Source organism: Thermobia domestica, chromosome 17, assembly GCF_964235325.1.
Source record: "Thermobia domestica chromosome 17, izTheDome1.hap1.1, whole genome shotgun sequence".
Lineage (NCBI taxonomy): Eukaryota > Metazoa > Arthropoda > Insecta > Zygentoma > Lepismatidae > Thermobia > Thermobia domestica.
The window spans coordinates 4,892,182-5,180,539 of record NC_137470.1 but is presented as its reverse complement, the minus strand read 5'-3'; the positions used below and the strand labels follow the sequence as shown (position 1 = coordinate 5,180,539).

The 288,358-nt window shown below is 37.5% G+C and overlaps 4 protein-coding genes and 1 non-coding gene across 11 annotated transcripts; 1 reads left to right on the top strand and 4 right to left on the bottom strand.

Moving 5' to 3' along the window:
* Positions 1 to 100,869: 100,869 nt before the first annotated feature.
* Positions 100,870 to 215,577, bottom strand: metro (membrane palmitoylated protein 7-like protein metro). Of its 7 annotated transcripts, XM_081744788.1 has the most exons (14): positions 214,714 to 214,765; positions 189,811 to 189,888; positions 185,497 to 185,780; positions 179,254 to 179,385; positions 160,955 to 160,984; positions 153,684 to 153,851; positions 149,437 to 149,633; positions 147,025 to 147,143; positions 127,250 to 127,525; positions 124,642 to 124,844; positions 118,922 to 119,062; positions 116,815 to 117,045; positions 112,686 to 112,932; positions 100,870 to 108,186 (listed from the first exon to the last, which is right to left on the bottom strand). In XM_081744788.1, the coding sequence occupies exons 1-12, from the start codon at positions 214,748 to 214,750 to the stop codon at positions 116,869 to 116,871; spliced, it is 1,842 nt and encodes a 613-aa protein (XP_081600914.1). In that variant the 5' UTR covers positions 214,751 to 214,765; the 3' UTR covers positions 100,870 to 108,186; positions 112,686 to 112,932; positions 116,815 to 116,868. The 7 variants fall into 7 exon arrangements, with proteins under 7 accessions (XP_081600914.1, XP_081600916.1, XP_081600917.1 ...); XM_081744790.1 differs by lacking the exon at positions 214,714 to 214,765 and adding an exon at positions 215,254 to 215,577 and having other exon boundaries at positions 100,870 to 112,932; XM_081744791.1 differs by lacking the exon at positions 214,714 to 214,765 and adding an exon at positions 215,259 to 215,577 and having other exon boundaries at positions 100,870 to 112,932.
* On the bottom strand, positions 115,157 to 115,231 carry TRNAR-UCG (transfer RNA arginine (anticodon UCG)). Its single transcript has one exon. It is a non-coding gene; the product is annotated as a tRNA-Arg (tRNA).
* Positions 215,578 to 223,573: 7,996 nt separating the features above from the next.
* LOC145674632 (uncharacterized) lies at positions 223,574 to 227,552 on the bottom strand. Its single transcript, XM_081744849.1, has 2 exons — positions 226,144 to 227,552; positions 223,574 to 223,577 (listed from the first exon to the last, which is right to left on the bottom strand). Exons 1-2 carry the CDS (start codon positions 227,550 to 227,552, stop codon positions 223,574 to 223,576), a joined length of 1,413 nt encoding a protein of 470 aa, XP_081600975.1.
* Positions 227,553 to 240,354: 12,802 nt separating this feature from the next.
* On the bottom strand, positions 240,355 to 241,773 carry LOC145674630 (uncharacterized). Its single transcript, XM_081744845.1, has one exon. It carries the CDS (start codon positions 241,771 to 241,773, stop codon positions 240,355 to 240,357), a length of 1,419 nt encoding a protein of 472 aa, XP_081600971.1.
* Positions 241,774 to 261,179: 19,406 nt separating this feature from the next.
* LOC145674629 (uncharacterized) lies at positions 261,180 to 262,061 on the top strand. The gene has a single exon (XM_081744844.1). It carries the CDS (start codon positions 261,180 to 261,182, stop codon positions 262,059 to 262,061), a length of 882 nt encoding a protein of 293 aa, XP_081600970.1.
* The last annotated feature ends 26,297 nt before the right edge of the window (positions 262,062 to 288,358 follow it).

The window sequence follows — 288,358 nt, the reverse complement described above, 5'->3', positions numbered from 1 at the left end:
TATAACGAGTAACTTGGTGAAAGAGTGCTAGCGAGGGAACGAATCAATGAAGCCTTGCGTGGGTCATGCAAGCACAAGCGACATCGCACACAGCACCCATCAACAAGGTCGAAAGCGGCGTTAAGCCTTTATTCTCAAGTGCAATCAATGCGAAATTACTAGTTACAATAACTAACCACCACCTGCACTGCGACTACAGGCTAAACACTTTGATATCAACAATTCTTAATATCTAAAATCTATAAATACATTACATTCAAGTGCAAGATGACTACGTCTTCCGACTCCCTTGATTGACAAGCAAACATTCTGTGGAAGATATATAAATATTCTTTGATTGTGTTCGTTGTGTCAAAATACGTAAGTGATTATCGCAGAAATGCAAATTAATGATTTCGCAGCAAAATGTATTTAATATTTTCACTTTTTATACGAATTTCATCTTCTGCGGAAATCTTCGTCTTGCTATTAGTAAAAGCCTTCAGCCATATGACTCAACTTTCCTGTTTTAGTAAATATAGAACTTGCTCTTGGGACGATAAATCCATATCAGGAAGCCATTTTTCCTTATCTCTTACCGTTTTCGTTCTGATACCTGTCAACAGAACAGACAGACACAGCCTGTAAGATTTCTAATACTTAAGCATGCCATAGTTTTGAAGACTAATTCGTACTAAATAGGATCAGGATTAGGAATTAGATTTCTGGGCTTTCGGCATCTTTGCCCATTTAGCCCGTCACGTTTGAGGGATGACGTCCCTTGACAATCACACAATCCAGGGAAAGGGAAGGAAGAAAGGATTGGGGAAGGAAAGAAGCGGCCTGGGACCTGTATGTTAGGTACCATCCCGTCATTTGCTTGGTGTGAATGAGGAAAACATCACTTACGATGGCTGAACTGAAAAAGCCTTTACACTTTTTCGAGCTAGTGTCCCCACCAGGAATCGAACGCGGGACCGCTCGAACAATGAACGAGAACGTTAGCAATCACGCTACACAGAACCACTCGAAGAAAATACAATACACATTTAACAATGTAAATAATAATAATATTCTATGTTATATATGTTAGAGTGTGTATTCCATTTTTTCTACTCATGCACTTTCCTAGACATTAGAGTTCGCACAAATGAGAAAATGTTTTGGAAAATGATTTTAGAAACAGGACACAGGTTTCAGATCTAATATAAAGTACAGATGGGAAGCCCAGACCATTTTACTTCCCGATCTGTAGCACAGACACCGATTTGTACCAAGAGGAGTTTTTCTAAAGTAACGAAGTGCTTAGTATGTATTTGAATGGCGCTTTTTACCTGGCGGAATATGATGCATGACAGTTGTAAGTCATAAAACTTGTTGCAACATTTTATTATAGGACGTGAAAGCTAGTGCGACGATAACGGCAACGTTCCAACATGTCAGAGGCACGTGACAACTTGACAACAGTTTCTAAACTCTGTCTCAGGCTTAGAATATACTAAAACGGATGTACGTAAAATGCGTCATAGCAGCGTAGCCAGTAGTAAACGATGCTCTTTTCTGCCAGAAAAAGAACTGAAGAGCTAATTATCTGTTTATGTATGTGCATATAATACTGTATTTTTTTTCAACGTGTTGCTGTTGTCTCTATTCGCAGAACAAATGAAACTGTTTAGTTCGTTTGTTTTCCAGCTTTTCTTCTTTCTTGGATTGTATTGCTTCTACCAGGATGACAAATATTAATGGCAACGTCGCGCTGCACAACATCACATTCAACGTCACTTCTGTTTCGCTACTTTCTAAAAATAAGATGAAGTTTAGCTGTTCGTTGAAGGATGGAGAGGAGACGAATGCAAGCCGGTGGGTGTAGCCGAGCGGTCTGAGGCGTTAAACTTATGATCGTGAGGTGAAGCCCATTGAGGGTTCGAAAATGAAATGAAATTTTTGAGTTTTACGCCCCACGATTATGCCCGTTAGGCTAAAGGAGACAGTGATTATGAGAAATGAATGAAATGGTGGAATGAAGAAAGTGGGAGGAAACGGGAGAACCCCGAGAAAACCCACGCACACGGTGTTTGTCCACCACAAAGTTCACTTGACAGGGTCTGAGATTGAACCCGGGACCCCAAGCACCAGAGGTGAACGCTCTACCACTGAGCCACCGCGGCCCTATTGAGGGTTCGAGTCCCTCTGTAGTAGCAAGGGTGGAATTTTAACTGTCCTCGATGTTTCTGTGTTCGTGTCCCTGTCGTGTCTAGTAGTCCTGAAAAGTGGTTGAAGTAGAAAATAAGCCAGGAAGATTAAAAAAATAAATGCTCAGGCAAAACAACCAGCTCCATATAAACTAACTAACTCTACGGCCTATAGAATCCAGATAATTCACAAAAGCTCTCCGTTATGTCCTTAGCCAATTGGATCCAGTTTCTATTTTGTATTCCTATTTCTGCGAGATTCATCTTAATATTGTCCTCCCATTTGCGCCTAGGTCTTCCTAATAGTCCTTTTCCCATTGGATTTCTAGTTAAAACTTTGAAAGTTTTCCTACTTTCTTCCATTCTAGCTGCATGACCTGCCCACCTAAACCTTCAAGACTTGATGACCCTAACAATGTTTGGTAAACGATATAAATTATCGAGTACTTCGTTATGAAGTTTCCGCAATTCTCCATTCCCGTTCCCCTTCGGTCAGAACGTTCGCCTCAGGATTTCATTCTCAAATACTTTCAGTCTACGTTCTTCCCTCAAAGTAAGCACCATGTTTCGCAACCATATAATACAACAGGCAAGCTTATCGTTTTAAATGTTTTGGGTCAAATGATCCAATATATTTCAGGCAAAAATTTTCTTCTAGGCCTTATATCCGGAGAACTACATATAGTGTAGCCAAACCCAAACTATCACTTAACTCAGTACAATGTGTTTATTCCGTAAAAGAAAAAAGAAAAGAGAAGTCGATTTAGGAGCTGTTCAAAAATTTTTTGGACCCTGATTCAAAAATTAATTATTGACCAAGATCGCAATCTTTTGACGCATTTTGGTGATCATTCTTCAAATTCTTGGCGAAGATCGCAATATTTTGATCCATTTTTTGATCATTCTAAAATTCACGTTTAAGCTTCAAATTCCTTGACAAAATTCGAAATGTCAAAACATTTTGAGCTGAATAATAACACGATTTCCCTACTTTTAGTCATTTATTTTTTTCGTAAATATGGTTTTGGTCTGTTAACGTTGATGCCAGATATTTGATAGTATCCACTTTGAAACCCAGATGATCGATAAGATGAAAGAACACTGTTAAATAAAAACTTTTAGAGATTTTAATAAATCACAATTTTAACCTATAGTGTACACTGGGGCGAAGGCTCGGGCGAAAAAAAAAACTAGTATTATTAATAACATAAATATTTTATATTGATAATAGTTGTTGTGTTAATTTTTATGAAAATGCACTACTCCCAGATATGAGCTGTAGTGCTTCCCTACATTCAGCGCCTATGACTAGGTTCTTGTAGATATACAATGATCCTCTACGTAACGAATAGAAAATCATATTTCACCGTTTCTATCAGATATATCGTAACTTCTCAAAGTCTATAATTTTGATCAAGTAAGAATTGATGGGAGTAAATGTGCAGCCAAACTTTGTACTTTAATGAGGTAATTTCACACGTCCACTTCCTTTCCCCATCATATTTCTTTCCTGCAGTTAAGATTGATTTTCGTCTTGCATGCATTAATGCAGCAAAACCTACCAGAAGAACTGTAAATATTTAACTCCAAGTTTGTTCATTTCAACCTCATAACGAAAGAACAAACACTTGGGATTTAAATATGATTCCTTACAGTAGGCACACGTTTCAAAGAAAGTATGTTGGTCCTTTAGTTTAAGCGACCAGATCTCCAATACATATAGTTTTGTAAAAATGAAATGAAATACAGTAAGACAGGATTACTTTGCACCTTCTGGGGTTACTTTGAACAAAATATTAAAAGGAGTTACATACAGTTCTCTCTCGGTAAAACCATAAACTGTAAAGAAAAATTTTTAACTGCCACCGTAAGATAGAACATCTAACTGTATTTTGGCTTTAATGTTTGTGGTTAACATTAGTTCTATTTACCGGGGCGGTTTGTTATTGTAGAGGTATGGAAAGCAGTTGCTGTAGAGGGCGTCAAAATTTCAAGGATATCACTTACAAGAATTTCCATCCCAACTAAGCCAGTTTCATAGAATACTACTGTGAATAATTGGACTTTGATGCAATAGTTGAAATTGAAATGTGAAACGTTTTAAAGTCATAGAAAAAGTAAAACCGAGAGAAGGCGGTTTCAACCTCTATTCGGGGTTAGTTTGCACCGGTCCAAAGTAAACCCTTAGATACGAAATTATTACTACCGGCCCTTTTTCCTTTTGATTTTAAGTAAGTTTTATATTTAGGTAGATGTCGGAATGGATTTCTTGTTAGAAAATAAATTACGAACAATGGCGAATCCAGAAAAATAATTCCTTCCGGCTTCGATCAGAAAGGATTCGTTTTTCTTTTTTTTTTTTTATGAAATCACTAAACTTTTGGGGGGAGCTTGAAGCTTATACCCATGGAAATGACTAACATTAGGTATTTAAAAAAAAATAATAATTCTGTAATTTGGGTGGACTTCGGCCTGAAGCCCCGTACTCCGTAAATCCTTCGCTGATTACGGTTGAGGTGATATTGTTGGACATAAAGAGCAAGACCAACCAAGGCAAATCAAATTATGTTACGTGATTTTTTTTGGGGGGGGGTCCTGAGTAGGCATTTTTATGGGACATATGCTAAACTATCAGAATGTGGTATGCTAAACTATCAGAATACATAATTTTCTTTACAAATATCGCTAAGTCATACTAAGTACCGATACCAGTACCACCATAATCTCAATGTTTGTAGACTGCATGCAGTTTTGTGCAGGAAGTGAAATGTATAAATGCTGAAGGAAAAACGTTGCACAGAAACGTTATGTTCATTTGTTGAACATGCTTTCTTGTGTGTGGTGCAAAGTATTCTCATCTATGGGGTTACTTGGCACCAAAGTTTGTATTTCAATAACCATGGTCATACTGAATGTTTACTAATGCACTTGCACGAATGTGTTTCCTTATACATCTAGCTATTATATGTTTAACATACAGTGTTCTAAATCATTACGTTTGAAAGTTACCTGCGATTATCTTTAAAATTTCTTTAATCTGGTGCAAAGTAACCCCGTCTTACAGTACTTCAGTTTAATCAACCCACAATTATCCACTTTAGGCTAAGGGAGATGAATGATTATGGCAAGTGAATGATGATGGAATAATTGGTGGAATGAAAATGGGGAGGAGACGGGAGTGCTCTGAGAAAATGCACGGACACGATGTTCTCCGCCACAAACTTACTTGTCCGAAGATGACCACAGGCACCAGATGTAAGCGGTCTATCACTGAGCCACCGTGTCCCCCAAATGCATTTTTGTGTTAAGTCAGGATATTTTAATAAATTTCTTAATAGACATGGAATTCTACATTAGCATTGCCAATCAGGTCCGATCGGAGTCACAACGAACCTATACATACATATACATACATACTGTTTCACCCAAACGCCTGCGCTCTAGCCATGATTGATATATCTTTTTAGATCAAGGAATGCTTGCTTCATTCAGTTACAGGAGTGAGTATTGAGGAAAACCAGATGGCGTTGACACTGTGAAGTTCTGCCAGTATCGCGGTGAAAAGAGATGAGAAGGAAACAGTAGCAGACTTCAATCAAGAAAACTGGTAAAGTCTACTGGCTGATCAGCTAAAGCCCTTCCTTCTTTTCTTTTTTTTTCTTTTTTTTTTTACTAGGACATTATTATTATCATTATTATTATTTCGTAATTCTGGCTAGTACTTGGATATTGGTCACCCTGTTCCTGCATTTCCTCAGCGTTTTTCCGTTTCCTCCCACTTTCCTCATTCCACCATTTTATTCATTTTTCATCCTTGCCGTTTCTTTTAGAATAGCCGGCATGTAAAACTCAAAGATTTCATTTCATTTTTTTTTATATTCGTAGCCACTGCCGGGAAACCAGATTGTATGTGCAGTACAACGTTCACATAGCGTCATGAGGACAATTGGGTAGCTGTCTAAAAAGTGTCTGTCTCTATTAAATAATACCAGCAAGAAGGGTGACGAAGTATTCAATGAGCTAACCACACATTCCACACTTTTAAATTGTCTACAAGATGGCTTCCTGGTAGTACTAAGGCATGCTAAGCTCTTCGAGGCACTCATTTCCGTTCTGACCCCTGAAAAACGACACCGCGCTGCTCATTTGCTTTATCTATATAAAATTATTAATGGTAAAATTGACTCTGAGTTCTTACTATCGCAGATTAACTTTCGGGTTTGTCCACGGCGCACTCGCTCTCTTAATTTGCTAACTTACGGGACACCTAGACTATCTATTGCCAAGCTTTCCTTGTTTTAAGAGTAGCGCACCATGAAAAATGCTGTTTCAATAGATCTTAATATTTTTACTTCTGAATGAAACTTCAGAACTCAACTGAACAGATTATTGTACATTGAGAGGCGAACCTTTTTTTTTTTTTTTTTTTTTTTGGATCAAAAGATCCAATATATTTCAGGCAGAAATTTTCTTGTAGGCCTTATATCTGGAGAACTACATATACTGAAGCCAAACCAAACCTACCATTTAACTCAGTATAATGTGCTTATTCCAAAAACAATTTCAAATCTTGATTTAGAGTCCATTTAAAATTTTTGTGGTCCCTCATCCAAAAAATCCAATATATTTCATTCAATCAAATATTTTCTTGTAGGCCTTATATCTCGAGAACTACATATAGTGCAGCCAAACCAAAACTACCAATTAACTCAGTATGATGTGCTTATTCAGGAAAAAATACAAAATCTTGATTTAGGGGCTATCCAAAGTTTTTATGGCCCCTGATCCAAAAAATCCAATGTTTTTCATTCAATTATAAATCTTCTTTATGTCTTAGATCTCGAGAACTACATATAGTGTAAGCAAACCAGAACAACCACTTAACTCAGTATAATGTTTTTATTCCGTAAAATATACGGAAACTCAATTTAGAGGCCGTTCAAAATATTGTGGCTCCTGATCCAACATCTAATTATTGACCAAGGTCGCAATCTTTTGATCCATTTTTTCGATCATTCCTAAAATTCTTGTGTGTATTTGTTTTATTAGTTATCTTTTATTCTCTTTTTTGTTTATGTTTTTCTTTCTATCATGTTATCTTTTCTATGTTGATCAATTTCAGGCAATTGGCCTTGTACTGTATGAAACTTAGTGAATAAATAATAAACAAATAAATGACGTAAGGTACAAACCATAAACGAGATTGTTGTCACTCTGTTATTGTTTCTTTTCTCTCTTTTTTTTATTTACGTCTCATAGTTGCAAACACATGTACCTAAAACTTCACTGAGCCGCTGTCTTGTATATTCTTCTTCTCTGCATTATGTAGGCAATATACAGAATGTTATCAAAATAATGGAAACATTTACGATTTCAAACATAAACGAAACATTTACGAAAATAATTGAAACATTCTACAGTCACACACACATACCAACAACTGGAAGTCTCGGGGGGATTGAATGTAATCGCAGGAGAGCTGAGCCCCCTGGCTACCTTTTTATGTCTTTGACCACCTTAGTCACCACTATCTCTCACTTGAATGTATGGCAGGCAGGAGGCTTAGTTCCATGGTTTATGGCCGTGATGGCAAATTTTTAACGTTTCGCGGGCCAGAACAAAATAAGAATCAAGCTTGGGGCCATTTTCCACACTGAGAAAAATCCGTTCTCCGTACAGCGGTATATTGTACAAATATACGGAATTCTCTTGGTTACTACAGAAATCAATATGGAGCATACGTTATCGATATGTTACATACGCACTGCCCTTAGATGTTACATCATGCCGTTGCAGGATGTCTGAAATCTAACAGTTTTCCGTATATCGTATGCATATACTTATGTTACATTCCTCAGCTATATGTTATATACGTCCATTTGTATGTGAGATCCTGACCGCCTATATTGTTTCATACGGAAAGTACGTATAGATGGAACACTTATACGGAAAGTATTATAAAACTTGCATTTTCAGTTATATGTTTGCTGTATGTTAAGTCCAAAAACTACAGGAATTACTCATGTAATCTACCTTTTTAAGTACGCCACCTACAATTTTTTTCAGTGCAATTTATTTCCCCCTTATTATACATTCTATAAATCTTTGTCATATTCTCCTATCCTGCTTCTTGTTTCATATGTCTAGGCCAATTAGAGCCTAAGGTACGAATATTTAAAAAAAAAAACTATATGAAATTTATATTTTTCTAAAAATCGGCTCAGTACCAATAGGCTTACCTTTCAGAATAAGATTTAGATTTGATTTCAGCGTCTCTTCGACATTGAGGCTATATGAAAGATAAAATCCAAACCACATGAGCTTCCGCTGGAGATCGAACCCGGGTCTTCCGCGGAAAAAGCGTGTACGCTTACATAGCTACGAGGGAGTTCCGTTGCAAAATGATCTTGGTAATCAAAATCTTACAAAAATGTTTTCGCAATTAAAAAGCAAATTTCGATTTAGGTATATGATAATTATTCAGGTATATTCAGGTATTCACACTTTCTGTTACGCCTGGAGTTAAGACAAAAGAAACAAATTATACAATATTCATTTACACTCGCGGGCCAGATCTGTCTCACATAAGTCTGTTTCTTCCTATTTCTATTGTTTAACTACGTTCCACACTATAAAAAATTTCGCTTTAAATTTGCTGATCGATTACCGTCAACTCTCGCTGCTAACCGATTACCCTAAATTTTACGGGCCACTGTTTTTTCATAAAAACGGTAGACCATATATTTAGAAGCGAAATAATACTGACCGTGTTTAGAAACAAATTTGGTAACGTATATTTCACGGTAAATTACCGTAATATTTAGGGGTCGTTTCTTTCTTAAAAAAAAAAAAAAAAAAAAAAGGTGTGTTATTACCGTACAAGATTATCACACCCATTCCCTATCTAGAGGTCCTTGGCGGTCCAGCGTGTGCTCTTGTTACATCCAGTAAGAATTCTTGCTGGGCAATATATGGTATAATGACGCAATTTTCATCTAATTGCTGGAAACTGTACACACACTGGCTAGCAATAATTTTTGCTGGATAGATCCAACTAGAGACTTTTTTTTTTTTTTAGAAAACAGCATATTTTTTTTATTTTCATTCTTCAGTAAACTACCCTTATTTATAAGAGTAGGAAAAATTCGAAAAACTGCCGTGGAGAATCTCATAAATATCTTGTTTAAAATTTGGTCGCTATGTGTTGATCGATATGGTCTCTAGGCGAGTGTATATCAGGACGAACAGACAAACAAATGCCGTAAAATCACTTTCTCGATATTTATGGGCCATGAAACGTGTAAATTTGTTGAAATCTCGAACTCGATTTTTTTTTTCAAGATCACCATAGTTTATTCTCTCCTTTCTTCGCTCGGAAGTAAAAATCACTCACCGGACCATAAGCTCACTTTCAATCATCAACAGTCCAAGTTTATGTTACGGCGCCATCTACTTCGTGCTAAAGCATTGATTGTGGTGGTAGGAGGTTTCGCAGTTGAAACCTAATCACGGATCTTGAGGTTGTGCAGCTTTCATCGGACTGTGATTTTGGAAAAGGTAATTTCAGTTAATGATTGAATTCTCTAGTCACTTGTGGCCAGGCTCACACACATTTTTTTTTATTAGGATGGGTCCAGTGTTTGGTGTGTCCAATACTACAAGTTACTACGTCTATATAATATTGAACATCTATTATTCTTCAGTCGAGATAAAACGATAAGTAATTGTCAAATATTGCAACCTATATTATCAGCAGAAATGATAGAATTAAATTGCTTTGTAAGGAAAGAGTACCTACATCAATCATTTCTCTCCTAAACAAGTATACGAGGGGTGTTCAGAAAATAAGGCTATAAAGCCTGAAGTGAAACGTGTATATATTATTTCTAGGGATGGGCAAAAACGGTTTTTATAAAAACCGAAAACCGGTTCCTATAAAAACCGAAACCCGAAAAACAGTCTTTTCGGTTTTCTCCAAAACCGGTTCGGTTTTTCACCGTAATCGGATTCGGTTTTCTCCAAAACCGGTTCGGTTTTCTCCCAAACTGGTTTCGGTGAAAACTTTTCGAAAACACATAAAACTATTTCTGTGGAAATGGATTCGGTTTCCGGAGAACAACAAAACACCATTCTGGTCAGAAATAGAACAAATTTTGAAAAAAAACGGAATCGGCTTTCAAGAAAACCGAAACCGGATCAGGTGAAAAACCGAACCGGTTTTGGAGAAAACCGAAACCGGTTTTCTGAAAATATTCATAAGCCGGTTTCGCTTTTTCTAAAAACCGAAAAACCGGTTTTTGTGCCCACCACTAATTATTTCATACAATCAATACAGCCAACAGATAGTACATACATTAAGTTATTTTTCGACATATCTTTCGTATCCGTTGAGCCACTTGTCTTATCGTGCGATGAGTTTGAAGATTCCCTCCTGGTAAAGATCCTGTCTTTGCGTATTCAGCCACGTTGTAACGAACTGCTTTATCTCCTCATCTGAAGAATATCGTGCATAATGTTAGGAACGCTTCCGAACGACATTTCCATTTTGCCATCAGATGCTGTAACATGATCCTCCTACTGTCCTGAATCAGCTACTCCACGTGAGTTGTGTTCAAATCTGTTAATGCCGTGCTGGATCGGTCAATGCGCTCCTTGTTGGTGACGTTTCTTCTACCAGTCGCAAACTTTCGACACCATTCTACATGCTGACGAGACATTAAATCTCTACTAGCTGCCAATGAATTCCAGCCGCGGTTACATGTTCGGCCCACAGAAATCAAATAACTGATCGGACTTCTTCGGAAGACCACTTTTCCAAACGAGACGCTATTTGTGTTTACCTACAATCAGCGCCGTAGCAGGTTGCTGAAACTCTGCACAGTTGCCAACTTCATGTATTAAAATTACCACACATGCCTCACTCCTCTATAACAGATGAAACTCTAGAAGCATCGGCCTTCTAACCTTAGTTTCTAATCCTCTCTCGATGTTTTGTAAAGAAAATGTGTAAGTATATGTCGATTTACCAAGTTTGGGTGCTTCCGGACTCATGGATCTCTCCCCCGTAGGTGTGCCACTGGTTGTGGCCATTCCCTCTAAAAACATAAGGTTCTTTGACAATCCTCTTCAATACAAGCCAAGTCTTCTTACCTACGGTTGGTGTCCGCCACTATTCCTCTTCTCAGATGATGTCCTGCCGCGAGTTATGTATCCCACCATCACCTTCGAGAATGTTACTCTCGATACATATAAGGCGTTGTTGAGTTTCTCTAACTAATGGGACAAAACGGTTAGTCCTCTTTCGAACTCTCAAGATTAGCCTACACGGAATAATCGTGGGAAATAAAACTCTCAAGATCTTTTATTTTGCACTACTAACGTTTGATTTATTGCGGTAGCTCAGTGCTATTTTCCATACACCTAGCATCTGTGGCGTAGCTATACACAAATTTTAGCCCGTATACTTCGTGTTGATCCACAGTTTATTAACAGTGAGCCATTTTTTCTTTGACCGCATTTTAAATATTCTCCACGTCCTAAACACAATAGTATAAATATGGTTAACTATTCACACAAAGGCCTATTACTTACGGAAGATAAGCTGATGACACAAGCAATGTACATTTTTAGATTACAGTGCTCCTTTGAAACAATGCCCTCAGATCTAAGCTTCCGTCAGTTTGCTCACTACCCGACAGCTGTTTACTAACCGTGTTGTGTTTTTTCTGTTTGTTTACTTCATGTGATTGATTTTCAATTGTACTGTAGTGGTGTCTTTTGTATTTTGTGATTAATTTTTCTTCTTTATTATATATACATTTGTTAACATAATTTCTTGCAATAAAAATGACTGTTAGAAAAAAGTTTGTTAGAGCGTCATGCTAATAACGGGAAGGTCGTGGTTTCGATCTCTTCACTGACCAATACTTTTTTTCAGTCACTAAATATATTGGTTTCAATTATAAACAAAATGACAAAATAATATTAAATATATTCCATGATCTTAAAAAAAAAAGTGGTAGAGCGCTCACTTCTGGTGTTTAGTGTCCCTGGTTCGATCCCAGCTCGCGCCAAGTAGGCTTTATAATGGATTTTTCGGGTTTCTCCTGTTTTCTCGCACTTTCTTCATTACACCATCTAATTCATGATTACCACTGTCTCCCTTAGTCTCGGAGCATAATGGCGGAACGTTAAATTAAAAAAAAATCCATACTGCAATGCATCGCGTACTTTGTAGTATCAACTAACAAGGTAATTCCAGTACAAGAATCTTCAGTGTTAGTAAGTAATTATTACATATAGTGCATGGTGTTTCCATTAGCTTGATAAATATATGCATTTTTGTTAAATTTACGGTTGCTTGTAACATGTTCGTCTAGGACAATCCCATTCTGTCGGTTGTTAGATAAAAGTTTACGGAGTTCTTGGAAAAAAAGTAATCGATCCGCTGTCCGTATGAAGCATCTCTGACCTTCTATAAGTTTATAAATATTGTAGTGTTTCGTGAGCTCCTGGGTTAGTGGAGCAGCAATTTTTACTCATCAGCCCTGCACCTACGCTCAAACAGCGTTCTTTTCAGGTCGTAAAACTTAAACACTTTGTACTGAGCCCACACAAAAGACGCGGTAGAAAGTGGAAGAGAAACGTACAAAATTCATTTCAACATGAACTAAATATTACACAAGTGCGCATCATAAAAATAAGTTCAGTTTAATGTTTTTCCATTATATCGTTTAGACTGAGTGTAATAAATTCTCTATTCGGTACAAAGCTATGTGGGCTACAGGAGTAGGAGTTTAGGCTCTGCGTAAGGATTGGAAGTGCTATAGAACGGCCTGTCGAGACGTATAAGAGGAGAAACGTTTACACCTACCAAGAAGTTATTTTTTTAGTCAATTCAGTGTAGCAAGACTTCAACTATAATCTTATACAGGGCAAGTCAAAACTATGGATCCGATTTCAGAAATTTAATAAACATATGTTATTGTGAGACACGCACTACGAAAGGTTAATATTGAAAGTTTAGTTTCCATGCAGTGTTTCCACTTTCTACCGCTAGGAGTCAGCAGCGAGGAGTTAAGGAAAATGGCGTTGACTGGAGAACAGAGATCTTTCTGTGTATTTGATTGTCATGTGAACGAGTCTGTGAGTAGTGTACAACGGCATTTCCGTACCAAATATCGGAGAGACTATCTGCGGGGAAGGCTATTCGTACCACCACTTCCAACAACATTGAATGACCTGTGTACCCATTCATATATTGGCCGCAACATGCTACCAGTTTCTCCACAAAATAGACTACCGGCTTGATGTGTGCCTTGTTACGTGAGGTGCTCACAGAGAACACTTGTGATATGTTTGAAGAAAACTTTGATAGTTTACTTTTCTTTCTTTCTCTCTCTCTCTCTCTCTCTCTCTCTGTGTGTGTGTGTGTCTGTGTGTGTGTATTTCGTCCTTTCTTTCCTCAGAAAAGTATGTGAGCATATTTTGTGCTTTCGTACCTGACTTCTTTCAAGCTGTACTTAACAAATTTTCTTCTTTTCTTTTCTTTTCTTTTTTGGGGGAACACGCTGGTTCAGCGGTAAAGTGCTTATCTCTGGCTCGATCCCCGGCCAAGTAAGTTTGTGGTGGACAACATCGTGTCCGTGGGTTTTCCTAGGGTACTTCCGTTTCCTCCCACATTCTCATTCTACCCATTCTTCCATCATTCTTTTCTCTTAATCATTCGTCTCCCTTAGGCTGACCAACATAATCGTGGGATGTTAAACTGAAAAATTTATTTTCTTTTTCTTTCTTTTTATTGTATAACACTACTTTAGGATGTTAATAAAATACAGGAAGATGAAAACTGAAAGACAAACACAATACTTTCTCTTTGCTCTGTATGTTACTGAACTTGACTTCAGTGACTTTACATTATTCCTTCTTTCTTACAATAATAATGGGTTACTTTCTTGTCTGTTTTAGTCAAATCTTGCAACTAAAATCCCACGCACGTCCATAATATCTAGAGCTTTGAAGCGTTGTACAGATACGTATACCCGAAAATAATGCTTTTTTTTTTTTTTTTTTTACATAATTTAGGCTCTAGTTCATGAAATTACTGTAAAATTAATTAAGGTTGCTATCAGGGTTGGCAAAAACCATGGTTTTTATTTTTAAAAAAACAGTTTTTTGTTTAAACCAGGTTTTTCTTAAACCAGGTTTTTTTTTTTTTTGTTTGTTTAAATAATTTACCCCATGTACTTATAATAGATATGGACAGAAATTAGTTTGTTTCGCCGTGGTGTTATTATGCAACAACAAGGTTATGCTAGAAGGGGTCACATAAGCTTAAAGCAGAATGCAAACCGCTTCTCGGCTTACATCCAAGAGAAATTGTCCATTTGGACACTAAACCGGGACTAATTGGTCACAAATGCGATTGCCGACTCACTCACGAAGGATTCCTCATAAAAATACATTGTACTGATCTTTACATAGGCCTACTTGTTATATGATTGTCAAGAGTCATTTCAGAAGGACAAAAAGATAAACAATTACACAAGTAAAACATTATACAGAATTATATATAAATCGGGAAACTCCCGCCTTAGCCATTGGGAATATCCTGTTACTACTTTGAATGTATTTGTATGTAAAATTTTAAGGTCAACGTATCATAATCACTACGCTAAAACTGAGGTATTAAATTACAAATTTGGTATGTAGGTATCATTCAATAAAATTAAAACCAACTCAAATCCAAGCTGATGTTGGAAGCTACGTAGGCAGTTGATAAATTTTGCCAATTTCTATCAATATATTTAAGCAACCTTGGCTTGTATATAAAACAACAGACATTCATTCAAGTAAAAATATATAATTTGGTTTCATTTCGTATGTTTAGGCTTAACATCCTTATGAAATACCAAGGTTATTACAGAGAAGACTTTTGCTTAGAGGGACACCTCGAATCACTACTTGGTTTACACTTGAAAGATGGGTTGTGGTTCGAGCGAGAATTGAACACGGGACCCCTTGATTAAAAGGTGAAAAGTAGATAAACGTAATGCGGATAGTTTGATATGTGGAAACGTCACCATGAATTCACACGATTCAAAGCATTTTTTTGTTTAAACCAGTTGTTTTTTTTTAAACCCAGCTGGTTTAAACCATCTTGGTTTAAACCAGCCAACCCTGGTTGCTATCAATGTATTTACATTGTGTATATGTGTAGGAAATGTCAATTAATTAAGCGTTACTTCAACAGATGGCAGAGTGGGTCAGGGATGGTATGAGACCTTTATGTGGTGCCTCTAACGGGGAAAATGTAAACTTACACATTTAAGTGATATAACATTTTCAAATTAAATAAGTTAGGAGTAGAGACTTGGTTGCAGGATATTAAGTAATGATAAGCAATATCAGGTCTGGTCAGAAGAAAGACCATACGAGCGTATGTACTCACCAGATTGTGTTGGAATTGTGGCGTCCACCTAGCGTCGTAATAACACTCGAGGAACTACCTGAAAGAAAGAAGTAGCAAGCTCCGATCTAAAAAGACAGCATTAATGGCGAGGTGAACCAATGAGCTGAACACATATCAGACCAAAGGAATAAGTGCGACAAGCCGGCTGGTAGGGGCTGTTGCATCTTTAAAAAATCTAAATATTTTTCCTCTTGAATTTTGTGAAATAATAGGTTTTAATTATTTACTTCAATAGTATTCCGCACCAATTTAGAATGTGTTTCCACTGGAACGGAATGCTAATTTTCCAACGTCTAAGTGAGTTACATTGCATCTGATTAAATGATGCGAATGCGAACGATTCCAACATGCTGGGCCTGTTGCTTCGAAACCTTATGAACTGTAGTGTAAACGCATTTTTCAGTGTTGGAATTGCCAAAAGAAACGTTGTTTAGGAAAAAATACAAAACGAGTGAAAGTATGAGCTTTGGAACATATGAGAATAATCCAAATAATTTTAAACTTTATTATGTGTAAATGATCAAAATACATAGTGTATAAATACACAGATATAAATTGGCTCCCTTCTCGCTTCCGAAGTGAAACCCAAAATGTAGAGTCACGTATTCCCGTATTTTTCGTTAAGAGTTCAAATGCCGAATTTCAGTCCTCCAACTTAAGCAAATCCTTACATTAGGCATTTTCTGAATAAATAATAGGAAATTTGAGTTTTATTAGAACTGAGAGTCCTTGCCTCGTTGAGCAGGAGAATAATAGTACAGATTACGTGGGCTAATTTTTCGCCCGAGTCTTCGGCCCATCGTGCTTAGTAATAATCTGCAAGGCTTTTGTCGTAGTAATGTACTTCATCTTTAAGATATGTATCCGATGCTTCTTTCAGAGTTTAAAAGATCCGTATCCATATATTTTAAACAACTCTTATAATGTAAAATAAACAGTGTTAACCTTTTTCATGTAGTGAAGCGTACCGTACAAACGTTATGTCTCCTTTTCTCACAACCTTGCTGATAGGACTTGATTCTCTGGTGCTCTGGACGACCCTCGTATTCTCTGAACTGAAAAGAGCGGTTGAACTCAAATGCAATCCAATTCTATGGATTGCCCGAAATGTTATATTGTATTCGTGCCTGGTAGCATCTAACATGCATTCATGGGTCTTTGCACAGCCAACAGTACAACAATGAGGTGTTGCACTAACTTGTGTTCCTCTACTGCAGGTCGTGCATGTAGCCATTTCCAACAGGATAACGCGTTACCACAATTCGCACGCAACGTTCTACGCTTCCTGTATTGATACGATATTTCAAACTTCCTTGACCAGTGTGTTCACCCGATCTCTCACCGGTTTAACGAGTGGTCCATGATTGTACACCACAGGCTCCCCCCAGCTGCAATTGATGGCAAAATGTCGCAGATGCATGGCTTAGTATAGCACAGGAACACTGCCGTGCCGTGGAAAATCAGCGCTCGGAGCGGGAGTATACGACGGCGTCCCCGTACATATAAGGGAGGAAGACAGACCAGCCACGAAGCACCACCCTGGTTGGCGTGAAACGTATGAAAATTTTCAAAAATAAACCCTGCTTTTCCTTGATTTTGAGCAATTTTTATTACTTTTTCCCTTCCATTTTATACATGTGTACATGCATTTTCTTAACATGAGTAACATTATAGGACAAACTCCTAAAGCAGGAAGAGGATTTAAGTACATACTAGTAATATTGTAAGTAATTTTTCCACTCTTTTTCCTATCCTTCTTCTCTCCTTCCGAATTTTGCGCCCCCTTACATCGGCGTCCGGGGCCGTCGCCCGGCTCGCCTCTCCTCCCACTGCACGGCACAACATGGGAGTATGCAATGTGTTATTCTATCCATGTCTCATCGTGTCAGCCATTCAGGATAATTATCGCGGACCCAGGCACTATTAACCTCTGGAATTTATGCTAAGCTCTCGCGATACTGCCACGTTTTTATAAAGTTTAACGTCCTAGGAGTTTAAGAAAGACGGTCATGATAATAAACAGAATAGTGGATCGAAGAAAGTGGTAGGAAATGGGACAAGCCCTAGAAAAGCTACACAGTTTTTGTCCATCACAACCCTCACGTATTTCACGGACCTGTTGATGTAATCATTTAGCATTGTCCTTTAATCTGTCTGCTACATCTGGAGCTTCATCATCTTCACAATTTTGGTTTTGTATTGTAAAGTCTAGCAGTGTATTTGTGTAACAAGTCTTACTTACTCACTTTATGTATCATAATTCAATGTATCTTAATTTCCAATTTGTCCTACGTCCTTTTGAATCACAGGAGAAAGAAACTACTCATTGTGACTCTGTGCTACGTACTTAATGAAAAAAAAAAGAATGAAATTTGTGACTTTTCCGTTCCACGGTTATACTGGCTAGGCTAAAGGAGACGGCGATGATGAGAAATGAATGAAATGATGGAATGAATAAGGTGGGAGGAAACGGGAGAACCCCGAGAAAATCCACGCACACGGTGTTTGTCCACCACAAGAATCACTTGATGCGAGCTGGGATCAAACCAAGGATCGCATGCGCCAGAGGTGAATGCTCTACCATTGAGCCACCGCGGCCCACGGACTTAATGGACGCACCTACGTTATGGTACGTGGGCCAGTTTTCTTCACCTGAACGCTGACATAAACACATACATATGAACAATGTAGACAAATACATCCGCAAAGTTGGAGAGCGTGGTGTGTCACTTTTGAAAAAAAATGAGGAAGAATTTCTACTATACACTTCCATGAGTCTGAATATACGGTTCACTAGAATTGCTTCACCATTAATCATTGTGTAACCTTCAGACAAGGTAATTGGTTCGAGTTGCTGTTTTTCTTTTCTTTTTATTATTTTGAATCTAGTACAACATTCATTAAAATTACATTAAATTTCAATTAACAAATCGATATTTTGTATGTTTTAAGTTGCATTTCGTCTGTATATTCATTTGAGAGCTTTTGCTCTAAATATATCAATGAATAAAATAAATTTCAATTCGTTATTGCTATACATGAAAGATAGATGTGATTCCTTTAATAATTGAGCAATTACAGCACTTACGTTCGATTTATGACGAGAACACGCTCTCAATCACTCTACAGAGCCCAATAGTGAAACGCAAAATTCACCAAATAAAAAAAAATATATATATATATATAGACACTTATGGTATTTCAAACGATGACTGCGCCGCCAGTCATATGGAATTCCTTGATGGTTGGCGATAATCCATATATTTTCTCAACGAACTTAAAAAGTTCGTTACTGAATTCTCTATGTCTGTCTGTCTGTGTGTGTCTGTTATTTGCGAATTTCTCGATTTTGAGCCCTCCATTCGATAGGGCATCAAAAACTATCTGAAAAAAAAAAAGTGATGGAATTTTTCGCGTCACTCTTACCGTTCCCGAGATATTGAAAAAAAAAAGTTCCAATTTCGGGAGATTTAAGGAGTCATATATCGGGAACTGTCATAGAAAGATGATATTTTGCGAATTTTTCAATTTTGAGCCTCGATTTTGTGCATGTATCTTCGTAAAACCACATATCGTAGAACGTTTTAACAGAACTTTCAAACGAAACATGTGGAAAAAATTTGGTAGATACTCAGTGAAATTATAAATAAGAATCGTTTAATGAGTATAATAATAAAGTACATAGAACAATTGGTATATAGATGGGTTTCTCAACCTAGGGGTCGCGATAAAGTTAGATGGGATAAGTGGAAGAGATAAATATAATTAGAATCTAATACTGGAAAATATACCGGTATTAAAATATTATTTTGAATTTTGTTCTGATAGGCATATTTTTTTTTTTTATTTTTATACATATTGTTAAGAACAACAACAAATAGGTCTACTAAACATTTCCAACAAATGCAGAGTTGTTTAAAAATCAATTTAAATAAAAGATGTACGATATGAAACTAATGAGAACTGCATATTGAAATAGCAGAAAAATTCAAATGCAACAAAACCTGCATATTGAAATAAAATTAAAATTGAAAGCTAATGAGATACCTAAGGATGGTGAGATTTCACTAGTGCGGCAATGCTCTGTTCAGTCTTCGTGACCAGGGACGTAAGCAGAGGGTTGGCCCTGGGGGTCCGGACCCCCCCCCCCCGAAATTTCGACTTTTGTGTAAATTTAGAATAATTTCAGGGGCATTTTTTGTAATTTTAATATAAAATACCATCATATTGAGTTTGGACCCTCCCCGAAATAAATTCCTGCGTACGCTAATGTTCGTGACGCACATTATCAAGTAATTTTCAACTGATAAGCGATTTCTTGTATTTGTTTTAATGCTTATCGTGGAACAAAAAAACACTTTCGCACAGGTACAATGTAGCAAATGGAATTATTACTTTTAAAGCAGCAGATACCAAACCAGGATATTCTTCTTCGCTATTCAGCCAGAACTTGCCCAAGTCTTCGTTACAGGAAACCAGTTGCAAGGACTTATCGGTTTCAATCCATTAGCTTCTAATTCATTCGCTTTTAGGGAAGTTACTGTACCCACTACATATAAGAAATATATTCTACTGCTATTATAGAAATAGATGGATATCATGAGATCTCCGCAATAAGTAGGGCCTATATTAAAAATCCCACACAAGCTTATTAGAAACCAGAAACTATAAAGGTGTCGGTGGCTAGAGGATATGACAAAATGGCGATCGTGAAAGGAATTAGGTTGAGAGCCAGTGGTATAAAAGCTGTAGAAGTTAATAAGAAAACATAATTCTTTTTAAGTTCGTTCCGGCATGCTTTTGGAGCATTCTCATCTGGTTTAATTTTGAAGCAAATAATATTCATTAAGTACAGGTTGGCCCGAAGATCAGTGTCCTCTAGGAGAGAACAAAATTATGATATTTGTAGTAAGAAAATCTGTTTTTATTGCTGAAGAAAGGTAAGAGAACAACAATATACTGTTAATTATTCACAAAAGATTGCGCAACAACTTCCACATTTTCTTCTCTAAGTGAAGATCGTTGTCTTACTGACAGTAGAGAACCAGCAACACTACCGATGGTTTCAAATTTCATATTCAACTTGTAAACGTAATTGTTGTCGTGTTGCCAACAGACTTTCACTACATCTAGCGCAGAATTCTCTGTGAACATCAGCCGTACTTTTATCAAATTTGTACCAAAATTGTAACAGATTCTCTTTACCATAGTAATCTTACCCGCCATGTCACTTACAAGACAAAGGACCACTACGTAGCACAACAAACTTCTGCTTACTTGCTTCCGTTAGTTCCTACAGCCGCCACCAGTTACCCGTAATTCAGAAGTCTTTATACAGATGGCGCTAATGTGTAACACATTGTGGCCAGGCAAACTCTCAACAATAGTTTGATTTTTATTCTTAGAAATACATGCATTTTCTCTTAAAAGAATTTGACTTTTGCGCCATCCTGATTTCTGTAAGCTGTACGTGTTAATGCCGCTTCAGGGTTAGTGTTGTTGGTGTTATATTAACCTACAGATTAAAGTGGCACTAGCAACACACTAGCTACACACGAGAATTGATCCTTGATTTCCTGCACTGGCTCAGTGGTAGAGCGTTCACTTCTGGTGCTTGGGGTTCCGGGTTCGATCCCAGCCCTCGCCAAGTGGACTTTGTGGTGGACGAACATCGTGTGCATGGGTTTCCTCGGGGTTTTCCCGTTTCCTCCCACTTTCTTCATTCCACCGTTTCATTCATTACTCATAACCACCGTCTCCTTTAGCCTAACCGGCATAACCGTGGGACGTAAAACTCAAAGATTTCATTTTTTTTGTATCCTTCCTGGACTAACCTACAGGAAAATTGACAAAAGTGAATATTTTTAATTTTTAAGGGGTCTAAAGGGGGATGAAGAAACCCCTATGTTATTTAAAAAGGCGTTTTCTTTTGATACAAAACCTTATATTTTAGATAGTTGAAATAGGAAAAGAAACTTGAAATTCAGTATAATTGTGGGTTTAAGAGGTGCGAGGCTGTAGACCGAGGAAACGCGCGGGTGTGGGGCGGAGCCCCAAGCTAGCCAAGGGCTAGTTTATATATATAGTATGGCGCTAAATTCGTTGTATATACAAAAGCAGGGGAGTGGTTCCTGGAAGTGAAACAAACAAAAAAAGTTCCAATAAACATGGGGCGTAAACCGCGTCGTTTACATGTTTTAGGCTGGCAAAAGGGTGAGAAAATAAACTTTAGGGTTAAATTACATAAACTACACAGCATAGACGTGATGCGGCATGATATCATCAAAGGATCCTAACCTGCTCTATCCAAATTTGCAGTTTTCAGATTTGTGCAATGGCGGCGCAAGGGATTCTCCAAAGGACGTTAGGGATTCCCGAACATTTTATGACTTAAATTGAGTGAACAAGACCATATAAAGGACGTCTCACTCTCTGGAAATAATACTACATGACAGGTCAGTACTCATACACACAGATTGAAAGATGGCGGATGAGGTAATTATCACTTTGCGTGGTTGCATACCTCCTCAATAGGTGCTAGTAAAGACGTTGTACAAGAATTCACTGGAAACGACACGTCACTACAATGTAAAAATACATACAACACAAGCCGATAGGTAACAGAAGATAAAGAAATTCCGATTGCTGATCTGCTCATGTTACTGATACCACAACGCTTTTGAGAACGTGTAATAATAATAATAATAATAATAATAATAATAATAATAATAATAATAATAATAATAATAATAATAATAATAATAATAGTAATACAAATACACTTAACTGTTTCAGCACATTTATTTCGATCAGTATATCACATACATGCGACTACAGTACGTTCTTTTGTTTCTAAACTGACGGACGTGAAACAAAACATTCGTTCCACATGCGATATTTGTTGTAACAGGGGCTGGCCCCAAATTGTATAACGGAACTGCATACCAAAGAGAGTTATAGTGAGTAAGGTACAAAAGAGAGTTTTGTTGAAATGAAAAGAGGATGGTTGTCAGAACTGTCACTACGATAGATGTTCAGTTTCGAACAAGCACTTCAATACAGAGATTACAGCAGCGGCGAAGGGATCGGTGGACGCGTTGAAACACTCTTGGCGTTTCCCTAATGCTCCAGACAGCAGCAACAATTCGAGCAACCAAATCCTGCTCTGATTGTAAAGGTGTCGCATGGTCTAATTATTTCATATGGCGCTAGAGAAAGAAATGTAAGGGGTTAATGTCTGGTGAGCGAGATGGCCGAGATACTTGTCCTTCTCTGCCGATCTATTTGTTCCAAATAGATGCGTTGAGAGAAATTTCGCACTTCCGCAGCAAAATGTGCTGGAGCACCGTCGTGTATAATCCACATGTTTCGACGAACAGCCAGTTGCACAATCTCTAATAGTTCAAGCAGAACCTCTTCCAAACATATGCGATACTTCCATCCGGTCAAGCGTTGTGGTAGTAGGTACGGTCCGATTATATAATTATCAACGATTCTTGCCCACACATTTACAGAACACCGTTCTTGATGGGCACGAGTTGATATTCAGTGTGGGTTTGACTCATACCACAAATGTTGATTGTGAGTCTTGAACACTCCATCACAGGAAAATGTAGCTTAATCTGTGAAAAGAACATAAGGCATGAAGCGGGGTTTATTAGCGTGCATTTCGCGTAGCCACTTGACAAACTCAAGCCTACGTGGATAATCAGCGTCGTGTAATGCATGCACCTTTAGGACATGAAAAGGGTACATACGATTTTCGTGAATCACGTTCCATACCTGTTTATGATGGGCGTTAATTTCAGCATCTACTAGGCCTACCCGTGTGCTGGTGGAAGGGTTTCTCTGAACTCAAGCAAGAACGTCCTTATCAAAAGCTACAGATCGTACGGTTCTGTTTCGCCCGGCATTGCTCTTATGTGCTTCCAGTAATCCTGTTTCTCGTAGAGTTGAGTTGATTTTGAGTTTAACGTCACCTTCAGGAGCGAGGTTATAGGACGGAACCTACTGATTAACGTCGAATCCGAACCACATGACCTCCCTCCAGGAATCGAACCCGGGCCTCCCACGCCAAAGGCGCGTACGCTAATCGCTTAGGCACGAAGGAGCTCAGAAAGATACTGAAGAAAATGACAGACGGCTATGTACATTACAAAACACAAATAAACTAAACGACAGTAGCAGTAGTAACAGATAAGCATTAAAAGCGATATGATGTCATTAATATGATCAGATCGGCAATCGGAAATTCTTTATTTTCTGTTACCTATCGGCTTATGTTGTACGTATTTTTACATTGTAGTGACGTGTCGTTTCCAGTGAATTCTTGTACAACGTCTTTACTAGCACCTATTGAGGAGGTATGCAACCACGCACAGTGATAATTACCTCATCCGCCATCTTTTAATCTGCGTGTATGAGTACTGACCTTCCACGTATATTATTTCCAGAGAGTGAGACGTGTTACATGCTCTTGTCCACTTAATTTACGTCATAATGTGTCCGGGAATCCCTAACGTCCTTTGGGAAATCCCTTGCGCCGCCATTGCACAAATCTGAAAACTGCAAATTTGGATAAAGCTGGTTAGAATCCTTTGATGATATCATGCCGCATCACGTCTACGCTGTGTAGTTTGTGCAATATTTAACTCTAAAGTTTATTTTCCCACGCTTTCGGCGGCCTAAAACACTTACACGACGCGGTTTTCGCCCCATATTTATTGGAAATTTTTTGTTTGTTTCACTCCCAGGAATCATTCCTCTGCTTTTATATATCAAGCATTATCTAATATTTTATTTACTGGCATGAATACGTCAGATACTTGACGTTGGGAACCGATACACTGACCACACACTACCGCCTAAAATGTGAGCCATATGGTCGGCTAGAGTCCTCCATAGGCATCTGCAACACGAAATTAAGTGAAAGCACGATGGCCCAGTGATAGAGCGTTAATCTATGGCGCGTGGAAACCTTGATTTGATCCTAGCTCCCGAGGTAGACTTTTGGGTGGGCAAACATTATGTGTGTGAGTTTTCTCTGGATTATCTCGTTTCCTTCCACTTTCGTCATTCCATCATTATTACACATCTCATCATCACTCTTCCCCTAGCGTCGGCTCATAACAGAGAGACGTTAAACTAAAAAAAACTACATTTAGTACTTTATTTCAGTAGGTATACACAGAGATAAGTAGACTTGAAGGGGAGACAGATAACAAAGCAGTTACATTATTTTCAGTATTCTTTAGTTACACGATATTGAAGTACTAAAGATTGATTGATTGATTTTGATTTTAACGTCCCATTCAGCAGTGATGCTATATGAGACGTGGTCCTGCATTTTCACGTGGGATCCGAAACACATAAGCTCTTTCCGGGAATCGAACCAGGGTCCTCATGCCAAAGGCGCGTACGTGAAATACTAAAGAAATAGCTTACAAATAGAAAGAATGAGTAAAATAAAATCTTTGGTGCTACAGTTGAAGAAGGCACACGCTCAACGGCCTGATGAGTGGTCGGTGCATCACCTCCCAGGCGTCACTATTTCTGTCTTTCTGGGTCGGAGTTTGGTAGGATTTAATTCAGCTAGCTCCTCGATTCATTTAGCTACTAGGTCAGCTATGGAATATTTTAGTGCTTCCACTGGAAATAAAATTAGCAATCACACTCGCCGAAATTGTGCGCCCTAGCGATTCGGAGACGAAATATTTCAGTTTAACGGCCCATGGATGATTTAGGCAAATGAATTATGTTGGAAGAATCGGTGGAATCAGAATGTGAGAGGAAACGGGAATACCCGTGAAAACCCCCGGACACGATGTTGTCCACTACAAACTTACTTATTCGTGATTACATCACGGTGAACCTCTTACCCATTCGAAATAAATCATTGAACACAGTTAGTTAAGCCTTCCGTCATGTCACATTGATTAACGAGCATATCCTAAGAGGGTAGGGAAGTACAAACTTTATACCAAAAGTAGAGTATCTTATCAGATTTATAATTACACTTTTATGGAAATGCGTATCATAAAGTGAAGAATAGAGTCCAAATATTTTCCGTATACCTATTCTTCTTGAGCAAAGGACAGGCCTTCCAGATAGTATATAATATATTACAACAAGTGAGTTTCGTTTCAAATTGTGAAACTGCGGTAGACTTCCAAACTATGGAAATTTAACACTCAAACTTGACTCAGTACATCTACAACTACTGGTTGCAGTAAAATAATAAGATCAAAGATAGAACCTGTTGCTCGGACGCTGAATCCATATCAAAAAAGTAATTATTCGCTATCTCTTACTTTTTTATCTGTTCCTCGGACGCTGAATCCATATCAAAAAGTCATTATTCGCTATCTCTTACTTTTTTATCTGTTCCTCGGACGCTGAATCCATATCAAAAAGCCGTTACTCGCTATCTCTTACTTTTTTATCTGTTCCTCGGACGCTGAATCCATATCAAAAAGCCATTACTCGCTATCTCATACATTTTATCTGTTCCTCGGACGCTGAATCTATATCAAAAAGTCATTATTCGCTATCTCTTACTTTTTTCCCCTTGTTCCTCGGACGCTGATTCTATATATAAAGCCATCACGTTCTTTCGCTTACTGTGTTTGTTCTATGGAGACTAATATTGAAACCGGAAGTGCTAATAGATGTATATTACTTCCGGTCGCAATAGAGAAATAAACTCAGTGGTGAAACATATTCTTGCGGATTGAATGTAATATCAGAAAACTACTTCTTGGTATCTATTTCCGTTTATCCATTATAAGATCAGTGTTGCAACAGAAATTATAACCTCTTCCGGTTTGAGTAGATGGATAAAAGAAGAGATAAAATTCATTCTTTGAACCCTGAATCTGTGTCAAGAAACCACTTTTCGATATCTCTTACCGCTTTTTCTCTATGGAAGTACTACTATATTTCAGCTACTTTCTTTTTCCGTAGGGTGTTGCGGGGTATAATATCATATTCTCTTGACACGTCGATTCAGTTCCTGAAAAAGCACTTGGCGCTATCTATTACATTTCTGTCTAATGGCGATGAACGTTGAAACCGAAAACATTTTATCTCTATCACTTCCGGTTTAAATAGAGAGTTAACGTAGAGGATAAAATTATTCTTGAAACGTTCAATTGATTGCATAAAACAACTTTTCGACATCTCAAACTGTTTCCCCTATATGAAAATGAATACTGAAACCGGAAATACTAGTAAATTTTAACTACTTCCGGATTCCATAGGTTGTTGCTGATACTGATGGCATGTTGTCTTGAAAAGCTAATTTGATTGGTAGAAATCACTTATCGCTCTCTATTACCGTTTCTGTCCTATGGCGATGAACCATTTCCGGTTTAAGTACAGGTTAATAGAGGAAATGGAATATATTCTTGGAATGCTAAATCAATCACGAAAAACGTTTTTCGATATCTTTTGTCGTTTTTGGTCTGTGGATGTCAGTATTGAAACGAAAAGTATAGCAAATTTCAACTACTTATGGTTTTAGTAGTGTTGAGGGTGGTGATCAAAATCAATTGTAGAAAACCTCTTATTGCTATCTATTACCGTTTTTTCTGTGACGATAAACGTTGAAACCGGAAAAAGTTGATTTTTACCACTTTTGGTTTCAATAGATGCTTAAGGGAGGAGATATCTTTGAGACCCTGAATAAACTGCATGAAACGGCTTCTGGACATTTTTTTACCGTTTGCAATCCATGGGAGTTACACTGAGAAACATCCATTATCCGAACAACGGTATAGTGTACAAATGTACGGAATCCGCAAGTTTACAACGGAATTCTGTATGCAGCATAGGTTATCCTGTGCTATAGATGGAATACTTATACGGAAACATACCTTTCCAGTTATATGTTTGGTGCAGGATGTACGCTAAGTCCAAAAACTACGAGATTTACGCATGTAGCCTACATTTTTACATACACCTCATACGGATTTTTTTTCTGTGTGCAGTATTGAAACCAGAAGTACTAGTAAATTTCAGCAACTTTTTGTTTTGAAAGAGTGTTGTGGCTTTCAGTGATACAAAAAAAAAAAAAACACCAAAATGAATCTGCTAGTTAAGAACGGATTTTTAAAAAATAATATTCACTCCATGCAATACTTTGAAGCAGAATAAAAATTGCCAATTATGTAAATGAAACAAAATCTCCCACTATTATGTAGGCTAAGGGAGATGATGATTAAGAGACGTGTCTGTTCATGGAATAATTGATAGAATAAGAGTGTGGAAGGAAATGGGAGTATCCCCAGAAAATTCACGGACACGATATTGTCCACCACAAACTTACTTGGCCGGGGATCAAACTAGGGACCTCAAACACTAGAGGTAAGCGCTTTACCACAGAACGAATACGCAGAAATTGCCGATTAGAGTTCGTAGCGAAGGATATACTTTCTATACCCATGAAACAAATATTTTTTCTCGTTTTTTCGAAAACTGTGAATAATAATTTACCCAGAAGAGTATCATCTAGTCTAGTTCTATATCCTATATTGATTAATATATGCATGGAGTTTAGACATTGTTTTCGTTAAGGAGAAACTAAAATTTAAGATTAAATCATAAGTTGCATCAGTTTCTGGTTAATTATACTCCCTACGCTCACCTCGCTAGTGTTAATAGAAAGGACATATTTTTGTATTAGTTTCACGTTAATAGGTGCCGTGTTTCTTGTACAGCATTCATTTATAAGTTCATTTATAACCTACATATAAGATTTTACACTAACTAACTAACTCTATGGCCCATGGAACCCGGAGGTTCAATGCCACGTTCACAAAAGCTCTCCATTGACTTCTATCCTTAGCCAACTGCATCCAGTTTCTACTTTGTATTCCTATTTCCGAGAGATCCATCTAAATATTGTCCTCCTAATGGTCATTTTCAGATTGGATTTTTAGTTAAAACTTTGAAAGTGTTCCTACTTTCTTCCATTCTGACTACATTGGCCTTCTAGACTTGATAACCCTAACAATGTTTGGTAAACGGTATAAATTATGCAACTGCTCGTTATGAAGTTTCCGCCACTCATTCCCATTCCTTTTGGATCTCAATATATATTACATTCACACAGATCATTTTATTTGCCTTCATGAGATCTATCAGTTGTCATATGTCTCGCCTTTGGACATTTTTCTCTTTAAATATTGCTAATGTCGAATTTAATGTAGCGTTTTACGGATCAAAGACGTGGACATTGAGAAAAGCTGAAATACCCAAACTAGAAGCATTTGAAATGTGATATTGGCGAAGAATGCTGCGCATATCATGGGCCGAAAGTAAAAGGAATGAAGACGTACTAAAGGAAGCTAATGAAGGACGACAGATCATGAAGATAATAGGAAAAAGAAGAAACAGCATGCTTGGCCATCTTATTCGGCACTCCGAGTGGATGACCGTGCTTATAGAGGGAAAGCCAGAAGGAAAACTAGGAAGAGGAAGACCAAGGATAGAATATCTAGATGCAGTTACGAAGAAGATACCTTATCAAAGCACAAAACAGCTCTCCCAAGGCAGAGAAATGTTCTCAAATTTCCATGTTGCCCACTAACCTATGGTTGAAGTGAGGAACAAGAAAAATGTTGAATTTGGGTTTTCCTTTAATGTTGGATTACCCCGTTCTTACAAAATACAAGAATGCTATCAAATTATTACACGTGAAATGTGCAAACAATCGTCAACCCGAAAATAATAATGTTGTCCTTAACAATCATTAAAATCTGACGTTCTTTTTTTAGCACCATGCCTACATGAGACGCTAACTATTTTGTAAAGTCGAGTTTGTATCGAAACCAAACACAATCACCCAGAATCCAACCGTCGACCAAATGCAGAGAAACCACCCGCTTTCACATGGCCACGAAAAGGTGTTATTTGTTGTTTTGTTTATTGTTCGTTGATTACAGTTCAAGTTAGAGTCTCATTTGTCAGCGAAGATGTATAAGATCTGGACCTACAGCTCAATGTGGGATTCGAATCACATCTGCTCCCACCGGGAATCAATCATGGGTCTCCCCTGCTGAAGACGCTTACGATAAAATATATCCACAAGGAAGTGACTCCAATGATTTGTGTTGACGTCAAAAACTGGTCCTGTGGACTGTTTCCTTCAATATTTTGACATTTTACTCATAATTTTCAGTTCGTGAACCCTCGTTACTAATATATACCATTTTGAACATTTCTCCTGTTTTTAGGAAGTGGGGACACGTTGGCAGTAGTAGAGTGCTTACCTCTGGTGCGTGGGGTCCCTGGTTCGTTCCCTGGACAAGTAAGTTTGTGGTGAACAACATCGTGGTCGTGCGTTTTTTCGGGGTACTCCCGACTTCTCCCACTTACTCATTCCACCAATTACTCCATCATCATTCACTTGCTTTAATTATCGTCTCCCTTAGATTAAAGGGCATAATCGTGGGACGTTAAACTCAAAGAGAAAGAAAAGGCTTCTACGAAGCGGTACCCATTTTTTGCTACATCTTTCCTAGTTGCAGACTACTGTATTATGGTGGAAACTCTAACTATAAAATATCTAGGACCGCGGTGGCTCAGTGGTAGAACGTTCATCTCTGGTGCATAGGGTCCTTGGTTCGATCCCAGCTCGCGCCAAATGAACTTTGTGGTGGAAAAACACCGTACACATGGGTTTTCTTGGAGTTCTCGTTTCCTCCCAGTTTCTCCATTCCACCATTTCATTCATTTCTCACCATCACCGTCTCCTTTAGCGTAGCCGGTATAACCGTGGGACTTAATATAATTATAAATAAAGAGATCTATTTTTTAATTATAAAATATCTATAGTCTTTTATATTTTTGGAGTTGAAAATTTCAGAAAGTTATGGTGGTCTCACAAGGCACAACTATGAGAAAATAGTTCTCTACACCCTTTGGGTTTTGGGTTATACTTATTTTTAATTCGTTTTGAGTTGATAAGAACACAGACAGACGGATATACACGGTAAATATATAAGCTTCGTTATAGTGTAACAGCTAATAAAACTATATTGTTTTTTGTGAACTACATTAGAAGCCTTTAGTACACTCATAAAACATTGTACAAAAGAGTTTGTCAACCTTTCGTTAGTCCTATGTTCGATCCGACTGAGACGTTCCCTTATTTTTCTTTCTCACACATAAGCGAACTCCTTAAAAAATGTTATGGTTTATGGTCATTAGTAAAATGATTTGGTTGTAAAAATTGGGTTAACATTTTGTCCAATCTTTGATTAAAAAAAAAAATATTTTACACCCAAGTATGAAGTATCATTTATGAAGTAGTTCAGCGAACTTCCAAAACTGATTGTGTCTCTTTTTGTTGTCTTATGAACTTAACCTAATTAGTAATGTTAGGGGACACGATGGGTCAGTAGTATGTTTGGCTTCAGTGTGACGGGTCTGTGGCTCGACCCCAGGCCATAAGAAAATGGAAGTCAAACCTTTCAGCTTAACATCTCACGATTATGTCTGTTAGGTTAAGGGAAATCGCGATTAGGGCAAGTGAATGATATCGAACATTTGGTGGAATGAGAATGTGAGAGGTAACGGAGGAACCCACAGATGAGATGTTCTCCATCACAAACTTATTTGTCCGGGGATCAAACCAAGTACCCCATGCAACAGAAGGAAGCGTTCTACGACTGAGCCAATGTTCCTCCAGGCCATATCAGTTTGGGGTGTACGGTCAGAAACAATATTAAGTTTAGGGGGATGCACCAGTGCACGTGCACCCCCCTTCGTTGTAGATATACACTACATAAAATGAGAAGCTAGCAGTGAAAATAGCAACACTCTCCGGAACTTTCTGCCGTCATGTTTCCGTTTGGGATTTAAAAGAAAGAGGAGTTGTGCAAAAGCAATAGTTTACGGCTGAAGGAAAAGGATTCACCAAGCAAAGCAATATAACATTTGTCAAGTTGGGACGAAAACAGAAGCCAGGAAGACAGAACAAATTTTCCTGTATATCACTTAAACCTACGTTAAAATACTTCCTCCCCCTCCGTTCTATGTATCAGCGTTGTCAGGTGTAATGAATATTGTCACATGTCGCTTTGAAGAGTTTCAATGAGACATTTTCTTTTTGGTAGTTATGGTACACCCCCCTCAGAAAATCCTGGACCCGACCCTGGTTGGAGGTATAAGAAATGACAGCTCCAACCTATACTTAATATTGTTTCTGACTGTAGAACATCGTGTCTAGCGTTACCCACGAGTCGAGACGAGACAAAAAATAAAGTTTCTGTATAATTCTCGTCTCATGTCTATTCTCGAAGATTATCTTCTCTCGATTCTTGGAAAGGCATTCTCGACTAATTTCATTTTTCAAATTCAAGTACAAAATTTATGCCCTGGTTTTTCTTAAAACTACATTTCGAAGTTATCAGATTCTTTCCGCGTGACAAGAGCTGTACGAAGGGTGTGATATAACTAACTAACTAACTAACTAACTAACTAACTCTATGGCCTATGGAACCCAGAGGTTCAATGCCGCGTTCACGAAAGCTCTCCACTGACTTCTATCCTTAGCTAACTGTATCCAGTTTCTACTTTGTATTCCAATCTCTGCGAGATCCATCTTAATATTGTCCTCCCATTTGCGCCTAGGTCTTCCTAATGGTCGTTTTCCGATTGGTCTTCCAGTCAAGACTTTGAAAGCGTTTCCACTTTCTTCCATTCTAGCTACATGACCCGCCCACCTAACCCTCCTAGACTTGACGACCCTAACAATGTTGGGTAAACCGTATACATTATGTAGTTCCTCGTTATAAAGGGTGTGATATGACAACATTTAAACCATGTTTATTATTGGAGTATGTAGTGTAATGACTTGTGTATCTGTAAATGCTGATGAACACTCTTCATTGTGTTCGTACGATCACTTTGTTAATTTTCAGCACTAAAACATTTACTAAAACATCTATAGTCTTTATACCATGAATCATGTAACACAAAATAATGTGTTGAGATCTAAGACGTGGGTAAGCTAGTGTCGCTGACGAGACGACTAAAATTTCTCCTCTCATTTCCTCAGAGACGAGAAACTTTTCGTTTCATGGGCTACACTAATCGTGTTCCTGGGTTTTCGTCAGGATATTCCGTTTCCTCCAACATTACCACCTCACCAATTCTTGTTATCATTGTCTGTTTCTTTTAGCCTAAAGTGCACAATCGTAGAACATAAAACTAGAAATTTCATGCATTTCCAATTAATAATCCTGATAAATGATATAGGCTTCAGACTTCTCAAAACGCAATCGTAAATTACTTTCCTCACAGTCAATCAGGAAAGTGCAATTGAGGTGACAATGTTGAATTCAATACACCACGCAACAAAGTCCAATATATATATATATATATATATATATATATATATATATATATATATATATAGATAGATAGATAGATAGATAGATAGATATAGATATAGATAGATAGATAGATAGATAGATAGATAGATAGATAGATAGATAGATAGATAGATAGATAGATAGATAGATAGATAGATAGATAGATAGATAAAGAGAGAGAGAGATGAAAGTGACTATGTTTGTGACTTAATAACTCTTGAAACCACCAACATGGATGAGGTTTGGGCATCGAATGTTTTTTCCTCATTTCACTTCGACCGTGCAGATTAGAGGAAGGGAGATATATATATAAAATGATCGAAAACGATTGATATTAGTATCGAATCCATAGCTTTCGGGCTGGCTGAGATAAATAGCGATACTTCCGATGCCCCCAAACCAAATGCAGCCCCCATTAATACACCTATGGGGGGATGGTGACATGTAAAAATAATTGAAAGTGACCGATATTAGTGTCGGATTCATAGTTTTGGGGGTCTCTAATGTGATTGGTGAAAGTTTTGATGCCATTTATATCCAAAATGAAATGTATTCACCCGTGCGAAAAACGGGCATTTTGCTAATAAATAAATAAATAACTCCCTGACATTACATCTCAAGAAGGATTTTTCTATTGAAGTTTAGGATCTCATGTCAACACTGAGGGACACGTAATCCTGCAATCTAAGGTGATTGAGACTACCGTAATACATTCATAGCTCTACAACCGGGAATGGAACTCGCAGACCCGAACACAAAAGTTGGGCGCTCTAGAATATAGATTATCGGAGAAGACTAGTTCACATAGGGCTATGCGCATCCGGAATGTAAGAAAATGATGTGTGATCGGCTCCCTCCTCTTCTATTTTTATATATGGGATTTTGTTACTCGTAGCAGCATTCTAACTGCCTCGCGATACTGAGTAAAAACAAAACTAACACCAAGGATAAAAGTCATGACTACTCACGTTACTTATTTGGCTAAAAGCAGGCATCTGTGAATAAATATTTTAATATTTAAAAAAAATACTCTGTGATGGGCACTACAAGCAAAGAATATTAGTTGTAAAATAACAGAGTCTGGAAAACTGACGAATTTGACTACTACAAAGATACATCTGACAACACTGCAGGAAACTTACCGAATGAGTTGGTCAACAGTTTAGGATGAAAACAGCAGGCGTACTAAATTCCTCAGTCTGTAAATTCACAATCGAGTTTTTACTGTACTCAGTAACTACATGGGAAATCTAGAAACTGCAAGATGTGATTATTTTTTTTCGCAACTGTGGTCCGCAGTTGATTGTACGGTTGATCTATTTTGAGATCGACGGAATGGCCACGTAACGTGTGCAATCAGTTCCACATGTCTATAATCACTGAAGATGTTGAACAACCAAAATAACTTTAATGAAAGAAGAACCTCTTAGCGCGCATCGTCATGCACACGCAAAAACTGTCCGACACGAACTTTGTATGTGCCATCAGCTGCTATTCGAACACGCTACTCTCAACAACGTATGCGCTCCTTCGCTTCATCGCATGGAACACTATTTCTATTGGACGTCGATGGAAGTGAACCAGTGATGCAAACTCATGGAAAATCCCTTCAAGAGAAATTCACACTGTCTTTCACGCTTCATTAAACAAAGAAAATTCTTGAGTATAGCGCCTGGATGTTATGTTACTCTGAAAGAAATGTGAGTGTTGTGTGTTGCCTAGACATGTGTATTACAGGAGCAAAATTAACTTCCACGTTTCTCCTGAAACTCTTTTCCTATTTTATTAAAATTATTCTTTCGTAATGTAAAGGTGCTGAACAAGGAAATAGCGATAAAAACAACGTATCAATTCACTTTTAAAAAAAAACGAATTATGTTTCTTATATTTTTTTTCACGAATATTATACCTGAATCGGTGGTGTGGTTCCGCATTCCAGTTTTCTTGGAGGAGACATAATATGGTGGGGAGCGGTGTATACAATAAACGGCTGATCTTGAAACGAATTCAATCCCCAGTTGTGGTTAGGAGGCCACGTTAATAATGGGTTCCGTCCTTCATAACCTAGACGTTGCAGAAGGAGACAAGAGCGGTCCCGGGTTCGATTCTTAATGGGAACACACGACCAAAAATGTGTAAAACCTTTTTTCAAGCCAGACGTCCTGAGTTTTGCCGAGAATGCCGAGAATGAACCTAAGGTACAGGTCCCAGGAACTTCCTTCCTTCCCCAATCCTTTCTTCCTTGTCTTTCGTCGGATAATGTGATCGCCAAGAGAAGTCATCTCTCATACGTGACCGGATAATATGGTCATAAATACCGAAAGACCAGAAATCTGATACCTAATCCTGATCTTACGGAATAAGGAATAAGAATATATATACAAAAAAAAAACTTAAGCCCAGTTGGTTATCAGGGATTCTCACTGAACAACGAGGTGAAAATCTAAAAACAAGAAAATAAAAAAAGAACAATATTTAACGTGATAAAGAGTCTTCTACACATGAACATGTCATAAACAATTTGAACTATATATCCTTACAAGTAACACTTCCCAAGTGTAACACTCCGATTTTGAAAAAAAAAAAAAATGGCAGGTAGATACTACACATGAAATAAACGAACACGTGTTTTTTTTTTTATTTTCTGCGGAAAAACAGTTTTAGGGGCTAAAAGCCCCCACCAAAAATTTAGACAGTTGACGCTCGAAAGGCAAAAACAAGTGAACCGAAGTGAACAAAATTGTACACACATATTGTAGACGTAAAATGAGGGAATACGTGTTTCGTATTATCTTGAAAAAACGATTAGGTAGGGCACGAACCCCTCAAAAACTTTGATCACGAAATATCAAAAGTGCTAATAACAGTATGTCAGAAGTGCCTAAAGGACGTGAAGAGTGGAACAAAACTTTGTGTACGCACAATACGCAAAAAATACACGAATACTGTTTTTTTTATTTTATGCGGAAAAACGATTTTAGGGGGCCGCATACAAACTTTTGAAAGTTGAGACCCGAAAGGATAGAAGAAGTGAACCAGATTGAATGAAATTTTGCACAGATATTGTTGACATAAAATGAGGGAATACCGGTTTCGTATTTTCCTGAAAAAAAAAAGAAAAGAAAAAGGTTTGGGTGGGACACAGACTCCTCCAAAACTTTGATCGTGAAATATCAAAAGTGATAATAACAGTATATCAGAAGTTCTTAAAGAACATGAAAAATTGGAACTACACATTGTGTAGGGACAATACGCGAAAAATAAGCGAATATGGGTTTTTATATTTTCTGCGGAAAACCGGTTTTAGGGGACAAAATCCCCACACAAAATTTTGAAATTCAAGGCCCAAAAGGCAAGAAGAAGTGCGCCAAATTGAATGAAATTGTGCACAGATATTGTAGACGTAAAATGAGGTAATTGGGTTTCATACTTTTCTGGTAAAAGCGATCGAGTGGGGCACGGACCTTCTAAACCATTGATTACGAAATATCAAAACTGCAAATAAGTATACGTCAGAAGTTCTTAAAGCATATGGAGAATTGCAACAAAACATCGTATAGGGACAATTTGCAAAACTATAAATGAAACGTGTTTTAATTTGTGTGGAAAACAGTGTTGGGGCTTAGGCCCAGTCTGAAAAAAAGTAAATATTACCGTAACAGCTCAGGAAGGAGTGGACCGAAGCAAATGAAATTGTGTGTAGATATTGTATAGACCCTATGTAAATTACGGCCTTTCGTGTTTCTCAAGTGTCCCTATCCGTTTTTCTTGAAATTTGGCGCATCAACAGCAAACAGGAAATTAATCGACACGTGCATTTGTTTATGCGGAAAAATATTGTAAGGGTTAAAGGTGCCTCTTCAAATACTATACAATACGCTATGCTGTTTGTGCTTGTTGTTGATCTGCCAAATTTGAAAAAATCGGATGGAGACACTTGTGAAACACGAAAGGCCTTATTTTACATATGCAATATCTACATACAATTTCATTCGCTTCGGTCCACTCCTTCCGCCACTCCACATCTTTTTTTAATTTTCAGGAAAATACGGAATACGTATTCCCCCATCTTACCTCTACAATATTTGCGTACAATTTCATTCACTTCGGTACACTTCTTCTTGCCTTTCAGGCGTCGAATTCCAAAATTCTCGGTAGGGTCTTTTGCCCCCTAAAACCGTTTCTGCGCCGAAAATAAAAAACCCGTATTCGTTTATTTTTGCTTATTGTCCGTACACAAAGCTTTGTTCCAATCCTTCACGGCCTTTAGGCACTTCTGACATACTGTTATTAGCACTTTTGATATTTCGTGATCAAAGGTTTGGAGGGGTCCATGCCCCATCTAACCATTTTTTCCAGGAAAATACGAAACACGTATTCCCTCATTTTACGTCTACAATATCTGTACACAATTTCGTTCATTTCGGTCCACTTATTTCTGCCTTTCGGGCGTCAACTTTCAAAGTTTTGGGTGAGGCTTTTTTCCCCTAAAACCGTTTTTCCACAGAAAATAAACACGTGTTCGGTTATTCTATTTATAGTATCTACCTGCTAAATTTTATCAGAATCGGAGTGTTACACTTGGAAAGTGTTACTTGTTAGTGTAACTCAAATATGGCTTATTTAACCTTTTTCCGACTGTCGGGACCTTTAAGTTCTATTTTTCTTTGCTTTTACGTTATTTGTCCTGTTTTCGTCATAACGTTGAAGCCTATCCGCCTGACGGGATTCCTGAGTCTCCTTTCTCCTCAGAATTGTTGAGCAACAATAGAAGCAAAATGTATTTTTATATAGTCTAATGTCACCTCAATTTACTATAATTTACTATCTTATCAAATTATAGTAAGAAAAATTATTCCGTCGGAAAAGGGTTAAAAGACAGACAGAGGTTCAAAGTAAGTGTATAAAGTCAAAAAACAGTGATACTAGTAACATGAAACTTTGTTTTTAATTTTAAAATTAGCTGACTGAATATACAGTGTTTATCAATAAGAACGTGAAGTCTTTAAAATGACGTAACATGAGAACTTCTAGTAATAACTAACTCACTCTATGATCTATGGAACACGGAAGTTCAATGCTGCTTTTACGTAAGCTTTCCGTTGTCTTCTATCCTTAGCCAACTGGAAACAGTTTTTATTTTTTTACTCCTATTTCTACGCAATCCATCTAAATATTACCCTCCCATCTGCGCCTAGGCCTTCCTAATGGACGTTTTCCGATTGGATTTCCAGTACAAATTTTAAAAGCATTCCTATCTTCTTCCATTCTGGCTACACGACCTGCCCGCCTGAGCTTTCTAGCCTTGATGACCCTAATAAGTCAAGAAGGCTCAGGAAACAACATTGAGCTATAATAGTACTTCAAGTAATACTTTTTTTTTTTTGGGGTGAAAAGCAGTAAATGACACTGTGATTTGAAGATAATGTTGAAACGTCCTTCTCTACGTGAGTAGATTGAATGGATTCTGAAGGTACTGCTTGGGTTGACGAATTGTCCGGGGCTTATTCCCATTGACCTGCGATTTGACATAAACCGATACAAATTAGTCCAGGAAGGGATCAAATCATCTAAGCGACCAGTTCACATCGCCGTTTCTCGACATAACGCGTCCGGAAAAGTTTTCGTACAGTAAGTCCAGAGTAATCCATTCTACCCACAAAAGTAGAAGAGGAGATTTGAATGAGATTACCTGTCGGTTGAAAACATAATACTATTAATTACTTTAAACAGTAAAATCATTATTTCATTATCACTAGTAGTTTTCTTTCAATATCATTTCAAAGGGCCAGCGCTAGGCAATTTAACCCCCCCCCCTTGCAATGGCATTCATTTGCCACCCCTTTCTTCAGAAAGAACAAATCTTGAACAATAAAGGGGAAGGAAAGCCTCCCCCCACTCAGAAAGGCGTAAGCACTAGAAATACAATCTCATTGTATCCGTTTTTCCTTTAAATAATGATCTATTATGTTAGTGAAAGATAAAGCAAACACACCTGTAGAGGAAAGATGGTGATCCTTTTTATAGAATCCAATATCGAGCTGCACTCTCAATATATCAGTTTGCAACTTCAGTGCAACTAGCTCTTTTATCTTTATTTCTTGATTTTCTTTCTACATCTATTAAAAACACTTGTTTCCATCATAAACGATAAGGAACTTGTTTGTGACAAGACTAATTTTCATATCAAAACTGAGATAACTAACTAAATGGAACAGGTGTTCGCTACTGTTCGATAAATAAGTTCTTATATTCGACAACAATTAAGTAACTCATGCTAGTATTTGTTTGACCATTTGCTTTAGCACTGTCCATGTGGCCTTAACACGTTAACTGCCAAGGGTGAATTTTGTTGTTCACTGGTGAAGTGCCAAAAATACTTACTTACATTATTTTTATTTTGTTTGTATTCTTTTAACATAATGTTACTGCTGAAACATAATCTAAGGCGATGAATTGAATCTGTGCGCATTAAAGTTGGGAGTCCAACCGGACCTACTCGTGTGTTTTTTTGTTTATGGGTAAGGGGACAATTTACAGTTGAACTGACAGCTGTGTTTGATTATTATATATGAACAAGCTAGCTTGGTGTGAGAAGTGTGGATGAGTTCCTGTTGCTTTTAGTGCTAATAAGTAGTTTATTTGTGCAATGAAAAACGCAGTAATATACACAGAATTTGATCTTATTTGTAATAACAGTATAGTGATCTAGACCTTTTTGAAACCAGCAAATTGATGGGACTTCAAAATATTGGCATCTTGTCAAAATAAATTAGAGTAGATCTTTCAAAAAGCAACACGTAGGTACGATCGGCCCTACAGAAACAGCAAATACTTGTTTATTGATATTCAGCGCCTCTAGCAGCGTTAATCCGCAAAATTTAACAACAAAACCTACAGCATAAATATCTCCTATACTGTGTGTGATAGAAACACTACAGTTCATTAACACTAGAGGCAGCACTTTAAAATACAAGTATTCTAATGACAACTCGACGAATTAGAAATTGTGGGTCCGATAGGACCTACGAGAAAGTTTTCATAGACCACCCCAGTGGGTCCGACCGGACCCACATCACAGTTAACGTATTAAACTAATGCAACCTAAACATGGTTTATGAAGATTTTGCCGCCCCTCGAATTTTGTCGCCCCGTGCAAATGCAAGTGTTGCATCCTGGTTCTAATGTTGTTATTGACGAACTCTACATCGTTAAGTCTCTAAACTTCGCAGCGGTCGAGATATATAATATATTTGCACAAATAGAAGTCAAAGTGTTAAACTTCCCAACTGTAGCACTATATACTATTCATCAAGAAGAAAAAGCAAAGAATATATCAGACTGCATATACCGCTATCAAGCAGTTTATGAGTTCCTAACATTGCACTGCACAATTTTCGTTTTATAAGGAAAGAATAAAAAAAAAAACTTTGAAAACGTTTAGGTAGTTATTGTTTTATCTTCTTGCAAGTTCATAGAATACGGCATAAATTCTGTCACAGCTAACAATATGTAAAATAAAGAAAGTTAATCCTTGAGAAAAAGATGGTAGTAACAGTTCGTTCTATTTTTAGGGTAATGTCAATCAGTTTCTGAGAATTCCTACATTTTATTTTTCTTTCTTGATGCACTTCATTTCGTAACAAAGGAATCCGCTGTCAAAAGCAGGATTGCTGGTTGTCTCGAGATGTCGCTTACGACCATCGCTGCTTACGTGAACGCATGCGTCTGCTCCGAACCGACACACTGAATATTTTTAAGTTTCCAGGGTCAATGCACCTCCTCTATCAGCTGAGATGATTAGCAATATTTGGCTACCCTTTGTCAACATTTGATAGTAAACTAGTCGGATTTACGAGGGTAACAAATAGTACAGGATGTCCTCAAATAAATTTCGCACTTTCAAGTTACTTTCGAAATGATGCTATGATATAAAATAAAGATCTTGTATTACTGAAATACAGCAAAACCTCGTTAATCCGGAGTAATTGAGGAAAAGTTGACCGGATTAACCGAAATAATCCAAAATAAGACTTGAAAGTGATTCTTAAAATTTAAGAACTCTAATAGATACTGATTGCATCGTGTACAGTACGTATTACTACCGAAACGCTGAATGTATTAACTGCAACGATCAAACTGTAGACATTGACTTTCATAACTACCCACTGCATTTTAGTCCACGTGGAGTAGACATCTATCAGTTGATAATGAACAGTCGCAAATGGTTAACTTACTCACTAGTACGTATTGCATGTTGGGTTTTGTGAAGTTATGCGATCAGGATTAGCGAAATTTTCATTGTATATACCAGAAGTGAATGTTTTATATAAGACTAGCATTTGGCTACTTGCACTGAGAAAAATTTACGGGTAAAAAGTACGTAAATTCAAGTGATTTTTAGGACCTTTCGTAAGAATGACTTTCCAACATTACTGAGAATGTTAATTGTTCTTGTCCGTTCTACGTATGTTTTCTCCTTACTTTTCCAGATAAAAATGATGACGTCAGAACTTATGAAAGATATGACGTCATAGTTAATAACAGTAATAATGGAGCGACATCATTACCGGTCATGTTAAAACTCAAGTGGAATGGAAAAATCACAAAACAGGAATGTTATATTTCTAGCTGTTGCTAGACATTTTCCGAGGCAAACATGGAAAAATCACATGAAGGAATGGTAGAAACTCCGTCTTTGACTGCATTTAAATCTGTATGTGGAGACTTACGCACTGTATGCTCCAGTTAAATCTGCAGGCACTACTGTGAAAATGCCATGACGAAAGGATACGAATACATGCATATACTTTCTTACCACGGTATAATGAAATGCTTGTAACAGTCAGGGACGAAATTAACTTAATCGAGCAATGTGTTTTCCGCAAGCATCGAAATAAAGCTTGCAGTAAATAGTGCACGCAAACACTAATAGAATGTAGACTCCACTACATAGGATCGGAACACGCTCCTTCGGAATATACAAATTATAAGCACCCTTCAGACTTCAGACTTGTCTTGGCTTTGTTTTGCTTGTTTGAAGTTTCGGGCTTGGGCCCATGCCTTCCATTTCTATTGTGAGCTTGGCGTGGTTGTTGTTGTTGGCATCTGAGTTGCTAGGGTCGCAACTGTCGCGCTCCCTGGTTTTTCGTCATCTGGTTTGCATAGTTATTATTTCTTCATGGGGGACGAGGCATCTTATGGCAGTGTCGTTTTGGGTTGGAGTGCCCTAAACGTGCGATTTCGGGGTTGTTCGAGGTGGTCGTGTTCCTCCAGAAGTTGGTGGCTTGTCTTGTTCTCACCTCTTGAAGCAATGGAAGGGTGAGATCTTCGTGCAGTTGCGTGATTCTGGTGTCTCTGGAATGACCTGTGATTACTCTGGCGGCTTTGTTCTGGATCGTTTGCAATGGTCGGAGGTGCGTTTTGGCTGCATGCTGCCACGCGTTGTGCGCGTACAGCATGATGGGACGCAGGCAGGTAATGTATACATGTCTCTTCGTTTCCAGTGGGAGCGAAGGAGACAGGAAAAGTGGTAGGAGTGCCGTGAACCGCTGTAGTCCTCTCTTCGTTACTGCCTGGAGGTGGTTGGCGAAGGTTAGTCTTCTATCGAGTATGACTCCCAAGTATTTTGCGTCTTCCTTGAGAGTTAGCACTGTCCCATCCATTGTGAGTCGGATGTTTTCTTTCCGTTTGGCCCTGGTGAAGTCCACTACGGCTGTCTTCGTGGCGTTGATTTTTATCCTCCAGTTCTTCGTCCAGTCGTGCAAGAGCTGGATGTGCCTTTGGAGATGGGTCGTGGCGTAGCGTATGTTGGAATGGCTGGCGAACACTGCGGTGTCATCTGCGAAGGTGGCCGTTATTGTGTGTGGGGTGGTTGGGATGTCGGCTGTGTATACTGCATACAGGAGAGGGGAAATGCAGGAGCCTTGGGGGACCCCTGCATTTGCTCTTCTGGGTGGGGTGACATGGCCTGCGTGTGCGACTCGGAAGATCCTGTCTGCTAGGTAGGATTTGATGATTCTTATCTGGTAGTGTGGAAAGGCTTGTTGTAGTAGCTTGTGGATAAGTCCCTCATGCCACACCTTGTCAAAAGCTTTCTCTATGTCGAGGAAGAGTCCCAAGGTGTGGCCTTCGTCATTAAATCTGGTGGTGATGATTTCAGCTGCTCTCACTAGCTGGTGTTCTGCGCAGTGTCCTGGGCGAAACCCAAACTGGTGGTCGGGGATGATGTTGTGTTCTTCTGTGTGGTGTTGCAATCTTCTTTGAAGTATCCTCTCAAACACCTTGCTAGTGTGGGAGAGCAGACTGATCGGTCGGTATCCGGTTGGGTTTTTGCGTGGAGCTCCTGGTTTCGGAATCATCACTATCCTAGCTTCTTTCCAGGCCGATGGGTAGTGTCCTGTATGCAGTATAGCGTTGAATATCTTGTTTAGTAGTACGAGGGCTTTGCGGGGTGCATTGCGAAGAGCGGAGGGTGGGATTTTGTCTGGGCCAGGTGCTCGATGAGGGTGAATCTTGCGGATGACTTCCTGGATCTCTCTGGGCGTGGTACGATCTGCTGGGGGAAGGGGGTCGGTCAGTGGGATGTGGTGGGTACTGTGATGCACTGCTCGGAGGATGGCTGCTGGAGGGAGAGCTTGATTCTGCTGGAGAGTTTCCTCGAGAGTGGTGGCGAACAGCTCTGCTTGGTCTTCTGGCCTGTGTATGAGTCCCTGGGGTCCTTGTAGGGGGAAGATCCTCGTTCCAGATTGAGGTCTGGTGATGTGTTTGATCAGGCGCCAGAATTCCGAGTTCGGTGTGGTCATTGTACTGAGTTTCTGATTCCACTGCTGGATCTTCAATCGTTGTAGCCGTTTGCGCACTCTGGTCACGAGGTTGTTCCAGAGGGTTTTGTATCTGGGGTGCCTGGTTGTGTGCCACTTCTTGCGTGCCCATCGCTTGAGGTGGATCAGCACTGTGGTTCGGAGATCGTCTGGTGTGGTGGGTGGGGTGGTGGAGGTTGAGGTGGTGGTGGCCAGTTTGAACGCTGACATCATGGAGGCCGTGATGGAATTCACCGCTGCGTCGATGTCTACTGGGGTGGTGACGGCCATTCGCGTGTCTATGAGTTGGGAGAGTATGTGCCTGTACTCTTCCCAGTCGGTGGTATTGACGGAGGGGAGTCGTGAAGCTGGGAGGTGGTGATTGACTGAAAGGGTTTGTAACACTGGGACATGATCGGACGCTAGTGCTCGTATGGAGTGGGGTCCATCGAGAATTGCGATGTTGCTGATGAGGATCATGTCCAGTACGTCAGGCGCGCCTCCGTTGGTGGGGTAATGTGTGGGTTCTGGGGGGGCCGATGGGGTGAGGTCGATTCGTTGCAGTGCCTGATGAAGTGCGTTGCCGCCGTCGTTGGACACTCGCGAGTTCCAAGTCGGGTGTTTGCAATTTAAGTCCCCGTCAATGAGGATACGGTGCAGCAGTTGTCGAAGAACTCGAAGATCCTGAGGGTCCAGTGCTGTAACTGGTGGCCTGTATGGCGCAATCACTTGGATTGGTCCATCTGGTGAGTAGATAGTTATTCCCGTGGCCTCAAGGGATTGGAGTTGAGGGAGGGGAAGGGTATCGTGGGCTATGGTTGATTTGATGAGGATTGCAGTGCCTCCTCTGGGTCCTTGGCGGTCGGTACGGATGCAGGTGTAGTTTCGGATGCGGAAGGGTGTGTGTGGTTTGAGGAAGGTCTCGGTGAGGAGTGCGACGTCTATGTGTTCGCGTCGCAGGAAATCTTCTAGGTTGGGTTTTTGGGGGCTGACTCCAGCTGCATTCCAATGGATAACCCTGAGGTCACGGGAGAGTAGACTCTTATTCGGAGCCATTATCGAGCAGACTGGCGACAACTTCTATCATGGCGGTGAACTTGGATGCGGAGTCCGTTGCTGCTTGGACTTTGCGAAGCCCGACTTGGAGTTTTTGTAGGAAACTGGTGAGGTTGAGCCCTTGAATGAGGGTCATGACCTCTTTCAATGTGTCTGCGATGCTCCCTGCTGGTGGCTGGCTTGTGGGTGATTCGTTGTCTGTGGTTTGTCGGTTCCTGTGGTTCTTCTTGGCGGAGGTTGTTTCTATGGTCTGGTCAAGACGTTGAGGTGGGGCCCTGTCTTCTGTCACTGCTGCGTAGCTGTTGTTGGGGGGAGGTGCTCTTGGGGGGTTGGTGGGCTTGGGCGGTTGCTTGTCTTCAGGTGGCTTGTTTCTTGGTGGTGGTGGGGATCTTTTTGCTTTGGCTGCTTTGAGGACTGGGCATCCCAGGTAGTTGGCAGGGTGGGCGCCATCACAGTTGATGCACTTGGCTGGGGTGTCCCTGGTCTGCTTTGGGCACTCACTGGTGAGGTGGGGCCCGGCGCACTTAACGCAGCGTGGGAGCGCGCGGCACATTTTTTGGGTGTGACCAACTCTTTGGCACGTGTAACACTGGATTATTTCCTGTCCGCGGTAATTTTCAACTGTGACGCGGTAGCTTAGTAGGTGTTTCACATTGAAAATCTCGTGGTTCATGGGGTGGCGGTGGAGAGCGACCAGGAAGAGTGGGAACAGTGGGCGCTCTCCATTTGCGTCGCGGCGGCCTTTCATTTGGGACACTGATTTCACCGGGAACTTCAGGTCGATCAGGTCGTCATGGATGTCTTGGGTGGGGGTGTCCATGGGCAATTTACGTATGACTACTTTCATGGGCCTGGAGGGCTTTGGAACTTCTGAGGCGTACTGGTAGCCCTGTTGGATACAGAACGCTTCAATCTTCTGATAGTCCGCCATTGATTGGCAACGCATGGTCACACTATCCTTGTGTGGGAACACTTTGGGCGGTTGTTTGCATGTGGCACTCACACTTTTGACGAACGCGTGCACTTTTTGTAGTCCGTAGACGTGCAACGGAGGGACGTTCCTCTTGGAGAGGGATTCTTCTTGGGTGGGGGGGTCGTTCTCTGATGCTTGGTCGTGGTTCTCTGGGAGATTTTCAAGTGACGAGAATTTGTTTTTGAATTCTATTAATGATGCGATGTTCTGGGTGCGAGTGCGCTTAGCTCGCTTCTTAGGTTGCCGGAACTCTCCCTCAGGCACTTGGTCGTCCTGAGTGTCGTAGTCACTGGCGGAATCGATTTCTGTCATTTCCACTGCAATTGTTGTTGGGTCAGTGTCACTGGCTGACTCCATGGGCAGTTTGTCTTGTTCCTTGGGTTTTGGGGAGGGGGAGGTGAACTCCTGCAGGTCTTGATAGCTGAGCGGCACTTGTAATTGCTTGGAGCATGCCGTGCGGCGGCGCTGTACTGCTCCCAAGCTGACGAATTTCAGGTTCTTTAATTGATCACTCAGGGTGCCTACTTGTTCCGGGGGGAATCTCCTCACCGGGAGGGGGGATACTCTTCTGACGGAGCACTGCGAGCCTGAGGATGTTTCATTTTCGCTGTGAACACTTGGAAAGTTTTTTAATCAGTTGTTTGAAAATTCACTGTGGCCCTAGTAAGGACCGCTTGTGAGGCACTGAACGTGGCTCTGGAAAGGGCCAAACCTTTTTTTTTTTTTTTTTTTTTAAGGGTTAAGCCGGTCAAAGGGTTATGCCCTTTCTTCGGGACGAGAGTTATAGGTATGGGGAATTTTCTTTATTTATAGGGGGGCATTGAGGGTTAGGAGCATTATTTTATTTTATTTCATTTCATTCTTATTTGTGGGCATCTTTTTTTTTATTTTTTATTATTTTTTATTTATTTTTTTTATTTTTTTTTATTTTTTTTTAATTTTTATTTTTTTATTTTTTATTTTTTTTATTTATTTATTTATTTTTTTTTATTTTTTTTTTATGAGAGATGAGGTGAAGTGCTGATGGACGTCACAAACACGAGGGTAATGTTAGTATGGACGAGTGAATGGTTATCTTCTGCCCTGGGGCGTCACAGGGCTGATGAGGACAGATGAAGCCCGCTGCTAGCAACATTGATGGAACCCTAGTGCAGAGATGGATAAATGCATGGACTAAGATGAGGTGGACGGTATATAGCAAAATCGAGGGCCAAACCGCATGTCTTCCAAGCATATCAGAAATAACTTCTCTACTGGCTATGAAAATTAGCATGATTTTATTGTTTGAAATAATCAAAGGTTTACGCATTATCTTTGGCATTTATACCAAGTAACAAATAATGTTATATGTTTTCTGTATGCCCATCTGTCTCAATAATAGTTTTGTGAACGTGTGAATTGTTGGATAAAAGTTACAAGTCAATAGTGCTGCCATCTGTTTGCCATATCTGTTATTCTTGTGTCCTAGCACAAAAACATTCCGGTTTTTTTCATGTAGTGTGGAATTGTGGGTGATGGAAATTTTGCATTTCTTTTTCCCCACCTATTATAACTGGAGTAATGCGTTACTGTCTGTATGGTAATATTAAAGTAGCATGACAATACAGACTTTAATACCAAACAACTGTATGATTACACAGAGTTTCAGGACTTTTTTCCATTACTTACTGTAAATTACTCGTTCTAAATGTAGTTTTATCCATTTTCTGGGATATATAACATTATAATGACTTTCTATCATACCTTTACGTACTTTATTTGTCGCACTTTCCGAGTGAAAGGTCAGTTGTACGTAGCAATTGTACGTAATCATGTTTTCCTTAGACTGTCTTTTAAAAGTAATGATAAAACATTTCGTCTCCTTGCATAATGTCTGTAAAGTACGGATTTGTTGGATCTTTGCAGTGTAGAATGGGTAGGTCTCATTATCATGACAAAATTTCATTACTGACGTGAAGTTTGCACTTTACTACGAACATTTTCACATTACTGAGTTTCTTTTAACATTATAATGTAAAAAATGCATTACAAAGACTATTTGTTCTTCTTCCTGCGATATTTTCCTTACTCATGTCAAAAAACACGTACTGGATAGGATAACCTATAATATTTTCATTCCTGAAAGGCATTTATCTCTCGTGGATTACGTCACATTTTCTGTCCAGTCTGGAATGTATTCTTAACATTACAGAACTGAAAACCTTTCTGTCGTTACGTACATTTATTGCGTACTACAGATGTTTCATAAAAGACAAAATGCAGCATGTTGTATTTCCATTTCGCCACATGATAAATTAACATTATAATGGTTTCAAGTCCAAATGTACGTAATTTAAGTACGGAATTACGAAAAAATCAACTTTACATGTCTTTACTGTTAAATTTTCTATGAAAATTTTTCTCTGTGTGGGAGCTCCGCCCCCAGACCCCCGCCATTTTCCTGTGGGTTAGTACCGAAGAGCTACAATCATGCCAAATTTCAACTTTCCACGTCAACCAGAAGTACTCCTTTATTTTATGTCAGTTCATGTAGTTTTATATATAGTTAGGATAGGATATTCATTATGTCTCCAGGGGCACGGTGGCTCAGTGGTTGTGCGCTTACTTCTGGTGCGTGGGGTCCCTGGTTCGATTCTGCCCAAGTAAGTTTGTGGTGGACAACATCGTGTCCGTGGGTTTTCTCGGGGTTCTCTCATTCTCTCCCCTATTCTCATTCCACCAATTCTCCCATAATGATTCAGTGCCTTAATCATCCTCTCTCTTAGCCTAGAGGGCATAATTGTGGGACGTTAAACTGAAAGATTTCATTACATTTTCAACGAAATTAAAAGTTCATTACTGAATTCTCTATGTCTGTTTGTCTGTTATTTGCGAGTTTTCAATTTTGAACCCTCCATTTGATAAAGCATCAAAAGCTACCTGAGAAAAAGTGATGGAATTTTTCGTGTCACTCTTACCGTTCCCGAGAAATTGGCCAAAAAGAAGACCGATTCTCGGAGATTTTAGGAGCTATATCTCGGGAACTGTAATCCATAGAGAGATCATCTTGATGTTGATCAATACCTAAGAGAATGGTGAACATTTTGGTACCAAATAGTAACCGGTGGCCACTGGCCAACTGGACACCGCAGATAAGTGCCAAAAATATTCGAATTTCGGGAGGTTTAAGGAACCATATCTCGGGAACCGTAAATCATAGAGAGATTATATTTTGCGAGAAACAGAAGGCGCGGATACTTTTCAATGCGGAAAGATTTACTTTACATGTAGAAACAATCACAGTTATTCTCTCCGCTCCATTCTTTCTAAGTTCATTCTGGCAATGCACTTACAGTATTCTCAACTGGTTTCATTACCTTTCCACGTGCTTGCCATTGGTTACTCGTAGGATGTATAATTCCCAGTACAATTTCCAGTTATGTACGCTGTATATTATCAGGTGTTACAAAAAGACTGCATAAACTCTTTTAAATTTTGGGGATTTTGAGGCATTTTTGGACTTTTTTTTTGCAATGAGCTATTGCGTCAAGAATATTTATTGTAGGATCATAGTTTATACTTCGTATTGTTCCGAATGAAGCAATGTTTCCAACTGTATCAATCGAATTTCTCTATTGTGGACATAAGGCGGAAAATTCCCGCCCAAAGTGGGAAAAAGGGATTTTCTTTTTAAAAAGCCCCCGTTTATCGTGAATTTCTCCCCTCAGGTACACGACACGAACATACGAATGGTACCAAAAACTTTGCTTTGTTCCAAACAGAATGAGTTACAAAGAATGGTCCGAGGAAACATAGTCTTGATGCTATAGCCGATTTACCAATTTTCTCTAGATAATACATTTTCTGTCAATTTTTATTCCATCAGCTTCGTTCAGCATTGCAGGAACGTGAATCGTACATCATCAACGAACTTAAAAAGTTCGTCACGGAATTCACTATGTCTGTGTGTGTGTGTGTCTGACTGTCCGTCTGTCTGTTATTTGAGATTTTTTTCCATTTTTAACCCTGCATTTGATAGAGCTTCAAAAACTAGCAGAGAAAGTGATTAAATTTCTCGTGTCAATCTTACCGTTTCCGAGATATTGGCCAAAAAATGACCGACTTCCAGAGATTTAAGGAGTCATATCTCGGGAACCGTAGGTTACACAGAGGCCATATTGGTGTTGATCAATACCTAAGAAGATGGTGAACTTTTTGGTACCAAATAGTAACCGATGGCCACTGTTCAACTGGCCTCTGGTTTGGCCAATAGCCGGTTGCCCAGTGGCCACCAATTAATATCAGTACCAAAATTTATTGACTAACACCAATATCATCTCTATGACTTACCGTTCAAGTGATATTGGCCAAAAAATGGCCAATTTCTAGCTATTTAAGAAGCCATAGCTCAGAAACCATAAGTTGTAGAGAGTTGATATTCATGTTGATCAATACCTAAGAAGATGCTGAAATTTTTGGCACCAAATAGTAACCGATGGCCACTGTTCAACTGGCCTCTGGTTTGGCCAATAGCCGGTTGCCCAGTGGCCACCAATTAATATCAGTACCAAAATGTATTGACTAACACCAATATCATCTCTATGACTTACCGTTCAAGTGATATTGGCCAAAAAATGGCCAATTTCTAGCTATTTAAGGAACCATAGCTCAGAAACCATAAGTTGTAGAGAGATGATATTGATGTTGATCAATACCTAAGTAGATGATGAACTTTTTGGTACCAAATAGTAACCGGTGGCCACTGTCCAACTGACCACTGGTTTGGCCAATGACCAGTTGGTCAGTGACCACTAATTAATGTCAGTACCAAATTGTTTACCTTCCTCTTAGGTATTGATTAACACCAATATCATCTCTCTATGACTTACTGTTCCCTTCATATTGGCCAAAAGTGGCCAATTTCTCTATATTTAACGAGCCGTAGCTCGGGAACCATTAGTTGTAGAGAGATGATATTGATGTTGATCAATACCTAAGAAGATGGTGAACTTTTTGGCACCAAATAATAACCGATGGCCATTGTTCAACTGGCCACTGGTTTGGCCAATATCCGGTTGTCCAGTGGCCACCAATTAATATCAATACCAAAATGTATTGACTAACACCAATATCATCTCTATGACTTACCGTCCAAGTGATATTGGCCAAAAAATGGCCAATTTCTAGCTATTTAAGGAGCCATAGCTCAGAAACTATAAGTTGTAGAGAGATGATATTGATGTTGATCAATACCTAAGTAGATGATGAACTTTTTGGTACCAAATAGTAACCGGTGGCCGCTGTCCAACTGACCACTGGTTTGGCCAATGACCAGTTGGTCAGTGACCACTAATTAATATCAGTACCAAATTGTTTACCTTCCTCTTAGGTATTGATTAACACCAATATCATCTCAATATGACTTACTGTTCCCTTGATATTGGCCAAAAGTGGCCAATTTCTCTATATTTAACGAGCCGTAGCTCGGGAACCATTAGTTGTAGAGAGATGATATTAATGTTGACCAATACCTAAGAGGATGGAAAAGATTTTGGTACTAAATAGTAACCGATGGCCACTATCCAACTGAACCACTGGTTTGGCTAATGGCCAGTTGGCCATTGGCCGCCAACTAATATCGGTACCAAAATGTTTACCATCCCCTTAGGTATTGATTAACACCAATATCATCTCTCTATGACTTACGGTTCTCGTGATATTGGCCAAAAAATGACCAATTTCTTGATATTTAATGAGCCATAGTTCCGGAACCATAAGTTGTAGAGATATGATATTGATGTTGATAAATACCTAAGAGGATGAAAAATATTTTGGTACCAAATAGTAACCGGTACCGGTACAATAAGTACCTCGTTTTAAGTTTCAGACGGTAACACTTGCGTATCAGTATCATGTATTTGAGAGGAGAAATTCCCGGAAAAGGGAAAATTCCTCCTGAAAAGTCATTTTTTTTAATTTGGACGGGATTTTCCCGTTTGTGGCACACAATAGCAAAATTTGAGTGGTACAGTTTGAAATGCTACTTCATTACAAAAACAACGAGGTATGAACCATGACCCTAGGATAAATCGGGATGTGTCAGGATTTTTTTTAAAGCTCTAAAATGTACCCTTTTTCGTTCTTCCAAATTTGTGACGTCACTGTCCCCAGGCATCGCATGCATGACCGCATAATGTACATGTTACATGTTCTTTGATGTTTCCACGCTTGAATGAACGCATAAAATCCGGTGTGAAATGCTTTACTACTGATCTATAAAGCAAATTCCATTTTTCATTTTCTATAAAGCATTTTTCAAATGATCGATAGGCCCCACATTTGTTTTTTAGGCAATACTCTTGATATAGTTCCATACAACAAATGGTACATTGTTCTAAACTTTTGCTTCAAGTCGCAAGGCACACATAGCTTTTTCTCTTGTGAAGAGCCATCTTTGTTTATTGAGTGAACCAAGGTTAACACTCTTCGGAATTCGAAATTAATGCAGCATTGACAAACTTTGATAATTGGCAGTTCGAGGCATGCGTAATATAGTTTGCATTTTCTTTCGAGAGGAAACTGTATGTTTTATTTATAAGATCATGGGATAAGTATTTCTCTCTCACACATACACTTGTACATAAGATTAGTTGAAATTGATCCAGGCATTCCAGAGTTACGCTAGCATATACGTTCATATACCTACATTTATATACGTAATAATAATAATAATAATAATAATAATAATAATAATAATAATAATAATAATAATAATAATAATAATAATATAGAGCAACGTCTTGATCGCTAACTTATAAATTCCCCGTTCTTGCCTAAACTTGGACGTAAATGTTATCGGGAGTGTTATCTAGAAGGTTAGCGGGACCGAAAACTATGGATTCGATTCTACCGGTAATCTGGGTCATTTGACACGGTTTGTTTTTCTCTTCTCAACCCCGTGGCTGATGAAGGCTGAATTTCGACTCTGCCGCTATCTGGAGTGTAACTATTCATCTCAGCAACACCAAAAACTATGGACTCATCACTAATATCAATTATTTCGGATTATTTTTATATTTCACCTCCTTCCTATCCTCAAGGAGTGCTACTGGAGGTAAATGTGGGTTAGATGTGTACAGCATCGGGTAGTCACTATTTCTCTCAGAGAGCCCAAAAAATATTGATTCGATAATAATAGATGCCATTTTTTATTATTCTTACACGTTTCTTACTTCCCACGCCCTCATACGTTTTCTAGGGGGGTTACTCTCATTCGAGACTGAACTTAAGGGGCATCTGAACTGTCACCGATCAACTTAAGAACCCCGAAAACTAAGAATTCGATGCTAATATAGGACTTCTTTAAAAAATAATACTGAGAAAAATTTGTTATACGGACAGCGGCATATTGTACAAATATATAGATCGATAAGTATACTACGGAAATCTGTACGAAGCATATGTTATCCATATACTACAGACGTACTGCATTTTTCCCGCTTAGATGTTACATGATGCCACTACAGGATGTCTGATATCTAACAGTCTTCAATATATTACATACTGTATGTATATGTATGTTATACGTCAGCTATACGTTATTTACGTCAATCTGTATGTGAGATATTTACCGCCTATATACACTTCTTTCTTTCATACGGAAAGTACATATAGACGGAGCACTTATACCGCAGGTATTATAAAATATTCATTTTCAGTTATACGTTTGCTGCAAAATGTTACATAGAGTCATACGTTAAGTCCAAAAACTACATTATTTATGCATGTAACCTACGTTTTTATGTACAACACATACGTTTTTTTCAGTAAGTACGCTAGAAATTTTTACTTGGGGGGTTGTTCAAAATAAAAGAAGGGTGCTCTCAGAATAGTGATATCCATTTTTAAACACAAGTATTGCAATACTACTACTATTACTATTACTACTACTACTACTACTACTACTACAACTAATAATAATAATAATAATAACAATAATAATAATAATATCAGCTCTTTGCAGTAGTAGGTTCCAGAGTTGGCGTGGGTCAATGAAAACTTGACCCACGACCCACCGTATTCCACTCTGACCCACCATCCACGATGGCCCACTATGACCCACCATGACCCACCACCCACTGTGACCCACTCTTACCCACCGTGACCCAACACTCACCATGAACCTTTCTCATCCACTGTGACCTACTCTGACCCACCAAAATCCATCGTCATCAACTACGTCCTCTTCTGTACTGACTAAAGAGTTTACACTTGTAATAAAACAAGACTGTGAAATTGTCACTAATCGGAGTTTCAATTTCTAGTCAATAGCTCAAGCACCAGTCCGTTACAATAACGGTGGATCTGACCTTTACGATATAAAATGGTGAAGTGTTTGCCAGTGAAGAAATTGGAGCAGTCTGAGCTGGGGAAATTAGTGTGTGCCTAAAATGAAATGAAATCTTTGAGTTTCACGTCCCACGGATATGACGGTTAGGCTAAAGGGGACGGTGATGATGAGTAATGAATGAAATGGTGGAATTAAAAAAGTGGGAGGAAACGGAAGAACCCCGAGAAAACCCACGTACACGGTGTTTGTCCACCACAAAGTTCACTTGGCGGGGGCTGGGATCGAACCCAGGACCCCAAGCACCAGAGGTGAACGCTCTAACACTGAGCCACCGCGGCCCTACAGTGTGCCTAAAATATACTTGTACTAAGAGAGTATTCTTGCAAGTGTTAATTTCTGAACTCACTCCAAAAGAAACTTCTATTCGCAGGAAAATGCCCCTGTACAATATGGAAAAGGTTATGCTTTCTCAGTTCACAGTATTTTTCTCACAAAAGACTTGAAAAATCTGTTTTTCATAGTGTATAAATGTGCTCGGATACCCTATGTGAGAGCATCTTCATAAAGTATGTTCATAATTGTAATTTGTGTAATTACAAATATTCATAATTGCAATTATTATGAATATTTATTCAAAGTAGTTTACCTAAAGCAAAGAAGAGACTTATTAAAAATTAGCTACAAGGTTGAATAGCACAAATAAGTCATTAGTAATACAAGTATACATTTTCCATAACTCGTAATTTTCCACCTTAAAACAAATCTGAAATTGGGTTTATTTCCTATAGGTAACTTTTTCGTGGTAAATCATCCGCAGCGGAATGATGTCCATCCTTCAGCCAAGAAATAACTAGCTCGTCTACTTTGAGGTTGTCTAGCGATGGGCCATTAACATTGATGAACAACAAGTTAGACAATGATTGAGCACTTAGTCTATTTCTAATAACAGTCATCTGTAAATTCATAAGGGGTAATTCCCGTTCGCACTCTGTTGTGGAAATTGATAATACTTCTACCCGATTTCTGCAACTCCTCATCGACAATCTGCTTGTTAGACTTAAGTCTGATAACGATTTTTCTTGGTCAGTTTTGAAATACTCAGCAAGAAGTATCATCTCTCTATCACCATACATCTTTTGCACATCGACCATGTCAGTTGGCAATGTCGACTCATGGAGAACAGAGGGGGCCGCAGTGGCTCAATTGTAGAGCGTTCCCCTCTGATGCTTGGGGTCCTGGGTCCGATCCCAGCCCCCGCCAAGTGAACTTTGTGGTGGACAAACACCGTGCGCGTGGGGTTTCTCGGGGTCCTCCCGTTTCCTCCCACTTTCTTCATTCCACCATTTCATTCATTACTCATCATCAGCGTCTCCTTTAGCCTAACCGGCATAACCGTGGGACGTAAAACTCAAAGATTTCATTTTCATTTTCATGGAGAACAGAAACTTCACTTACCACGCCTTCGATAGGGAATCTAGTGAATAAATTATCAATTAAAGCCTGATAAATTGATGATTTCTTATTTGTTTATAAATTTAATTTTTTGTAATTACACATGAAGGTTTAATGCCATTACCAAGTTCCCTCCCCTCTCTAGAAAACGAAAGGGAATGAGGTTCCTGGAAAGTGTTCAGAGGTGAATTTGAATTTCCCTCATTCTTCCCCTTCAATTATCACACTGCTGTTTGCCATGTGCCAAATTACAATGAATTTCAATTAAATTATCATAGTATTATTATTTCCTTGTTGAATTATCGATACTTTACTGTTTAAAAAAAGATGAAATTTGAAAGTTCCAAATCAAGGTAAGTAAACTAACGTAAAGAGGGGAAGGGTAGTGTAAAATTTTCCATATAATTATGCGTACAATCTAAACTTAAAATTTCCGTGTAATTAAGCTTACAGTACAAGTTTTATGCCTATTTTTCTCAAAACTTTATGGGTTGATTGTCCTTTGCTGTAAACGCTCCATATAATAAACATAAGCTTCAGCAATTATTATAGTACAAAGCAATGGATATATGAAGTCAAGCACTGTATTTTTGTAAAAAATGTTAGGACACATTCTGTTTATTTTCAATACAATGAATTTCAGCTCCGTAAGTTTAACGGCGTGCGAGATACTAATTTTTTCTCAAAAATTCGGATTCTCACTGCCTCCTTAGGATATTATGCATTATAATGAAAGCAATATAACATCCCAGCTTTGATTAAGGCCTAACTATATACCAAAAGTAATTTCATTTGACTTTGCAATTTGACCGTGATGATCAGGCACACACAGTTACATTCAATTTTCTATATAATAATTTATGTATTACAGTTATTCAAAAATGTATTTTTTCCAGTAGTTAACCCCTCTAAATACTCAGAGGTCTCAAAAGCCAAGTAGTAGTATAAGTCCTATTGCTATTATTACAATTAAAAATATCAATATCCAAAAATGCCTGAAGTTCTTTTGTTCACTTGGTTAGATATACTCACCTCAGGCAAGTAAACAGAAACACATGGAAAAGGAAGGGAAATGAAGGTCTTGAAAGTAAAACGAAGACAAATTTACCAGTCTTCAGAAGGTATTGTCTACAATGCAGTGAGCAGAGTGGGTCGGTTGATCATACTGACTTGGTGGGTTGCAGTGGGTCATGGTGGGTCACAGTGGGTCACGGTGGGTGGTGGGTCACAGTGGGTCATGGTGGGTAATGGATCGCAGTGGGTAACATGCTGTTGACCCACGACCCACTGACCCACTCGGAAAACTTCACCCACATGACCCACTGACCCACCGACCCACTCCATCTCTGGTAGGTTCAATAAAGGAAGTTCACACATTTGAGCATTGATTATTAAACTAAGTAATACATTGAAACCTCTCAAAACAGACATCGGTGGAACACGATTATTTGTCCATAAATAGGGTGTGTCCCTAAGAGGAAGGGATCTCTCTCACAACACCACACCACACATATATATGGTATGGAAGAATAAGAAAGTTTGTCCTCTTATGAAGGTGTCCACTATTGCGAGATCCCGTTAAGAGAGGTTTCACTGTATTAGGAATTAACCACCACTATTTTGCCCAGTAATTACATGTGAATTGATTACGTGCGAATTATTGCAACTATTTTGCAAAATTCTGCCATTATTTCAATTTATTCATTCCCAGCAAGTTTTAGTGGGGATTCTTTCCCCAAAATATTAATTGGGAAAAATTCCCTCGTCCCATGCTGAAATCACATTCGTTTAATAATTAATACCGTACATGGTTGCAATTTGATTATTTTAATATTCTAACCCTGTTAACGTTAATTGTTGTAATATTATTTGATTTCTTAATTTCCGCTCCTACCCCTTCCTGGCTACGTTATTGGTTCTGACTATCTTTTATAAGAAAATTATTCATTCATTTAATGGTTTTCCAGAAATCCAGTTTTTCAATTTACAAATATTTTGAATCTTTCCGTTTTATCTTTTTTTAATGTAGCCTAATTTTAATAATCCGCTCGATGAATTTACATGAATAAAATATGCTTTACAAAAAAATAATCAAGTGACAAATGCGTTCCTGCATAACACTACACTCAGTCTAATATATATATATATATATATATATATATATATATATATATATATATATATATATAATTCTTACTTCGATCGATCTCTTCATTTCTAGAACGTTTTGACTACACCCTTGTAACATCCGTCCGTTTATACACCACTTGCAGATTAGCACTTATCAACTGAATGGCTGAATCTGGTATAGGCTTATTACTATATTGCAGCGTTTCCCAACCGGTGTGCCGCGAATGGACCGCTGGTGTGCCGCGAGGAAATCAAACAAAATTATTAATTCTATAACAAAAAATTATTAATTCTTTAACAATCAAATTGCGAGGCATAAGGAAAAATGTATATTCGTATTTCACATTACTATGAACCTTTACTATGAATCTACAATTTTAAGTTTCGTACTGTGTTACTTTTCTGTACATTTTTAATGTTAAAAAAGCATTTGTTATCATTGTTATGACCATTATTGCTTCTTTATTGTCGCAGACTATTTCGTAACTTGAAATTTTAAAATATCATTCAATCCTTTCGATAAATCAAACATACATACAAATTACCTACATTTGTGTTTTAAAAGTAAAAGAGATTTATTTGTTCGTTATTTAGTGATCTTCCTTAGTAAAAGGTTGGATACAGTTTTCCAAAAAGAAAGTGTATTTTTAAAAACCTGAGTCCTATATCTTATTCCAATTGATTTCTCTTTTTAAATTAGAACGAAAAATAAGCATAATGATTTACCAAGGGCAAAGCCAGTGAACGAGCTTTTTTCTCTGTGAGATCAGTAATCATAGAAAAAATTACCACAGTATTTTATATTTACAAATAATAATAATATCTATAAATTAACCAAGAAAGTTCTGTCATTTTCTGTGGAGGTCAGTGTTCAGTTGGCCCTTACTCCGTGATTTGAATGCGAATGGAAATAAGCCGAAGGTGAGTTGTTGGTGTGAGTATATCCAACATACTACCTGGTTGTGGCACTTCAGTTACACCATGAACTTGCGTAAGAACAGAGTGAAAATGGGACCTTCACAGAGCGTCATAAGAGCGTGTAAGCTGTACGAGTTTAAACTGGAGTCAATCGCCGCTCTAGCGGGGCGGAAGATATGCCAGGCCTTTGTTGAGGGTGTCGTGTGCAGCGGTGGTTTAACAAGTTTAAGGACTGTGACGCACCACGTGCCGGAAGATCAACACATGTACAAATGAAGATCTTCAGGCAGCAATTTTATCGATGCGAATTACCAATTTAGTATTTACTGATTCCCTAAATATTTTACCTATGGCATTGTGAAAATTATCAAAAGCTTTTAATCTTCCCCTTCCAGATGATATTTCCCTCATTTATTTCTCCATATTTCCCCAACACCGTAGAGAAGGAGAACAACGAGGTACCCTTACCAGCTATACAATTTTATGGAGCAGACAATATGGGAAACAGCGAAAGGAATTCCTTTTTGGAATGGTACAGTCGACATCAACAGGATCATTTCATTATGAAGAAAGAACTGATAAAATATTGTATTCAAGATGTTCAAGTTCCGCGTCGAGCCTGTATCTCTTTCATGACCACCTTTGAGAAGGAAACAAATGTAAACCCTTTTTAGAAACCCTTTTTTGGAATTTCTAGTCCTTGTAATTTAGTTTATCGAAGAAACTTTCTGCAAGAAAATACCATTGGAATCCTGTCTTCCAATGGTTATCGTTGGCGAGACGTACAGTCCGTAGAAGCAATCCAGTAGCTAGTCTTGGAGGAAAATCCAGAAATATTATAATCGGTCATGCAGCAAGGGGAACAGAAAAGAAACTGGCAGGAATGAAAGTAGATGGTGCATGGAAGGATGAAACCAGTAACAAAATTCACATTTGCGAGTACCAGGGATGTTTTTCCCACGGCTGTTTGGTTTGTTTCCCCACAGGAAGAAAAAATCCTATATACCAAAATCCCAACGATACTCTAGAGATCAGATATGAACAAACGCAGCAGAAAATTAATTACTTAAAACAATTAGGCTATGTAGCTCAAGAAATGTGGGGATGTGAATTTTAAAAACAGTTGAAAGAGAACGAAGACGTGCAAAAGTACGTGCATAACAATCCTTCTACCAATAAAACACAACTAAAACAAAGAGATGCGTTTTACGGTGTACGTACAAACGCCACTAAATTATATTATAAAGTAACTAGCACCGAAGAAAAATCTTGTATTCTGACGTATGTAGTTTGTATCCACTTTGCTGCAAGGTGAAAAAATTCTCCGTTGGTCATCCCACCATCTACTTGGAAATGACAAAAATATGCCAAGCATTGAAACAGTGGAAGGCTTAGTGAAAGTAACCATTCTACCTCCAAGGAATTTATTAAATCCTGTTTTGACTTATTGATCAAATCAAAAACTGATGTTTCCCTCATGTCGAACATGCTGCGATGAACTGAATGCAATGCCATCATGTTATCATACCGTGGAGGAACGAGCACCGACAGGTACCTGGGTTGCTGATAAAGTTAGGAAAAACTTGGAGAAAGGAAACGAATTCCAGGAAATTCGTGAGATCTCGAGTTATGAAGTTGTGCAATATGATCTGACTACAAAATCTGATGGATTATTTTCCGATTACATTAATACCTTTTTAAAGACTAAAACTAAAGCAAGCGGTTTACCTTCATGACGTAGCACACAAGAAGAAAAAGACCAGTACATTGAAGATTTCTACCAATATGAAGAAAAAAGTTTAGACCCTGGAAAGGTTGAACATATTCCTGGTAGGCGTAATTTGGCCAAGTTAATGCTCAGTTCAATCTAGGAAAAATTTGGACAGCGAGAAAATCGCGGGCAGACCAGCATCATCAATAGACCTAAACAACTATATGAAAAATTAATGTTTCCAGATGTCGTAGTGCATGGAATGGTTCCAGTGAAAGACGATATGTTAAATTTACATGTGAGGTACAAAGAAGAAATACCCATAACTCTTGCTCCCGTCAATATGGTGATTGCAGCGTACACAACAACTCACGCAAGACTTGAATTATACAATTATCTGGATCAGCTCAGAGAAAGAGTGTTATATTTTGACACACATTCCATTATATTTAAACAAAAACCAGGTTAACGTACTATTCCAACAGGAGATTATCTAGGAGATTTAACGAATGAGTTGGAAATATATGAAAAAATGCCAACATTCAACGTTTTGTGTCAGATGGACCGAAGAATTATGCATTTGAATTTTGGATCCGGACAGTCAAGAAATCTATCATGTCTGTAAAATCCGTGGATTTTCTTTGAATTATGCATCGTCACAAAAACCAAATTCTGAATCTACGTGAAATGATGATGACTGCAAATCCAGCTGAAATAGTCATCACCAACAATAAAAAATATCTCATACACGTGATCATACAATCACTAGTAAAATAGATATCAAAATGTACAAGATCAATTACTCGAAACGTCATAGACTACCAGAATCTTTTCACACAATCTTATGGATATGAACCTTCACAAACTAAGAAACAAAAAACATAAATACAAAGGGAAGCAATTGAATTGAATAAGTATACATCATGGATACATTGTTGAAACATCCGTTTACTTGTCTTCTACCTGGACCAAGTGGCTGTGATAAAACTTATTTTTTTAAAGGATTACTTTCCAAAGTACTGGTAATGATCAACACAATTTTTCGCCTAGTGTATTGGTACTATTCGGAATGGCAAGCTGCATACACTGAAATTCCAATCCAAGTTCACTTTCGTGAAGGTTTACCTCGAGCAAAGGACTTTGAACTAGAAGAAAGACCACGTCTCATTATAATTGATGACCACATGCGTGAAGCTAAACGCGACATTGTGAATTTCTTCAAGAAGGGATCGCATCACCAGGACCTCAGTGTGATATTTATTACTCAAAATATGCTTCATCATGGTAAAGGAAGTCGAGACGTTAGTTTAAATTGTTCTTATTTGGTTCTATTTAAAAATCCAAGAGACAAATCTGAAATCAAGCATCTCAGTTATCAAGTTGAGCCAGAAAATCCCCTATTTCTTCAAGAAAGTTACAAGGAGGCAACAAAGGATCGTCATTGATATTTATTCAACGATCTTAAATTCGAATTCGAATCTATATTTTTCCCAATGATAACCATCATCACGTTTATGTTCCTTTAAAATGAGAATGAAAGAAATCATGTGTTTAGTCGATCACCTAATAGTGAAACACGCTAATTTGTTAGGGGACAGCATTGTACCCGTGAACACTTTTAGAGTTTTCGAAATTTTGGTGCTAATATTCAACACTTTTCCCCGTATTTTTTCTCAATTATTAGAAGTGTCATTTCTTCGCTATAAGATAGGATGATTTTCAAACATGCTACGTATTTATAATAGCTTTTATAGGATATAATAAAAACATATCCGTTTTGTTCACAGGTATATTATGGTCATGTACAATTGAACAGATCATCTTGTACCTTTGAACGAAGTGATAAATTAGAACGTTTCTGCGGCAATAATATAAAAAGAATCCATAAATATTAATAGTTATAAATTGCAATAAAAGGTTTAGCTATAGAAAGTTCCCCATAATTGAAATTTTATTAATATAATTCAAAATGGAAGAAAAGTTCTAAGAAAAACTTGTGAATAATAAACTTGAGCATATACAACTCTTAACATAACCTTACTCTACAATCTCAGCAATTCCATAAATATTAAATGCCCTTCCAGGATTGTTTGGATTCCATGCATCTACCGCTTGGTAATAATCCGCATTATGCAGAGTCGTTTTGACGTATGTTTAGCGTCGTACTAAAGGCCTGACAACTACAGGAAGCATATGTTAGTTGGACTTTTTAGTATGGCACTAATCACGTCTCAGAACGACTCTGCATAAGGCCCAATATGTCTCAAATGGCCCAAACACAATTTTGTCTAATGGCTGTAACTTGTTTGAAGTGTATGGAGGCAGTGTCGCTATTATTATCCCAACATTTCTTGCCCTTTCAATTGCTTGCAAACTTAGATAAGATTCGTGGTTGTCAAGAACATGCAGATTTCGTTGATCTTTTGTAGGCTTTGTATAACGGATAAAATGGTATAAAAACTGAAGAAAGCAATTTTCATTTATCCAACCACTAGGATTTGCCGCTCCATCGTCCCACTCGATGCCTACTTTAGCATAAAATGTTTGAGGTTTACCCTGGGGAAAATCAGCATTGGTGTACGTGGTTACCGATATCAATTACTCCCGCTATCATTGTCACTGTTTTTACACGTTCCGCTGAAGTTGCTGCGCAGACTTGCTTCATTCCTTTAGGCGTTACAATACTTCTGGATTCCTGAACTGTTGGTAAGCCTGTTTTGTCCATATTATGTATCCGTTGTGCTGGGATTGGTACGTAATTACGAAGAACCGCTCAAAGTTTCGAAGAAGCAGTTTACGTTTTCACGATTAAAGCTTGTGGGTCGTTGGTTCTGGCTTTCGCAATGAAAGTTCCTGTTTGTGTCTTTTCAGAAACAAGCGCATCCTCTCCTCACCTGCAATTTCGTTGAGATCCCACTGACTTGTGTGTTTCTTCCTCTTAGCAACGGCAAAATTGTAAACTAATTCTCTTGTAGATTTTTTGCTTAAACCATGGATCATCTTTGCACATATTTTCAGATACTACAAGTTCTCTCTCTTCACTATCAGAAAATTTGTATCGTATCTAACAGCGTATGAAAAAGGTTTCGAAGAACCGGACTTTAAATACATTGCCACATGTTTATGTGGACCACCTAACTTTACTTCGTGGATCTTGCACGCTTCACTAAAAGAGATTCGTTTTTTGGGAGATGTAGTTATGGCAGCAACAGCTGCACTCATAGCTTCAGAATCAATGGGCTATCTTTTCCTCCCAGTCTTACTTCTCGGCATTTTACCTGAAACACGTAAAAGCAAGCGAATATTTACAAATTACTTAAAATTATAGTTAATAATTTTATAACCTAACCTAAGCTATATAAAAGAAACTTCAACGTTCCGAAAACAAGAAGAAGAAACACGCAGAAGATTAAAATGTTGGCGATACAGTATGTATTACTAAACTGAAACGAACCTTTGATAAAGGATACATGGAAAATTGGACTTTAGAAACATTTAAAGTGAAAAAGATCATTGCCCGAAATTCATCTGTTTATCAACTGGAAGATTTAAACCAACAATCTATTGACGGTCTGTTTTACAGAGAAGAATTACGACCTGTCAGTTTACCTCGCCAATTCTACATCGATAAAATAGTACGCACACGAACCAAATGACACAGAAAGGAATATCTAGTGCACTGGAAAGGATATCTCGCATCTTTCGACTCCTGGATTTCTGCTTCATCGGTGACATATCTTAAACAGAAGTAGAAGAAGAATGGAACCTGATAGAGATATCTACGTTCCTCTTCCGAGTAATAGTTCCATGAACTATTATCCTGAAAATATATTAGCATCTTATATCAGTAAACTCAATCGTTAAATGGAGTTCCGACAAAAATGGGAAGTGGCTCTTACAGAAATTCATTATCCACATTCACTTCTAAACATTAATAATGAAAATAATAAAATATTTTATAAACCAAAACAAGAAGAATGGAGAGTGAAGAACATTCCTGTACATAATTACAATAGTATATAAGATGTTATAAAGATTATTAATTCCTATCATAAAGACACAAACTTGTTTATATTCTTCGAACAACTGACGAACTTATGTATCATAAGACATCGTAAGAAAGACGCACATATTTCAGTAGTATTGTCACCAACTGTAAATTTAATGTTCGGATTTGAACCCAAAAGTGATTTATATGACACTGAGAAAGAACAACGAGCACTGAATGTGCGTTTAGGACTTCCAGCACAAATGTATGTGTACTGCGACATTATTGAATCTGTGATTGTGGGAGATACGTTAGTGCCTTTACTACGTATTGTCAACATGGATCCTATGAATCATACTTTTGGAAGTCATTCAGTGGAAACTTTTAATCCTCCTGATTATGTTTCTGTACAGAGAATGCACTTTGAACGCATCAAAATCAATATAAGAGACAGTATAGGTCACTTCTTAGCATTTACTTTTGGTACAGTGTGCATCACACTACACTTTTGTTGAGTTCGTGAATGTGAATAATCCATATTTACAATATTTACAAAGCCAGGCTCATTCAGGAACTGGAAATGTTTATGTGCATTCTCCTTATCAAGTGGGACATGGTATTGAAAGTTTACTAGGAGGATTATTTCGCTCCATCATGCCTTTAGTAAAACAGGAAGCAAAGACCGTCGGAAAAGAGTTATTAAAATCTGGTGCCAATGTACTTCAAAACGTCATCATGGATAATCAACCTCTCGAAGAATCTGTTCATCAACGAATAAGAGAAGCAAAATCTGTTTTACAGAGAAAAGCACAGAATAAACTGAAATCCATGATGACGTGATCAGGATATCAACGGAAGAGGAAGGGGAATGTTCATCATTTCACCGTTGACTATCTGACGTTAAACAACAAGAGTAAGAACATTTAAAAAAAACAAAAAGAGAAAAGGATCAAGAGGGAACTATATTTTTGATTAAGTCATGGCGTTCTTACATCATCAGTCTTGTGAGTGTGTAAAAAGTGAATTGGATCTCTTTTCTACGTTACCGACACAAACCAGTATTTTGGATACTCGCATCATCTAGTACAAACCGATCAGTTCAATTGTGGACAATGCACCCATTGAATTTTTTATCCCAGGGTCCAGTGATGATAACATCGACCTTCCACATACTCTGCTGTATGTGGAAGTTCAAATTGTGAAAGGAGATGGAACCGCGTTCAAGCAAGCTGATAAACCCATTGCTCTGATCAATGACTTTTTAACTCCATGTTTAGTGAAGTGGAATTGAATCTGAATAACAAACTCGTCTCATTTCCTTCTCTTAATCATCCTTATCGTTCGTACATGGGAACATTTTTAAATTATGATGTTATGTTTATAAACATCAACATCTGCTTTTATTTATAAACAAAACCACGTGCTCTTCCACTAGAAGTTAACACAAACCACGTCGCCACTTGGTCATGTGATAGAAGACGAACACCAGCTCCACCGCTACTAAGAAGAAGGTATAAAATTCCAAGCATCCCCACAACTGACATGTTGGGTTGGTCAACTCCCCTCTCTTAGGCTAGTGCTCTTGCCCCCTCCCCTTAGCTTGAGGAGGCAAGAGCATCACCGACATAAGACTCACAGTTTGTGCTTGTATGTTAGTAGACAATCGATTAAAATATATGTATTACTCAAACTCTCCGAGGGGGCAATCGCCCCCTTTCTCAATAAATAACGCCAATGGCTACAACTATCATACTTTCCCATGCTATTATCCCCTGAAATGACGCCCCTGGATATAACATACATCTAGTATTACCAAAGGGGATTTCCCCTTATCCCCCTTGTAATTCACACACTATCCACAGATACAGACACGAGGAGTCAAGAATAGTTTTTTACACAACGACTGTGGTGACCGTACTATAACTCGTGATATTAATATATTTACGGAGTAGGATACATTTTGTTGCTATTTAACGTGGAACATTGCAAGGTTTTACAACCGATTTGAACATTTCTATTGTTTTATGCATTATAAATACATGGTGAAATAATATTTTACTTGCAGTTACAAATGGCTACTTTATTGGTTAAAGCAAGAACAAAAAATACTCGAGCAGGAATCGAACCCGGGACCCTTTGGACTTGAGGTGTAGATGCTCCTCACTCTGCCATACCATCACTTGATAACTCGTCGTATCATATGTGCGGCGAGCCGGAAACTTTAAGACGTTTTTATTCGCTATTTCTGGCTATTAACGCTTTAAATGGGCACTATTACCTCGCGAAAGATGGCCCCGAAATTCATTTACCAAAGTTGCTTTCCCGTTGTCAGCAGGAAATTGATACCAGAGTTAGTAGAACAGCTCCTCTTTGTTGATAAAAGTCGTACTTTTGCATTTATTGAAACCAATATGGCTGGGTTTAGAGGCAGAAGAGAGGAGGCTATAAAAGTTACTATTGCCAGGTATAAAAATGAAAACTATGTTCAAAACTGTATAAATCAAGGAACTTTAAATTAAAAAAGGATTGATTGCGCCTTTTCAAAAGTAAAGTTAACATAATTACTTTTCAAAATGCATTCATTGAAAAACTCAGGCGTTGCAAGTGCACCCTCTTAAATCAGCTTGAGAGCATTCGGGTCCAAGTTCAAGTAAAGTTAAAAGAATGAGAAAGTTTTCAACTGTTTTGGCGTATACAATTCTACGTTAATGGAAGCATCGTCAGAAATACGTACGATTTCTAATAGAGCAATCCTTTCGAGGAGAGTTTTGTCTCAAGATAAAGAGTAAGAACACCTATTGAAAGTAGATGAAAAAGTTCCGTAATGCAGAAATGCTATTTTATCGCGTGTGAACTCGAGGCTTCTGGAACCGTAAGTTCTGACCACACATATTCAGAGTCGTAGTGTCTATTAACTCTATATGGCTAAGCCTATCCAATTATTTATATATCAGCATTAAATGATGCTTTTGGACATTGGTACAATGAATTTTATTAAAATAAATTTATTTTATAATACCTTGTTTAAATATCAAGCTAGTTGAATGGAAGTTTCTGCAAGAACTCATTGAAGGCTATTGTCCGCTAGCCTTCCGCTTCTCTAGGAGAATGGGGCGGTGACAATCACTTTCCCGGCACCCTCAGCAGACGAAAACTATTTATTGAATACACAAATTCAACCCGATGTAACAACAGTGTACGAATGCTCACGAAGCTGACTAAGGCTAGCCTTTCAGGTGTTCAGAAAGACAAAAGCGACAGACGCAATTTTGTCAAGAAATAGAAAACAGAAAAACTATGAAAAATTTAGCACCTCGAATTCAGTAAAACTTTCAACAACAACAACAAAAAATAAAAATATGTTATAATGAATAGTCCTTTACTCCATACTGATTTGCATTATCGCAACGCAAAATTTTAATATTAGTTTCCGGTAATTGGCATAGTAGTTATAATTACTTGTATTTTTGGGGTTGCAATCAGCAAGTTTGTCGAGGACCGATATGGAATGAGTCCCGAGGTGAGGCATAGTTTTACTTTTATTTTTTAAAATAGTGTCATCTAAAGAATAGTTATTTCCGTAAGAGCACAATTGATTGTGCGCTGCAGCTCTACTGTTTTGTATTAGTACGCTTATGTGTGTTGTTGTGGGTGAAGTGGTTAAGTTTGTGCATATCATTTGGGGAATTTATACTTAAATATTGATTTATATCCGTTTTTACATGTTTCTTTGACAGTGCAGTTTGTCAGTTCTGTGTGATATGTGTGGATGCAGGAGCATTAGTGAGGTGACGTTAAGTAGATGTACTACAGCATTATGGCGACTATACATATTTCACCCGTCTCACAATAGAAGAAAAAGTTGAAACAAACAATAAGCAACCATTTCATCTCTCTTGCTTGTGGAAAAAGATGAAGAGCAATTAAGACATTTCCTGTCTAAGTGGTACCATACAAGAATATGGTTAGCTGGAAGAGCAGAGAAATCAGTAATACCTTCAGTTCACTTTACACTGATACATACATACAATAAGGTTTCATGCGAGTGAGAGTGGATCGCAGACCGAACTGGGCCCCTCCTAACCATCCCCTAGCTACGGACTCAACTTCAGTCTACCCATTTCGAAACTTCACGTTGCGTTACTGCACATATTAATATCCTTAATCATCGTAATGTTGGAACCATCTCATTTCCGGCCGTGTGCACCAACGTTCAACTATTGAACGAGTCATAACCAAGTTCGGTGAAAATGTCTGTTACACCAACAACGTTCAAGGTTAAGTCTCGGTCAAATGGTGGAAGCTTGAAAGGCCGAATTCGGTGATTTAAACTTCGTTGGTCGAAGTCAGTGCGTTTACATTCAATAATGTCTTTGCATTTTTCCACTAATGAAATTACAATACATTTCTCGTGTCTCGAAAATTTTTTGCTCATGGTTTCATTATTTTTTCTTAGATACAATGCATGTTATATCAATAAAATGAAGTAAATGTTCTGAAGTTTTTCTTGAAATATAAAAGCAAATAAATAAATAAATAAATAAAATAAATAAACGGTGTAGATTAGGAATACAGCTCTTTTTTAATTTTCAAGTAAAGTCTGTTAACTCGCAAAAAGAAATAACAAGGATATTGTAGAAGGCCGATGCCCTTCTCCTTCATCTGCATATCAAAATGCAGATGAGGGGCACATTTACATATCAATATGTAAATAGATTATTTTGTGATACAATTAATTGCTTGAATATTAATATACTTATTGAATATTATTTAGTTATTATGATTAAAGATGTTAAAACACCGAGCGTAGTACGGAAATATTAATACAATATTGTATTATATTGTATTTATTCGTTTATGTTATTTCCTTTAGAGGCTAATTATTTGTGATTTTACTGCTTGCATCTCATTATTGGGTCATTGTATGATATATAGCATACATGGGGATGAAGGAGGAATGATATTAAAATACTCTACGATGGATTAATTAATGAAGAAATAAGCATATTCTATGGAATCATACATTGATTGTAGAACTTGGAAGACGTAGCTAGCGCTGACAGAGAATTTTTTTTCTCTCGCGACTCTTCGTCGCCTAACATACGATATGTGAGGTCTTTCACGACTCACCGCTTCAAGAAATCACCAGATGAGTGACTTAATAAGACTCATTAAACACAGGAAGGATCCTACTCACTTCTTTAGTGAAGCAACGCTGATTTGGAAACAGTGGTTACAGACGCACAACTTCTATTGTTGAAAAAGTTGTAAAAATTTTAGCGTCAACATGTGAGTTTTTGGATTTCTATAGGTGTGATTTTCTTAGCAGCAAGCTCCAAGCGTCTCTTCCACCCCCCCCTTTCACCCAGGACCAGTAACGTCAGCCGACGGACCTAGGATTTTTACCCAAGATGCAAAACCAGTTTGAAATGTTTACTTTATTTTGACTCATTTTTCTGTGTAAAAATATTAATATTATCGTATTACGCTCAATCGTTCTTGAAAATACCGTTCTAAATTCCTGACTTATTTTGTCAACGTGTATCCCTTTCGTACAAGACATTTGGCTCTTGTAATTGTCAAAATTAATAATAAACAAAGATGTTTCCTCTCCTCTCTCTCCATACAAACATGGATGCCATTAGTAGCAGACAGTTTTGAAGGACAGCCGCAGGAAAATGAGCTTATTTCTGTTACTGAGAGAGATGACAGTTTATCACTGGTATAACAATGTATTCTATGTATATTTTAATTTATTTCAGTATATTATAACATGTATTTCTCTTGTTCATAGTGGTTGTTATAAGTGAAAATAATTATATTGTTTTGAAAATCTCATAGACTTCTGTTGTGAGCAGAAGTTTCCAAGTTCACCGTCATTTGTAATGACAGCAGCACCTGTCAAAGGGTGCTGGAAGAAACTGCAACTAGAGGCAGCTGACTGAGCTTGGAATTTGCAAGGACCTCCCAGAAGTATTGCCGGAAGGCACATAACCTTTTGTTAAGGACTCAAGAGGAAGCGAGTCCTTCCTTTTTCTGGTTTTTGTGCAGTAGATATACTTGTTTGAGTGTTGAAAGAAGAAAGGTTTTTTTAGCTCTGGAAGTGAAAACATCGAAAATACAGCGGAAGGAAGTCTACTATACTTCCTCCAATATCGGGTAGTTTTGAACCCAGGAACTGTCCTGTTGAAATACATGATACGAACATGTATCGGGAACCGTGTGTGTTTGGTGAACTTTGATATTACATATCACCTTATCTGTGGCATTCATCAGTGACTAAAGCAGTGCTAACTTTTGAAAGTTATAACGCTCAACAACGGCTATATAATATGAGAAGTTACTTTGATTTTTTTGTGCTTGTTGTAACTCTAATAAGCAGAACAAAGTAGACACTGTTGTCTAAAACCCCACATAAGCACAGGGGCATTTACGTAGTTCCATTATGGAATTGTTACCATTAAATATTCTATATCTCTAGTTGAGATAAATAGGCCTGTCACGTCATATACGGCAGGGCCTCCTTGGACATTGGAACAAGGATTCAAGCAATAAGTAATTTGCTTGTTTTACAGACATATGATATGTCAGCATCCTGATAATGCGTCGTCCGGCGTAGAAAAGTGTAACGAACATTTCAACTTTCTCCAGTGGAATGAAAATGTGCAGCAACGTGGTGACTTAAGCCAGAACAATGTGCATGAGTGATATCCACTACAGGATCAGTGCACCAAAACAGTTTAAATATTTAATCATTTTTATATTCTTTGATATTTCTATTCATTCCCATTATTAATCAATATATATTATGTGTTTCAAATTACTCCTCTCTGAAACTGTTAGAGACTGTGAACTCTTAACATGAGAACAGAATTGTGTATATAAAATTTTAAATTATTCCAGAGATCAAACAGATCTCATTTTTAAGTCTAACACGTCCTCTTTTATTTTGTTTTCATATAGTGTGAAATGAAAGTGTGTTATATATATATATATATATATATATATATATATATATAGTTCAAGAGTGTGTGTTTCGTAGTGCACTACCAAGGAAATTCAATACTTGTGAAAAGGGAGTGTTAATGTGTATCTTCAGTCGTTTTGATGCTATACCAAGACGGAATAAACCGCCATCTAATCCCAGTATCTCTGTTGTTCTGATTTTGCTGCAGGGTGAGTACATGTTACTAATCAAACATGTTTTGTTTCAGGAGTGTGAGACAAGGAAGCATTTTCCCTTGTTGTTTGTGTATCTGACCAGCTCTCTGAATGGGGCCCAGAGAGTATCATGCCCATAGAACCAATACACAGTCATGAGTATAGTGAGTTTTAAAACAGGCTGCTACCTGTTATTTTAAAGATTTTTTTAACCTATTTGGTATTTACATAAATTCACTATAGTAACTTCTAGGCCATGACTGTCAGTACAGACAACCCTGAGATCTCTTATATTGGTTAACTAAGTTGTTTTTTTATGCTCTACCGAATTTATGTGTCAGTGGCGGCTCTTACAGGAGAGTACCTTTATCTCCAAGAAGGGAAGTAATTAATGCAGATGCCTGTAATTTGCATTATATGTAAATTTTGCTTTTAGTTTTGAATATTCCCAGCCACTCCACATTATTTTATTTAGTTTATTTGTGTTGGTGTTCTTTTGGTATCCTTAGTTTCGGCTTGGGCTACCTGCACCTCACATAAACTTGGCTACCCAGCTGCAGGGCTCGATAGTCCACGCTCTTGCGCCAACAAAACTTGGCGCCTGCAGCGTTAAGGGCAATTGAGTATACTTCATATACTCTCTGGTCAGTATACATTTGATGTAAAATTTTCGGTTTATGTTTCTTTATTCCCCTGAAATTTCCAAGAACTACGGTGTCTTGTGTGTTCAATTTTTATGTTTGTGTTTTGTATGTTTTGATTCACAACGGTGTTATTAGAGAATTCAGGCTTTTGAAGTTAGGGGGGAAGAAACTTTTGTAAATTTTGTTCTTTATGGTCGTCACAAGAGCACAGGCTCGTAAAGTAGAGAACATGGACCATCAATTTGTAAATGAAGATTTCGCTCAGAGAGCTGACGAGCTCTCAGAAGAAAGTATTGTTGTAGCGCAGGGCGCTAACGAGCGCACGGACAGCGTAGTGGGAGACGCTGACGTGGTGGAAACAGTTCCGCCAGTCACCGATAGGGAACCGGAAGGGCCGTTGCGGGAGGAAAGGGACGAAACCTCAGTAAATCCGAGTGTTGTTAGCCCAGCCAGTAACCTCAGTAGCACGTTGGAAAATATTAGTGGGTTAAATTTAGCAGCCATTCTCAGTGAGCTTCTACAAGGCCAGCGGAGTCTTGAGAGCAAGCTGGAAACAAAACTTGATGAAAGTACTAGGAGTTTAGAGTCGAAATTAGAAACAAAGCTAGTGGAAAATGCAGCAAATTTAAAAAGTAAATTAGTAGAAAGTTCACGAAGCTTAGAAAGCAAACTTGAGAAGAAGATAGAAGAGAGTAATAACCAAGTCGAGATTAGTTGTAATAGGCTAGAACAGGCTATAGAGTCTAGCAATGCTCGTCTTGAACTCCAGCTGGAGTCCGTGAGTTCAAGACTGGAGCAAAGTGAGCGTCAACTGACGGAGCGTTTGGAGCTCACCACTCCCGAGCTAAGGGGGAAGATTCATAGTACCCGTGAAGACCTGTCAAATCGTGTAGCCGAAACAGCAAGTAGGCTAGACGAGGTGCAGGAGAATGCTAGCAGTGTAGCCAGACAGCTAGAGGAAAATTATACAGATCTTACCGAAAACATACAACAGGTCTCGTCTCGTGTTGAACAGACCACTTTGCAACTGAATAATCAGGTCAGGAGAGTGGAAGTGAGTTTCGCTTCCCAACTAGCCAGACTCAGGGGGGAAATCGAGCAGGAAACGCCGCTCGAGGAAATAAGATCAGAGTGTAATGGTAGCATCCAGCAGATGCAAGATACCGTGCAGGATGTATGCACGCAGTTAGAAAAGAAGATGGAGGAATGGAAAAACTCCATACAGAAGGAGACGAGCGAGGTGATCGAGGGGAGACTCGCGAACATCTCTGTCTCCGGCACTCAAGAACGACCTCCTTCACAGAACAACACCTCGAGTCGCGACTTGCCCGGTTCTGAACCTGGGAACCTAGCTACAGCCCACGAGACAGACCCTGTTCCTTCAACGTCTCGCTCATGTAGTCATGAGACGAGACAAAATCTCGCCACAGCGTTAGGTCTCATACACCGAGATGTTACGTTGCCTGTGTATACGGGAAATGAGACCGAGACCGAAACATATAATTTGCTGCAAGACCTGGATCGGTACTTCGAGGTCACTGGGGTACCCGACGAGATGAGACTAAGCTTCATCCCGAGGGCGGTGAAAAATACATCGTACCAGTGGTTCCAGGTGAACAAAAGTAAGATTAGTACTTATGAGGATTTTGTGTATGAGTTCAGACACTGCTACCTTAGTGAAAAACGGTTGGCTAACCTACGGGCTATCATACTCACTTCTCATTTCGATAACCCTGTGCACAAATCCCCAGCGGAATATCTGCTGGATTTGCTGCACAAGAACAGCATTTTAGAACCGCGCATGTCAGATGCTACTTTGTTAAAAGTACTTCCACGGCATTTTCCAAATTGGTTATTTCGGGCAATAGTCTCGTCTCGCCCGAAAACCATTGCTAAACTACTTAACCTAGTGCAAGAACTGCAGTCGTCGATGACCAATCGCGACCAGTTCTACCAACAGAACCCTAGGAAAGGGGTCAACATACTCCAGGTGAGCATAGACAACGAGGACAATAACCCCTCAGGCCTGAGTGGTAAGCCGCTGGCTCGTAAGAAAATATACAGAACGCGAGATAACCAGCATCCTTACCAGAGACGCAGACAAAACACGAACCAAAACAACCACCAGCGCTCACCGCCTCGAAACCAGAGCAGCGGAAGTGGGTCAGCTGGTTGGTCACGTGGGGGGAACTCCCACACCCACCACAACAACAACAGTCGTGTAGCCCGCGGTAGGAGGGGAGGAACGAGAAATGCGGATGGTCAGAGAGGGAATTCCTTCCGTAGGGAAGAAGAAGAAATACAACTTCTCAAGCACTATGACCGAGCGCCCCCTCCTCCCAACCAAAATACAAACAGTACCAGGAGTAACCAATCCTCATCTCATTCTTCAAGGGAATGAGGATTGTCCGCATATACTTGCAACGGCGGTAGGATGGACACGGAGAGAACTTGTTCACCCGAGTTGACGAAATTATATCCCAAGTATGTGCGACATACAGAAACAAAATTAGAGAATGAAAATGTTGATAACTCTTGCGAAACCGCAGTGAAAGAAATTTATGTAACAGAAGAAGAAAAGGAAGAAGAAAATTGTAATTTATGTTTACAGATTAAATCAAAGAAGCATTTTAATGAAGGCATGTTTGAAAATAAATTAGTATTGCTTAGTAGGAACGGAGAACATATAGACCTAGATAGGAAAATTTATGAGGAAGCAAATGGCATTTTTAAGAACTTGTTTGACTCTTGTAATGATGCATTACCTGCAAATAACGTCATCTCACTACCAGAGATACAAGTGTGTTTATTTGGAAAAGAAGTAAATTGTCTATTGGACACCGGAGCGACCTGCTCTGCAATTTCAAAAGAAATTTGGGATACCGTCTCAAATAGTCAACCCCCACCCGCATTTTTGAGTGCGAAGAATATACGGGTAACGTCTGCTTTTGGTAGTAAATCAGCGACGATAATTGGCCAAACTCTGTTAGTCATTGCGATACAAGGGAAGGAATATCATACTTTAGGTATTATAATTTCTGGCCTGAACAGGTCTTTGATATTAGGGTCCAACTTTTTCACCGAATCTCGTGCCGTGTTAGACTATGACACCGGCCTTCTACATCTAAAACATCCTTATGATGTAGAAGTGGCGTTTAGATCAGTAGATTGCGAGACTGAGGATCTAGTAGTTCGTTGTTTGGAATTGAATGGAGAGTGCCAAAAACCATTTAGTATTATGGATTAAGTAGATAATTTTAATTGTAATTTTTCCCCGTCAGACGAAAGACGGAATACCATACGGGTTAGTGCACAGAATGAGTATAAGACCTCCAGAGAGCAGGCCACTTGGACGATGGAAGATTCCCAAGTGCCCAAGAAATGGCAGTTCACGTATTCCCACCAGAAGAGTGGATGAAAGTGAAAACTCGCGCCTCCCATTCAGAGATAGAAGAGTTTGTATCGAACTACTCAGATCTCTCAGCCTCCCAAAGAGAAAGTTTGCAAGCTGTGCTGCTCAAGCATCAAGCCCTTTTCGATGTCAAGCCAGGTTGCATAGCTAACTACGTGCATGAGATTGGAGTAACGGACGAACGTCCAATCAAGACAAAAATCTATCCTTGCCCTAAGAGATTTAGAAACTTAGTATCCAATGAAATTTCGAGATGGTTAGCGTGGGGGGTGATTAAGAAACAGCCTACGGCGTATATCAATCCGCTGGTAGTGACACCTAAGAGTGATGGACGTATTCGAGTCTGTATCGATGGCCGAGCTCTGGCCAAAATATCTGGCGATCTTTCTGACAGACCAATGCCACCCCTATCTGTTCTCCAGGATATTTGTGATAATTCTTGGTTCAGCTGCGTAGATGCAACCGAAATGTTCCTACAAATCAAAGTTAAGGAAAGCGACCAAAAATACTTAGGATTTTTACATGAAGGCATTTCCTATGTCTTCCAGAAACTTCCGTTTGGGACTAAACAAAGCCTTGCTTCCTGCGTTAGAGCTTTAGATATGCTTATAGGAACTGAAGCGCGAGAGTACTGCGGCACTTATGTCGATGACCTAATTTTAGCCGACAGGAGTTTCAGTGATCATCTTGTATACCTCGACAGAGTGTTGGGCTTACTCACTGCGGGCGGCCTAACTCTCAGGCTGAAAAAGTGCAATTTCGCAAGGAAAAGCTTAAACATACTTGGTTTCCAGCTTTCTCAATCCGGTATCGGTAAAGATCCGGAGAAAGTGAAGTCGGTGTTGGATTTCAGAACACCCCGGAACGTGAAGGAACTGCGTTCCTTCATTGGCTACTGCCAGTACTACAGTTGCTTCAGTAGGAAGTACTCGGAAGTTCTCCATCCGTTGTTCAACCTACTGAAGAAAAACGTGAGGTTCAAGTGGGAACCAGAACATCAGGCAGCGATGGAGAAGATCAAGCAGATCTTCCAAGAAGAAGTAGTGCTGAAAACCGTCCTGCGTGACAAACAGCTGATTTTAGAGTCTGATGCGTGTGACATTGCATGTTCATCTCTATTGTACCAGCGTGATGATAATAATGACATTAGGGTCATTGCATTCACATCACGTGTGTTTAATGCGGCACAGAAGAATTACTCCGTAACCGAGAAGGAGTTTTTTGGACTGATAGATAGGGTTGTAAAATTCAAACAATATTTAGTAGGAACTAAATTCATAATTTGCAGCGACCACCTTGCTCTTAAGTTTATTCTATATTGTAGGCTTACAAACCAGCGCATCACCCGGTGGGCGATGCTGCTCTCGAATTTCAACTTTGAATTTCAGTTTGTAAAGTCCAACGAGAATTTGAGTGATTATCACTCTAGGTAACCTCCTCACACAGAAGAAGACCTCAGTGTTTCACGGAAGCCTATCCTCCAGGAGTCGCTGATGTCCATCCTGACGGAAATTCCATGTGAGTTGAGGAAGATGATTGCCATACTACCGGAGATGCAGTCTTCAGATCCTGTCTACGGCAAGGTCAAGAGAGATGTAGAAGAGAGACAGACTCACCAAGGGTGAATGGTGCTTGTCACCGTTTTGAAGTGTTGAACGGACGCTTATGTAAGCGTGACCGGGAAGGAGTCCGAATATGCATCCCAGAAGTGCTAGTAAATCCACTGCTCGATTATTACCATACAGATCGAGGGCACATGTCGGCCAGTAAATTACTCCCACTTCTATCTGAATTCTTCGTATGGCCAAAGATGAGAGCAAGTGTGAGGAAATTTTGTGCTTCCTGGGAATTGTGTCAGAAAAGCAACCCTCCCCAATGTTATCGTCCGGGACCACTGAATCCCGTCGTTGTTGAGAAGCCAGGCTACTTGGCCTGTGCTGATTGGTTAGGACCCATAACCAAGGGAATTGGGGGAGTCCACTACATTTTAGTGTTCTACGACGCATTTTCGAAACTCATTGGTTTATATGCTTGTAAGAAAGCAAACACTACCACTGCAATTAGGAAACTGAAAGAGTACTTAAAAGTAAACCCTAGTGTGGAACTCGTCTTGACAGACAGAGGGTCACCTTTCCAGTCTGACCGCTGGAAAAATGAATTAGCAGACCTTGGTATCAGGCACATAACTTCTACTCCATACTATCCGCAAGGAGAAATGGCAGAAGTGGCCGTGAAGGCGACCGTACGTTTACTACGTAAATTGTGTCATGATAACCAAAGATTGTGGCCCAAATATTTAGAGAAAATAGAGAAGTGTCTGAATTCGGCGAAACACCTGACCACTGGCGTGTCAGCCTATGAATGTCACTTTGGACAGTCTATGTCTAGACACATAGCCAGGCTATTTGAAATCCCAGAAGTGGATCAGCGCCATGAAGTACAGTATTACATTGAGATTGCGAGAAAAAATCACAAAAAGAATGCTGCTGCACGAAAGAGAAACTTCGACAAGTCACACCGTACAGTGGAGTACAAGGTGGGTGACCTTGTTTTATCTAGAGTTTTCCCCAAGTCGGATGCTCTAGCAGGTGTTTCGAAGAAGTTCTTGCTCTTATACTCAGGATCGTGGAAAATTGTCGCTACCACGGGAAGAAATATGTACACACTAGCGGATCCTGCGACAAATGAGGTTAAGATGACCAGGAATGCCTTCCTCTTGAAACCGTATATTGCTAGAGAAGAAGCGAATCACAGTGGTACTGGTGCAATAGAGATGCAATAGTATCACACATTGAGGCATCGAACCCCGGACTGGACACAAGTGAAAATAGTGTTAGTGCTATAGTGTTATTTAGTGAAATAATGTATTAGTGTATTTGTGTAATTATGGGAATTTATGTGATTCAGGTTTATGTAAAGTTAGGGACTCCTGAATTCTCTATATTTTAGCTTTTGTTTATTGCTATTTCAGTGTATTGTGTTTATTATGTGATTTACTTTGTATGTTTTTTTTCTCGTGAACCTATGTATTGTGTTATTATATTTCAGGAACAAAAATGTGCCCTCTTTATGATCTACGTCCTGTACTAGCAAGTACAGCTCCTAGAATCATAGGGGGGAAAATACTGTAGAAGGCCGATGCCCTTCTCCTTCATCTGCATATCAAAATGCAGATGAGGGGCACATTTACATATCAATATGTAAATAGATTATTTTGTGATACAATTAATTGCTTGAATATTAATATACTTATTGAATATTATTTAGTTATTATGATTAAAGATGTTAAAACACCGAGCGTAGTACGGAAATATTAATACAATATTGTATTATATTGTATTTATTCGTTTATGTTATTTCCTTTAGAGGCTAATTATTTGTGATTTTACTGCTTGCATCTCATTATTGGGTCATTGTATGATATATAGCATACATGGGGATGAAGGAGGAATGATATTAAAATACTCTACGATGGATTAATTAATGAAGAAATAAGCATATTCTATGGAATCATACATTGATTGTAGAACTTGGAAGACGTAGCTAGCGCTGACAGAGAATTTTTTTTCTCTCGCGACTCTTCGTCGCCTAACATACGATATGTGAGGTCTTTCACGACTCACCGCTTCAAGAAATCACCAGATGAGTGACTTAATAAGACTCATTAAACACAGGAAGGATCCTACTCACTTCTTTAGTGAAGCAACGCTGATTTGGAAACAGTGGTTACAGACGCACAACTTCTATTGTTGAAAAAGTTGTAAAAATTTTAGCGTCAACATGTGAGTTTTTGGATTTCTATAGGTGTGATTTTCTTAGCAGCAAGCTCCAAGCGTCTCTTCCTCCCCCCTTTCACCCAGGACCAGTAACGTCAGCCGACGGACCTAGGATTTTTACCCAAGATGCAAAGCCAGTTTGAAATGTTTACTTTATTTTGACTCATTTTTCTGTGTAAAAATATTAATATTATCGTATTACGCTCAATCGTTCTTGGAAATACCGTTCTAAATTCCTGACTTATTTTGTCAACGTGTATCCCTTTCGTACAAGACATTTGGCTCTTGTAATTGTCAAAATTAATAATAAACAAAGATGTTTCCTCTCCTCTCTCTCCATACAAACATGGATGCCATTAGTAGCAGTTTATCACTGGTATAACAATGTATTCTATGTATATTTTACTTTATTTCAGTATATTATAACATGTATTTCTTTTGTTCATAGTGGTTGTTATAAGTGAAAATAATTATATTGTTTTGAAAATCTCATAGACTTCTGTTGTGAGCAGAAGTTTCCAAGTTCACCGTCATTTGTAATGACAGCAGCACCTGTCAAAGGGTGCTGGAAGAAACTGCAACTAGAGGCAGCTGACTGAGCTTGGAATTTGCAAGGACCTCCCAGAAGTATTGCCGGAAGGCACATAACCTTTTGTTAAGGACTCAAGAGGAAGCGAGTCCTTCCTTTTTCTGGTTTTTGTGCAGTAGATATACTTGTTTGAGTGTTGAAAGAAGAAAGGTTTTTTTTTAGCTCTGGAAGTGAAAACATCGAAAATACAGCGGAAGGAAGTCTACTATACTTCCTCCAATATCGGGTAGTTTTGAACCCAGGAACTGTCCTGTTGAAATACATGATACGAACATGTATCGGGAACCGTGTGTGTTTGGTGAACTTTGATATTACATATCACCTTATCTGTGGCATTCATCAGTGACTAAAGCAGTGCTAACTTTTGAAAGTTATAACGCTCAACAACGGCTATATAATATGAGAAGTTACTTTGAATTTTTTTTGTGCTTGTTGTAACTCTAATAAGCAGAACAAAGTAGACACTGTTGTCTAAAACCCCACATAAGCACAGGGGCATTTACGTAGTTCCATTATGGAATTGTTACCATTAAATATTCTATATCTCTAGTTGAGATAAATAGGCCTGTCACGTCATATACGGCAGGGCCTCCTTGGACATTGGAACAAGGATTCAAGCAATAAGTAATTTGCTTGTTTTACAGACATATGATATGTCAGCATCCTGATAATGCGTCGTCCGGCGTAGAAAAGTGTAACGAACATTTCAACTTTCTCCAGTGGAATGAAAATGTGCAGCAACGTGGTGACTTAAGCCAGAACAATGTGCATGAGTGATATCCACTACAGGATCAGTGCACCAAAACAGTTTAAATATTTAATCATTTTTATATTCTTTGATATTTCTATTCATTCCCATTATTAATCAATATATATTATGTGTTTCAAATTACTCCTCTCTGAAACTGTTAGAGACTGTGAACTCTTAACATGAGGAGAACAGAATTGTGTATATAAAATTTTAAATTATTCCAGAGATCAAACAGATCTCATTTTTAAGTCTAACACGTCCTCTTTTATTTTGTTTTCATATAGTGTGAAATGAAAGTGTGTTATATATATATATATATATATATATATATATATATATATATATAGTTCAAGAGTGTGTGTTTCGTAGTGCACTACCAAGGAAATTCAATACTTGTGAAAAGGGAGTGTTAATGTGTATCTTCAGTCGTTTTGATGCTATACCAAGACGGAATAAACCGCCATCTAATCCCAGTATCTCTGTTGTTCTGATTTTGCTGCAGGGTGAGTACCTGTTACTAATCAAACATGTTTTGTTTCAGGAGTGTGAGACAAGGAAGCATTTTCCCTTGTTGTTTGTGTATCTGACCAGCTCTCTGAATGGGGCCCAGAGAGTATCATGCCCATAGAACCAATACACAGTCATGAGTATAGTGAGTTTTAAAACAGGCTGCTACCTGTTATTTTAAAGATTTTTTTAAAAAACTTATTTGGTATTTACATAAATTCACTATAGTAACTTCTAGGCCATGACTGTCAGTACAGATAACCCTGAGATCTGTTATATTGGTTAACTAAGTTGTTTTCTTTTATGCTCTACCGAATTTATATGTGTCAGTGGCGGCTCTTACAGGAGAGTACCTTTATCTCCAAGAAGGGAAGTAATTAATGCAGATGCCTGTAATTTGCATCATATGTAAATTTTGCTTTTAGTTTTGAATATTCCCAGCCACTCCACATTATTTTATTTAGTTTATTTGTGTTGGTGTTCTTTTGGTATCCTTAGTTTCGGCTTGGGCTACCTGCACCTCACAATATGTAGGTAGAAAACCTGCGAGGCTGTAGCTTTACAATAGAGAACCCACTAGAAATAAACTACTGTGCGTTTTTTTAAAAAACAAAATCAGCTCATAGCAGTTTCGACAATGTATTTTATAAACAATTTTCCAGCATAAGTTAACCTTAGGAGGACATAAAAGTTATTCTATAAATACGGCATTTTCTTGTCAAAACTCCTTGCAAACAGCGCAAAACTTAGTATCCAGTTATTCCTCGTAAAACTTACCCACCCAACACAAGTACATACTGATCATGTGTAAAGAATGTTCCTCGAGGTACATTGGAATGTACATGATAGGTACGTGAATAGAGCAATCATGTGAAATACACATGTAAGGAATAAGGTTACTTCCGCCCAAAAGTACGTGCATGACACATACCGAGGAATGTATCTATTATGTGTATATCACGTACCGTGTATGTACTTGACACATTTACTTGGCATTGGCATGTGCCAGGAATGTACTAGGCATGTCAGTAATGTTCCTTAGGGCAGTGGTATGCAACTGGGGGTGCGAGTACTTAAATACTAAAACCTTAACGCTTCATTTTTACGTTCGAATTTAGAAGTTTGTACTTTTAAAAAAAGCCAAGCAACTAACTCTGAAAATAAATGCCCTCCTCCGGCATCTGTGTGGCAATTTAACTATCTAGTAAAATACTACAGTAACATTTACGAGCGACCGACCTCTAACCTATAATCTTAGCATTCAAACCTTTGATTTACGGTTATTTGTGATTTCACGTTTATAACAAAGACAAATATTTTTAAAAGAGTGTAGTTTAAATAAATTACTGAAATAAATATTTGTCACAAAGTTTATCCTTTTAAATTATTGTTCAAAGGCCTTTGCCTTTAGTAAGCCTTCTCCGAAATACATGCAAATGAATTGTGCTGCCATCTTTGGAGCTCTTTTAAAATACACATATATGTTTCTCGACAATGAGATCTCAGAAACTACAGGCTCTAGAAAGATGACGTTTTCACTGATCGATTGCAAATTTTATGTAGATTGTCCAGTTCTAATTGAATATTTAAAAAACATGGGCACTATTTCTTTAGTACATTTTTACGGGTACATTGGAAGTGTTGAACTTTCAAAAAAATAAAATAAAACATCACATCCTAATCATTACACATTCCAACACCACACTGTTGTATATAGCGGTTGTATATGTCTCCGGCATTTGTTTCATAGCCAAATAATAATGGAAAAGGAAGGATAACCATTTCCTGAAGGATGTCTATATTATCAGGCTGAATTTCTTTAAGGAGTTAGTTTATACTTACACTTACGTCTTCCCGAAAATTTTATTTAACGTCTAGTTTTAACGTACAGGTTTTGAACTAATTCTCTGCTGTGTAACATCACAATATAACCATCAATGCTAATTTTATGAGGACAATTCTGCCAGTGGGGTTTAGAATGTTACAACCTAGAGAACGCATCAAACGTCAGAAAATTGCAAAATGACACACACAATATATTACAATGTGGCTAAACTCAGAAAGTGGCTATAGAAGTGAAAAACATATGGCTAAAAAGCCACTATTGGCTCTTTGGAAATTATGTGACTAACGACGTTCTCAAAATGGCCAGATCTCGTCACAAAGTGGCTAAATTGGCAACCCTAGTCGCAATACGAAACTTACGCACAACCATGCCATGGTACATGGGGTATGTGCCATTCACATTCCTCACATTCCAGTGAAGCATGTAAAAGTACCTTTCAAGTGTCAGAAATTCCTCGAAAGGCACGTACCTAGCGACACGTGCTATGCATATGAAATGTACATTTTTCAAGTACCAGGTACGTAAACGGTACATATGGAACTTAAATGGCACGTTCCTAGAATGTACCTGGTTGGGTGGGTATTATCCAGTTATTCCTAGGGCGGCAGTAATTTTGTCACCGGAAATTTTGTCACCAAAATATTAGCATGTAGGTAATTTCATCACGGAAATTTTTACACAGTAATTTCGTCAGTAGAAGAACATAATGTTATCTTCAGCAAATGTTAAATGCACAGGCAAAGTGGGCCTACAATGGGTTTGTATATCATTATTTACAAATATTAGGATTTGCCAATATGAGAATTTTAATAAAATTTTCATCATTCTTGTATTGTTCTGTGAGTCTAAGCTCTTGGACCTTCCTCCATGTTGACTAAGTCAGGTGAAAAGAGGCCATTGAAAGAATATTATATTTCAACTCTCAGTAAACATTGGTAAATGGTTATTGGAAATCTGTTAAGAAAACAAATTTATACAAAGGAAGAAAAAGAAACAAATATGTCTGGAAGTTTCCTTTAAATAGCGTGGACAGGTGTTCGACCAATCAGAGACAAAGATTTGTTTAAGTTTCCCAGTTTTAGCCAATTACAAACAAGCTGTTGTTTACATCTTTCAGGTGTATTTGCTCTGGTTGTTATTTAAGCACAGAAATGCTGACTGTGTAGAGTGAAGTTCTATATAGAGTGTAGTTCATTGTGATCGTTTCATTAGATTGAAGTTATTGTGAGGCATGAAGATTATATCTACTACAAGAAATGAAGGAAAGGTGCCTTGCAAGTGATTCTAAGCCTGGACAGATTTTTGCTGCAGTTGTTTCAGAGACACCCGTTTCTGCAAAAGCGATGTCGTATGTAAGAGAACTATCAGAAGCCACAGGAGCAAGATTTTCCCAGCAGAACCTTCAGATCTTTCTAATTTGGTTATCGAAAGTTAGTTGAGGATCAGTATTTTTCTTCGCTTATCTAAGTTTTGAAATTTTAACTTTGAAGAATTGCTTTATTTTGTTTGAAATGCATGTATTTGTTAATAACAGTTCAGTGCACTTAATTTATATGTTTGATAGGTACCATAATGTCTAATCAGAGATTGCTATACTGATAGAAATAATGAAAATCAATGGCGTTACTAGGCCTTATTTGGGAGGCTCGAGCCCGTACAAATTTCTTCAAAGCCCCCAAATTCACACTAAAAATATGTTTTGTTCTAATTAGCGTGTTTGTATCTTAGTGAGTCTGACATATTAGAATGTGCATTTTCGTAACAATAAATATTACTATGATGTCAAGAATGTACAAGCCAAAAAGCAACCATATTCTTTGTCCTCAAAAACAAATTTTGCTATATTGTTGATTAGAGATAGATCTAAAACACTAAATTCAATTTTAGAGTTGTTAGCCTGCTGTCTGTCCCCTAAAACGGTCATCAGCCATTGGAAACAAATACCCTCGTAATGCCATTGATGGAAATTAGAGTTTTTAGATCCTATTACAGTATCTTGTTATGGTTTTGGAGTTACATGGCCGGTTATGAAATGTTGGAGTTGTTTTACAAATTCAAGCATGGTTGATTATACATACGCTTATGTTGACTTTATTGTTTGCAGGAGAATGGGTGTTGACTCCAGGAAGAGGTCCAAAGTCCTTTCTGTTTTATACAACTGTCTAGAATCAGAATCTTAAGATTAATTATATTTGGAAGATGATAATGCCTTATGGAGCTATCAAGAAGTGAAATATGGATGATGGACGACAACTTTTCAATGGCTCCTAAAAATTTCCTTCAAGTTTACGTTATTCGAATTCCGATAGGTGAGACTTCCATTACTACGGTGTACGCCCTAATGCAGAGCTTAACCCAAAGTTCGTATGAAGGACTGTTTCGTGCGGTGGTGCATCAGTGCAGTGAGTATGGTGAATATCCGGACCCTGCAACTGTTGTTATGGATTTCGAGATAGCGGCAATGCAGGCTGTAAAAGCCACTTTTGGACATTCAACTCGTACACAAGGTTGTTTCTTTCACTTGACTCAGGCAACGTGGAGGAAGGTTCAAGAATTTGGCCTCACAGAACGATACAAGAATGATTACAATTTTCGTCTGTTTTGCGGAAAAATGAACGGATTAGCATTTATCTCTATAGCGGATGTGCATCGAGGAATACAAATACTAAGGGAGGAGGCTTCGGAGGAAGAGCTGGAACTTGTAGACTATTTTGATAGTACTTACGTGTCCGGCACATATCGCCGTGTTAAAGCTCGATCTGGAAATATTCGTTTACGTAATATGCCCCCTCTATATCCTCCAGACACCTGGAATGTTCACCAAGCCACCCTGAACAACAATCCTAGGACAAGTAATATTTGTGAATCGTGGAACCAGAACTTTCATCAACTGGTAGGAATATCCCACCCAACTATTTGGAGGTTTATTCGTGGAATTTAACAAGATGAAACAACAATTTCAACTATGCTTCATCAATATGCTGTGCGCCAACCACCAAAAAAGAAAACTAAAAGAGCGTTTCAGACTTTGCAGAGACGGCTCCAGTCTTTGTATTTAGCGTACAACGTTGGAACTAAACGTTTGACAGATTTTCTGTTTGGTGTTTTATTTAATGTGATGCACAGTAGAAAATGAACATGTAAAACGCTTATGGTATTATAACGACTTACATTTTCTTTACTATTTTCTGTTTGGAAATTTTTATACTGGCAAAACATAAAATTTGTAAATAGTAATATACAAACTCATTAGGGGCCCAGTTTGCCTGTGCTTTTAACATTTACTAAAGCTGGCATTATGATCTTCTACTGGTGTTTGTTCTTGCGCCGAGTATCCGAAACTTCGGTTTTGCAGAGTACAATACCAACTGAATTGCTTTCCAAGTTTGATTAAGATCAGGTAAACTTTTTGGTCACTTAGTTTGTCTCTACTTAGTTCAAGAAAGATGAAAAGATAACCGTGACAAAATTTCCATGCTAACTAATATTTCTGTGATAGAATTACCGAAAATTTTCTCTCTTATCTCAGACATAATATTTAAAATAATATGTAACTATTGTAACTATTTATTTAATAATCTAAGCAATTTCAAAAACTTTTTCGAGTTTATTCATTGTGTCATGTTCTATAAGACACTGGTCATTTTCGGTGACAAAATTACCAGTGGTGAATTTACTACGTCAAAATTTTCGGTGGCTAATATTTTGGTGACGAAATTACCTAAGTTCTTATTCCTAGAGTGTTATCAACTAATTGCGTATAATTATATAAGACACATAGAAACTTAGCTACATATAGTGAAAGCCACACGTCTCAAAACCACGCACCAAACTTTGCACGCTGCTCATTACAAGCTATTTTTGAACCTATTACGGTTTACGCCAAGGTGAAGCTGATGGGCTATAGTCGAGGTGCGTCCGTAGGGAACAGGCAAATTTGCGATAGTAGGTATACGTGGAAGCAAATTTAGGGTTCACTCGAGCAGACAGTTCTACCAAATAGAAAATTTATAGGTAAAATACGACGATAAATATTTTTTATGAAGGAATGAAAGTGTGAATATAAGTAATTACCATCTATCACAATATATTGAAATGAATTATTAGTCATAAAGAAATTATTGTATGTGTAAGTGTGCTCTTCCACTGTCCTCGTTTATGCATATACCGAGTTGCTGACGCGCCTGCTCCCTATGGACGCAACCGCTTGGACCTCCCTACTACGCTCCCACTCTAACTTGGTTAGATAGCATTCGTGCTTTTTAGTGGGCACCTAGCATAACTTGGGTTGTGTTTTATACACAGTAGTTTTTATGCTATACGCCCACACTTTATTTATACGTTACTGAGCCATCCTACTCAATTCCCAAGTAGTAATGGAGCTCTTCATTTAGTGCATGCTCTGCTGAAAGAATGCTCTAATCTAACCTGAAAATGCAAAAAAGCGTCAAAATTTGGAAGAACCGTCTGCTCGAGTGATGAACAAATTAGTACAAAAAATATGCACAGTACACGTACAAGTAGTATGTAACCCAGATAAGATTGCAAATCATTTTAATAAATATTTCTTAACTTTAGAAACATTTAACTCAATCAAAATAGCTCATCAAGAAAATAACTCTAAGCTACAGAGCGGAATAATTAAGTCGCTTTTCCTAAAACCAGCTACACCAGAGGAAATCTTACAAATAAGAAAAAAGCTTAAAAAGCTCCAGCTCTCCAGGTTGGGATGAAGTGCCATCCATGATTGTAAAGAAAAGTTCTTTTCTTATTGCACATCAACTCTGTCATATAATAAATCATTCATTTTTGACAGGAATTTTTCCTACGCGGCTTAAGTTAGCTAGAGTCACACCTGTGTATAAAAAGGGAAGTAAATTGGAGTTAAATAATTATCGTCCTATTTCAGTTTTGTCGTGCTTTTCTAAAATATTTGAGTTAGCAATGAAAGCGCGACTAAATAACTTTTTCCTTTTAAATAATATAATATCCACAAGTCAACACGGGTTTCAAAGCGAGAAGTCAACCAACACTGCAATTTTTAATTTCATCTCTGATGTAGCAATGGATATAAATAAAGGAAAGCATGTAATTGGTATTTTTGTTGATTTATCTAAGGCGTTCGATTCTATAGACCATGGTATTTTGCTAGAAAAATTGTATTCTTATGGCATCAGAGATGTGGCAAACAATTGGATAAAGTCGTATTTATCTGAACGTAGACAAACTGTTGGCATCTTTAAAGAGGTAAATGGCAGAAGAAAAATACTTAAATCTTCTTTAATGAAAGTAACAAAAGGAGTACCACAAGGATCAATATTGGGACCTCTTTTGTTTGTTGTATATATTAATGATTTGGTTAACAGTCTAGGCTGGGTGAAGTCAAAATTGTATGCTGATGACATAAATGTTCTTGTCAGTGGAGACTCAGTAAATGAAGCAGAAAGGCTCACTACAAAGACGCTAACAAAAATTATTAGTTGGTTAAACATAAATAAATTAACTATGAATTTAGGAAAAACTAACATTGTCAAATTTCGATTCCCGGGCCAAAGAAATGAACTTGTACCAATAACTGTAGACACTGTAGAATTATGTCAAACACCATCTATTAAATTTCTAGGAGTATATGTTAATGAAGATTTAACATGGAATACTCATGTTGAATACATTAATACTAAACTCAGTTCACTCTGCTTTGCATTCCGTAGGTTGCAAGGTAGTTTGTGCAAGGAAGCTGTCATGTCCTTATACTATAGCAAAGTTTTTTCAATAATAAACTATGGTGTTATATTTTGTGGGGAATTCGAGAATAAGTGCTAGTACATTCCGAATACAGAAAAAAATTATTAGAATAATGTTTAGTATGCCTGAACGATCCTCATGTAAAAATATTTTTTTAAAAAATATAAATTATTGACATTACCTAGTTTATGTATATATCGCACAATTATGTATGTAATCGAGCATAAGGATTTATTTACTTTAGCTAATACGATTCACTCATACAATACTAGGCAGAATTGTAATATGTATATTATTCAACAGAATTATGCAAATTTTAGCAAAACTGTGTATATGAATTGTATAAAATTATATTACAAATTACCAACAAAGTATAAGGACATTAACGAAAAACGGATATTCAGAAATACTCTGTTAGAATTATTGTTAGAAAAAAGCTATTACTCTGTGGAAACTTATCTTACTGATAATATATAGAGAATGTAAATCATATCTGACAACTGTAATGCTTAATTGAGGATTGTCCTCTTTGTAAGCTATAAACAGGCAAATAAATATGATTATGAAATATGAATATGAATATGAATATGAATACATACCAATCTGTAGTAGGTAATCACTACAAGCTAGCTTTGCATTATAATTGCATAATTATGAATACGTTTTAACGCTGTTTCTATAATCACAGATTACATGTGTAACGAATGTATTTTGAGAAATTGCACCACAAAACAGGAGGTTGATATTTTCCACATTGTCTTTCCTTATGACCACACCACCATTGCTAATGTGCCTGCTTTCGCGGACAAAATCACGAGCGATCCCTCAAATTGTACCCTGCTTCGAATCAGAATAGATAGAAACTTAGGTTGTGTTGGCCATTTAGCACAGAATCGTGCGTGGTTTTTGCACTTGTTGTATTTATAGCATATAAGTCTGTAAGCATATTATAAATGTGTGCGTAGCTGGTGAACAGGTGAGATACTAAAAATGCAAAAGTCCTTAGATCATAAGTGGAAAGAATAAATGGTAGTGCTCCTCAACTTTACCTATGCTAACTGGGAATTGCAGGCAAACGCCAATAGGGAAAAGGATGTAAAAGACATTAGAATAACAATTTTACGATGAAATATGTATAACTGTTGAATCAATTTTCCCATCAGTGGATTCCAGAAGTATTTTTTTTATTTTTTAGTGGCGGCGAATTTCAATATACTGGGGATAAAATGTATTACTAACGATAATACTGGGAATCAACAATGAGCATGACAGGATATGTGGTCCCGACGGAACTTCATGGAGTTCCCCCGGGCCAATTCCTGAAATCACCACTGGTCCACATGGGGCGCGGTAATTTTGGCACCGGAAATTTTGGCACCAAGAAACGAAGCAAACGGAAATTTTGGCACCATTTATAATTGAAGTACAGAAAATGTGAGAAAATACTCTGAATGTAATAGATATTTAAATTCACATGTTATTAACTAGGACTGTTCCAGCGCGACGAATCAAACCAGTGACGAATGTACAGTCAGGGACAAAATTTCTTTCTCTTCTGTAAAATTTATTTGCCTATAACTTTGGAATTGATGGACTGATTTGAGAAGTTTTCTGTAATTTATGGAAAACTGTATCTTCTTTGAGTTGCTGAAGACTGCACTATGTTCACTGCACTGGGGTTGTATTCTACTTTCAAGTGCAAACAGTAACAGCTGATTCGAACCATGGAAATTGAAGTACAGAGAAAAAAAAAAAATAGAAAATACTCTGGATATAATAGATATTTATGTTCACATGTTAATGACTAGAACTGTATCAGCACGAATAATGAAACCAGGGACGAATGTACCACAGGCACGAATAATGAAACACCAGTAAAAGATAATATTGGCAACTTCATTAGATATTCAAAGCAAGTCAAAATTATCCCCTAATGGGTTTATATTTTTACATTCAAGTGCAAACAATAACAGCTGATTCGAACCATGGAAATTTCACTTTTCGACAACATCCGTTGACCGGCCAATCGGATTTCAGCACCACCGTGTGACAAGCCAATCACGTTCAGGGATTTGTTTCAATTTCAATCTTAAACTTTTAATGAGGCTTTAGGATATGCGTGAGAAAGGAGCCGGAAGTTTCGATGGAAAGAATCTCGGTGTAATCTCCTCTGCAAAATAAATTGGTACATTAACATCTATCATATCCAGAGTATTTTCTAATTTTCTTTCTCTGTACCTCAATTTCCATGGTTACGATTAGCTTTTACTGTTTGCACTTGAAAGTAAAATACAAACCCATTAGAGGGGAATTTTAACTTGCTTTGAATATATAATGAAACTGCCAATAGTATCTTTACCGGTGTCTGTATTGTCAGTAACAAAAGTTCTTTTCCTATATTAAAATTTCTTCCGCGAATATCTCTCGAATGAACGGACAGATTTGAGTGCAATATTCAGCAACTTAAAGCATATATAGTTTTCGGTAAATTTCAGAAAACTTCTCAAATCAGTCCATCAATTCCAAAGTTATAAGCAAAATAAATTTTACAGAAGAGAAAGAAATTTTGTCGCTGACTGTACATTCGTCACTGGTTTGATTCGTCGCGCTGGAGCAGTTCTAGTTAATAACATGTAAATTCAAAATATCTATTACATTCAGAGTATTTTCTCACATTTTCTGTACTTCTATTATAAATGGTGCCAAAAATTTCCGTTTGCTTAGTTTCTTGGTGCCAAAATTACCGGTGCCAAAATTACCGTGTCAAAACTACTAGTGCCAAAATTTCCGGTGCCAAAATTTCCGCCTTTCGGTCCACATAGATCCACATTATTCTTTGTTATATGTTTAGTGTAATATTTATGGTGCAGTTTTACTATACGGATCCACAAATTGTAAAATATAAGGAAAAAATTTGACTTCTTTAATTTGTCCATTTTATATCGTGAACAACGTGCAGTTTTACTATACGTATCCATAGTATAAGTAGTAGTAGTAGGAACGAGTCAAAAGCCCCGCAGCGGTTAGTTGGGTTCTGTTCTCGACATAAAATGGGAAAATTAAAGATTTGCCCACATTTCTCTATACATTTTGCAATTTGTGTATCCGTATAGTGAAACTGCACCGAGAACAGAACCCAACAAACCACTGCGGGACCTCTAACCCTTTCCTACTATTACTAGTACTACTACTTATACCATGGATCCGTATAGAAAAACTACAGGCTACAATCTAATCTAAAATCTACTACCAATATTGCAACACCGAGTATCACTCGCTTATTTTATTCAGGTAGAATTTATTAGTCCATTCTTTGATGTTGTATTCAGTCGAGATGCACATAATCTTCGAAGTCGAAGACCCCGGCACGCGGTATGCTTTCTTCATTTGTTACTTTGTTAAACGAAGGTTAGAGACAAAAGACGACAACCAATCAGAATTGATTTTCCAAATTGACAGAAGTTTACTTAAACAAGGTGTACTGAACTTCGACGGTGCAACAAACGTCCGGGAACCACGTTTAAACTTGAAAGTTTAATGTTGAACGCGTTTAAGTGAACCCTCGTTTAAACTTCGTTGGTGCACACGGCTGTTCATAACGTTCACAGGCGGCACTATCTATTGAAAACTCTCTCTATATATCTATCTATCAGCACTGAATCTATTGGAAACTTACTACGTAATAATTAATGTGTGTCTCCACTTTTTCTATTAAAGCTCATAGTATAGGATATCATAATATAAATTGTCACTCATGTAGTGTGTGCTAATGTAATTGGTTATTTAAAGAAATATTAAAAAAAAAAAAAAGATGATAGGATTGAGGTGTACTTGAACTGCCACGTGGAAGACATATAATTTATTAATTTGCCTTTTTTAAATAAAAAGTTAACTGATTCACTGAACGTGTCTCATGAATTTGTTTAACTACTTATTACTAAATTTCTACTTATTTTCTTCACTTTTCCAATAACATAGAACGACTCGGACAGGAAGATAGAAACATTGAGGACAGTTAAAATTTCAAAGGCTCTCTTACCGGGAATCAAAGTCGGGACCCCATACACCGAAGACGCACGTGCCAGCCACTAGACCAGCGGGGAGGGTACTCGGCCACATAGTAAGGTTATATTATTTACGTTTTTTTTTTTCATGCTATCTAAAGTAAAGGCTAATCTTAATTTGCATTGCTGATTTGGGTTTCCCAACAAGAATAATTATGTTGCAACTTAATTTGGATGTAAAATCCTGACTTACGTCATTAGCATTTAAGGACTTTACAGTACTGTGTGCATTAAAATGAAAAGAGAAATATTGTGAAATCTAAGTTTTAACTTCAGGTCTACCTTGATTTCAAATACCTGTGTTGTCATTTCTTTGTTCACTCAATGTTGGTAGGAGTCGAAAGTTGCTATTGATTTCTATTTTTCGCTTATATCATCTTTGTTTTCCACTATTTTTACTTAAAATTTTAAAGAAATATTAATTACTATCTTTTTCCTCCCATGAACACTCAAAGAAAATATTATAAATAACGAAAACAAAGTTATTGCGGAAAGATATAAGTTAGAATATACGCGTCATTTTTTTTCTGGGCACGGTTGTACCTCTCAATGACCAGGCGTCTTACAGAATTGGTGGTTTGATCAATCGGTGGAGACTGATGATTTCTGTGGTATCCAGTCTTCTTTTATGCAGAAATGTTGTTGACTGCTTCAGTCTTTGTCCTTGTCGATTGTTGGTGATGGTGGACGACATCTTCTTTGTGGCTGTTGTCTGAAGTGTGTTACAGCCAGCATGTGGTGTAGGAATACGTGGAACCTTACAGTATATATCCTTGATCAGAGATGGAGTGGGTCAGTAGATCGTGGGCTAACAAGGCATGACCCACCACCAACCGTGACCCAATCTGGCCCACCGACCCACTCTGTTCAGTGTATTGTAGACAGCATCTTCTGAACACTGGCGAATTTGTCTACGTTTTGCTTTCAAAGATTCCATTTTTCTTCGTTTTTCATTTGTTTCTATTTACTTTCCTGAGATGAATATATCTAAGTGAAAAAAGAGAAAACTTCGGGTACTTTTGGATATTGATATTTGTAATTGTAATAATAGCAATAGGACTTACTACGTGGCTTTCGAGAGACAGTGTGTGCGTTTTTAAAGGAACTGACTACTGAAAAAAATATTATTGAATTACCTCTAATATATGAATTGTTGTATATATAAAAAGAATAACTATGCGTGCGCGATCATCACGACCAAATGAAATGACTTTTGATATATAGTTAGACACCAGTTCCCACTCGGATGTTATCATATCGCTTTCGTTATAATACGTATCTTAAGGAAGGAGTGAGGATCCGAATTTTTGCGAAAAATTTATTATCTTAGGAGCCATTCAACTTAGGAAGCTGAAATTCAGTACATTAACTCTCAATTAACAATAAGCACAACGTGTCCTAGCATTTTTTAAATTCTCTTTTAATGTGGAGACACTTTCTATATATGGGAAATTGGTAGTGGGTTGATATGTAAAAATAATCGATATCAGTTCAGAAATAAATTGAGAAATAAAAAAACTACAGTGCTTTGCATTTTATATTCATTGGCTGCTATTTTAATAAATGCTGAAGCTTGTATTTCTTGTATGGAGTGTTGAGAACCAAACCAAATACAAATAAATACATACCATAAAATTGTGAGAAAAATAGGCATAAATTTGTACTTCAAGCTTAATTACATGGAAATTCTAAGTTTGTAGGGTAAGTTTAATTATATGGAAAATTTTACACTTGTTTTCTTTTCCTTTAAGTTGGCCTACTTTGCCTTGATTTGCGACTTTCAAATTTGATCCTATTTTTCACTGAAAATTATCTGTAATTCAACAAGCAAATAATTTATATATGAATTATTAAATTGAAATTCATTGTATGACAAACACTTTATCTTTTTACATCTTAAAGGCCACATCCACCGTTATTGTAACAAAGCGGTGCTTGTGCAATTGACCGTAGAAATTCAAACTCCGGTTAGTGATAATTTCATAGCCTTGTTTTTATAGAAGTGGAAACTCAGTAAAGTCAGTGGATCATAGGTCAGAGTTGATGACGATGGGTTTTGGTGGATGGTGAGGCAGAGTCGGTTATGATGGATGGTGGGTCCATGGGTCAACTTTTCATTGACTCAGCTATCTTTGTCCTTGGTATATGTGTAGAGCAATACATGTACCGGTGGTTAACTTGATGCTTTTGAATATTCCTATTCACTCAACCGTATATGTAACATCAGCATTTGCACGGGTCAGTGAGTTTCGGAGAGTGGCAAAAGACTGACATGTACCATACAAAATTGAAATACGTGAAAATGTATTACTATTAAAAGTAAATACTTATTTTTGGGATTTGACTTCATGATGAGGTTAAATGTACTAATTAATATGTATAGAGATAACGTACATCAAGAGACTAGTTATGTCGTCATTTAACCTGATGTACATGATATATATATTTACTGATATTTACATCGATCACTCAATGAATTAATCAGACAAGATGTTCTGAGATATATATATATATATATACAGGGTGGCCCAAAAGTAGGTATACAGCCCCGTACTGATAGGTCATGACATTTTATATCATTTACTTATTGTTAGCAATACAAGTATTGACTTAGTTTATTTTTTGTTTGTTTTTAATTCCGTTTCGCTCATGCTTGAAGCTCGGAACAGACCGAAGCAAATAAATGCAATATATTAATCAATTGATGCAGCTATATTGATACCGAAATATTAGAGGGTGCGTTGCAAAAGCTACAACACACCATGATACTGTCAATGTCACAACACATTGACGGAGCGAAGGACGCTGACGCCACTCTAGAGGTGGATGGACGAGGATTACCTTCTAGAGCAGGCAAGGGGCAAAGCTAGCTTGCTGCTGACTTCTACAAACTACAGAAAAAACAGTCATTGTCCTTTATACAAGACTGCCCGTGGCGAAAAAAAAAAAAAAAATAATGAGCGTTTCATTTCACAATGTGAAACCACGGTACACTTCCAAACTATGGGAACTCAATACTCCAACTTGAAACCTGAAATCTTTGAGTTTTACGTCCCACGGTTATGCCGGTTAGGCTAAAGGAGACGATGAGAAATGAGTGAAATGAAGAAAGTGGGAGGAAACTGGAGAACCCCGAGGAAACTCATGTAAAATAAGTTATCCACCACAAAATTTACTTGACGCAAGCTGGGATCGAACCAGGGACCCCAAGCACCAGAGGTGAACGCTTTACCACTGAGCCACTGCAGCCCTACTCCAACTTGAAGTAGTACATCTATAACTACTTGACTAAAAGAATAAGATCGAAGAGAGAACCTGTTACTCTGCTACTGAATCCATATTTAAAAGCCACTACTCTGCTGTTTTTCATGTGCCGATAGATTGCAATTAGAAATCGTTATTTGAACCACTTCCGGTTTGAATAGATGGTCAAGGTAGGAGATAGACGTACTCTTGGGAAGCTGAATCGTTTAAAAAACTGCATCTCGATATCTCTTACCGTTCTCGCTGTACGGAAATCAGAATTGAAACCGATAATCGTAATAAATTACAACCACTTCCGGTTTTGATAAGAACCTTGCGGATTGTGATGATATTCTCTCTTGAAACCCTGAATCGATTGCATAAATCCGCTTGTCGCTACATATTACGATATTTGTTTTACGGCAATAAATGTTGAAACGGAAATGATATATTTCAACCACTTCCTGTTTGAATAGAGCAGGGATTCGCAACCTGGGAATCGCGATGATAAGCGGAAGAGATAAATGTAATTAGAATACTAGAAAATATTTGTAAATATTATTGTGAATTTTATTCTCATAGACACATTTTTATTTTTATGCATACTGTTAAGAATAACAAAAAATAGGTCTACTAAACATTTTCAACACGTGCAGAGTTGTTTAAAAATCACACCAGAAGTTATAAGAGGGTCGCTGACAAGAGGATGTGATAAAATGGAGGTCGTAATAGCAATTGTGTTGAGAACCACTGGAATAGAGGAACAACGAAAGAGAGGGAAAATATTCTTGGGACGCAGATTCGATTGCAAAAAACCGATATATCTTCCCGGTTTTCTTCTATGGAAATAATTATATTGAAACCGGAAGTAATATTAAATTTGAACCACTTATGGTTTTGGTAGTGTTCAGGGAAATCGTTGTACTTGCCTTGAGACAGTGAATCGTTTGCAAAAATAAATAAATAAAATAAAGCTTCTTGGTATGTTACCGTTTTTGTTTTATGGGGATAAACATTCAAAGTTGAAATGGCTAATTTGAACCACCTTTGCTTCGATTAGAGGGTTAATGGCGGGAATAAAATCTATTCCTCGGACACTGAATCAATTGCAGAAAAAAAGTATTTCAATCTCTTACCGTTTTTGATCTGTGAAATTAGTATTGAAACCAGTAGTAGTAGTAAATTTCAACCACTTCCGGTTTTGATAGTGCTCAGCATTGTCATGGTATTTTGTCTTGAGACGGTGAATACTTTGAGGAAACCGCTTCTCCATACCTGGTAGTTTTCGTTTTATGAGAACAAATGTTGAAACCAGATATGGTTAATTTTAGCCACTTCCGGTTTAAATAGCTTAAAAGAAGATATGAAACTTATGCTCAGGACGCTAAATATATTGTAGAAGACCACGTCTCGGTATCTCTTACTCTTTTTGCTGTGGAAATCAGTATTTAAACTGGAAGCAATGTTAAACTTCTATCACCTTCAGTTTTGGTAGAATGTTCGTATAGTCATATGTTACGTTGGAAAACTAAAAAGTGAAAACAAAAAACAGCCTTTTGCTATCTGTTACAGTTTTTCTTTTATGGTGATAAACGTTGAAATCGGACATGACTAATTTGAACCACTTCCTTTTATGCGGAAGATTAATGGAGGAAATGGATCCTATCCTTGGGATGCTAAATTTACTACGACAAACCGCATCTCGATATTCCTTACTGTTTTGCTCTGATATCTGTCAAGAGATAAAACTGTTCTATAAGACTTTCGACACTTATACAGAGCATAGTTTGGAAGTCTAATAAAGAAGTTAGATCCCAAATTAAACCTTCACTAACTTTTGCTGCAATACCCTGCAACATATTGATGAATGTATAAAATGTAGAGTAATTTTAGAAAAGGGAATATTACCAAAAATCGCATTAGTCCACACTGAAAGTAACTAGAGACATGTCATTAGAGATGGCCAAATTGTTTTTTTTTTTTTATTATTTTTTTTAATGAAAGCCTGCATTTTAGTTTTCTTCAGGAATTGATATGATTTTAACCCAAACAATTATGTCCAATAGTTTTGGGTTTTCACTGAAATCAGTGTAATTTTCGCCGAGGGCTGTACCCGTTCTTGTAGTACTAGTTTCCAAACAAGTAACCGAAGAAACAAAATGTTTCCGATAGAAAGCCGAACCAGCCTTGAAACCTTTTTTGAAAATCATTTCTTTAAATATGTTTTTTCTCTCCCCTCCCCCCATTATAATTATGAGACATGTGGTTTGCTATGGGTGTGTTCTTCATTGGATTTTTTTTTTTTTTTTTTTTTTTTGGAGAGTATCGTCCAGTGTTTCTTTCCTACATTCCATCTTTGAATTTCTTAAACCAGACAGTTTGTAAGTTACTAGACATTGCCACCATGGTTTGTGACTAGGGTTGCCACTTGTCCCCAATTAGGCAGGACACCCCAAATTTTAAAAAAACTTTTCAGCGTCCCGCATTACGCCTACGAGGGACGCATATGGTATAATGCCAAATTATCCAAAACACAAATACGCGAGTAAGATTTGCAAATTTCGAGCCACGATGTGCACCTACGACAATCGAAATATCCTACACGTGAGTATATTTGTAAATACCAATAAGTGCTTCTTGTTTATAAACAATAACATATGCTTTTCTACTACAACAAGCAGACAACAGGAATCCTCATCTTCAGGTCATGTGACATAAGAACACTAGCGCCACCGCTGTCCAGAAGAAAGTATAGAACACCATGTAAGGACCCCATCGACATCAGTTTCGGCTGGTCAAATCCTCTCTCTTAGCTTTCCTGGAGCTCTATGGGAACTCAACCACTCTTTAAGCTTGCCTGGAGCTCCATGGGAATTCAACCACTCTCTTAGCTTGCCTGGAGCTCTGTGGGAACTCAACCACTCTCTTAGCTTGCCTGGAGCTCTATGAGAACTCAACCACTCTCTTAGCTTGCCTGGAGCTCTATGGGAATTCAACCACTCTCTTAGGTTGCCTGGAGTTGTATGGGAACTCAACCACTCTCTAAGCTTGTCTGGAGCTCTATAGGAACTCAACCACTCTCTTAGCTTGCCTGGAGCTCTATGGGAATTCAACCACTCTCTTAGCTTGCCTGGAGCTCTATGGGAACTCAACCTCTCTCTTAGCTTGCCTGGAGTTGTATGGGAACTCAACCACTCTCTAAGCTTGCCTGGAGCTCTATGGGAATTCAACCACTCTCTTAACTTGCCTGGAGTTGTATGGGAACTCAACGACTCTCTTTACTTGCCTGGAGCTCTGTGGCATTCTTCCCTTGGCTGCCTGGGCTTAGGGACCCCTATTTAGCCAAACTACATAGAAACTTTATATTGGTTTTAGGACCACACTTACAGTGACTTCGTCTTATATTGTATGTAACAGGAATTTTATAATGAAAAGGTTGTGAGAGAATACCAACATCATGTGCTAAATTGCTCTTCGTACTATTTTATCAAGTTAATTTTACAATATGGTTCCATAGTCCATAGGTCTTTTTTTTTTTTCGTGATGGCAGGAGTGAAATTTCCACCAACGATATTTTACTGTGCGTTTTATTCGGTTCAGTGGTTCATTACTTACGTTTTAACTTACCACCAACAAGTTGACGCTGCGATTGGTGTTTTGCTTGATATCTTCGTATAAATTTTTATTTATGAATACATTTATCATTCTTAGCAAATTGTTTCATATGCAGATTTGGGTGATCTACAAACGTATAATAAAGGTGTATGAATATAAACTTGTCCCGAAAATAATCACTCAGAACTTCTGTTTAATCAATAAAATTTGCATTGAAGCATTTGAACATGTAACAGATATGGTAGAAAATTAGAATGATTAAAAGCTCACTTGATACAGATACTTATCAATTTAATGTAAAAACCTAAAAAGAATGCAACTTGCTAGATTAATGCCGCGTTGGCCTAATTTTTGCCCTCAGTACAACTCTGATGCGATATGCTTCGATCTCCGGGTTTTCATTAAATTGAGAAGTATCTGTACATAGCTTTACCACAATCGTCCTACTAGAAAGTCGTATTCTATTTTTCCAGGTATGCCTAGACCACTTGGCACGCGTAATGGTATTCAACACGATGTTGGTTGTCGACTGACACAAAATGATTGCCTACTAAAATATATTTTAAATATCAAGTAAATTTATTATGAAATGGGATCTTTCAGTTTAACGTCCCAGGATTTTGCCCTTTGGGCTAAGGGAGACAGGTGATTAAGGCAAGTGAATGATGGAAGAATTGGTAGAATGAGGAAGTAGGAGTACCCCGAGAAAACCCACGGACACCATGTTGTCCACCACAAACTTACTTGGCCAGGGATCGAACCAGGGACCTCACGCACCATAGGTAAGCGCTCTACCACTAAACCACCAGTCCCCCAGTATTTTTATTATATAGATCAGTGGTTCTCAACTTTATTTATCTGGCACCCCCTCCTTCCCATAACAAGAACAAAATGTCAAACAACTATGAAGTTTACTAAATTGAAGATCGTCATTGCAAGTGGTGGTTTATTTCATAATTTATTGAACCCCCTTGCCCACTCCTCGCACCCCTCAGATTAAAAACCACTGATATAGACCATAAACCGAAACTCACCTGATTTCTTTGAACTAGATACATTTTATATGTAGTATAATAAAGAAATCAGCAACACATTGGTTCGAAAAATGCAAAGGATTATAAATAAATATACAAGAAGTGAAGTTGAACCAAATTTATTGGTATAATTTAATTAAACATTACATTCTTAACATGATGATGAGGTGGTAGTGGAAGTTTTATATGTATGTATATATATTTATATATATTGTGGAAGCGCCTGATTTGCACACAAAACATATGAATGCATTTTTCTTCAAAATGGTTTATTCATAATAGAGAGATCAGAGTAATTGGTTTTTGTAATATTTGTTCTTTTTATTTACAGCAAAAGACTTGAAGATTTTTTTTTTTTTTCAATTTTCAACACGAGTTATATTTAAAAGCACAGATTTTCTTAAGACACCATATAAAAATGCCTTAAATGTAATTAAAACACTGACATACATATGTCAGCACAGGTACTTGCATATAAAAATTGAACACTATTACAGCTATGATATATGTCTTTAATAGCTGCAAAATTTTCACCATTTTTATTTCATAATACGTAGGAGCAGCAGCATATACTACACTTGTACTTTTATGCTTTTATAAACTTTATTGCTGAACTTAAAATGGCGTTACGTAGGAGAAACAAGGACTGGCTGCTACTGTATTTTTTTCTTTCTTTGCAATCCAACCTGCATCCATAGTTTTATTTACTCAAGATCTTATGATCAGTGCGCCCTTGTTACAACAAATATTCAATCTTTTTGTCTCAACAGAGCTTAAGCTTAATTACGAATGAGAAAACTTCCTTTTCTTCACCTGACAATCTCCATTTTCTAAGCTCAACATGTCCATTTTAAAGTTTATGTATTCCCTGCTCTAACATATTTTACAACCAATTATAGCTTCTTTTTGCCTGCTTTAATACGAAAGTACTTAAAACAATATTTTAGCGTAACGTATGTATCAAACAAAAATATTCTAAGTGTATCATGTCAACAGAAGAGCATTAAGATAGTAACAGTTTTGGAGGATTATAATCATTTTCCGATTTCCTAAGGTTATTTCCAAGTGGCATTGAAAATAAAAAAGTTGAAATTAATTTGAATTTTGTGCATTCTAGCTTCGGGCCTACGTATAACTTTAAACACCAAAGCAAACACTTTTATCACTAATAGTTTACGCTTTCAGAAATATATCACTGCCTTCAGAAGAATCTCAGCAACACAAACACTTATTATATTACCAATCTTTCTTACAGTTTCGACAATATAACATTTGCCTTCATCATAAATTTATTTTAGAATTTAGACTTCATTAATATATGATAAAAACAGTTACATAATTTTTACAAACGATTAATGAGGAGACCGAGCTTCTGTGGTTTGCGATTCTCATTTTCAGAAATTATTTACATATTGCAGGATGGCGAGTAAATACTTAATATATGTAGATAACACAAAGTTACATGAGCTTATAAATACTTAATAAGTTAATAATAATAATAATGACATAATAAGATAGTTTTTTTTTTTTTTTGCTAAAAGTTGTAGTTCTCTCATACTCAGTGGTAGGGCATTCCAGGCCTTAATACCTGATACTTTTGATGCCATAATTTAATCGTGGTTTTGGTTTTTCAAGTTCTTTGTTTACCTTTGCACTTGCACTAACTGAGTGCTTTATTTCAACAAATGGTGGTCAAAATATACTTGCATCTTTCTTGAGAATTCTGTACATTACGCAATTTATCGTATAAAAATAAAGTTTATCTTTTTTTTTTAATATGTTCAGTTCGTGAAATAGCGATTCTGTATTGCCAAGGAAATGTTCATTTTTTATTATTCTTATTACCTTCTTCTCCCCAAAAGAGGAAACTTTTTCTAATTTTATATATAAATAAAACCCATCCCAGAGTTTAGAGCTCTTAAAAGTAGCTCTAAGTATAAGTATTACAACCCCCCCCCCCCCGCCAGAAGTCCGTCCTGGATCCGCCCCTGGTGGCAGCTTTATATTTAAGGTGGGCAGTTAAGTCTCCATATCAGGCTTCGATTCTGTATCAAAGGTGGATGAATCCATAGTAATATAATTTTGCGATCGATTCTGGAAACATTTCAGATATTTTAAACATTAACCCCGTGTGTAGCAAAACTCTTTCTGATTTCAGAACAATGTTTCCCATGTGAAATATTGATCAAACCAAACACCTAGGTATTTTATGTTTTCAACAACTGTTACCTTTTGAGAGCTTACTGTAATACGATAATCATTGATGTTTTGCATTTGATGTCTGTTTCTAAAAAAATACGCATTTAGTTTTATGAACATTTAAGGTTGATTTGTTAATTTCGAAACCACTGTGATAATCTGTCTAACTCACATTGTCGAAACTGTAATATATGCTATTAGTAATATTAAAAGTTTAAATTGGTCAGATTCTGTTGTTATTCAAATTAATTATATACAGTGACTTTAAACGTAAAGAAATCTTGTAAACATTATAATTCTTTTTATTTACTTTGGTTCGACTCCTTTACATGTAACTTCAGTACAACGCTCGAGAAACACTATAGCATATATACGCTACGATGAGTAACAGGATAAGTACTTTCCTCTAAGGCAGGTCTTAAAAAAAAAAAATACATGTTACTGAAATGTATTTCAAATGCACTTTCTTATAACTGCAAACTAAGTGATTACAACGTTTCCTTACTGTATCATTAACTGTTTGTGTGGAATTTACCAATACTAAAGATAAGTGCCTAGTAAAATAGCATGATCTAAAAATGCATACAATAAAGTAATACTAGAACTCATCCTAAAATGCATATGCTTAACATGAGAAACAAACATTTATATTTGAAAGTAAAGTGTACTCCATTACTGTTAATGTCAGGAATGTGAAAACAGCAGCACCTAAACCAGCCATGTTACTAAACAGCTCAGAATATTTATTGTGATTCCGGTACTGGCCCGATATAGCACCACCGTTATTATTACATCAATAGAAAACTATGAACACCACAAAATAGTTTTTCGTGTTGTGAAACATATAGCAAACAAAGACATGGTAAGTGTGCGGAACAATCATTAAAATGCGTTGATTTGTATTCTGTACGAAATGCTGCAAACTGAACTACATGTTTCTGCGGAAAGGTCACTTCACTACTTCCCGTCTATGAACACTATCGAGTTTCGAAACATTATTATTGTTAGATTGTAATCACTTACCCTAAAAGAGAATAATCAACTTTTGAATGGTATATTCAATTTAAATTTTATGACAACCTGTGGAGCTTTCGATGAGTTTGTTTACAGGATTTTTTTAAAAAGTATAACCATAACCAAAAGATTTGCAAATTAGATCTCGAAAAACAGTATCTATAACACAGCGATGAATTCTGATCAATTACCTGTCTTTAAACATTGTTTTCTCATGCGTTGCCTTGACAAAAATGTTCACAAGGTAAACGGAATAGATACTCTTACAATCAATGTCAAATTTTGATCAATTTTCCTAAATTACGAGGTCTACGATTATTTCGAATCTATTTTCGGTGGAATCGCAAGATTCATATTCACACTCTCTTCAACTTGTTGTTTTAATAGAGAGATTGCAGTATATATTCCATTTCTACAGCTAAATAAAATACAGTAGATTAGGAATACAACCTTTATGATTAGAACACATCTATACTTTCTCTTGTGTCTCAATACAATATTTCTATGGAAGTCTATTCGATTTCAACTTCAACCAGACGTGTTTTGTTTAGAAAACATACAGTAAAAGAGATATAAGCATATTATTGTTTAAATGAATAACAAAAAAAAACACAACATGATTCATACGCCATGTACATTTGATTCATACAACACACGTACTAACTTTGGTAACCATTAAAACTTACGTATGAAACATTAATAATAAAAATAATAATTAGAATAATAATACTGTCTCATTTTTTATTTTTACCAGTTTGAGCTAAAAACTCATATCGATTTTTTTCATGTCATAGCTTGTAAAATGTGGTCCCGAGAAACATTAAATTAGCAACACACACAACAATTAACACAAAGAAATGTGTATGTCTTAGCTACGGGAGATTTTATTGGCAAATACCTTCGTTACGTTCTGCTTTCAATTACATTCAACTTATGACTAGTGATCTGTTTGAAATTTCAGAATTAAAATATACACCTTCGTTCTGAATAGAATGGCATCTGTAACATTTAAGAAACTTCATCGAGTCCGTTGTTTTCTGTGCGCGATATACACTCGTTGCTTGTGAATATAACGGCAACTACACTTACTCTCATCCAAATGTAAAATTTGGATAAATATGAGTTGTTTTCCTCCAAGAAACTTTAATGAATGAACAGTTGTCGTTTCAAGAACTTTGAATGGATACTCGAGCCCAGTCATATAAGACAAGTAAAACTATACGCGAGTTGCCCAATTCAAAATTCATGATCAAAATGAGAGTTTATAAGAAGGAATTTTTATTTAAACGTGACTCGCTGTTATAAGGGAAAGCATCAAAAACAATTCCCACCGGTCTGCTAGTGATAGGATTCGATTTTTGTGCATGTCGTGGCAGGTTTAAACCATGCTGGGAGTACAATGCTCTGTATAAAATCGCAACTTTTCTGCATCCCATTTTAATACTAAGTTTATCCTTTGTAACCTAATATTCGATAATTATATAAAGCATGAAAACGAATTATAATCGACAACCACATCTAGAGATAGTTGATTGTGTAACAGCTATTCGTGAAATAATGTATCAGAATGGTTGGGGGCTAAGTCCCACATTAACATTTTTTAAGAGAAATTATATTAGAAATTGCTTGTTTCTTTTTTTTTTTTTCTTTTTTACGCTACAGATGCCTATTGTTCTACATACTTGTGCATGACTGTAAAACTGAGCGCCAACTTATGCTGTGATAAGTATTATATGGTATCACTTTCTTCTTATATAAAGTAACATAATTACCAAATATAATATAACCACTAATCACTTTTTAACACAGGATTGATTTAGGAAAAAAAGTATGGTACTTCCCAGAAAACTTGGTGTTCCGTAAACCCCTATAATACATTCAGAACAACTCCTCTGTCTTCATGTGTGGATATACAAATTTTACAGAATTTCATCGCCAAGAGTTGCTTCATTTTAATGGAAGAGGTTCATGATTGGTGTATCCGTCAACCATTTGTACCTTTTCCTTGACCAGTGTTTCTCAACTGGTGTTGCAGCACTAGGCCCTGAGACCATGTTTACTGAGTCATTCTCTTCCTTTTAGTGGATTTAAAAACATATGGTAATGTTTTCGTTTTGAGAATTTTTGTGTCTTTTCTTTTAGTGGAAATAAATATTCTAGCAACATTAACTCTCCCCATTTTAAATAAACATGATGCCACGCGTTTAACTCAGTAACAAATGTGATGCTGTGTTTAATAAAACTATTTCCAACCCGGCTGCATTGTAATGAGCTTTAGTATATTTCTCTAGATTAAGTTCGTAAAAAAAAAAAAAAAAAAAAAGCTTTTAACGCCGACTTCTATATTTCAAGTATATATGAACATCACTTGATTTTACTTCGCACCTAATGAGTTGTATCCTGGATTCTGAAATATTCCACCAAATGTTAACTAATGATACAGCTTATCACAATTCAGAAATCTCGATGTAGGGTTTGACATGAATTATTCTCTTTCTGATATCAAATCCCATTATTCTGCATTGTAGTCCACTCTGCACACCGTAAATTTACCTTCGTCATTTTAAATATTATACAGTGTACAGAAAATCACCCTGGGTTCTGGGAACAATCATTTTGGAAGATATATTTCTTCTAGTTGCCTAAATGACATTCCAAGTGAAGGAATGATATACACTTTTAATTCATAGCGTGTTGTGAAAGAAACATTTGTCAATTTTCGAAACAATTTTACGGAAGACAAAAAATTGTTCTCAAAACTCAAGAGAACGAACGTGATACTCAGTATCACAAGATTAAAAATTTCTTTGCAAAAGTCGATAATTTTGTCTCACACTGGGTTTCACAAGCAATCTGTGTATAGTAATTTTTGGCACCGTACTTTCTATATTTGTGAAAGGCACAGAATATGCTTTTATTGTCCGTTCTAGTTCAACCATTAATTAAGATCAGTAACTTTCTGTACACTTTATAAATTAATTTGGAACATTAATCTTTGTAGTTTCACCTCTCGGAACAAGCCTTCCCATCTTATTTGTTCAGGTAACAGATGTCTTACGAACTCAAGTAATCGTTATCTGCTTTAGTTTACCTTCTTTGGTACTTAAAAAGCTATTTTTCAACACTTTTAGTATTTAAGACCTATGAAATATTGCTTCTAAATAAAGGTAATATATAATAATGCTACAAGGTGTGCCAGACACTATCATCATTCAATTCTTACATAAAATATAATCTTTACATACTACATAAAAATACGAGATTTTAGAGTAAGCAAATCGCATAGATACGTCCTTAATTTCTGAATATTTTGGAAAACAAAGTTTTCAGTGGGGGAAGTTCGTTGTCAAATCGTGTCTTAATGAGTTCTTCACAAATTGTCGTTGAACAACTAATTCGACATATCAGTTTTGTAATTTCAAGATTATAGTTGATAACCCAACTTTGGTACCTCTATGATATTTCTCTCAGGTATTTGAAAATTGTTAATTATGCCTTTCCTAAAAATAAATCCCATCCCATGTTCTTAACAACGCAGTATTGTTCAAAAAAATTCTCAACACCCACCTGTTAAAACGCCCTGTTCTCTTCTCCATAAGCGGAAGTGAGTCAAGTAAGTCTCTCGCCCGTTTAAGATTTATTTCAATCCAAAATACTGCATTTAACTCTCCTACGTGTTGTGGCAATGCGGTGATGTTAAGAAAGGTGGATGTCCAGTTTTTTCTAACAACACTACTCCTCTTTGACTCTTCTCTTCAACGCCAGCTAAATTATAGCTTTTATTAACTTCCTAGTTTGACACCACTTAAGAAATTATCTTTGCGAATTGCAGTAAACAGTACGTCCAAAAGGAATACACAGTGACACAGATAATAGCTGCCATAAAATAAATATAAATAATTTATGAACTCTTATTACAAAACATTTAACAGATCTACATTTGTAATAATAAACACCATAAAATAATAATAACGCTAACGTATTTACATTTAATAAAAAGCGGCACATGTATTTATACAAATAATGAACTTGAGGTAAACAGAAAATTGATATATATGTGCAAGATGTACGAAAATTAAGAACTTATATACCAAACTGAATACCATACGGCTCTCATCATGTCACTGTCTATCTTCTACTTAAAAGAGTATCTGCATCCTTTAACAAGAATAACATTGTTGACTTAAGGGAGGGGAATCGAGGAACACTGCGACATGACAAAAAAAAATCAAATATTAACACACCATTATAAAAATACAAATAGAAAAGTTTCAAATATCAATAACGCGGTACAATTCTAGTTAGAAATACGAAACTCTATATGTGATTGCTCTAAAATCAGTTAGATCATCAACAGGGAGGAAACTGATAATCCTAACTTATACTAAGCAAGAACTGTATTTTCAAATCCTATCAACTGTTCGTTGACGCTCCATTCTTAAAGTATTACATGCTATTCTCAAGGAAGGGAGAGGAGACACATCTGTAAGATTTGAGTTTGAAAGTGTGGAGACCAGTTTTTATAAGGTGGGAAGTGTGTAACGAAGTAAGTTGAAGAAATCTGCTAGAAACAAACATCAAAATGAAAGAGTATAAGTTCTCCCAAGGCCACAAGTCCAAGTGCTAGACATGGTTCAAACAAGGTTTGATTCGAAAGCAGTCATGCTAGGAAAATACTTTTCATCAGTAGATGATTGATGTGAGAACTGTGCGACAACGTTTTTTAAAAGAACTGAAGTTTACTTCCAAGTGAAGAGCACATTTCATTATCAATAAAGCATAATAAAGGAGAAATGACTTTAAAAAAAAAAAAAAAAAGTTAACTCAAAACAACGATGAATATTAAGTTCAACGTAATTCAAAATAAAATTAATTCTTGAATTGATATAAAAAGAAAGATTGGGTGATTATAATTTAATTCAGTAGTTCCCAACCTTTCTTGACTGACGACACACTTTACTGAGAGCCCAGGACATCGTCGCAAACTTGCTTGATTTTTATTAAATGACTAGCTGAATCTGCGCTGTCTACTCAGCACATCGTTCTGTTATGACCAGGGATCTCCTTTCCACTGTGCATGTCTCCTTACTCACACAAATAAAGGATAGGAGACTCACAAAGGAAGTGAATTGCTATGTATAGATGTTGGAGAGAGTTTGTAGCAAATTTGTAGAAGTAACATGATATCAAGTGGAAATAGAAATTTCTAGTAAATCCATATCCATCCGAGTACGCCTCATTGCGTCTCATGAGGCCTTTGAAGTTGCCAGCATGCAATAGGTTTTGCCATTCAGATTTAAGAAAAGCACCTGCAATGTCCGTCAACCAGCCATATGTAGTTTCTCTACTGGTTGCCTAACACCGTAGTTTCGGCCTGCAGCAATATTAATCTTTGCTGCAGGCCGAAACTACTTAACTCAAAACGCGAAAGAACAAACATATACACCTAGCATTTCAATATATAGATTATATGAATTATAGCAGCGTAAGACGTGTCCATAACTTAGTGACTACGCAGTGCTGGTCATTGTTGCTACCGTTGGAGACGTTGACTGGTACATTTTGTCTCAAATTTGATTTTAACTAATTAGAAAATGCTTCGTAAATATTACATTCTAAAAGGGCCGCGGTGGCTCAGTGGCAGAGCTACCTCTGGTGCTTACGGTCCTTGGTTAGAGCCCAGCTCGCGCCAAGTGAACTTCGTTCCTGCGGACTTTCTCGGGGTTCTCGCGTTTTCTCTCATTTCCTTCATTCCACCATTTCCTTTATTTTCTCATCATCACCGCCTCCTTTAGCCTTTCATTTTTACTTTCTAAAATTTCGAGATACACACTATGGAACTGCGTGACACACAAGTGTGCCGCAACACACCGGTTGGGAACCACTGCCTTAACTAACTAACTCACTCAAACGCGATTAATAACAAGAAACTTTACCGAACAAAATTTACTTTTAAACGTAGCTGTAACGCACCTAGCTATAAATAATAACATATTTGTCAATTCGAAAGACGGAAAATATACATATAACAGGTTTCTTTTATTGAAACACATGAGTGATATTATGCCTAATACAGACAGAAATTACCTTTTAAACAGCATGTAAATGAAATTCAACATAAAAACTAAATATGAAGGAACAACAGATGTGCAATTCACAATGTCATTGAAAGTTATCATTGTTATTCTGCTTAAGCGCTGAAAAAGCGTTATCATTTTTTAAATAGTTTAAGCTCACACTAGAAATATGCATCCTCTTTTACCGAGTTCGATAAAGAGTGATGATGACAAATAAGTATTACCTGCACAACGTGCACTGCAGTTTCTGTCAAGTTCCAAAATATGCAAGAGTTCAAACTTCCACAATATACTGAGTTGGTCAGAATAGTTTTTTTTCCTCACACAATGTTCTGTTAGAACTTTTCTGCTTTGGATTCTAAATTTTCTGTGCATTATTTATTTATGTAGTTTCAGAGTGGATTTTGTTTTCTTTTTTTTTTATGCTCTAATTTATCGTGTTATATATTTGCTGTAAACATCTTGACAACATGCTAACTAAATTGCTGAAAACATTGCAGACAGACGCAAGGTGGAAGATGTCAACGGTTAATCAAGTTTTAAATGAAAAGAGACAGCGCTATCAGAAAGCAATGAAGAGGAAATGATTCCATGTCTTGATTCCAAGTATCACAAAGGCTGGGACAACAGTTCAGAGAAGGTTCACCGACCACAACTTGAATGTAATGCATTCTCAAATGTTTCGAAAGTTTGAGTAGTAGGGAAATTTAGTGTCTGGTTTAGAATAACATTCGTCATGGAAGAAAATAGGCTTTCCAATGTACTTTAACATGCAACAATTTCATTACTATCCTTAAACCAAGAGTAGGAAATTAAAGAGTAAAATTATCTTGAAAGCATACAATCCAAAAAGAAAATAAAATGGATTCCTATGAAGAATAGTGACAGTCAATAATGCATACATTTTAATGATTATAAAAATAGCTCATACAGCTCGCTGACTTTTAGTTCGCGTGGTCCTAGGCTGATTTTTGTCAATTCCGAGTCCAGTTTTCATTAGCCCACATCTTGCGCGGAGCTGACCGACACATTTCGATGTTTAATATTGCGCAGGCGCGATAGCTTAGGAGTGAGTTGGTGCTGGGAGATGGAAAGTGGATACAATGCCGTTTCAAAAGAACACTGAAACAGTTACAATGGACTTTTACCGTAATGTAAGGCAACAATGAAATATCTGAACAATCGCTGCACTTTAATGACTGGCTTCGTTTCGTAATGAATACGAACATAGAAAACACATTGTTCAACGTTCCAACAATGTCCATGGTAGCTGTTATAGTATTTCTATAAAATGGCATTCGATTCTCTTCCAATTTCCCATCCGTAACCCACTCCAAGCTATCGCAACTGCGCAACATTCAAATTTTAAATGTGTCCGTCGGCTCCGCGCCAACCTGTATTACTGAACATTTTAATAGATTACGTTAATTTTATATGGAAACAATGAATTTATTTTATGGCCTTTAGTAATCAAGATCAAAAGAAGAGGAATAATTATCTACATATGTAGAATAACTCGTCATTAAACTTGTAGATATTACGTTTAAACTTTACAATGCACCGACTAAAAATAAGAACATTTCTAAATTTAGTAGAAACTTGATAGAAGTGGCCATCTCGGGGAAAGTACCGCTGCTACAAATATATAAAGTGATTTTCAGCTGTTAATTCCTTTGCATATTCACCAATATATACGATAAGCACAGAGCTTCTTCAGTTACATGTGATACACAATCTCTTCAAAGATTGATTATAAAGAGTAACTTAAACCGACTGAACGATCTTTGAAAGTTGGCCCAACGTCAGTGTTACATGGCAGATTGTAAGCAAGCAGAAACTCGTAGAAAGTACACAAGCAGTTGCTTCCACAGGGTTGGAATTAACAATGTTGTGGATATGAATGAGTAGGAACAGGCGGCAACCTCATTTAGATCTCAAAAGAAACGAACTCAAGACCACTGACGGGGAGGGGGGGGGGAGAAAAAGAACATAGTTACACACAAGAAATAAGCACAGAATTTACTTCAAAAGGAAGGACTTCAGATGATAGTAACAGAAGACGTGAATATGAAAATCTATACACGTCAATGTATCACGAGTTTTAATTGCTGTTAGGGTATGACGATATTTCAGATTTGTTTACAAATACTTTTCGACAATTGCGACAATATCTAAAAAAGTATTTTTTTCACAAGAGATCAATAACTGCATTTCAATTTTCGTCGTAAACATACTCTTGCTAGTGATTACTTATAATTAAAAAAATACAATAAAATGTAAGTACACATTAATCAGCCAATCTTTTCCCATTAAAACAAATGGAACATATTTACTCGCTTACTACCAATATTACACCTGATAATTACACGAGGAACTCAGCAACTTAAGATTAAATACATTGTTACAGAGTCAACATTTTGTTCCTGCCGTATCCATTAGACCTTAACCCAATAAACGACAAAATATATCGAGCGCTGAAGTCAAATATCAGTGCTTACTATCGTCATACCACTAACGTTAAGCGCAATGTTCCACGAAATAATAACATAAAACGCCAAAGTGTTTCATGATAAAAATCAACAATTTCTTCTATAACCGTATAAATCTTTGTTTAACTATATCATTTTACCTTTCCAACGAACAGGCAGCGGTGGCACTTGAACGTCAAAAGTCCACACTGTACATTGCTATGAAGCTAGTTCTTCTTCGCAGTCACGATTGCATTTGCGTAGAGAGCATACCACTAGTCGTGGGTAGCGATTCTAACTAACTTCTTTCCGTCGCTGCCACAAAAATGCACTTCCCTAACAAATGAAGGGCACTTTCTTGTCTATCATCACACTGCCCAACACCATCAGAAACATGGCTTCCAAAACCTGAAATAGAGAAACGGGTAAAATAATACAATGTCGTCCTAAATGATTCACTTACTTTACTAAACAAGGAGCAAGCTTTTTAATCAAACAAGATGTGTGCGTTATGCATTAAACAAACCGTGAAATAAAAACTTGAGGTAAGTACAGAAAAGGTCAACACAATTTTCATCCCTTTTATTTTAAGAACAGCTGAATATTGTAAAATTCTATCTTCTTAGGATAGAGCTAAAAGATGGTACACGGGAATTTGGACTTTCCCATCACCTTTCATTATAGAAATTTCTTGTTATATACAACAGTAATAAATACAGGGTCCATTCAATAAATAACCAGAAAAGTATAGTGACTTGTATAAAAAAATACAACACTTCGACCAAGTTTGTGCTTCTTTGTTATTTTTTAGTGGTGCCCTAGAACTATTATGAGTTGGGTCTGACACACCTGCCTCGCGAACGGGATGTTGGGAGTCAGTGAAACAAAATGGCGGCACCAACGTCGAGCAGTGGAAATGAAATGAAATCATAAAGTTTTACGTCCCACGGTTATGCCGGCTACGCTAAAGGAGGCGGTCATGATGAGGAGTGAGTGAAGTGGTGGAATGAAGAAAGTGGCAGGAAACGTGACAAAACCGAGAAAAGACCCACACACTGTGTTTATATATCACAAAGCTCATTTGGCACGAGCTGGGATGGAACCAAAGACCCCATGCACCAGAAGTGAACGCTCTACCACTGGTGTAGCAGCGGAGTGTCATTAGATTTCTGGTAGCTGAAGGGTTGCAATTCACCGTCGGATGTCAGTGCAATATGATGAAAGTTGTTTGAGTCGAACACAAGTGTACGAGTGGGCAGATAAGTTAATTCGGGATGTAACAAGTGTTGAAGATTCGCCACAACCTGGACGTTCTCTCTTTGCAGTCACGGAAAACAACATTGCGAGAGTTGATACGTGAAAACAGGCATATTAGAGTGTGAATGAGGTAGAAAACCTTTCGCTCACTGTGGGTGTAGTATTTGTCTCGCAAAAGACATACCACCTGGATGTTTTGAAGTTACTTTTTTTTTTTTTTTCGCTATTTCTTCCCTTCATTATTTGATGAAATGTTTAGTGAAAGAACTTTTAGTATGTTTTCACTACTATTTCTTAAGTAGAGCGAAGACACTTTAAGACGACCTGTCATCATCAAGACCACTTTTTCATTGGAACTGAATTATAGTTCCATAAGAGCAATATATGTTGTAATGATTTGAAGATAAAATATGTAAAAAAAAAAAAAATAAAATAAAATAAAATAAATAAAATAATAAATAATAAATAAAATAAAAAGAGAGTCAGCTCTTTTGATGCGTTGTTCTAACTAGTAGCATTAAGTGTGGCCATCATTTTAAATAGAATTCGAACTGAACGGAAAGCGAATGGCTAGTGCCACTTGCGGACTAGTCATCAAATCGGTAAAATTTGACTTCTGCGAGTTTATCAAATCATTGTAATTGAACAGTGTAGTCGGAATTGAAGTTATCTTTTTTGTGGTTAACTACAAATACCATCGAGTATTGTGAGAAATGGTCAAATTGTGGCTTTAAAATTATTTCTGAAGAAAGAAAAAAGAAGGTAATTGGAAGTTGAAAAGTTACCTGCTATTCAGTAAGCCTCTATTTGTATTACTATTGATTGTAGATACACATGCATTGTGTTGTTTTGAGAAAAAATATCTAGTGTTATCTTTGTGCACTGGACATATATTTTTGAAGATATTTTGATTATAAAATCTACAATTTCAATACAACTTATTGGGTATATTATCATTACGCTCACTTGGGTCTTCCAAGAAACAATTAAATTACGGTTTTATTATCACATGTTTTATGTTGACCGAATTCTCTTACAGCTAGATTAAATTTTTGAGGGCAATTCCTGGAAAAACACACATACACACCAATTTAATATAAATATACCGTGTGAGTCAAAATGATGTTCCCGATTTCGTCAATTTATTTAGGATTTAGATTTCTGGGCTTTCGGCATCTAAGGCCATTTAGTCCTTCACGATTTGAGGGATGACGTCCCTCGGCGAGCACACAATCCGGGGAAAGGAAAGGAAGAAAGGAAGCGGCCTGGGACCTATAAGTTAGGTACCACCCCGAAATTTGCCTGGTGGGAGTGGGCGGAAAACCTCATTCAGGGTGGCTGGCCTGGAAAAGCGTGTTACAATTTTTCGACCGAGTGACCCCACCGGGAATCGAACCCGGGACCGCTCGCATCGAAGGCGAGAGCGTTAACGACTACGCTACGCGGGGCCACTTCGTTAATTTAATATTCGGACAGTAATAAGCTTTTCTTGTCAATATTTTTTTTTTAAATATAATCTCAAGTTTATTTTTCTTTCTTTCTATTGCAAAGGCGTAGTTACGTAGACGTCCACTGGGAGGCAGTTTAGTCGAAGTAAGCAATATGGTTCCTACAGGTAACAGTGTGTTCTGTGTGCTTCATTCTCATACGACTAAGTCCGTTGTGCAAGTTCACCGGCATTTCTGTGGAAAATTTAGGGTATTTGTGGTGCCACTTGCTACAACTGTGAATTGCGTGGGCGCATCACTGCAGCTGTGGTCGATGTCGATCCTGACATGCTAGGAAGAGTTTGGCAGGAACTTGATTATAGACTAATGTGTCGTGTAACTCGTGGATCGCATATTGAACATTTATAACGTTAGAAAAAAAAAAAAAAAAAAAAACTTTTTGAGTTGATCAGTCAGTGTGTGTAATCTGTTTACGTAAGTGTTATTAAAAGTAAAACGAATAATCATTGATATCGGGAACATCATTTTCACTCACCCTACATACATATATATACACACACACAGGCTGTTATAAAAATTTATCATAATACGTACAGGGTGGCAGAAAAGTAGGTATATACCTCTGAAATTGATCAAGTATAACATACTAGTTTATGAGTTTATTTGCTTCGACTCTTCCGAGCTTAAGATGTAAGTAAAATCACATTAAGAACAAATAATAAAGAAACTAAGTCTACCTGATGGGTAACAATAAGAAATGATATAAAATGCAGTACGATACTGTATACCTACTTTTGGGCCACTGGGAATAGCTTCCTCACATCAAAATAAGAAAAGACTTCATATGCACCTGTGGTTGGAAGCGCACAGTTTCGTAGTTATACGATTCCGAAAACGTGAAAAAATGAACTTTTAAAGGTCCACAGTTTCACTACTATGAGACCTATCGTAGTCAAGTCAAGACATCACTGAGGAACTAGTATGTGAACTATCCAAATAGCCACCTTTCAAAACCTTTGGTACTTGCACAATCATTTTGAGAGAGGTTGTTTGGGAGGACTTTATTACTCTCCACCTAGCTCTCTAAAAATTGGTATTATATTAAATTTTTGTGGGTAATTCCTGGAAAATTATTTAATATATATACACACACCGATTCTGGAACATCCTTAAACATGGATGTTTCGATAGTTCACATACCAGTTCCCAAGTGATGTCTTGATCCGACTACGGTAGGTCTTATAGTAGCGCAGCTATGATCTTTCAAAGTTCACTTATTTCACGTTTTCGGCACCCCATAACTCCGAAACTATCTACTTTTGAGCACAGGTTAATATGAACTTTTTTCTTATTTTCATGTGAGGAATCTATTCCCAAAATATTGTGACACATTCCTCTAGCACCCTGTGTTTGCAAGAAAAAGAACATTTCTGTCTAAAAAAAATACCACTTTAGTCTACTTAAAGTTACACAAATCGGGCTTACTTGCTACAGAACACTGACATTCTCTTGCGAAGAACTAAACTGCTTCTTTATCTTAATGATAACCCAAATAACCCTACCAACAACTAATGTGAGAGCTTACCTAATATACAATATTTTACAATATTTCTTACAAAGGAGCATTACATGATGGCTGTCACTGAACCCAAGATGCAGGTACCCACAGAGGCTCTGTCTCTACACGATTCACTGATCGCACTAACTGTTCAAATGCTACAGACAAATCAGCATTCACTATTGTTTCATCAAACCAATGGCTATACAAAAATTCTATTCGGTTACCACTGCGTAGGATTTCTTCGAATTCTTCATCCTGCAACAAACACAAAAAAATTAAGAGTACGGATTATCTAACATTGGATAAATTGTCAGCAGCTAGTGAACTATAAAATGACGTCCTACGATTATGCTCTTCAGACTAAGGGGAACGATGATTAAAGCAAGTGAATAACGATGGAAGAATTGGTGGAATGAGAAAATGGGAGTACCTCGAGAAAACTCACGGATACAATATTGTCTACCACAAACTTACCTAGCCAGAGATCGAACCAGGGATCCCACGCACAAGAGGTAAGCGCTGGACGTGCTGCCAGCATTATTTTACAGTATACTGCAATATAATGCACGTGTGTTATTTTATTTCAACAGAAAACCAGTATGAGTTCCTCGAATACGGGAAAAAAGTAGTCTTTCGTTGATTTGAGCAAACCTTTATTATAAATACATTCTATATTTACTTAACGTTTTATAGGTTTGTTCCATCCATATTCCCTAATTCTTGTTCTAAATGAAAATTAGTGAAATAGTTACGAAACTCAAAAAGAACATAGTGCTCCAAGACACCCTTGTTCAGGTGACGTGCTTGGTAACATGCTCACAGGGCTTACTGGTCAGTGAATGCTGATCATTAGACATAAGATTTTTATGCAAATGCATATTTTGTTAGGTTATATGCATCTCTGTTAAACTTTGTAAAGGTTTCTAATAATAATAATAAAGCTCGAATCCGAAGTTTAATAGTGCATATAAATGCATATTTCGAAGGTTAGAGTGTACATATATATATATATATATATATATATATATATATATACATTAGTACTTAAGAGTATACTCAGCTCAGCATATTCTATAAATTTTTATTTCAGAGATATGCTTATAGCAAGGAATAAAGTTGTATTTCAAGTTTTAGTTGTATTTTCAATGCACGTACATGCCTATGCAAAAGAATGGCTTTTTGCATAGAAGAATGCAAGAATGCCTAGTTTATGGAGCCAAAAATGTTAGCAATCGATCAACAGAACAAAGACGCTTACAACTGCCAAACGTTAACAGAAATTTGATATGATAAAGACATTGTAATATCGTGTTTATATCAATTCAAAAACCAGAGGCGCGAGGAATGTTGCTCAGTGAATGCCCAGCTCTAACTGAAGTTCGGCACGAGCTACAGTCAGTTCCTGGTAAATTCGGGTTCTGTAGAAAAGAAATTGACGGATGTTATTGCCAGGAATTCCGACTACAAAACAATTGAAATTATGGGAAAATACCTTCAAGGGATAAATTTCAATTTGCCAGAAAATGATACTAAACTTCATCCTCTGTATAAATACTGTCCAGTAACATATATTAATGTTAACAGATCATTTTCTGGCTACAAATGCAGAGAAGCATATTCTGATATACTGTAAGGCTAATTACGGGAAGGATTAAATCTCGTGTATATATATATATATGCACTCTAAAATACAAATGTGAAGAAAAACTAGAGACTGTGTTCTCGTATTACTGTGTTTATTTTTTTACCTCATAATTTGTGTGTGTTTTGAAAGGTTAGGAGTATATAAACTGTAACTGTCATAAAAATAAATTCTGAAGAGAAGGTTCTGAAAGGTAAAGTACGCTTTCGAAGTTACATTTCAACTACAGAACTTTATCACAACATTGCTGCATGTTTGAAAATGATCTATTTTATTGCTCTGTTAATGTATATTTCAACACATTTAAGAGCATGCTTGCATGCATATTTATTAAAAAAAAAGTGCATAAAAATCCGATGTCTAATCATGACTGATGAGGGAACAGAAGGATCCTTGAAAATTTTAACAGGATAAATATACAATCTGTTTTAAGTGAGTAACTCAAAGGTTGATGAAAAACTTAACTGCTAAGTAAAAAATTACACCTACCGTAAAACCTCTGGAATTATTTTCATCGAATGTCGACCGTGCATAGGCTTCATGCCGTGTTTCCTTTAGTACTTCAAACGGCGGTGGTTTTATATAAACTACAAAGGGTTTTAATTGAGGCGTCCGTAACATTTTTAACGCCTGCAAAATAAAATTGCATCTGAACACACAATGGCATTACATTTACATTCAGCTCTGTGTTAGATTTTACTATGAACCTGTAAGTGCGATTAAAAGTCCAAAGAAAAAAATGTGTTTAAACGGAAAATATATTCCATACAATTTGAAACTTCAGTATTTTGTAGAGAAAGTCATCATCCATGTGTATTCTGCATTTGTTTTCACTTAAACCTAATCTAACAACAGAGCACATATTCATAAATATTGATATTTTTTTCTATTCTGTTCTGTGTTTCAGATTACATTAAGGCTTTTTCAAGTATAAATAAACATGACGCCTTTTGTTATGTATGTGGCTGCTACACACTTCCCTGCCAAAGGCGCAATATAACATCGTTTGTTAGGCGTGCCTACAGAACGTATTTTTAAGTTTTCCTTGCCGACCAAGGAAAAATATCCTTATATTGTGTGTCACAATGGTCGTTTACGTGATTTAGCACCTACTCCAATGCCTTTATTATTGTGACAAATACGAACAACTCTATAGCGCACCAGAAATAATTTTTGAATCGCATGTTAAATAAAAGATACACGTCACCGCACTAAAAGTTCTCCCTCGTATTTGAATTAAATCATTCTATGTTTCAGTTATTACTCAAGTATTTATTTGCGAAAAATAAACTAAATCACTCGTTTTTTTCAATCTTCCGAGAAAAAAAAAGTCACATAAGAGTAAACTACTCCGTGTGGATTTTTAAGGGAGAACTTTCAGCCTTACTTTTGAGATTAAAAAAAAAAAATCTTTGGTCTTTAGGCGAGTGCACATTCATCGCAAAATCTTTGAGTTTTACGTCCCACGGTTATGCCGGATAGGCTGAAGGAGATGGTGCTAATCTATATATATAAAAGAGAACGTACAATTCTTTGTCCGCTCATCACGCTAATACGGCTGAACCAATTTCTTTCATTTTTGGGGGGTTATTAGGATTTGGACCCTAGATGGTTTTTATCATATCACTTTAATTTTTAATTACCAGTGTCTTGAGATAATTGACCATTCAGGTGTCCACAAATCCTTTGTTAGTTCATCATAGGTAAAAATAAACGTATTTATATGCAACCCGCATGACCGTGTCACTCGGCGGGTTAACATAAATGACAGGCGATATACAGCGGAAAATAGCTTGAATCTTCTGTTTAAAATTTTTTAATTGATTTGCTTATTTTTACAGACACTTTTACAATATGCCAGCACCGGGATGACCGCAGCGAAGCGGGGCGGGTTAACATAAATGACAGGCGATATAATGTTAAGATTTACTGCAATCTTCTATGGTTTTTATCATATCACTTGAAAGCGAAAAAGTAAAAATTATCTAAGTAACAAAGTTTATTGCGTTCCGGGGTGACCGCAGCGAAGCGGGGTGAACGCTGTCATATCACTTGAAAGCGAAAAAGTAAAAAATAATCTAAGTAACAAAGTTTATTGCGTTCCGGGGTGACCGCAGCGAAGCGGGGTGAACGCTGCTAGTGAGAAATGAATGCAATGATGGAATGTGAATAAAGTGAGAGGAAATGGGAGACCACCGAGAAAAACCGCGAATACGGTGTTTGTCCACCACAAGGCCCACTTGATGCGCGGTGGCATCGAACCAGGGACCCCACGCACCAGAGATGAACACTACCACTGAGCCACCGCGGCCCTACACATTCATCGAGACCAACGAACAAACATACGTTCAAAAATAACGTTTTCGGCGTATAGGGACAATGCAACGTGTAAATCCGTTGAAATCTCTATTTTCTGTTGTTTTATTTGTTTTAATTTATTTAATTTTTTACGATTACTAACGTTCTTCTCTCCTATCGACGCTCAAAAGTAAGAAAAATTACACTCACGATTGTAAATACTAGACTTATAGTGTTTAGTTGAAAGTATCACCTTTGGTAGGCTATGAATAAGATGGAAAGATAATATGTAGTTACAACATCTTAATTGAATCTACGTGGCACAGGATAGATGCACTCACAGCCATCTGTTTCTGCAGCGATGGATCAGGTTTTATTAAAGATACAACTAGTTAGGTGATTTAAGATACCATAATTGACAAATGACAAAACTATTAATAATGGAACAATTGACGTAACGTGATTGGAACCAGACATGGAAATTTGCGATATTACAGATTCAGAGGCAATAGTAAATATATTTGGTCTAGGAATTAATTCGTGCGGGTGGACAAGAGATGGCGCAACGAACGGAGCGTCCCACAGTTCCGTGTATCCACACATGTGTTGCAAACCCCTGTCATCGCGTATCGTTCGTAGTATAGGGCAGTGGATTAAAGCGTCAACAACACCAGTTTGTAGTTAAGTGAACATGGCGCAATTTGTGCCTGATAAAGTGTTTTTGCGGGGTGTCCTGCTGCATTACTTTAACATGCAGAAAAGTGCGACTGAAAGTCATCGTATTTTGGTGGAAGTGTATGGTGACCATGCTCTAGCTGAGCGAACGTGTCAGAAGTGGTTTGCACGGTTTAGAAGTGCTGATTTCGGCTTGGCAGACCAAGAGCGAGCTGGACAGCCAAAAAAAATTCAAGACGAAGAATTGACAGCATTGCTCGAGCAGGATTCGTGTCAAACGCAGGAACAACTTGCAGCAGCATTAGGCGTTGATCAAACAACAGTCTCCAAACGCTTGAAAGCCATGGAAATGATTCAAAAGATGTCACATTGGGTTCCACATGAATTGAAAGACAGAGACGTTGAAAGACGAAAAACCATTTGCGAATTGCTGCTTCAACGACAGAGCAGAAAGGGGTTTCTGCATCGAATTATTACGGGTGATGAGAAGTGGATCCATTACGAGAAACCTAAACGAAAAAAGGCCTGGGTGAAACCAGGTGAACCAGGTCCATCACAACCAAAACGAGATATTCACTGTGCAAAGGTTATGCTGTGCATATGGTGGGATATGAAAGGTGTGGTGTACTATGAGCTGCTGCAACCGGGTGAAACTATGAATGGAGAACGTTATCGACGACAATTAATGCGTTTGAAGCAAGCTCTGGCCAGAACACGACCAGAATGGGAGAACAGACATGATAAACTTATTGTTCAACATGATAACGCTCGCCCACATGTCGCAAAACCGGTCAAAACCTATTTAGAAAATGTCGGATGGGAAGTTTTACCCCACCCGCCGTATTCACCAGACGTTGCTCCTTCGGACTACTACTTGTTCGATTGCATGAACAACGATTTGATTGGACAGCGGTTTACTTCTTCAGAAGATATCGAAACATGGGTCTCTGACTGGATCGCTTCCAAGGATGAGGACTTCATTCGCCACGGAATCCGTACATTGCCTGACAGATGGGCGAAAGTGGTGGCTAGCGATGGACAATATTTTTCTTAAGGTATTTATGTATTTTGTGTTTGTACTACAGCTTCAATGTGTGCGTACCAACCGCACGAATTAATTCCTAGACCAAATAACATTTGTTACTCTATTTCGATAGACACGTGTCGCTTTCAGGCTGAACACACGACCTGTATAAAAATAAAAATATTACGTAAGGGCAGATATTCTCCAAGCTGGAAGAGAGAAGCAAGAGATCTACGTGAAAAATGTAAAGTTCTTTCTACCATTTGGATTTTAGTATAAACACAAGGGTGAAGATGGGACCTTTTCTACAAATCCTCAATCTACACAGTCCGTGAAAAAAGAAATGTATACACACATCAATGAAAGGAAACCATACGCACAAGTTTAACAACATTGCAATAAAACAGAAGTTTTCTGCACGTGTATAATTTCTGAAGATGCTCGAAGTGGTTGGGAAATTTTCCAAAACTACATCTGAAGCTGCGCGAGGTCTTGCGGATCTTCCCTTGTGCACATCACAAATGGTGCCATGCATTTTACACTTGTTACAATGTCGTGAAACTGTCAAGCGTGTAGAAGTTACTGTTTCGATTTAGGATTTACATTTCTGGGCTTTCAGCATCTAAGGTCATTTAGCCCTTACGATTTGAGGGATGACCTCCCTCGGCGAGCACACAATCCGGGAAAATGGAAGGAAGGAAGCGGCCTGGAACCTATAAGTTAGGTACCATCCCGGCATTTGCCTGGTGTGAATGAGGAAAACCCAGGAAAACCTCATTCAGGGTGGCTGGCCTGAAAAAGCGTGTTACAATTTTTCGACCTATTGTCCCCACAGGGAATCGAATCCGGGACAGCTCGCACCGAAGGCGATAGCGTTAGCGACTACGCTACACAGGACCACGGTTACTGTTTCGAACTCTCACCTGCACTGACATTGAATTTCTCAAACTTGAACCATCACTTAAAAGTGATTTCAATTCTTCAAATCTCAAATATGCACCGAGCATTTTGTTTCACTATCATACATCACATCTAATTAGAGTACTAACACCATATTACAAGGGCTGAATAAAAAGTAATGGCAACTGTGTTATAATTCGTACCTTGTTTTATGCACAGAACGTCTGTTACATTTCTTCAATGTAATCGCCTCCCATCTCTTATCACCTGCCACACGTGTGGAAGGCATCATACACCGTCAGCGCGTCAATTTTTGATAATGTCCCGCAAGGACCGTCATATGGCGCGGATGATGACTTCTCTTGTGTTGTATTGCTTGCCAAAAAGTGGTTCCTTCATTTTGGCGAAAAGGTCATCACGAAGTCCCTGTAAACATTGCTGTGTGCTGTGTTCTCGTGCCACCTAAAATCTTGATCCACGTACATTTTTTCGTCTTACCCTGGGTCTCCCACGCCAAAGGCGTACGCTAACCGCTTAGCCACGAAGGAGCTTGGTCGTGAAAGCATGCATTCTATTGCGTTGTTAGTTTCGTCACTTTTTTTTAATTTAGTGCAATTACTGGTGCTAGTGTCAGTTCGGGATATGTGGATGTGTTTGCGGTGCTGTGATTAATTTTTACTTCTTAATAACGATTATTTCTATTTCGCCTTTGTGTTTTGAACAAATGCCCCTTTTTTATGAGTAATGATGAAGTTTAAAAACTTTGTGACATGCTCTAAAATTAGTCGATTGAAGGGATATTACCTATGTGGCATTATTTTGGCCCGATATCTACAGTTGAAGATCTTGGGTAAGTACATAGATCGTTCATTAATTTCTAATTTGTATCTGCACGGTTTATATTGCATTTATTTATTTTAGTTGGTATTTGATCACGAGGAAACTGATATAATGCATTGTTTCGTTTGATTCAGAAAGCTACAAGAGATGGCTATTTAAAATGTATTTAAAAATATTTTCGAAATCATGACTATTGTAGAATATGTAAGTTGTATATATTTGCTACCTCATTATCTGCGGATAGAGATGTTGCGGATGAGGATAGAGATGCTGCGGATGCGATATTTTGTATCCGCGCAGACCTCTAATAATTCAATTAAGTCACGTAAAACTCAAAGATTTCATTTCATTTCAATTCAATTAAGTAATTAATTACTTCCAACTTTGAAAACTTTTATTAATTGTGTATACATTTCTTTACGGACTTAATATTTTTTTACTGGTTTTTCCTCTTTGTAAATAAAATACTTACTTGATAATGCGGATTCAAAATGCAGACATATCCAGCATTGACTAAGGACCTGACGCTTTCGGCGGATGTTCCGTATAAATTACCCTTGTATTCACCGAACTCTATGAACTTCCCAGCTTCAATTTCTTCTTCCATCTTCTCTCTTGTTACAAAATAGTACTCCTTTCCATTCACTTCGCCGTGCCGCATAGGTCGAGAGGTATCTAACAAATCAAACATGATAACGTCACTATCATCTTCAGCTCTACAACTTTAAACATTGACATTTCAACGTGTAGAAGTTATAGTATATGACTGACACATTGAAACTCATATGTTTAACAATTTTTATTAAAAATTTCCGAAGCCCTTGTTTTATCCTCTCAGACAGAAACTAGTAAGATTCTAGATAGCGGAGAAAATCTTCCTTATTTCTCGATTTTTAGCAAATCTTCATTATACACCGTTCGACAATTAAGCAACGAGACTGATTTTATTGTGGCCAAACATAAAAAGACAATGTAACATCGGTTTATTATTCGAAGTACATTTCTCCTGCGTCAATACAGCGAGTGGCACGATCACCCAAGAAGTAGAACGACCTCTGCAACTTACTTTGTTGTATGTTTCGTAATGCCGTTGCCACAGCTGCTTGGATGTCTTCAATATTGTCAGAAAAAAGTCGTCCTTTTAATGGTAACTTCAGTTTCGCGAACAGAAAATACTCGCAGGAGGACATCTGGAGAATAAGGGGGGCGGGGTGCTGCAGTACACTCTTGTATTTTGGTCAAATATTCCTGAACAAGTACTGCCCGGTGAACGGGTGCCTTGTCATGGATAAAAAAAAACAGCTACCTGAGGCTGAGTATACAGGTCAAATACGATGAATTCTTTTCATTAAACGCTCCAAAACACTTAAATAAAACTGAACATTCATTGTTTGACCTTCTGGTACAAATTCATGATGAACGATACCCTTACTGTCGTAGAAACACAGGAGCGTCGTCTTCAGTTTTGACTTCTAAAAGTCCGAGTTTCTCGTATCGCCATACATTCTCCGCGTCAAATCAACAGTCTCCGTGCCACTTTTACTTAGTTTAACACAGAATTTGATATTCGCTCTGTGCTCCATGCTGCTAGCGTGACGAGGGCCTCTCAGTGACTGCTAGTAATGGCGTCGTATTTCCCATCATGCTTCGCGTGCGACAATGCGGTGTTGGAAGATTGTAGAAAAGGGATTACTCTTTGAAACGCACTTACTAGTTTACAGATTGCATTAACAGTTTTGTCACAATAAAATCAGTCTCATTACTTACTCATTGCATTTACTTTGATTAACAGATTGGTCAAGTCCAAATTTGATCGCGAATAACTCGGAAACCAAAAGAGTTCTACTAAGCTTTTCTAGGTCTACCATCATGCCAAATTTAGTCAACAACAAATGAGTTTCATCAGTTGCGTCTAAATAACAATTAGTGAAATTTCTTGCAAACTGACTGAGTCCAAACCCCAAATTTGATGGGAAATAACTCTGAAAGTGAAGACAGTACTTGGTCAAAAATATTTGGCATGTTGGTAGACTTTGAGAAGCTTACTATGGATATGGAATATTTTGATGTCGAGATCGTTGCTTCCCGAGTTATTGTGCATCAAATTTGACTTTATCAAATAAACCCGAACTCCAACTTTGGTGGCCAATAACTCGACAAGCAAGAGTCTATACAGGAAAATGTCGTATTTCTTACGTGTACTAAACAGGTAAAAATTTGTTATACGAAGTTTGGTCAATATTGAATGAATTTCATCCATTATGTATGAAATATACTATTCTTGTGATTGTTTTCTTTCTTATTTTATAGTTAATCAAGGACAAAAAAGTATTAAAACTAAAAACATGAACAAGAAGAAAAGGAGAAATACAGGAGGATGCTACACAAACTGCTTGCATAAGGCATCACAAGTAAGAGTTGGGAGGAAATAGCACCGATTGCTAGAAGCTTCAGAAGATTTGCTCATTGATGTGACGTGACAATATCCGAGTGCTTTCAAGGATATGCCGTCATCAATAACCAACGACACGCACGCTGTTTGTCGCTGTCTTCTGCTTTAGATGGTAGTCCTGGGTGATTGGAGGGTGGATTCTAGAAAGATGTGACTATAGAAATTAGTATTATCTTAGTGCTACACGAATGGAGGACGGTTTATACAGTGACATGACTATAGAAATTACAATTATCGTAGTGCTACCTGACTGGAGGTCGGTTTATACAGCGACACAACTATAAGGAACAACAATCAATTGTCAGCACAATCCACTAAGAAAATGGGTAAAAATTTCTAAAAGTCTTGACCTTAAAATTGAATGTTTGGATTTTTCCCAAAAGCCTCAGAATTAAATACCCTATCTCAACATTATATTTTTCCTTAACACACCTTATCCACAACAATCTTATAACCAAACCTTGATTTCTTCTGATCATATCCCCAGATATTTTAGCACTTTATAGTCTGTAATAATCTTATTCTGTAACTTTCCCCCTCCCCCCTGCAATCACACTTTTTTCCTCTAAAGCTTTCTATTATTATTAATATTAATTTTTAGTCTACTGTTCAACTGCGTGGAACTTACATGGAATTGTAGTTCTGTATTTATCTGGATCCGTTGCGATCAGCCGTCTCTTCAACTCGTTCCTGCCGACGCCAGGTGGTCCAATGAGAATGATGGGTCGATGCAGGCCGGGACGTGGATACAGCTTTGCCACCTCCTCGTACGTGGCGATCTCCTCACGGTCAAAGTCATCATTTTCTGCGGTGTCATATATAATTTTTTTAGTTTTTGGTTTGGAAGCACATCGAGGGGACTTAGGGGACTGGCAGCCAGGGATCGCTGAAAGAGAACACAAACCTACAAGGAAGTTAGCGGGTAGTTAACTTAGTCCACTGGGGCGGTGGCCATACACAAACCATCAGCCTAGTCTGAAAGAGTAACATGCTACGCTAACACTTAGAAGCGTGATAGCTACGGGTTAATTATCTATTTCTTTCTTTCTTTCATTCATTTTTTTCTGAGAATAGCAGTAATAAGAATGCAAAGTACAATTAAATATTTTAATGATTAGTATTACTACTGTCATAATGTATCTGGATGGGGTTAAGATCAAGGTTTAATGCTAAAATAAATTTTCTCATGTAATTGATTTATTTGTCCATTAAGTCAAGCTTTCTTGTTGTTGTTGTTGTTGTTGTTTTTTGTTTCAGGCTCTGAGTTAACCGCATTACGTACAGGAGGTGAATATCTACCGAGTGTCTGTGTCTGTGTATACATATATTTGTTTATCTAGCTGCATATACAACTTTTTCAAGGAGAGTAAATCACTGCTAGCCAATAGTTGCTGTCATACATATACTACAACTTGACAGCATTATTGGTCATTGTGAATTCTGAAGTCAAATATACTTAGCTAAGTTCATAAGCGGACGAATTGTCACGAACACACTGTAATTTCTTTTATTCCAAATACACTTAGAAAGAAACACGAACCAGACGTAAGACTTGAATCCGCTGAAACATTACTTTTTATTACGTAGCGATTCTTCATTCTCATATATAGCTTTTGAAGAAAGTTTGGTTAACAGTTTGGACACATGGAATTGTCGATTGGTTTAAAAATGTTCCTGCTTTTAATGGAAAAAAAAAGTATGGACAAGTTAATTTATGTCTAAGACACTATACAGCCCACTTTTCATGTTTTTTCGGTTGCATATCCTCTGACCACAAATAAACAAAATAGAGAGTTGTATATGTAGCGTGTGGATGATTGAAGGGCTTGTCATGAGCCACAACTTTCCATTTGTAAGCTATCAAAACGTTCATAGTCTTGTCTACTACCACTAGAATTCTCACAGAAAAATTTAAAAGACACCTGTGGACACATTGGATTAAGAGTTATTTTCTTTGACTTAAAATTTTTTCTTGGTTTTGTACCTCATAATGACGACATACGCTAAGACGAGACAGTGACAGGACTCAATATGTTGTGATCCAACACAGAGTGAATCTTTTGTTTGTTTGATAGCTTTATTATCGGTACTCCCTTTTATGCGCCTACGTACAGCCTTGCTTAACTATATTGGCTTACTTGCAATATCGCGAATGTTTTCTATTAAACGTGTAAAATTTCAAGCTTAGTTTTTTTCCGGATATAATGAAAACAGCATTAGAAACTTACGAATTTCTTCACGCCGCATTTGATCCAGTGTCTGTCACAAGAGTCGGATTTTTTATTGCATACATGGAGTCAGTAGAGACTGCTGAAAACAAATGGACACTATACGGGCAAAGAAAACGCTATAATAGGTCTCTGTTAAGCATCAGTTTTCAGTAACCTTTTACAGCTCACAGATGACGAGAAGAACCCTAGCAGAAGTAGTGTGACGTAGGTATGGGCTCGCCCACTTTTCGCACAGGGTTTCAAATGACACCACGTAATAGCACACATATAACTTTATCCGGAGTGGCATACAACATCTAAGTATAGACCACACCTCAAAAACCGAAAATGGACTTGACCGTGTCGTTGACCTTTCCCCGCTACCCCTGTTTTAGGGTTCTTCTCGTCATCTGTGAGATGTACATGGATCGGGATTTGGCTTTGTTTTATGCAACACCAAGGATAGTAACGTGGGCTCCGAATCATTACCGAAGCTTTAATCCTTCATACCAACTTGGATGCACAGAACATACTGCAAGATCAGCCCTCACAGTTCGGCGTTTCACATCACAGTATATTCTCTCCAAGAGGGGGAGGATCACAGGACCACGACACCGATCCTGGCTAGGATTTAGAGTTGAAGTAGGGGCTTAGAATCCCTTTCAGCATCGAGACTACGAGGCGCAGACCTACAGTTTAACGTGGACTACAAACCATATAAACTCTCATAGAGAATCAATTCCGGATCTCCTGCGCCAAAGATACGTAAGCGAATCATATAGCAACGAGATACCTTATCTTACGATTTGGATCTTAGAAATGCGAAGCCTTGTTAAAATCTGTCGATTTTAAGAAGCACAACAGAATTCGGAACTACGAGGGGCATACTGAAAGTCGTGAGCAACACGTTTTTACAACCGTAATCTTTAGTTGAAAGTGAAACCAAATATATCATCTTAATCTACAGACCTTTCGTCCTTTCTTTCCAGACGTTGACGCTTTCTGTTGCTAGCACGTGACCACAGGCAGCATTTCCAAAACGACAGGCAGCGATCTTTTGTTTCGATAGCGTGCTGTCATTGAATTCCTTGTTAAAAAGGACCAATCTGCCTCTGAAATTCACCGCAGACTCCAGCGTGCCTATGGAGATGTATGCATGGCTGCTAGCAGTGTTAGAAGGTAGGTAAAAATATTTTAAGGATGGTAACATGAGCATCGAAAATGAGCTTCGCAGCGGGTGCTATCGAACTGCCTCCACGGAACGTAACAAGATAAGGGTTGATGAGCTGATTAGGGGAGATAGGCGTTTCACTATGAATGAAATCGCTGCAAAATTTGGTGTTGGACATAGTGCGGTGCAAGAAATGATTCACAGCTTAGGCTATCGGAAGGTTTGTGCCCGTTGGGTACCAGGTTTATTAACCGAGGACCATAAACATCAGACTAATCATTGCCCAAACCCTTCTTCAGAGATTTCGATATGAAAGTGGCAACTTTTTGACGAATATTGTAACTGGAGATGAAAGCTGCTTCCATCATTATGAACCTGAAACAAAACGACAGAGTATGGATTGCACCACTTGAATTCGCCACCGAAAAAGAAAGCGAAGACAGTGCAATCGGTAGGGAAAGTTATGGGGAGCGTCTTTTGGGATGCACAGGATTGCATTCTGGATGACTTTCTTGAACCTGGACAGACCATAAATTCTGCCCGCTACATCCAGACACTTTTGAAGCTCCATCGTGTCTTGCATGATAAACGTCCTGGAAGGGAGATCATCCTTGAACAGGATAATGCGCGTTCGCATACTGCACGTGCCACTATGGAGCAGATCAGGAGATTTGGGTGAGAAACACTTCCACATCCTCCCTACAGCCCCGACATGGTACCCTCCGACTACCATCTTTTCCGTTTTGTGACGGAACATACGTGAGGCCATCGCTACGAGAGACTGGAGGATATTCGGCAAGCAGTGCGTCAGTGTCTACGGGCAGCTGGAACGAAATTCTATCGCAATTGTATTTTCAAACTTGCAGAACGATGAGAAAAATGTGTTCAAAAAAGCGGAGACTATGTGGAAAAGGGGAAGAAAGCTCTATAGATTGAGAGATATATTTGATTTCACTTACAAATAAAGATTACGGTTGTGAAAAAATGTTGCTCACGACTTTCAGTATGCTCCTCGCATCATTGTAGTATGGCCGAGGTGTCTTTCAGTGTCCATGAATTTCAGAAACCTAATCGGACAGTGGAACAGTGTTTAAGTGTAAGTTTACAGAACACGTTAAAAAATAAATAAATAAAAATTTAAAAAAAAAATTCTGAGTTTAATCAAACATTTGTAACGGACTCGGGTCCTTCTTTAACATTCACTTTTATGAGAACGTTTACTCTGTTATGAGGATAGAAATAAAGGAATTTCGGAGTAAGCGACGAGGGAATACCGTTACTACATTATGTATTTGTTTATTATTATTTTGAGTTGAAGATTATTAACAAATTGTATCTGAATTTTAATAAGTATTAGCCGAAGGCGTCTCTTCACAGGTTTTAGAAATCCTTCGGATATAAGCCAGTAAAAGACTTTCGTTTGATATTTCGGACAGGAAATTGATGATTTGTTGTAAATATTGAAACTTTAAATGAAATATACAGCACACAATTATGATGCATGCTGACTTTACTAAACTCAGGAGAACGCATTTATATTCTTGCTGATTCCTCACTTTCATTGGTTGATTATGTATATTATTGGTTGCTATACATATTGCATATACACTACTGAATATATTACACATTATTGCGCGCAATTCTAATTGTTACCCACAAACAATGTACGGAACTATACTTATTAACAACGGCTCTTTGAGCACTCAATGAAAAAGCTCAAAACATTGTTTTTATTGCAAATTGAATGAAAAGCAGGTTTTTGTAAGTTTTCAGTCTGTTATACCATCCAGATATACTATGACAAGATAGAGAAAGCAAGTAGATTGATTTTAATTAAGAGAAAAATATTAATTAATTAACTTACAATTGCAAGCCACGTTTTCTGAGAGAGACTATTACAGACATTCATAACAAGCTGAAAGATTTCGAAAAACAACAGCTGTAAAACACAAAGACAGAGCTAATGAAAAAATCCAAATGGGTAGAGAACCCCTAAAAACAGGTGGTGTTACCAAGCTTATTGAGGGCTCGACCATGCACGTTTATTGTCTTGGAGTAGAGAAACAGTTAATATATTAGTGGATCAGCCATTGAAGAGTGGCGAGTAGAAAGTCTGCGCTGTCTCCTGTCATTCTAGCCAGAAGCTACGGTAAGAGAAGGGAAAAATCTAATATTTATTATCTGCAGGGAGGAACAAAAATAGAGTCATCTCAAAATTCACACCACACAATTTTCAACAGTAAACTGTCGGTGAATACCAGACAAATACGATTAATACAATGTCGTAACTGAAAGAGTAAACGTTATGATCAAATAGTAGTCCCAATGTACTAATTACTTGATCAACTTAGCATTCCAGATACAATGGCCACATCTTGATCACCCACCCATTCTCACTACCCTGAACACCCCTAATCAAAAGTAATACAAGATCTTAAGACGGATGATAATGTACATATACAAGTGTACGAAATATATATATATATATATATATATTAGACTGTTATAAAACCCTTGCTGTAAAACAAACGCTTATAACTTTTCTTTTAAAATAATGATATTGCAATGGAACAAATTCTAAAACATATATATATTGAGGTTTACATTTTGTATCATCATCCATAGATACACCGCCGCCATCATCGCCACATCTCCAGCTCGGTCCGTTGACATCCATACATTCCTACAACCTCCGGCCCCCCAGTTCCCCCGATTTGACACCGTGTGGTTTTTGGTTATGATGCCACGTTAAGACACAGGTGTATGCGCAAAAACCAAAGGACTTGCAGGACCTGAACGCTAAGATCACTGAAGTGATCCATAAGACTTCTGAGAACGCCAAACAGTAGCATTCATGGATTTCACCGGAGGTTGCAGGAATGTATGCATGTCATTGGACTCAGCTGGAGATGTGGCAGAAGTGTATCTATGAATGATGATACAAAATATGTCTTAATAAAGATCTTAATAAAGATAAGACTTAAAGTCTTAAGTCTTAATAAAGATGAAAACATTTATTTCATTGCAATATCATTATATTTAAAGAAAAGTTATAAGAATTTGTTTTGCAGCAAGGACTTTATAACAGCCCTGTATATAAGGTAGAGCATTATCTTCATACACCGTTATAACTTTTGAACTACCGGACAAAAAAGCTGAAATTTCGTACCGTGCAAATATCGGCAGAGGGACATGACGTATTTTCTGATACCACAAAGTTAACAGTGTTACCATTCCAATATGAAGTTGTATTTTTTCCAAAGGTACTACATCAGGTTATTTCCAATCTGCATTTAAACGAAAACCTACAACGTTACATTTATTGTCACTGTTTTAAACTTAACGGCGCTACAATATCACAAACATCCAAATTTCGATTGCCTCTGTAGCAGTAATAACGCGAGACAGACGGGGCAATACATATACAAAATAGTTTAATACTATGATCATGATATGACGGATTTCGATTGAATAAGAACAAATTTACAATGGATTGGAAATTTGACATTTTTCAAACAACTTTATTTCGAAAAAGTTTCTAAATAAGTATCACACCCAATTAAATATATGGTTTCAATAGACATACCGATCATAATGTCGTTTCCAGAAATTTTATATCTCAAGCCATTGGGAAGATATATATAAAAAAAGTGGTAAAATTTAACATTTTTCTTTAAATGGCGTATTTGTGGGAACTTTTTAAAACATTTTTTTTTTAAATGTACTTTGCTTCTGTAACATTACAACAATACTTTTTGGTAGATGTAATTACAACAAGTCCTCGCAATTAGAAAATTTAAGCAGAATTTTTATTTCTCCAGAACAATTTGAGACATCAAACAACTGCTGTAAATTACATTATGATTTCCCTGTCTATTGAAAACCATTTATGCAATTGGATGAGGCACTTACCTAAACAATTTTTCGAAATAAACACTTTTGAAAAAGTCAAAATTTCAGTCGCTTGGAAATGTATTCATATTCATTCGGAATCTGTCAAATCTATTATTGTGAAGCGATCGTACGTTCCAGTGCGCTCTATCTGCCGGGATCGGTGGTAGCGTACGTCAACTGCCGAGCGAGTGCTTGCTTAGTTGTCTCCGAGCTGTCGGAGGTGAAGGATGGGCGATTTCGTAAACCTCTGTCTCGTTACTCGTACAAGTCCTGATACAGCGCTCACTGGGACAATTTTTGTGTGAAACTCGGTAAATCTGCAGCGAAAACTTTTCCAGTGGTTCAGCAGACCTTTGGGAATGAGTATTTATCACAAAGGCAAATCTGCAGGTGGCACAAAGCTTTCTTGGAAGGCCATGAAAAGGTCGACGACGAAGCCCGCGCTGGAAGCCCGTCAACTTCCTAAAACGATGAAAATGTGACTCATGTGAAAGAACTTTTGTAAAGAAATCGTCGAATAAGTATTCGTTTAATGGCCGACATGTTAAATATTCAAAAAAAAAAAAAAAAAAAAAACTATCATCCACGAGATCGTGACCAAGGAGAAAAGTGTACGCGAAGCTTGTCCCAAGAATTTTGTCCGAAGAACAAAAATCTTGCCGACTTAAAATTTATCACGACGCTTTTGGAATTGTGTGAAAATGATCTTCTCATTTTGGACAATGTTATCACGGGAGAAGAAATGAGAATATTCCAGTATGGCTCCGAAACAAAGACGCAAAGTTCCAAGTGGGACATCCCAGCGTACTCTCGCCTCAAGTAGGCTCGAATGAGCCAATCAGGAATCAAGACCACGCTCACTGTGTTTTTTGGCACCAGGGCGATTGTCCACACCTCCCAGAGCAACTGTTAACTGTAACTTTAACGTAGAAGTACTCAAGAGATTAAGAGCAAGGATCCGGTGCGTCAGACCAGACATCAGCGGCGATTAATAAGTTCATCATGACAACGCGCCTACACAAAATGCCTTCGTCGTGACCAGCTACCTAGCCAAATCTAACCTGGCAATGTTGCTTCAGCCACTCTACAATCCTGACTTCGCTCCCGCAGACTCCTTTTTGTTTCCTCGTTTGAAATCCCCCTGCAAGGACACCGTTACAAAACAATTGACGACGTGAAAGCAATTTGTGAAATGGCTTTAAATGCACTCCCAGGATCATCCAATGTCACAACTTTAGGTCTTCAGATACTTCCCAAAGCTTGAAGCATTGATAAAATTCCTAACCTTGAATTGACTGAATTGCATGAAAGAATAGACAAATCCGAGTTAGAATGGAACGGACTAAGCCTGGATCTGGACATACAGACAACTCTTTGACAGTAATATCCATACTAAAACTTTAACGCAAGGCCGAGCAAGCACGTTTATACCTACTTGACATACTGCTGCTGCTATGTGCAAGCAGTAACTTTCGAGTACGTAATGCTTTTATACGTATTTTACAATAGGTAGACACTTGCTTTTAAACCCACTAGTAGAAAATTAAATAGAGACCACATAATCTCTAACTTTAATAAATGTACTAAATATCAATGTAAGCTTGTGGTAGGAATCTATATATTAAAATGCTAGTTTTATATGTTTGTCACCAAAGAAAAGTTTATATGTTCGTCTCTAATTCTTTCGACAATGAGATCTGAAAAACTACAAGTGTTAGAAACGTGCCATTTTCGCTGGTCAATTCCAAATTTTATGTAGATTGTCCAGATCTAATTGAACATTTAAAAAACGTGGCTGTTATTTCTTTATTACATTCTTTTTGGGGGTACACTGGATTTGTTGAAATCTTTAAAAAGTAATAATGCAACATATCCTATGAGTTATATATTCCAACACAACATAATTGTATACAGGAGTTGTATATCTCTCAGGAATTTGTTTCATGGAAAAAATTATAATGAAAAACGAATGATAACTATTTCTTCAGTCTAAAATGAATCTTTATTGTCTGAAGTGTTTTGCCCAATGAACACCATATATCACTGACATTATAATTAATTATGTGTGTAATGTATTTGCTCATTATATACTGCATGCAAGAAGTAACAAAACACTGATCATACATGAATTAGAAACTCCAACCGGAAGTAAGCTCAATCTTGCAAACGGTGCTAGATATTGAAAGAAATAATCCCCCCTTTATGGTACCCCTTGCCGATTTTATCAAGACGTCTTTCATTTGTGTCTGTAAAGGGGCATGTACGGATGTGAGGAATGACAAGGAGATTCATATGTGAATGATGATCTGTGTAGAGATTGCACGTTCAGGTAGTCTATATATTAAAATGCTAGGTGTATATGTTTGTCCGCAATCCTTTTGACAATAAGAGCTCGAAAACCACAAGTGCTAGAAACGTTCCGTTTTCACTGGTCGATTCCAAATTTCGTGTAGATTGTCCAGTTCTCGTTCAAATTTTCAAAACCCGTGTCGTTACTGTTCTATTCAACATTTTAGGGGCCGTTTTGAGCCCATAAGATTAACATTGTTGGAGGCCGAAACTACAGTGTTAGGTAACCAGTAGAGAAGTTACGTATGGCGGGTTGACGGACATTGCAGGCGCTTTGCATATTCTGAATGCCAAAATCTATTGCATGCTGGCAAATTCAAAGGCCTCATGAGACGCAATGAGGTGTACTCGGACGGATATGGATTTATTAGAAAAAAATATTTCCACTTGATATCGTGTTACTTCAACAAATTTGCCACAAACTCACTCCAATATCTATACATAGCAATTCACTTCCTTTGTGAGTCTCCTATCCTTTACTTGTGTAAGTAAGGAGACATGCACAGTGCAAAGGAGATTCCTGGTCGTAACAGAACGATGTGCTGAGTAGACAGAGCAGATTCAGCTAGTATAGACTTAAAATGCTTCTAGTCTTTCAGACGCTACTGGTACGATCTGAGACATGCGAGTTTTTGTTTGTAATGACCAAAATAGTATTTGTGGGTCTTCTCGGGGTTCTCCAGTTAACTCCCAAATTCTCATTTCGCCGTTTTTTCGCAATCATTCACTTCCATACTTATAATCTTCGATGATTACATGAATGAAAGTAAATAAATTGGTGAAATTAAATTATGGAAACAAAGCGGAGAGAATTCCGAAAAATTCTTTAATATTATGTTACTCAACGAAAGCTCATCCCCCTGAAAATGAAAGTTTAGCATTGTAGATAAATGCTCTATTAAATGACAGAATTTATGTACAATAGGTTCTGTTCGGTATTCTAAAACATTCGTCTCAAGTCTCGTTATTTATTAAAAGAATAAACACAGAAGATATACGTTTCTTCTGGTTAGGAACGCATTCAGAGTCTTAACGGGAAGAGTAATCGGAAAACGACCATTAGGAAGACCTAGGCGTAGATGGGAGGACAATATTAACACAGATTTCGCAGAAATAGGAATACAAAGTACATACTTGACCCAGATGGCTAAGGAAAGAAGTCACTGGATAGCTTTTGTGAACGCGGCATCAAACCTTCGGATTCCATAGGGCATAAAGTTAGTTGGTTACTTAGTTTATACTTTTAAGTTCGATATATCAATAAATATTTCAACTATTTATCTCCCTGTATTCTGAATAAAGAGTAAAAACGCTCATTTTGTTAGTTCGAATTTAGTGTCCCGTTTCACCGTAGAGGTTATATGAGACGTAAACTTACAGTTTAAGATGGAATCCGAACCATGACCCGTCATTCTCTGTTTCAAGAACTTGTCTGTTACCTCTTGTTGGCAATTTTCTCAATTCACAGTTCTTTGCTCTAACAATATTAACTTCTATTATCTTGATTAACGTCTTACCTTATTTCTATCCCATTCTGCTGTATTTTATATATATATATATATATATATATATATATATATATATATATATATATATAATGAGCGAAGTACTACTCTTTAAAAATATTATCAAGGTGGATCTTGTTTTACCTCCTTATACAACACTCAGGTTATGAACGACGAGACCTACTATTAATGTAGACTCAGAACCACGACCGGGAGTTGAATCTTATGCAGTTGACTGGTACGCAGGCCTCACGCAGATCAACCCCCACAGTATAAGCCGTTCCCCACAACACGCATTTCCCCTCCAAGAGAGCTGGATTACAGCACCACGCCAATTTTTACTTTATTGTATTGACGTGATGTTGTTTCCAGGCCGACAAAAGTACAGGTGATCAACATACTATCTACAATGTGTATATTTAGGGTGGGTCAAAAGTCACGAAGGAGTTATAACTGTGATAACTCTTTTTATTTATCATTAGTTTCCATTGATATTTCACACACGAAAAGACCAAAGATGGGAGATTGTTTAACTTATAAACAGAAGTAAGTGTCCACTATTATGGGCCTGACAGATATGGGGGCCTATGTAGCACATGATTCATGACGGATGAACACTTCCGCTTCGAGTGCTGGTACTTCTGCAAGAATATTGTCCTTGAGCTGTTATATTCTTTGTGGTTTGTTCACATGCACTTTCTCGGACCCAAAGAAAATAACGATCACTGGATCTTACTTCTTTGAACATGAAGAAGTCAATGCAGTAACGGTGACTGATGATCGATACTATTGTGTATCTGCAGTGGAGAATATGGTAAAGATGTGCTTTCAACAAGATAGGGCTATAGCACACATGGCAAGGGTCTCAACTGGCCTTCTGTGAACCATTTTTGGCCATCGCATCATCTCTGATCCTCTTGTTCACCTGACATAACTCCACTTGATTATTTTCGTTCTGAAGGAAAAAGTGTAGATGAACAAACCACAACCAAACCACGGACTGCAAGTGTTGACACCCTGTTCTGCATCATAGGCTAGAAAGGTGACGTATTTGTGAGGCCCATAGTGGTGGACATCTACCTGAGATTATATTCTGCATCCTTGATGAAAGTCTCGGAACTATCAATGGAACCTAATCATAGATAAAATAATTATTCACAGTTATAACTCCTTCGTGACTTTTGACCCCCCCCCCCCTGTACATAATATACTGACAGACTGGCACGTGTGTGTATATATGTACTCCTACTACAGCTGGTTATAGTTTCATCCTACTGACTCGCAACGTGATCCGCAAGGAATGTGAGAAGTAGAAACTCACATAATTTCGTCAGCTGAAGATTACTGTTAAGCAGGATCACAAAATTACATGTTCGTTCAAGTTCAGTAACAAGTTTAGAATTGAATCTAGAAACCTTACTAGAAATATTTTTCGAAAAATTCTTCTCCGTACACTTTTAATGCAACATCAAACCTAACGGACTCTTAACAATGAAGATAAACGATCCAAAGCGCACCTGGCCAACCTAATCCCCAGGTTTCTTAGTTGTTTCCAGGATACTATGACTTCACAGCTGTAACATGTTAGGTAAAGACACTTCATTGGTGTTTGTACCACTCTTTCAATTACGACTTTCATTTTCAACGTATTTGTCTGATTTCAAACAATCAATTTGGAAGGTACTGCAAGTGTGACTTCAAGATTACTCCCTTTACACCTTGTTATTTCTACAATAAGCATCTACTATATTCTATGAAGAAAATATTATTAATAATACATTGACTAAGTACTGTAAGTATTGTTAGTTGCTACACAATTTAGTTAAGAGTTATAAAAAGTACTAAAACGTAATAATAATACAAAGTCATACTTTTAACTACACTTGATTCTACTGGTGGGTATCAATAAATTTACCAGAAATAACATACTGACTACATGGGTTAATAATGAAAAATAACACCAAATTTTGTGATGCGAGCATCAGTTGAAAATACTGATATAGGAAACCGTAAAAATTCAGTCACTGCAAGTTGTTTTAACCGTGTTGAAATAGTAAGCACATGTGACTTTACAAATTACTGGTCCAGAACGAGGAATGGAGTTACACGAATCTTCGCACGTTTGTAGTGGAGGAATAATATCTGCCACATCCCAAACGGTGCTGCTCTATATGTTATTTTGTTGATACGAGAGACTGTAAACTTTCTTCAGCTGACCCACGCACAAAAGAAAAGCATGGAGCGTTCGGTTAGATTGATGTTATCGCAGAAAACAAGAGGAATTGTGTGCAATGGACCACTTCACGGAATGCAATACAAAGCACGACTGGAAAGTAAAGATTCACTTTTATGCCAGAAATAGCAAGATTATTTCAATTATAACACACAAAGAGTGAAAAGTGAATGACTGGCATGGGACTCAAATCCCAGGATCTCCGGCATACCGTCCCGATGCTTTAACCACTACGCCACCTAGTCCGCTTGTCAGAACAGCCACACTCTCACTCGCTTCTGAAGTCGGTGCTCTCCACTCAGAGCACATGGCTTATAGCACAGCGCACAGCCTAGCTGCTGTGCTTGCCATATATATTTCCTCCTTTCATTAACATATATGAAATTACAACCGTTAAAAGGTGTTCTCAATATATGGACAGAAGATTGTCCAATGGCTGTTGTCTGAGTGGAGAAAGCACCGATTTCAGAAGTGACTGAGAGTGTGGCTGTTCTGACAAGCGGACTAGGTGGTGTAGTGGTTAAAGCATCGGCACGGTATGCCGGAGATCCCGGGATTTGAGTCTCATTCCAGTCATTCACCTTTTCACTCTTTGTGTGTTATTTAATTCACACTAACAGAGGATCTGGTGTAGAAAAATAAGTTAAGACGGTTGTGTCCTTCTTTCATTAATATATATTATTTCAACATTGTTTACTTTGATTTTGCTTGTTAACACGAGATCAGTATTTGCTTGCAAACTGGAATTTAACGTCTTTTTCAGCACCAAAGCTTACAAAACGTCTCTCTCAATGGTTTTCAGGTAATATGTCGTATATTTTTTTAATTATAAACCGACGATCGTTTCGCTGATGTTAGTGCTATCCTCCTCACGGTTTGTGTGAACGTAGAAAAGTGCGTAATGATATTTATATGTGGTAGTTGAGACGACAAACATAATTGGAAAAGTCCTGAAGAAATACAACATTAAACCAGTCTACGATTCCATCAACAAAATACAAAACAAATTGCGAATAGTAAAAAATCGAACAACCCGAATACACGAATACATTTCGTATTTAAAGAGACGTGAAACTCAAAGATCCGCTGTTGTCGAACATCCCATTCAACAGGAACACCTAGTACAGTTTAATAATACAGAAGTATAAGATTTGTCCGTAAAGTAGTGAGAATAAAAAAAGAAAAGTACATATGGTTAAAATGGTTCAAAATAGTCTCCTTCTGCGCCGATACACCTCTGCCTAAGCGATTCCCACGCTGCAAAGGCTCCCTGAAAATCAGCTGCCGTAACCTCTTTCAGAGATTCGGTGACAGCCCGTTGGATGGCAGGAACACTGTCGAAACGGTGACCTTTCATGCTTCTCTTAAGCAATGGGAACAGAAAAAAGTCTGATGGACTCATATCAGGGTTGTACGGTGGCTACGACAGGATTGCAAGTTCTATCCGGGCCAGTGAAGTGATATTGAGTTTAACGTCCCGTTCAGCAGCGAGGCTATATGAGACGTGGACCTACTGATTAACGTGGGATCCGAAACACATGAGCTCCCGCCGGGAATCGAACCCAGGTCTCCCACGCCTCTATCCGGGCCAGGTAGGCAGTCACAACGAAGGTGTTGTGGGCTGGAGCGTTGTCGTGGTGGAGCTTCCAGGGATCGACAATCTCCGGTCGTTTCCATTTAACGGCTCTGTGCAAGTGCTCAAGGACTTCTTTGTAGAAAACGGCGTTGACGGTTCGTCCCGGAGTGACAAAAACTCAAAAATAGCTTTTGCACCAAGCGTGATCCTCACTGCATCAGAACTCGGATGCGAGTGCTGCCCGGTGGGTTGCTAAACTTAGACTCCCCACTACAAATTTCTCCTCCAGAGAGCGAGCTGCTGGCGACTGGAGCGCGTCGCGCACTGGCCAATCTCATTACTTTACGGACAAATCCTGTACTCCAAAAATCCAGCAATTACCATGAAAAGATAATTAAACAAGCTACTGAAATTAGAAAGCATTTCAAGAACTTCAACAGAGAATCAGATACCTGCTAATCTCTATCTGAAACATCCTTTAGAGAGCCAGAACGCCGCAGCCAATCAAACGACGCATCAAATAGCCTGTGGTTGACCGAGAAATCCAGCCACTCACAGGGCAGCAAACGGCAGTGACTACATATAAATATCAGTACCCAGTTTTCCACTTTCATATGGACAATGAGGAGGTGGGCAATAAGACCAGTCAAAAGATCATCGGTTTAGAATTTAAAATCAATAAATAAATACGTCACACCTTACCTGAAACCCATAGAGATGTCAAACTCTCGTCGTGAAAGCTTAAAACAATGAACATACAAGATGCGGATACTATACTAGATGTACAGTCTTGTTCAAAAAATTCTTCCCCTACCTCTTTAAGAGCCTTGTGTTTTTCCCATAAGTGGAAATAAATTAAAGAAATATCAATCCTCTTCAGCTATTAAAGATCTTTATATCAACCCAACATACTGAATTGCTCTACGTTCTGAAGGTACGTCCTGTTTAAAGAGAAATGGCTGATCAAGTTTCTTCACCAGGACTGCACTTCCACAAATTCTGAGTTCGAATCACATTTCATCCTACTAGAAATAAAGCTCTGGGCCACGAAAACAGAAATTACACATACTAACTCAATCTGCTATTAGGAAGCTCTTGGCGCTTAAAATGAAGAAGCATATAGAAAGTACCATGAAAACGTAAGGATTCACTCCGCGATACACCTCTTGAACACATAGTGGTCGAAATTGACAAATAATTACCACTTAATGGTGAATATAGTACAAAATACGATCATGTGTACTAGAACTTTTGAGAACTGCCTGGTATTAATGGAAAACCAATCTGGACAGTGTTAAGTAGTAGGTTTTGGGTCTTACTGCATCGAGCCCAATCTTGCGCCCAGTGATTTTCCCTGTTCTTTACCTCAAAGCACATCTCACCTGAAGAACAGTTCGGGGACCATCATGAGATGAAAGAAGTGGCTCAGATTGGCAGCAGATTTATAGAAATCGGATGAAATGATTTTACGTCCCGCAATTATGTCATTACCGCTAAAAGAGAGGGTTGAATAATGAAAAGTGAGTGAACATGGAACATTAGTGGAATGAGAATATGGGACGAAACCGCAGAACCTTGAGAAAACCCACGGATACAGTGTTGTCCACCACAAATTTGCATGGCCGGGAATCGAACCAAAAGTGAGCGCTCTACCTACCTCTTGTAGGATTCTGAGATAAACCCGAGTTAATAATCGAAGTGGTATTCTAGGAATATTTTTGGTTTGACTGCAATTCAAAATAGACATAAAAATATTGTAGAACATAAAATTATCGAATGTACTGCGGCAACGCGTCTCTTTTACAAATCCTCATTGAAAATCCCCTGGCACGAGCTCCAACTCACCCCTGTCTGTTCTGAAATTTCGTCGATCGTAAAACAACGATTCTTGTTGATTTTTGGCAGATTTTTTCAATGTTTTTGTAGTTTAGTGGTGATGGAGAACGCCCAGAACGAGCATGATTTTCAACATTGATCTCATCATGTCTAAACCGCTTAAACCACTCGAAAACTTGTGTGCGCTCATTGTACCCTTCTTGAAAGTCTGTTAAGCATTTGATAAGCTTCCTTTGCAAGCAAGAAGCAAAGTTCCTAACATAGTTTTTGTTCCTTTAAATGGCTCACAATGATTTCGCAGACGGCAAACGAGAACAGTTGAGAAAAACAACACTACAATCAAACATCAATCTCCTACACAGACGCCGCTTGCGTAAGTGTTTTTAGAATGTCTTTACTAGACCTACCTAGCGGAAGAACTTTCTACTACGCCTATGAACGGCGGCGCGCTTACAGTCCGTCTTTTTTAGGGGGAGGGACCCCCTCGTACATTCTGCTTATAGTTTTTCAACTTTGGTCTATTTTTGCCTCAGTCTATGTCTCATATTGTCAAGACATTGCTTGAAGGTTCTCAGTATGACATTCTTCCGAAATGTTTCTGACAAAGTGTGTGAAGAAAGAGAAGTGTCAAGCTCCCTCACGGCTATGTAGTTAGCGTACGCGCCTTTGGTGCTGGAGACTGGGCTGGACTCTCGGTGGTAGTTTATGTGGTTCGGGTCCCATGTTAAGTTGTAGGTTCATGCCTCATGTAATTTCGGCGCTGAAACAGACGCTAAACTCCAATACAACCGACCAAGTAAAGGAAAGTGGCGTCAGTAGTTCTACACGTTTTTGTCCATAATTTGTAAATTAATAAATCATAAACTAAAATTTCTCCAGTTCTTTTTATGCACTTCCTGCATTTATAAAACACTTTCTTTCTAACTTCTTTAATTTCTTTTCTTAGTGTTTATATGCCTGTAATACCCTACAACGAAAAATTGCTACCTCTGCACAATGTTGCAAGGGTTCATACACCCACACGTATTATATGCCACATAGAAAAAAAAAAGTGTTTTTACTATTTAAATAGTAGCAGACAACAGAAGGAAACTGCACTTTCAGGAAGAGACGAAGAGGACACGGAGAATCCCGAAGAAATCCAACATCCCCTCCACAGGTTGTTACTCTGAAGGATGGCTATAAAAAAGGACCTCGGGACTAAGAAATCATCAGTGCCTTGTACTGGTCATCCACTTACAATACCTACTCGCGAAGCAGCTATGGCTACGGAGAATTTAACCTGAGTTACGGAGTCACTAGTCTCGTCTGAGGCCGCTTTGGGCAAGGTTACCTTCCTACCAATCCGAGGCAACATTATATGCCGAGGAGGCCCTTCTTATCCAACAGTGAAAACATTTATTTCAGTCATTAGACAAAGATTTTATCGAGATTTCGTATGATAATTATGTACGACACTTTTTCCATTCTCACGGTTTTGAAACCACAGATGGTATGCTGGAGTGTCGAAGTTTGTATTTAACTCTATAGTTGGTTCAAAAAGCGCATACATTTTTTGTAGTTAATATTTTCTAAATTAACTGTTCGTTTAGGGCAGTGTTCGCCAAGCTGTTGATCGCGAGCTACTAGTAGTTTACGAGGACATTTTCTGTAAATCGCGTTTTAACGCTCCGGTTGGCTAACCTTGATTCCTACACTGAACTGACGCTAAAGACAGGGGGCCTGACAACAACTGCTTGTTTCTTCTGCGCAACTGCCATTGCCAGCCTCATCTCATAGTTGATTGTATACGCGTGTATATTAGACATTTGCTAACTTCGATAGTTTGATGTCATATTTACTAGAAATATAAGTTTATAGACAATGAACAAATGTAAGATTTTTCAAAAGTTGGTAGTTCTTTTGGTTGGTATCTAGCAGCAGGATTTAAAAACGGTACAGTAGGTCAGAACCTCCTGGCGACCACTGGTTTAGAATAAGTAGTCTTCAGAAATTCACGGTCACCTACCTGCTCTGAACCATCTGTATCACCTACCAAACCATGAATCTAAAATACCCTGTATTTTCTTTCCCTAGAAGACACTAACGAGATAGTACACACTCTAACATGGCATCTACCTAGGTGCTTCATCACAGCTTCGTTTCCTTTCTCCCTACTTCTTCTACTCCCTATCTGATGAACCTCTTAGCGAAACCGCTTATAAAATGTTTTTCTTTTCTTTCCTTTTTTGGTATGTGTTATTATGTTTCCCTATTCTCTGGTAAGTAATTCATTATCGAATACATTACATATACAAATGTTTACGCTGATTGTCCAAAATACTGTTTTGCATGCATAAGGTCATGTGAAACTGAATTATGAAATCTATTTTTCCACTAATAAAAACAAGAATTTCCGAAAAAGACAAAGCTCGAATAACAGTTTTACCCTAGTTACTTTATCTTAAAAATTTTGTAGAAAATGGACATCTGGTTATACAGAGATATGCAGTTTAGACTCCTTTTTAACAACTTCTGGTTTAGGACCTAATTATTGTATCGTAATGAAGTCTACCTCTTTTCAAAGTGGACGAAGCTTCGCATACGGCTGAGTATGCGAGCAGAGTTTAGACAAGTAAAGGCACATTACGCGCAGTAAAAGCACTTACTTTTAATGTAATCTTCAGTTATATCGGAACATTTCCGCTATGTCGAATCTATAAATAGTTACCCACTGTACCTATAAAATGTACAGGCAACTAGTTCAAGCAGAAACAGAACGCCATTAATTCGCTCACATATTCTCCCAGATATCATAATCCCATAAGGAGATATCATCCCATATTATTAGTACATTAAATTAATTATCACCACATACACAAAGACATCTGCACTTATTGTTCCAAATCAAATTGAACACGTCTTGTACATAAAAGGGAATCAAATACAATAAACAAATAAAAGATAAACGCAATGATCAAGTACATGTTTTAAGGAAGTTTCAATATTTGCTATATGTGCTTTCATGGCCAATATCTTGTCATTGAAAAAAGATATGAACCAAGCCGAACGTTCAACTCGGAATCAGCACTTTCTGTATCTTTCTCGTCAACAGCTTACAATGTGCTGTCATCCACTTTGTTAACAGTTCTTTGTTACCTTTACCTTATGTTATTTTCACTATTATCCTATAATATCGAGGATGCGGCACTCAACACCTGGCTTTATGCACTAGGTCTGTAGTTAGCGACTGAATTGAAGGCTAAGAAACGACAGAACTTACGCTGCGATCTAATACATTTCCGCGATTATTTTCCAATCTTACAGACAATCTGTATAAATATTTACTTTGATATCTATACTGTAAATACTTCATGGACTTGATTGTACTAAAATAAAATCCTCAAATATAACAATTATTATTGTAACTATTCATTTTAATACTTTTTTTACACACTAGCTGACAAAAGATCTCACATTTACAGCTTCTAAACAAGTCATTATATTTGCACTGTTTTCAGTCTAAAATGGTGTAAGGGATAAACTCCCAGTTTTCCCGTCTTTTCTTTAAGACCTGTCACCTATAGATCTCTAAGTTTTAAAATACTAAAAGTAACATAAAGCATAGTATATATCAAAACGCATCTCACCTTCTTCCTTTGGTTTATCTTGTTGCGTTCGCTCATGCAGAATTCGTCTCTCTTGTAACGCTCTGCTAGGAATTAACCCTGCTCGCATATTGCGATCCCCTTCTCGTCGAGCTTGCCACCTAAATAATGAAATAAACAAACAAAAATTTAATACGTAATGCGCAAGGCTTTGTGCCTAATTTTCTATATGAGTCTTAAAAAAACTACAACCTAATTACAATGTAGCAAAATTTCATTTTAGATTACAAACTATTTTCTGGCACTGAGATCTTAAATATTTGCTGCTGTTGCTTGTTGAAATTTCCCTTTAGAGCACCGAGTCTACATAAGACGTGGGGATTCAGTTTAAATCTTTCAGTTATGCCCTTTGGGCTAAGGGAGGGGTATGATTTTGACAAGTAAATGATGATGGAAGAATGGATGGAATGAGAATGTGGGAGGAGACGAGACTGCTCTGAGAAAACCTACAGACACGATGTTGTACACCACAAGCTTACTTGGCCGGGGAACGAACCAGGAGCCTCACGCACCAGTCCAACCTAAAGATGGATTCTGATGGACAATCTTTAAAACGAACTGGAAATTCACCTCAATACAGCATTTACATTTCTGGGCTTTCAGCATCTATGGTCATGTTATCAATTCACGTATGAGGGATGACGTGCCTCGGCGAGCACATTATCCGAGGAAAGGGAAAAAAGAAAGGATTGGGGAAGGAAGGAAGCGGCCTGGTACCTATGTGTTAGGTACCATCCCTGCATTTCCCTGGTGTGAATAAGGAAAACCCAGGAAAACCTCATTCAGGATTGCTGGCCTGAAAAAGATTTTTACACTTTTTCGACCGAGTGCCCCCACCAGGAATCGAACCCTTGATCACTCGGGCCGAAGGCGAGATCGTTAGCGACAACGCTACGTGGGGACACTCACCTCAATACAATATGGTTTCTCAACGTTTGGATCATCTTTGTACATCGAGGATGTCATACATGTTAAATGCTAGGTTATAGTTAAACAAGAATTAAAGTTTCACAGTTTTTCATAATTTTATTCTGTGTCATTCAGCACACTTTATACTGTCGTCTTTCCGCATCATATTGGGAAGGTTAATTAGTGTAATCTTCAAAATCAGTTTTATTTTAATACATAGGCAGCATGCTTATCGTACAGCATCAATTTTTCAGTCTAATAATAATAATAATAAAGGGATTTTCTTGAAAAGCACGAATGGACTTTAAACTAGTGGTGTCAAAATTATTCGAATATTCGATCAAGTATCACTATGTATGGGAGCGATGATCATATTTAGAAAAATATGAGTAAAAAAGAAAGCCTAGTACTCACCGCAGATGAAAATATTCCTCTAAGAAGCGCTTTCGGAAAATGTACTTTCTGAACTACTAAGCTGATGATGGACATCGTATTTTCCGAAAGTATTATTCGAGAAATACTTTCGTCTGCGGTGAGTACTAAGATGATTTTTTTAAATTTATATTCCAACAAATACCTGAATAATAATAATAATAATAATAATAATAATAATAATAATAATAATAATAATAATAATAATAATAATAATAATAATAATAATAATAATAACATTATTATTATTATTATTATTATTATTATTATTATTATTATTATTATTATTATTATTATTATTATTATTATTCTGTCATGATTAGCAGATCATTTGCCGCAACTAAGAAGCTTCCATACTCCACGGTCTCATGCTAACCTCTTCGTCTTCTCTGTTTTGATATCGTCCATCAATTTTAATATCCTTCGTCCTCTTCCTCTCTCTTCTTTCACCATATCCCCTATGATACAGTTCCTTCTTACATGTTAGTCAATGTCCCACCCAGTTTCTCTTCCTTCTCTTAATATCTGAAATTGTTATTTTCTCTTTAACCATTTCTAACACATTCGTTTTCCGCTTTACCCAGCTAATTATCTCCATTATTCTCCACACCCACAATTATTCGTTATTCTTATATTTGAAGAATGCATTATCCGAATGTTAACAGCACTAGTCTAAACTCACCGATATCATTTTATTAAGCTCTACGAGATTATCTCTCATCTTTGAATATTCTTTCCATTATACAGTACAATTGAAGGGTAAGGGGAAAAACAAAGAATGTCACAAAACTGCATTTTTGAGAAAACGGCACTTTAAAACTGAAAACCGTGTAAAAAGAATAGGGTTAGTTAAATCTTTTGCCCCTTTTTACGTGGATATTTCTACATCTACGCATGCATGGCATATACAGTCAGATAATACCAAGAGTCACGAACAGATAGGACAAAGCACCCGCTAAAACACATATATGGACATTCCTTGTTTTTTCCCCTTACCCTTCAATTATTATTTAACAAGACTTTATAAAGTGAAAAGTATTGAATCTCACTTACCAATAAGCGTCATCCTGACTAACAATATGAAGAACATCTCCTTTTTTGAAATCCAACCCTGCTTCTTTACACGGAATATAGGGGTCATCCGCAGCAACGTAGTCAAAATGTGCCCTCACACGGACTTTACTTTCACGTAGACCCATCTTCCCATCCGCCGGCACTAGTTTGAACGTTATAGTGCCTTCAGAGCTTTGCTGAAATATAAACATTACAATGTTAATTCAATAGTTTGTCAGGGGCACACGCACAGGGGGCAGCACACAGATTCTGGAACCCTAAAACGAAATTAGGTAACTCGAGTAACATTTGCACACTTTCTTAATATAACTATACTTGCTTAACAGTGAAATGATTGATGTAGCCTAAAGATTTTATTTTACTTCTTCCTTTCCTTATAAAAAATAATTACTTATATTAGAGAATACAGGTGGCAGTAATTACCAACTAGTTTATCATCTTTTCGGGTGCATAATAGCCAGATTTAATACTATATATACGTATTAGATCTCTCCTCCCTCCCAAAAAATTTGGGTGCGCGCCTGTACTTCAGTCATGTAAAAAAAAAAAAAAAAAAAAAAAAAAAAAAAAAAAACAGCATATTAAAAATCAGAGCGCTTCTACAGTATACCGAAGGAATAAGAAATTACTGAACTAACTATTCTTGTCATTGCAGTCTGAAATTAGAATGATTCCGGTCAGTAGAAATAACTGAATATACCAACTGTAGCAAGATACTGCATTGAGAGGGACATACGTGAACAGCAGAAAATCGACTAGCGCCAAAGACAATAGTGACAGCCGTAAGACGTAAAGGAAAGTGCTAAGACAGGGAAGAGCACTGGACTTGATAAGAAGTTTCTTGTCATACTGTGAAACTCGAGAAGACTTTCAAACGATGGGTATTCAATATTAAACCTAGAAGCCGTACATCTGTTACTTTCGCTTGCAAGGATCCAAACAACACAATAGCTGCATAAGACTTCAGCAACCCGAAAAGTCAGGACTAGCAGAGGATATCTTGGAGTCGGGACACGGATTCAATTTTACAAATACCATCAACGGAGGCAAGTGCAGCAATTTTTGGGACAGAATAATAAAGGGAGTCGTAGCTATATCACGTGAACGGAACAGTCTCAATAGAGACAATGGGTTTCAACTCAGTCTATCTGATCGGTCCTTTCCAGGAAGAAAGAAAAAAAAGCGTTCAACAGAGACATTTATCGTAGCCACAATAACAGCCAATCAGGACACAGCATTTCTCTCAGCCAATCACAGGTCTCCGTTTATAGCCCCCCCCCCAAAAAATAGTTACTATATATATGCCAACATCTCCGATCTCTTCATCAGAATTCCTAAAGATGAATGCAACGTCTGCATTCGAAATGTCGGATGTCAATATCTTGATGTGGCTGATAGTCCAAGAACATTTACTAAAAACGAGAATAAAAGTTGAGATAGAATCTGTTCTTGAGATCCTGATTCCATTTCCGAAAATCGTTTGTCGCTTACTATTGTTCAAGTTCTATGGGAATACAAATTAAATTACGAAGTGTTAGTAATTTTCTACTATTTCCGATTTTAGGGATCAGGAATTAAATTTCTGGGCTTTCGGCATCGATGGCCATGTTAGCCCGTTACGCACGAGGGATGACGTCCCTCAGCGATCACATTATCCGAGGAAAGGGAAGGAAGAAATGATTGGGGAAGGAAGGAAGTGGCCTTGGACCTGTAAGTAAGTTAGAATTCCGGCATTTGTTTGATGTGAGTGAGGAAAATCCAGGAAAACCTCACTTAAGATGACAGGCTTGAAAAGTTTTTACCTTTTCGACCGAATGTCCCCACCGGAAATCGAATCCGGGAACGCTCGAACCAAAGACTACTTCCAATTTTAGTAGAGAGATAAGAGCTGTGATAGAATCTGTTGTTTAAACACAGACCTCACATCCAAAACTCGCTTCTCGGTAATCAGTATTGAAACAGGAAATCAAATTTTCATCATTTTCGGTTTGAATAGAGAAATCAAATTGAGATAAAAGTTACTTTTATGATGGTAAATCTAGATAATAGAGCCATTTCTCCCTATTTCTTACCGTCTTTGCTCTGCTGAGATCAATACTGAAACTATAAGTGGTTGATTTGTAAGGATGAAACATATTCTTGAGACACTGAACCTGTAGCAGAAAAGTTTCCACATCTCTCTTACTGCTTTTCCGTTACTCCCAATAAATAATAATAAATCAATCTATTCAGTATTGTATTATGAAAAAGAAAAGTCAATAAAAATTTAAGTTCAGTTGCAAATAGAAAATTCTCAACACAATACCTGTCAACATTCAGGACTATCCAATAGTGTTAACTGCCAAAAATAATTTTGGCACAGAAATGAAGAAAAGTGCACTTAGGCAGTTGATTTCCTTTGTATCCTGCTTTTTCTTCAGTTACTTTTTAAATGCAATTCTACTTTCTAACCCCCCTAAAAACACGTAAACACCGATCTTAAGAGTACATTTTATATGATATACTAAACTGCCGGGTAAATATTTACATTATTACGTGCTAAGTAATTAATATTTCTCTTTGATTTGAGTTTAGCAATGATGTAAAATCAGCCTTGTGACTAATTTCACTGACCACATTATTTAATTTAGTGAACTTTTAGAAATTGCAGTTACCATATAGAAGAGCGTACCCGTTACTTTTAAGTCGGTTCGATTCACGAAGAAAACTGATATTCAAATTGGTTTTAATATTCTATATTGAAAATCTTGATCGAATTTCAGAACTTCACACTTTTTGTATACGCAGCACTTTTCTCTTTGTCTTGATGCTAAATATTTCAGATACGCAGAATGGATAATTCACTTCCCTCCATAGAGGTATATTAATTTCTAATTGCTTCTAAACAAATTGGCTTGCACCAGAAAATAACACTTCCAGTAACAAGTGGGCGGAGGAAAGTCTAATACCGTTATCTTTTAGTTTTGTTGGGGGCACGGTAGTTGAGTGGTAAAGCGATTACCTCTGGTACGTGAGGTCTCTGGTTCGATCCCCAGCCAAGCAAGTTTGTAGTGGACAACATAGTGTCCGTGAGTGTTCCCGGGGTACTCTCGTTTCCTCCCACATTCTTATTCTATAATTCACTCGCCTACATCATCCGTCTGCATTAGCCTAATGAGCATAATTATGGGAAATTAAATATTTTAGTTTTTTGATATGTTTGTTGTCAATATTCGCTTCATAGAAGAATGCAAGCAGTGGTCACTTGAGAAAGAGTGCAAGTGCTGCTGTCCATTGCTAGATGGTTGGGGTAAGAGGTGGCCCTTGAACAAAGATCCAAAATACAAATAACCTGACAAGATTTCGTACCGGTTCCTGGACAGAAATGGTCATTAAAAGGGGTGGTCATTAAGAAAAGTTTCACTACGCACAAAATATTGTTCCGGTAAATTTTTACGATAGTAAGGACATGAACTCAAAACCTCGCCTTTCAGTGCTATAACCAGTTTGGTTTGAGAGCATTGTTATAATGTTGGTTCTTAGGAAAATAGCTAGCTACTCGTAAAATGAAATGAAATCTTTACGTTTTACGTCCATGGTTATGCTGGCTAGGCTAAAGAAGACCGTGATAATGAGAAATGAATGAAATGGTGGAGCGAATTAAGGAAACAAAGAACCCCGAGAAAACCCATGCAACACGGTGTTTGTCCACCACAAAGCTCACTTGGCACGAACTGGGATCGAACCCAGGTTTCCTATGCCAAAAGTGCGTACACTAACCGCTTAGCCACGAAGGAGCTTACCACTTTCCACACAGAAATGGTCATTAAACTGGGTGGACGTTATAAAAAAAAAAAAAATAAATAAATAAAATAAAAAAAAAAAACTTTCACTGTACTTAAAATACCGTTTCAGTAAATTTCAATGAATATTAAGATATGAACTGAAGATATCGCCTTTCAGTGCTATAACCAGCTTGGTTTGAGAGCATTGTTCTTATGTTGCGTTCTTAGCGAAGAAGCTACTCGTAGTCGTAAATGAATGAAAAGAGCATTCATTAAAGCATTTAAAGTCTAACAAACATTCAAATTAAAACTTTTCTATGAGAAAATGCAATAACTAAGCACAACACGATTTCAGCATTTAGTATAGGTTATACATACATCATTTATCTGACAAAATATTTATTTAACAAAGAAAACGCCTACTTAATCATAAGGCTATAGAATTTGACATACACTACTTACCAAAATTTTTAGAACATCGTTCGGAGTTTTTCCTTCTACATTGATCCCATTTACTTCACACACTTCGTCTCCCACGTGAATCAGACCAGATCTATCTGCGGCACCTCCATGCATGATTCGAGCAATCACAATTTTCCCGGTTTCTTCATCAGTTTTGATTGTAGCACCCTTTAAATTTGAAAACAAAAAGAATGTATTCTACTGGTAACACAACAATACAAAAAACAGAAAAGATGTTTTATCTTATCCTAAAATTTAACACATGCATATTTTATGTTTAGATCACTTTTACACACACATGTTAACGATGATCTAAATCCATTCAGGATAAGAATGCAGTGTTTAATTAGTTCAAATCTTAAGTATTTTGAAAGCTATAACTTCCAATCATTTTTTCATTAAACATAAATTTTCCATTCTTTATTCAACACAGTTACATACCGGACAGAAAATATAAAACCATCACAACAACAAGCAGCAATAACATTAGTTTACATTACTTTAGTACGCAATTGACAGGCACTTTGACAAGGATGAACAGATATTGTGATCTAGCTGAATGCAGTGGTATGGTAGGAGGAGATAGCAGAATACATTGTTAAAAACATAAGGTAGTACCCATTTAAGTCAGGAGTAAATCGATAATGGAAAAACTTATTGCTTTGATGAAACTACAAAGAGCAAAATGAGCAAAGTTGAGCCAAGAATCGAATCTGGGTGTCTGATGCGCTCTCAAGTCTGCTCATTCTATTTAATTGCATTAAACTTTAAAACGAGCCAGAAACACAAGGTTATAACGGAGCCGGATATTATAAACATTCATTCAATTATTACTATTGCTAGTTTAGCTGCACTCTCTGTTAGGCTATGTGGGCTAATAAGAGTGCATTTTCACCGGGATCATGTGCTCAAAACACAAGCGCGCTATCTATTCTCGGGAGCCTAAGTTTAAATATGGTTTACTGTTTATAAATTATTTATTGTAGCTTTGGAAAACTCAAGATTACTAATAAAACTCCAACTGAACAAAGCAGTATATATATATGTATTTTAAGATTATATATTTGTGTTACAGTTTCGGCTATGTAACACAAATATATAATCTTAATATATATATATATATATATATATATATATATATATATATACTGCTTTGGTTTACTGTTTATATATTTAATTAGTAGAGAATGCTCCAAGTGCAATGCCAGAACGAATTTAAAAAGAATGGACAAATGGAACGGGAAGGATAACTGTCATTGTTCCTACATATAAAAATAAATCTTTTTCTCCGCACCTTGTTCAGTTTCTCGCAAAAATAGCATCTCTCTATGACTTAGAGTTCCCGAGATATGATTCCTTAAATCGCCCGAAATTCGAACTTTTTGGGCCAATATCTGGGGAATGTGGCCACTTGGCCAGTAGCTAGTTGATCAGTAGCCACCGGTTACTATTTGATACCAACATGTTCGCCATTCTCTTAGGTATTGATCAGCACCAATATCATTTCTCTATAATTTATGGTTCCCAAGATATGATTCTTTAAATATTTGGAAATCGGCCGTTTTTTGGTCAATATCTCGGGAACGGTAAGAGTGACGCGAATAATTAGAATCACTTTCTCGGATAGGTTTTGATGCTGTATCGAATACAGGGTTCAAAACTGAAACAATCGCAAATAGACAGACAGACACGAAGGCAGAAAATTCAGTAACGAACTTTCTAAGTTCGTTGAAAATGGAAGTCACTAACAAAAATGAAAGACTTATAACTCTTGAACCACTCCTCCGATCTCGATCAAATTTTCAACATAGAAGTGGTTCGGGCCTGCGATGGTTATCATTTCACTTTGACGGTGAAACTTAGGGAAATAGGAGGGGGAAGATATTTAAAAATGATAGAAAATTGCCAATAGTAGTTGAGGAATTCATAGTTTTGGGGTTCTCTAAGATGAACAGTGACACTTTCAATCCCGTTTAAATCCAAATTCAGTCCTGCAACTTGACGGAAGGGGAAGGGGGAGATATATAAAAATAATCGAAAATGACCTATATTAGAGACAGCTTCGGTAATAGTAAAAAGTGACTAACTAACTGAATATATTACAATTTTTTCTTATTTTGACCCAGAAAAGCGGGTAACTGACGCTAGTTACTAATATTACTATTAACGGGATAATAAAAAAAAAAGCTTCACTGTAATATCGTTGCTACTGTCAAGAGAGTTACTAGCATGCCGTTGCTATTATTAGTATATAATATCTTGAATAGACAAAATAAGGTATGAAGGTACGCCTATCATTTGGGATAAAAAGATGTGGCCCACAGAAGGTATGAAAGGTTAAACACTTCCGTGACCTCAGCACACAAAAGCGGTGGTGTGCCTTTCATCACATTCCAGCTTCTTTTAGTCCCAGATACCTATCAGAGTAGCTTCATTTGTGTGAGGGTAAAAGTGCAAATAAATCCTGTCTCTTCGAAATATCGAACACGGATCATCTATTCCGTAAGTAAACAAGTACCGTGTGGGTACTGCTCGAAAAACCTCCATTTCTTTCTTTCTTTGTACACAATTTAATATTCCGAGGTGAAGAAAACGATCCGGTAACGTTAGGGGTCATAGAGCACAAGAAGATATACAGGAGCAACACCACCACTTCAAATACTAAATAAATTATTATTATTACTTTAAGTTTAAAGTAGGCTAAATAAGACGAGTAATAAAGCAAATGATTTGAATGATTAGTAGAAGGGAAAATTGCCCGAGTGTGTTGTGTCCCGTAAACTCATATGGCCTGGGGATTCAACAAGAACTCCAATTTCTCAGGTAGGTATTGGTAACATATATTTGCAAATGATTATTCTGGTTGTTGTAGACACTAATCCTACTCCAAAACAAAGTTCATTAATGACCTTCTAGCAAAAAGAATGAAATCTTTTAGTTTATGCCCCACATTTCTGCGACGACGATGATGAGAATGAATGAAATGAAGAAAGTGGGAGAGCTCCGAGAAAACCCATGAAACGGTGTTTGAGTCCAGTAGCAGTTCGCAATAAAATTTCTCCTTAATAATCACGGGATGTTATATGATTTTCTCATGACTACACATTGAATAATTGCGAGTACAGTAGGCAAGCAGCATTCTGCCCCGAAAAAGTATATTTCAATCTTGCATCATCATCTTCTGAACGGTATGATTCATCTGAACCAAACTGCAAGGAAATCAAAACTATCGGTAGCCAAGTTATATATAAACTTTAAGTACTAAATGGCTCAGATAAATAATCACTAAAAAATCATTCTCGCATGGAAGTAAATGGAGCTATGCAACGCCTAAATATATAAGCAAGCATCCATGTGTACGTGTTCATTGTGCTGCAGAACTTCTAGGGTTACAGGAAACCCTTTCTTAACAAACCTTAACGTTTAGCCTACTTTAAACTTTAAAACTTTACCTGGTTTCTTGCATCATCCCCTCGACAACATTCTAATAGTTCTCGAATTGTTAAGTGTTTGTTTGAAAAGTGGAGGAAAAAGAGGCTTGACACACTATGAAAAAAACACACACACATCATATAGTAGGTGCAATGCAGATAGCAACCATAAACTAAGTACGAAATAATGAGATGTATCTGTGAGTAATATACTGTTATTAACATGACGAGTTATTTCGTATCTAGTGTACACGACTACTAAACTAAGTTCTTATAAACTAGTTTATCTGGGTAGAATTAGTGAACAAAAATCAACCAGTCAATTAGTTCTACTTTCCTTTACACGACCTGATCTTCAGTTGTTTACAGGATTTTAAACGTCTATAAAATTATAACTAGATAACCTGAAAAATTTTAGAAGAGTCGGACGGTACTTTGGTTACAAACAATACAAGACTAAGCAATATTTATCTTTCGAGGTTCCTCAGGGCTGAGTGGATAGCGTATGCACCTTTGGCGTGGGAGACCCGGGTACGATTCCCGACGGAAGCTCATGTCGTTGGGATTCTATGTTCAGCTATACGTTAACGTTTTCCTTGCTACTGAATGAGATGGTAAATTCAAGTCCAATCTCATTCAAATACTTGTATATCCATGTAAAGATTGCTATTATTTTTTTTTCCTTTCTTGCTTCTTGTTGAATACTGAAAGATGACCATCCTACTGTTATTAGAACCAAGTGTATTCGTAGAATTACCTTGTTAATTTGCCCAGCATTATTCCAAAGTTTCTTTATTCATTTATTAACAAAATGACAGGGGCAGCCGGTCATTTTAAATTAGAAATATTCATACTAGAAAAAGCTAAAGGAACCATTCTAACCTTCGCCTAGTGAGACTGAAGAAACACTTGTGGAAATCTTTCTCGATAGCAGGCCTCGAATTTCAGCCCGGAACCTTCCAGTTGCTGGAGATCCTTCGTGGCTAAGCGGTTAGCGTACATGCCTTTGGCATGGGAGACCCGGGTTCGCTTCCCGGTGTGAGCTCATGTGGTTCGGATTCCACGTTAATCAGTAGGTCCCGTCTCATACAGTCTTGCTGTTGAAAGGAACGTTAAACTCAAAACAAACTCAACTCAACTAAACTTCCAGTTGTTGGGTCACAATGCCAACCCTTCTACATGCGTCGGCTCGTTATAAAGATCACGGCTCTAAAAAACTAGTAAGTGACAAGTGCAGACCTAACAAGATATTTGTAGGGCTGCATGCTTATAGCTCCACATAAACTGAATATTTCTTATGAAAACGAATTTGAAATATGTATGTATACATATTTCAACTTTATATCTATGGAATTCTATTTAAGTCTGCCTGAGCGCGCTCATTCTTGTCTTCTGAGGCTTAAGAAAACAGGCAGACAGTTCCACACAAAACCTACGCAACTGTGTTTTGTTTTAGTATAAGATTAAGTTATACCTTGATGTATGATAGTCTCTGTATTGAAAATCAAATTAAATTTTTTAAGTTTTACGTCCAACGATTATGCCGGCTAGGCTAAAAAGGAGAGGGTGATGATGAGAAATGAATGAAATGGTGGAATGAACAAAGTGGGAGGAAACGAGAGAACCCCATACCCACGCATACGGTGTTTGTCCAGCACAAAGTTCGCTTGGCGCGAGTTGGGATCGAACCAGGGACCCCACGCACCAGAGGTGAACGCTCTACCTCTAAGTCATCGCTGACCTTTCTCTGTATTGAGTGAAAACAAGCGTAATATATAAGATTTTGTATTGAACACTTATATACTATCATCTTTTACAAACGAAGCTGCAACATTTGAAAAACAATTAGAAAAATGTTCTTTGCCATTAAAGCCTATAATAATCCCTCCCATCTCTCAAATATGTTTTCCATTCAGTTTTGGCTGGATGGTTTGGAGTTCAACGTCACTTTCCAGCAGCGAAGTTACATGAGACGTGGAGTTTCAGTTTGACAGGACCTGAATCATTAGATTTGCCGCCAGAGAGCACACACTGTTCTCACGTATCGAAAGAAGTTTATGTTAGTTACATAGTTAGAAGAGAGATCTCCAATAAATTTTTTATCATGGTCGTGAGGTTCTGTACTCAATGTACAGGGATGGGATTCTAGGGGTTAATGTAAAAAGCCGGGGCAGCTGGTGTCCTGTCATCTCTTGAAAGGTAAGGAACGGCCTAAACACGGAAAGTTGTTCTTAAATGATGATCTGTGCACTTGCTAAGTGAACAAGATTCAATTTTGATCGTGTCCACATTATAAAACAGTATCTGTGTACTTCATCCAGAAAAACTGAGTTACCCTACACCCCTAATCTTCATAATTCTTCTTTTAAAATGCTTATATAAGAAAGTAAAAACGAACATAATCTTAGTTTTCTTTAAATAACTACCGTTTGCACACTTATTAAAAAATGACTAGGACCTACTTTGAATAAACATTTGTTTAGCATTCCCTTTGAACACCAAAGTCATGTGAGACGGAAACCTACGCTTTAAGATGGAATCCGAACCACTGTAATGCGCTTAGTGTTCTCCCACGAAGGATGGAAGCCAAAACCACGTATCTCAAAGGTACTCGCGCTAGGCACTAGACAAGCGGGATGGGTTTGAGTGGACGTGTAAATAAAAGTCGATCATTAATATTTTTGCATTATTGACTTTCAATACACAGGATGTTTCAGAACAACATTGACAACGCTTGGGAGGTCATTCCTGACACTAAGGTACGACAAAGAGTATGGATTAACCTGGGTGCATAAATGCTTCCTTTCGGTGTTATAGGCTGCTGAAAACACGAAGAAATTAACTCTAAAGGTTCACAGTTCCAATACTATGGGCTTTACCGTAGTCAGGTCAAGACTTCACTTAGGAACTAATATGTGCACTATCCAAAAATACATGTTTCAGAATCCTAAGGTATTCATGCAACAGTTTTTATAGAGGGAGTTTAGCTACGGGAATATAATTTGCCACGTACTCACCAACCACCTCTATAAAAATTGCTGAGGAAGTACCGCAGAACTCTCAAACATGAATATTTGGATAGGGCACACATTAGTTCGTAAGTGGTCTTGACCCGACTACGGTAGGTTCCATAACTTTGAAGCTATGGACCTTAACAGTTCATTTTCATGTTTTCGGCAGCCCATAACTCTGAAAGGAAGCATTTGTGCACCTGGTTGGTCTATACTTTTCGTCTTATCTTGGTGTCAGGAATCACCTGCCAAACGTTGTCGGTGTTGTTTTAAAACACCTTGTATATGTTCAACCTCAGCCTACTTATCTTGGTGATAAATCATAAATTACTACAAAAACTAATGAAAAAGTTATTTTCCATGACTACTCTCATCAATACCAAAAGATGTATAATTATGTGTTTTCCACATTATTCAAATATGAGAATTTTCCTCAAACTTCATCACATTTGATGCTAGTAAATCCACAAACTTAAAAGTATATTTAAGCACTATAACACAGTTGGGAATACTTGATTCTGTTTATTTTGTAGTTTTCCAATTCAAATATTTACACATCTTGTGACAGAATACAAAGCTGTGGAAGCTATTTTTAGGGAAGAGAACTAATCGAACACAATTATACTACATGCTACATTTTTCACATTTGTTTTGGTGCCATCAAATGGGATTACAAGACTATTAGTGCATCACTCAAGAATGCCACCACGAACAGAAGCTACAAGAAACAAAAATACCACATACACAAAGGTTAATATATATATGTATGTAATTTTGTTCAAATAAATAAACTGTAACTTCACATTCATCTACAAAGAATAAAACTTACCACTATAGGCTCAACACTTTGGGCACCACTCTTTGCAAGCAGAGTAATGAAAAGAAAAGACAATGATAGTACAGAAGCTCGAAAGGCATTCTAAAGTGCCTTCCACACATCCAGGCCTGTACTCCATTCCGATCATTGCAGCATTAAGAGTTACAAAACGAAGAAACACGGATTCTGTTGATATCAACAGAATTAAAGTTCAATTCAATGCCTGTGGTTATTTTTACTAATCTCTACTTCTACATAGAAGGTTCGGATTTTGGACTTCCAAACAGTAATTATATATCAAATATCCCGAAAATCAGAGTTCATCCTTTTATGTCAGAAATAATTGACACTATCTTGAAAATATCAAAAAACCCGTATTTCACTAACATTTTGAGCTAACACAAATTTGGCTAAAATGTCGTCAGAGACGGTAGACAGGGAAACGCAAAAATTTTAAATGGTAATATATCCTTTGAAAGACCTTTGCATAACAAGCACGTCACTGCATGACATCTGTGAAATGTCTGAAAGATAAATTTTAAAAATTGACCTTTACATGAAGACCCTCTGTGTTGCCTCACACGATTAAAGAAAAAAAAATCGAAAGCCCGTATTTCATTAGTTTGAGGAAATTAATTGAATGTTGTTTACTAAAATTTGTTTGTTCTCCATTTCAGTTTGAAATTACATAAAGATGTCATTAATTCCACAAACATTTTCTTTTTTTTATGCAGACGCTTGCTTCTAAACGAAGTCTTTCTCGAACTCCTTTGCCATTTAGAATTTTTGAATACCCCTCCCGCCGTCTCTAGCGATGTCATGATAAATTGACCACTTAAATTAACACATACGGGGTTCAGCAGTTTTCACAATACCATTATTTTCCGAGACGAAAAGGAAACCTGACGTTTTGGGCAACCTTTTTTTATGTGGTATTACGCACTCTAATTGTCACATTGTAATGACTTACACCTTGTTTCAAAGGTAGATTAACATAATCACTTACGTTCCTTATGCGTTTTGTGTAAATAAATAAATGAAATATTACCATGTAATAGAGAAAACGTTTCGGACATTATTGCTAACATATAAAGGTAACTAAGAAAGTTATATCGCTTTTTACCTGCCACCTTCGAACATCGATATGTCACCTGAGATGTACCTGGAAGATAAAAAATAGTCCCCATAAGCATCGATGACCTGCCAACTATCTGGAAGGCCATGGATTCCATCGCGATAGAATTTGGTGGGCCGTGAAGCCAAGAAGGTATCAAGTGCGTTTTCCAACTCTACTACGGATTTCAACTGGTGTCCTCCAAGGTTATTGTCCAAGGAATGAAACAGGTGATAATCGAACGGTGCAATGTCCGAGGAGTATGGCGGAAGCAATAGTGTTTCCCATCCAAGATGTACAATAGTGTCCCGGGTCATCCTAGCCACGTGGGGCTTAGCGTTGTCGTGTAACAGGAGGACCCCTTTGCTATTCAGAAGTGCTGGCTAAAGAGTTTTGGGCTTTTCTTAAACACGGCTCAACCGCTGGCAGTACATAGTTTCATTAATGCTATAATCAGCTGTTAGCAGTTCCCGATGCACGATGCCACAAGCAGTCCACCAAACACAGAGGAGGACTTCCTTCTCGTGCAATGCTGGTTTCGGCTGTTTTGAAAGCGGTTCATGGGGTGCTAACCAATTATGACGAAGCCGTGGAATTTCGTACAGGACCCATTTCTCATCACATGTCAGTACTCTGTCCAGAAATACACGGTGCGAAATACACGTGAAAACGGTGTCCAGAAATGGCTCCTTCGTCAGACGAGACAGCAAAGAAACACAGGTGTTTGCTCGCGTTGCCTTCTGGCCTGGAGTCAAATCATGTGCGACCCATCGACCCAACTTGTAGTGCTTCCCCAGTTGATGGAGGTGCTGCCGAATGGTTTCTCTACTCACACTGAATTGCAGTCCCAGTTCCTCACATGTCTGGCCACTGCTCGCCTCAGTTGCTCCCTAAAAACCTTCATTTTGTACATGTGTTGGTCTTCTGACACGTGGTGCGTCTTTGAATGTTTCGTCACCGTCCTCAAACTTTTTCAACTACCGCTGCACTGTCCACGTAGTCATGACACCCTCACCAAATGCCTATCATATCTTCCGCCCCGCTGCAGCGGCGTTTGACCCCAGTTTGAACTCGCATAGCATTCTCGCTCTTATGACGCTCTGTGGAAATCCCATGTTCACTCTGTCCTTACGCAAGTTCACGGTGTAACTGAATTGTCACAACCAGGTAGTATGTTGGATATACTCACGCCAACTACTGACTTACGCCTTATCTCCATTCGCACTCAACTCGCGGTGTGAGGGCCAATTGAACACAGGCCTCCACAAAATGCGATAGAATTTTCTTGGTTACTTTACAAAAGATATAACTGACCTTATTCCTCCTGAGTATTTAAAATTGTGAAAACATTTTCAAGGTCCGCTCCTGTTCTCTTTTTCAGTCTCTTGATAAACGACGAACACCATAATCTACAAACTGACATACTCATTCGTGCTTATACTTCACTGCAACACATTTCATAATACCAGGGCAGTCAAAAAGTTCCCGGAATTTTGTTGCAGTTCTTTAGTCGCAAAATATAATACACATTTGCTTAATCGCCTACAAAGTAGGAATCTTCAGGACACACACACTTACTCTATTGCTCCTGCCATTGCTGAAAACAGACGAAAAGACCTCTTTTTGTATCTTGCGAAGTTCAGTTGTCACGTTGGTTTTGATCGTCTTCTGTGGTGGTGAAACGGCTACCTTTGAGGCCAATTTTTCCTTAAAGCGTAATCACGGTAAAGTGTTTTAAGGCTATCAAAGTCTTTGAAGTAGATTTCCCTAATTTCCACATGAACTTGATGTTTGCGCGTTACTAGAACTGCGGCATTGCGCTAACTGATGATCACACTCCTCCGTTCAGCTACACTTCTCGTACATTGCCTGTTATCATCTGTTAATACTTGTCAAGTTCATAATTAGGCAACCTAAGGACTACTGTGCAAGATTGCATCATAAATATCAAAACCAGCACATCAACTGTCACGAAGGAACTTCACAGAATATAATTAATCTCGCTATTTATCACACCCCAAAACTAGCTGCTCCAATAATATGCCTTTATATATTTGCATGGTACGAATTGCAAAAGAGCTTTGGAACTCTAATGCAGCTTAAACTTTGGAATAAAACTACCAATAGCACAAATGGGATTCTTATTAAGATTACCATCATCCTAATGTTCACGTTAAATACTCTGACGTAAGAAGATCAATTATATCTTTCAAAACATTACCAATTCCCTGTAGAATTTTCATAAGACGGTAACACTTATTCTGAATCTTGGAAGTTTGGTTCCTGGATTCTTTCGTAATCTAAACAAGACTCCTTACGGGGACTCGAGAACATTTGACGAAACTAACATTATCAGAGCCGAATCAGTACGTGATAATTTATTCTTTGTTACGTAAGAGATCACGACTTGGACCTTCTATGACAGACCAATAAAATTTCAGAATGTACCTATTTATATTACAGATGTAAGGACATATGTCAAACCTTAAGTCATACAATATATCAATACATACAACATCGGCAAATTAAATGTTAAATACACATTTTCTTTCCAACATAAAATTTATCAGCCCGAATATCACGCAAAGTGTGTACACGTAGTACTATAGTCGACCATAATCGCCAGGTTCTGAAGTCGTTTTCCGATAATGCACTTCCTCCTGGACAGGTAACTAATGCGCATGCTTTCTTGTGTGTATGGCCCCAGAGTGTAGTTGCTTCGGAAACAAACTCAAGTAATGGCTCGAACCCCCACTCATATAGCTTTCGTGCTGTAAAGAAACCATACTCTTCAATCTATTGACTCATAATCTCTTTTAATGCATTAACCCAATTACGTACATTTTTCTTTCAACGTGGAAGTCCACAATACTTTGGACTTCATCAGCAATTTAAATTATGTTGCAAAATATTAAATGACTATCAAATTTTATGTTAAATTATCTATTACATCTTTAAATGATGTAAATCAGATAACAATGGTTATCCCTGAAGAACTAGTTAATTATCTTTCAAATGAAATCTTTCAGTTTAACGTCCCACGACTATGCGCGATAGGCTAAGAGAAACGATGATGAAAGCAAGTGAATGATGATGGAAGAATTGGTGTCATAAGAATGTGGGATGAAACGGGAGTACCCCGACAGAACTCGCGGACACGATGTTGTTCACCACAAACTTACTAGCCACAAATCGAACCAGGAACCCCACGCGCCAAAGGTAAGTGCTCTACCACTGAGCCACCACGCCCCGTAGTTAAATATCAATACTGGAAAATGCCTTTTACAGACGAACATTTCACGTTCCAAGGAAATTGAAATAATGTAGAGGAAATTGAGACAGAATACCCTAAACCAGTACCAACATCGAAACACTTAGTACTAACTCCATGATATGAGTAGTCTTCACGTACTTCTTCAGTAACTTAGGCCAGCCGCATATTGATTAGAGGCAAGATAGGCAAGTCGCGGCAGGAGGAGCAGGAGAGGATGCAAAGAGGCCTGTGAGTCACAACGTTGGAGAAGCCTTTGTTTATTACGTGTTCGATTGAGGTATGCGGTACGAGGCTCTATTGTTCTCAGTTTCCTGCCTGTACTGCGTCTGGGCTTGGCTGTCTTGTCCTCTGTTCAATATGCGGCTAGCCTTAGGCATATTATTAGAGAAAGATCAGTCAAGCTGAGGCAGAGGGAAGCAAGAGAGGATGCGGAGAAAGATTGCGGAGTTCACTGATTGTAAGAGTTAGTGCTGGGCACAAAAGCCCGTTTTTTGATTTCCGGTTTTTAGGAAAACCAAAACCGATTTTTGAAATTAAAAAAACAACGGGTTTTCGGCGAAATCGCTTTCGGTTTTCTCCAAAACCGGTTTCAGTTTTTCCAATACTGGTTCTATTACTGACCAAAATGTGTTTTGTTTCACTCCGGAAGCCGATTCCGTTTCCACAGAAATAGTTTTGTGTGCTTTCCAAAACAGTTTTGGGTTTTTAGTTTCGGTGAAAACTGAACCGGTTTTTGGGGAAAAACTAAACCGGTTTCGGTGAAAAACCGGTTTTGGAGAAAACCAAAATGTCGGTTTTTCTAAAGTTCGTTCAAGGAACGTTCAGTACCTCATGTAAACAAATACACGTGGTGATGGCTTTATTTCATTGGTTACAGAGCCTATCAACATCCATGCGGTAGAAGAAAATAGTCCATCATCAAGTACGCTCTTTTTTAAATGTTTTTGTTTCTTATAAAGCAATTTCCTTCTAGAAATGCAATTTCCTTACAATTAAATAATAGAAGTAACAATATATCTAAGAATTAAATTGAACTAGCAGCGTTCACCCCGCTTCGCTGCGGTCACCCCGGAACGCAATAAACTTTGTTACTTAGATAATTTTTACTTTTTCGCTTTCAAGTGATATGATAAAAACCATAGAAGATTGCAGTAAATCTTAACATTATATCGCCTGTCATTTATGTTAACCCGCCCCGCTTCGCTGCGGTCATCCCGGTGCTGGCATATTGTAAAAGTGTCTGTAAAAATAAGCAAATCAATTAAAAAATTTTAAACAGAAGATTCAAGCTATTTTCCGCTGTATATCGCCTGTCATTTATGTTAACCCGCCGAGTGACACGGTCATGTGGGTTGCATATAAATACGTTTATTTTTACCTATGATGAACTAACAAAGGATTTGTGGACACCTGAATGGTCAATTATCTCAAGACACTGGTAATTAAAAATTAAAGTGATATGATAAAAACCATCTAGGGTCCAAATCCTAATAACCCCCCAAAAATGAAAGAAATTGGTTCAGCCGTATTAGCGTGATGAGCGGACAAAGAATTGTACGTTCTCTTTTATATATATAGATTAATGCAATAAAAGAGAATACGCATGTGCAGAAAGTGGCTTTGCTCCACCTTCGCGCGAATTACAGTTTACAATATGGCCGCGTGCGGGGAATATGTAAAACATCGACAGGGTAAACCGTTGCGTAGTGGTGAAAAACGTATTGTTCTCAATGTTTTCCATAAGCTGTGTGAAAAACATCCAACGCTAGCCATAAAAGACATAGTGAAATTAACTGCAGAATTTACTGGTGTGTCTGTGTTTAGTGTTAATGGTGCTCGTAGTGAAAGATTAAAAAAAGGAATACTGTCAACTCCCGGGAAGAAACATAGACGTGAGAAACCAGTATTGGAAGTTCAGTGTGATGAATTTGTAAGAACTGCTATTCGTAGAAAAGTTCATCAATTTTATGTGAGAAATGAACCACCAACAATCAATAAAGTGCTGTCCGCTGTAAACATCGATACAGATTTACCTAATTTCAAAAGAACGACTTTTTATACTCTACTGTGTGAAATCGGGTTCGAATTTGTCCACAGAAATCGAAAACAAATAATCATTGATCGTGAAGATATAGTACACTGGCGGAGGGAATACCTAAGGAAAATTCGTTCCTACAGGCAACAAGGTAAAAAAATATATTACCTTGATGAGACTTGGGTCAATGAAGGTCATACGACAACAAAAGTGTGGGTTGACTCAAGTGTAAAAGATAGAAAGCAAGCGTTTCTTTCAGGTTTGAGCACCGGCTTGAAAAATCCTACAGGAAAGGGGAAGCGCCTGATTCTCCTACATATTGGAAGTGAAGACGGTTTTTTGGAGGGAGGGGTCTTGCTTTTTGAATCCAACAAAACGGGGGATTATCATGATGAGATGACAGGTGATGTGTTTAGCAATTGGTTTCGAAACATTTTGCCGAAACTCGAACCTAACAGTGTGATTGTCATGGACAATGCGCCATATCACAGTGTAAAGTCAGAGCGCATTCCAAACAGATCGTGGGTCAAAAACGATATTATTGAATGGATGGGAAATAAAGACATACCATACGCAAAAGACATGATAAAAGACGAGCTAATTCAGGTGATAAAAGCAGCAAATGTAAAATCAAAATATGATAAATATATTATTGACAGTATGGCAGAAAACGCTGGCCACACTGTTTTAAGACTCCCTCCCTACCATTGTTTCTTTAACCCGATTGAGTTGGTGTGGAGTCAGGTCAAGGGTTATGTTAGAAGTAATAATACCACGTTCAAAATCAAGGAAGTTAAGAGCTTGGTTCAAAAGGGTTTGGAGCAGGTAACAGCTGATAAGTGGCAAGAGTGTATTAAACACGTCGTAGGCGAGGAGGAAAAATTCTTAGAATTGGATGGGATCTGTGATTCAGTTGTTGACCGTTTGGTTATAAATGTTGTTGACGACACCAGTAGCAGTGAGAGCGAGGACACGGATATGGAAGGGATTCAACCCATGTCAGATTCGCAATAGGTATGTTAACATGTTTTTATTTTTCGCTTTTGTTTACTTTTAAAACCACAATCAAATCATCAAATAGCATTATTGTTATTTTAATCGCGAGTAGGGAAACAAACAGAAATTCCAACTTTAATATGTAATAATTATTTCTTGCTTTTATAATGCAAAATAGCCATGTTTGAAATTAATCGTTTCGTCTGCAAGATCACAATATTTCTCGTGGTGGTATTGTTTTGTAAACTGCGTGGTACAAGCACGTGCTTCTCGAACGAAGCGCTGACCGACAGCCAATCATCCGATGACTGGCGGAGTAATATCATTCTGCAATGTTTACATCAGGATCAGAAGATTCGTTGAATGAAGAGTAGAAACAAGTTTCCGGTGTTTATAAAAAAAAGGGTTTTGCCCATCCTAGTCTGAATCACAACGTTGGAAAGGCTTTTGTCTAGCACATGCTTGATTGAGTATGCGGTACGACGCTTTGTTGTATTGCTTACAGTACTGTACCTTGGCTCGGGTGTTCTGTCCTCTGTCAATGTGCGGCCGAGCTTACTCATACGGCTGAAGACGTTCTACAGACTAGTTCAAAGTCACGGGAAAAGAAGAATAAAATCTTTCAGAATTGAATGATTACTTTTTTTCTCTTTTCGTCTGGTTCGTTGGATTGGAGTTTAACTTCTTGAGTACCGAGGATATATGAGAGGTGAACCTATATCTTTACGTGAGATCTGAACCAATCAACTCCCAAGGGAGATCAGAGGTGGTTATTTTGCAATTAGAGATTACTTGAGTTTGCACGGGCTCACCTTATAGTATGGGCTCTATCTTATTCGAGATCGCACTAACTATCCTAAATAAAGCCTACTAGCTCCAAATCACACTCGATCAAGCTCTGTTCTTTATATTAAGATTAGGAATTGGATTTCTGGGCTTTCGGTATTTATGGCCATGTTACCCCGTTACGTAAGAGGGATGATATCCCTCGGGAATCACACTATCCGAGTCAAGGGAAAGAAGAAAAGTTTGTGGAAGGAAGGAAGGAAGTGGCCTGGGACCTCTATGTTAGGCACCACCCCAGCATTTGGTGGTATGAATGAGGGAAACTCAGGAAAACCTCAATCAGGACGGCTGGCCTGAAAATGGTGTGAAATAGTCACATTCTGGTCATCCCTTAATGTGACTCAATTTAAACCTCAATAACTCAGCCCCTAATTAAGCTAAGAAGATGATTTTAGTATCAGTATGTTCTTGAAGGATAAAGCTTTCGACCGATATATATTTGATGTATGTAGATAGGTACCACGGCTGACCATGGCGGCTACTGAGATTTAAATTAAGTCACATTAAGGAGCGACCAGAATGTGCTTTTTCACACCGTCAGGCGGCTCAATGGTCGTAACTCTGTAACGATGCATTTCCCGACATAAGGTCATATGAACTTTTTTACTTGTGTACCCATAAGGAATACACTCCTGAAATTTTACCGTACCTTTTTGTTACACCTTGTATAGTTCCACAAAGTTAACAAGCATCTCCCAACGGGAGAACGCACCATCTCATAGGTTCTTTAAGTAAACAATCGTAAGTGATTTGGAATCAATAGCTTCAAGCGTTACCAGCGTCAACTGCTTTTCATGGCATTTTAGATTGACGTGTAAAAGTAGAAAGGATTTTATTATTATTATTATTATTATTTTTTCTCAACTCAAAACCTAAAGCACCCCATACGCAGCTGTTAATCATCTTTCAACTCAAAGGCGTGTGATCTGGATTCACGGAAAACTTAGAACACCGGCGTATGTTACCACAAACCAAAGAATTTTTAAATTTTGGATTACAAACCTGGATGTGCAGAAAGCTTCTTAACACTAACATAAATTCATCACACTTCTTGCAAATTAATCATACCAAAGTACCATCAACGAAACAACTGCAAAGAATCTTTGAATACATCACAGCTGTACGTAAGCTCAAGAAATTCACACCAAAACACACAAAATTCAAAAAAAGAAATATAAATACGATATCATGTAACGCGAATATCCCTTCTGTTACTGTACTTCGCCATAAATTAAAGTATAGCAGTTCTGTACATGAAAGAAAAACACAATTATTCATGCTTAGATATCAATCATGTATATTTAACAAGTTCAATCAGAAAGCTACAGTTAACTTGTGTTTGAAATTACTTATTTCAAATATATGATAGTATTTTCATTGTTTCATTATCTTCGTTGTTTTATGTCAATCGTTTAAATTTTAAAAAATGAAAAGAAATCTTTCAGTTTAACGTCCCACGATTATGTCATTTACGCTAAAGGAGACCATGTGAATGATGATGGAATAATTGTGGAATGAGAATGTGGGAGGAAACGGGAGTACTTCGAGAAACCACACAAACACGATGTTGTCCACCAATCTTCTACACAGAGTTTATTGATCAAATATTTAGACAATGATTCCACGTATAAGATTTCCTCCGCTGTTAACCGTCTTTAGTAGATTTATTTATTTCGTGCATCTATAGCAGTGGTGAAAGCAATCAAATTCGAGATTTCAGTGACAGAAGTTACATGTTTCATGAACGCTTCATACCGAAAAAGTGTTTTTACGATGACACTAGTTAACAAAGTTTTTGTAACATAAGAGAAAACACCTGTTCTTCGTCGCGTATTTCATAACCCTACCTCTTGTCCCCTTACAAATAATAGCACAAGAATTAAACCAAAGAAACCATTATTACACTCAATAAAGCCTCCAAGTTTCAGAACAATCGCGTTAATTTCTTCTACAAAAATAAAAATATTTATGTGTTTATGCTTTCAGCTCTCTTGATTTGGTGGGAAAAAAATAATAAAAAGTAATAAAAAAATAATACAAATATTCAAAAATGCCATGATAAAGCCATTTAAAAACTACCAGAATGTATGAAACTTTCATTGAGTTACTCAAATGTACACTACTTCTTTCTTTTGTAAGAAGTATTGCATTCTCTAACAAGACCTCCCCCTTGAAGGATCCTATCGTCCCTAGTGCCTTTTCTCAATTTTCATTGTCTTGGTGGAATCTTTCCCCCTGTTTCCTGGGACAGCACCTAGATTAACAGGACACAAGCTAAGGTGAGAGTGTAAAAAGTGAATTTTTAAAGACATCCTACAACCCAATTCTTTGTATTTCTGTAGCATGACCTGTACGATTTCACTGCAATTATCCGCTTTGCTATTGCCCAGAAAGTTGTGCACAACACACTTAACTGTTGTCCAGGCCGCTATCTCGGCACTGTTTAACTTGCTGTCAGAGCTATCATCAAGCATGAGTTTTCTAATCTAGGGACCAACAAACACTCCCGCTGAAATCTTAGTATCACTCAGATTAGGAAATTTATTCACAAATGCTTGAAACCTTTACCAATTGTGTCCATGGCTTTGACAAAATTCTTCGTAAGTCATACCTTTATATAAAGTAGTGGCAGTAATATCTACCAAAGGAGTATACTTGACGATGCACTCTTCAGGGATGTAATTTACTCGAGGTTCCCAGTCCATCACTTCATAATGCTTGTCATCAGTTTGGATAGCGCATAAACATAAAAAGCATTGGCACTTCGTGTAACAGCACTCCAGTCCTAATAAAATACCAACTACCTTGAGATCACAACATATTTGCCAACAATGGTCCTTGCAATGTATGTGATTTAGCGAAGTTAACATGATGTCATAGTATTCCTTAATCTTTACTGCGAGCGCAAGTGGTACAGAAGATTTTTGATATCCATTACGAAAAAGGACAGCTTTAAGGCTGAGCTTTGAAGCATCGATAAATGGCTTCCACTCTTCTGGAACGTAAGGAATTCCAAGCTCTTCCATCTAGAGAAATATCTTTATTTCTCTAGGAATAATAACGCGATTGTTCTGAAACTTGGAGGGTTTACTGAGTATCAATCAAGGTTTCATTTGGTTTATTTCTTGTCTTTTAATTATTCGTTAGGGAACAAGAGCTAGGGTTATAAATACAGGGAAAAGGGACATTTTTGTGGGAATTTCCAAAAAATCCCTCTGTCACGGGAAAACTGTACGTGAGGGAGTGAAATGGAATGCATTTTAGAATTCAACACAGAAAAGTTTTTAGGATGGTGTTTTCTCTCGTGCTACAGGAAAAAAGTTAAACTTTGTTGACCAGTGTAATCGTCCGTTCGCATAAGCACCATTCGTTCCCGGCGGGAGCTCGTGTGGTTCGGATCCCATGTTAAACTGTAAGCCTGTGTCTCATATGGCGTCGCTGCTGAACGGGACGTTAAACTCACAAATCAAATCAAATCACATGTAGTGAAACTACAGCGTTTAACTATCAAAGCAAATTCCAAATTTCTGAAATGAAATGAAATCTTTAAATTTTACGTCTCAGGGTTATGCCGGGTAGGCTAAAGGAGACGGTGATTATGAGGAATGAATGAAACGGTGGAATGAAGAAAGTGGGAAGAAACGGGAGAACTACGAGAACACCCACGCACACAGTGTTTGTCCACCATAAAGTTCACTTGGTGCGAGCTGGGATCGAACCAAGGATCCCATGCATCAGAGGTGAACGCTCTACCACCGAGCTACTGCGGCCCTTCCAAATTTCTGGTTTTCAGAGCTTCTTATTTTTATTATATTTCTGAATTTTACGTTCCAGACTTCAGTCTTTAAGCTAAACAAGATGAAAAACTGATACACAAAAGCCACAAGCGGCATGGGAAAGTAATGTTGCAATTGCCAGTCTAACGCTAGTTTTCGGTACTTTCGCTTTACACTTAAGAAGCAGCAATGGCACTTGTACACTATATGAAAGAGTGGTTTGTATGGCGTGATATTTTCTCAGTTAATATTGAAAGTGGAAGTGGTAGTGGATTATATCACACTTCTGGTTTTAACAGGGAGTTAAGCTGGGTTGTCACTTTACAAGTATCTTGTAGCGGTCATAAAAGAAAATCTTGCAACCCTACAATGTTTCTCCATGTTAACATTACCTTGAAAGGGACATACAACATTTTTTTCATCTTGCAAGGAGTCAAACCATGTACAACTTTCTGGGTCGCCTTGCTTGCTACCTGCTATCGCCCTCCCACTAACATAAAGAAAAAAAAAAACAGTTTCACTGCTTCCGGAACGACGTATGCTTTTGAACGGGGAGAGGAAGCGCGCCAAAATACACGTTTTTAATGAAGAGATTCACTATTTGTCCACTAGAGCGCAGTGCTGCATAATGCGGATATCTTTCTCCTTCCAGAAAGTTATAATGTGTAAACAGTAAATGGAAAGATCGGGTTACAAGATTTTTTAATGACAGCTACAAGAACTCTACCACTGATCCACCATGCCCCCCACGCCGAGTTTCGAAATCTACATGTATCTATTACTACTTATGTTCTAATCAATCACGTAAATATAATTTATTTTGATTATATTAATGTGACAATGAAAATATACATTTCAAGATAACTGCTAGCTTTCTGAATGAACTTAGGCGTATTAACTATAAAAATACACAACTTCAAGTTTTGTGTGACTCTACTCCACTCAGAAGTTCACACCTAACTACAAGTCTTAAGCAAATTATTTGAAGATTTATGAGCAATACAAACCCAAATCCACATTTCAGTTTTTATAAAAAAGCGTAACTTGAAATCAGATATAAAATGTTTGCACTGCTCAAAATCTTCAAATAATTATCCTGCAATAGTTAGTGCAAACTTATCCTGAATGGATCTAATTTTACTAACTAAATCATTGTTTTCAGGCATTCTACACATTATTTAAAAAATCATCTATAATTTCATTCTGACGGACTATCCAGATATTATATATATATATATATATATATATATATATATATTCACCCATAATGCAACACACTTTCAAGATTGTCAAGAAAAAGAAAGAGAAGAATGCTCTATTTTATGTGTATCACTAATTATAAAATACAGTGCGATGAAAAGAAAAAAGTTTGTCTTGAGTATGTAAGATAACAAAAATAAACACATCATCTACAAGTTATGCAAAATGCGTTTAGTGAATCACCATTCTTAGAAAGATATTTACTTGTATGCTAGTTCAAAAACTGCATTGGTAGTATAAACGTGGAAAACAGTTATAGAAGATAATAAAAATAACAAAATAGATTAAAACAACACTTTTCTTGTCTTCTTGCACCTGGAAAAGTTATACATTAGTTATTTATTTATACTTCAACAACATCCATTTGATATTTAAGAAAACGCAATACCATCATTATCACAGCAAAAGTAATGACTTCAACTATTATACAATGGACATTTAAATACAGATAAAATATAGTCACAGCATGAAAAGGTATGAAAGACCAAACTTTATGAATAGGAATATTGAAATGTTTAGACCAACCATCTCTAATAAGTTTCTTTTTTTTTTTTTTCTTCTTTCTTCAATCTTTTGTCCCGTGTTTGTGAAAATGATTTACGTGTCACGAGTAGAAATAGTATATAATATATATACCTTGTATAAGGTAATTTCTTGTTACGATACGCAAACCCACGAAATGTATTCTATGTGGCCGTAAACACGCATTAGTGAAATAGCAACTCCAGAGGAGAACGTTAACTCGCGCCCACTTGACGACATAATTACGAAATGACGTTTCCATATCATAATATAATTTAGAATGTCCAACCGTGATAACGGAGAAACCAAAAGAGACAGAGTAACGAAACTTTGCACGAAGCAACTAGAGAAAGGAGGACACCAGCCCGTGTATTGACGAACGTCACCCGATGAACAGTGGTGCCAACCCAAGAGTAAGTTGTTTTTGTAAAACAAATGACCTAAATTGGACATCATCATAGGAAGTAACTATGAAAATAAAGACAAAAGAAATGGTAAACGCAGAACAGAGTTGTAAACGTTTCGGGAAATAACATGAAACGTGTTAAATGCAAACGCCGTTGCTGTACGCAGCGTCACCATCTTTTACAAACCACACTTCTCAGCTTTAACAAGATATCGAATATCTCAGTCAGTACGTGACTTATCGATCTCACATAACCACAGTACTGCTCCTCATGCCCTATCGCCTTGCATTATAGGTTATAAACCATACCGCACTAGTGACATTTTCCGAGTTATTGTACCTTTTCCAAACTCAACTTTTCTCAACTTTCTTCTGTTGATGGCAACACTGTCCAACGGACCCTTGTAGACTTAGGGTCAACGTAAACAGTTCTTGTCAATATTTACCTCAATACCTGTGTGCGTCAACGGCGTTTGGGTCTAACATATGTTTCACGTCATTTCGGAGAAAGTCTGCAACACTGATCTGCGTTTACCATCTCTTTTGTCCTTATTTACAATGTTGCTTCCAATAATTATATCCAATTTAGGTCATTCAATTTATTAAAAAAACACAACTTTCTCTTGATTTGCCAACACTGTTCATCTGGTGATGTTCATCAATACACAGACAGATGTCCTCCTTTCTCTAATTGCTTCGTGCAAAGTTTCGTTTCTCTGTTTCTTTTGGTTTCTCCGTTATCACGGTTGGACATCGTAAATTATATCATAATGTGGAAACGTCGTTTCAAGACTTTGTCGTCAAGTCGACACGGTTTAACGTTCACGCAGGAAGCTCACTAATGCATGTTTACAGTCACATAGAGTACATTTCGTGGGTGTGCGTATCGTAACAAGAATACCTTATGCAAGGGACACCCTAATATATATATATATATAGTGAGGCAGTGAATCGGGCGACTTTGAAAATGTTATGACGAGAAAATGATGAAATTTATTTGGGTGTGACAAGCTGGAATAGAAACTGGACACAAAAGCGAAAGCATTTAGTGATTTGTGAATTTAAGTCACCAAACAGAAAACAATGTGGCGGAAAATAAAGAAAATAATGTTCCACCGGAAACATAGCTACCCACAAATGACATTTTGCAGATGACCGCCATTTCGCTGTTGACTTTCAGTAACCCTCTTGCTAAGGTCACTCATTACTTTTTGTAGCATATCTAAGGGAATTCTTGGAACTTCGTGAATGCGACGTTTTAGTTCAGGAATTGCCATACAGACACAAGAAAACTATGTTAAAAAAAAAAAAAATCATTGTGATAATTCTCTTTTGTAGTGCAATAATCTTTTCTTTTTTATTTTGTGCAACACTGTTTTCTGTTCGGTGATTAAAATTCACAAATAAATAAATGCTTCCATGTCTAGTTTGTATTTCTACTTGTTACATAACTAAATTTTTAAATAAATTTCATCATTTTCTCGTAATAACGTTTTCAAATCTCCCGATCCACTACCACATCCTATATATATATAGGGTGTTAGAAAAATGTGTTAATATTTTGTGCACGGATTCGTCACATCAAAATGAAAAAAAAAGCTCATACAGACCTGTGTTCGAAAGTGGGTAGTTTCGGAGTTATAGGGTGTCAGAAAAAAGTGAAACAAGTAAACTTTAGAAGTTCATAGCTCCATTACTATGGGACCTATTGTAGTCGGATAAAGACGTCACTGAGGAACTAGTATGTAAACTCTCCAAATATCCATGTTTAAGAATGCTCCAGTACTTGCACACCAATTTTTAGATCTAGGTAGGTGGAGAGTGATCAAGTACTCGAAAACAGACTCTCTAAAAATGATTGTGCAAGTACCGAAGGTCCTGAAAGATGGGTATTTGAATAGTTCACATACTAGGTCCTTAGTGATGTCTTGACCCGACTACGATCGGTCCTATATTAGTGAAACTATGGACCTTTAAAGTTCATTTTTTTCATGTTTTCGGCACCTTATAACTCCGAAACTACCCACTTTCGAACACAGGTCTGTATGACCTTTTTTTCTTATTTTAATGCGTCGAATCTATTCCCAAGATATTGTGACAAATTTTTGTAGCACGCTGTATATATATATTCTTTATTCAATAACTTTCGAACAAATTCATACACTGAAACATAGCTATCAGTGCTGTACAGAGATCAGAATTATATCTACATAAAACAAAACAGAAGTAAAAATGATAGACGTGTCTCGAAGTTATTGGCCAAAGATCATGTACGGTATTTTTACCCATTTCATCTATTTATTTTTCAAAACGTCAAACAAGTCTTTTCATTTAAATCGACAAAACAATTTTGCACACAATTTGAAACAACCATTAATTTGCCATTTTCTCACCTTCTTAGGACTGGAACATCAAAGTTCATCCTAAACTCAAGATTCAAAATGAAACAGGAAACCTTTGATAGACTGAATCGACTCTCTCCAACCCGCCATTTCTAATTAATATGAGTTTTGTTGTCGAGATATTTCACGTTTTTATTTTCATTATTTACTTGTATTTTCAAACTAAACCCAACAACACACTGAGCAAGGCTATGTGAATGCAAACACAATCACATAACAGTTTCAATGCACTAACTGCGCCTTCACCAGACTTCCACTCCTTCTCTTGAGCTCCGGGAGGTATACAAGAGGAGACCAACTCCCAAGTAGCCAGAAGGAGTGGAAGTCTGATGAAGACAAAGCTTGTGTGCTGAAACTGTTACGTAACTCATTTTTATATGTTGTTATCACATAGCTTTGCTCAGTTTTTCTTTTCTTTCTTTTTTTATCCATCTATGACGATCTCCAGGTTAAGGGCTATTTCTAACGTTCTCGAGTGAAGGCAGGACTATTCTATGACAATTTTATGTGGACTTATATTCAAATCGCACCTTCTCCAAAGATTTTTGCCATAGTACAAGTCACGAATAACTTGAATAAATATGAGTTACCGTAAATACCATTCGATTCTATGCTGTCTCCAGAAATAAATCGAATTTCTTTGCAGCTGTGTATTAGCATACGCACCTTTGGCGCAGGAGACATAACTTCGACTTCCCGTGAGAGCTTATGTGGTTCGGATCTCACGTTTAGCTGTAGACCCTCGTCCTATGTAACCTCGGTGATGAATTGCACGCTAAACTCAAAATTCTACCAAACAAGGATGAAATGAATCCACACACGTTGCTATTGCAAAATTAAGTATTGTTTTTCTTAGCCACAAATCGAACAATTCACGTCGAACAATATTCTTTTTTTTTAAATATATATATATGATCACTACATTTTACTATATGCTGCTTTCTAGTCTCTCAGTATCTATTGAAATGAAGTGATTATACACATATATTAATTAAAAATTACTTTCCACGTAGTGATAGCATGGCTTAATTTCCTAATGTGGATAGTGATCATGTTTTCCTATAAAACTACAGGTTGGTAAGTTGAAGTGTTATCGGTATGTCCAATTATATATATATATATATATATATATATATATATATATATATATATATATATATATATATATATATATATATATATATATATATGTGTGTGTGTGTGTGTGTGTGTGTGTGTGTTAAGTGCTTATTGAAACTGGGTTATTCTTACATAACCCGAGTTATACTATAATCAATGCAGTCTGAGAGGTTAAACATTGGACAGTCAGGGAACAGGCTGTTAGTGCAGCACCACCACATGAAGCCAGAGACTTGGGTTTGATTCGCGACCCAGTCAATGTTTTTCATTCAGGATATTGTTGAATAGGCACGTATTGGAGGATATGATATATAAAAACATTGGTTGCCTGCTGCATTTCTAACAAAATAAGCGTTGTTCAAAATGAGAAACTTATTTAAAAAAAAGTATTGTCTGACATATTTCAAGGCCTCTTTCAACACAAATAAATAAACAGACATGCATCAAAATGGTCATACAAATCACAGTTCCATGATTATATGTTCAATGCACTCAAATATTTTCAGATTAAAAATGTATCTGAATATAATTGCTAAAGTTTGTATCTTTTAATATACGCACCAATGGTTCATTACTCTTGACAAGTTGAACTATTTTAATGGTTTCCTCGTCTTCATCTACTTCTAAAGGAATTTCAGGTAACCTCGGGAAGTAATCCTTTTGCGCCACTGCATCGTGTGCACAAAGAAGACCCTAAAACGATCAGAAACAGTATTACTATACTTGGTAAACTAGCAACAAACCTAGAAAACAATAATTTTTAATGTGCCTTTATCAGGTGTGGTGTAGCTTTTTAGTAATAACTTTTATACCATACGTGATGTGATTGAGAAGTTTTAAGACAGTTGGCAACACTGTTCAGGAGGAGCAGATATAATCGCCCGTTAGCATGGAAGCGCTGGCTTGGTGTGTCCTTGAGACATGTTGAAATATGTACCGAAATATCTTTATTCAGTACGGCGTAGCAACCAGTTGAGCGCGGGCGTGTATGTGTGTCTTGGCAGAATTTTAAGTGCGCAAAATGGATGAAAAATTGGAACAACGCGTTTTTGTGAAATTTTGTTTTAAAACTTGGAAATCTGCTTCGGAGATTTACGACCTCTTAAAAACAGCTTTTGGAGACAAATGTCTGAGCCGGTCAAACGTGTTTATCTGGTTTCACAGATTCAAAGATGGCCATGAATCAGTAGAGAATGACAACCGGTCAGGCCGGCCTTGAACATGAAAAACTAACGAAAACATTGCGAAAGTTGGCGATTTAGTGCGCTCGAACCGTAGACTTACAATTACGAAGATGGCTGAAGATCTGAATTTAAGTTTCTATGCGGTTCAGTCAATTTTAACTCATGATTTGAACATGCGTCGAATGTCCGTGAAATTCATTATAAAAGTGTTGTCACACGAGCAGAAACAACACAGACTTGAATTGTCCCAAGAACTGTTAAATCGAGCCGAAATGGACTCAGATTTCTTGAATAGGGTAATAACAGGGAATGAATCATTGGTTGATGGGTATGACCCAGAAACAAAGGCCCAGGGAAGAGATTTAACTCAATTGAGGACATTCAAGCAAATACAGAGAGAGCGTTTCACACCATCACGGAAAATAATTTTCAGGAATGCTTCCAGAAAGGGAAACACCGTTGGAATCGGTGTGTTCATTCAGCAGGGGACTACTTTGAAGGAGATCAATCACAGTAGCCTTTAAGTACTGTCATTTTTAAATTACAGCCCAGTCATAAAGCTTTCCAATCACACCTCATATATGAGTCTGTCAATTTTGTTTGCCCGTAGTCAAGCATAATTATGCAATCCGAAAGAAAATTATGAATAACGGGTAATATAAAGTATCGCGCATATATCTGGTTATTAATGTTTATTTTTGAACCAAATTTGCCTACAAAAAATCAATGATTCCGTATCAAAACCGGAAAAAAAAAAATCCAAAACAATTGTGTGTTTATTTCTGGCACTGTTCCGACTATTTTCAACGAACTTAAAAAGTTCGTTCCTGAATTCTCTATGTCTCTTTCTACCTATTATTTGCGAATTTCTCAATTTTTAACCCTCCTTTCGACGGAACATCCAAAACCATCTGAAAGAAGTTATGGAATTTTTCGCGTCACACTTTGTGTCCCCGAGATATTGAAAAAAAAGCTCCGATTTTGGAAAATTTAAGGAGCCGCATCTCCGGAACCGTAAGTCATAGATAAATGATACTGGTGTTAATCAATACCAATATTAATCCAATAATTATTGCGTCATTAGTTATTTATTGAATAATTATTGAGTCATTAGTTATTGTCTGAATAATTATTGCGTCATTAGTTATCTATTCAATAACTATTCCGTCAAAATACATAGACATTTTTTCTAGCAGTTAGTTATTGAGGCAAAAATTACAATATTTTCGAAGTTTCACTTAAATTTCGGAAGAAAAAAATAATTCTTTTTAAGTTCGTTCTGGCAATGCTCTTCGAGAGTTCTCAACGTTTTTTTTTTTTTTTTAACTCTTCTTGATTTATCGATTCATAAGGACTTAAGAACTGTACGAAGAAATCGTGAATTTTCCTGTTATGACAGATATTACAGAATAACCTAATAAAGGAATATTCTAGAATAAATAACAAAAGAAGTGATCGATAGTCAGGCATGAACTTCGTTGCTGTGGAGTATTCATTGGAAAAACACAAGCAAATATTGTAGAACAACATACGCACGAAGAAAAAAATCATGGTTGCTAAATGAACATGAGCTTCGCTTCTTCCCCAAATTTTTTATCACTTCAGCCAGCTACCACCAACATGGTCAATTCTCACCGTTTTGTTACTTATTTTTTATGGGGTTCCTACTTCGATCCCAGCTCGCGCTAAGTGGACTTGTTGGTGGACAACCATCGTGAGCTTGAGTTTTCCCGGGGTTCTCCCGTTTTTTCCACTTTCTTCATTCCATCATTTCATTCATTCTCATCGTTACCGTCTTCTTTAACCTACAGGGCATAAGAGTGGAACGTAAAAAAAAAAAAAAAATCATTTCATTTTCGTTGTTTATTTGTACTGACCGGAGTAATCAAGATATTCTCTAGCAGTTACTTTGTAGAAGTTGTTTACTCATCGTTTCCCCATTCCCAAACTTCACTGACTGGTGTTTAATCCTTGGAGGGCCGAGCTATTTAACACCCGGGGAGTGCCAAGCTGGGTACAAATTGCACCCCAACGTAATTTTGTTGTGATATTTGTTTCATCATTTTCATCAATTTGGTAGTCAAATTCCTCTTCTAAGTTCTCAACATAATCCTCACCGGAGAAGAATCATAAGGAAGAAGTTCAAATTCTATTTCTTGTTCGGTCAGGACTGCACAGTTCATTCTGGAGCTTTAGCTAGCTGTTACACAATGATATTCAATGCCAAGTGACAAGTTCCATGTTTACTAATCTAATATTACATCATTCTCAGAATTTACGAAGTAACAGTGCCAGGCCAAATGTAAAATTATTTACACTGCCGAGTGGGGTACATTTTGGACTCCAATCAAAAAATGGTATTCTTTTTTTTTTTCTCCGGAAAATAACACTTTCTACACAAATTATTTCATTGCTATACTCTTCATTTACTTCAAGTCAGTTATAAGAAAAAAATTTAAAAAAATAAAATAAAAAAAACTAAGAGTCATTATTTACAGAGTTATCATATAACAATATAAAATGGGGTATAATTTATACCCCGCTTGGCCCTCCTACGGCCAACATCCTCTAAGTAAGGTATATAAGCTAGGACTTAGTGTTTAAAGTGAAATCTGAACCACATCTCGGGGGCTGTACACAGGCAAATATCCCCATCACAAAAAGAACTCGAGACCACACGCGCCATGCTATGCAAATGTATGGGAGGTTCTATACAACATTGTTGATAGGTATGAAGGCAGAAACGAAAGAAATAACTAGTAGTTATAAATACTTTGCTTTGCTTAACTTCTTATTAAAGATTTTCATTCTGAAAAAATGTTTCACCTTATCTACAGCTAGCGACTTTGAAGGATCATTGCAATTAGCAGAGGTCGAAGTCCTCTATTTAATCTGTGGTTATTATATGAAATTCAGTTTGTTAAAAATTGAACTACTGCACCGCGAATTGTACCTCTGAACAACCACACACTTTATGTGGTTTCAATGGCTCAGCATCGAACTCAAGACTGGAAATGTGACTGTCAGTAAGCAGACAGGGCAGAAAAGTTGTTAACACATCAGGTAGGTGTACCGAAGACCTGACTGAGTTGAGTTGATTTTGAGTTTTTAACGTCTCGTTCAGCAGCGAGGCTATATGAGACGTGGACCTACTGATTAACGTGGAATTCGAACCACATGAGCTCCCGCTGGGAATCGAACCAGTGTCTTCCGCGCCAAAGGAGCGTACGCTAACCGCTTAGCCACGAAGGAGCTCTAACCGAAGACCTGGTTCAATTCACAGTTCAGTACTACCTTTTTCACTCTGAATTTTATTCAATTTGCAATATAGAAAATATGGTTAAAATCGATTGTTACATCTACATATCATCCAATGAGTTTATTACATTTAGCCAAATTTTACACATAGAACAGAAGCTAATTTAAAAAGTTGAAAACAAGAAAGATAAATAGTTCTATAGTACATGTTACATAAATATATAACTCTGAAAAATCTGTTCTATTACTTAAAGGACCTCTGTCTGTTTTTTTCTTTTTTCTTTCTTTCTTTCTTCCAAAATAACACTTTTTTTTTTTCATTTACAAATTCTTTCATTTCATTGCTATTTGACAACGACCGACACACTAACCATTGTACCGCTGATCAGTTGGACGACCTGATCAAAAACACTCAACAAGATCGAAGAAAATTTCAAAACTATTCTCGTATATATATATTTCATTTATAACAGTTTACTCCAAGATTTTATTTTTTAAAAAATAAAGATTTTAAAGATTTTACTACTTCATTACATAAATTTAAATGAGTTGAAATAAAATCTTACAACAATTTGGGCGACTGAACTCTGTCGTCTAAGGACGGGCCGCGGATAGTATTAATTAACAACGAAATGAAAGGTTTCAACACCTTCACAAAGTTGAACCAGAACTGTATGTGTTTTGCCTGATGACGGGAGCCATCTTTCGAAAGCAGCAAAGTACAGTGACTAAACAGACATGAAAAGATGTGGAAGAAAATTGACTCACACAAATATCCAGAACAAAATCGCACAATAAGTGTCAAATATAGTCCAAGGAGCCTGTGTTATGATTTAACTTTTGCGTATGTGTTCTAATGAAAACGTTTCGAAAAATAAATTTTATTTTCCATCTGTAGCACTTAGCACATTTCATGGGAAATATTGTTACAATATTCTAATAAGCATGGAATGTGCATTCGTACTTTTCACATATAAACCATACTCTTTTACCATTCTATATATAGAAGTATAAAAAAATATACGACTAAACATTAGGCGTATTTTCAAACGGGAGTGAAGAAAAACGTCCCAATACAGGTAGTTCTGATCTGAACTCTAATGAAAGTAATATGGATTGGACGTATCTTTAGTACCCATAACATAGATATAGTCAAATTGCAGGGATTAATACACATTGCATATTGAGTGTGTTTTCTTGATTTCCTTTCAGGAATACTCCCCCGAAGTTTGACCGTAAATTTCTCACACACCCTGCATATTCCGTCGAGCAGTAGTATGTTGCTGGCTCGCGTTCTTGTTTTGTCATTGAAAGATTCCTGGTTGAGTACGGAGGTCGACCATCCTGGCGGACGAATATCTGCATGGTATCTTTAAAGATCCTGGCAATTTTCTTTCTTTCTTTTTTCACTCTTGTTCTTCGTTAATGGATTCAGTATTGGAAATTCGTTAAAAAAAAAAAAATTTCGTTCTGCCAACATTACCAGCAATGTACTCGCAAAACACTTTATAAATATCGGAATAAAATTTAGTGGATGAAGTACAAACTTATGGGTTGGACAACGAATTTTTCAACATTTCTGGATAGTTTCATGGCAACTCATAGGCCAAAGTTAGGAGGCAGACTGATTCAGTGGTAAAGCCTTACTATTTCAAGTACGACCCTGCTGCCGCTGCTATCGATGTGTGTTTTCCCGTATCTCCTTCGAAAGGGGGAGGGGCAAGTTGCTTTTGCCGAGATCATTGAGTAGTTTGATGTGAGCAGAGTTGTAACATTGAAATATTCCGAATTATTTCATGGTTTTGTTAGCCATTCTAAGTAGCCTACAATCTTCACTCACCAGGACTAAACGACTGAATGACAAATTGGAAACACAGCCGAGGTCATTCATTTCTTTCCCGAAAGCAAGGGGAAGGTTTCCTCCGAAAGGAGGCAGCGGGATGGGTCCTAAGTATGTTTCTCATATTTTCCGAGAGCACATTTGAAATAGAAAAGCTGTAGAACGCTCACTCCTGCTGGAAGTAGTTTCTCCTTCGATCCCAAGCCATAAAAAAATTGTAGTGTACAACACCATGCTCGTGGGATATCTCGAGGTTCTTCCCTTTTCTCCCTCATTCTCATTCCACCAATTCTTTCATAATCATTCACTTTCATTTCCGTTTTGTTTAGCGTACAGAGCAAAAATGTGGGGCATAAAATGAAAATGTTAATATTTTCTTTTACTCAAATTTTTCATCTTTTTGGTGAGTATCGGATTGGAAGGCAAGCATAACGGATGCATAAACTGAGGTAGAAACGATGTGAGATTCTGATTTACAAACCAAATCTTAAAAACGAAAATCTCGTAGTTCGTCTGAATTACCTGCACATGAGGCTTCTGAAGTACCATAAACAACTCCTTACACTCTTCCAACAGGCCTGCTCTTGGAGCAACAACATCCAGGACATCCAGAGCTACTTGCATAGCATTCGAAAGGATAGGATGAAACTTCTCATCTTTCCCGTTGCTGATTATTTTGTTGTGGACTTTGACCAAGGCATGGAGCTCTCTGGACTGCAGCAAATCACTCAAGAAGCCGAATTCCTCTTCTGTGCTCGGAAGGACCTGTCTCGCTTCCTCCAATGACACCAACAACCGAGAAAGAGCTGAAAATAAAGTAAGCCAGAGTTTAGATTCCAGTATCATTCTCATATGTTGTAAATGAAGACTATGACAAAATAAAACAGTACTTTCGTCATGAAAGTATCAACAGGTGATACTCAGATTGCTCGTCAGTCAGATACCCATGGAACAATATTATTAAGTGAAACAGTTTTCTGTTGTCGATATCTTCCACATTGCTATAGAATATGTCTTGAAATAAATTGTGACATCATAGGCTTAAATGAACAACACAGCAAGAATGAAGATACTGTTAAAGACATTGACTGTCTTCATTTAATTAAATTTACAACTAGCGTCAAATATCCGCTTCAATGAGTTAAATTAAGAAAAAAATAGTAATATATTCCGTTAGTCAGTTACTTTTTACTATTACTAAAGAGCTCTCTGATATCGGTCATTTTCCATCATTTTTATCTCCGCCCTCCTTCTACCTCACGTTGCCGGGCCGAATTTCGATTTAAACGCCATCGGAAGTGTTACTGTTCATCTCAGCGATCCCGAAAAATATGGATTCGACACTAAAATCGGTCATTTTCGACCATTTTTAATACCTCTCCCCTTCCCCCTCCCTTAAGTTGCACCGTCAAATTGAAATGATAAAATCCACGCTAGGTCCGAACCTCATTTATGTTGAAAATTTGATCGACATCGGTCGGGTGGTTCAAGAGATTAAGAATCACAAACATAGTCACTTTCAATTTTATAATATAAACTAGCCTCCGGCTTCCGTCCCCAGACCTCCACGTTTGCTTGGCCTGCAGCCTCGCATCTCTTATCTATCAGCCTTTTCATTAACAGTAAATTTCGTGCATTTGCTCTTCATATTTCCTGAATTTGCCCAGCTGGGGCTTAGTTCCCACACCGTCGTCTTTGCTCCCCTAGGGCCACGCATTTCTTAAACCCACAATTCTACCGAATTTCAAGTTTCTTTTCCTATTTCAATTATCTAAAAGATAGGTTTTGTATCTGAAGAAAAAGCCCATTTAAATAACATGGGAATTTCTTCATACTCCTTTAGACCCCTTAAAAATTAAAAATATTCACTTTTGGCAATTTTCCTGTCCGTTAGTCCCAGAAGGCTACAATCATGCCAAATTTCATCATTCTAATCCTACTGGAAGAGCCTAAGCCTTTTGGGGTGAAGAAGACATCCCATATGAATAACACGGGAAAGACTTTTCAGTTTCCCATAAAACCACTCTAAATTTGGAAAATTTTATTTCTACTTATCTACTTCGGTAACAGTAGCGAAAACGTACAACCATACCGAATTACAAGGTTTTATCCTGATTCCAAGTACCTAAAACATGAGATTATGTCCGAAAAAAGATCCATCTAAATAACATCGGGAAATTCTTCATCCTCTCTTCACACCTCCTGAAAATTAAAAAAATTCACTTAAAATTCACTTTTGACAATTTTCCTGTCGGTTAGTTCCGGAAAGCTACAATCACGCCAAATTTCAACTTTTCACGTCAACCGGAAGTACCCCTTTAATTTATGTCAGTTCATGTAGTTTTATATATAATTAGGATACAGAAACATGACTATAACGCTAATATACTACAGTGTTATAGAACCCTGCTTAAGAGATGAGTAATATTGGTTGTAAAACAACACGGGACACGAGACTTCCTTATAAATAAAAAACGTCCCAGTGCGTCACACTGATTAGTAGTAGTAATATACATTCAAATAGACGTCCCTATGTATGCTATCCTTTGCAAAACTGTAAAAAGTAAACAACTAGAGCCTTTAATAAAGTAGGATTCTAATTCTGGCATGAAGCTGGCCCAAACCACTTCGACACATTTTGAAAACCCAGTCTAAAAAGTGCTGAAAACGTGCTTTTCAAAATAAATAATTACAAACCATGTGCTATCACGGAAGTTCCCGAAATTAACGGTTTTTTGTGGGTGGGGCCTGAATCACGCTCAGTCCACCACTACAACCAATAGATTTCCAATCTACTTTAAAAACAACAACAACAAAAAAGTGCTATTATATGTTATTCGAAAACAATATTAACCATATAACAAAAATATAAGCCTTATTTGATGTATTGTGAGAACAGTTTTTAGAAATAAATATTAAATTTAAAGAGCACATCTTTTCAGCAGATTAAAATTCGTTTACTTGTGGTGGCGGGCAGGCATGATTTTGGCTCCACCCACCCTCAAGGAATTTAATTTCGGGTACTAAATTCGAGAGCTCATTTTTCAATAATTAAAACACTGCGAAGTAGGTGTGGGCCAATTACTGCATCCTCCTAGAATATGATTTATTTTGAGGGTTCGGTTTATAACACAATTTCTATTAATATTGTTTTCGAAGAACACACCATTATCATTTTTTGTATATAGGAAACATTGGATATTTGGTAACCCATACACTAAAGCAGTGTCCTTCTAACGCATTTTTCAAAAATTGGGTTTGGCCAGCTTTTTGCTCGTCCTGAATCACTGTGCATTGGTTGAACGTTCCCAGCGATGTGTTGATGCAGAAGGGATGTATTTTGAATAAAAACAATGGTAAAGTACCTAAATCTTTTTTAAATTTAAGAAGTTCTGTTATTTTTTCGACATACTGTGTATGAAGCTCTATTTCAATAAAACCTAACTCGGTAGTACATAGACTTATGTTTCAATAAGACGAGAGCTCAACTACAGTAACTCAGACTACACGAAGCTCTACTTCAATGAAACGAGAGCTTAACAGTGGAAATTCGGAAATAACTAACTTTTACTTCAACAAAACGAGAGCTCAACTGTATTAACTCGGGCGTATATTAAGTTTTACACGAGTAAATACAGTCAATTTATTAATCAGCACATAAAAGCGATCACGCTTTCTCGATAAAACTAAAAATCTCATCTAAAATAATCTCATTATTATTAAAAGCTTGCAGGGCGGGATCATAATATTGCAAATTATGGATACGTCAAAATATCAAATAATACTTTCGACAAACTGGATATTCCAAATATCTAGGACCAATATTAACAGACCAAAACCATATCCATGAAGAAATTAAATGTCGACTAAAAGCAGGGAATTCGTGTTACTATTCGGTTCAAAATCTCTTGTCGCGAATTCTGACGAGGAATTTGAAGCTTAAAATATACAAAACGATGATCATGCCTGTTGTTCTGTATGGCTGCGAAACATGGTCACTTACTCTGAGGGAAGAACATAGACTGAAAGTATTTGAGAACAAGATCCTGAGACGAATATTCGGACCCAAGAGGAACGGGAATGGGGAATGGCGGAAACTTCATAACGAGGAACTACATAGTTTATACGGTTTACCCAACATTGTTAGGGTTGTCAAGTCTAGGAGGCTTAGGTGGGCAGGTCATGTAGCAAGAATGGAAGAAAGTAGAAACGCTTTCAAAGTCTTGACTGGAAGACCCATCGGAAAACGACCATTAGGAAGACCTAGGCGCAGATGGGAGGACAATATTAAGATGGATCTTGCAGAATTAGAAATACAAAACAGAAACTGGATCCAGTTGGCTAAGGACAGAAGTCAATGAAGAGATTTTGTCCACGCAGCAAAGAGTGAATGTTAGTTAGTTAGTTACCAGATGTTTTTTAATAGGACTACATCGATTTCATTTTCTCGCATACTGTAAATCGAGAAAGGTAAACTTTAAAGTACACTTGTAACAGCAGTACACACACACACTAATATTACTGGTCTAGTAGATTCGGCAAAGAGCCCAAGTCTGTTCCTATCTCCTCCCACGAACAGACATGCGAAACTTTAGTCATATGGCTGCGATAATGTCAGTAGATTGCGTGGAATGCGAAATATAATATGTTGGGGGGAGGGGTTTAGTTAGACATTTGAGAAATCTCTGCAAAAACTCAAAGATAAGCCCTTTAGTGCTGAATGCAACACACTTATTGAGATTGTTTTTTAATTGTATGCATATGTGATGTCAACACTTCCTGGAAATTAAACGAAAAAAAAAACAAAAACTAAAGAGTATGTAATATGAAGCTCACCTGGATCCCAGTTGCCATTGGCCATGACTGCAGTCATTCTAAAGATAACATGCAGTGTCAATGGATAAGTCTGGTTATCTGTAATAAAGAATTAAAATTTAAAATTATTAGAAGTTTTTTTTTTTTAAAGCTAAATAAGTATTAAAAAGCACTTTCAGGTAGTAATATGTTAGTCCCTGCTCCCGTTTACAGTGACGTAACTAAGGGGGAGGGAAAGAAACGGGCTTATCGACCCTGTAGCCAGAGCTGCTCGTATTATGTATTTTTACTATAAGGTAAGGAAAGGAGTTTTATCAAATTAAAGATCATAGAAAATTACCTGAGAAATTTAGCAGGACAACAACGACTCACCAACCTTAGGATCATATCCATAGATCATAAGTTAGCTTCAAAGCTATTTTTTGATGACATTGTACAAACCTTTGCAGCCAAAAGAGTCCGCAAAGTTAAATTTTTAGTTCCAGCTTTTTGTTTTCATTTAACTTAACATCGAAATAAAGATGTGTAAAATGTCCGAGTATAGTAATCGAGACAACAGCTTGATTGTTTGTCATAATTAAATATTCTATACTAAAGCAGCAGATTGTTGATTCATTCTACACATATGCACATCCAGATATAATTCTAAAAATATTGTGATTTGCAGTTTTATGATAAAGACTATACTCTAAAGAATGTCAAGTATGCTACTCTGATTATTTGATAATCAAATACTAATTAGTTTGGTGTTTCATCTTATACTAAAAATTAAATTATGTACTGCAATTTTGAAATCAAGCTTTACCAGCTTTGAAGAAAAAAATGGAATAAGACAATTATTGTGTGATGTCAATATCAGATGTAGTCGGGGAGCTTTTTGGTTTGGTTGGTCAGGGGGAGAGCTCTTGCTCCGGGCAATAATTAGCCTTCTTGCATCGTTGTCCGTTTATAATCAATCTAATGAATGAGCTGATTGAAAAAAAAAAAAAAAAAACAAAACAAAAAAAAGCTCGAAAACAGCAAATCTGAAGAAATTCAAGAAAATTTAAAAATAAAAAAAGTGGGCACTACCCACCACATTATCCAGTCCGTACTCTGAACAACTACACATACACTTACTTTTGAGGTCGGTGCTGAAGCCATTCACATCAAATGGCCCGTACAAGTTCTCTTGTGCTTTGACAACCTCGTGTCTATACAATAATGGTTGAATTAAATATTAGACTAGAAACAGGGGAAATCAAGCAATATTTCCTTACACCATACTCACTGTTAATTCAATCATGGCAGGCGTTCATTAACATAGACACGGAATAGTCCAAGCTTAACCAAGTTGTAGTACTGTCAATGTAGTTGGAATACTTGAGCATTGACTTGGAAAGAAAACAAGAGAACAAGAACAACGAAAGCAAGAAAGAAATCAAGCAAGAAATAAATAAAGAAAGAAAGAGAAACAAAGCAAGCAAGAATGCAAGAATGAAAGCAAGAAAGATAACAATCAAGAAAGGAAGAACGAAAGCAAACAAGAAAGAAAGAACGAAAGCAAGAAAGGAAGAACGAAGGCAAGCAAGAAAGAAAGAATGGGAGGAGGGACGAAAGGAAATAAGGAAGGAAGAACAAAAGCAAGAAAGAAAGCAAGCAAGAAAGGAAGAAAGAAAGAAAGGAAGAATGAAAGCACGCAACAACGGAAGAAAAGAAGCAAGCAAGAAAGAAAGGAAGGAAGAACGATAGCACGCAGGAAAGAAAGAAAGAAAGAAAGCGAAAAAGCAAGCAGGAAGAAGGAATTCAAGCAAGCAAAGAAAGAAAGTAAGTACGTAACTAAGTAAAGTAAGTGTGTGTGTGACTAATTAGATAAACAAAAAGAGGCTAGATAATGAAGTGGTTAGCGCATCGGTACAGTATGCTGAAACTTCGGTCCGATTCCTGATCCAGTCGCACTTTTTCTCTCTAAATTTTTATTTGAATTCGAACCTTTAGAGAATGCAGTGCAAGGAAACAGGTTAATCCCTGCCGTTTATGTAATGAAGAAAAACTAATATTAAAATAGTGGTCACTGATTACAGGGTTTATGAATAAAAATATAATTGTATCCACCTTTCTGAGGGTTTATTTAGTCCTAAAAATGGACTTCATCTCATCAGTATTTTTGGGGGGTCGACTCAGTCCCAAGAATGTGTTCCATCTCATCCGTCTTTTTCTTTTTTTTTGGGGGGGGGATCGATTAAGTTCTAGGAATGTGTTCCATCTCATTCGTTAACTCCATTCTAACCGAAAGTGGTAGAAATTAGCTATTTCCAGCTTCAACGTTGATCGTTATAGAACAGAAGTGGTTAACAGATTGCAACAGGAAGTTTTTCTGGGATCGATTCAGCGTCTGAAGAAAACACCAATAGTGTCCCGAAAACTGGACCTAATGTAGACCGTAGGGTGGCTGAGTTTGTGAAAATGCCGGGTTATCGGGAATGGGGTTAAAGAAAGAATAACTACGAGTGTTTCCTCAGAAAATGCAATACTGTACTTCTATGTATTGTTTGCTTAAGAATACAACAGAGAATAAACTACCCAATTATCCTTAAACAAAGAAAGAGTACGTACTTTATGAAGGCATAGAGCATTTACTATGTACCAAAATGAAAATTAATGAATACACACTGTACAGTAATGTACCTGATAAGACAGACCTCAGAAAAAAATACTTCATGAAGGGTCTGCGTGCGGGGTTTTTTCGCCCTCCCAAGGTATGACCCAGTTGTCCGGACTGCCAAGTTATCGAATGCTGAGTTTTACGGACTCTACAGCATTTTATCTTTACCTATAATCTCTCTACTCAAACCGGAAAGGCTAAAAATTTAAAACTCTTTAAGGTTTGAATATTGTTCATTAGAGGGAAAACAGTATGAGATAGCGGCAAGTGATTTTTTCAACGAATCCAGTGTCCGAACAGTACGTTCCATCTACTTCGCTACCAGTATATTCTCACCGAAAGTGGTATTAATTAACAACTACTGGTATCAACGTTAATCACCATACAACTAGAACGGTAAAATAAAATGAAATGAAATCTTGACGTTTTACGTCCCATGGTTATGCTGGTTAGGCTAAAGAAGACGGTAATTATGAGAAATGAGTGAAATGGTAGAATGAAGAAAGTGCGAGGAAACGGGAGAACCCCGAGAAAACCAATACACACGGTTTTGTCCATCACGAAGCTCACTTAGCATGAGCTGGGATCGAACAAAAGACCGCATGCATCACAGCTGAATTGAGCTGACTTTGAGTTTAACGTTTCTTCCAGCAGCGAGGTTATATGAGACGGGAGCTACTCATTAAAGTGGAATGCGAACCACATGAGTTTCCGCCAGAAATCGAAACCAGATCTCCCACACTCAAGGCACGTACGCTAACCGCTTAGCCACGAAGGAGCTCCTCTCATGCACCAGAGGTGAATGTTCTACCACTGAGCCACTGCGGCCGACAACTAGAAAAGTAACTCATAATAACAATAGTTTTTTTGTTTTTTTTTAATTATTCATCATTCCAAGAATAGGTTCCACTTCCTCAGTCAACCCTCTATTGAAACCATGTGATGGAAATTAATAATTTTTGGCTTCAACGTTGATCACCAATACAAGAAGTACGATAACAGCTACAAACAGTTTTATTTTCTTAATCTATTCGCCGTCTAAAGTAAAGATGTTACTTTCACCGGCATGTCCCTTCTAAAACGGGAAGTGGTAGAAATTTACAACTACTTCCGGATTTAATATTGATCTCCATACAGCAAAAACGGTAACAGCGACAAGCATTTTTCCGGAATCTAATTTGCGTGTTAAGAATGTTATTTCCTGTTAACTTTCTACTCCAACTGGAAGTGGTAGAAACTAACAATTTCGGTTTCACCGTTGATTGACATAGAATAAATATCATAATGGCGACAAGTAGTTATTGAAATCGATTCTGTATCTCAAGAAAATATATCTTCACCCATAGCTCTCTATTGAATTCGGAAATAGTTCATATTTACTACTTCCGGTTTCAATATTGATCTCTTCAGAGTTAAAACAGTAAGAGATAGGAAGTAATTGTTTTCCAATATAGTCATGCGAACAAATAAAAAAGTAAGAGATAGCGAGTAATGGCTTTTTGATATGGATTCATCGTCCGAGGAACATGTGAAAAAGTAAAAGATAGCGACTAATGGCTTATTGATATGGATTCAGCGTCCGAGGAACATGTGAAAAAGTAAGAGATAGCGAGTAATGGCTTTTTGATATAGATTCAGCGTCCGAGGAACATGTGAAAAAGTAAGAGATAGCGACTAATGGCTTATTGATATAGATTCAGCGTCCGAGGAACATGTGGAAAACTAAGAGATAGCGAGTAATGGCTTTTTGATATGGATTCATCGTCCGAGGAACATGTGAAAAAGTAAGAGATAGCGACTAATGGCTTATTGATATGGATTCAGCGTCCGAGGAACATGTGAAAAAGTAAGAGATAGCGAGTAATGGCTTTTTGATATAGATTCAGCGTCCGAGGAACATGTGGAAAAGTAAGAGATAGCGACTAATGGCTTATTGATATGGATTCAGCGTCCGAGGAACATGTGAAAAAGTAAGAGATAGCGAGTAATGGCTTTTTGAAATGGATTCAGCGTCCAAGGAACAAGGTAAAAAAAAAGTAAGAGATAGGGAGTAAGGACTTTTTGATATGAATTCAGCGTCCGAGGAACAGGTGAAATAGTAAGAGATAGCGACTAATGGCTTATTGATATAGATTCAGCGTCCGAGGAACATGTGAAAAAGTAAGAGATAGCGACTAATGGCTTATTGATATTGATTCAGCGTCCGAGGAACATGTGAAAAAGTAAGAGATAGCGACTAATGGCTTATTGATATGGATTCAGCGTCCGAGGAACATGTGAAAAGGTAAGAGATAGCGAGTAATGGCTTTTTGATATAGATTCAGCGTCCGAGGAACATGTGAAAAAGTAAGAGATAGCGACTAATGGTTTATTGATATGGATTCAGCGTCCGAGGAACATGTGAAAAAGTAAGAGATAGCGAGTAATGGTTTTTTGATATAGATTCAGCGTCCGAGGAACATGTGAAAAAGTAAGAGATAGCGACTAATGGCTTATTGATATAGATTCAGCGTCCGAGGAACATGTGAAAAAGTAAGAGATAGCGAGTAATGGCTTTTTGAAATGGATTCAGCGTCCAAGGAACAAGGTAAAAAAAAAGTAAGAGATAGGGAGTAAGGACTTTTTGATATGAATTCAGCGTCCGAGGAACAGGTTCTACCGTTGACCTTATTACTTTATTGCAACCAGTAGTTATACATGTACTACTTCAAGTTTCAGTATTGAATTGCCGTAGTTTGGAAGTCTACCGTATTATCACATTGTAGTCTACCGTATTTTGTTCAACATTTTACAACGTCCAAAACATGTAAATAATACAAGAATTAACAATCCGAGTTTGTAACGTAGTATGCCAAACGGTCCCCCAAAAGTGCTCAACGAAGTTTAAAAGTTTGTTACTGAATTCTCTATGTCCGTGTGTCTGTCTGTCTATTATTTGCGATTTTTTTTTTCGATTTTCAGTCCTCCATTCGATATGGCATCAAAAATTATCTGTAAAAGTGATGGAATTTTTCGCGTCACTCTTAGCGTTCCTGAGATATTGGCCAGAAAATGGCCGATTTCTGGAGATTTAAAGACCCATATCTCTGGAATCATAAGTTATACAGAGATTATATTGGTGTTGATCAATACCTAGGAGGATGGTGAATATTTTGGTACCAAGTAGTAACCGGTGGACACTGGCCAACTAGCCACCGTTCCACAGATATTGGCCAAAAGAGTTCGAATTCCGGGAGATTTAAGGACCCATACCTCAGGAACCGTAAGTCATAAAGAAATGGTAATTTAAAAATTTTTGTGAAAAACAGAAGAAGTTGTGGGTAAAAAGATTTACATGTAGGAACAATCAGAGTTATCCTCTCCGCTCCATCTCTCCATTAATTTTAAGTTCGTTCTGGCAATGCTCTTGGAGCATTCTCAAATGTTTTTTTTTTTTCCTACGGACATTTTTTGAATCATTATCTTTTGCAAACTATTACATGGTACTGTGCAAGTAAGTTAATTTCTCTTGAATAATGATAATCTAAATAGAAGCGAAAACCTAATACTTTCTTATTTTATTTCTTTATTCTTGGTATGTGTCTGTATGTGCGAGGAAAAAAACGTAATGTTTATGATTACATACTCTGAGCATAAAGTAGGTAGTCAACAATACGGAAAAGCCTAATGACATCTATGTAACGTCTACAGTATTATTAGCATTTGATGGATAAAATTTTACCCGAAGATAAGACATGGGTTAGTGAAAAATCTCGACTGTAGTTTTTGCGAAAATCAAGAAACTGTCTGTTTTGTTTTCGTGAACTTATATCTTTCAGTTTAAAGTCCCAGGATTGTGCCTGTTAGGCTAAGGCAGGCTTTTCAATGCTAATGAAAAAAATTATATAGGAAATCACGACGAAAGAATATAGGAAGTTTCGTGAAGCTGTGAAAAAGGAACACTTCAATTATCCAATAGGTAGAAATTAAAAAAAAAAAAAAAAAATCACATGGAAATTACACCAAATGTTATATGAACATACATTCTACTCTAAATATAACTGAATGGGTAATTATCTCGTCGCAAAATTTTATACGGGTTTCTTAGTGTTTTCGTATGTAGCTCACCAGTACTAAGCAACGACCATAGGGAAAGTGTAAATAGGATTGCATCAGAAAATCAGTGTTTGTAAGTATATGTCTCCAAGATGTAAATGAAATGTACATTAAATCTAAAATGTAAACATTCTACAGCTGGCATTTTTAAGGTAAGATTTAACTATGTGTAGCATATTCTACAATTATTTGCCTACAATTAGTGCAAAAAGTATTGATACACCTACATAAATTATTTATAAGTCTTTAAAATCACCACTCCATACAACTTTTTAATGAATATGACGAAACTAGTTTATTTTTTGTTCTATTTTGTAGGTGTATGAATACTTTTTGGGCTAACTATATATTGTTTGGTGTAATTATCTTTAGACAATAAGCAGGAAAGGACGAAAGACTGAAGTCTCCATTCAACCACCCTACTGTGGAGACAAAAGGCCCTCAAACCATCCACACCTTATTTCCTTATGTTATTTTCACAAGTGCAAGTAGCAATGCCACAAAAATATAGGAGGTTTCGTTAAAATATAGGAGTTGATAGGAAGAGACGCAAATATATAGGAAAAATAGGAGAATTGGAAAGCCTGCTAGGGAGAACGATGGTTAAAGCAAGTGAATGATTATGGAAAAATTGGTGGAATGGGAATGAGGAAAGAAACGCGAGTACCCCAAGAAGAGCTACGCTGAGAAAAGAAATTGTAAGTAGCGTACTTAAAAAGATAGGTTACATGCGTAATTCCTGTAGTTTTTGAACTTAACGTACAGCAAACGTATAACTGAAAACGCATGTTTTATAATACTTTCCGTGTAAGTGTTCCATCTGTACGTACTTTTCGTATGAAACAATATAGGTGGTGAAGATCTCACATACAAATGGACGTATGTAACATATAGCTGACCAAGGTAACATACATCTATGTATGTAATATAAGGAAAACTGTTAGATATCAAACATCCTGCAACGGCATGATGTAATATCTAAGGATGTAGCATATGTAGCATACGGATAACGTATACTGCGTACTGATTTCTGTAGTATGCAAGAGGATTCCGTATATTTATACAATATACCGCTGTCCGGAGAACGATTTTTCTTAGTGTCCACCACAAACTTACTTGGAAGGGGATCGAACCAGGGACCTCATGCACCAGAGGTAACCGCTCTACTACTGAGTCACTGCGTCCCCCTTTTTGCGAACTCGAAATTAATGCTATGGAAGAATATTGAAAATCAGACAAGGTTTCAAATGAGAATACCGGAAATGGGAGAAAAAAGCAATATACTGAAGAATATGTCGAAATGACGAGATACAATACATTATAAGACATGAAAAAATCTTGTTAGTCGCCATGGAGGAAATTGCAGACGGAAAAATATTTAGAAGATGGCCGCGATTGAAATTTTTCAGTTTAACGTCCCATGGATATGCCCTTTAGGCTAAGGGAGACCATGATTAAAGCAAGTGAATGATGACAGAAGAATCTGTGGGATGAGAAAGTAGGAGGAAACTGGAGTACACCGAGAAGATCCACGAACACAACGTTGTCCACCAGATACTTGGCCGGGGATCGAACCAGAGACCCCACATACCAGAACGTAAAAGCTATGCCACTGAGTCATCGCGCACCTAGAGCAAAAACAGTAAGATATAGCGATTTATGGCTTTTTGATACAGATTCAGCGTCCAAGAAACAAAATTATCTTTGATCTTATTCCTCTATTGCAACCAGTAGTTATAAATGTTCTACTTCAAGTTCGAATATTGAATTTCCATAGTTTGGAAGGTTACTGTAGTTTCACAGTGAAATGAAATTCACTTGTTTTTAATATAAACTTGAAGAAATCTCAGTTTAACGTCACACGCGTATGCCACTTTGAGTAAGAGGGACGACGATTATGGCAAGTGAATGATGATGGAAGAAAATGAAATGAAATGAAATCCGCGGTTATGCCGGCTAGGCTCAAGGAGAAAGTGATGATGAGTGAATGAATGAAATTAAATGAAGAAAATGGGAGGAAACGGGAGAAGCTCGACAAAACCCACGCGCATGCTGTTTGTCCACCACAAAACCCACTTGTCGAGAACTCGGATCGAGCCAGAGTCTCCACACAACGGAGATGAACACTCTACCACTGAGCCACCGGGAAACCAACCCGCAAAGAAAATGTATGTTAACCTTATTGCGCCACAGAAACTCTTTAGGATCGAGGGTGAAGAAAATTGGAACACTTGAACGGCTTTAGAAGTTGTGTTTATAAAGAAGTTCGATTTCACATCGTACGATAGACTTAGAAACTTTACAGGACCAATATTCTAACTATAAGCGATAAAATTACCACTCCCGGTTTCAATAGGGAGACAAGGTACAAGATGAAATATTCGAACAGTGATCATAAAGTAAAGTTATAAAGCCTGCAGTGAAATATGTATATATTATTTCATACAACCAATACAGCCAATAGATAGTACATACATTAGGTTATTTCTCGACATAGTCCCCATGTCGGTTGAGGTACTAGAATAATGTCTCAGAAGACTAAAGCCTTTCAACTAACAAGATGAAGTTGTGATATGTAAGATCAAGCACATCGCGATTCCCATCGATGTCGTTGTTTGTTTTCTTGTTGCCTATTGCATTTAAGTAATTCCTCAAACTTCCTCATGACATCGGTTGAGCCCCGCACTGGAACCCCATCTCGTTTTCCAATGATTGCCCAGCCAGGTATATATTTTTGTAATGCCTCCAATTTTCCCTACGATATGTGACAGTTACTACTTAATTATCCAACTGTCTACCTTGGAACTTGATATCGCTCCAACAATTTTAGTGTCCCGAATGGTCAACTGATCTTTGTGTATTGTCATACTGTAAAGTATGTATTTATTGCAGTTAGGAAGACCCACATTAGTATAGATGTGCGTAATTTAATATGGTTTCCGGATTCTTTTTTTCGGAATTTATGTTTTTGCATGTTCGTTTTGCAATATTTTGCACACTCTTTTTGGCTTCAGTACGAAGAGAATTGCACCTTGTTCCTTGGAAGATGTATTTACGATTTCTCACTTCTCATTCTGTTTGTTCCTCTCCGATGATCAGTCAGTCACTGCTTTATAAAATTTTCTGAATGCTAAATGGGTAAGACTGTACTTGCTCAAATTGTATGTAGCTTATTGGTCCCGGTAGGACATGGTTGAATTTAGTTATGTTTATTATTATTATTATTTTTTTAAACAGACGTTAGTTCATGCCAAAGTATAGACGTTGTTTCAAGTCTAATCACATGCGAGTAACACTAGTTTTACTAGCTCTTCTCTAGCTATGTCCAAGGCGACACTTATTCTGGCGTTGATTGAAGTTTTGGCCTCCCTTTTAACACCAACGTTATATAAGACATAAACGTAAGTTCAAGGTCAAATCAGAACTAACATAAAGTGTTTGAACTTCAAGTCTGTACCGCCGGGAATCGAAACCGCGATGCCGTACATCATAGATGCAATTGCTAGCCATTACATCAGCGAATAGAGCTCTTCTGGGTGGTATTATTAGACTTCCAAACTATGTTATGCATAAGATCAGAAGTCTTATAGAAATGTTATGATTCCATTTGTCAACGAGTATCAGAGCAAAACGGTAACATATCGAAAAGCGGGTTTCTGCAATCGATTGAGTCTCCCAATAATTGGTTCCGTCTCCTCCGTTAAGTCTCCATACAAAGTGAAAGTGGTTGAAATTAGCCATTTTAATTTCGACGTTTTCCGCGTAGAACAAAAACAGTAACATACCGAGAAGCGCTTTCTTACAAACGATTCAGCGTCTTAGTAACATATCATGACCACCCGCAACACTGTACCAAAATAGAGGTAGTTAAAATTGACTTAGTTTTAATACTGATTTTCAAACAACAAAATCGGTAAAATATATATATATATCGAGAAGCGGCTGCTTACAATCAATTCAGCATTCCAAGAGTGCACTCTGCTAACCCTGTATTCAAACCGGAAGTAGTATAAATCAACTACATCCGGCTTTAACGTTAGTTGCCGTAGAACAGATTGGGTAATGGATAATGAGAAGCGTTTTCTTGCGATCGATTTAGCATCCCAAGAATAGATTCCACCATCTCCGTTAGCCCTCTATTCAAACCAGAAGTGGTTGAAATTTACTTTCGGTTTCAATACTTATTTTCATAGAAAAAACGGTAATAGATATCGAACAACATTAGCGTCTCAAGAATGAGTTTTATCTTAAATTTTAACTCTCTCTTGAAACCGGAACCGGTAAAAATTTCCAATTTCCGCTACAACACTGATATAATGGATAAGAGGGAAATAGATAGCGTCAAGAAATTTTTGAATCATATTTCGTATCGCAAGAATGTGTTTCACCTACAATGTTCTTTCTCTACTGCAACCAGAAAAGAGAGGACATGAATCAGCACTACCGGTTTTAATATTAATCTCTATGGGCAAAATCAATAAGAGATAGCGAGGAATGGCCTTCTAATATCAATTCACCGTTCCAGGAACATATCTTTTTTTATCTTATTCCTCTATTCAAGTAGTTATACAGGGTTTGTTCAGAAAGTAACGACACTGTCCGACGCGCGGCTCTCCAGTCGTCAGTGGCACGCTCCCCGAGGGAGGTCCAAGCTAAGCGACGCACTGAGTGGCAGTCGCGTCCGAGCTATGACGCAGTGAGGATCACGCGTGGCGTAAAAGCTGTTTTTGAGGTTTGTCACGACAGAGAATGTGAGAAAGGAACCGTTCGCTGGAGCAGCGTTACGCGATGAAATTTTCTTTTCACCTAAGCAAAACTGCTTCCGAGACGCCTGCCTTTGTCAAGGAGGCTTACAAAGATAACGTCTTGTCAAGGGCTCAAGTTTTCCAATGCTTCAATAAGTTCAAGAACGGACCGGAGACCGTTGAAGACATGGAGCGAACGATGATCGGAGTCCAGCACATTTGCCACTTTCGGCACGTTTTTTGTCCAAACAACTAAAGGGCGTCCGGAGAAAAAATTCATCGCGTAGCACTGCTCCACTATTTTGCATGTTCTCTACCGTGACAAAAACTTAAAAACAGCTTTTGCGCCACGCGTGATCCTCACTACGTCAGAGCTTGGACACGACTGCCAACAAATGCATTGCTCAGCTTGAAATGGACCCCACCGGGAAGCGTGCTACTGGCGACTGGAGCGCCGCGCGGCGGACATTCTCATTGATTTCTGGACAAAAACACTGTAGATCTGCTATTTCAAGTTGGAGTACTGAATTCGCATAGTTTACAACTCTCCGTACTTCTACAGTGTGAAAACGAAACTCACTTTTTAGACTTCCAAACAATGCTAGGCATAAGGTCGGAAGTTTTACAGAACAGCTTTGTATATCCGTCCAACCGTCTCCCTGCCGACAGGTACTAGAGCAAAAACAGTAACAGATGTCGAGATCCGGTTATATGCAGTAGGTTCCGAGTTACAAGAATACGTTTCATCTCCTAAGTTAACCCTCTATATAAACCGGAAGTTTTCCAAATTAGCAATTTTTGATTTCAATCTTTACCGACATAGAACGAAAAAGGTAACAGATAGCGAATTGTTGTTTTTGCAAACTTTTCAGCTTCTCAAGGAAATATACCATGCCTATCCCGAAGACACTACGGAAGTGAATCAAATTTAATATTCCTTTTGGTTTCACTACTAATTTCCACAGAGCAGAAACAGTAAGAAATATCGAAAAATGTTTCTTTGCAACATGTTAGGACTCGTAAAAATTGGTTTCATTTCCCGTTATCCCTCTATTTAAACCCGAAATTGTTCAGATTAACAATTTCCAATTTCAACATTTATCGTCCTAGAACGAAAATGGTAGCCGATAGCGAATTGTTGTTTTTGCAAACGATTCAGCATTTCAAGGCAACGTATCATCACCACCAACAAAACACTACTAAAACTGGGGCTGATAAGGTTCTTAGTGCTTCCGGTTTCAATATCAATTCAGCATCTTAAGAGTAGGTTCCATCTCCTTCGTTATTCCTTTATTGAAACCGGAAGTGGCAGAAACCAATCCTTTCTGGTTTCAATATTGATCGTCATAGAACAGAACTACTAACATACAACGACAAGCAGTTTTTCCAATTGATACAGTGCCTCAAAAGAACACATCACCACCCTCAACACTGTGCGGAAATTGAAAGTAGTTGAAATTTACTAGTACTTCCAGTTTCAATATTGATTTCCATACGGCAAAAGCGGATTTTTCCAATCAATATAGCGTCTCAAGAAATGAGTTTCGTTTCGACTTTTATCCGCCCATTCAATCAGAAGCTGGTAAAAAAAAATCTACGGTTTTTCAGTTACAACACTGATCCCACAATTAATAAAACGGAAATAGATTAAATAACAGATTTTTTGGTGTGGATTCAGTCCACAAGAACACGTTTCAACTCTGACTTTTCCCATATATCAACCGAAGTGCTAGATAATAATTACTTGAGTTTAGCGTCCCTTTCAACAGCGAGGCTATATGAGACGCGGACCTACTGATTAACGTGGAACAGGAACGTGAGCTCCCGCCGGGAATAAAATCCAGGTATTCCACGCCAAAGGCGCGTACGCTAACTACTTATTCCTGAAGAAGCTTGCTAGATAATTTGTACTTGCGGTTTTAATATGAATCTTTATAGACCAAAAACAATGAGAAGAAACGAAAGGATACTTTATGTCGCACTGTTATACCACGTGAGCCAAAGAAGACTCTGATGATGAGAATGAATGAAATAGTGGAACGAAGAAAGTGGGAGGAAATGCAAAAACACTAAGAAAATCCACGGACACTGTGTTTGTTCATCGCAAAGCCGAGATTAAACCAGAAACCCCACCCACCAGAGGTGAACGCTCTACCACTGAGCCATCGCGACCCCCGAAAAAAGTAAAAGATAGCGAGTAATGGCTTTTTGATATGGATTCAGCGTCCAAGGAACACGTAAAAAGTAAGAGATAGCGAGTAATGGCTTTTTGATACGGATTCAGCGTCCAAGAAACACGTAAAAAGTAAGAGATAGCGAGTAATGGCTTTTTGATATGGATTCAGCGTCCAAGGAACACGTAAAAAGTAAGAGATAGAGAGTAATGGCTTTTTTATATAGATTCAGCGTCCAAGTAAAATGATGCAATTAGATGCTTAATCGTCACGTTTTCTATGATTTAAGAAATTAAAATATTATAGTAGATGCATTACCCACATCGAGTGTGAATTATTATTTAAGAAATAAAATAGCGTCTATATAAGTGTTCATTTATTAGAACAAGTAACAAATAAGAGATAACAAGTAATGTTCTTAATATGAATTCAGTTACCGAAAAACACGTAAAAAGAAAGATATAGCGAGTAATGTTTTTTTGGTAAGGATTCAGCATCCAAAAAAAACGTAAAAAATTGAGATAGCGAGTAATGGCTTTTTGATACCGATTCAGCGTTCAAGGAACAGCTAACAAGTAAGAGAACAATTTTTTATATGAATTCAGTGACCGAGGAACACGTAAAAAGTAAGATAGAGCGAGTAATGGCTTTTTGATATGAATTCAGCGTCCAAGGAACACTTAAAAAGTAAGAGATAGCGGGTAATGTTTTTATACGAATTCAGTGACCGAGGAACAGGTAAAAAGTAAGATATAGCAAGTAATGGATTTTCGACATGAATTCTGCGTCGAAGGAACACGTAATCGATTGCGAGTAATGCCATTTGATATGGACTCAGCGTGCAAGAAACAGGTAACAATTAAGTGTTAACAAGCAATGTTTTTTATTTGAATTCAGTGGATAATGAACAGGTAAAGAGTAAGAGTGTGAATTATTATTTAAGAAATAAGATAGCGTCTATATAAGTGTTCATTTATTGAATAATAATAACCATCACCATAGATAACTCAAAGAAATGAATAATACAGATGGTATGTACAAAGTTACAATAGAAATTCCTGTAGTATAGTGATTGGAGTTCGATTATCAAGGAGATAGTCCTTGAAATCCCTCGTGTGTGTTCATAAAGTCATGTGTTTCCTTTACACAGCGTTGTCATGCCATGTAATAACAAGCACAAAGCATACTCACAGACCATAGAGTCCTTCTATGATCATCAGCACTGAACGAGACATCTTGAAGGTCCAGAGAAGGTTGTACGATATGCTTCGAGTAATAACTGGCTGTTCGGGTGACGAATGACCGAATGATAATGACTGTTCAGAATTGCCAGTTTTTATACTAGTTCGTAAGTTATTTTGAAGAACACTAAAAGAGAAATATGTTTCTCTTTCTTGTCAAAATTGTTACTTAGAAATTGTTTATGTAATGTGTTTTGGTTATTTTGGAAATTCCATTTGCACACTCGTTGCTGACAACAAGGTCATGTGGCTTGTTTTTCGTTTTAATTTTGTTCTTGGATCATTTTTAAAGCAATTCTTTAACTTTTTCATCACTTATGCCATTGGAACATAATACCAGGAACAGGTAACAAGTAAGAGATAACAAGTAATGTTCATTATATGAATTCAGTTACGGAAAAACACTTAAAAAGGAAGATATAGCGAGTAATGTTTTTTTATATATTGATTCAGCGTCCAAGGAACACACAGAAAGTTCGATATACCGAGTAATGGCTTTTTGATACGGATTCGGCGTCCAAGGAACAGGTAACCAATAAGAGATAACAAGTATTGTTCTTTACATGAATTCAGTTACGGAAAAACACGTAAAAAGAAAGATATAGCGAGTAACGGTTTTTTGGTAAGGATTCAGCATCCAAGAAAAACGTAAAATATTGAGATAGCAAGTAATGGCTTTTTGATACCGATTCAGCATTCAAGGATCAGCTAACAAGTAAGAGAACAATTTTTTATATGAATTCAGTGGCCGAGGAACAGACAAAAAATGTAAGAGATAGAGAGTAATGGCTTTCTGATATGGATTCAGCGTCCAAGGAACAGGTGAAAAAGTAAGAGATAGCGAGTAATGGCTTTTTGATATGGATTCAGCGTCCAAGGAACAGGTGAAAAAATAAGAGATAGCGGGTAATGGCTTTCTGATATGGATTCAGCGTCCAAGGAACAGGTGAAAAAGTAAGAGATAGAGAGTAATGGCTTTCTGACATGGATGCAGCATCAAGGAACAGGTAAAAAATAAGATATAGCGAGTAATGGTTTTTTGATATTTATTCAGCGTCCTGGGAACACTTAAAAAGTAAGAGATAGCGGGTAATGTTTTTATACGAATTCAGTGACCGAGGAACAGGTAAAAAGTAAGATATAGCAAGTAATGGATTTTTGACATGAATTCTGGGTCGAAGGAACACGTAAGCGATTGCGAGTAGTGGCATTTGATATGGACTCAGCGTCCAAGAAACAGGTAAAAAGTAAGAGGTAGCGAGTAGACTTTTTGATATGGATTCAGCGTCCAAAGAACAGGTAGCAGTTAAGTGTTAACAAGCAATGCTTTTTATTTGAATTCAGTGGATAATGAACAGGTAAAGAGTAAGAGATAGCAAGTACCAGCTTTCTGATATGCATTCGGCGTCCAAGGAACAAGTAAAAAGTAAAAGATATCGTGTAATGGCTTTTAGATAAGGATTCAACGTCCAACGTACACGTAGAAAATAAGAGATAGCGAGTAATGGCTTCTTGACGGATTCAGCATCAAGGAACAGGTAAAAAAAAATAAGATACAGCGAGTAATTGCTTTTTGATATTAATTCAGCGTCCAGGCAACACTTAAATGGCTTTTGATATGGATTCAGCGTTCAAGGAACAGATAACAAGTAATGTATTTTATATGAATTCGGTGACCGAGGAACAGGTCAAAATTAATATATAGCTAGTAATGGCTTTTTGATATGGATTCAACCTCCAAGGAACACGTAAAAAGTAAAGGGATAACTAATAATGGCGTTTTGATATGGATTCAGCGTCCAAGGAACAGTTAAAAAGTAAAAAGTAGCGAGTAATGGCTTTTTGGTATGGATTGAGTGTCCGAAGAACACGTAGAAACATAAGAAATAGCGAGTAAGGTCTTTTGGATACGGATTCAGCGTCCAAGGAACAGGTAAAAAGTAAGAGATAGCAAGTAATGTTTTTGTGTGTGTGTGTGTTTTATATATATATATATATATATATATATATATATATATGAATTCAAGTGATCGAGGAACAGGTTCTGTGTTTGAGTTATTCCCTTATTGAAACCAGTAGTTGCAGATACACTACTTTCATTATTGAATTCTCAACACATGGTTTTCTGGAATCTATTCAGAGTTTCAAGAAAAGACATCTCCGTTTGTAACACTGTAGTAAAACCGGAAGTGGTTGAAAATCACTAAAGAAATTTTGGCCTCTATGGAATCTATTCGGCGTCACAAGATTAGGTCTTATCTCCTCTGTTAATCATTTAATTAAAACCGGTAGTGGAAGATATTAAGAGATTCCGGTTTCAACGTTGATTGCCATAGAACAAAAATGGTAATTCATAGCCACAAGTACTTTTCTGAATTGATTCAGCGTCTAAAAAATAGAATTTCTAATCGCGTTAGTCTATTGAAAGTGGAACTGGTGAAAAGAAGAAAACTAGTAATACGTCCGGTTTCAAGACTGATCTCTATATAGCAAAAACAATAAGAGGAGAATGGAATAATACAGTTTTTACACGTGAGGTATTTCCACACCAATCTACTTGTCTTGACAAAAGGAAGCGATCGGTACCGGAATGGATCACTTTCGGTACACGCTGCCTAATAGTTCCCCGGTTGGGGTATTTCTGAAGATGGGGCACATACACCAGACATATCAATTAACTGATCTTGACGAAACGAAGCAATCGGTATTGGAATTGGTCACTTCTGGTCTACCACATTCGGTACATGCTTTCTAATTTGATTTTCAAGGTTGGGGTGTTTCGAGCGATCAGAAACATGCAACAATCATATCAACCAATTTGCCTTGACGAATGAAAGTGGCCGATATCGGAATTAGTCACTCCCGGTCTATCATTTCCGGTACAAGGTATCTAATACAGTTTCCGAGGGTGAAGTGTTTCCAGGAATTGCACACATGCATGTTAATCAATTCCTCTTGGCTAAAGAAAGTGATCGGTATCGAAATTAGGAGACATTTCCGGTAAACAGTATCTTATACAACTTACTGGAGTGATGTATTTCTAGCAATTGCACGCATGCAACATACATATGAATCAACTCCTCTTGATAAGAGAAAGCGATCGGCACCGGAATTAGTCACTTCAGGTCAACCACTTCTGTATACGATACCTAACACGGTTTCCTGGCATGAGATGTTTCCAACAATTGCCCACATGTAATGTATGTATCAATCAAATCAACCTTATGAATGAAAGGAACTGATTGGCACCAGAGTTGGTCATTTCCGGTTCACCACATCCGGTACATGGTACTTAATACAGCTTACGGAAATGAAGTGTTCCGGTATCGATCAGTTTTTTTTTTTTTTTTAATCGAGTTGAATGATATATATCTTGCAAGTGTGCGATCGCTAGAAGCACCCCACCCGGGAAACTGTACTAACTAATAAGTACTTTGTTCCTGAAGTGATCAATTCTTGTACCAGTCGCTTTCTTTCGCCATGACAGGTCGATTGATATATGTATGTTGCAAGTGTGCTATCCATATGAATAACTCACTTCCGGAAAATGCATTAGATACCATGTATTGGAAGTGACCAAATTCTGGTACCGATCACTTCCTTTAATCGAGACACCTTGATTGGTGTATATGTTTTATGTGTGAAATCGCTAGAAATGCCCACCCCCCAGAAAATATGTTAAGTACCGTGTACCCGGAGTGACCAGTCCCGGTACTAATTACTTCAAGGATCAAAACAATGAAGGTGGAAATTCGATAAGGTCATGTCCCTTCTAATGTTCCATAACAATAACAATGCAAATCATAAGCGACCAACACTAGGACTAACAGATGTTATTCTTATGTAAACACACACACAAATGCACTTCTTTCAACTATGAAAACAAACTGCAGTATTAACGAACAAACCTTCCTTTACATACATACCCACTGTCACTAACGCGCCGGCTCTTAGGGACATATTACACGTGCGACCTCTAGTTTTGCCAGGCCCTGAACCATACTAGATGCAGGATAACTTGTAGTGAGAACCATGCCTTGTCACGAAAACTAAAACACCGCTAACTACTGGAAAACACTTGTATATCACTACTACTTTCTGGAGCGGAACGACACAAATTGGTAATGATAAAGTAAATTAGATCTCAATAAGAAAGCAAAACACTTAGTAATAAATAAATATAAAATACAGTGAAAACACTACCAAGATTAGTCATATGATGAAAACCTTATTACTTTTACTGTTTAGGATACGTGTTACAAAATGATGATTTTTCAGAAAAGCTATTACTACAAACAAGATATTAAAAATACAAATCCCGAATAGAACACCTGATGCAACAAGTATTTTAGGAATGATCAAAGAAAAAAAATCCAAAGATTGCGATCTTGGCCAATAATTAGTTTTTGGATGAGGGGCCGCAAAATTTTTGAACGACTCCTAACTCAGTTTTTGTATTTTCTACGCAATAGGCACATCATACTGATTTAACTGACAGTTCGGGTTTGGCTACACTATATGTAGTTCTCCATTATAAGGCCTACAAGTAAATTTTTGATTGAAATATATCGGATCTTTTGATCCAAAAGTAACAAAGTACTGTATGTTGCTTAAGACGTATACGATCGTAAAGGGATGGCTGGTATGTGAAAAACATGTTGAGTGTATTTCTTGGAAAGTCTGCAGAATAACAAATAATCAATTTACATTTTCTTATATGCTTCTGGCGGAAAAGTTATGCGTATAGAATAGAAGAAAATAAAACGAAATGAAATTATACTCTACTCTTACGCCCCATGATTATGCTCTTTATGCTGAAGACGATTAGTGAAAATGAATGATAACAAAAGATGTGGTGGAATAAGAAAATTAAATGAAATCTTCAAATTTTACGTCCCACGAATATGCTGATTAGGCTAAAGGAGACGGTGATGATGAGAAATGAATGAAATGGACGAATGAAGAAAGTGGGAGAACCCCGAGAAAACCCACGAGCACGGTGTTTGTCCACCACAAATTCCATGCGGCGCGAGCTGGGATCAAACCAGGGACCCCAGGCACCGGATGTGAACGCTTTCCCACTGAGCCACCACGCCCCCATATTGTGGTGGAATAAGAATGTTGAAGACACGAGAACCGCGACAAAACCCACGAACAGAATATAGTTTCCTACAAACTTGCGTGGCCGGGAATAGAAACAGGGACCTTTCGCAGCAGAGGAAAGCGTTTTGCCATTCAGATACCATTTGTTCTATAATAGAACTGAATAAAATGCACTAGAACAGGTTAGATAAGAGTACCTCAGTTAAAGCAAAAGCACACAAAAAGGTATGCTATATACGCACACAAGTGGGGATAGTAACATAAAGCTTTACCAACGGAAAATAAGTAATAACATTGCAGACTGGTCTGGACCGGTGTAAGATAAAATCAAGAACGAAGTCTCAGATTAAGCTAGAAGGTAGATTATATCTCTGCAACAAGAAGAAAATAAGAAAGAAATAATGCAGCATCCACATGGCATTTTGCTTCGTGTGATTGAGGAAAAACCCTCAAAGAATAGGAATAGAAATCATATTCTGGGGCATTCACAATCTACGGCCATTTTAGTCCGTCATATACGAGAAACGACATCCCTTGGCGATCACAATAGCCGGGGAAGTGGCAAATGAAGGAAGCGTTCTGGGAGTTGTATGTTAGATACCATCCCGGCATTTGCCTGGTCTGTACCGGAGAATCCAGGAAAAAAATTTCACTCAAGACGGAGAGCCTTAAAAGGTTTTTACACCTTTCCGAACGAATGTCCTCAGAAAAACCTTGAAGAGAAAAATGACATTAAATCTCTCAGCTAATGTTCCATGTTTATGCCCTCCAGGCTAAGCGAGACAATGATAAAGGCAAAAATGAAAGGAAATCTTTGAGTTTTACGTCCCACGGTTATGCCGGTTAGGCTAAAGGAGACGGTGATGATGAGTAATTTATGAAATGGTGGAATGAAGAAAGTGGGAGGAAACGGGAGAACCCGAGAAAACCCACGCATACGGTGTTTGTCCACCACATGATTAAGGCAAGGGAACGATCATGGAAGAAAATAGGAGGAAACTGAGAAAAATATCCATGGACACGATCTTGTCCACTACAAACTTACTTGACCGGGGATTCAAACCAGGGATCCCACGGACAAGAGGTAAACGCTCTACCAGTGAGCCACCGTTCGCCCCAAATCAAGGAAAATAATTTTAATGGCGTTAAGGAGAATGCCATACATTGACAGTAAAAATTAATAGTTTTTATTTAGATGTATCAGAATGATTATGTACTGCACTTGCTCATATATATGTGTATGAGCAAATACAGTATATAAATAATCTCTTTCATCTCTTGTTTTACTAACGGTGTCACAAAGCTCCATCAGTGACGCGCACGGTAACTGTACCTTACACTTAAAAATAATGTCAACGAATGTACCGTTTGAGGCCACAGTACAGGCAGCAGTACCTGATGTTTCCCTCTAGAAACTACTTTCTCACGTACTTCGGAAGAGGGTTGGCTGGTTTAAAACATAAAACGAAAAATATTCGTAAAATCTTGATGAACACGCATTTCTGGATTATTACGGTTCACTCCCGTGTATTATTAGTACTATATTCAGACCAAAATTCCCCATTCATTACTCAAACAGACTATACTACAAAAGCAACTTTATTTTATACAAGTTTATGAATGTTCTTTTTGTGATTTGTTTATAGTTTATTATTAATCTTATGCAATTGCAATCAACGAAAAACTCTAAATACTGTTTCGTTTTAATAATGTTTACTATTGATAAAATACATCGAAATGCCGTACTCTTTTGGGGAGGGGTCATACAAACCCCACGAGAAGCATTTATTGAAATCAGAAGTATCTTTGATATCTATTTATGTATAAATGGGTCAAAGTGGACTCAAATAATTCACATCTTTAATCACTTTTCTTACCGATATACAAATTAAGTCGTTGTATTTCTTTATCTTGTACTAATAAAAGTCGTAGTGAACTAACCTAGACTAAATTAGTTCTTCTATACTCAGCAGTATTTTGAAATTGTACATATGTAATTTTGTGTAATAGTTTCACTTGTGCTACTATTTATCTTTTTGTCCTGAAATAACTTCACAATTATATTAACAAGTATGTAAAGTACAACGTATTTTTTATCAGGAGTCCTTCGTGAGTCAGTCGGCAGACTCATCGTATTTGTGGCCAATTAGTCCCGATTTCAGAGTTCAAATGGAAGACAATTTCTCTCGGATGTAAGCCGAGAAGCGATTTAGATTCCGTTTTAAGCTTACATGACCCCTTCCACCATAACTCGGTTGTTGCACAATAACACCAAGGCGAAACAAACTTATTTCTGTCCATATGTGATATAAATACACAGAGGAAATTATTTAAACCAGAAAACCGGGTTTAAACAATAAAAAAAAGAAAAAGAAAAGAAAGAAAAAACACCTTTTTTCAATAAAAACAACGTTTTTTTGCCAACGCTGCTTTAGAATGAATACGCCGATTTAAGTAATTTCATATAAGTTCGGCACGGTTCTAGAACACTGGTCCGCATCCCATTGAGTCATAATAAAGTTATCAACCTAGCCCGCTATTAATTCGCCTTCACTCGCTACCGATCGCTCGGCATTATTATGTAAATTAAGTATTAAGCTTTGATAAAGAAATTAACCAACCTGATTACTAACCCACGATCACTTATATGTGACAACCAGCATTCTAAATCCTTCCCAGAAAATCAAATAGTAGCAGTTCTTCACTAATTATGACATGTGTTCTTATACATGTTTGGAAAATTTATTTTAAATAATACCCTTATCATGGAATGCCTAATGTTGAAATTATATTACCTACAACACACCTGGTGCCCTTGTACTAAACAATTCTTTGTACAAGAATGCCTGGTATGTTTACTACTTGCACTAAAAAATGGGAACTTTAAGCCCTTGTACTAAAATTTATTATTGCAAGGGCATTTCTACAATATATGTGAAATCCCTACTGAACGAACAACCCCCCCATAAATAATTAAAAAAAGTACTAGAAAAGTTCCCTCCCCTCTTCCCGTTTTTGTCTTCTAAATTAATTTGATAAGGAAGCATATTTTGATTTGTTAATATAGATCCAGATTACAAATAGCAAGTTACTTTAAATAGGTTCGTTTATTCCGCAGAAAATAATAGAAATTTTGTATTACACGACAATTCTGTACTGCTAACAATTTTCGAAAAAGACAAACTGACTTGAAATAAATTTATTGATGTAGGTGATAGTGAGTCTAGTCTAAAGAAAAAATTCAAGTAATAAGAGAAATTCTGTATTCGACGACTTCGTACTGCTTTCCGAAATCATATATATCGAGTTGAAATGTATTTATTGAAGAGAGTGACATTGAGCCAAAGCTAGTCTAACACGTAACCCTTCAGATTCACAAGATCGTGTAACATGTGACCGTTCGTTTAAAAAAAATACGAAAACTAACTTTACTAATTACAAAAGAATAGTAAAAAGCAGGAAACATGTAAACGAAATTTGCCAGAAAGTCGTAACTTGCTCACAATTTAGTATAAGAGACATAAAATATACTCTTCTTTAATATGTGTTTACCAGTGGTGGTTCTTGAGGGAAATAACATCAGTAAAAATAAACAAATGGAAGAAAACCTACGTAATGTCCTAATGTCGTATACGGAGCTATTATAGTTTGCGGCACACATGATTCAATGATCTTATTACAAGTAACCTAAATGCGTAAAAAATAATATATGCAAATCACACTAATTGAACTACTGTTTGAAAACATTAACCAATAGACAATTTACCTGTACGGCAAAAGTGCACTTTGAGCAGAACATTCTTAGGAACAGATTCTCAATAAATAGCAATGTGAGGAATTACACTATTTTTTTTACAAAACTTCCTTAACCCTAAGCTAACCCGACCCTACCCCACTTATCCCTACCCTACCTTATGTGAACAACGCTACATCCTGTGACAAAATCACTTGCTTTGCTCAAAATGCACTCTTACCCAATTTACTAACCGACAAATTTACCAAATAATCCTATCCTTCAGAATGTACAGTCAATTTTGCAACAGCATAACCGGTATATGAAAAACAAAACTAAACAAACTCAAACCTAACCACAACATTAATGTTGACAGCTAATGTTCCAAAAAGAAAAAAAAAAATCATTCTAATGTCCATACATTGTAATCAACCTAATTAATTATGACGATAAAAATAAATAATCCTATTCTAACGAGAGAGAAAGCTATATAATTATTTGCTAAGTAGAAACACAAATAAACGAATACATCTTAACAAAAAATTAGAATTCATTATTCATTTATCATATTCAATTATGATAGAACTTCAACTAATACGTTCCGTTATGACTATTTATTTTATATGTTGCCATAGAAACACTAACACAAATACTATTAAACATCAGTAAAGAAATATTTTTTTCAGGATCTACATACGTTAGGAGCAAATGAACTGACTGAATCTCAAAAGAATTGTGAAAGAACTATAAATTGAACGAATAGAGCCGTGTGTACTTTAAGTTATAATACAACTAAAACATAATATTTAATAATAATTGCTTCATTCATACAGCTTACTACAGATGATACAAATATTCACTTATATTTTAATGACACTTCCGTCAAGAACTCGCCACAATTTTAGGACCACTCCATTTATTTTTTCAATTAATAAATCCCCGCACTTAGCACTAAATACAAAACACAGAAAACTCAACACAACTTTAAAACCACTCCATTTATTTTCACTCAATAAATCTCCACACTTAGCATTAAGTATAAAACACCGATAACGCAACACAATTTTAAACACACTCCATTTATGTTTGCCTAATAAATCCCCACACTTAGCATTAAATATAAAACACGGGAAACAACACAATTTTAAAACCACTCCATTTATTTTCACTCAATAAATCCCACACTTACCATTAGATATAAAACACGGGAAAAGGGGAGTATGCATCTCATTCTGTTATGGGGACACCGGTTGGCATAAAAACAAAACACGGAACTATATGCTTATGCACTTTTCTGTAAAATTATCCTGAACCTGATACACCATAATGAGTACAGATGTCTCAATTATCAATATCTAGTAAATTTCGCCAATTAACAAAAACAGAAAACTTTCTCATTCAGCACTACCAGCAAATGAACTTTGTGAATAAAAATAATGATCAGGATTAAAATGTCACGGACTGCAGAGAAACATTTACAGTATAATATTAATACATACTTTTTCTCCCGCAGTTTTATGCGAAGATGTATTATTGTTATTGAGTACACACTCTTTCGTAAAAACTAAGGAAATCCAAATATAAAATCAATTATTCTTGTGTATTTGATATCAATAAGATGAATAGCCATTATATGCACACCACCTCTAATAAGGAACTCTGTCGAAACTTCATGTTTTTACAATGAATAAAAGATCGCTACTGATTTGCATTTCAATAGATTACTTACGTTACCTAATATCGGGCTTCATTAATGAATAAACGATGTATTACTTCTTCCAATACGAAGCTTCTTCCTTCTGTCACACGACGCCATATTGTTTAGGGATGAGGCTATGCCAGGAGAAATTGATCGCCACATATCGTACCGGGTCACGAAGTTTTAACATAATATTTACCCTTACATTCTGATAGTTCATACTATCATCAATATCATACTATTCCTTTGCATTTACCTAATTGATATTTTACATTTAAACTGTCTTCTATATTGAAATGTTATGAAAATAAAATAATCGCCTACACTGTTCCTCACATCTGTCAATCCGTCAGTCCGCACTACAACGGTAAAAGAGGACGAATGGGCGGGCCGCGAGTTACGCTAGATGTAGTAGACATACGTACACGTTTCAAGAGAAATAAAAAAATAAATAAATAAAAACGTGCCTTTAAATAATACTTAGAGGTAGACGAACGAGCGGCGGTTCCAATCTCCTCACCAGATTACTCTTTGTGCTGAGAGCCACAATTTAATTTCCAATTAATTTTGTAATATTTTTTTTTTTTAAAATGGTTTAAATTTTGTGCGTTTATTTTTGAGCGCAAATTAGAGTGAAGGAAGTCTTGTTAGAAAATCACATTCGAGATTTCAATTCGTTTAAGAGTACAAGCATTGAAAAGTTTTTTTCTTTTTTTTTTTAAGGTACCGTATATTAAAATGCTTAGTGGTTAAACCGTTCTATTCAATTCAATTCACTAACACTTCAATTTTTGTGGAATTCCTCGTGAAGTAGGATCATAACCAGTGGTCGAAATGAGACGGTATGCGGTGGTACCGCCTCTGGCCTTTCAGTAATGAGGACTACCGTCTATGGTTTTTCAATGATCAAGACAATATTTAAATAGCCGGTATGTAGAGTCAAAATCATAATAAAACATACAGCCTCTGCTTTTCTTCCACTTCGAACACTGATCATAAGTTCCAATGTTTAAAATTAATGTAGTATGGAATCACAATTTCCTCGATAACGGAATAGATAAAGATTTTGTTCATATTTTATTTATAGTTTGACTGCCCCGTTTATAGTGGATCTGAATGAACGTAAATACGGAGGCCGCACAGGCTCACGAGGAAGGTCCATAAACCGTGAGAGTTGAATTTTGATGAAAATTTGTGACAAGATTCAGTTCGAGTTGCTAAGTAACGTAGTAATAGTCACTCGATGCGCAAATGCTTCGTTGAGCTGCTACACCGACGCCATCTTGAAATCCTGTAGGCAATGTCCAAGAATACCTTTTTAGCACAAAAATGAAAAAGCTTTTGATATATCTGACTTCAGTATTGTAAACCAAGGTAAATCGTCTATATGAGAGAGTACTTCCAGTGCATGACCGCCATCTTGAAAGGCGCCATATTGAATCGCCGTCAAATATGATAAATGGCAAGGGGGTCATGTGGGGTATCAAATAGAACTGGAATTTACTCTTGAATTCATTTCCGTAACCAAAGTTTAGATATCTGTTTTCACTTCAGAGTTAAAAGCTCTCTCGCTCACAGGAACATACGGTACAAAAACTGAGCAAGTAAAATTTGTGATATGAAATGCGGTCGTGCAAACACTTGCATGATTTTAACTAATGCAATAGTAGTTATTTGATCTACAATAGCCACTATACCAATCAGATCTTGAGACTAGTGAGAGATATCGTTAATTAAATTGAAATGCCTGTAGTGAAAAATGGAATAGCAGCACTGTAACAAATTATTCCTATTTCAAAATCGCTATATTTATATGAGTCTGTGTGTGTTGCGATTATGCATAGCATTTAAATACTGTAATATAAATAAGGTGGAACGGCCCATATGGTTTTAAAGAATCTGTCTTGAAGTTATTAGAAAATTAATAGAAAAAAATATTAGAAAAATAATATAAACTATTGCACATAAGCAAATATTAACCTACTAACCTTTTGCTCTTCAATTGTGATGATGGAGATCCAAAACGTAGTGATTAGCACACAGCATCATGGAGCAGTGCAAACACTTAACAAATGCACTTTCGTCACAATCTTCATGACCACAGACACTATTTTCTACTAGTCTTCAGAACATTTGTAAATGAATCAACTATTGCTCCTGTTACGTACCCACATTTCTGCCATGCATATGCAAGCATGTCCTTTAGGACTGGCGCACAAAATTGATGATACACAACAGAATGCATTTTCTTTATGAAAATTCTGCCATATAACTTGTACACCGAACAAGTGAACACCTGCTACAATCAGTTATTTATCACAGTTTTGATATGAAAACTAGTCTTGCCCTTATTATATGCAAGTGTTTTATCGTTAAAGGTGGAAAGATGCAGATATTTAATTATTTTATTTTGAAGGGAAAAGGAAGAAAGAGGCTTGTTTTATGGATTGCAACTTGGAATTGAATCTTGTAATAATCTTTACTGCCACATATTCTTAGCAGTTGTGTATGCATTCTCTTATCACTAATAGCAGAACAGACACAAGAAAAGTGAATTCTAAGTTTCCAGGTGTATCTTCTAAGAATTGGCTGTGAACTGATAATTTAAATCTCCTTCATTGTTCAATGTGGCAGCAATAAATCGATTGTATTTAGAGAAACTGTCAATAAATACATTAAAGTATTTTAACTTCGTAATATGCACGGTAAATTATAGGTCGTCAAATATAAGTATTGGAAAGGAACGCAATATTCTGCAACAATGATGGTCTATGCGTAAGGTTTCTAGATTAGAGAATAAAACTTAACACACTATAATGGACCACGTAAAATTGCCTAAAAGATATTTTTGGTTTGATACAATTCAACGTCCCACACACCTGCTACGCTAAAGGAGACGTGGACCTACTGATTATAGTGGAATCCGAACCATTTTGGTCGTTCAACTAATATGTACCAGTTTATATAATTTTTCTAATATATATCCGAACAATCCCTTTGGTATTCTCTGCTTGTCAGTACTATTAGGCATGTGTTTCATGAACCAACAGTCTATTCCATCGCACTTTGAAATAGGTATAACTTGTAGCATGCTGATATTCCATTTTTCACTACAGAAATTTCAATTTAATTAACGATTTCTCTTACTAGTCTCAAGATCTGATTGGTATAGTTGCTATTGTACTGCATTAACTACTGCAGTAGTTAAAATCATACAAGTGCTCGCACGAACGTGTTTCATGACACAAGTTTAACTCGCACAGTTTTTACATGTTCCTGTGGGTAAGAGGGCTCTTAATTCTGAAGTGAAAACAGATATCTAAATTTTGGTTACGGAAATGAATTTAGGAGTAAATTCCAGTGCTATTTGATACCCCACATGACCCCCTTGCCATTTATCATATTTGACGGCGATTCAATATGGCGCCTTTCAAGATGGCGGTCATGCACTGGAAGTACTCTCGCATATAAATGATTTACCTTGGTTTACAATACTGAAGTCAGATATATCAAAAGCTTTTTCATTTTTGTGCTAAAAGGGTATTCTTGGACATTGCCTACAGGATTTCAAGATGGCGTCGATGTAGCAGCTCAACGAAGCATTTGCGCATCGAGTGACTATTACTACGTTACTTAGCAACTCGAACTGAATCTTGTCACAAATTTTCATCAAAATTCAACTCTCACGGTTTATGGACCTTCCTCGTCAGTTGTAGAGTTTCTCCTGTAAAGAATAGGATCTCTGATTGGATCCCAGCTCGCGTTAAGTGGGCTTTGTAGTGAACAAAAACCGTGTGCTTGGGCTATCAAAGGGTTCTTCTGATTTCTTCCACGTTCTTCATTCTACCACTTTATTTATTCATTTCTCATAATCACCGCCTCCTTCAGCCTAAACAGTATAAGCGTGGGACGTAAAACTTAAACATTTCATCAAATTTAAGTACCTAACATCACATTTAATCAGTCTTGGGAAGTAACGTAACACAAGTAACGCGTTATTTGTAACGCGTTACTCTTTAAGTAACGTTTCCTAGTAACGCGTTACAATTTTTCCAAAGTAACTGTAACGGTAACGCGTTACAAATTTTTAAGTAACGTCCTTAGTTTGCGTTACTTTTTCGCGTTACATTTCGGATGAGTAACTACAATATATGTATATTTTTTCGGAAACAAATGTTTCTTTCCTGTAAGTGAATTTCTCAGAATGGAACAATGGAGCATGAACGATGTCAGTGACCGACAATTCCTGCACTGTTCGCCTTTTCCCATTTCGCCTTATGACCTCTAGCAATGAAATTAGCATATAAAACCTGTTATCACTTTTCATCTTAATGCAAGGCGGAACGGGAAATCTCGATGTGCATTTTCCCGTTTCGCCTTACGAACTTTACGTTGGTAGGCTTGCAAATATTTTCATAGATACAATTTGATTTGTTTATTTACATAACAAAATATAGTGCTACTTGCTGCTTTTGGAAGATGACAGCCTCAGGGAAATCACGTGTACTGATTGCAAGCACCTGGAAGATTTTGTCTTAGATTTTGACAGCTCCAAATCAATACATTCAGTGAGTGAACTACGAATGCAATGGTACTGGTAGTCTATTTTACTTTGAATGGTGTTGTTTTTATAAAGATGGAGAACGAAAATATTTTATCGTTCGAACATTTGAAAGAATACTTTTTCTTAAAAACTGAAGATGATGGTGAACAGCAGTGGCGTATTTACGGCTGGGGCTTCCGGGTTTAAGCCACCCGAAATGTTACTTACTATAGTAAAGTATATAAAATATCTTGCAGAATGTTCACATTTTCAGGCAAAGCCCCACCGAAACAAAATCGTAAGTACGCCACTGCTGAACAGAATTTAAAAGTAAAGTGGTGCCCCGGCGGGAAATATTTATCAACAATTAGGGTGCCATGATGTACGACATTCAGTAAGGAGTTAATATGAATAAACAGTGTTCTGATGAGCAGGCCTACTTTCTTGATGTAGTGTTGATGGTATGTAATATTGTTGTTCTTTTAGATCAGTTTGCATATCCTAAAGTCCCGTTGATTATAGAGTTTGGAACAACTAACTTTAAAAAGCATGTATCGATTTTAGAGTTATTGGCAATTTTGATTCACCCCCAGTTCATGTGTTCTCATTTCGTCAGTTGTAATGTAATGTTTCTCTATATTCTATATTTTTAATTTTACATAGCAACATTGTTATTATTATATAATTAGTTTAGCAGAATAATAATAAGCAACCATTTTTTCTAACGCATAGGGATGGGCACGAGTCAAGCTAAAACTCGACTTGAATCCAAGTCGAGTTTCGAGTCGAGTCAAAAGTAATATTCTCGAGTCGAGTTCTGAACCGATTCACTGTTTTTGGCGTCGAGTTTCGAGTCGAGTCGAGTTTGATAAGTGGCTCGCTCGTTTTAACTCGTTTTGAAATCATGGGCTGATTACACTGGAAAGCGAAAGCCATGAGAAATGTAAGCTAAGCAGTAGTATGGAATACTTTTAGTGTTGCTCTCGAGAAGGGACACTGCTCGCATCTCGTCTCGTCTCGATAGCGAGACTACAGGAGATTTTTTATAACAAGCTTAGCTCGGCTCGGCTTAACTAAGCCGATGGCTCGAGCTGGCTTGGTTGGGATAAGCAATCTGCTTGGTTCGACTCAACTGAGCGAAGGGCTCCAGCCGACTCGGTTGGGTGAGTTGTTGGCTCAGCTCACTTCTCGGTTTGAGTCGATAGTGAATGAGCTGTGAGCCGATCTGCTCGAGTTGTTGACAATTCTAAACCCAGGCCGAGCAGTTTTGAAGATATTTGGCCAGTGCCCTATAACTTTTAACAATGTTTGGCTCGAGCCCGAATACTCAACTAGACCCTCAACCCAAATTCAGAAGCTCATAAACAATGTCCTTTACTCCTAGACTTCACAACTACCGAGGTTGGCAATCAACTACTTTTTTAGTACTCATATATAAACCGCCTATCTTTCATGTTTATACACAGTGTTGTTATAATAATAATAATAATAATAATAATAATAATAATAATAATAATAATAATAATAATAATAATAATAATAATATTATTAATAATAATAATAATAATAATAATAATAATAATAATAATAATAATAATAATAATAATAATAATAATAATAATAATAATAATAATAGCGGTACGGAAAACTGGAGTAATAAGATTTTTCCACATATTCAAAGTTTCGGACCTAAAAGTAACGCGTTAGTAACGCGTTACTTTCGAATTAAAGTAACAGTTACTTTTTTGAGGCAAGTAACGCGTTACTAACGCGTTACATTTTAAGAGAAAGTAAAGTAACTTGTAACGCGTTACATTTTTACAAGTAACTTACCCAACACTGCATTTAATGTATTTAAAAGTAAACGACGTCATTAACTTGAAACTAATAAAATGTTATATAATTCAAGGACGATACAACATAACAGCTAAATTTCCGCTTTTAAACTAGAAATACAAATCACTGAATAAAGTAACGTTTATCATTTTTAAATAATAAATAATAATTTTTGTTCAGTGATTTATATTTCTAGTTTATTTAGACCAACCTTTTGCTAGCTGGGGTCTCCGACCCAAAACCCGCGTTTGCTCGGCCTCCAGCCTCACTTCCCTTACGTATCAGCCTTTCCATCAAGAGTAAATTTCATGCAATTTCTCTTAATAATTCCTGAATTTGGACAGCTGGCAGCTTTGCTCCTAAACCCGCGTTTACTCGGCATACAGCCTCGCAGCTCTTAAGCCCACAATTATATGGAATTTCAAGTTTCTTTTCCTGTTTCAACTATCTAAAAGATAAGGTTTTGCATGACTAGAAAACACCCATTTAAATAACGTAGAAATTCCTTCATCCGCCTTTAGACCCCTTAAAATTAAAAATATCCACTTTTGGCAATTTTCCTGTGGGTTAATCTAGAAAGGCTACAATCATACGAAATTTCATCATTCTAATCCTGCCGGAAGCGTCTAAACATTTTAGGGTATAGAAGATGTCGCATATAAATAACATGGGAAAGATTTTTCAGTTAACCACAAAGCCACTCAACATTTGGATTTTTTTTTTCCTTTTTTGTGATTTACTTAGGTAACGCGAACAAACGCGTACAAGTATACCGAATTTCAAGTTTTTATTCCAATTGCAAGTACCTAAAACATGCAATTTTATGTCCAAAACAGCCGATTTAAATAATAAGGGGAATTTATTAATCCCCCCTTTAGACATCCTAAAAATTAAAAATATTTACTTTTGACAATTTTCCTGTGGGTTAGTCTCGGAAAACTACAATCATGCCAAATTTAATCGTTGTAACCCTCAGGAAGTGACTAATAATTTTGGGGTGTAAGAGGTGCTCCATATAAATAACATGGGAAAGATTTTTCAGTTCCCCATAAAATCTCTCTAAAGTTGAAAATTTTTAATTTTACTGAATTACTTAGGTAATACTAGCGAAAATACTGAATACAAGTATACTGAATTTCAAGATTTTGTACCAATTCCAAGTACCTAAAACATGAGATTATAGGTTAAAAAAAATCATTTAAATAACATGGGGTATTTACTCATCGTCCCTTTAAAATCCTTAAAAACTAAAGATAATCGTTACTGACAATTTTCCTGTGCGTTATTATTATTATTATTATTATTAATAATAATAATAATAATAATAATAATAATAATAATAACAATAATAATATGTAGGGCATAGGATACACTCGTTAGATTTTTGAGGAGGAGATAATTTTACACTCTAGATGGCACAACCGACCTTGAGTTTATACCATAATCATGCTTTTAAAAACGGCAATACTTCAGAAATTAAAGAAAATTTAGTGTACGAAGCAAATTAGCTTAATTTTGTCATAACCAACTCTTTTTCTCGGGGGAAAAATCAGATATAGAGTAGGTCAGTGGGTCATGGATCAATATTTGTGAGTGGGTCGTGGGTCAACAGGATGTGACGCACTGCGACCCACCACCTATCGTGATCCACTGACCCACTCTGACCCACCGAATCATCATGACCTACTCTGACACACCGACCCACTCCGCTCAGTGCATTGCAGACATCCTCTTCTTCCTTTTTCATTTGTTTTTCTGGTTACTTACCTGAGATGAAAGTGAGAAAAGAACTTCAGAAACTTTTGAATGTCGATATTTGTAATTGAATAACAGCAACTGGACTTGGCTGTTGTTTGACTTGGCATTTGGCTTTCGGGACAGTCTAATTTTACACAGTCTTTTTTTTTTTTTTTTTTTACGTTGGCCTACTTTACCTTGATTTGAAACTTCCGTCCTATTTTGCACTGAAAATTATCTGTAATTCAACAAGGATGCAATTATATGTGATAATTAAATTGAAATTCATCGTAATATGAACCATGACACCATCTTATATCCGAAAGATCAGAATCACTGCTATTGTAAGAGAGCAGTGCTTAAGCGATTGACGTAGAAATTCAAACTCCGATTAGGGATAATTTCACAGCCTTATTTTGTTACAAGTGTAAACTATTTACACAGTGGAGAGGAGAGTGGGGTCAGAGTTGATGACGATGGGCTTTGGTAGGCGGTGGGTTATCGTGAGTCATGGTGATTGGTGGGTCGGAGTGGGTCATGGTTTGTGGGGGTTACGTTGGGTCGTGGGTCTAGTGGGTCGTGATTCACGGTAGGTCAGTGGATAATGGGTCACGTTTTCATTGACCCACGACATGCCTGGGAGGAATACGGGAATTTAGCAGGAGATTGAGCCTAAGAACTTGGGAGATGAGGATCTGTGAGTGGTATTTAACGGAGAATAATGCTTCTTATTCTAACATCCCGAGAGTATGCTTTCGGAGCAACAGCAAACAAAGTTTCATTTTTCTTTTAAATTTGGGAAGAACTCAATTAATAGCATAGTTTACCATACATTGACCGTAAACTGCATTTAACTGTATCTGGGTTCAATTTCAAATGGGAGCCAATGTGGTTCGGATCCCATGTTAACATGTAAGTCCGTGTCTCATGCAGCTTTGAGAGTAAAACGAACCCTAAAGTTCAAAATTAAAAAAAAATCTATCTATTAAAATGCTACAGTACCAATTAAGAGCGTTTTTTTTACCAGCTAGCCTACGCTAGCTACTACCCGAAGACGGTTACGCCCTCTGCAGGGGAAGAGATGTTTAGTGTATTGTGCTGTTCAGGAAGCAATGGTTGGGCTATGGGTAGGTACAGAAAACTTTATTATTCAAACTTTAACAGTCATTATGGTCTTTAACCATAATCATGAGGAAAGGTATATACATAAACTGCAGAAAACCATAACTATAAGTGATATGATGTGGAATGATAAAAAGTGCGAAACTCACTACAACACATAGGTTATGTTAGTTGAACAAATGCTGGTTATCTTCTCGCCTAGAAGCGGCGCTAGGCATCAATGAGGACAGAGGAGCCCTGTTAGTACAGAAGGTGTTACTGTGCATATGATGGCCATATGTGAGGTAGATGAGCGGCTGTAGTGTATGGCTCGTAGTAGACGATGTCAGGGTGGTCTGGAGATAGAGTGTAATGGTACAAAGTGAATAGTAATGAGAGCGGAGGGAACAGAGCGGCAATGGGGGAGGTACTTCGGGCATGATCGTCAAAAGTTTGCTGAAGAAGTGGATGATTGTTGTACAGGTGCTGGGTGATATATTTAGTGCGCAATGTTTCTAAATGATATAAGATATGCGGAAATGTATGTCCATGATAAAGATCTTGAGTGGGACTTGGTAATTTGATGCGATAAGCAATTCGCAAGGCATTACGTTCCAAGATGCATAATTTGTCATAGTATGAGGTCGGAGCAGATATCCAAGCTGTAAATCCGTACGTCAGAATCGGGCGGAGGAAAACTTTGTACGTGTTAAGAAGTGTATGAGTATGGAGTCCCCAGGTAGTTCCAGCAAGACCTTTCAGAAGATTGAGGCGAGAGTACGCCTTCTTGGAGATATCTTTCAGATGTGCTGTCCAGGTTAGTTGATGATCGAAGGTTACTCCTAGATATTTGACACTGCGAGTAGGTTTTAAAGGTACATCTTGTACAGAGAGGTTTAAGAGTGTTGGGTTGCGGTGGACACATGAACGATGCTTCGGGGCAAGAAATACAATACATTGAGTTTTTGCTGGGTTTATTATCAGTCTCCAGTGGAAGCACCAATCAACAAAGGCATTGATAGCATCCTGGAGAGCCAGATTAAGCTGATGAATTGTTTTGACCGTCGCAGAAAGTGCAGTGTCATCGGCATACTGAAAGAGATTAACAGTATCTGGGATTGCTGGGAAGTCGGAAACGAATAGAATATATATATAGTAAGGGCGACAAAGCCGATCCTTGGGGAACTCCAGAATGAAGAAAAATAGGAAATGAAAAACTAATGTTGATACAGACGTAAGCCAGTCGACAGCTAAGAAAATTAAAGATGAATCGAAGATAAGCAATAGGCAGGCGAAGCTGTTTGAGTTTATAGATGAGAGCGGGATGCCAGACCTTGTCGAATGCCTTCTCGAGATCAAACAGAACCAAGCAGGATGGATTGCCTGTGTTAAAATGATTAGATATGGAATTTGAGAGGCGAAGCAATTGGTCATTAATACTAAAAGAAGGTCTGAAACCAGCTTGTTCGAGTGGGATGACGTCATGATGTGCCAAGTATGAATGAAGACGTTTGACAATGATCCGTTCCAATATTTTACTGAAGGTGGATGTTAGTTGAATAGGACGGTATGAGCTAACAGAAGCAACAGGTTTATGTGGTTTGAGAAACATAAGAGCTTTCGAAGTTTTCCAGTCAGCAGCTACAAAGCCAGTGCGAAGAATAAAGGTAAAGATGTGACAAAGCAGATATAATACTACGTACGGACTTTCTTTAATGTGTCTATACGTAATAGAATCCATGCCAGGGGCTGTATTACGTCTGTGAGCTACAACTGAATTGATGTCAGATATAGAGATCGGTGTAGTAAGAGGATTGTTGTCAGGCAGAGTGTGATTAACATTAGGCTGTAGATGAGGAGAATCCAGATTGAGTTTGTCGACTGGATGAGAACGATGTGAAATTTCAGGTGCGAGAGGCGTAAAGATGTCCTGGAGATATCTTGCAAATGCATTGGCCTTGTCTGTATCAGTGTGAAGCGGAGTATTGTTGTCGATAAGAGGATATTTTGTACGAGTATTTTGACCTGTAAGCTGTCGGAATCTTTTCCAATACTGAGTGGGATGTGAAAGTGAGCCGAGATTGTTGAAAGCTTTGACCCAGCATCGTAATTTGTAAGCCTTAAGATAGTTGTGCACCGTTCGTTGCAACTGCCTGTAATGATGAAGAGATTCAAGGTTGCCAGTGGCAGCAAAATCTCTATAAAACTGTCGGGACCGTTTGATCAGTGGTAAGTAGTGAGGAGGTAAGGAGGATGGAAAAGTCGAAACTGTTGACTTAGGGATATATTTGTCTGTGGCGTTATGGATAGCATTAACTAAAGAATCCAAAGTTTCAGAAAGTTCTGATTCTGTAGCTGGTGGATTTAAATGATGAAGATGATCCTGAAGATACGATCTGTAAGTTGTCCAATTTGCTTTATCGTAACGATAGACAGTACGGGGAGAAGAAGACTGAGAAGTGGTAGTTACACGAGTCTGAATGTCTAGTTTGATTGGAGTATGATCGCTACCAATGAGATCAAGAACGTTAACACAGCTACGATGTAATATGTTGTTCAAAACAATAACTATATATGGAGTAGTCTGACTTGCGGGACGAGCTGGTTTTGGAAGTGGCAGACTTCCAGTAGTCATCACTCCAGTAGTATGACTGGTGATGTAGTTGAGAAAACGGTCCCGTTGCGTATGTGTCCGGCTATGTAAATTCACATCTGTCATAATTATGTATGTGCGGAAGGAGATATACTGAAAGAAGCTGAACGGAATATCATGCCCAGGACGGATGTATATAGTTGCTACAGTCACATACAATTCCTGATAATATAATGATATGATAAGATATTCAGGAAGATTAGACAGAGTCTCAGAGTGACTACGAAATGGGATAGAAGGTGAAAACCCAATCGCTACTCCCCCGTTGGCTCGCCTAGCAGGGAAAGTGCTATCTTGGCGTAACAGTTGGAAGCGAGATATGCGGCATGACAATCTGGGTGTGAGATGTGTCTCATTAAGGATAAAGGCATGGATTTTTTCTTCGAGTAAAAGTGCTTCGAAGAGCGGCTTATGCTGTGGTAAAGAACGGATGTTTAAAAACAAAAAGGAGAGCGCCATAATGCAGAGAATGGTGGGAGGATAGCTGTTAAACCTCTGTTTCGAGTACATTTGAGTGATAATAGACGACATTGCCGGAATATGTTGGATAGATATTGGCGTGGAAAATTGCCTTAGACGCGATTTGAATTTGTTGGGCGATGTGATCTCAAAGGAATGGATGGATATTTTGTAGCGAGAAGATAAGAAATGTGAGAAGCTGATGGATAGAAACAGGTTGCTGTAAAGCTGGATTGGCGGGTGGTTGGATTTGGTCCGGTATGCGTAATGGTGCCACAGTCTCTGGCTTTGTTGGTTCAGGAGCTGGTTTGGATCGGCATTTGTAACTGTATGTAGGGTGAGAAAGATCTTGACATGTGGAGCAGGTTGGAGGTGATTGTAAATATGTACAGCTTCTTGTAGGGTGAGGGCCGGAACAATAACCACATTTGAACGGATTTTTACATTGGGAAGTGGAGTGCTGACCGTAGACCTGACACCGTTCACAGCGAATGGGTAAAGGAGCGGAGGTGCGTGATGGTTCAACACGATGGCGTTGTTTATAGATATAGGCGCCACGGGTGAGTAACTCATCGATAGTCTGTTGAGAGTTTGTGAGAACCCGCACCATGTAGGTCAACCCATTGTCGTTTTTGATTCGGATACATTTTACGATATTGTGCCCTTCCAGTTTAAGTTCTTCAAAGACTTCCTCGTCACTATAGCTCGGATCCACCCCGCGTATAACGACAGACAATGTTGGTGATTTCCTCGGTGGTGGTGGATGTTTCGGGCGTTGGTCGCTAAGCTTTGTCATGGTGGATTTGGAGCCAGAAATCTCAAAGCTGCACTTGTTCCGTGTCGTACGGAGAAACTCCGGGTCAGGCGTCTTAATAATCATGCCATTCCTAGTGTTGACTATTTGAGTGATGTTCGCCCGAGGCATGTATTTTGTGATCTGTACTAAAAGTAGCTTTGGATTTGAAAATTTTGGATCAAAGTTCTGAAGCAAGAAAGAATGGATGGTTGGTCGACTAGGAGGAGGGAGGTTTGGAAACTGGCGGTCATCCTGAATGTCAATGATCATGGATGCCTCAGAGCTGGCATCGCTTAACTTATGTTGACGTTTGGCAGGCGGTAGTTTTGTGGATGCAACAGGAGAGTGTTGACGAGCTGATGAACCCTGACTGCTAGAAATCCTTTCCAGAGAGTGGCAACGTCGTCTAAGAGGTTTACCGGATGAGCAAGAAGGTTCCGGTGCTATAGGTGGTAAGCCAGAATGTTGTCCAATGACAGGTTGGGACGCCATAAGTCACGGTGTAGGTAACAAGTGAAACAGTGTGACGAAATGAAAAGATGAAATGAGTGAATGATGAAGCTAAGCTTCCAAAAATATGTACACTAATGTGTACGGTAACACAGTCTCCACTCAAGTGAAACCCTTAATCTCTCCCACTCTTTTGCCCGTTGCTGAGACTTGCCGTACTTGCGTCCACAAATACGTAATAATCACAGCCTGGACTTGACACTGAGAAAACAATGCCTCCAATGGGAAAGCTGGAAACCAGCGAAGTATATCCAAGAGCGTTTTTTTTTAGGGTAAGGGAATAGGGTTATTAGTGAACTGGATAATCTTTATTCATCAATTATTAACTGATTTGGGCAAGGTGATACTCCTACTCCCAGCCATTAGAGGGTTACGCCCTCCCTTTGGCATAGATGCATTTAGATTTACATTGATTGTTAACACTGTGAGATGTTCGAAGTGCAGTTTTATAATCATGATGAAAAAGTGAGCATACTAAACTAGGTGTTACTGATAAATAATAATAATAAATCAAAAGTAGAACATAAATGTGCAAATATATATATACGAGGTGCTAAAGTATAAATATGATAGAAAAACAAAATGTATCACAAAAGTAATAGAACTTATAGCAATGATGATGAGGTATGAGATGAAGTGCAAGCACAACACAGACATAGTTAAATTAGCAAAACAGATGCAGTGTTAAATCTTCTGTCCCGGGGCGACTCGGGACTGATGAGGACAGGGGGAAGCCCTTGTTAATAGTGAGGATTACGTGCTAATATGGAAAAATATGAGGAAGATGATCATTAATGAAGTAAATGTCATATATTTCCCGTTCGTCAGCAGTCAGATGTGTATTTTGGACAAACAGAGATACTAAGATGTTTAACGGTGAATGTTTGTACCGAAATGTAGCGTCAGTAAGAGCATCAGCCTGCAGGATGTCCAAGAATAGCGGATGACCTGTTTGTATACGTGAAGTGATATACTTTAGTCGTAGTTCTGAGAGATGTTTCGTGATTTTTGAAAAATCTATATACTCATATGTCAGCCATGTAGGGTAAGGAAGCTTAATACGATAAGCCAACCGAATAGCATGTCGCTCCAAAATGCAGAGTTTTTCGTAATATGACGCAGAAGCATTGCTCCAGGCGGTGTGTCCAAAAGTGAGGATGGGTCGGAGGAATGCCTTATAGGTGTGAAGTATCACTTCAGCTTTCAGACCCCAAGTCGTGCCTGTGAGACGGCGCAATAGATTTAACCTCATGTTAGCCTTAGCTGTTAGCTTTTTCAGGTGAGCATTCCAAGTGAGTTTTGAGTCGAAAACCACGCCTAGTTAGGTAGCAGTAGGGGTAGGGCGTACACGGTATCCATCAACAGTTACTTGCAAAAGATTCGGATTTCTGTAAACGCGGGAACGTCTGTTTGGAGGCAAGAATATGATTGCTTGAGTCTTTTCTGTATTAATGGTTAAATGCCATCTCTTGCACCACTTGATGTAATTATCGAGAGTTCTTTGTAAAAGAATATTAAGTTGTTGGATAGTTTTACCAAGAGCAAGAAAAGCTGTGTCGTCTGCGTATTGAAAAGTAAAAACATTGCGTGGAACTGCAGGGATATCAGAAGCGTATAGGATATACAATAAATTGCTGAGAGCCGAACCCTGAGGAACCCCAGTAAGCGGAAAGATAGGCCAAGATAGAGCATTGCCGACTGTAACATAAGCAATGCGATTTGTAAGGAAAGAATATACTATCCTCAGATAGCAAAGTGGAAAATTGAATGATTGTAGTTTTTTGATTAAGCCGTAATGCCAAACTTTATCAAAAGCCTTTTCTAAGTCCATAAGAATGAGGCAAGAAGGGAAGGCTTTATTATACTGGTTAGTGATTATGGTGCTGAGGCGAAGTAGCTGGTCATTTATGGAGAAGTTAGGCCGAAAGCCTGCTTGATGGATGGGTAGTAGAGTAGTTGTCTCAAGGTACTTATGAAGACGGCAGACAAGAATTTTCTCAAAAAGTTTACTGAATACTAGTGTTGTAAATAGAAAAAAAAACGTTCGTATTTTTTCAGAAATGTACGTTTTTTTAGAAAAAAAAACATTGCCTCTCGTTTTTTTTCTAAATTTCGTTTTTTTTCAAATAGTCATTTCTAATGCATCTTACGTCTATTATTTAAGTATTAAATATTTTTATGTAGGTATAATCACCGTAAAATGCAATATAAATTAGACGCTAGATACTGATACGCTACAAGTATTTTACAATTTACATGAATGCCATACCTATTAACAATTCGGGTTTCAGCAGTTTTCATCAATATCAACTAATAAATAAAAGTAGAAATGAAATTTTGTTTTTTCGTGAAAGCAGGTCTTTAATAAGTACGAAAATAATGTCTCGAACAGTATAAAATTCAAATAACTTGTCTAAAGGTAAAAACTAATACTAATTTGCCTAATAGTATTTTTCTAAATGTCATATATAAATAATTTGTCGACTAGATATATATGATTTGCAGAGCCGGCTCTACCTTATATGCAACACGTGCATTTGCGTGGAGCGGCAAGTTTGGATGGTCCGGTAAAATCTGTCATAAGTATATTATTTAAATTAAATATTTCTTGTTGGAAACAGACTTCATGATGATGGTAGTTACATTTACTAAGCTGGCCTTCTATTTGAATAATACATTCATAAATTGTGTTTAGGTTCCATTAGTTTAAGGCCACATCGACAATGCTAAAGCAAATGGTCGAATAAATCCGAGCACAAATTGCTTGATTGTTGCCAAATGCAAGAATTCAATTCTCGAATAGTAGTGAATATCTGTTCCATTTAGTAAGTTATCACAGTTTTGATATGACAACTAGTCTTGTTTTTGTCAGAAACAAGTTCCTTATCATTAAAGATAGAAACAAGTTTTTTTTTTTTTTTAAATGTTAACAGATATTGAAGAGAAATCAAGAAATAAAGATGAAAGAGCTAGTTGCACTGGAATTGCAAACTAATGCATTAATATTGAAGCTCGATAGTGAATTCTATAAAAAGGATTACCATCTTTCCTCTGCAGGTGTGTTTGCTTTATCTTCCACTAACGTAATAGATTAATATTTAAAAAAAAAAAAAAAAGACAACGGGATTGCATTTTTAGTAAGTATTTACCCACAACTGCACTTACCCTCACCTTTGTTGTTCATGCTGGAGTAGCATACTTAAAATCATGACTTTTAAGATTTGTTCTTTCTGGAGAAAAGGGAGGCGGCAAATTATGCCATTGCACGAGACGACAAATTCACTAGGACCGGCCCTGATGATATGTATATAAAAGACATGAATATAGGATGACACAATTTGAAGTAATGCAGGGTGTTTGAAAATTAATATTAGGGTTTCGAAGCTTTGTAGTATCTATTACAATTAACTTACAATTATAAATATTATATCAAATGAAAGAGCAACTCAAACAGTTTTGTACGCACGCATGTACATGCATTGTTTCTTCTGTCTGCCGTTAGAAAGAGCAAGCAGCAAAGATGTAGACTAGAGAGCAGAAAGTTTTTTGTGTTTTAATAAAGACTGAATCTGTACAGTGCAACGGTCTGTGTGAAGAATATTAAGGAGACGCGTGCAACTACGTCCTTATCATTTGCAATTGCTATAGGTCTAAAGCCTACAGACTACGGTTTACGTGCTAATTTCGCAAGTGAAATATTGTTGCATAACAATGAAGATTTTTCTGGATCGTGTCGTCTTCAGTGATAAATCGACATTTCACCTAAGAGCTAATGTGAATACTCATAATGTTTGTATCTGGCCGTCAGCAAATCCTCAGGAGATGGTACACTTGAAACGAGACTCCCCTAAATTGAATGTTTTGTGCCATATGGCGGAAAGTTTATGGGCCTTTCTCGCCTATCGACTAGATGTGTGCCGTGTGACAAATGAATCTCACATTGAACACTTGTAGCAAAGACTGTTTGAGGTGCTCTTTTACTTGATGCATTGCTTATAATTGTACGTAAAATGTAATAAGTACTACGAAGACTTAAAACCCCAAAATTCATTTTGAAACACCCTGCATTTCTCACCAACAGTGTTGGAACTAAGATGTAAAAATGATTGAAAATTTTCCTTATAAAGATATTGTTTACAACAACGATATTATTATTAGTCGAGACTATAACTACAACAACAACACGAGTTAGTAGTCAAAAAAATGTAATCAAATGTATACTCGGTGGCCTAGGTAGCCAAAGTGGCACACACGGGTGTGTCATTTGCTTAATCCGCTCCTGTGTGGACACTAATTATGATATCGGGATATTATTCTTACAAAATATGGTTGTACTATAGTTTATCATATTATTTTTTTCTTCTGGTGTCGAATTTCCTTCTCAAATTTCAACCCAGTCAAAAATTCTAGAATTTTCTAATTTCGAATTTCCTTTACTTTTTTTCCCCTGTAGCTTCCTTCGTTGTAGAAAGACCTCCTTATACTTGTCAGGTAGATACCTCGGATGGATACCTAACTGTTGACATCAATTGGACGGGCCTGTGCGCAGTGTTGCCAATTAGGAAAATTAAAATTTTCCTAAATTTGGGGAAAAAATTAGAAATTTTTGTTTATAAATCCGTACCTATACGTCCGAATGCAAGTCAACTTACGCCAATCGAACATTTGTTCTTACTTAACAAACGCAAGTACAGATCGTTACAATGGGGTAATTAGGGAACGCACGAAAAATTCGTATTTAGGTTCTAACCTTTGATTTTTCTAGTTTTTCCCTAGTTTTCTGTTTACAGTAATATATTTTTGGTAATTAGAAGTTTTGTTCCTTAAATATCGTCATAATACTTGTAGAATATATTAGTGGTGTACCAATGTTTAATTTAAGATAGTTTGCGTCTGTCTGGTAGCAGTGTTACCAGCTACAGAAAATTTTAATTCCATATTTTAGGGGAAAATTATCTCTTTTGTCTATTATTTCCCTCTTGTTGGCTATATTGGACCAAACGTACCAGTATCTGGAAGTCTCGTCTTTGCTCTACACAAGGCATTATAGAAAGTTTCAATAGGATAATTAGGGGAAGCACAGTAGATCTTGTTCTCTAATTGGGAAGATAACTGTGATTTTTTTTAAAGGTAGAATGAGATATTTTTTATTGACATAATTATTTTATTAGATATCGTCACAATACTTGTAGTATATATTAGAGGGATACCAAAGCTTATTTTAAGATAGTTTGTGTGTGTCTGATAGTAGTGTTGCCAGCTATAGAAAATTTTAATTCCAGATTTTAGGGCAAATTTTGGAAAAAATTCCCTTTTTTATTTCTATTATTTCCTTCTTGTTGGCTATATTCGAACAAACGTACCAGTGTCTAACAGCCTCGTTCTTAGCCTACACAGCGCATCATAAAAAGTTTCACTAGAATAATTAGGGAAAGTACAGATGAGGTTTATAATAAACCATGTTCTGTAAATGGTAAGAAAATGGTGAATTTCTGAGGTAGAATGAGATTTTTTCTTTAATTTCATGCTTAATTTGTTATATATCGCCATGATACTTGTAGGATATATTCTTGGAGTACTAAGGGCTATTTTCAGATTGTTTTCGTCTGTCTGACGGCAGTGTTTCCAGCCAAAACAATTAATTCCCGCTTTTAGGTGAAAAATTCGGAAAATTTCCCTTTTACCCTCTATTATTACCCTCTTTCTGGCTACATTGAAACAAACGTACCACTACCTGAAAGCTTCCTTTTTGCCCTATAGAACGCACCATAAAAAGTTTCAATAGGATAATTAGAGAAGCTGTAGCCCCGGCATATTTGATTTTTGCTTGTGAGGCATAAAAAGTGTCAAAATTTCATGTGTATGACAGAATTTTTTCTTTCCCTCTTTGGATGGAAGCAAGCGACTTCAGGATTTCACTGTACCTTGTCAACACACCAAAGATTTTTTTAGGCGACTTGAACCCATATAGCAGCAGTGGTACTAGATACAAAAAATTTTGAAATTCGGTTGGGGATTTTTTGTAAATTTTCATCCCTACATTTCCCTGAATAATTTCCCACCCATTGGCAACACTGCAATGCAACTTACACCAAAAAATAGCCACATCTATTTTCTAAAAAACAAGGCCTTAACCATATCAATCGAATGAATGGTTTTTGAGCAATAAGACACTAACTGGAAATGTAGGAAAACGCCAAAAATGACCTGGGTCCGAAAGGAATAATCACACAATTTTGCTAGTATATAGGTGCAAAAAACAAAAGTTTTGCAAGTTACGAGGGCTTCGACTCAAGTTCTGTTGATTATTTTAATAATCTGCGACGTAAATCAATAAATAATAGTTCCCAGAAAAAAACAGACATTTGAAAAGAAACATGAAAAAGAACGATGTTTTATATTGAAAAAATTTCACAGAAAAAAAAACCGTTTTTTTACAACACTACTGAATACTGATGCCAGTTGAATTGGTCTGTAAGAGGAAACAGAGTGTACAGGCTTGTTCGGTTTATGGAACATGCAAATTTTTGATACCTTCCAGTCTAAGGGATAGAAACCAGTTCTGAGAATGAAGTTGTATATCGCCACCAGTAGTAGTAGAAGTGATTGCGGGGCTTCTTTAATATGTCGATAGCAAATGTTATCAACCCCAGGGGCTGTGTTCTTTTTCCGCCTGAGAGCAATGTGAATTTCATCTGTAGTAATCGGTGCGGTGAGTGGATGTTCCAGATCAATGACGTGATCTGCAGAAGGTTGTAAAGCAGGAATGCAAGAGATGTCTGTCCGTTCAGAGATCTTAGAGGCAGCTGTTGGAGTAAAAACTGTCTGTAGCTGACTAGCAAAAGCGTTAGCTTTCTCTTGGTCTGAGAAAAGAGGAGTGCCATCTGAAATTAGAGGATAAGTTGTTTTCGTATTTTTGCCAGTTAGTTGATTAAACCTCTTCCAATAGCGTGATGGGTGTGCTTCCTCAGATAAGGTATTACAAGTCTTAATCCAACTGCGACGTTTATATGCAGCAAGATAATTACGAACCGTTCGTTGCCATTGGCGATGTTGATGAAGATAGACATCATTCCCTGTTCGATGGTATTCACGGAGATGTTGGCGAGCCTTATGTATGAGAGTGACATACGTCGGTGGTAATTTTGGCTTGTGGAGAGTCACTTGAACAGTCGGAATGTTATTATGAGCACTGGTTCGTATTGCCTCACTGAGAGTAGTAAGACACGAAGCCAACTCAGGTTCTGTAGCTGGAGCTGCTACACTTGAAAGAGTGTGTTCGATGTCTTGCCGAAAATGAGGCCAATTCGCTTTGTCAAATCTAGGAACACGTCGCGGTGCAATTTCCCGTCGTGGCGGTTGTCCTCGAGTTAATGTTAATTTAACTAGATGATGATCGCTTCCGATGGAATCGAGAACTTCAAGCTGACAGTCGTTAATAAGATTTATAGATGTAATTACGACATCTGATGTAGTCTGACTGATTGGTCTGGTGTGACTAGGAAGGACATGAAGATGCAGCTGGAGATTGTCAGTTAAGAACTGCTGAAAATTTGCCTTTTCACGAGCACTACGACTATGGATATTGATATCCGCTATGATAATAATATTACGAAAGTTATGGGCTATATATTCAAAATACTGTAATGGTATGGGTTGGCGTGGTCGAATATAGATTGTGCTAAAATTAACTATTAATGATGGAAAGTATATAGAATAAAGTAAATATTCCGGGAGATCTGCAAAAACTTGAGGAGTATATGCTCTTACTGGATATTTGGGAGAATAACCTATTGCAACCCCTCCTTGAGCACGTGCCATATGATCGGGATAATCATGGCGCTGTAGTTGGTAACCAGAAATATGGGCTAACACGTTCGGTCTTAAGGCGGTTTCGTTAAGTGCAAATGCATTAATATGCTCCTCATATAATAATGTTTCGAATAACAGCTTATGTTGTGAAAATGAACGAATATTGACGAACAGGAAAGTAATCCCCATAATGCAGAGTAACACATGCATGGTTTTAAACAGCAGTTTCCAGAGGCCCAATGTGAAAGTGAACATAATTATTGGAATACGTTGCATGGAGATTGATGTGAAATATGGATTTTGCGGCAGAGATTATATGATGTAAGATATGAGCCCGTTGAAATGGAAATATATTTTGTAACACCAAGCTGATATAACGGAGGAGATCTTCAACGGTAAGCGGAGGTAATATGGATTGAGTCGGTTGAGTTGCTTTATCAGCCGTTTTTAGTGGTACCGTTAGTTCTGGATGCTCAGGAGTTGATGCTGGTTTGGCTTTACAGCGATAACTGTAGGTAGGATGAATCCCACTGCAAGTATTGCATTTCGGCGGTCCTTGGAGATTGGGACACGCTTTGGTTTCGTGCAGCCCTGAGCAGTATCCGCATTTAGAGGGATTTGAACAGTTAGCGGTAGTATGATCGTTGTAAACCTGACATTTTTCACAACGAATTGGTAATGGTCCTTGAGTTTTGGATGGTTCAACCCTGTGGATTTTCTTATAGATCGGCGCACCATATCGTAATAAGTAGTCGATAGTATCCTGACGCTTACAAAGAACGCGGACCATGTATGTAGGACCATTATTATTTCGAATGCGAAGACATTTATCGACTGATATCCCTTCTTGCGCTAGTTCCTCTAGTATTTCTGCATCTGTCAGTTCGGGTGAGACACCGCGAATGACAAAAGATAGAAAAGATGGCTGTCGCGGTGGTGGAGGCTGCTTCTGACGTTTATCTGCCAATTTTGTGAGTTTAGCGTTTTTCCCGAAAATTTCGTACGAAGCTTTGTTCCGTATGGTAATTCCAAAATTTGGATCTTTGGATTTGAGGATGTAGCCATTCCTAGTAGAAACGATTTGGATTAGAGTATCCCGTACCCTAGGAACGTATTTCATGATTTGTAAGAATATCATTTTGGAATTTGTGAATTTAGAGTCATAATCCGTGAGTAGAAAATGATAGACAGGATCGAAGGTTGAACGTGATAAAGACTGATCAGTAGGCCCGGTAGTCATATTAGTATGCTGTGGATTGCTCGCAATATCCATTGATGTAATAGGGGACCTTGATCGAACACGTTTAGCAGATTGTGTGGATTCAGTAGAAGGATGCCTATCTCTAGATGTGCTGCCTATCGGTTGACTTCCCCAAGAAAAATGGCGAGTCCTGCTGCGAGATCCGATAGATGTAGTTAGTTCGCACGAAGTGCTTGGATTCGTCGGAATGATTGGTGGTAGTCCCAAGTGTCGACCAGGGAGCGCTTGACCGTTTGTGGTGCCAGAGTCCGTCATCGTGATGAAGAAGTCTAGGGCCGAAGCCCAAACGAAGATGAAAAAGAAAGAAAGAAAAGATGATGAAGATGAATGAGGTTCAAAAAGCAAGCGCCCTCCGAAAGTGAAAACTTTCGTCAATCCTCTAAGTGTCCTAATTGTGTTATGCTCGCAAGTACGTGTTCAATACTTGGTCCTCGCTGACACCGTAAGAAACACAAGAGAGGCTAGGCTTCTTGGTAAGGTATGTCCAAGAGAGTTTTTTTTTTTAGGGGTATGGGAATAAGGTAATAAGTGAACTTAATAAATCTTTATTCATCAATTTATGTACTGCTTTGGTGAAGATGGTACTCTTACTCCCAGCCATTAGAGGGTTACGCCCTCTCTTTGGCATAGGTGCCAGTAGATATACATTGATTGTTAAACATTGTGAGATGGTCAAAGTGCAATTATATAAACATGAGGAAAAGTAAGCATATAAAACTAGGTATACTGATAAATAATAATAATTATAAGAACAATAATAACAATAAATCACAATAATAACAATAATAATGAGGAATAAATATGTGCAAAAATATATAAGTATACGAGGTGCTAAGGTATTAAGATGATGGAAAACAAAATGTATCACTTAAGTAATAGAATTTTGAGCGATGATGATGAGGTATGATATGAAGTGCAGAGACGACACAAACATAGTTGTATTAGCAAGACAGATGCAGTGTTAAATCTTCTGTCCCGGGGCGACTCGGGACTTATGAGGACAGGGGGAAGCCCTTGTTAATAATGAGGATTACGTGCTAATATGGAAAAAGATGAGGAAGATGATCATTAATGAGGTAAATATCATATATGTCTCGTTCATCAGCAGTCAGATGTGTATTTTGAACAAACAGTGATACTAAGATGTTTAAAGGTGAGTGTTTATACCGAAATGTAGCATCAGTAAGAGCATCAGTCTGCAGAATGTCCAAGAATAACGGATGACCTGTTTGTATACGTGAAGTTATATACCTTAGTCGTAGTTCTGCGAGGTGTTTCGTGAGTTTTGAGAAGTCGATATACTCATATGTAAGCCACGTAGGGTAAGGAAGCTTAATACGATACGCCAGCCGAATAGCATGTCGCTCCATTATGCAGAGTTTTTCATAATATGACGCAGAAGCATTGCCCCAGGCGGTGTGTCCAAAAGTGAGGATGGGACGGAGAAACGCCTTATAGGTATGAAGTAACACTTCAGCTTTCAGACCCCAAGTTGTGCCTGTGAGACGACGCAATAGATTTAAACGAATTTTAGCCTTAGCTGTTAACTTTTTCAGGTGAGCATTCCAAGTGAGCTTTGAGTCAAAGACCACGCCTACTCTAGATTTCAGCGTTATAGACCCCTGTGTTTAAAGCCTTGTTATGCTAAAATGGCTGTCAACTATTCTATACATTATACCTTGTTTTAATCGTTAAAGTATTTATTACAAATTGGTGTATATTTAAGAGCTTTACGTGTAACTAGGAAAAAGTTATGAGTAAAAATGTACTCAAAACTGTGTATTTTTTTAGCCATTTTCATAAACTAACCAGTTTCACATTATATATTCCAGAAACGACGGGCCTCTCAAAAGCGCCATTCACACAGTTCAACATGTGATTATTACTGATTTCAATGAGCAAGTTTGGTCATGTTTACTCCTTTCATCTCCATACAAATACCGATATTGTGATCCCATGCGATTTCCGAATCTAACAAAGCTGCAGGCATATTAAAACGATTTAGATAAAATATGTTATATCTATAAAACAAAAGTTAGTGTAATGTTGTAATATCGCAAATAATAAATTATATATTTAATCAGAAAGTTCCGAGCTCTTTCGCGGAAAAAAATCTCACTGCCAGCTGATTCCCTTTGTGCGACGTTGTTACAGAATTCGCCTACGCAGAAGACTAACGCATCACCAGTATGGGAGAGAGACTCTCTCCGACTTCGCTGTGACAACGCTGCAGACCCTCTGTTGCCGGACATTCTGCCTCTTGTGAGAAGAAGGCGAGCGTGATTTAACAGGAGAAAAAATATGTAACAAATTCTACTTAAAAAAAAAGCACTGTGCATAATTCTATAAACATTTTTTTAAGAGAATTGCACACATATAATCGAGCATACATTTTTAAATAATTGCTTTAAATACTTACTTGTTTATTCATCCGAATCCAAATCCAGGATTTCACTGTCACTACTACTGCCATCCGAATCTTGTGTGTTGATTATAAAGGGTTCTAAGGCAACGTCCAAATACTCTTGCGTACTGTAATAGTGATCTTCTATTTTTTGTAAGTGACGAACTGCATTTCTCCATACACAGACGGGAACATTTTTAAAGGCATCTTTGCAAAGAACACACACATCATCGACACGAAACGTTTTATTTTTCTTTGCAACCTCATTCTTTATATAAGACCATATCAACTCTATAGGGTTCAATTCGCAATGTGCCACAGGGAGCCACAAAAGTTTGATTGTTTTGTTTTCAGTATTTCGCACAATTGTTTCTAGAAGACGTTCCTGCTCTTTGAAATAAGGCCTGCCGATATTCAATAGCACACTTTTGTGAAGTTCACTGAAAGTTTGAACGTAGTACGGAATAGGAACTTGATTTTTCTCCAGCCATTTAATTATGTCGTCTTTTTTCCACCGCATAGTTGGATTTCTAGTTTCAGGATTCAGCATAGTATAATATGGTGCTTGATCTAAAACCACGACTGATTTGTCCGGCAAAAGCTGAATGATGCGTTGAAACCATTCTGTATAGTGCTTGGCGTTCATCTCGGAATGGTAATCCTGAGCTCCCTTTCTTCCAACAAAACACACTTCGGCTCCATCAAGAAATCCCTCCTCGTTGCCAATATGCAGCATAATTATTCTCTTCCCAGCACCGGAAGGAGTACGAATGCCCCCTCTCCAACCCGAAACCTGTTGAACAGCACTCCGGTAGTAGTCATACACTGGTGTGTCTTCTTCTGGCAGAATTTGCTCTTGCCATCCATACTTGGCAGAATGGTTCGCACCGCACCAAGACTCATCGGTGTAAAAGACACTAAAATTATTACGTCTGTAAAATTTCAACAACCGTAGAAACTGATCCCTTTGCCCAGCAATCTTATCACTTTCCATTAGAACTGGTTTCTTGTTAAACTTTTTATACCGAAATTCCAGTTTTCGCAACACACGCCATAACGAAGTTTCACTCATTTCTGGAGCATCAGTAAAGTCCTTTCTTATCTGTTCCAAGAGTTTCTTTACCGTTGGATACTCTTTTCGCACATAAAATTCGTGGAGCTTCCGGCGAATACACCCTTGAAGGAATTCGTCTATAACCAACTTGTTTGACGGCGAACCTGTTTTTTTTTTTTTCGGAGATTCTAGGAGACTATTATTGCGAAACTCACTTGAAACACGCTTCACAGTTTTTTCAGACACCTTTAAGCATTCGGCAGTTCTTTTGACGGATTGGGAGAACGAAAATTGTGGAGCGTTGTTTTGTTTCTCCAAATCAAAAAATAATCTTGCATTTATTATAAACTGTTTCTCGAAACTTCGAAAATGATGCTTTTCCATTGTTTATATTACAACCTAACCAAAAAAACACACAAAGATAAAAAAGAAACCACACGAGAAAAAACAACGACACGAGAACAAACACAGCCACAATTTCTGTTTCCCGCGCGGCGCGCAACGCTGACTCATGAAGTTCCATGCGGCAACGTCGCAACAGCTGAGTGGTAACTAATCGTAAAAAATATGACTATTTTCATATTGTAATTTCGGACCTTTTGTCTGTATCTGAACTAAAATTGTATACGTTGTTAATATTGCCATTCAATGGAGCGTACTTCAGTGCTTTCCGTTCTTCGCTAATGGAGTTACGGGCAGAGATCGGTACATGTAACAAAATAACTTATTGTACACTAACTGTAAAATTAATTTTAAAAATACTACTGCACTTTTGTTTAGTATACTTTCGTTCATATTCAGTAAAAATTTCATTCTTGTATTGCAAAAAATAACAGAGATATTTTTCTTTAAACTTCAAGGAAACCAATTTATTGCAAAAAAATTACATTTTTAAATACATTTTTTATTTCATAACCTAAAGTATTAAGCAGAGAGTTGCAAGCAAATAACCTGTTATAGTAAACACTTCAGTGAGTAAAATGGTGCATATCTCATGTCTCTACCTTAACTGGGCTCGAAGATATAGTTATTTTAACCCAGGGGTCTATAACGCTGAAATGGAGAGTAAGTATGTAGCAGTAGGGGAAGGGCGTACTCGATACCCATCAACATTTACTTGCAAGAGATTTGGATTTCTGTAAACTCTGGAACGCCTGTTCGGAGGTAAGAACACGATTGCTTGCGTCTTTTCCGTATTAATAGTTAAATGCCATCTCTTGCACCACCTGATGTATTTATTGAGAGTTTGTTGTAAAAGTGTATTAAGTTGTTGGATAGTTTTACCAAGAGCGAGAAAAGCTGTGTCGTCGGCGTATTGAAAAGTAAAAACATTACGTGGAACTGCAGGGATGTCAGAAGCATAAAGGATATATAATAAAGGGCTGAGAGCCGAACCCTGAGGAACTCCAGTAAGCGGAAAGATAGGCCAAGATAGAGCATTACCCACTGTAACATACGCAATGCGATTTGTAAGGAAAGAATATACTATCCTCAAATAGCAAATTGGAAACTTAAATGATTGTAATTTTTTAATTAAGCCGTAATGCCAAACTTTATCGAAAGCCTTTTCTAAATCCATAAGAATGAGGCAAGAAGGGAAGGCTTTATTATACTGGTTAGTAATTATGGTGCTGAGACGAAGTAGCTGGTCATTTATGGAGAAATTAGGCCGAAAGCCTGCTTGATGGATGGGTAATAGAGTAGTTGTCTCAAGATACTTATGAAGACGGCAGACAAGAATTTTCTCAAATATTTTACTGAATACTGATGTCAGTTGAATTGGTCTGTAAGAGGAAACAGAATGCACTGGCTTGTTTGGTTTATGGAACATGCAAATTTTTGAGACTTTCCAATCTGGAGGATAGAAACCAGTTCTGAGAATAAAATTATATATCGCCACCAGTAGTAGTAGAAGTGATCGCGGGGCTTCTTTTATATGTCGATAACATATGCTATCAATTCCAGGAGCTGTGTTCTTTTTCCGCTTGAGGGCTATGTGGAGTTCATCAGTAGTAATGGGTGCGGTGAGTGGATGTTCCAGGTCAATGGCATGATCGGCAGAAGGTTGTAAAGCAGGAATGCAAGAGATGTCTATCCGTTCAGAGATCTTAGAGGCAGCTGTTGGAGTAAAAACGCTCTGTAGCTGACTAGCAAATGCGTTAGCTTTCTCTTCGTCGGAGAAGAGAGGAGAACCATCAGCAATTAGAGGATAAGTTGTTGACGTATTCTTGCCAGTTAGTTGATTAAACCTCTTCCAATAGCGAGATGGGTGTGCTTCTTCGGATAAGGTATTACAAGTCTCAATCCAACTGCGACGTTTATATGCAGCAAGATAGTTGCGAACCGCTCGTTGCCATTGGCGATGTTGATGTAGATAGATATCATTCCCTGTTCGATAGTATTCACGCAGATGTTGACGAGCCTTGTGTATTAGAGTGACATACGTCGGTGGTAATTTTGGCTTATGGAGAGTTAATTGAACAGTTGGAATATTAAGATGAGCACTGGTTCGTATTGCCTCAGTGAGAGTAGAAAGACACGAAGCCAACTCAGGCTCGGTAGCTGGTGCTGTTACAGTTGAAAGAGAGTGTTCGATGTCTTGCCGAAAATGAGGCCAATTCGCTTTGTCAAATCTAGGAACACTTCGCGGGGCTATTACCGGTCGTTGCGGTTGTCCTCGAGTTAATGTTAATTTAATTGGGTGATGATCGCTTCCGATGGAATCGAGAACTTCAAGCTGGCAGTCATTAATAAGATTTATAGATGTGATGACGACATCTGGTGTAGTCTGACTGATTGGTCTGTGTGACTAGGAAGGACATGAAGATGCAGCTGTAGATTTTCAGTTAAGAACTGCTGAAAATTTGCCTTTTCGCGAGCACTACGACTATGGATATTAATATCCGCCATGATGATAATATTACGAAAGTTATGGGCTATGTATTCAAAATACTGTAATGGTATGGGTTGGCGTGGTCGAATATAGATAGTGCTAAAATTAACTATTAATGATGGAAAATATATAGAATAAAGTAAGTATTCCGGCATATCGGCAAAAACTTGAGGAGTGTATGCTCTTACTGGATATTTGGAAAAATAACCTATTGCAACTCCGCCTTGAGCACGTGCCATATGGTTGGGATAATCGTGGCGCTGCAGTTGATAACCAGAAATATGGGCTAACATGTTCGGTCTTAAGGCGGTTTCGTTAAGTGCAAATACATTAATATGTTCCTCATATAATAATGTTTCGAATAGCAGCTTATGTTGTGAAAAGGATCGAATATTGACGAATAGGAAAGTAATCCCCATGATGTAAAGTAACATATGCATGGCTTTAAACAGCAGTTTCCAGCGGTCCAACGTGAAAATGAACATAATTGTTAGAGTAAGTTGCATGGAGATTGATGTGGAAAATGGATTTTGCAGTAGAGATTATGTGGTGTAAGATATGAGCTCGCTGAAATGGAAATATATTTTGTAACACCAAACTGATATAACGAAGGAGATCTTCGACGGTTAGCGGAGGTAATATGGATTGTGTCGGTTGAGTTGTTTTATCGGCCGTTGTTAGCGGTACCGTTAGTTCTGGATGCTCAGGGGTCGGTGCTGGTTTGGCTTTACAGCGATAACTGTAAGTGGGACGAAGCCCGCTGCAAGTGTTACATTTCGGTGGTCCTTGTAGATTGGGACATGCCTTGGTCTCGTGTAGCCCTGAGCAGTATCCGCATTTAGAAGGATTTGAACAGTTAGCGGTAGTATGATCGTTGTAAACCTGACATTTTTCACAATGAATTGGTAACGGTCCTTGAGTTTTAGATGGTTCAACTCTGTGTATTTTCTTATAGATAGGCGCACCATATCGCAATAAATAGTCAATAGTGTCCTGTCGCTTACAAAGAACGCGGATCATGTATGTAGGACCATTATTATTTCGAATGCGAAGACATTTATCGACTGATATCCCTTCTTGCGCTAGTTCCTCGTGTATTTCTGCATCTGTTAGTTCAGGTGAGACTCCTCTAATGACAACAGACAGAAAAGATGGTTGTCGAGGTGGTGGAGGCTGCTTTTGACGCTTATCTGTCAATTTTGTCAGTTTAGCATTTTTCCCGAAAATTTCGTAGGAAACTTTATTCCGTATGGTGATTCCAAAATTCGGATCTTTCGATTTCAAAATGTAGCCATTCCTAGTGGAAACAATTTGAACTAGAGTGTCCCGCACCCTAGGAACGTATTTCATTATTTGCAGAAATATCATTTTGGAATTTGTGAATTTAGTGTCATATTCTGTGAGTAGAAAGTGATAAATAGGATCGAAAGTTGAACTTGGTAAGGAATGATCTACAGGACCCGTTATTTTATTAGAATGCTGTAGATTGCCCTCGATGTCCATTGATGTTATAGGGGACCTTGATCGAACACGTTTAGCAGATTGTGTAGATTCTGTAGAAGGATGCCTATCTCTAGATGTGCTTCCTATCGGTTGACTTCCCCAAGAAAAGTGGCGAGTCCGGCTGCGAGATCCAATAGATGTAGGTTGATCGCGGGAAGTGCTTGGATTTTCGGAAGTGTAGGTGGTAATCCTATATGTCGTCCTAGTTGAGCTTGACCGTTTGTGTTGCCAGAGTCCGTCATCGTGATAAAGTAGCCAAGGGCCGAAACCCAAACGAAGATGAAGAAGAAAGAAAAGATGATGAAAATGAATGAGGTTCAAAAAGCAAGTTGCCCTCCGAAAGTGAAAACTTCCGTCAGCCCTCTAAGTGTCGTATGTGTGCTGTGCTCCCAAATGCGTATTACAACACTTGATCGTAGCTGGCACATTAACTAACACAAGAGAGGTTAGGCTCCTTGATTCAGTATGTCCAAGAGCGATTTTTTTTTTTTTTTTTTTTGAGGAGTTGAGTTTAAACAAGGAATAGGTTTTAATATAGGATATATATTTTTGTTGAAGTATTTATTGATTTATGGGACATCATTCATTCTATTAGCATGAATCATCAAGTAGTTGCATATTGAACTGCCACTAGAGGGTTACGCCCTCTCTCTCGGCAAGTGATATACTGAAAACAAGTGCAAACATAAACAACGTTAGTTGGACAATGTGAAATAAAGAAAATAACTAGTGCTAAATAGAACGAGTACATTCAATGGTGCTGAAATAGATCTATGTGCATGAACATAAATAATAAACATTGTATGATATTGAACTGTGGAAAAGATATACATATCATGAGGAAAAAATTAACAATAAATAACTGGAAAAAGGTGATAGTATATAATGATAAATGATATATAAGACTACAAGGTGAACATAATTGAAATTGTAATTACTTTGTCATGATTGATGAGATGAAAGTGCCTTATACGCCACAACACAGTGAAATGGTTAATAGTAACGAATGCATGTTATTCTTCTGTCTTGGGGCGTCTCAAGACTGATGTAGACATGGGGAGCCCAGATTAATGGTGAGGGAAAACAGTGCAGCTATGGAAAAAGATGAGGGATGTCTTGATGAATGATCTGACGTTGAAAGAATCTACGATGAAAGTGATCCATAGGAAGGTTATTTACGTGAAGTGTGATCAATATACTCAACGGTGTATGACAATATTTGAAAGAGGAATCCTGCTCAGAATCTATGAAGATTGTATCCAGAAAAATATCTTTATGAGATTCGAGACATTTGGCTATATATCGCTTACGTAAAAGTGAGATATGTTCTACAAGTGGTGGAAAGTCTATTCGATTGTATAGTTCTCGGTTGGGATATGGTAGTTTGATGCGGTATGCTAAGCGTACTGCATGGCGCTCCATAATTTCGAGCCTACTGTAGAACTTAGATTGAGCTGGAGACCAAGCAATATGGCCAAATGTAAGAATGCTGCGCATGAACGCTTTATATGTGTTGATAAGCAATTTTGAGTTTAGGCCCCAATGCTGTCCTACTAGCCTGCGAAGTAATTGCAACCGATTTTTTGCTTTAAGCACAAGTTTCTGGAAATGAGCAGTCCATTGTAATTTATTATCGTACGTTATTCCTAGATATGTAACTGATTTAGATGGTTCTAATCTGTGTGTTCCGACAGTGATATCAAGACGATTGGGGTTACGGTGAACTTTACTGCGGCATTTAGGTGGTATGATGACTAGGGTCTGAGTTTTCTCTTCATTGACGGTAAGCTTCCATTTCCTACACCACACAAGAAAGTTATTAACTGTGAGTTGTAAGGTTCTATTAATTTGTTTTATAGTTGTTCCGAGAGTTAAGAAAGCGGTGTCATCGGCATATTGGAATAAATAAGTAGGAGGAGCAGGTACTGGTACGTCTGATGCATATAATATGTAGAGAAGAGGTGACAGGCTGGACCCTTGAGGTACCCCGGTATATGGAAATATAGGATGGGAGATGGAACCGTTGATACAGACATATGCGATTCGATGGAGTATGAATGAGAAAATTACTCTAACGTAAGTAAGGGGAAGTCCAAATTTTAGCAATTTATAAAATAAACCATAGTGCCAAATTCGATCAAATGCTTTCTCCAAATCCATTAAAATTAGACAAGATGGTAGTGATCTGTTATACTGGTTTACAAGTGTAGTCGTTAATCGAAGCAACTGATCATTAATACTATATGATGGTCGAAATCCGGTTTGGAAAGTGGGAAGAAGTTGATGGTCTTGCAAATATGGATGTAAACGTTTCACTAGAATCTTTTCAAATAGTTTCCCCAGTGTGGCAGTTAGTTGTATCGGTCTATACGAACTTACAGAATTTGGAGGCTTGTTCGGTTTTAGGAACATACATACTTTAGAGACTTTCCACTCAACTGGATAATATCCTGTACGGAGAATAAAATTATAGATAACTGCAAGAAGCAGAAAAAACTGTACTGAACATTCCTTGATAAGTCGGTAAGATATTTGGTCAAAACCAGGCGCTGTATTACGTTTTCTTTTGATACTCGTCTGAATTTCATCAGAAGTTATAGATACTGTTAACGGTTCAGTTTCATCTAAGGTATGTGTAGGTGACGGTTGTAATAGTTGTGTGATGTTTTTTTCAGAAAATCTAGGACTATCTTGATGTGGTTCAACAGGCGGAGTGAACACAGCTTGTAAATGAGAGGCGAAAGCGTTGGCTTTATCGCGATCTGAATGTAAAGGATCGTTGTTTTGAAACAGTGGGTATCTTGTTGTTTTTTGCTGTCCTGTCAACTGATGGAACTTTTTCCAATAGCGTGTGGGATGAGTTTCATCGTTCAGTTGATTACATGTGTTGTGCCACGTCAACCGTTTATGAGCAACAATATAGTTGTGCACAGTACGTTGCCATCTACGTGCCTGTGTTAGATATTCAGGATTACGAGTACGCTCATATTGTCTATAATAATGACGAGATTTTCTGACTAAATGCAAATATTGCGGAGGCAAAATTGGCCGATGAGTTTTACCGTGATAAGTAGGAATGTTGTTACGTGCGCTGGTGGTGATGGCCTTGGTGAGTGTAGTTATGGCTGCGTGAAGAGTTTCCTCGGTGTCCGGTGGTCGTACAGTTTCTAAAGCAGCGTCAATATCTGAGCGATATTTCTGCCAATTCGTTTTCTCGTATAAGTATATAGTGCGTTCTGCTGTATGAGAAATATTTTTACGTACATCATTGACTGTTATTTTCACGGTAAATGATCACTACCTATGCAATCCAAGACTTCGATATGACACCTGTCTATGAGTGAAGTGGTAGAAAGAACAACATCCGGTGTAGTTTGGCTACTTGGTCTGGTGTGTTTCGGAAGGGGATATATGTGACCATGTAAGTGAAGTGCTATATGGTCAGCAAACTGTCTCTTTTCCCTCTCGGAGCGGCTATGGATATTGATGTCTGCTAGTATCAGTAGATGCCTGTATGATTGAAACAAATGGCTGAAATACTCGAATGGTATCACCTGTCCGGGACGTACATATATTGTTGCTATCGTAAGTGCTATGTTAGGTAAATAGATAGTGGCTATAAGATGTTCAGGAAGTCGATAAGGAAGCTGAATCTGATGCTGTCGGTAAGATAATTTGTTATTGATGCCAATTGCAACTCCACCTTGCGCTCGAGCATTATCTACTGGAAAATCATAGCGCAGGAGTTGATACCGTGAGAATCTCGATAGCATTGATGGTTTTAAAGCAGTTTCATTCAAAGCAAAAATATCAATACATTCTTCGAGAAGCAGGTGTTCGAAAAGAGTTTTGTGTTGTGGCAATGATCGAATGTTCATAAATAATAAAGCCAAACCCATGATGATGACGCAAGCTATTTGCTTAGACAGCAGTTTCTTTTGGAGATATGTGAAAGTGCACATAGTTCCCAGAATATGTGGCATACAGATTAATATTGAAAATGCTCGTGGCGGCAGCGATAACATGTTCGAGGATGAACTGTCGTTGAAAAGGAAAAATGTTCTGAAGGACAAGCGTGAAATATCGGAGGAAGTTTTCAACTGTAAGACCTGCTGCGATTGATTGGTGGGCATGAACCGGTGGATCAGTTGTACGTAGTGGAACTGTGAGTTCAGGATGATCTGCGGGTGGAGCTGGCTTAGCTTTACATTTGTAGCTGTATGTAGGATGTGACCCGGGACATACAGAGCAGTGAGCAGGCTTTTGATGATTCGGACAGTCTTTAGTCTCGTGCTGTTCGGCACAGTATCCACACTTAGGAATGTTTGGACATTTTGACGTTACATGCGAGTTATAAATCTGGCATCGTTCGCAGCGAATAGGTAGGGGCGAATTGGTACGTGAAGGTTCGACTCTGTGCCTTTGCTTAAAGATGTACGCTCCCTCCTGAAGAAGAGTATCAATAGATGATTTATTGGAGCTTAGCACACGAACCATGTACGTAGGTCCCATTTGATTTCTGATGCGAATGCATTTATCAACAGGGATGCCTTCAGCTGTAAGCTCTTCGAGCACTTCTGCATCAGTGATTTCAGGTAGAACACCACGGATGACAACAGATAGCATTGGATTCTTGGACGGCGGAGGTGTTTGCTTGACTTTACTAGTAAGCTGCTTCATTCTCGCATTTTTGCCAAAGATTTCATAGCTAGCTTTGTTGCGTAGTGTGGTTCCAAAGTTTTGATCCTCTGAACGTATAATGACACCATTCTTGGTAAAGACTATCTGTTTGATGCTAGCACGGGGTAGGTACTTAACAACTTGGTTGAAAATGAGCCGTGGATTATTGTACTTCGGATCGAAATCTGTTAACAGAAATGAATAAACAGGTGCACGTTGTGCAAAGTGATTGTTAGGGTTTTGGTTGTTATCAAGAGTTGTATTAGACGAACATTGCATAGGTTCCTCAATGCTGGTAGATGGAGCAACATAGTGCGGTGATTTAGAGCGAGAGCGTTTTTCAACTGATGCGATACTGCTTTCAGAAAGCTGTCTACTACGGCGCTGTTGACGGGGATCCCTCCCCTTATCCCCCGGAGGTGGCGGGTCTGGGCCCTTAACTACCGGAGGCAAGCGATGCATGGTCTCTCGGACCAGTAATATCCCAAAGAGATGTAATAACAGGCACTCGAGTGGCTTGAATCACGATTAGAAACTCACACTGATCGAGTTATCCTAATAACAGAGATGATAAATAAGTCTCACCCTCCAGTACTGAGAAGCACTGTCAATCCCAGTGAGAGCGTATGCGTGCTGGTCTCGATTGTGCGTATGCAACACAATGTCATAGAAGGCACGTTAACACTTCCCAGCTAGGCTAGGCTTGGTTCAAAAATCAGCTTGTGACGTATGGTACGTCAAGCTGCTAAGTGGCCAAGAGCGACCGAGCTCTAACCTATAACCTTAGCTTTCAACCCTTTGATTTACGGTTATTTGTGATTTCACGTTTATAACAAAGACAAATATTTTTAAAAGAGTTTACTTTAAATAAAGTACTTAAAGAAATATTTTTCACAAAGTTTATCTTTTTAAATTATTGTTCAAAGGCCTTTGCCTTTAATAAGCCTTCTCCGAAATAAATGCAAATGAATTGTGCTGCCATCTTTGGAGCTCTTTTAAACCACGTTTATATGTTTATCGGCAATCCTTTCGACAATGAGATCTCGGAAAATACAGGCTGTAGAGAGATGACGTTTTCACTGATCGATTGGAAATTTCATGTAGATTGTCCAGTTCTAATTGAATATTTAAAAAACATGAGCACTATTTCTTTATTACATTTTTACGGGTACATTGGAAATGTTGAAATTAGAAGAAAGAGACTAAAGCATCACATCCTAAGCATTATACATTCCAACTCCACACTGTTGTATATAGGGGTTGTATATGTCTCAGGCGTTTGTTTCATGGCCAAATAATAATGGAAAAGGAAGGTCAACCATTTCTCCAATCTAAGATTAACCTTTTTTTTTGGGAGTGTTTTGCCCGATGGACACCATATATAACTGACATTATAATTAATTGAGTATGTAATGTATTTGCTTATTACATACAGCATGGAAGAAGAAACAAAACACTGGTCATACATGAATTAGAAACTCCAACCGGAAGCAGGCTCAAATCTTGCAAACGATGCGAGATATTGAGAAAACATAATCGAAAATAGTATCCCCTTTATGATACCCCTTGGCTTTTTTTAAATCAATACGTCTTTCACTTGTGTCTGTAAAGGGACATGTACAGATGTTGTAAGGAATGATAAAGAGATTTATGCTCATATGCGAATGATGCGCTGTGTAGAGAGCGCAGGTTCAGCTAGTAAGTTTTAAAATATGTTAACTTCCTGTTATTCGAGATGCAAAAAGTTTCAACTTAACTGAACTATTCCCTAAAAGAATTTCAAACAAAAAGGAATACCCATGGCAACGTTGGCGTCAGCAGCATATAAACTTTGGAAGAGACAGACATCCAGGGTGACTATGGTATATGGAATGCCCCAGGAATGCGGGGGATCCAGGGGTTTTCCCCTGGGAAATTTAGAAAAAAAAAAGTGTTCGTACATTGCATTTTAAACAATTGTAAACAAAGACTTGTGTTTTGTTTTTGTGCTTTATTTTTACCTTTGATAGTTTAGTTTCCTTTTTCTTTTCTTTTCTTTGTTTCTTTCTTTCTTTGTTACTTGTGGCGGTGTTGCACCAACACGAAGAAAGTAACACAGTGTGTAGTGTGTTAATTATTTTGAGTTAATATTACACCATGTCAAGTATTAATATAACACAGACCCTGTGTAATTTCAACATGATTTTCTTGTTATTTCAACACACAATCTGTGTCATAATTCAAGGTCAAAGCCGTAAAGTAACACGGTTTTGGTGTTAAATCAACACTCTGTGTGTTAAAATTCAAGGTCAGGCTACCACATTAAAACCGTGTTTGCTGTTAGTTCGACTCCAGTTCTGTGTTACTACGACACCTATTTCGGTGTTGAAATACAGATGGTGATCAGAAAAATGGAATAACCTGAACGAAATTGCAACTTACCAGATTAATATGGTGTCGGGCCACCTTTCGCCTTCAGAACAGCCTTGATGCGACGTGGGATGGAGGCATAGAGGTCGTGAATGGTAGCAAGTGGAATTTTACAAGATTCCTCGTGCAGGGCATCAGCCAGTTCTGTGAGAGAGGATGGAGGTTGAAATCGTCGCCGGAGTCGTGTTTCCAAGAAGGACCACAGATGTTCAATTATGTTGAGATCTGGGGATTGCGCGGGCCAGGGGAGGTGTTGAACTTCATCCCGATGTTCCTCAGACCACGCTGCAACAACGCCAGCTATGTGAATGGGTGCATTATCATCCTGGAAGATGGCATATATATATATATATATATATATATATATATATATATATATATATATATTAGAACTATTCGAATATATAGAGGATGCTTTAAACATTCATTATGTCACTTTCGTTATGGATAGCATACTCAATTTCCAGTAGAACTATATTTCACAAAGACACATTTAGGATAATGACAAAAGTTTAACACACATGCTTTATTTTCGCGTGGTTCGATTCCAAATTCGGTAGTGTTCATTGGACGTATTGATCCAAAATACATTCTAATATACCCAGTACATAGCGTTGGTCATATCCTCCATTACAGACTACTAATGCAAAATGAATAAAAAAACCGAAATGAAAAGAAAAAGAAAGAAAGAATGAGAAAATTGAAGAGTGATATTTTACTGCTAAATTTCTATCAGAAATACTCTATATTAAAAGTCCGAACTGTATCGTAATGGAAAGTTACAAATGTTCGAAGGAAAAAGTTTACGTTCTCCATAGATGTAGCATGTTTCAAATTTCAACGTGAATAAAACACATTGAATTATAGCATGGAAACCAATTTTCTGTCGAACTAGCATAAATAAAATTTTGTTTTCAATAACCAAAGAGGTTACCATTTTCTAGTCTTTTCCGAATATGTATCTGTTCCGAACATCCAGCATTGATTTCATCTCTTCCGGATATAACGTAATATGCACAGATAGAATGAACACGCTAAGAGCTCAAACGGATCATCGTGTCAGTCGGATGTGGTTAGCTTATGGACCACCACTGCGTCGAGGATTCAAACCCGTAGTGACCCGGTAATTCGACTGAGACTCCGTAACCCAGATGATAAAAATATATTTTGCTTATTCCCATGTGTTTAAACAGTATTTTTGTCAGAGATGACCAGGACTGGAGATGTTATCCCCAGAGCACGAAAGACTGGACGGTGAAGTTGCCAGTTAATTACATTCTCCAGATCAGGTCTATCGGTCTCTTGCTCCGTTTCAACTTTGGAACATGCACACTCACATGAAGTGCGTGTGTACGTGAGAGAGGGGGGTAGAAGGAAAAGATGCAACGACAGGATAGGGAAACATCAAGAAAGAAAGAAAGAAACAAACAAACAAACAAAGGGAGGGAGAGAAAGACGAATATAAATATAAAACATACTTATCATTACAGTGTATGATGAAGAACGCACGTACTGTTTATTCGAATTCTCGCCAGTGATGCTTTGTAAGTTCTCCAACAGAAGATAAATCTCTGTTTGCAGCCATTATTTTATGCGAAAAAGTTATATTACTTGGCGGGGAATCGAGCCCAGATTTTCCGCTTGGAAGTCTGGTACTTAACCACTACACCACCGATTGCTTTACCCAACTTTGTTCAACAAATGCTGTAATATTTCTTTATGAGTATATGAGAACGATAACATTAAATTGTTTACTGCAGATCAATGAAGTGTTTCGAATGTCCTGGCAAATCCCTTGCCCTTTCCCAACCAACATTCGTAAATCGTCTCTATCATGATAAAGGTGTTTGCGTCCACATTCTTAAGCATTGTACGTCTAATATGAGAAATCGATTCTTCACTATCACTTTCTAAAAAATGCAACTTTCGCGTGAACAGGATTTGAACCTATGCTGAACAGCTGTATTAGTCGTAACTCCATTACGTTACCGCTACACTATCATGCCACCTGAAACTAAATGCCAAATATTACTTACCTTAGCCTTGATCATTGGAACGATCAAGCTTCTTCCTGTAAGATTATTTGCACCAAAGTGCACAACGAAGTTCATTTATTCGACGACCTACAGAGAAATTAGTGCCTACTAATAAAGGAAACCACATTCAATCCAGGAAAAGTTACAGAAATAAAAACATATTATACAGTAATTTCGCCGTGCAAGTTCAAAAGTACGCGAATAATAATAATAATAATAATAATAATAATAATAATAATAATAATAATAATAATAATAATAATAATTATTATTATTATTATTATTATTATTATTATTATTATTATTATTATTATTATTATTATAATGTATGTTTCATATTTATATTCGTCGCTCTCTCTCTCTCTCTTTTCTTTCTTGATGTTTCCCTATCCTGCCGTTGCATCTTTCCCTTCTACCCCTCTCTCACGTACACACGCACTTCATGTGAGTGTGCATGTTCCGAAGTTGAAACGGAGCAAGAAACCGATAGACCTGATCTGGAGAATGTAATTAAATGGCCACTTTACCGTCGAGTTTTTCGTGCTCTGGGGATAACATCTCCAGTCCTGGTCATCTCTGACAGAAATACTGTTCAAACGCATGGGAATAAGAAAAATATATTTTTTATCATCTGGGTCACGGAGTCTCAGTCGAATTATCGGGTCACTACGGGTTTGAATCCTCGACGCAGTGGTGGTCCATAAGCTAACCAACATCATCCGATTGACAGTATGATCCGTTTGAGCTCTAGCGTGTTCATTCCATCTGTGCAAATTATAAGGTTATATTAGCAAGAGATGAAAGTGATGCTGGATGTTCGGAACAGATAAATATTCGGAGAAGACTAGAAAAAGGCAACCTCTTTGGTTATTTGGTAACATAATTTTATTTATAACTAGTTCGACACAAATTTGTTTCCATCTTATAATTCAATGTGATTTATTCACGTTGAAATTTGAAACATGTGAGGTCTGTTACATCTATAAGGAACATCCAATTTTCCATTTGAATATTTGTAACTTTTCATTATGATACGGTTTGGACTTTTAATATAGGATATTTCTGATAAAAATTTAGCAGTAAAATAGCACTCATTCAATTTTATATTTCTTTCTTTTTTTTCATTTCTTTCTTCTTTTCTGTTCACTTTTCATTAGTAGTCTGGAATGGAAGATATGACCTACGCTACCTACTGGGTTTATTAGAATGTAGTTTGCATCAGTATGTCCAATGAACACTACTGAATTTACAACCGAACCACGCGGAAACAAAGCATGTGTCAAACTGTTGACATTACCTTAGATGTGTCTGTGAGATCTACAGTTCTACTGGAAATTGAGTATGTTATCCTTTTTGAAAGTGACTTATTAATGTTTCAAGCATCCTCTATATATTCGAATAGTCTTGAAAAATATATATAAAAACAAACATTATTTCTATATTACTGTTGGATTTCTGGTAACGGAACTTTATAATGTTAGATTCTTTTCTTACTAATTTTAAAATTCCACATTTTTATGTGTTCTCTCTTTTCTTTTTCTTTTTCTTCTTCTTCTTCTTTTTCTTCTCCCTCTCTCTCTCTCTCTCTCTGCCTCATTTCTGAACCTCTGTGTAATAGACATCCATTGGTTTCAATTTTTCATTGTGTGTGTTTCAGTTTCTCCCTCAATTAACTTATGAATCTTGTTTCGTCTCGGTTTTGTTATTTCATTTTATCGATACTAATACATGTGTAGTTTGATATTAGAATTGCGTTCATGTTGTTAGCTAATTTTAGTATGGGAGAGAAGAAAGAATGAGAGAGAGGGGTCTCTTTACCAGACACGATTATGGGATAAGAAGATGTATATTGGGTGGCCTAGCTGCACGGCGTTAGGTGTCGAAATTTTTTGATACGGAGTGTACAAATATATGGGATTCTTATGCTTGCTACAGAAATCAGTACTTAGCATACGATATCCATATGCTACATATGTACTGTCTTCTTTCCCGCTTAGATGTTCCACCATGTCATTGCAGGATTTCTGACATGTAACAGTCTTTCGTACATTACATACGTATACGTATGTTGTGTACGTCATCTACAAGTTACACACGCCCATCTGTATGTGAGATCGTGACAGCCTATATACAGTTCTTTCTTTCGTACGGGAAGTACGTTTATTCGAAACACTTATACAGAAAGTATGCATAAAATATACATTTTTAGTTATACATTTAGTGTATAATAAGTCCAAACATACAAGATTTACACAGGTAACCTACGCTTCTAGGTACCACATACTTTTTTTCTCAATGTGCGAGTAAAACAAGTGAAACCTAGTAATAAGTAGTTAAGCTAGTTAATGAGGCACGTTTGACGAATCGATTAACTTTCAAAAAAAGGTGGCCTAAAGCGCGTACATATTGCCGTAAATTTCGTGGTTCGAAACCCAGACAAAGAAAGTTAATATATTTTTTATTTTTTCAGCGAATGTATTTCCTTTATTGCTGTCATTGGTATTAAATAGATATTGAAATTAAATCGGTAACTAAGAGAATATAGAGGTGCGGATATTTAGAATTAATGAAGTTCTCCAAGAGATAAGAAATCCAATCGTTCGACTTTTATATGAGACTAGCCTTTGGCTAGCTGGGGTTTCCGACCCAGATCCCCGCGTTTGCTTGGCCTACGGCCTCGCGTCTCCTAAACCTACAATTCTACCCAATTTCAAGTTTCTTCTCCTATTTCAACTATCTAAAAGAGAAGATTTTGTATCCCAATAAAATGCCCATTTAAATAACATAAGAATTTTTTCACCCCCATTTAGACCCCTTTAAAATTAAAAATATTCACTTTTGGTGATTTTCCTGCCCTATAGTCTAGAAAGGCTACAATCATGCCAAATATAATCGTTGTAGCTCTCTGGAAGTGACTAATAATTTTGAGGTGTAAGAGGTGCTCCATATAACTAACATGGGAAAGATTTTTCAGTTCCCCATAAAACCTCTCTAAAGTTGGAAATTTTAGATGATTTACCTAGATAACGCTAACAAAAACGTACAAGTATACTGAATTTCAAGACTGTGTTCCAAATCCAAGTACCTAAAATATGAGATTATACTTTCAGAAAAGGTCCATTTAAATAACATGGGAAATTACTTCATCTCTTTACACCCCCTAAAAATTAAAATTATTCACTTTTGACAAATTTCCTGTGGGTTGTTTCTAAAAAGCTACAATCATGTCAAATTTAATAACTGTAGCCCTACACGAAGTGCCCAATAATTTTGGGGTGTAAAGATGTCTCATATAGATAACATGGGAAAGATTTTTCAGTTCCCCATACAACCACTCTACGTTTGGAAATTTTTATTTTTACTGATTTACTTAGGTAATGCGAACAAAAACGTACAAGCATACCGAATTTAAAGTTTTTTTTTTCCAATTCCAAGCACCTAAAACACGAGATTATTAGTAAAAAAAAAATACCCATTGAAATAACATAGGGAAATTCTTCATCCCCCTTTTACACCCCCTAAAAATTAAATATATTCACTTTTGGCACTTTTCCTATGGGTTAGTAACGGAAAACTACAATCATGCTAAATTTCAACTTTCCACGTCAACCGAATTACCTCTTTAATTTATGTCAGTTCATGTAGTTTTATTTATAGTTAAGATAATAAGATATGTTGGTTTTAAATATAATTAAGCTTACAAGTTTTTGAAAGGTGTGTATCATTGGAACGAAAACTCGAGGCAGTGTGAAATTGCGCAACATGTGCGTCATGTAATGAACTCCGTAATTTCCCAATGTGGAAGGGTGGTGAACAACTAAGTATGTTGAAACACCAGCATGTGTAGGGATGTAGCATCGAGGTTTCAATATCAAGGGTTTTGGGACCCTGTTAGTACTCTTCGTATTTAAGTACCGGTAATGAAAAATGAGATGTTAGCGATCGTGATGTTGTAACTCAGGTAAATGAATTACAATCTCCTTTGGACATAAATCTCTGACAGATATTTAATAGAAGAAATCCCCCCTCTGGTCTAGTGGCTAGCATGTATGCCTTTGTTGTGTCAAGGTCCTGGGTTCAATTCCTGGTGGGAGAGCCTTTGGAAACTAATGTTGCATGTGACACCTTATGACTTCTTTAAAAATGTACAATTCTAAATTTAATCCAACAATATGCCACAATTGAGAATCCCAATATACAATATTGATATGGTGAACTACAAAAAGAAGTAAAATCTGAACAAAAACACCAGAGGTGCAAAAAGTACAGCCAAGTTCGTCACTCTTAAAAAGTGTTGAGATGAGGATGGATGAGCCAAGTTCCTTGGCCACTGCATCTGAAACGAACGCTGGACCTTGGCGCGAGGTGTCAAGGAAAATGATGTTAAGCAGCCTTAGGGATAGTGGTAGTGGGTTTGGGGACACCACTAACCTTAGGAATATCAACTTCGCTAAGGCGCTAAGGCACATATACAGTATACTGCAGTAAGATTGGTGGTTCGAAACCCAGATAAGGAATACTTATAATCCTCCACGAGGTGTCAAGGAAAATTATATTAACGAGCCTTAGGGATGTTGCTTGTGAGTGTGGTGGATTTGGGGGCCAGCACCAGCCTTGGGGCTGAAATGTCCCGGCCCCCAAATCCACTATGAACAGGGTGAAACTATGAACAGACATCTTGGTGTATTCGAATATGTTAGATACCTCAGTTAGATACCCTGGAACAATCGAAGCAAATAAATTCGTAATCCAGAATGTTATACTTGATCAATGCTAGGGTGTATACCTACTATTGGGCCACCCTGTGTATGACAGTGAAAGCTCATGAGCAGTTTTCGAGAAAATCGAACTTCTTTGTAAATTTAAAAATTGATGTTATTGAAACTATTAAAGTGAAACAAATACTAAGGTATACCCTTACTTTTTTTATTCCTTCTTCAGTTCTTTTCGGTTTTATTTTGTTTCCAGATTCCGCATGGAGGTAGGGTGTTTGAAAATGTATGATTAAAATAGACCGACTTATACAGAGTCGTTTTGACGTGTTTTTAACGTCATACTAATGGCCTGACTACTGCAGGAAACATATTATGTTAGTCGAACTCTTTAGTATAGCACTAATCACGCGTCAGAACGACTCTGTATAAGATCCAGAGTGTCTTATGGATGCTTATCATTACAGTTTCATTGAAATACATATGCTAAGAGAGAAGAATATTCAAATATTTCCCATGTACCTATTCTTCCCTTGAGTACACGGACGTCACTTAGGGGGCAGGAGGGGCAATTGCCCTCTCCAAGAGTTTGAGGAATACTGTTTACCCGCGGACATTAGGTCTCTCGACACTTCTGCGCATGACAGAAGTAGAACAGTCCACTACAAAAAATAGGTATGTGTAGGTACAGGCAACAAGTGTTCGTTTTCTCCTCTGGGAGCGACTCTGGGGGCGAGAGAAAGAAGGCTGGAAGTTTAAACATAGTTGCCAAGCTACATAAATTGGATCCAGATCAGCAGTACATTCTAGTCAGGCGATGATGTCACGCAGTGAATAGAGCGCGCGCATTTTAAATGCAGCCTAGCTTTGTGTTTCTAGGGGTTTCGATATTCGGTTGATTGCGCCAAATACTCGCGCGAGGACATAAGCTATTGTCTTTCTCTACAGTAGACACACGTTTGTGGTTGTGCAATTTACTGTTTTTTCTAGTTCTTTCTCTTACCTGTTTCGTGTTTATGCTTGCGCTTGTGTGTTGTGTGTGTGTGTGTACGTGCGTTGTTTTGTGTATATTTTAATACGATGGAGCCAATACCGTCAACCAGTGCTGGCGTGAAGAAACACTTACGTAGTGCCGAGAAAAGACTAATCCATAATGTGGTGACATTTTGTGACAAAGAAGCGCTAGAAGACCGTCTTCTAATTCCCCTTTCTCAGGCTACCAAACGTGCAAGTGTAATTGCGAAAGTTTCAGAGTCAACTGTGAAAAGAATTCCTAGAGAAGCGAAAGGTGAAGATGTGCCGAAATTTCAATCGCCAAAAAAGCGCCAGAAAAAGGCCACTATCGAGAACATAGCTTAGGACGATTTTGATAGAGACGTTATAAGGAGAGTTATACATGAATTTTATGCGAACGAGAAAAGAGTTCCTACTATCCCCAAATTGCTTCCTGTGTTGCAAACACGTATTAATTTTCGTTGGCAACGCGAAACTTTAAGGAGAGTTTTACATGAAATCGGTTTTAGTTTCAAGAAGTGTCAGAACAAGCGAAAGTTTATAATGGAGCGGAGTGATATAGTGTTAGCTAGAACTCAATATTTGAGAACAGTACGACGTTACAGGAACGAAAAAAGACCGATCGTATTTTTGGATGAATCGTGGATAGACAGCAACTTAACCTTCAGCAAATGTTGGCAAAGTGGTGAAGAACATGGAGTTGTGGAAACCGGAAATGCCTCGCGACGCATAATTATTTTATGCGCGGGGGGAGAAATGGGTTTTATACAGAATGCCAATTTAATGTACAAAGCCAATTCGACATCTGGCGATTATCATGGTCAGATGAATTCCACAATCTTCGAAAAGTGGACAAGAGAAAAACTTATTCCAAACCTTCCTGAACATGCTGTGGTCGTTATTGACAATGCGCCATATCACTCAATACAATTAAACAAACCCCCAACATCATCTAACAAAAAGCAAGAGATCATGGGTTGGCTTTCTGTAAACAACGTTCCTCATTCCCCAGACATGCGTAAAATTGAACTGCTAGACCTGGTGAAAAAGAACGCACCCACAACGAAGATATTCAAATTCGACATGATGCTCCAAGAGCATGGATTCATGGCTTTGAGATTACCCCCATACCATTGCGACATTAATGCCATTGAGTACGTTTGGGCAGATGTGAAAAGGTTTATCCATGACCGAAATGTAACTGGAGATCTAGATATGATGACTCTGTTTAAGTACACTGAGCAGGCGATTAACAGTGTTACCGTGGAAGAGTGGAAAAAGCATTACTCTCATGTGGTGTCATTGGAAAATACGTATTGGGAGAGAGATGGAATCATTGAAGAAGTATGTGATCCTATAGTGATTAGTGTAAGTGCGAGTGATGATGATGATGACAGTGATTATTCTGATGACAGTGATGAATGAACGGATCTAACCTAAGGTGAGCTGTTTAGTTTTATTTACTTATTTTGTTTAAAATGCTATTTCTTTATTTTGTTGTGTAACATTTTATTACTTATTTATTTATTTAGTTTACTTATTTTATTGCCTTCAGTTGTTACTACTGCGCACTGGAATGTGGGACAATGTAGCTAAAGGAATCTGCTATATCCTATTATTAAAGTACTATCACCGGCGGATGAATTGTTACGCTCGTTACCTTGCAATTAAAAGGTCTCAGGTTCGATTCCCGGTGGAGACTCAGGTGGCTCGGTCCCACGTTAAACTGTGAAATTTCATCTTGAGAGGACATCGCCAGCACATAGACATGAACAACAAACTAGCATCAGTTCTTCTTATCATGGCTCTTGGGCTCTCTTTTAGCAATTTAATGCGCGAATTAGTTGTTAGAAACCATTATATCCCCCCCCCTTGATGCACTCGAACAAAAATCATTCTACCACACATTTCACTACTACGGGTAATAATCACCGATTATCGTGCTTTCAGTGATGCAGGCCCACTTCGATTTCATTCTCATATTATTATTCATAAATGGGGGCGCGGTGGTAGAGCGTTCACCTCCGTTGCTTGGGGTCCCTGGTTCGATCCCAGCTCGCGACGTGTGGACCTTGTGTGAACAAACATCGTGCTCGTGGGTTTTCTCTGGGTTCTCCTGTTTCCTCCCACTTTCTTCACTCCACCATTTCATTCATTTCTCATCATCAGTCTCCTTTAGCCTAGCCGGCATAACCGTGGGACGTAAAATTTAAGATTTCATTTTTTTATTCATAAAATCTTATCAGCTATAGTTTTGGTGCCGGGTTGGTAACACTGTTCAAACAAACCACCCTCGCCAATAACCAATGCCTTCCTTCCTCTTCTTCTTTTACACTTCTCTCCTTTCATTAACATAGACTCTCCTTGGCACTCTGCCAACTGGAGGTCTCTGCCGAATGGGCGAACAGTACATATACTTTAATCGACTGTCTGCTAATATACTAGTACAAAACGTGGAAGTCTTATGTCGGTGGTGCTCTTGCCTCTTCCCCCAAGCGAAATTTGAAATTACGCCCCTGTTAGAGTAGTTTTAATTCATATACCCTATTTCTATGCTTCCCTTGGCAACACTCGACGCTCATTCCCAGCATTGACACCTGACCTCGTGTCTCGGTTTGACCACTCTCCGCTAGTTGCAGTGCTGAGAAAATGAAGCGTGTACGAACAGTATAATGTGCAAAATAAACTATATATGCCTCTACCAGGAATCGACTGCAGGAGTTTGGCAGCTAAGAGTTGGGTCGCTCATGTGATACGTCGTGGTGTGCACGTTAAGACAGACGCTGGTGAAGCAAGAAAAAAAGTATAAATGGCTTGTGGAAACATTTGCCCCTGTTTAATTAAACAATTTAATGTTTATAATAATGTCACGTTGGTAAATTCTTTTAAAATAAAAGTGAGACGGATCAAATGACTGCATCACATTACAATTGTAAGTCCGTCTCTGTACGTGATACTAGACACCGGGTGATTTACGGCCCAGATGCCACAAGGAAACAGAGAACTGTTTACAGGAATGGCCCACCAAGTCTTTGCATAGGCGATAAATACAAGAGAACAAAATAAAAAGAAAACATAACAAGTGGAATGAAAAATTCTAAAGAAAGAACCCACCCCATATGTTGGCCATTACCTTTGGCCATCGTTTCCATACTAGATTCTTCTTGTGATTTTCATTTACCTGTCATGACAGTGTTGCCAAGACTCTATACATTTACAAAATGACAAAATATATTTAGTATACATTTACAAAATGAAGTTACGCTAAAGTTTTTTACTCGACAAACGTATTCACGGAAACTCTCTCTATATAAAATCGGATAAAACAAATGCAATAGAGAATACAATGGTAGTACTAAACTATATAAGGAAAACTCACATAAGTAAGGACAAAATAAGAAAAAAAAATAATGGCACCACCATGGCAATGGGGGTCTGGAAAAAAAATTCCAACTCAACTTATAAAAATAATTTAAAAATTCCTTCAGTTTAACGTCCAACGATTATTTCCTTTAGGTAAGGAAGACGGACGATTAAGACAAGTGAATGATGATGGAAGAATTGGTGGGATGAAATGTGGGAGGAAATAGAAGTACCACGAAAAACTGGTGAACACCATGTCCACAGCGAACTTACTTTGCCGGGGATTGAACCAAGGATTCCACTGACCATTGAACACTGAGCATTTCCCCCTAATATGAAAGTGATACATGTAACAATGAAACATTCATAGAACCAAAGAATAAAAATGAGAATAGCAGATCAAAGGATACATAACCAAGTAATATTAACCAAAAAATATGTAGAGAAAGAAGTATTGAAAATGTGGTGCACAACAATCTGGAGCATCCAATAACTCAAAGAAAAACTGGCAGAAAACATAAAAGGAATGGAAAAAGGAACAGACTGGAAAATAACGGAGAATGAAGATAGAAAAAAGTGAAATGGACACAAATCAATTGCATAAAAACGTAGAAATACAAATGCAATTGGAAGATTAGAAGATGGAAAAATATTAACAACATCATCAAGACATTTGGTCAGAATCTAAATAGTACCTGGAAAAACAATAGTTGTTTCTCAATTACAGGATCAAATGAAATACAGCTTCAGTGAATTGGAATATTATCGGATGTGCAGGAATTAGAACAATTAATCAGGAATGCATAAGAAAGAAAAGGAAAATTAGTATAATAGATCTAAACAGAGTGTATGAGGATTCGGTGCGACTATACGGTAGAATGGTATATGACAGTTGCTCTACCGACCCAATTAATTAGTAAATCATTTATTCTTATATTCTTTAGTGAACATTTTGATTTTCTTTTTAAAAAAAATAAAATAAAGACTCTGGGCCTTATCCAGAGCCGTTTTGAAGTCTGATTAATGACTTACTACCGGTTCGACTAACGGATGGTTATCAAAAGTGTATTCAGTCTCTGTTTAGGACGTAGTAGTTGACGAAGTTAATCAACTGTGACTAATTAATCTAGACCAGAGGGTACCGTTTTAGCCAAGGTTTAGCTTGTGCGACACATTTCGGATTTCGTATTTTATGTATTTTCATGTTTACAGACTACGCATGCGCACACCTTCTTTTCCGTAGTTGCCACATTTATTTTTCTCACCCGATGCATTGAGATTATATTAGTTAATCATACCCAAAACAACTGTTTAGTTGTATTCAAAGTAGACTCTGAATACTAAAAAGTACACATTCCTTAGTAAAGAGCTAGTATGGCACTAACTAGTCCGTGACTAATACTTCATTAACGAATTATCTCTGAATACCGCCCTCTGTATTTCTGTTTGTCTCCAAACACTTATTTTCTTTATTCGCTTTCCAACGGCATGCAGTATTTCAACGGTAAGACACCTCACGACCATCAACAGCTCGTGGACCCCACTCAAGTTCTATTGTAAAGCTAGACAATACGTCTAGAAAGAGAATCTATACAATAGCTCTTGTAGAAAAGAGGGATATTCGCAAGCACGTGATAAAACAAAAGAAACCACACCGGCACGATACTGCAAGCTAGAAATCCATTAGCGCATTTTAACATATTTTAGGCCCTTTTTAGACGTTATGATAAATCATCAAGGGTAGAGATTTTTTTATCATATGCATGTGAGATATTTTCTATTTACACACAGCGATATTTTCCGTAGATATCTCTAGCACATGGTCAATAGGGTCTGACATCTTTCGGAGATTATGCGAACTAATTCAGAAAGTTTGAGTTTCTCCTAGACGAACAAAACATGACCACGCTGTTTGTGAGTGTGTGTGTGTGTATGTGTGTGCAGCGTGTCACTCGGAAAATGACAATTCCTGTTTCTCGCTAATTTGTTCGCGCCGTAGTGAGATAAAGACCTCACTACTAATAATGATCAACTGAACTGAAATTACGGATTTTGTGTTGCACACACGCGCGAACAAAGAAAGAAATTATACCACTCTCCTCCCGTTAGCACCAACCAATCAGAATTGTAAAATAAAATAATTTTGTTAGTAGTAGAAAATGGATCGATCTGGAACAGTATTGGCCAACCTAGGCCAACTCACAAGCCCCTGGGAAATTGACCACCGTACACCGTGAGCCCACGGTCTTTTACGACCTCCATTTTAGGGGTGAATTTATTACCTTTTATGAGCACTTTTTAGGGATTGTATTCGTTCTCTTTTATGAGCACTCTTTAGGGGGTGTACTCGTTCTCTTTTATGAGCATATTTTTCAACCCCTATTTTAACATAGCAGAAATTACACTGAGACTATGAACACACAGCAAAGCAGATAACACACAGCAGAACAAATAACACAAAAGAGTACGTAACATAACAAGGGTGTATTCATACTCTTTTATGACCACTTTTTAAGGGGTGAACTCGTTCCCTTTTCCAACCCCTATTTTAACATAGCAGAAATTACACTGAGATTATGAACACACAGCAGAGCAGATAACACATAAGAGTACGTAACATAACAAGGGTGTACTCCTTCTCTTTTATGAGCATATTTTTCAACCCCTATTTTAACATAGGAGATAACACATAAGATTACGAACACATAGAAGAGCAGATAACACATAAGAGTACGTAACATAACAAGGGTGAACTCGTTTCCTTTTATGAGCATATTTTCCAACCCCTATTTTAACATAGCATAGAATACATGGCGACTATGAACACACAGCAGAGCAGATAATACATAGCAGAGCTAATAAAAGAACATGGCTTATTTTCTAACCCCTATTTTAACATAGCAGAAATTACACTGAGACTATGAACACACAACAACCTCCATTTTAGGGGTGGACTCGTTCTCTTTTATGAGCATATTTTCCAACCCCTACGAACACATAGCAGAGGTGTATTCGTTTTCAATCCCTTAGCATAAGAGTATGTAACATAGCAGTTACGAACACATAGCAGAGCAGATAATAAACACAACAACCTCCATTTTAGGGGGTGTATTCATTCCCTTTTATGAGAATATTTCCCAACCCTTATTTTACCATAACAGAGACTACGAAACATAGCACAGGGGGTGTATTCATTTTCTCCACCCTAATTAAACATAGCAGAAATTACACTGAGACTACGAACACACAGCAGACCAGAGAATACATAAAATTCATTCCCTTTTATGAGTACATTTTAAGGGGTGTACTCGTTCTCTTTTATAATTACTTTTGCAACCCCTATTTTACCATAGCAGAAATTACATAAGATCGGATAATGACCATCGAGGTCAAAGGTCAAAGTACTTAAAACCCAATAACTCGAAAACGGAGACCCATATTGAGATAGAGTTTCCAAATCTAGTAATTGGTCATCAGGTACTACAAGTTCCGAAATAGTGGCCATCGAGGTCAAAGGTCAAAATACTTAAAACCTAATAACTCGAAAACGGAGCCAAATATCGAAGTGGTGTTTCCACATTTAGCAAGAGGTCATCAACTAGTACAAGTTCCAAAATAATGACCATCGAGGTCAAAGGTCAACATACTTAAAACCTAATAACTCGAAAACGGAGACACATATTGAGATAGAGTTTCCAAATCTAGTAATTGGTCATCAGGTACTACAAGTTCCAAAATAGTGGCCATCGAGGTCAAAGGTCAAAATACTTAAAACCTAATAACTCGAAAACGGAGACACATATTGAGATAGAGTTTCCAAATCTAGTAATTGGTCATCAGGTACTACAAGTTCCAAAATAATGACCATCGAGGTCAAAGGTCAAAGTACTTAAAACCCAATAACTCAAAAACGGAGACACATTGAGATAGAGTTTCCAAATCTAGTAATTGGTCATCAGGTACTACAAGTTCCAAAATAGTGGCCATCGAGGTCAAAGGTCAAAACTCCAAACGGAGCCAAATATCGAAGTGGTGTTTCCACATTTAGCAAGAGGTCATCAACTAGTACAAGTTCCAAAATAATGACCATCGAGGTCAAAGGTCAACATACTTAAAACCTAATAACTCGAAAACGGAGACACATATTGAGATAGAGTTTCCAAATCTAGTAATTGGTCATCAGGTACTACAAGTTCCAAAATAGTGGCCATCGAGGTCAAAGGTCAAAATACTTAAAACCTAATAACTCGAAAACGGAGACACATATTGATATAGAGTTTCCAAATCTAGTAATTGGTCATCAGGTACTACAAGTTCCAAAATAATGACCATCGAGGTCAAAGGTCAAAATACTTAAAACCTAATAACTCGAAAACGGAGACACATATTGAGATAGAGTTTCCAAATCTAGTAATTGGTCATCAGGTACTACAAGTTCCAAAATAGTGGCCATCGAGGTCAAAGGTCAAAATACTTAAAACCTAATAACTCGAAAACGGAGACACATATTGAGATAGAGTTTCCAAATCTAGTAATTGGTCATTAGTTACTACAAGTTCCAAAATAGTGGCCATCGAGGTCAAAGGTCAAAATACTTAAAACCTAATAACTCGAAAACGGAGACACATATTGAGATAGAGTTTCCAAATCTAGTAATTGGTCATCAGGTACTACAAGTTCCAAAATAATGACCATCTAGGTCAAAGGTCAACATACTTAAAACCTAATAACTCGAAAACGGAGACACATATTGAGATAGAGTTTCCAAATCTAGTAATTGGTCATCAGGTACTACAAGTTCCAAAATAGTGGCCATCGAGGTCAAAGGTCAAAACTCGAAAACGGAGCCAAATATCGAAGTGGTGTTTCCACATTTAGCAAGAGGTCATCAACTAATACAAGTTCCAAAATAATGACCATCGAGGTCAAAGGTCAACATACTTAAAACCTAATAACTCGAAAACGGAGACACATATTGAGATAGAGTTTCCAAATATAGTAATTGGTCATCAGGTACTACGAGTTCCAAAATAGTGGCCATCGAGGTCAAAGGTCAACATACTTAAAACCTAATAACTCGAAAACGGAGACACATATTGAGATAGAGTTTCCAAATCTAGTAATTGGTCATCAGGTACTACAAGTTCCAAAATAATGACCATCGAGGTCAAAGGTCAAAGTACTTAAAACCCAATAACTCGAAAACGGAGACACATTGAGATAGAGTTTCCAAATCTAGTAATTGGTCATCAGGTACTACAAGTTCCAAAATAATGACCATCGAGGTCAAAGGTCAACATACTTAAAACCTAATAACTCGAAAACGGAGACACATATTGAGATAGAGTTTCCAAATCTAGTAATTGGTCATCAGGTACTACAAGTTCCAAAATAGTGGCCATCGAGATCAAAGGTCAAAACTCGAAAACGGAGCCAAATATCGAAGTGGTGTTTCCACATTTAGCAAGAGGTCATCAACTAGTACAAGTTCCAAAATAATGACCATCGAGGTCAAACGTCAAAGTACTTAAAACCCAATAACTCGAAAACGGAGACACATTGAGATAGAGTTTCCAAATCTAGTAATTGGTCATCAGGTACTACAAGTTCCAAAATAATGACCATCGAGGTCAAAGGTCAACATACTTAAAACCTAATAACTCGAAAACGGAGACACATATTGAGATAGAGTTTCCAAATCTAGTAATTGGTCATCAGGTACTACAAGTTCCGAAATAGTGGCCATCGAGGTCAAAGGTCAAAATACTTAAAACCTAATAACTCGAAAACGGAGCCAAATATCGAAGTGGTGTTTCCACATTTAGCAAGAGGTCATCAACTAGTACAAGTTCCAAAATAATGACCATCGAGGTCAAAGGTCAACATACTTAAAACCTAATAACTCGAAAGCGGAGACACATATTGAGATAGAGTTTCCAAATCTAGTAATTGGTCATCAGATACTACAAGTTCCAAAATAATGACCATCGAGGTCAAAGGTCAACATACTTAAAACCTAATAACTCGAAAACGGAGACACATATTGAGATAGAGTTTCCAAATCTAGTAATTGGTCATCAGGTACTACAAGTTCCAAAATAGTGGCCATCGAGGTCAAAGGTCAAAAATCGAAAACGGAGCCAAATATCGAAGTGGTGTTTCCACATTTAGCAAGAGGTCATCCACTAGTACAAGTTCCAAAATAATGACCATCGAGGTCAAAGGTCAAAGTACTTGAAACCCAATAACTCGAAAACGGAGACACATTGAGATAGAGTTTCCAAATCTAGTAATTGGTCATCAGGTACTAAAAGTTCCAAAATAATGACCATCGAGGTCAAAGGTCAACATACTTAAAACCTAATAACTCGAAAACGGAGACACATATTGAGATAGAGTTTCCAAATCTAGTAATTGGTCATCAGGTACTACAAGTTCCAAAATAGTGGCCATCGAGGTCAAAGGTCAAAGCTCAAAAACGGAGCCAAATATCGAAGTGGTGTTTCCACATTTAGCAAGAGGTCATCAACTAGTACAAGTTCCAAAATAATGACCATCGAGGTCAAAGGTCAACATACTTAAAACCTAATAACTCGAAAACGGAGACACATATTGAGATAGAGTTTCCAAATCTAGTAATTGGTCATCAGGTACTACAAGTTCCAAAATAGTGGCCATCGAGGTCAAAGGTCAAAACTCGAAAACGGAGCCAAATATCAAAGTGGTGTTTCCACATTTAGCAAGAGATGATCAACTAGTACAAGTTCCAAAATAATGACCATCGAGGTCAAAGGTCAACATACTTAAAACCTAATAACTCGAAAACGGAGACACATATTGAGATAGAGTTTCCAAATCTAGTAATTGGTCATCAGGTACTACAAGTTCCAAAATAGTGGCCATCGAGGTCAAAGGTCAAAATACTTAAAACCTAATAACTCGAAAACGGAGACACATATCGAAGTGGTGTTTCCACATTTAGCAAGAGGTCATCAACTAGTACAAGTTCCAAAATAATGACCATCGAGGTCAAAGGTCAAAGTACTTAAAACCTAATAACTCGAAAACGGAGACACATTGAGATAGAGTTTCCAAATCTAGTAATTGGTCATCAGGTACTACAAGTTTCAAAATAATGACCATCGAGGTCAAAGGTCAACATACTTAAAACCTAATAACTCGAAAACGGAGACACATATTGAGATAGAGTTTCCAAATCTAGTAATTGGTCATCAGGTACTACAAGTTCCAAAATAGTGGCCATCGAGGTCAAAGGTCAAAACTCGAAAACGGAGCCAAATATCGAAGTGGTGTTTCCACATTTAGCAAGAGATCATCAACTATTACAAGTTCCAAAATAATGACCATCGAGGTCAAAGGTCAACATACTTAAAACCTAATAACTCGAAAACGGAGACACATATTGAGATAGAGTTTCCAAATCTAGTAATTGGTCATCAGGTACTACAAGTTCCAAAATAGTGGCCATCGAGGTCAAAGGTCAAAATACTTAAAACCTAATAACTCGAAAACGGAGACACATATTGAGATAGAGTTTCCAAATCTAGTAATTGGTCATCAGGTACTACAAGTTCCAAAATAGTGGCCATCGAGGTCAAAGGTCAAAAATCGAAAACGGAGCCAAATATCGAAGTGGTGTTTCCACATTTAGCAAGAGGTCATGCACTAGTACAAGTTCCAAAATAATGACCATCGAGGTCAAAGGTCAAAGTACTTGAAACCCAATAACTCGAAAACGGAGACACATTGAGATAGAGTTTCCAAATCTAGTAATTGGTCATCAGGTACTAAAAGTTCCAAAATAATGACCATCGAGGTCAAAGGTCAACATACTTAAAACCTAATAACTCGAAAACGGAGACACATATTGAGATAGAGTTTCCCAATCTAGTAATTGGTCATCAGGTACTACAAGTTCCAAAATAGTGGCCATCGAGGTCAAAGGTCAAAGCTCAAAAACGGAGCCAAATATCGAAGTGGTGTTTCCACATTTAGCAAGAGGTCATCAACTAGTACAAGTTCCAAAATAATGACCATCGAGGTCAAAGGTCAACATACTTAAAACCTAATAACTCGAAAACGGAGACACATATTGAGATAGAGTTTCCAAATCTAGTAATTGGTCATCAGGTACTACAAGTTCCAAAATAGTGGCCATCGACGTCAAAGGTCAAAATACTTAAAACTTAATAACTCGAAAACGGAGCCAAATATCGAAGTGGTGTTTCCACATTTAGCAAGAGGTCATCAACTAGTAAAAGTTCCAAAATAATGACCGTCGAGGTCAAAGGTCAAAGTACTTAAAACCCAATAACTCGAAAACGGAGACACATTGAGATAGAGTTTCCAAATCTAGTAATTGGTCATCAGGTACTACAAGTTCCAAAATAATGACCATCGAGGTCAAAGGTCAACATACTTAAAACCTAATAACTCGAAAACGGAGACACATATTGAGATAGAGTTTCCAAATCTAGTAATTGGTCATCAGGTACTACAAGTTCCAAAATAGTGGCCATCGAGGTCAAAGGTCAAAACTCGAAAACGAAGCCAAATATCAAAGTGGTGTTTCCACATTTAGCAAGAGATGATCAACTAGTACAAGTTCCAAAATAATGACCATCGAGGTCAAAGGTCAACATACTTAAAACCTAATAACTCGAAAACGGAGACACATATTGAGATAGAGTTTCCAAATCTAGTAATTGGTCATCAGATACTACAAGTTCCAAAATAGTGGCCATCGAGGTCAAAGGTCAAAATACTTAAAACCTAATAACTCGAAAACGGAGACACATATCGAAGTGGTGTTTCCACATTTAGCAAGAGGTCATCAACTAGTACAAGTTCCAAAATAATGACCATCGAGGTCAAAGGTCAAAGTACTTAAAACCTAAAAACTCGAAAACGGAGACACATTGAGATAGAGTTTCCAAATCTAGTAATTGGTCATCAGGTACTACAAGTTTCAAAATAATGACCATCGAGGTCAAAGGTCAACATACTTAAAACCTAATAACTCGAAAACGGAGACACATATTGAGATAGAGTTTCCAAATCTAGTAATTGGTCATCAGGTACTACAAGTTCCAAAATAGTGGCCATCGAGGTCAAAGGTCAAAACTCGAAAACCGAGCCAAATATCGAAGTGGTGTTTCCACATTTAGCAAGAGATCATCAACTATTACAAGTTCCAAAATAATGACCATCGAGGTCAAAAGTCAACATACTTAAAACCTAATAACTCGAAAACGGAGACACATATTGAGATAGAGTTTCCAAATCTAGTAATTGGTCATCAGGTACTACAAGTTCCAAAATAGTGGCCATCGAGGTCAAAGGTCAACATACTTAAAACCTAATAACTCGAAAACGGAGCCAAATATCGAAGTGGTGTTTCCACATTTAGCAAGAGGTCATCAACTAGTACAAGTTCCAAAATAATGACCATCGAGGTCAAAGGTCAAAGTACTTAAAACCCAATAACTCGAAAACGGAGACACATTGAGATAGTTTCCAAATCTAGTAATTGGTCATCAGGTACTACAAGTTCCTAAATAATGACCATCGAGGTCAAAGGTCAACATACTTAAAACCTAATAACTCGAAAACGGAGACACATATTGAGATAGAGTTTCCAAATCTAGTAATTGGTCATCAGGTACTACAAGTTCCGAAATAGTGGCCATCGAGGTCAAAGGTCAAAATACTTAAAACCTAATAACTCGAAAACGGAGCCAAATATCGAAGTGGTGTTTCCACATTTAGCAAGAGGTCATCAACTAGTACAAGTTCCAAAATAATGACCATCGAGGTCAAAGGTCAACATACTTAAAACCTAATAACTCGAAAACGGAGACACATATTGAGATAGAGTTTCAAAATCTAGTAATTGGTCATCAGGTACTACAAGTTCCAAAATAGTGGCCATCGAGGTCAAAGGTCAAAATACTTAAAACCTAATAACTCGAAAACGGAGCCAAATATCTAAGTGGTGTTTCCACATTTAGCAAGAGGTCATCAACTAGTACAAGTTCCAAAATAATGACCATCGAGGTCAAAGGTCAAAGTACTTAAAACCCAATAACTCGAAAACGGAGACACATTGAGATAGAGTTTCCAAATCTAGTAATTGGGCATCAGGTACTACAAGTTCCAAAATAATGACCATCGAGGTCAAAGGTCAACATACTTAAAACCTAATAACTCGAAAACGGAGACACATATTGAGATAGAGTTTCCAAATCTAGTAATTGGTCATCAGGTACTACAAGTTCCGAAATAGTGGCCATCGAGGTCAAAGGTCAAAATACTTAAAACCTAATAACTCGAAAACGGAGCCAAATATCGAAGTGGTGTTTCCACATTTAGCAAGAGGTCATCCACTAGTACAAGTTCCAAAATAATGACCATCGAGGTCAAAGGTCAACATACTTAAAACCTAATAACTCGAAAGCGGAGACACATATTGAGATAGAGTTTCCAAATCTAGTAATTGGTCATCAGATACTACAAGTTCCAAAATAGTGGCCATCGAGGTCAAAGGTCAAAATACTTAAAACCTAATAATTCGAAAACGGAGCCAAATATCGAAGTGGTGTTTCCACATTTAGCAAGAGGTCATCAACTATTACAAGTTCCAAAATAATGACCATCGAGGTCAAAGGTCAAAGTACTTAAAACCCAATAACTCGAAAACGGAGACACATTGAGATAGAGTTTCCAAATTTAGTAATTGGTCATCAGGTACTACAAGTTCCAAAATAATGACCATCGAGGTCAAAGGTCAACATATTTAAAACCTAATAACTCGAAAACGGAGACACATATTGAGATAGAGTTTCCAAATCTAGTAATTGGTCATCAGGTACTACAAGTTCCAAAATAGTGGCCATCGAGGTCAAAGGTCAAAAATCGAAAACGGAGCCAAATATCGAAGTGGTGTTTCCACATTTAGCAAGAGGTCATCAACTAGTACAAGTTCCAAAATAATGACCATCGAGGTCAAAGGTCAAAGTACTTGAAACCCAATAACTCGAAAACGGAGACACATTGAGATAGAGTTTCCAAATCTAGTAATTGGTCATCAGGTACTACAAGTTCCAAAATAATGACCATCGAGGTCAAAGGTCAACATACTTAAAACCTAATAACTCGAAAACGGAGACACATATTGAGATAGAGTTTCCAAATCTAGTAATTGGTCATCAGGTACTACAAGTTCCAAAATAGTGGCCATCGAGGTCAAAGGTCAAAGCTCGAAAACGGAGCCAAATATCGTAGTGGTGTTTCCACATTTAGCAAGAGGTCATCAACTAGTACAAGTTCCAAAATAATGACCATCGAGGTCAAAGGTCAACATACTTAAAACCTAAAAACTGGAAAACGGAGACACATATTGAGATAGAGTTTCCAAATCTAGTAATTGGTCATCAGGTACTACAAGTTCCAAAATAGTGGCCATCGAGGTCAAAGGTCAAAATACTTAAAACCTAATAACTCGAAAACGGAGCCAAATATCGAAGTGGTGTTTCCACATTTAGCAAGAGGTCATCAACTAGTACAAGTTCCAAAATAATGACCGTCGAGGTCAAAGGTCAAAGTACTTAAAACCCAATAACTCGAAAACGGAGACACATTGAGATAGAGTTTCCAAATCTAGTAATTGGTCATCAGGTACTACAAGTTCCAAAATAATGACCATCGAGGTCAAAGGTCAACATACTTAAAACCTAATAACTCGAAAACGGAGACACATATTGAGATAGAGTTTTCAAATCTAGTAATTGGTCATCAGGTACTACAAGTTCCAAAATAGTGGCCATCGAGGTCAAAGGTCAAAACTCGAAAACGGAGCCAAATATCGAAGAGGTGTTTCCACATTTAGCAAGAGATCATCAACTAGTGCAAGTTCCAAAATAATGACCATCGAGGTCAAAGGTCAACATACTTAAAACCTAATAACTCAAAAACGGAGACACATATTGAGATAGAGTTTCCAAATCTAGTAATTGGTCATCAGGTACTACAAGTTCCAAAATAGTGGCCATCGAGGTCAAAGGTCAAAATACTTAAAACCTAATAACTCGAAAACGGAGCCAAATATCGAAGTGGTGTTTCCACATTTAGCAAGAAATCATCAACTAGTACAAGTTCCAAAATAATGACCATCGAGGTCAAAGGTCAAAGTACTTAAAACCCAATAACTCGAAAACGGAGACACATTGAGAAAGAGTTTCCAAATCTAGTAATTGGTCTTCAGGTACTACAAGTTTCAAAATAATGACCATCGAGGTCAAAGGTCAACATACTTAAAACCTAATAACTCGAAAACGGAGACACATATTGAGATAGAGTTTCCAAATCTTGTAATTGTCATCAGGTACTACAAGTTCCAAAATAGTGGCCATCGAGGTCAAAGGTCAAAACTCGAAAACGGAGCCAAATATCGAAGTGGTGTTTCCACATTTAGCAAGAGATGATTAACTAGTACAAGTTCCAAAATAATGACCATCGAGGTCAAAGGTCAACATACTTAAAACCAAATAACTCGAAAACGGAGACACATATTGAGATAGAGTTTCCAAATCTAGTAATTGGTCATCAGGTACTACAAGTTCCGAAATAGTGGCCATCGAGGTCAAAGGTCATAATACTTAAAACCTAATAACTCGAAAACGGAGCCAAATATCGAAGTGGTGTTTCCACATTTAGCAAGAGGTCATCCACTAGTACAAGTTCCAAAATAATGACCATCGAGGTCAAAGGTCAACATACTTAAAACCTAATAACTCGAAAGCGGAGACACATATTGAGATAGAGTTTCCAAATCTAGTAATTGGTCATCAGATACTACAAGTTCCAAAATAGTGGCCATCGAGGTCAAAGGTCAAAATACTTAAAACCTAATAACTCGAAAACGGAGCCAAATATCGAAGTGGTGTTTCCACATTTAGCAAGAGGTCATCAACTAGTACAAGTTCCAAAATAATGATCATCGAGGTCAAAGGTCAAAGTACTTAAAACCCAATAACTCGAAAACGGAGACACATTGAGATAGAGTTTCCAAATTTAGTAATTGGTCATCAGGTACTACAAGTTCCAAAATAATGACCATCGAGGTCAAAGGTCAACATACTTAAAACCTAATAACTCGAAAACGGAGACACATATTGAGATAGAGTTTCCAAATCTAGTAATTGGTCATCAGGTACTACAAGTTCCAAAATAGTGGCCATCGAGGTCAAAGGTCAAAAATCGAAAACGGAGCCAAATATCGAAGTGGTGTTTCCACATTTAGCAGGAGGTCATCAACTAGTACAAGTTCCAAAATAATGACCATCGAGGTCAAAGGTCAAAGTACTTAAAACCCAATAACTCGAAAACGGAGACACATTGAGATAGAGTTTCCAAATCTAGTAATTGGTCATCAGGTACTACAAGTTCCAAAATAATGACCATCGAGGTCAAAGGTCAACATACTTAAAACCTAATAACTCGAAAACGGAGACACATATTGAGATAGAGTTTCCAAATCTAGTAATTGGTCATCAGGTACTACAAGTTCCAAAATAGTGGCCATCGAGGTCAAAGGTCAAAGCTCGAAAACGGAGCCAAATATCGAAGTGGTGTTTCCACATTTAGCAAGAGGTCATCAACTAGTACAAGTTCCAAAATAATGACCATCGAGGTCAAAGGTCAACATACTTAAAACCTAATAACTCGAAAACGGAGACACATATTGAGATAGAGTTTCCAAATCTAGTAATTGGTCATCAGGTACTACAAGTTCCGAAATAGTGGCCATCGAGGTCAAAGGTCAAAATACTTAAAACCTAATAACTCGAAAACGGAGCCAAATATCGAAGTGGTGTTTCCACATTTAGCAAGAGGTCATCAACTAGTACAAGTTCCAAAATAATGACCGTCGAGGTCAAAGGTCAAAGTACTTAAAACCCAATAACTCGAAAACGGAGACACATTGAGATAGAGTTTCCAAATCTAGTAATTGGTCATCAGGTACTACAAGTTCCAAAATAATGACCATCGAGGTCAAAGGTCAACATACTTAAAACCTAATAACTCGAAAACGGAGACACATATTGAGATAGAGTTTCCAAATCTAGTAATTGGTCATCAGGTACTACAAGTTCCAAAATAGTGGCCATCGAGGTCAAAGGTCAAAGCTCGAAAACGGAGCCAAATATCGAAGTGGTGTTTCCACATTTAGCAAGAGGTCATCAACTAGTACAAGTTCCAAAATAATGACCATCGAGGTCAAAGGTCAACATACTTAAAACCTAATAACTCGAAAACGGAGACACATATTGAGATAGAGTTTCCAAATCTAGTAATTGGTCATCAGGTACTACAAGTTCCAAAATAGTGGCCATCGAGGTCAAAGGTCAAAATACTTAAAACCTAATAACTCGAAAACGGAGCCAAATATCGAAGTGGTGTTTCCACATTTAGCAAGAGGTCATCAACTAGTACAAGTTCCAAAATAATGACCGTCGAGGTCAAAGGTCAAAGTACTTAAAACCCAATAACTCGAAAACGGAGACACATTGAGATAGAGTTTCCAAATCTAGTAATTGGTCATCAGGTACTACAAGTTCCAAAATAATGACCATCGAGGTCAAAGGTCAACATACTTAAAACCTAATAACTCGAAAACGGAGACACATATTGAGATAGAGTTTCCAAATCTAGTAATTGGTCATCAGGTACTACAAGTTCCAAAATAGTGGCCATCGAGGTCAAAGGTCAAAACTCGAAAACGGAGCCAAATATCAAAGTGGTGTTTCCACATTTAGCAAGAGATGATCAACTAGTACAAGTTCCAAAATAATGACCATCGAGGTCAAAGGTCAACATACTTAAAACCTAATAACTCGAAAACGGAGACACATATTGAGATAGAGTTTCCAAACTAGTAATTGGTCATCAGGTACTACAAGTTCCAAAATAGTGGCCATCGAGGTCAAAGGTCAAAATACTTAAAACCTAATAACTCGAAAACGGAGCCAAATATCGAAGTGGTGTTTCCACATTTAGCAAGAGGTCATCCACTAGTACAAGTTCCAAAATAATGACCATCGAGGTCAAAGGTCAACATACTTAAAACCTAATAACTCGAAAGCGGAGACACATATTGAGATAGAGTTTCCAAATCTAGTAATTGGTCATCAGATACTACAAGTTCCAAAATAGTGGCCATCGAGGTCAAAGGTCAAAATACTTAAAACCTAATAACTCGAAAACGGAGACACATATTGAGATAGAGTTTCCAAATCTAGTAATTGGTCATCAGGTACTACAAGTTCCGAAATAGTGGCCATCGAGGTCAAAGGTCAAAATACTTAAAACCTAATAACTCGAAAACGGAGCCAAATATCGAAGTGGTGTTTCCACATTTAGCAAGAGGTCATCAACTAGTACAAGTTCCAAAATAATGACCATCGAGGTCAAAGGTCAACATACTTAAAACCTAATAACTCGAAAACGGAGACACATATTGAGATAGAGTTTCAAAATCTAGTAATTGGTCATCAGGTACTACAAGTTCCAAAATAGTGGCCATCGAGGTCAAAGGTCAAAATACTTAAAACCTAATAACTCGAAAACGGAGCCAAATATCGAAGTGGTGTTTCCACATTTAGCAAGAGGTCATCAACTAGTACAAGTTCCAAAATAATGACCATCGAGGTCAAAGGTCAAAGTACTTAAAACCCAATGACTCGAAAACGGAGACACATTGAGATAGAGTTTCCAAATCTAGTAATTGGTCATCAGGTACTACAAGTTCCAAAATAATGACCATCGAGGTCAAAGGTCAACATACTTAAAACCTAATAACTCGAAAACGGAGACACATATTGAGATAGAGTTTCCAAATCTAGTAATTGGTCATCAGGTACTACAAGTTCCGAAATAGTGGCCATCGAGGTCAAAGGTCAAAATACTTAAAACCTAATAACTCGAAAACGGAGCCAAATATCGAAGTGGTGTTTCCACATTTAGCAAGAGGTCATCCACTAGTACAAGTTCCAAAATAATGACCATCGAGGTCAAAGGTCAACATACTTAAAACCTAATAACTCGAAAGCGGAGACACATATTGAGATAGAGTTTCCAAATCTAGTAATTGGTCATCAGGTACTACAAGTTCCAAAATAATGACCATCGAGGTCAAAGGTCAACATACTTAAAACCTAATAACTCGAAAACGGAGACACATATTGAGATAGAGTTTCCAAATCTAGTAATTGGTCATCAGGTACTACAAGTTCCAAAATAGTGGCCATCGAGGTCAAAGGTCAAAATACTTAAAACCTAATAACTCGAAAACGGAGCCAAATATCGAAGTGGTGTTTCCACATTTAGCAAGAGGTCATCAACTAGTACAAGTTCCAAAATAATGACCATCGAGGTCAAAGGTCAAAGTACCTAAAACCCAATAACTCGAAAACGGAGACACATTGAGATAGAGTTTCCAAATCTAGTAATTGGTCATCAGGTACTACAAGTTTCAAAATAATGACCATCGAGGTCAAAGGTCAACATACTTAAAACCTAATAACTCGAAAACGGAGACACATATTGAGATAGAGTTTCCAAATCTAGTAATTGGTCATCAGGTACTACAAGTTCCAAAATAGTGGCCATCGAGATCAAAGGTCAAAACTCGAAAACGGAGCCAAATATCGAAGTGGTGTTTCCACATTTAGCAAGAGATGATCAACTAGTACAAGTTACAAAATAATGACCATCGAGGTCAAAGGTCAACATACTTAAAACCTAATAACTCGAAAACGGAGACACATATTGAGATAGAGTTTCCAAATCTAGTAATTGGTCATCAGGTACTACAAGTTCCAAAATAGTGGCCATCGAGGTCAAAGGTCAAAATACTTAAAACCTAATAACTCGAAAACGGAGCCAAATATCGAAGTGGTGTTTCCACATTTAGCAAGAGGTCATCAACTAGTACAAGTTCCAAAATAATGACCATCGAGGTCAAAGGTCAAAGTACTTAAAACCTAATAACTCGAAAACGGAGCCAAATATCGAAGTGGTGTTTCCACATTTAGCAATAGGTCATCAACTAGTACAAGTTCCAAAATAATGACCATCGAGGTCAAAGGTCAAAGTACTTAAAACCCAATAACTCGAAAACGGAGACACATTGAGATAGATTTTCCAAATTTGGTAATTGGTCATCAGGTACTACAAGTTCCAAAATAATGACCATCGAGGTCAAAGGTCAACATACTTAAAACCTAATAACTCGAAAACGGAGACACATATTGAGATAGAGTTTCCAAATCTAGTAATTGGTCATCAGGTACTACAAGTTCCAAAATAGTGGCCATCGAGTTCAAAGGTCAAAAATCGAAAACGGAGCCAACTATCGAAGTGGTGTTTCCACATTTAGCAAGAGGTCATCAACTAGTACAAGTTCCAAAATAATGACCATCGAGGTCAAAGGTCAAAGTACTTAAAACCCAATAACTCGAAAACGGAGACACATTGAGATAGAGTTTCCAAATCTAGTAATTGGTCATCAGGTACTACAAGTTCCAAAATAATGACCATCGAGGTCAAAGGTCAACATACTTAAAACCTAATAACTCGAAAACGGAGACACATATTGAGATAGAGTTTCCAAATCTAGTAATTGGTCATCAGGTACTACAAGTTCCAAAATAGTGGCCATCGAGGTCAAAGGTCAAAGCTCGAAAACGGAGCCAAATATCGAAGTGGTGTTTCCACATTTAGCAAGAGGTCATCAACTAGTACAAGTTCCAAAATAATGACCATCGAGGTCAAAGGTCAACATACTTAAAACCTAATAACTCGAAAACGGAGACACATATTGAGATAGAGTTTCCAAATCTAGTAAAATGTCATCAGGTGCTACAAGTTCCAAAATAGTGGCCATCGAGGTCAAAGGTCAAAATACTTAAAACCTAATAACTCGAAAACGGAGCCAAATATCGAAGTGGTGTTTCCACATTTAGCAAGAGGTCATCAACTAGTACAAGTTCCAAAATAATGACCGTCGAGGTCAAAGGTCAAAGTGCTTAAAACCCAATAACTCGAAAACGGAGACACATTGAGATAGAGTTTCCAAATCTAGTAATTGGTCATCAGGTACTACAAGTTCCAAAATAATGACCATCGAGGTCAAAGGTCAACATACTTAAAACCTAATAACTCGAAAACGGAGACACATATTGAGATAGAGTTTCCAAATCTAGTAATTGGTCATCAGGTACTACAAGTTCCAAAATAGTGGCCATCGAGGTCAAAGGTCAAAATACTTAAAACCTAATAACTCGAAAACGGAGCCAAATATCGAAGTGGTGTTTCCACATTTAGCAAGAGGTCATACACTAGTACAAGTTCCAAAATAATGACCATCGAGGTCAAAGGTCAACATACTTAAAACCTAATAACTCGAAAGCGGAGACACATATTGAGATAGAGTTTCCAAATCTAGTAATTGGTCATCAGATACTACAAGTTCCAAAATAGTGGCCATCGAGGTCAAAGGTCAAAATACTTAAAACCTAATAACTCGAAAACGGAGCCAAATATCGAAGTGGTGTTTCCACATTTAGCAAGAGGTCATCAACTAGTACAAGTTCCAAAATAATGACCATCGAGGTCAAAGGTCAAAGTACTTAAAACCCAATAACTCGAAAACGGAGACACATTGAGATAGAGTTTCCAAATTTAGTAATTGGTCATCAGGTACTACAAGTTTCAAAATAATGACCATCGAGGTCAAAGGACAACATACTTAAAACCTAATAACTCGAAAACGGAGACACATATTGAGATAGAGTTTCCAAATCTAGTAATTGGTCATCAGGTACTACAAGTTCCAAAATAGTGGCCATCGAGGTCAAAGGTCAAAAATCGAAAACGGAGCCAAATATCGAAGTGGTGTTTCCACATTTAGCAAGAGGTCATCAACTAGTACAAGTTCCAAAATAATGACCATCGAGGTCAAAGGTCAAAGTAATTAAAACCCAATAACTCGAAAACGGAGACACATTGAGATAGAGTTTCCAAATCTAGTAATTGGTCATCAGGTACTACAAGTTCCAAAATAATGACCATCGAGGTCAAAGGTCAACATACTTAAAACCTAATAACTCGAAAACGGAGACACATATTGAGATAGAGTTTCCAAATCTAGTAATTGGTCATCAGGTACTACAAGTTCCAAAATAGTGGCCATCGAGGTCAAAGGTCAAAGCTCGAAAACGGAGCCAAATATCGAAGTGGTGTTTCCACATTTAGCAAGAGGTCATCAACTAGTACAAGTTCCAAAATAATGACCATCGAGGTCAAAGGTCAACATACTTAAAACCTAATAACTCGAAAACGGACACATATTGAGATAGAGTTTCAAAATCTAGTAATTGGTCATCAGGTACTACAAGTTCCAAAATAGTGGCCATCGAGGTCAAAGGTCAAAATACTTAAAACCTAATAACTCGAAAAAGGAGCCAAATATCGAAGTGGTGTTTCCACATTTAGCAAGAGGACATCAACTAGTACAAGTTCCAAAATAATGACCGTCGAGGTCAAAGGTCAAAGTACTTAAAACCCAATAACTCGAAAACGGAGACACATTGAGATAGAGTTTCCAAATCTAGTAATTGGTCATCAGGTACTACAAGTTCCAAAATAATGACCATCGAGGTCAAAGGTCAACATACTTAAAAACTAATAACTCGAAAACGGAGACACATATTGAGATAGAGTTTCCAAATCTAGTAATTGGTCATCAGGTACTACAAGTTCCAAGATAGTGGCCATCGAGGTCAAAGGTCAAAACTCGAAAACGGAGCCAAATATCGAAGTGGTGTTTCCACATTTAGCAAGAGATCATCAACTAGTACAAGTTCCAAAATAATGACCATCGAGGTCAAAGGTCAACATACTTAAAACCTAATAACTCGAAAACGGAGACACATATTGAGATAGAGTTTCCAAATCTAGTAATTGGTCATCAGGTACTACAAGTTCCAAAATAGTGGCCATCGAGGTCAAAGGTCAAAATACTTAAAACCTAATAACTCGAAAACGGAGCCAAATATCGAAGTGGTGTTTCCACATTTAGCAAGAGGTCATCAACTAGTACAAGTTCCAAAATAATGACCATCGAGGTCAAAGGTCAAAGTACTTAGAACCCAATAACTCGAAAACGGAGACACATTGAGATAGAGTTTCCAAATCTAGTAATTGGTCATCAGGTACTACAAGTTTCAAAATAATGACCATCGAGGTCAAAGGTCAACATACTTAAAACCTAATAACTCGAAAACGGAGACACGTATTGAGATAGAGTTTCCAAATCTAGTAATTGTCATCAGGTACTACAAGTTCCAAAATAGTGGCCATCGAGGTCAAAGGTCAAAACTCGAAAACGGAGCCAAATATCGAAGTGGTGTTTCCACATTTAGCAAGAGATGATCAACTAGTACAAGTTCCAAAATAATGACCATCGAGGTCAAAGGTCAACATACTTAAAACCTAATAACTCGAAAACGGAGACACATATTGAGATAGAGTTTCCAAATCTAGTAATTGGTCATCAGGTACTACAAGTTCCAAAATAGTGGCCATCGAGGCCAAAGGTCAAAATACTTAAAACCTAATAACTCGAAAACGGAGCCAAATATCGAAGTGGTGTTTCCACATTTAGCAAGAGGTCATCAACTAGTACAAGTTCCAAAATAATGACCATCGAGGTCAAAGGTCAAAATACTTAAAACCTAATAACTCGAAAACGGAGCCAAATATCGAAGTGGTGTTTCCACATTTAGCAAGAGGTCATCCACTAGTACAAGTTTCAAAATAATGACCATCGAGGTCAAAGGTCAACATACTTAAAACCTAATAACTCGAAAACGGAGACACATATTGAGATAGAGTTTCCAAATCTAGTAATTGGTCATCAGGTACTACAAGTTCCAAAGTAGTGGCCATCGAGGTCAAAGGTCAAAATACTTAAAATCTAATAACTCGAAAACGGAGCCAAGTATTGAGGTGCTGTTTCCAAATCTAGTAATTGGTCATCAACTACTACAAGTTTCAAAATAGTGGCCATCGAGGTCAATGGTCAAATATTTAAACGCAAATAACCCTTAAACAGGGCAACGTATTGAGGTGCTGTTTCCAAATCTAGTAATACGTCATCAACTTTTACATGTTCCAAAAGTACTGACTATCGAGGTCGATGGTCAAATATTTAAGTCTTAATTTCTTTAAACAAAGCCTGTGTGATCTATTCAATTTTGTACAAAGCAGAAAAAAAGTGAAGAAGGAATAAAATGTAGCATCACAAATGTATAACATTCTGAGCTTTTCTTCTGATTGTTACACAAATGAAATAGACCACCCGTAATACAAAATGGTATAAAGATCTGAGTTAGTTAAAATGGTTCTTCAAATAATACAACATGCAATAGAAATTCTAAATTAGATAAAAATGGCATTTCTCCTTGGTACAAAATGGAATAGATCACTTATATTTATCCCTTCGTTTATGGCATATATTTGCTTTCTTTCTTGTTACTCCATCCAAATTAATTTTTGCGTTATGAAAATTCTGTGCTAGTTAAAAAGGTCTTTTTTCGCTTTTTCTTTCGTTTATTTGAGTAGTACAAAATGTTATAAAATACTCAGCAAGTTAAAATGGTTCTTCCTTGTTTGGTATAAAAAAGTAGAACACCCAAATTTGTTCTTTGGTTCATTGAGCTAGTATAAAGGTATATAAATTCTGAGTTAGCTAAATTCGACCTTCTTCGATTTTTCTGGTTAGTACAAAAAACAGGCCACTCAAATTTATTCCATCGTTTGTTTAAATAGTACAAAAAGGTACAGAAATTCTCAGTTAGTTAAAATGGGTTTTCTTAGCTTTTTCTGATTAGTACAATTTTGTTCTTTCGTGAAAATCCTTTGGTTGCTACAAAATTAAATAGCTCACTCATATGTATGCCTTCGTTTATTAGACTAGTTTAAAATGATATAAAATGATCCTTTTTTGCTTATTCCTTTGTTTGTTGAAATAATACAAAATGGTATAAAATACTCAACTTCGGTTTTTCAAATTAAATAGCTCACTCAAATGCATTACTTCGTTTAATTGATTTTAGAGTTGACACAAATTATAAGTCACTCAAATTTATTCCTTTGTTTATTTGAATACTCCAAAATGGTGCAAAACTAAATACTCCATTGTTTATTTGAGTAGTAAAATGATATAAAATAGTCCTTCTTCGCCTTTTGCTGAGCCATTTCTCATTGGTACAAAATTGAATAGGTCACTTAAATTTATTCTTTCGTATATTTAAATATTCAGCTAGTTCATTTTTTCTCGTTGGTATAAAAAGTAGAACATCGAAATTATTCTTTCGTTACAGATATTATGAACTTGTTAAAATGGCTCTTCTTCGTTTTTTTCTGATTGATACAAAAATAGAACATTCCAGTTGGTACAAAAGAAAATAGTCCCCTAAATTTTATTCATACTTCACTTCTTTTTTTCTAGTTGGTACAAAACTAAATACTCTATTTCTTCGTTTATTTGAATAATGACCCTTCACTTTTTCGAGTTGGTACTAGGGATGGCCAGAACCGGTTCCTAGTGGAACCGGTTTTCGGGTCTAAACGGATCCGGTTCTAGAAGATCCGGTTTTTCGGATCCAGGTCTGGAACCGGTTTTTCGGATCCAGGTCTGGAACCGGTTCTTCGGATCCAGGTCTGGAACCGGTTTTTTGGATCCAGGTCTAGAACCGGTTCTTCGGATCCAGGTCTGGAACCGGTTCTTCGGATCCAGGTCTGGAACCGGTTCTGAAACAGAACCGGTTCCTCGCAGAACCGGTTCCGCTGGAACCGAAACTTTGTGACCATCCCTACGCTAAACCCGAGCTGCTGGCAAGCTGTGAACAGTATGCTAGATGAAATGGTGGAAGCGACAGGCAGGCGCCCAGGCGGCGGCAGCTTGTCTCATTTGGCTAAATAAACTGGGTAACTGGCAAACTCATTGGTTAAACAGGTAAACTGGCCAACTCATTTGGCTAAACACCCACTGGTGGACCAAAATTTTTTTCTGGGGGCACAAGCGAGTCTGGGCGAGGAAGGCACAAGCGCATGGTCCTCTTTGCATTATTTTTGAAGGTGAACTTTATGCCTCCTTTACGGGTCTTTGGGGGCTTTCGGATCCAGGTCTGGAACCGGTTCCTAAGATCCGGTTCTGGAACCGGGTTTCCAAATCCAGATGTGGAACCGGTTCCTAAGATCCGGTTCTGGAACCGGGTTTTCGGGTCCAGGTCTGGAACCGGTTCCTAAGATCCGGTTCTGGAACCGGGTTTTCGGATCCAGGTCAGGAACCGGTTCCTAAGATCCGGTTCTGGAACCGGGTTTCCGGATCCAAGTCCGGAACCGGTTCCAGAGCCGGTTCTGAAAACCGGATCTCCAAGAACCGGTTCCTCGTGGAACCGGTTCCGCCGGAACCGGAACTTTGTGGCCATCCCTAGTTGGTACATAAGGAAATAATCCAATCAAATTTTTCTGGTTCGTACAAAACTAAACACTCCATCCAAATTTGAGTATTACAAAAATGAAATGAAGTTCTGAGTTAGTTAAAAAAAATGGTCCTTCTTGCTACAAAATTGGAAAGCTCACTCAAGAGTACAAAATAGTATTGAACTTCTGAGCCGGTTAAATTTATCCGATTGTTTGTTTCTTTAAATAGTACGAAATTGTATTTCTCGTTGGTGCAAAATTGAATAGGTCACTCAAATTCACCCCTTCGTTTGTTTAAATAGTTAAAATGGCATATCTTTGCTTTTCTTCTGATTGGTACAAAAAATAAAATAGACCACTGAAATTTGTTCCCTCTATTATTTGAATAGCACAAAAAAGGTATAAAATGACCCTTCTTTGATTTTCTTGTGATTGATACAAAAATAAAATTTCGTTTATTTGAGTAGTACAAAATTGTACAGAAATATTGGACCTTCTTCATTTTTTCTGGTTCATACAAAGATGAATACTCCATCCAAATTTGAGTAAAATGTTCCATGTTCGCTTTCTCAAATTTAGCCCTTCGTTTTGCTTAAATAATACAAGAGGACATATAATTCTCAGCTAGTTAATATGGCATATCTTTGCTTGCTTTCTTGTTAATCCATTTGAATAGCCTAAAAAGGTACAGAAATTCTGCGCTAGTTAAAATTGGATTTCTTTCTCATTAATACAAAAGTAAATAAGCCACTCAAATTTATTACTTCTTCACTTTTTTTCTGCTTTGT

What these genes read in the sequence shown, in the direction of transcription:
- metro (XM_081744787.1), bottom strand. Translation starts at nt 214,750, where the DNA reads ATGCATACTCCCCTTTTCCCGTGTTTTATATCTAATG. An exon ending in TTCAGAAGCCTCATGTGCAG is followed by an intron (nt 179,386 to 185,496) that starts GTAATTCAGACG and finishes TGATCGTTTTAG; the next exon opens with GGTCTTCTTTGTGCACACGA. An exon ending in AAAGTGTTGAGCCTATAGTG is followed by an intron (nt 153,852 to 160,954) that starts GTAAGTTTTATT and finishes TCAAATTTAAAG; the next exon opens with GGTGCTACAATCAAAACTGA.
- LOC145674630 (XM_081744845.1), bottom strand. Translation starts at nt 241,773, where the DNA reads ATGGAAAAGCATCATTTTCGAAGTTTCGAGAAACAGTTTATAATAAAT.
- LOC145674632 (XM_081744849.1), bottom strand. Translation starts at nt 227,552, where the DNA reads ATGGCGCTCTCCTTTTTGTTTTTAAACATCCGTTCTTTACCACAGCAT.
- LOC145674629 (XM_081744844.1), top strand. Translation starts at nt 261,180, where the DNA reads ATGGAGCGGAGTGATATAGTGTTAGCTAGAACTCAATATTTGAGAACA.